We start from the raw sequence: 231,875 nt of genomic DNA, 5'->3' as shown, positions 1-231,875 counted from the left end.
GTGTGTATGTTTGTTACCTCTTCACGTCAAAACGGCTGAACCGATTTTAATGAAATTTTGTATAGTTATCTGAAACCCTGCTGGATAAATACATATTCTTTTTATCGCGGAAAACTTTTTAAGGCGAAGCGAAGCTCGCGGGAACAGCTAGTAATTCATAAATAACAAAATCACATAAATAAACCTAAACAAAATTCATAACTCGTGTTTACAGCCATAGCAGATGTCAGCAGAGCCGACTCGCCGAGACGCGGTACGACACACTAAACTTACCCAATAACTTTATACTTTCATAAAATGCTAATTTTACCGCGTTATGTCGACAAAAGCAACAGAACCAGGTGAAGGTAATGAGGGCAAAACATGAACTTGATTCAAACAACTTCACCTCTGTATCATGCAGGTTTACTGTCGGGTCATGAGTGTTGCCGACAGGTGATATAAGGCACCTTATAGGTCATCATCATCACCATAATGGTCTTATCTCAATTAAATTTTGAAATAGTGATAGCAGTAAGTATACTAATAATAGTTAGGTATTAATTCATGATACTTCAATGAGTAGTACTCTTAGAAATGTGGTTGAATTATATTATTTTTAACTTTTGAAATAAGACTTTGGATATTATGTTACTGGCAACTGGATGGATCCTTCTACCATAACATCCAATTAAAGATGTAATAAAAAGTCGCTCGTAGAAACCTACAAATAAATTTCAAGGAAGCTAAAAGTTAAATATTTTCACATCAATTGAACGGCAACCACTATTTCCCCTGGGACTAAGGGAATAGAAAACAATTTTTCCTTCAATCTAGCGATACCTATCCGGGAAAAAAATAAGCACTTATAAATATTTTATATTTCTTTGTTCTCATTCTACTTTAATGCTCTCATGCAAATAGTACAATCATTCATACCTATCGCAAGAAGATCATTACCGGACTTTCTTAACCGGTTACTTGTAAACTAACCCCCTTATTCATAAAGAAGTTACAATACGTTTTTGTCCCTCTCTGTCAAAGAACAAATTGTTCTTTGAAGGAGAGGGACAAAAGAGTTTATTACTTAAAACGTTCTCTAGCTTCTTTATGAACAATATTTAGTTTTACTATTCATCATCATCATCAGCCTATAGCAGTCCACTGCTGGACGTAGGCCTCTCCCATAGAACGCCACTGGATGCGATCTTTAGCTTTCCACATCCAATCATAACCAGCCACCTTTCGCAAGTCGTCACCCCATCTAGCCGAAGGGCGTCCCACAATACGTTTGCCACGTATTGTGGGACGCCCTTCGGCTCCACTCCAGAACACGTTTACCCCATCGGTCATCGGTTCTTCGACATATGTGACCAGCCCACTGCCACTTAAGCTTACTAACTCGGTGAGCTATGTCGGTGACTTTAGTTCTCTGTTTTTAGTTTTACTATTAATAGTTTATATATTTAGTGATAAAATTTAACAAAAAAATACGTTTATAACGCTGCTGATCTGCTGAAAGTCTTCCGACCGCTAAGCACCCCTTTAGATTAAATTGCGGATGAAAACTAAGTTTTGCGGTTAAAATTCTCGTCAAGGCTTTGACACGTTTAGGCAGAAAAACTGGGAGAAAAGGGTCGGTAATTTCAAAGCAAAATGCATTTTCCTAGGCCTAAAATATTTTGGTTTCTTCCCGTCGAGTAAACAATCAAAAAACTTAAATTGATGATCCTCTATTTATCAATTTCAATCATCTTTGATCTGGAATAGTACGTTAACATTTTGTTACATTAGTCGTAAAACTTACAAAGGGTAGAAACGTACAAAGACAAAAATACTAGTAAGTAGGCCCTACACAGGGCTTTGATAACGAGTTATTTTTGATATCGAACGATACATAAATTATTAAGTAACCCGTTAAATATTTAAACCAGTTTTACTTTTAATTTCATTCAATCAAATGGCTAATGCTTCTACGTACTTAATGTAGCTTAGTTTGTTTTCAAAATCAGTTCACCACATTAATAATACAGTTTACAGATTTTGAGCAGTTTTCCTTCCTGAAGACAGTACTTAGAAACTTACCTGAGATATAAAACAAACTTTTTTTTAATGAATTAATAATAAGTAATCTGTTAACCTTTAATATTTATTCACACGGGAAAGCGCTGAACTTTCCTACTTCATCCTGAAGGTCGGCAGCGGTCTACATTTCAGGCAAATTTCAGGCATACGGCGGCATACCTCTCTTATAATCCTTCTCCCTTTTGACGTAGGCATTTCTATTATATTGAAGAGGTGCCTTTTGTAATGCTTCTTATGAACGCATCCCTATACCCTACTACCTACCCTATATGAATATACGGGCGTCGTTGACATCATCTAAATGATATAGAGATAGTGTAAAAAAAGTGCCTTGTAGTAAGTATTTACGCAATAAGAATACCAAAAAAGCTGCGAAAACTATTTACAACAACTTTAAGAGCAAGTTGCCTGTAATTTTCAAAAATCATAATTTTAAAATACATCTTTATGTAGATTTTATAAAACGTGAAAATATTTGAGGGAAGCTATAAAGAGTTCACACCTTCTTTTCTAGTCCCATTTAGAAGTTAGTCCTTCTTCCAATTCCGAACTCAATGAACTGTAGGTACCTAATACAAAGAAATATAACTCGCATACCTATAAATAAAAACCAATTACTGACCTTCTTCTGTTGGGAATCACCTATTTCACAACTGGACGAACGAAAAGTCCATATTCATTTATTATTTAAGTCTTCATGAAGGGCAAAGTCTTGAGTAGGTTTATACTCGTAGTGTAGGCACTTGGCACGTATCGCATATCTAGTTCTATCTACTAAAGTTAGTATAACTTAGGTATAACTATGTTTAGGTACGTATGTATGTTCATGTTCATTACGTGCAGCGTAATTGAAATACCTAGGTCTCAAAAATTATGGACGAAATAAACCAGCCACCAGCGAGTCAAGAGTTTATGTAAAAACGAATTTATAACATAAGAACGAAATATATATTAATATATTTTAAAGTATTTTTATTTATAGGTATGCGATTTTCTATACTTTCCCTGGAAGTCTAATAATAACTGAAAACCAAAATTTATGCAAATCAGTCCAGCCGGTCTAGAGTTTTGGCGGGAATACCAAACAGCAAACTTCTCAGCCCGTCTCTCGGTGACAAATCCAGTGTCATCATCGTAACTTTTCTTTCACAAACTATGTCACAGTGTATCGGGAAAGTGAAGGTTCATAGGTTACAGCTTAAAACGTGAAGCCTGCCTACCCACGAGCTCACGACAAACATATGCGCTTGTACATATCATGCGCACTGGATATTATTTTCAATGGCCAGCATAGATTTCCATGAGATCATAAACATACCCAAAAAAATATCATCTCATTAAATCTTTAGTAAAATTCTTAGTAGCTAAGTAACTACAGACAAATAAAAATAAAAAGTCCGTAGAAAGGGCAACAAGTTTGAACTTTGAACAGAAAGTTGTATATCTGGCGTAGGGCGGGCGGTGTTTGGGCGGCAGAAAGCCCCGCGCCCTGCCCGCAGCCGCCCGCCACCATGCGAGCCAGGGGCAGACTTCCCCGCGACTCTCGTAATACTACCTACCCTAGTGTATGAATGACAAATACCAATTAACCATAACATACACCTGCTACTAAACAAATCAATACATTCTGAAACTTTGGAACTAGTTCGTCAAAATAAAAAAAACTTTTGTGTAATAGAACATTTTTTTTCTGTGTCGACGTGCTTCGTCAGTTTTAAGTTGTGCTTTGAAAGTATCATCGATTTATAAAGGTGAGTGTATTTAAATGTTAATCTTAAAACATTTCATTTTGATGATTTGTGGTAAGCTACTAAGGGTGACTTTTACCAAACGCTAAACGTTTAAATTAAAATTATTTTAAGTGTACTTAAATAAATTTTGAACAAATATAAGACTAAATACGAATAGCATTTAGTGAAAGTCCACCTAAATAGTAGAACAAACATCAAACGAAAGGTCACTTGAAAAAGGCGGTAACTGAATTCAAAGTTAAAAAGTTACAGAGTACTTATACGAACTTTATTTATCTTCGTAATTTTTGTTACCTAGAGGTAATTACTACACTAAATGAAGTTATTCCACATAGCAATTTATAAAAACTTAGTCAATATTTAACTACAAAAAGTTACGAATTGTAAATACGCAGTTTACAATTTCACTATATTATTACTAATTCTGTTGCATCTTTAGTTTTTCTTAATGTATAATCAAGTAAGTAATTTGTAAGAAAATTGAATATTGTTAAATGTGAAATACCTAGTCTGTTAGTACACAAAGCTACAAACTTCGCTTTATTTACACTGTAAAATTAATTTGTTTCTATACACAAGTGGCTTCGGTTGATTAAATAAAGTTTACATGGAAAATCACAACGAATTACTTGAACGGTTCTTACGTTAACATACAGTAAAATAAAAATAAAATGCTTTTGAAGGGCTTGGTATAATAAATCCTTATATGTAAGATATATAGTTTTAATGGCATTTTACGATTCTGAGGTTTCATGCCTGAAACCTTTAAAACAATGCAAGTGTAGGTACAAGCCCTAAATCCGTTGCAGTTCCTTGATAGGTACACTTTTACAATAAGCAAAGTTCATCTAAAAATCTTGCTCCTGCTTTCAACTTGATGAAAAACATAATAAAGAATATACTTATTTAAAAAAATTATGGATCTTTTAATGCAAGAATAATGTTTTTGCAAATGTCTGAGCAGAATAGGGACTCAGTGTTATTGTTACGAACGACATAACAATTCCAGGAGTAAGTAAGTAATCATTTTTCCTTCAATATTATTTTGAACCCGCGAGTTGAAAGAATTAATTTCAATAGACATCCCCGGGGAAATGTAATTCATTTTGAATCGGAATCGATTTTGAATTGAAAAGGTTAAAATTAATTTGATTTATTTATATGGCTATCTACGAGTATCATTTCACCGTGCCGTGCAGCAAAAATCGCAGTTTTCCGTTCAATTTACAGCACTTCAAAAGTAGTTTTAAGTTTATTATTCTCTGTGGGTCTGTACGGTACGTACTTATCTACCTGGGTCTCTTTGGATGGAATCTTTGTACCTATATGCATACCCAAAGTGTAAACTCCCTTCCTAAACTTGAACCATTTCACACCACGCTTGCGTAGTAGTTCGCACATCTAGAATTGCCAACTCTAGTATATGTACATAGGTTTCCTCACGATGATTTCCTTCACTGTAAGAGCACTGGTAGGTAGATATTGTACTCGAAAGAACTATTTAGTACAGTCAAACTATAAAGTCCTGACATCAAAGAGTGTGATTTTGCTAAGACTATTTATGTTCATCAGTTACTTACTTACTTACTTTTACATACATTTTATAAAAATAAAATACCGATTGATTATCAATTCTTAACGGATTTGTCTTTTAATAAATATAACAGATCGATTAAATACGATCTTAAACAATTAGTTAGGATCCACTTCCGTTTTCACGACTTTATAGTTGGACTGTACATACATGTCAGGGGTAGGATTGGAACCCGCAACTGTGCCGTGAGAACCGCTTCACTTACCCGATTGAGCTACCATCACTCGGCTCGACTCGAGGGCCTATTCTAAACAACTTTTGTTCTACTACAATAGCGAAATATTTTTTGGCTTCTCTTTAAAAACTTTGTTTGCCACGTGATTCTTTAGTAAGGGAATTAGTTTTTTCCGCGTATATTCAAAACTCGTACAACAAAACTTGTTCAGTTTACTACTTATATACCACCATATAAGTAGTAAACTGAACAAGTTTTACGTGAACCATTGAACGTGGAGGCACGCGGCACTAAAGGGAGTCTTCAACAGCCACTTCGCAACAGCAATTTATCCCTGGCATAACGGCTCTATAAAACCAGTAGAGAAATGGAGGTTCTATCTCTTTGTAAACTGTTTGTTTTAACCTCTAACATGTTAAATTAGCCAGAGAAACAGGCTGTGCAATATCAAAAAGAAGAGCAAGTAGGTCAGCCAGCCTTGAGCCAATGATCTTGTTAAAGAAACGCGATGAGATAAAGATGAGAAATATATAGGTACTCATATAACTGACAATCCAATAATCTGAGTTTCAGATGGACACACCGAATTAAAGTAAGTAAAATGGTACAAGATTTTATTTTGTACTTAAATTGCGTAATGTGTAATTGTATAATTATTAATTACATATATTATAATAAAGTGTTTAAATAAATAAATCAATGAAAGTTTCTGTAAATATTTTGGCAGCAAGTCTAAAGATTTGATAATTACATTACTTTGTTTGTCACTCAAAATTAACGGCCGCTGCGACGACGGCGTAGTGTACTACGAGGTTGCTACGACGGCCGCGTAGCAGGAGGCTACGCAACTGCTACGGCTTGGCGTAGGCTTATGGTTAATAATATATTTTTTTAAATTTATATAAAAAGGCATAAAATAAAACAATCAAGGTAAAATCTAAATATGAAAGGGTGTATTTGGTAATGTTCGGATACAAAAACATAGCATTTATCATTCATAACCAAGAAATACACATTGTACGCCTGACAAAACATTCACTGATTTTGTTTAAACTGAAAATGTAATAAAAAGCTCCGTAAAGTTTTACTGACACTTGAAAAGAGAACGTACATTTGTGGTCAAGTGTTGTGTGTTAAAACCCTGTCTGTGTCTGAGGTTTGCGGCGTCGAACAGTTTTACTGCGTCTCGGAATACTCTCCCGGGGTTTTGTCTACACATAATGTGGCTATTGACAGTATAAACAAACTTTTGCGTACTTTTATCTATTTTAAAAGTATTTGTGTTCTATGCTGAATACCAGATTATGAAGTTAGATGGTAGTACCGATAGGTATACGTTCAAGTTCAAGTCAAGGTAGGTATTTAGAATCAATATTTAAATGATTTGCACAAAATTAAATAAATGAGTACATACAATAAATAATATACCTAATTATTATAACCATCAACAATATTAGTAGGATAGAATATTCGTGCCATTTTATATCTAATTGGTCTTTGTACCTCTAACCGCCTTTTCAGATATTTCAGCTATTTCACAATCGTCAACGATCATTAGAGGGATAATTAATGGCTTTCATTTTGAATAAAATGGGCTTCAGTTGGTTCTCTCGCCGCCAGGTGGCTGCATACTTCATCAATCACTCGACAGGTAATGAACGACGAGGTGTATAGGATTGTTGAAGGAATGCGGTGCGGCTATTAGCACCACTAATGACCAGACTGTCGATTCTGGAGCCCGGCACTGGGGGGTCAATATAAATGTTACAACGAAGGAACGAGACTTGTCACGCCGTCGGCTTATGCAAGAATAGAATGTAAGAATAAAATGGAAGAATAGAATAGAACAAGAGGATTCAATAAGAGAGAGTTCGTTTTCCGTTAGCTTTGTACTTTTTGTACAATTATTGCAAATATTTTGTATGACTCGTCTTATGAACTTTTTTTTTGCATAAATTGTTAGACTTCTATATTTTTTAATAAATTGTTAGACATCTATATTTTTACAATGAATTTCAATATATTAAATAATGTACTAGGTATTTCAGTACATACCTTTAAGGAGTATTTATATAAATCTTCGACTCGATAACGACTCGGTCGACAAACAGACACTTACTCCACTTTTAATTTAACAAAATTCATGTTTCAATTCCTTTTCCAAGGAAAACGGCTACAGCTGATTGCGAACCGATAACATTTTTGGAAAAGTCGGAACCAAATACTTCATCGTTTTTATTATAAGATAAGAGCAAATCCAATATTTCATTTTACTTTTAGTTATCAGGGTTGGGCAATAATTATTTTATGCTATATTACTTATTATTGTAAAAACGTTGCGTATGTTTGAGGTATAATATAATGGGAAATGAGAGTTTGGCAAACATAATTAAATCTCTTTCAAGTACGAGAAAAGCCCTCCTGTCTTATAAATAGTGTCCAACTGGAACACACTGGCTACGGAACCCAAAAAGGCAACATACTTATCAGCACCCGGCCACATCAGTAATCATTTCGGTAAACTTTCAACAATAGTATTGACTTTTAATTAACTGCTATTGGTCCCGCGCGTAGGCTGCGTTGAAAAACAAAATGGAAGTACTTACCAATAAAGTTCCACAGAAAGCCATACATACCCATTGGGTTTTATCGTGAGGTCTGAAATTTTAATTAAATTGATTTTAACTTGGTATCGGTTTTAGTTTTTGGCCTCAGTTGTAAAGTTAGTTAAACTGTTTTTTTATGCAATTTTAGGAGAGTAACATAGATAAACTACGCTACTAAAAATCGGCTATCTTATATACTTTAAGTCGCGTACCATCAACCATCTTATTTACATAAAAAAACATGAACGTAAAATAATTACTTTTTTTTAATTATTCTTTATCAGACCATTTATTTTCAACCACAATTTTATTAAAATAAGTAACATAGCAAGTTCGTAACGCTATTCTCTTTCTCAGGCCACATGAAAACGAACCCAAATTCGACACAACACAATCCAACTTAACTGAAACACTACTCATAATATTTACACACTTATTATTCAATGAAAACAATTATTATTCCACAAACTTTACTAAGTATATAATTATACTATATTAATATTCACTTAACAATCTTAAAATGAATGAAACAGGTAGATTCGCTAAGTAAATTATGGTTTAGGCGGGCTTTTGTTTCCACTCTCCAAGTTTTTAGACTTGATTAAAACGTCGCTTTGGATTCTTTGAATTTATTACTTATGTGAAAGCATTCCGCATACTTTTTAATATTCTTCCGTCGTATAAATCGACACTGAGAGCGGCGGACAGTCCGCTAATCATGCTACAATAATTAATTCTGAATATATTTCTACTTTTACTAACTTAATTACTGACTCTCTTCTAATTACTAATTTACTATTTGTCTTGCATATTTTGCACTGCTTGGTAATTTATCATGAAATAATTAACATGCTTTATTATTTTGGGCATATTTTTTACCGTTAAAATTACCATAAATAACTTATTTTGATTGTTTTTCAATTTAAAATAAGTTATTTATGGTAATTTTTGATGTGCAAACGAAAATAAACCTCTATAGGACTATAGAGATGCTATCTGGCAAGGCAGGTCATGCTCTAAATTCCTACCTAAGTAAACCCTACCTACATACACAAATCTACTATACTTTATGAGTCATGTGCCCATTCGGCAGATATTTGATAAGGGAATAGTTCAGTGGATGCATCGAGAATGTCCCGCTAGCCCCACCGCGGGACGCGAGGTAGCGCGCCGGCTATTCCACACACACCGGATATTGGAATTCACCGTGGTATTGTGCTGCGAGACAACCATATCATAACATTCATAACCGTACGTACGGCCAGCTTAGTAAGTAGCTAGACACTTTTGTAATAATTGTAACTCGTCAAACTAGCAGTGTGTGAATGCATGGTGGTCTATGACTTAAGACAATGTGTAAAAGTGTATACTTATGTAGTCTAGGTTTTATAAAGCTGCTGACTGTACACCGATAACGGACCCACGATCTTCATCGTTGCACTGATTGTATTGCATATTTAATGCAATATAATCAGTGCCATTCGTATTTATTTATACGAGCTTAAAAGCGCGTTAACGCTTGTAACACTTAATCCCAAAAACCAGCTTATACGCGCTGAAAAATATAGACTGATGAAACCGCTCTAACTCTCATGAAATGACAGGCGACCTACATTATTTATTTCCTTTTAGAAATGTGACTCGTCGGATATTATTTCCTCACATTGAAACAGTGGAGAGTCCATTTGTTCTCGCCTGAACATAATTACAGCGGGTTCCGTCGTGGAGCGGCGCCACGTGGTATCACGTCTCCCTGCGAGCGACACCTGTTACCAGTCTGCACATTATACCCGATTTTAATTTAATAATTTACTTACACTCACGGGCAATGAAAAGGTTCCACTGATAAAAACACCAAATTACTCCTAAACGACAAATGCTACCTTAACGATGCCTTCTGCAACATTGAAGTAACAGAGCATCAGCATCATCATCATCATCATCATATTACCAAATAAATTCAGTAATATAGGTACTGTTCAAATTTAAAATTAAATGTTAGAAAAAATCGGGGTCGATTGGTGTCGACATTTTGTGAGTGGAACTTTTTCATTGCCCGTGAGTGTATAATATAATTTTGACATTGATGTAGGTACTTATGCATTTATTTGTACTCATTCTAAAACGTACAGATCTCAACCTTTGATTATATAAGGATCGCAACCTATCAAGTGAGTACAAAATGTACACCAAAAAGCGGGTGTGTCGCTTGCGAGTCACCTCTACTCTAAACAGACGACACACTCACAATCACGATTTTGATTCAGGATATTGTTTTGAAATCGGGATATCATGGCTTTGCTCGAGGGTATCCAATTCATAATAACTATAATCATATTCAAATAACATGTTACAGTTTACATTAGCAATTGGAATACCTATATACTTGTCTTGACAGTTTATACTTTTGATGATTTAGTTGTATAGTGCGACAAACTTATCTGTTCCGGTGAGAGCGAACTAAATTGATCCATATCTCATTACTTACTAATGAATTATAAATTAATATAAGTACATTAGATGGGTTTATAAAAACTGCAAAGGCAAATTAACACTATGGGCAAACTTAAAATCTTATAGAATGAAGAAATATTATAACTTTACGTAAGCTCTCACCGGAACAGATAAGTTTGTGGCACTGTATATGAATTTGATCGTTAACTCGGAGTGTGCTAGAAATACGTATTTATGCCGTCGTCACCACCGCCGCCGCCGCCGCCGCCGCCGCCGCCGCTTCGTCGTCTCTCGTCGTTTATGGCAATAAAGTGCTGAACTGTTTTTGCCATACAAAATATTTACCCAGTATGTTACCAAAGTAAACAACGAAAATATCCGAAAGACATGAAACGTCATTTATAAAACTCCCTCATTCATTTCATAGCCTACAGCGCGTGAACGCAAATGTGTTTGCTTATAATATATTTGCAAAAACATGCACATACTTAAGGTCGGCTTATTATTTTACATAAAGTCAATAAACTTAATATATCGCTGAAATATTTAGATGTGTTTGTACTTTCAATGAAGTGTGTCCCGCTGTACTTATACCTTTTAGTCAAAGCACACGCTACCTACCTATCATACTCGTACATAACATGATGATAACATTTATTATTATTAATGATTATTGATGTAGAAATAAAATTTGCGAGAAATTAATCAGATCATCAACCAAATAATTTTTATCTTATCTTTATCTTTATCTTATCATCAACCATTTGATATTACTAGTACTTACCTGCTGAAAAACCCCGGCGTAAGATCCAACCGTAGGGTTTTTCGAACTAAACTTGTTGTTGATGTTTCATCGTTTACTTCAGTTTTATTACGAAGGTTAGCACACCTTTCTAGTTAACGTTTAGTAGTCGGCATAATAGTAACTTTACTCTAACCTTTTTAGTTATTAAACCCTTTAAAACTAACGACCTCTGTCTTTATACCTTTAATTAAGGTCTTCCTAAACAATTTACTTTGTTGAAATAGAACATCTCCATTTGGTATGTAATTTGTCCGGTCACGCTCGTCACACGACGACGACGACGCCGGCGGTCGTAGCTATTTAAGACACAGTCAATGATTTAGAAATTAATAATAGGAAGTAAATTTAAAAAATCTTACAAAAATTAGTTCTACTAAACTAAAAAGTACTAAATCAGGTCTGGAGGATAATATAAGTTAAGACACGGTTTAACAATGACAAATAAATCGGGTAGACATATACATAAACCTTCCTTATATTTTTCCATATAGCCGGGTAAATCGATGGTGACCCTTGGACCTATGGAGCAGGAATTGCGTGTGACTTTTTCCGTAACACAGTACTTGGCGGTAAAATATATCAATAACTGAAAAAACGGTTTTTCAATAAAAAAAAATACAATGATCCGGATGGATTTGACATAACCATTGACCATTACTGTTCAATGTACATTACAAACATTAGTACGTACATTGATTGAATGGATAATGATGTTGAACGATTCTTATAGTGGTCAAAAGCAGTGTTTGCATTAGTTTTTCTTAATAATTTATCCGTATATGCTATAACTTTGCCTTAATTGTATTAGTTTGTCTTAGGACGTGAAGTTTAAATTATTAAGGAGCCAGGTGCAATTGATGGCTCAATCTTAAGCCGATCTACCCGGCGGTAACAGGTCGGCCAATTTAAGCGTCTCTACCTCTAAGATACGCATATGCATAATACTATAGAATAACGAGTACTTGTAGTTGTTATTCTATGATAATACTAGAATGTCCCATGGCGATACACATGAAGGGGAAGTAGAAATATACATATTCACAGTCTTATACGAAAAAAAGTGCAATAGTTATGCGATAGATAGATAGAACAATTGAAAAACTTAATTTAACAAAACAGAAACAAATAAAATGCTCTTATTCCGCAAAAGCTTTCAATTACTTTGAATATCAGTTGAAACATGGATACTGGAGGGCCTGCGAGTATCTCGGCACAGTAAATGACACGACGACCGCTGGCATTTCCTTGAGATCTGATTTACCCGAGATTGCGTCCCGGTAAATGCATTTATGTTTTAAGATGACGCCAGCCTACATTGCATCTTTCTATATTTTCATTACATTCTACTAACTTCTTTGCATATATATTTTTAGAAGCCTATATTATATTGTTTTGAAAAACACTCGCTGAGATAAAACTTGTATGAAGCCATAGGACATAAGACAAAATTGCTCAAAGCGAATACTCAAAGTTTATTTTAGGTTGTGCAGATTAGAAATACATTGAATAATCAATGTAAAAACCGACTTCAAAAAACCACTAAAATGTAAGTAATAATTTAAGGTTTACACAAATTATATGTGACAGTACAAATATACCTAAGCAGGAACTGTTCTTTTTTGATGTTGGTGCAGTGACAAAGTAATCTGAAGAAATATGGCACCAACTTCAAAAAAGAACAGTTCCTGCTTAGGTATATTTGTACTGTCACATATAATTTGTGTAAACCTTAAATTATTACTTACATTTTAGTGGTTTTTTGAAGTCGGTTTTTTATTTTTTTAAATTATTATTTTATTTTATAGTTTTTAGTTTATTTGCAATAATTTTTAATCAAAAGTAAGATGCAAATGATACCAAAAAGTCCTACTAATCAATACGAATCATTCAAGCCTAAACACGAGGTAGTTGCTATATACCGTTGAGGAGTTCCCTTGACTGCCTTCCGTTTCCATCATCAGATCAGCTCAAGGTCACCATCATATTTTATTGTTATAAGAACTATATTTACGTTCTTAATTTCATTAGAATCGGTTAATATGTGTCCAAAATGGAAATTCATACCCTGTTTTTACCCCTTTACCCACCCTTAGGGGTGAGATAAAATTCTGAAAAAAAAATGGGACCACTTGGAAGCAACAAAAAAAGAATTTTCAAAATCGGTTCATAAACGGCGGAGTTATCGGTGAACATACATAAAAAAAAATAAAATATCTCGGCGAATTGAGAACCTCCTCCTTTTTTGAAGAAAAATTTTGCTATCAAATATTATTACGACAAAGTGAGTGGCTTGATAAGTGGGAAATTTTATTATTTAATATTTTCTTTCGTAATTTCAAAATTTATTTATGAGTTTAGAAACAAAAAAGTTTGATTCTTTGTTTTAAAGGATGTTCTTTCCTTGGATGTTGTCGTAAATTTTGTCGTAAAAGCTACAAGCTAACAACTTTGTTTCTCAGTAACTTTTTAATTAGGTAGGTACACAATTTATGCTACAAAATAGACTTGAAATTATTGCACGATCGTTCGCCCATCAATTAACACTTTGAACCATCATGGATACCGTTTTTAACCCCGACAAAAAGAGGTGTGTTATAAGTTTAACGTATCTGTATATCTGTACGTAGTTCCCAACGGCAACGGAACCGATTCTCGATTTGTTTTTTTTTGTATCATAGGAAATGTTACCGTAATTTTGCTTAGAAAACTCAGGGTTCTTCGCCATGTTTCATCAAAAATCGGCTTATCCTCGTCAGTATTGAGTGTTGAAGGAGTGTTGAATGTCAGGGATTTTTAGCGTTGGTTATTCAACCTCGTCAAGACAGTATTAAAGTTAAAGAGACAGGAGATAGATAACTACTTACGCCCGTAAAATATTGGTACATCTACCAAGTTTTCAACGATAACCTGTCGAGTGTGAAATTATGAAGCCTTGTACACGTAGTTTTTCTAAATGAAATCTGAATGACCATGAAAAAAGGGCAAAAAGGTGTAATAAATTGAACTTAATGAAACGAATGTTTCAATGAACAACTCGATCTCCCTTCCATAAAATACAGTTGGTACCTAATGAAATTTATCTCTTAGGACCTAGTAGGTATGATTTGGAACCCTGTCATCATAGAATAAATTCGTGTTTTAACCAAATAAAGTAGAAACTTCACTCGCATAACTCTTGAACCGCACCTGAAGCATTTTCATGAAACATGGCAAAGAAATTAAGAACCATAAAAGTATAAACTATAAAACGTATGGACGAATTGAGAACCTTTTTCTTTTTTTCTTCGTATAATAAAGTAAAAGAAAACTTTCGCTAAATAACTCTGCCAATCTAAGCCAAGCATTACGTGGCTGCAGACAGATTGACATGACAAATTTATAATCTAAAAGCTCTCAGTTTCAGGGAGAAGGATACAAAAATCGCGACAACATTTGGATAAAGGTGTAAGCAGACGCCGGCCTAAAATCGATAATGAAGCAGAGCATTAAATTTTTACGGTTGGCCGGATGGTCAGCCAATGGCATCTTATTGATTTAACATTAAATACTTTCGGTCTTATTCATAAAAAGTTACGGGAGACCTATAGGCCTGCTATAAGCAAATGACAAAAAAACTTTATTCATAAACGATCAAAAGCGCTAAAGAACTCTCCAACTGATTCGTAAAACCTTGATATGCTAAAGTTGGCTGGACCCTACTAGACACCTTCCGTAAACCTCCTCTTGTACAAAAACATGGCGGCCGGTCAACAGCTGTTCTGCTTTATTGACGATTTGACATTTGTTGTGAGTTAATCATGGAATTAATAATACAACAGGAATGCGCACTCACCAAAATGATGGAAACAAAAATAGACCTAACGAATTCACCTTAAGATTTATATTTGAAGTGAAAGAGGCCGCGAGCCGATAGAGAGGGTTACCACAGAGCCCTTCCTCTCTTTCTAACAATTGCCAGGATTTAGTTGTGTAAACTTTAGTAGATTTTGTACGAAGAGAGCTATGCAAAAAAAATATTAAATTAACTCATAGACTACTGTATATCATATCATTTTCAAAAACAAATTTATAATAAATCATTATAAACATGTAATTTTAATGAAATATTTGGTATTTGTATGAATAATAATTTCATAAAAAATATTGGTAGTTTTTCTAAATACTTTACGACAAGACCGAAGTTGTCAAGATGACGGATGACGTTTATACTGTTGTGAGAGACGTTATGGTTAGGGTGACCATTCATTCGTACTTTTGAATCACTTTCCATAAATTAGGACCTGTTTCATTCAACTTTTTATTTTATTTTATACCTAAGTATCATTAGGTATTATTGTGGCTGTTATCTTATAAGGCTGGTAAAGAGTTATGAGCTGTTGATTTTTTTGGTACACTTTAGATTGACAGAAGTGATATTGAACATTTTTATTCTCTTTGGTTGAAACTTTAACCTTGCGGAGCGTATTGAAGGACAACTTTAATTTAATAAGGTACCTACTTACCCCACAGAAAATAGAACGTGTAAATAAAGAAGATCCAATAAATACATTGTATTATACTTATTATAAAAATGTGTGCTGTTTGATTTCGCTCATCTTATTATTTACGTCAATCCTAACTCTCTAATTAAAACCAGTCCATCTTAGTAGAATTTGGTAAAAAGACAGATTGTTGTTGCTAGTTCAAACCTTGGGAATATCTAATTGATATGGAAAAAAACATAAGTATCAATATTACATTGCAGTTTGCGCTGCAACAACACACATCTATACAAATTTTCCTTCACCCCATTTGTTTACTCAATTGTCATATCACCAAAATACATTCGTACCTACATTGCAATCGAATTATTCGAATAATAGGTAATAATAGGTGACTTTGAGACCATCGACACCTATTCGCGACATGATAGATTGGAAGTGATGTCTCATGAATTACCTAAAATTATGGTCTTCAAAAATAGAAAGAGATGGAGGGCTCCGTGCTGACTATCTCTGTCGGCTCGTTTTTTTGGTGCAGTGCGCATTCCTGTTGTATTATTACTTCCATGGAGTTAATATTTGCTGAAAATAAGTTGCCATGGTAACGTAAAAATTTTTTTTTTTTTTTGTGGGTTTTGGCTTGGCCAACTGCGCCTTTAAGCCAACGTAAACTTTTTTAAGTGCCGCGCCGTGGCTAACATAGATAATAGAGATTGATAAATGAATGAAAGTTTTCGCTATTTTTGTTTATGGTTTCGTCGGACCGGCAACTTAATAGGGTAAATGTCAAAATGTTTGGTCTGTGAAATCTATTAGCATCATTATAGTTATTGAAGGTCTACGGAACTATTATGAATAGAGATTTTTACGAAACCTCAAATAGGCTTAGGGCCTGTTCCACAATGTCTGGTTAGTGGCTACCTGTCGGATAAAATACATACTGTCACTGTCTAAAAAATAATGATAGAGAGTGACAGCATGTATTTTATCCGACAGGTAGCCACTAACCAGATATTGTGGAACAGGCCCTTAATGTGTTCCGTAACTATTGAGCTCAGTAAACCTACTTTAAGGTTTTTTTATGAATAAGACCGTTAGTCTACATTGGTTCGAATTGGTACAGACAGACAGTAAAAGGTTAGCGAATATTAGCGATCCACGCAACCAACCGACTGTATTTTTTATTTTATTTACATACATATGCACTCACGACTGTTATCCCCGAAGGCATAGTCAGAGGTGGCTCACAAGCGAGTCACTCACTTTTCGCAGCACATTTTTATTCACGTGATAGGTTGCGAACCATATCGCCGTTTTGGAATAAGTAGATACAATGCACTTAGCATACACTTCTAGAATTTAGATGTGGTTTCCTAACGATGTTTTTCATCACCGTAAGAGCACGTGGTATTATTGTACTTAAACTCCTTAATTGATTTATTTTTATTTTTACGACTCTCATCTAAATCTCCGATTCCAGAGCGCCACTAATACGCCACTACACTGACGACATCCCTGACGTCGACATAGGCGAAATTAGGATAGCCCTTGAGCAGCTTAAAAACAACAAGGCTCCGGGTGAAGACGGAATTACTACAGAGCTTCTGAAAGCTGGAGGTATTGCAATCCTCGAACAGCTCCAGAGGCTCTTCAATTCGGTTCTTCACAATGGCATTACACCGGAGGCATGGTCTGAGAGCGTCGTGGTATTGTTCTTTAAGAAGGGTGACAAAACCCTTCTGAAGAACTATAGACCGATCTCGCTTTTAAGCCATGTATACAAGCTGTTCTCAAGGGTTATCACGAACCGTCTTGCCCAAAAGTTAGACGAGTTCCAGCCCCCAGAGCAGGCTGGGTTTCGAAAAGGCTTTAGTACAATAGACCACATCCACACAGTAAGGCAGATTATACAGAAGACCGAAGAGTATAATCAGCCTCTGTGTCTAGCCTTTGTTGACTATGAAAAAGCCTTCGACTCCATCGAGACCTGGGCAGTTTTGGAATCCTTGCAGAGATGCCAAATCGATTGGCGCTATATCGAAGTGTTGAGATGTCTGTACAATGCCGCTACTATGACTGTCCAAGTACAGGACCACAAGACAAGACCTATCCAACTGCAACGTGGAGTGAGACAGGGGGATGTGATATCTCCGAAACTGTTCACCAATGCATTGGAAGATGTCTTTAAGACGTTGGACTGGAAAGGACATGGCATATGTATAAATGGCGAGTACATGTCACACCTCCGCTTCGCGGACGACATCGTTATTATGGCAGAATCTCTGCAGGAACTCAGCTGGATGCTAAGTGGCCTAAATGCTGCTTCCCGACGTGTTGGCCTCGGTATGAACTTGGACAAGACGAAAGTCATGTACAATGCTCACATCAAACCGGAGCCGGTCGCCGTTGGTGAGGCAACAATCGAAGTTGTGCAAGAATATGTCTACCTCGGGCAGACTATTCGGCTAGGCAGAAGCAACTTCGACAAGGAGGCTGCAAGGCGCATCCAACTGGGTTGGGCTGCATTCGGGAAACTTCGTCACATATTCTCCTCGGCCATTCCTCAGAGCCTGAAGACAAAAGTCTTCAACCAGTGCGTCCTGCCAGTGATGACGTATGGTACAGAGACGTGGACACTGACGGTAGGACTGGTCCACCGATTTAAAGTCGCTCAGCGTGCTATGGAGAGAGCTATGCTTGGGGTTTCTCTGATGGATCGTATCAGAAATGAGGTTATCCGTCAGAGGACTAAGGTTACCGACATAGCTGTCAAAATATGCAAGCTGAAGTGGCAGTGGGCTGGTTATATCTGCCGAAGAACCGATAACCGTTGGGGTAGACGAGTTCTCGAGTGGAGACCACGAACAGGCAAACGCAGCGTGGGACGCCCTCCTGCCCGCTGGACTGACGACCTTAGGCGGGTGGCGGGTAGTGGTTGGATGAGGAAGGCCGAGGACCGAGTGTTGTGGCGCTCCTTGGGAGAGGCCTATGTCCAGCAGTGGATGATTACTGGCTGATGATGATGATCTAAAAATATAAAGCTTGATATCGTTTTTATGTGAATCCGTATGATTCTATTTACATCCGTAGCTCTAAATACAATAGGTAAGTACAAATATTACAAAAACCGAACGACCGAGACATTTAAGCGGTGATTATGTCATTTGTTACAGACAAAACTCGGAAGTAATCAATAGTCTATAAATTACTTGTCTATACTTACATACCTACGATGTGTTGGTACCTACTAGTATTGTATCAATATATCGTGGCCTACAAACAACCACTGAACAAATGTTTCTTATTTGTACGTATACAAAAGTCAACAATATAAAAAGTTTGTTTTGTTTCATTGTTTGTAGTTTTTTTTATAATTGCCTACGATAAATATACAGCTACAGCTTTCATATAAAAAAAGTTTGACTAGTGGTAGTGACTCTCCTTGAGTTTTGTGCAGTAGTTTTTGAGTTCATTTAATATTTTAAATATAAATACCGGGGTGCACGAAAGTTACGCAGTTAAGTAAACTATTTGTAAAGTTTTATTGCTGGAAAAGTCATAAATAATATACCAACTTAGATGACTGATAATAAGACATCTGAAGAACCGACCCAATCTGAAAGTTAAACGTTATACGGTAATGTAATAAAACTCAATTAGGCATTAGGCCTCGGGTGTTGTTTACCAACTCTTTAAAACAAAATTTCGTGTTGATGCATATTTCTGGGCTAAGTGCCTTTTAGGGGAGGGAGTGCTTACTTTTACATCGATTACGTAGGTACTTGCAGAATATTAAATTAAACCATAATACCGGGTTTTTTGGCGAGAAATAAGTAATAAAAGATCCAGTTTTACTTAAATTTGTGGTTTTTTGTCAAATATAATTAATATCAATTAACACGCTTAATTACAACTTTTTTGGTTACTTATAAACAAAAAAAAAGCATGTACTTACTAACTGACAGGCGTTTGACATACGACTACGATTAATAGGCTGTGCATTGCATGCCGCCCTAAGTCACAAAAAAAACTCCTTTAAAATACAAGAAATAACAACATGGCCTGTCGAAAATACTGAAAAAAAATTGCTAATGCGTCTCTCTTCTGAATGAATTCAGCAAAAGTTGGAAATCGTAATTCATGGCACCCGCTTCGTATGTCGTCGAACCTTCTATATTTACTAAACGCGATGCCAAAAAGCTGAGAAAACTCACACGAAGTAAAATTAGATTTCCTTTTTTTACGTTAAGAAAGATATATCGTTGGAATTGGTCCTGATCGAATCATGGGGAGCAAAGTGGATCGCAAGATCGAGTTAGCCTAAAAGGAGTGAAGCCGGACTCAATCTGAGCTGATAATGTCTTGGGAAAGTGGTACTTAGCCTGGCCACTTCCTCGTCCTTAGACCTTAGAACTAAATAGTTCTCAGAATATACCTACCTATAGGAATTCAATATAACCGAAATTATTAACTTGAATGATTTGCAACGACTGAATGAATTTTAATAAAATATCACTTAGAACAATGTTGTGATTGTCATCAAGTTACATATTTCCAGCGATTCCCAACATTAATTTGCACATTTTTTTATATTTTTTTTTATATTTGACTAGATGTTTGACTGATTTACAAATGTTGGTGGCGCTCTTCTGTTGCACCCCATCCAAAGGTACCCATAATGCTGGCTGCGTTTCCTCTTTGTATCGCCAGGGATAACCTTTGGGCGAGGTACCTACGTTTTTTTAAATTAGTAACTTTTGTTCTAATGATGCGATTTTTATTTTATTAACTTCCAAGCCGAGCGTTTGCTAGAAGTTCGCAGGGTTAATTTTGATCATACATTTTGACGGTCGTAAGGGCGGGCGGTGTATTTACGTAGGTAAATATGCTTGAGTGTCAATTTATTACACGTTCACTATCGCTTTAGAAACCTTGCGTTACCATGAATGGGTAGTGGGTACCCACCAGTTGTAACTCTAGGCAAATATATATATCCGGAGTAAAATATGTAGGTTTATTTGGATGCCTAATGAAACGTGAAACGAGAGACATCACTTTGTTTACTCGCACGATCGCTACCATGAAGTTTGAACGAGCGAGAGCAAAGTAAATATTTCATAAATTATGTGTTTAGGCACTCGTTCCGAAACATTGAAATTGAACGAATTTAACGATCTCTTGACTTTATAAATAAGCTTTCGTACATATCTGCATCTGTTTATGTAATACTAATATTGTGTACTTGTTCTATCCAACTTGGTTTGGGAGCTCGAAAAAGAAATGCATTTCCGAGGATTCAGCTAAGTCGTCCTCTAGATTATGCGGTTTATTTTTTGGTAGCATGTAATTTACAGAACCCTGTACTGTATCTCAGCATCCACATGCAATTAGATCAATGACAGGATGAAGTCAAAAGGCTCGACAGCTAAAGTAATTAAAGTCTAATTCAGTTCAGCCGGGAGCAACAAATAAGGAGGAACTAGCAAACTACACTTAGAACTTCCGCATTCGAATTTACACCCTATTGAACAGACACTTGTTTCTGGCCGACCTACTCACACTCGAGACGCAGTTTGCGAAGTGGCATATGACCAACGTTTGATCAAACATATTACGTATATTCATACATATAAGTACCTACTGATAATAAGTGTCATAGGGCATCTATGAAACTTATTCCTCCTTATACTAAAGTTTAATGAGAGGTTAGAATCGTCTAAATTTAAATAATTTATAATATGAAATAGGTTCCGATTTCAAATGATGGTATCTTGGTACTTATGTATAATTATCGGTAATCACATAGATCGTACTGAGAATAGGATCAATATAATAATTACTCCTGGAATTTAGTAAATCAGACTACAAACGATCCCGAGTCTACAGTCGGTAATCCTATTGCTGAAGCTATAAAGCCGTGCCTACAAGACAGCTGGACAATACTTATACATATCCATAATCCATGCTCCATAAAGCATTGAGCTCGGATAGGTACATAAAACTATCACCTTAGCGCTAAAAGCGTAGACTTATATTTATACTTGTATCTAAAGCCATCGTCACATAAAGGTATATTAGATCCGTAAAAGACAAATTCTTCTCTTGGTCTATATCATGACATGACACCCTGAGTGAAAAGGTCCCTTGCATGCACCTGTGCACCCATACCATCGTTTCCATTTCAGAACAGATAGATACAATATAAGTAAACTGTTGCTATTTGGTATTGATGGACGGATGCCTGAAGCTCCTTGTGATACCCCTTATAATGTTACCTTTTATAACTTATCTACTTCAACATTTTATGGTTATGCACACACGCTGAACGCTATTAAAACATAGAAGCTCAACTTATTTATAATAAGATATTAAAGGCTAATTAAATTAAGTCAATGTAGTTTAGTTACCTCTCAACCGTAGACTTGGTCAGTTATTATTCTGTGACTTGGTGAACAATATATAGGTATCTTCTCGATCCTCGGATCTCCGGGGTCCCTCCGGGAAGTCATGAGCAACCTAGGTCGTCTACTGGCTTTCTGGCGTGAGCTTGGGTGGCTTAATAGCTAGTCACCCCATAGGTATTTCACGCATAATGGCCCACCTTGGAGGCTAAATGCGGAAAATCAGCTGGCCATGATAGATAGGTATCTTCTCCATTTGATAAGAAAAGTGATAAGACCATCTAAAGCGAATAAGACGTAGTTTTACTTAGTTACCAAGAGCCAGACTAGGGTTGGACATCGTGATAAAAAGATTGGCCAGTCAGGTTAGCGGTTCACTCATCACTGCAAAAGCTACGCTAGGGACCTAGTCGGGGAGGCTTTTTTCGATAACTTGTGGAGGGTATAAATACTTATGTTATTTATACCCGTAACCGTAGTTTCCTCCTTATTTCTGAACCTATTTTCATGCATATTAAAATAAGTAAGTACCTATAGGTACATATATGTTGTCTTAGATGACGGTATCATGTAAGACGCAGCGGAGTGGAAGCACAGATGGCCACTGCTCTGTGAAATATTCAGTAGATAAATGTTTATTTCACTCAAGATCTAAAGAAACTCGCTCGATTAAACTTATAATATCTACCATATAATAACTACTATTACTATACTACTACCACTATATAAAATATTCATTTCAAACGCTAGATACTTTGCTAAATATAACTGTCTGTTAAAAGGTAAAATACAGTGGTATGTACCTACCTTGTATTGTAGACCTACCTAATATGACCTACTACCGTATTTATATTTATTTATTTATTTAACTTCAATCTACTAAGGCATTTCTAAACCTACGACTCTTCAATTTAATCACGAAAACACTACTCCGAATTACTCTCGTGCAAAAGAACCAAACCGCGAATGCTCCTACTCAGGGTGAGCTTTACTAAGAAACAGAGAGCTCAGAATGCAATTTGCTGAGATGCACACGTTATCTACTGCGTCTTGCATTTCGTCATGATTAATGGTAGAAACGGAGCATATTTTGTAGAATAGTTACATTAATAAGAACCTATTTGAAAAAAATATCTACTGCCTTGTTTATAAAGCGAACATGAAAAATTAAGCCTATGGTATATATATATTTTATAATATATATTATATATAATTTAAAGTATATATTTTATGTATGCAGTTCTATTTTATATTAGTTTTATAATTTATGATATTATTTATGAATATATTAAAGAGCGTAAAGGATCACTATTATAAAACCTTAGGTTGGTAAATAATATGTAATATATTATATAGTTATATATGTATTTATATAAATATAGCGGATATATATTAAGTCTATTTTGTCATTTAGGTATTATGTGTATTTGTATTATTATTATTTATGTAAGTTAAATAGGTAGTTAGTTTGTATTTTTCGTTTTTATCTTAGATATGTTTTAGTTTAGGTTCTTTCCACATTGTTTTTGTATAGCTTTTTATTGTATTAAAGGAGTTTAAAAACTTTAGTTTTCCACCAAACAAAGGTTGGTTGGAAGAAATTGCTTCTTGGCAATAAGCCCGCCTCTGTATATACTTACTACTTTTAAGTCCATTTTTGTAACTGTTTTTATTATTATACAATAAAGTGTTTATAAATAAATATTTGTAGTTTTGTTTCATGTTTGCTTTAATAATAGTTAGGTTAGGTTATTACTTATTTTTGTTAATTGTACCTACTTCAAATTTAATTAGTTAAAAGATTTAATTTTCAATTTCTCTTTCACCCAGTCGTAGGTTGGCTGGAAGAAATTGCTTTTTGGCAATAAGCCCGCCTTTGTATACGTCCTATATGTTTTAAATTTGTAATCTGTTTTGTATATTGTTTGTTTGTGTACAATAAAGCGTTTATAAATATATTTTTAATATCGCTTAAATACCTTGTACGACTGTACGTACCTAATATCCTATAAACCGCAGTTACTACTACTGCTTATACATTTTATACTTACAGTGTATTTCTTCGTGTGACCATAAAATGAAGTAGGTCTTCCATTTAGATTTTATGTCCTTTATGGGTTTCCGAATCAAGTAATTTAGTTCACACGTTTTATTTTACGACCAATAACCCTCTATTCGCGGAAAATAATAACAAAATAACTCTCAAGCGCGGCCATAAACCTAATTCAGTGATCGTCATGTCGATCATTTTATTTTCATACAGTAAAAACTTTATCCTGTAAAAACTACGAGCAAGTATACGATATGCTTTATTAAAGATCTGAAGGTCAGTTCAATTTCGAATAAATAAAGTCAACAGTCCAGACGACCGAATGGCGTAGTGGTTAGTGACCCTGACTACTGAGCCGAAGGTCCCGGGTTCGATTCCCGGCTGGGGCAGATATTTGTTTAAACACAGATATTTGTTCTCGGGTCTTGGATGTGCCCGTAAAATGGCAATAGGCCCGCCCCCTATTACATTAGGACTAACATAACACTGGCGAAAAGTGGGTGCAGCAAAGCACCGCTGCCTACCCCGCAAGGGAGTACATTAGTACGGTCAGATGCAGAGAAACCTGACCCCCCTCTCATAGTAACAAAGCTTCTGAGGGGGGTCAGGTGTCTCTGCTCCTTACTACTTACACCTCTGTACAAGGTGTGAGTGTTTGTTTTTTTTTTGTTTTCAAGCCAACAGTCTCTGAAAGAACACACTACAGCATTCCTGAGTGAAGTATACATAACCTCATAGAGTACTTTTGTAAATACCCGCGTAATCTTCTCTATCTCATACCTACATACAACAACGCGGACTCGGGTGTTACTCAATGATCGCATATAATGAATGATATAACATACGCTAGTAATATATAAGTCAATACATAACAACATAACATCCGGTGCCCTCTGGATAGTCAGCGACTGATGACAACTAAAACGAAGCCGCCTTTCATTTATTTGTTACAATGCGGTGAGGAACAGTCCACGTCTAGTGGTTGCCACCAACATGATATGAAGACTAAGCTCCAATTTCGCCAGAGTCGGTTAGATCGTAACCAGGGTTTGGTTCATCTATTATACGTCATCTCCATATTAAATTCTTGACAGATGTGTCAAAAGTCAACCAATAATTCGAGGTTATGCTCTAACCAACTATGGCAAAATTGGCACTAAACTTCATAGCTCTATCGGATGACAATATGTACACTCACGAGTAACGAGCAATGACAAAGTTCAACCTGCCACTGCCGTTCCATATGTCACTGGAACTTTTTCATTGCTCGTACGTAAATTGTTGAAAACAATTTAGTTGCATGGCAATACATTGCTACAGACATACAATATCCACTACCCCAACGTTACTTAAAGGTTACAAAGTTATACTTAATGCATTAGAGAACACCATTAATCTTTTACCATTTATCGTGGGAATGATTAATAGTTATGTGTACGTTTGTCGACTTCATAGTAAAGTGGTAACGGCAAAATGTATGGGTAGTAAAATAAAAACGAAAACCAAGGGTAAAATGCAGCAAAGCACCACTGGCGAATATAGCAATAACTTGAAATGTGTACCTCGTCAGACACCATTTTCACTCTCATCGTTGCTTTTGCTTTCGTCTAGGGCGGAAAATTGTATATACTGAAATGCATAACTAGCATTCATTATAAAAGCGATGTCTCAACCGAGGGTATCATTTTGTCAGTGTGGCTGTTGCCAGCTGCTCGATGTACCCGACATGCAGAGCGATTCGAGTGAAAGTTTATTACGCCCAGTAGTCGACCTGCTGACGGGAAGTTCACGTATAAATTTCAACCCTATAGAGATAAAGCATTAGTCCCACTGGCGGGGACAGGACCCGGAGGTATTTAGGGGCTGTAATGATTCGTGAGTTCGACGATTTACTTCCTTAATTAATCTGTTGCTATCCCTTTAATTACACAAACCAATTAATTAAAGTTTTGGTGACTGAAGATAGTAGGTTGACTATTTATAAGTACCTATGTCTGTAAGTTAAGACGAATACAACCAAGGGGCAATGAAAACTATTGTGTATTAAAATGAGCTAATACTTATAACACAAAAACATTCAAAGCCTTAACTTAATAAGGAATAAATTGATCCGTGATAAAATACAGTCATATATACAATTACAATTATTCATTATACAGTAACTATCCCGTCACTCACGCGGTACAGGAAAATTCAATAACATTTCACCAATGCCCTTCCTGAAGGGCTTTGTTGAGGCAAAAGCCTCTTAGGCCCAATAAGATTTAGAGGCCTCAAAGGGCACATACCTATATGTACTCGTATCTTGGACTATTGACCTTCCTTTTTCATAATTTCACCACGCACTTCAGGGACCTCCGAACTTGGGTATAATCTAATAATAGTTACTGCTTCCCACCACACTCCCCCGTAACATACTATTCAATACAGAGAGGAATATTCTGAGGCATGGCAGGTTTATTTACCAGACAAACCTTCTACAACTTCTGCTATACAAAGTCTTCTCTTCTCATGATGGATGGATCATCCGAGGATGATCATTATAAAAAACTGTGGATCTGTCTACTACTTTGAAAAATTCACGTATAAAATAGGTACTCCGTGGTAAAATATTTTATATTTATTTCAGTGTTCATCGATTCCTTGACGACCTTGCAACGATTAATTATGTATTAGGCGATCAATATTTTTTCTTCGCATTATAAATACGTTTTAGTTTTTAGTCGATCACTAATGAAATTTTTCTTATAAGTAATATTGTTACTTATATTATCGGACCTATTAGATTAGCTTGCTCATCACAAATGTCATAACTAGAGGGAAATTGAGATCCTTATATTGTAGATACAGTACCTAAATACACAAACTATTAAAACGTCTAGAACTGTTAGCTTCTTATAAAATATTTTTTACCACGTCTGAAAACCATCTATTCCATGGATCCGTGAAACTTGGGTATTAGCAGTCACTTTAATAACTGTCGAACGGTCCGTTACCATGTTGTCGTATTAGGTAGCTACTTAGTAGTACTTACTGACTACTTACTCCCCTTGAATGATCAAGACAATTTAACATGTAAATGAGCACGCTAATGACTGAACCTCCTCTCAAACTCCCCACTTAAATATTCACAACTAGGCTCAAGTAAATTGACATTTGAATTTTAATTAATAAACACCCCAAGCACTACTCTATACAGAGATGAAACCAATTAAATAACATCGTCGCTGCAGGATATTTTAGTTGAACATGTGAAATAATTGGCGAGTTTCGAGGAGGCTCGAGCCTGCGGGATCAAACGACATAGCATTACGTAATATTACGCACTAACTACTTCCTCAATAACTATAATAACTAATTCAATCGATCAATCAAAATTGCTGCACGGACTGCATTGCAGCTACTATATTTTGTTGGTCAGAAATATTCAGGACATAAATTGCTGTTTGGGTATTTCAAACTCTGTGTATTGAATGTATAAGAGGCCTTACATACTTAAAATAGATTTCTTACACCACGGTGACATACCCTAGACCCTAGATATAGGAATGTAGGTACTCTAGTGTCTCGTGTCTCACGGTCACTGATAGGCTAATAAGAATAGCCCTCCACCACTCACTCTCCAGTCATTTCCACTATTAGTCTCACCTTCCTGCACTCATCGGTCTATTCTTAGTAATCGCATCATCGCTCCTTTAGTAAAGTATAAAATTTGTTTTGTTCCAGATGCGGCGGCGCCTGGCGACCTCGCTGCTGCTGGCCGCGGTGGCGCTCTCCTCCAGCGCCCTGCTCGTGCAGGAGCAGCAGCCGCTCCGGATATACGACAATATTAGAAATAGAATCGACAGTAGAAATATATTTTACACTATCTTTTGTAAAGAAGCAATCGGCACAGTCAGAACGAGAGAAGTCCTGAAACTGTGCAGGTTTCTGGAATCAAAAGAGCTGGAGCGCGACAATAACGAGCGGATGCGAGTGTTGGTGGCGCGCGACGACGGCGAGGGCGCGTCCCCCGGCGGGCACCGCCAGGAGCAGTGGCACAACTACCCACGCCGCCTCGACCGCCTGCAGCCCGTCCCCTTCGAGAGGCACAAACCAGCGCACAGGAAGAGAACCCCCGACCCCGAAGACCGCGACCTCACAGACGAAGTCGTACCCGAATACATCAACGACCTGACCAAGGAACGCCTCGCCAAGCAGAACCTGAACAAAATATACGACGCCATTCTAGCCTCCGCAGACCCTCTCCTGCTCCTGGACATCCGCCTCGCGGGCCTTATTGATCGCAATAGTAATCTAACAAAAAACCCAGAGTTTATGATGGATGATACCAGATATCCTCAATACACTGATGATCAGGATGAGCTGTTGTCAGAAGAAATTAATCCAGTTATAGAAGTAGTAAGAGTGAACAGCGACGACATTCCGAACATTCTGGAGTCAGAAACTTTGGGTAAGTTATATTCATCGCCCTCTGCCCACTCCTCAAATACCATGCAACCTTGCTTACTGACATGTCCATTCCAGACTCCCCTGCCGAGGTGCCGGCGAAGCGCATGTTCTCCCTGTGGAGCCGGCTGCAGGGGCTGGCTCACGAGCGCGGGCACCAGCTGCACCACCGGCGCCATCTGCACACCTTCATGCACCCCGACCTGCGCGACCTCGGGGACCTGACGCTCACGGCCGAGACCCGCGCCTTCATGCGGCCCCCCGGCTCCCCGCTGCGATGGGGCTAAATCTAGACATCTAGATATCGAGACATAACACTGTTTGGTTCGCTTCGAAACTTTTTGTTCGCCAACTTTTTCTGGAAGCTGATAGTACAATAAATTGACCAACTTCATGATTTAGAGACATCGTTATTTGGACTTGTAGGCTTTGATAGACGTGTAGGTACTGGTGGGATAGCAATGCCATGGACAAAGAACCGATTTCGCCATTACAGAATAGAGAATCATCTTAGCTTGTCGGTGAAGAACTCTAGAGCTGGACTGGAGATTGTCACCATGATTAGGAAGTCATATTAGCATGAATCGCTCGTGGAGGCTCCTTTCGCACCCTAAAATAAGTGCCAATAGTCTGAAAATTCCTATTCAAATTGTTACAGGTGATACAACTGAGTAGATAAACTTTATTATTTAATGGGCAAATCGGGTTTAATACGGATAATGGATGTGAATAGTAAGCAATGAATAATGTTTATTTACGCGCAGACAACATAACTACCTAAGTAGTAAACAGTATCATTTTCTCTACACGGGAAACTTAAATCCATGTAAATCTATGTTTTTAAGATGTCTGGTACAAATCGAAAGTTTACAGACTGATTTAACTGCACTTTAAACTACATACTTTGAAAAATAAATCATAAATATTTCCCAATTTATTTATTTTAAAGACACGAAAATATACCTACCTCTATGTAATAGTCCTTATTCCTATTAGACTTCTACCTTCAGTGAAAGCTTTAACTTCAGTTTCCATATACATAATTTAAATATACAGGGGGCAATATTATCAGCTAACTATTTTCACATTTTCAGCGTTGGTCACTTAGTGAAAGTTGATCAGTATGTCGTTTCGGGTGCATTTACCTGCCTTTGTGAAATTTACTGAAACATTCCACCCTGTATAGGCTATCAATCATCGCTTATCAAGTATATCATAATAATATACTGTAAGTATAATTTGTTAGGAGGTAAGAGGTACGATGAGTCTTCGTGACACTTGCAATAATCTAGCATTTTCAAGCATCTACTTACTAGCTTGTTATAAATATCAATATTACATAGTTACCTATATCATAACAATGTTATAACTTCCATAGACTTTACATAATAAATATTGTAATGAATGGTATATATGTAAATAAATATCGTGTATATCAGCTTTTCAGGAGTTTCAATTATGTATCCTAATGTACGGTTAGTAAGCTACAGGGTGCTAAATAAATGCTTGTATCTACGAGTGAAATTACGAATAGTACTTAGGTACACAACTGTATGGAGAAAGTTGCAAGCGTCCCATACATAAATAAATACCATTCCAAGATAAAGTGCCTTGTTGAATAACAAACAGATGAGACGAATTATCATATTCACACCATTAGTGGGAGCCAGTAATCTGGGACAAGTTCCGGCCTCCGTGTGTGTGCCACGACCATTTATCAAAGGCCATAATTATTATTATCCTGGCCAGGAAACGTAGCGTGGGACGCCCTTCCTCATGCCTGCTGTCCCGGTAAACTTAGAAAGTCATGCCGGTAAAGGACTAAGGAATATCCGAGGCAGTGGGCTTCTTCAGTGACAAACACTAGCACATCATCATAGTGATTCGATTGGCCAGTAGAATTAGCGTCAGTTGCACGTAAGACGGATATTAAGAAGAGTAGATATGAGATAGATCCGGGCACCCCATCAGACTGTTGTGGCGGTCCTGCTGAGGTACACTCACGGGCAATGAAAAGGTTCCACTGAGAAAAACACTAAATTACTTATAAATTGATATAGATAGCTATGACGCCTTCTGCAACACTGAACTAAATTTTACAGAGCATCAGGTCAGGATATAAGCAACGAAAAACAGTAATATATTGTTCAAATTTTAAATGAAATGTTTGAAAAAACTGGGGTCTTTTGGTGTTGGCATTTTGTGAGTGGAACTTTTTAATTTCCCGTGAGTGTATAAGCAGTAAGTTCCGTAGAGGAAATTATTGGCTGATGACTATTTTTTTTTTTTGGTAGGTAAGTTATAACTCAGATGAGCGACCAATTATCGTCAAAATGGGACGTGTAGTTAGTTACATTATGGGAGAGGCCTATATCCAGCCATTGACGATTACGGGCCGGTGATGAATATGATAGTAGATTAGGTGCTGGACTAAAGAGGGATCATTCAATACTCGGAACTATTAAAATTTAGTTAAAGTTTCCTCTTAATGTTTATCTTATATTTATTTAACTACCTACCATAAATTGTTTAATAAGTATTTATAACTTATCTTACAATCACAGCTGTGTTGAAGACAAACAAAGGTAGGAATTCGTACCGAAACTAATATAAGTACATAATAATATAATACCTATGTTCAAGTATAATGTTGTGAACACTTCATTCGAGTGCGATGCCACGGCTGCGATAGTCTTTTGATTCTGCGATGTGCGTGTGAGTGAGACGAGCTCAATCCGACAACAGGCTCCCATCTGCCGGCAGAAAAACAACAAGAACCATGGTAAGTTGCTGAATTACCTACCATTAACTACTAATACTGTTATAACTTTTTTGTACCTATCTAATTATTTATTACCTACCTACCTTACTAACAAGAAAGAGGCCAATTTTGTTAAATTCTTGATTTAAAACATAACCTCTAAAAACGAATTAACAAAAAAACTTTATATTAAAAGAACCTGAAAGTACCTCCCTAACGGTACGAAAGCATGATATTATCTAGTTATCTGATCTTGTTATCTGAAGCTAATAAAATATGGTACTAATACCTAAAAGTAAAGTTGTTGTTGTTAACAATTTATTTCAGTGTCTGTAATCTAGACGAAATATGTAAGGCACATGTTAAGACTATCTCCATTGCTAGGTGTACACATTAGGCGTATGAGCCATACCTACTTAACTCTAGGCGTTATCGCCAAGGCGACATTCGAAGTCGGTTAATTTTTTTTAAATTCTGGGACCGGAGTCTGCGCCACCATTACTGCTGAAGTCCGATAACCGCGGCGCTGCACTCATAGTAAATATCAGATGAGTGTCAGATCGTTAAAAGAGTAGTTTAGTACTCGCTTTTGCCGTCAGACTTCAGCATAGAACATCGCAGACTCGAGTCTACCCTACTTCAGTGGTGCCGAGGATTCTAGGTAAGAGTCCACCTATCGGCATCGTACGTATAGGACCAAACGGATTTTCATATGTAAGTACTTAAATGTTTTCAGAAACGGCGTCGGTAATGGCGATGAATTGGACGCACTTGCGTGAATTTCTATACAAAGAATACTGAATGCGATGCGTTCGTTGGGTGTTGCGTACGAAGCCGAAAGGTGGACGCTTTCATTAAGAGTCTTTTCAGTGCGGCGCGGACCGTCCAGTCCGCACGCGGACAGCACCACGTCGCTCTGAACTTGCCGCACGGTTTCATACATTTTACTCTCCGACGCCGACGTTCGCGTTCATCCGCGTCGCACTGAACAGGCCCTAAAAATCCAATTTGACAGTCCGTTCCCCCGTCCCTTCACCCCCCTCTCCCTCCACCCGCAGGCGTCGCCAGCCGTCCTGCACGGGTTCTTCGCGTCGTCCTGCACGTGGCGGGTGCGCGCGGCGCTGGTGCTGAAGAGCATCCCGTACGAGGAGCGCCACGTGGACATCGTGCATCTCAAGACGCACCTCTCCGACCAGTACCAGGCGGTGCACCCCGCGCAGAAGGTGCCCGCGCTTGAGATCGGTAACACTATTTTGTTCTCTGAATAAACCTCTAGTATTGTGAGGTTACCACCACCGAACATGAGCAGCGTGGCTCACTTGTCAAATCTGACGTAACTTGTATGGATCTGACAGATGTTTGACAGGTGTGTCGGTCGTTGGTTGTACGGTAGCTGCACTTCGCTCTCTCGAACGGGACCGTTGTGCATAATATCCTCATAAGGTCAATAATCTGCATTGCTATATGGATAAATTTGGACCATTCTCCAAGCTGGTCCACTGTGATTTGGTTGATTCACGCGTCTAGATCTACATGTGCAGTATTCCTTACGATGTCTTTCACCTTCCAGCGTAAGGCAAGTTGGCACCGAAATAGCATTTTGTTTCTCGACAGTCATGCACCCATCATACAGTAAAGTAATTAAAATGAATTCTTGTTCTCGTTAATCGAGTAGATCGCGCAGCACTTAGTTCACAAAGTCTATTAATCACTCCGCCATACTTAGTCTGAAACTGTTAAAGACGCTGAAGTCGTAAAATATGCATTGCGCATAGTTAGATCAATTAGCTGACAACATCGCTCCAGTTGATGAAGCGACGGGTCTGCACAGGGCACTGCACTAGCATGGCAATATAGCACGCTTAATGAGAAGTTGCTATTTCTTACCAATTTCAGAGGTTTACTAAAACACTTAACCGTTTTACACGCACTCACGTGCAACAAAAAAGTTTCAGCTGTCATTAACGATCCATTTGTCACTGAAACTTTTTGCATTGCTCGTAAGTTCGTCACTCATAGGGTGCTTACATAGAGAATCGGGTTCCCTGTATCTACCTGTCCCGGTAACCTGATTTTTAAATCTGTCAGTGAGCGCTTTCGCATAATCAGGTTACCGGTACAGGTAGATACAGGGACCCCGATTCTCTATGTAAGCACCCTTATACATGAACAAAAAATGAACATACCTACATAACTTAAATTAGACATGGAGTGTTAGATATTGTTCTTGCAGCATGCTCATTTGCGTCCTCAAGACATGTACGGCGGCCGCTGTACGTGTATATATGTCGCAGGAATCTGGTTTAATCTCCTGTTTGATTGAACCGCTAGCCCGTTCATTGGATGACGCTATTCAGTTGTATGACTAAAGAACAACTCGTCAAGTGGTTGACTGTAACGTACAACGTCTTGACTGAACGTTATTCAGCGAAGTCGTTAAATGGGATATAGTATAGCAACTTTGTAATGTCTGGTTAGGATTAACATGACCAGACAAGAGTCAACAAAAAGATTATGTTACAAAGCTCTCATCTCACAAATTAACTAAACAATAACAATAAACGTACCTTGATATTGTTGTTCATAATTATCCAGTTTCAGCACATTTTTTTCTTTGATACTATCCGCCGGCGGTGTAATAATAGGTAAATCCATGTTGTCACACTATATTAACATAAATAACGCACTTTAAAGCTAATTTATTTGCAAAAAATAATAATACAAGTGCTTTTTGTGTCAGCTGTTCGCTGTTAGAAGCCATATTTGTTTTATTCACCACCTGACTGATTTTAAGTCCGCTAACTAGTTGGACGTTTTGTGACGCTTGTACAATCAACGTTCGGCCTAGTCATACAACTGAGTAGCGTCATCCAATGAACGGGCTAGCGGTTCAATCAAACAGGAGATTCAACCAGATGCCTGCGACATATATAGCAGTGGATCTGTCGCAGCCGATATCTTCATCTGCACAGGCCAGTTAACTAAAGCTGGCACGTTCACAGTACTCACGGATAGGTATGTGATTTCCCTATACGATCATACGCGACTGCCACTCATCTGTCACTAACGAATGAGACACCTCTCTTTCGTCATTGGACACCACACAAGCGGGGCCAGCTTTCAATAACTTGGCTATACACAGAGCTACGGTTAGGTTCAATAATCGCTGACGGGCGCGATTCTACACAATATGCACACAATAGCCCCCTCTGGCCTCGAGGGCCCTCGCCGCGTCCAACACCTTACTTATCCCACTTCGTACGAAAACGACGACAACCCTCCACTTTTAACGAAAAAATCCGAGAATTGAACTGCTGTAATTGGATTTTGTATTAATACTTAGGTAATAATAAATAGACGCATTTTTCCTGAAATAAAAATGACATATTATGTATCTAGCCTATCTGAAACCTAGTTAAACCTAGTTAAACATTGTGAGATTTGGCGTTTCGACTTTCTCCGTGTTCGGCATCATAAGGGTCACAGTGACAGTTAAATAAAGTCCATTTTTCTCTCCACCTTTAATTTGCAAGGTGCGGGTGCCTATACATATAAATAGAGTGAGTCGCCCGCGCGCCTCAGTTGTAATATCACCATGCAGAAATGACTAGGTTTCAGATAGGCTAGATACATAATATGTCATTTTTATTTCAGGAAAAATGCGTCTATTATGTAGTCTGAGCCTATCTGAAACCTAGTTAAACATTGTGAGATGTGTTTATTATCGCATGGTGGAGAGAAAACCAACTGTGACCCATAAGCTACTGATGAGTATATCAGTAGATAAATATTTGAATCTTTAAATTTATAATGCATAGATTTCTAGGTAATAGATATACTAAAAAGAAAGGTATAACTATACATAAGACTTAAGTACTTCCTTATTATTCCTGACTTGTCAGAAAGTTATGGAAGGTATGTACCTATACATATAGGTAGGTAATTATACATATGGATACACACAGTGCCTCTTCGAAAGCAATACTTATAAGTAATTATTGATCAAAATCTTGTTATTGTCAAGGCAATATTTTTAACATACACTAGCCGAATGGATGGAACCAGTGAAATACTTTGCAACAATATTTAAAAGCTGTAAAATGTAGAATATCGATCCAGGCCGCTGGGGCTCAGGTCAGCACATGCTGACTAGGGTATGTAATTCTGGACTGACCTCAGAAATGCAGCAGCCGACCCTGGAGCCTCGGGGACCTGCTCAGTCAGCCCTGTACGACGACACGGCCTGCAACACCTGGCGCGGCATCTAGTCCTTGGAACGAGGAGTGGTGCTTGAAGGGAAGATAATTTTACTAAATATCTCAGCCTCATCAGCTACTGGAAAAGATTAGATGAAGGCTGTGACACTGGCGGATAACTAAGTATTCAGTTTTTCAAAACATGATGCAGGTAACTATATTCATATTCTAGATTGACAAGTAACACACAGTCTAATTTTGTATTCTAACTAACTCGGCGGTTAACGAGTTCCTGTGCAGTCCTACTAGGAAGGAAAGTTATTTTATAAGCCTTTGCACCGATTTTGTGGGCTACTATCATTCTGTATCATCATGTGTGAATATTATGAGCTCTGGCAGCATTCCTTGGTAGATGACATCAATTAATAAAGATTGATTAACACAACAATAACAATTATAATAGTTGATAAATGAAACCCGGCTAACATGTCTTAACTGGGTAAGTAAATGATCAGTCATGCCACCAGGATAAGTAAAATGTTCAGTACTTCATATGAAAAACATTAACAAGGTCACCTTTAGGTATGTTCGTCAACACTAAGGGCAGGTCTCGGCCAAAACCTTAAGGCTTCGCCTTGTTGCAACTTCAAAGGTACGTAGGTAGATACCTACTTACATTGTTGTAGGTTCGATTTTGAAACCATTAAGTCAACCTAGATAAAACAAAATAAAATAGCTCGATTAAATAAAGATGGTACGTAAAGATGTTAGTTGTACCTGATCAGACCTGATGCAACGACAGCCAACATAGACTCTCTAATCTGTTTAAGCAACAATCATGGTGGCGGGAACATGGACAGTTGGACGAACCACCTCGAGCCTGACTTATCAATCAGAACTGACAGTTCGCCAACAGCAGATAGCTTGCGGCTATCTATAGGTAAACTTAGGTAGTTAGCTATACCCAAGAAAAAGTCCTTGGACATCGATATGACAGTGACACTCTTTAAAACAAAAAAGGCTTGTGGTTGTTGTCCAGCTAAGGAAGGTTACCTACTTCAGCGACCTGGTATTGCATTCTGAAAGAACTGCGAAGAGTTAATATTATGACTAATAATTATTACTTATTTAGAAAGTTTTCCGCAAACTCTAATAAATCAAGCAGCTACCACGTCACCGCTGCCCGGTTATAACTCTGTACTAGCTTAGTAGATATATATACCAGTTCTAGCCTTCAGCTAGAGGCCAGAGAGCTCCTAAATGAGATGCGAGTACGAGCATGACACAAGTAATTTTTTACTTGGTAACTAGTTACGTAACTAACTGAAAGATCCATAAAACAGTTGAGGATTACTCAAAATGGAATTGTGAAAACGGCACGTCTGCATCTTAACCAGTCAGTCTAATTAAGTAGTTTCAGCAGATACAGTGTTGAAAAATAGTTATGAAACGTTTGCGCCAGAATCGAATTAAAAATACATTTTCATTAGAGAAGCCGTTTAGGCATGAATAGGTACTTTCACACTTTGGATTGTGCTTCAAATGATGACCTTCGAAATTCATAGAAATTTAATGACGACTGCCATTGTTTATTATCTAGCCCCGTACATTGAGTAGGGCTACGGCTACACGTGATGTGATACACAGTACACAGTAGGTATATGCATGTTCCCAGAATAGTGGAAGTTATAATTTTACCAAAAGGTAGTCGTCTCGTGCAAGAGCACCGTTACTCGATTTATTCGATACACAACTAGTAGACAGCTGCTGCGTAGGAGGTTCACGCATTTTTCAACAAAGAGCTCGGATACACACTCACAATCCACTGGGACATATGGAAGACAGCTAATATGGTTCCACTCAGAAACCGCGATGACACTCCGATCATGATCACCCGACAGTAGGATCATAATAAATTCGGTAACTTGTGAAGCGGTATGGTATAGCAACAGCGACTTTCACGAAATCAGGAATTAGCTCAGTGCTTTTAGGTTGAACACTCGCCGGTGGGATTCACTTTGCTCACAGCCGAGAAAAGAAAAGACTCAAAGCTGGAATCTGCCCATGTGTCATGACACTTAAGATAGTGTCTGGGGGATCACTTTATATGACGAAAAACAAACATTCAGCGCACTGCGGCGCGAGCCGCTCTATCTGTTTGTATGTATTAAACGTGCCGATTGCACGACAGCTCTCGTTCGTTCGTTTCTCATCAGTATAGAGTAACGCTCCTGTACTTACCGTGCGTCACCATTTCCATGAGCAGTCCAATGATCTTTAGGCAGTTTAGAACAAAAGCTGCATTAGACAGTTTCTTCGGCAGAGACATCGAAATAAAAAATTGATTGCACAACTATCCCCAGGAGCAGTCTACAGGTCACTTTGGGCAGTTCAGAAGAAAGCTGCTTTAATAGAATACCCTACCTCAGCGGAGGCATCAAATTGAAGTGCTATAACACTTTTAGAAGCGGTGCACGTTACCCGATTTGTCGTCATCCATGCCGATGCGGCTACGGCGACTGCAGGTGGTTACTCAGGCTTCGTTGGTGTGCCCTCGTATGGCTAACATGACCAACCTTGGCAGTAAACGTTCGTCTGCATATGCCAAAATCACTGATGAATATCGCACGTTACTCGATACCTTCTAAATAAGTCACTCATAATGATGGCTGATGATGATGATGACCGTGCTAGCAATAGTGCAGGCGGTTCCGCTGAGCATAAAATCTCTTCCCAGACAGGGGGCGTTTGGATCTGGCAACCAGAACAGGAGTGCCAGGTGTGCGCAGCGATGCAGGTGGGACAACACAGCCGCCAGGGCAGGAGTGCATGGCTGGGTCTATGCAGCGATGCAGGTAGCACAAACCGGTGGCCAGGGCCAGGACCGGGTGTACGCTGCGATGCAGGTGGCACAAAACGGTGGCAGGGGCCAGGACCGGGTGTACAGCCGCCAGGGCAGGAGTGCATGGCTGGGTCTATGCAGCGATGCAGGTACCACAAACCGGTGGCCAGGGCCAGGACCGGGTGTACGCTGCGATGCAGGTGGCACGAGACGGCGGCCAGCGCAGGAGCGCAGGGCCGGGTGTACGCTGCGATGCAGGTGCCACGAGACGGCGGCCAGCGCAGGAGCACAGGGCCGGGTGCAGGTTACACGAAACTTCTATTTCACCGAATCGGCCTGCCTACCCTCAGCGGGTAGGTACCGGCGGATCACGTTACTCGCCGCACATGCCACAATGTCCCAACATACTGAAACTCGGAGCCACGTGCTTCCTGTAAAAAATCCTATGACGGTCCTGGAAAGCTCCTGTTTGTAAAGCCTTACATAAGCTATAATCAAGTGCATTATTGTAATAGCAAAGTTTTTATCAACTGTTTTCTAAAAATATTAGAAATTGAGGGTAGAAAAATATATTTTTATTATTTTTTCCTGTATAAAATTAACATATGCTTTACTTAAAGCGGTCATTAATGTAAGTATCTAGCTCAAGCGCCACTAGTAGGACCGGAATATGTGATCAATCATCACCACGACTATTGAATCGGTCCCTACTGCGTGGGATAAAAACCCCAAGCGCCGGAGCATTATGACCAGTGGCTGAGCTTTTAAAAGCAGTAAATAATAGCATTTTACTCACGGCTTATCCGCTCAAACCTTCGTTGCGAAATCCTCAGCAATGGCTGCGTGCGCAGCAGCCGGCAGGCCCCGCGCCGCCTGGTCCGCACCACGCTACAGCTCCCGGCAGCGAGGACTCCGCAAATTCAATATTATATTTTTCCCCGTCGGAGCGAAGCCGACGAGAACCGTGGCTACATTGAGCCATTTTGCCGAAGTGTTCACTTCAAAAATCAAAAACCAACTGAGGCGCGCGGGCGACTCACTCTATTTATATGTATAGGCACCCGCACCTTGCAAATTAAAGGTGGAGAGAAAAATGGACTTTATTTAACTGTCACTGTGACCCTTATGATGCCGAACACGGAGAAAGTCGAAACGCCAAATCTCACAATGTTTAACTAGGTTTAACTAGGTTTCAGATAGGCTCAGACTACATAATAGTAGTTTATTTAATCACTGACAATGTTCCTAGTCCTACCCATTCAAAAGTAATGCTAATTCCCGGTCATTGTAGAAAATTTAAATTACTTTAATAACTATCTTGGCTAGGTAATTTTACATAAGTAATATAACGAACGTGTTTAAAATTCATTATTAACAAAATACAAATACTTACAAAATTTGCCGTAAGTTATTGAGCACATCATTCATCATGTTGTTTCCGAAGTAAAAGTTTCATGCACGCGAGTGTATTGATGCGTGCCCTAATTTTCTTTTCAGGGAAACGCGTGGTTAAAAGGTAGCTATATAAATATAACCAATATAGATACTCTTCATATATCCAGTTAACTTTCAGCAACTTCACAAAACTTCACCAAGGCACACCTCCTTTCAACCATATTGAAAAGTGGGAGGCATAATAATATTGTATTCGTAGAAACTTTACCTTTCATGTGATTTATTGACACTAGGCAGGGATTGAGGCCGTTTCTGAAACAATCGAAATTGAAAGCTAAAATTACAGATTTGTCTGCAGAACTAGAATTGGGCTTCAAGTATTTTCTATTCTATTCTATTCTCTGTTGGGGTGTCAGAACCTGCACCTGGCTCTCTCGTATGGAACCTTTGTGCATATCCCCAAGGTCTAAACTGCCTTCCTAAGCTTGGACTATTTCCCACCACGCTGGTCCACTGCGGGTTGGTGGGTTCACATATCTAGATGTGCTAAGTTTAGATATGCAGGTTTCCTCACGATGTTTTCCTTCACCGTAAGAGCGATGGTATACATGGTACTTAAATTCAAAGAACTCATTGGTACATGTCAGCGCCGGGATTCGAACCCGCATCTCTTGCGTGAGAAGCGGGTGCTTACCCGACTGAGCTACCACCGCTCTGCCCGACTGAGCTACCACCGCTCTTGTATAACCTAGTATAACCTAGACACTTTTGTAATTTCTACTACACCTACTCGTAGTTTGCATAGGTAATGTAAGCTTTAGCTTACACTACACTGTACATTATACTCTACTCTACACTCTAGTGTAGGTGTATCTTACTGGCACATTGATCTTATCAAATAATCCGTTAATCCTTTTTAACATAGCAGCTTAATTTATAGGACTATATCGTATCTAAATTCAATATTAACATTAACATATTAATCAACTCTACAGTAAGTACAGATATTCAGAATATGTCTACATTATTCTCAGTGACTTGTTACACAAATGAGACGACACTATTTTAAACAAATTCCTATTTAGCATGTTAATTTAACACTTCGCATTGCGAATTTCTACCAATTTAGTTGGAATTACGCCGTCAATTTAAATGTTTGTTCTGTGTATGACAGTGAAATATAAGTAAGCACGTTAGCGTACATTCACATACATACTCCCACTCACCTACCTAACTAATACGGTTTATCTCGTCGCGTCGCGTATCCCATTAATACAAATTAGATTCTATTGTGGCCCAGTACCACACAGTCAGTGCCCCCCTAGTAAATTCGCAAAATTTAGGTACTTGCGTAGATATAGCCTTCTATGACTAAAGAAGGATTTTTTTCAGTGTATAATACCATAGAATAACAAGTACAGTTATGTAGTACTCCTTATTCTATGATAATACGTCCCATCGATACACGGGTTCCGCTCATCTGGCATAATCTTTATTGACCAAAACTCATTTCGCATAACTCGTATGGTCTAAACTTTTTTGGCCCAACCATCACTTTGCCAAGACTTATGTGGCATAAGGCTCGTTTCGTCTAAAACTCTTTAGGCACAATCTTTAAACACCTAAGTTTCGTTTGCTCAAATTTATGTTCGTCTATACCTATGTATAATCTTGTTTCTCCTAATGTTATCTTAATAAATAATATATTAAGTATGTAGTAAATGTACAAATTGTGGTATTTTTCTCCTACATCCCGAAAATCACGATATTGTATGATCAAAAAAAAAAAGTTAACGACCAATATAATTATTACAAACCCCATGAGATCGAAACCTAAAAATAGGTGCGACGACGAGCAAAGCGAGGAGGAGCGTGTTAGGTGCACATGTTCATCAAAACCAAAGCGGAGCGCAGCGAAGCGGAGCGGAGCGTTTTCCAAACAGCGGAAACAATACAAGGCACCAGTTTGCGCTATGTAGGGAGACGCTCCGTCAAAGTTAAAGCCAAACGAATATTATTACTTTGTATAAACCTATGCCATAGCATTATTAGGCTATTCAAGATTTGGCCATACCATTATTAGGCTAAACAATGTTATGCGAAATAACTTTTTACTAAACGAGATTTATGCCATACGATTTTCGGCGTAACGAGACTTTGACCAAACGTTACTATGCAATACGAGATTAGGCAAAAAAATCTTATGCCAAAAAAGGTAGAACCCCCATCGATAGACAGTTACAGGACCAAGTCATTGTTTATCACATTTGAGTTAACCTTAACGTTCTTTATAGCTGTTGCAACTCTAGCAGTTCTAAAATAGTACTCCCTTTAAAAGCTCTACTGAAGAAAGTATTTCAAGATAAGGATCTATGTCCAGACACTTCGGTTTAAACTACTTCGTTTTATATTCGTTGTAGCCTTCCAACTTTTATTACCAACCTAACATTTTATAAGCATCTACATAGGTATACAATGTTTACTTAGTTTACTTACAGTGCATGCATATTATAAAGGCTAGCTGTACTTACACTTCTTCTTGTGAATATTACCTGGGTCAATGACACACTTTTAATAAGTAGATATCTACCACTTAAGAAGAAAGACTGTTGGAAGAATTGATAGCTATTTGGGTCATTGAATCTTTTTATTCGATACAATTAATGCGATGACCAGTGTACGATTGGGACGTTGCAAACGATCAATTCTAGCAACAGTACCTAAATAATAATATAAGCAATAGGCAAGTAGTTTTGAACCCCCGATGGAAATAGAAGGGTATTATAACGTACCTGTGTGTATCTGTTCTGATAATGATTGATTGATGATGATTTAAAAAAAATATATGACCCATAAAAATATGAACCCAAAACAAAAAGGAGGGTTAAAATAATTGAATTAATATGTACTTATCATAGAGTTCAAACAGATGGGGCAATAAGATACGGCTTAACAAAGCGTTTTATGCACTCGATAACGATAGAATACTTATTCAAATGAAGTTAATCGGCTCTCTTCCTAGATACCCTGTTGTAGATACAGGGTGTCTTGTGAATAGTGGACCCACTGACAGGGTCTGACTGAGTCACCCCCTTTCCGTTGGTCCACTATTTACGGGGCATTCTGTATAATATCTAAAAAAAAAAAAAAAAAAAAAAAACACGCACTCACGCCTTGTACTAATGTACTCCCTTGCGGGGTAGGCAGAGGTACATTGCTGCACCCACTTTTCGCCAGAGTGTTATGTTAGTCCCAATGTAATAGGGGGCGGGCCTATTGCCATTTTTCGGGCACATCCAAGACCCGAGAACAAATATCTGAGTTTAAACAAATATCTGTCCCAGCCGGGAATCGAACCCGGGACCATCGGCTCAGTAGTCAGGTCACTAACCACTACGCCATTCGGTCGTCTGTATAATATCTATGGCAAACAAACTGTTTCCCGCGAGCTTCGCATCGCTATAAAAAGTATCCTACGTGTTAGTGTGGTGTTAGTCTGTTTGGCAAACGTCACATAAAAAATATGTGCTGTATCTAGAAGTTTTATAATACGCGTTTTGCAAATTTTCTGCAACATACACACCCCAGTCCGCGGATAGTTGAGCCGACGCACTCGGGACGCTGATCAAAGTGTACCGTCACCCTGAAATACTACAACACTATTAATAACCACTAAAACCTGCTCAATAAAGTTTAGTTTTCAACAAGAAAATAGTTTCCACATACGGCCGTTTCAGAGAAAACGAGCGCGATAAACTCACTCAACCCGTCGACCGCGAGGAGGCTGCGGAGCTATGTGTCGTTAATCTGTAGCAAAATAAAGTTGGACTGCAATAAACGGACGTTGACAAATAACCAGCCGCTAACGAACGAATGTCGGCTTGCTGAACCGGCGCTAATCGCAGTTAACCTTCCACTGACATTTTGGAGCGTTCGTTCGCTCGTTTATAGTCGGACGTTCTTCCTAGTTTTACACATACTTAATTCTATTCTGTGCAGATGGCACGACGTTGGTGGAGTCGATGGCGATCCTGCAGTACCTGGAGGACACCCGCCCGCGCCCCGCGCTCGCCCCCGCCGCCCCCCTACCCCGCGCCCGCATGAGGGAGATCGTCGAGGTAATATCCTAATTACCTTCACAACCCTTTTAAACCACAAATCTCATTATCTCGCAGAACAAAAGGAATCATTTATAATCTGAAAACATTTCCCAATCTGACATGTGAATATGGTTTCCACACTCTGTAATATCCTTACGTGTCGCTTGTTTGCTTTTACTATTTTGGAGCTTAATTGCTTTAGTTAACGTTCCAACTTTTACGGACCGGCTGTCGCTAAGTATTGGTACCTACAACGTCATTCCGTTCCTGAATGGAAGGCAATTCGTGTCGCCACCAGCGCGGCGAGGGCCCTCGTGCGGTTTATTGCACCTCGTCGCGGAATAGCCGATATCAAACCACTAATTACACACGCGGCTCCAGCCGACATGTCCCCATCGATCGCGACTACACTCTTCAAGTGATGTTTCGTAATGAAAGAGCTGGAATCCATTTCCATTTCGTGAATGACGCTCGACTCCAGCGCTTCAGCGGTTCAATTACATTACAAGACAAGAGATTTGTGTTCCAATAATTTGAATAACTTCGAATGCTAATACGGATCAAGTCCTTTGAATTGCCCCGTTCATTGCAAGTTGGTCTGGTAGTTCCACTATTAGCATAACCAATTAACAATAATCTTGAATACCTTACTCAGACAATAGTGTCGGGGATCCAGCCGCTGCAGAACGTGGGGGTGCGTGGCCTGCTGGGGTCGGACGAGGAGTACTCGGCCTTCAGTCGGGGCGCGGCGCGGCGCGGGTTGCAGACCCTGGAGGCACTTCTGGCCAGGTCCGCGGGGCAGTACTGCGTGGGCGACCAGCTCTCCATGGCCGATTTGTGCTTCGTGCCGCAGCTGTTCAACGCTGTCGGCAGGTGAGGTCATGAGATGTTGTTTATATTTATGTAGTTTTAAAGATGCGTGAAAAGAGCCTCCTCGTGACGGATCAACGAGTGATTGGTTAGCCCTTTCCTCACGGTGATAAATCCTAGTTCAGTTTTTGTGTTTGTCACCACAGTTTATTACCTCTAGATTGCTAATGTCTTGGATGTTTTAACGATATGTTTGTTTTGATTTTACGCCCAATTTGAAAATTATTTCTTGCAGACTGAAACTGGACATCAGTGACCTTCCGACCATCTCCAAGCTCTACGCGAAGTTGTCTAAAGAGGAGATCTTCATGAAGACTCATCCCAGGACAGTCAAACATCTTTCCGAAACATAAATATTACACTTAGCTAATAGTAACTCTTCCGATATTAAACATTTATTTAGTGTTTTCAATGTCTTTTAATTACCTACCTAGATAATAAATGCAACTTCTTAAATGAAAACCTTACCTGGATAAATATAATTAATTATAAAATACTGATCAGACCTCCCTTTCAGTATCAGACAAATTTCAAATTCTTTATAAGAAGAATTTCATCATCATCATCATCTCGTAATCGTCTGCTGCTGGACACAGCTAGACTCCCTATCGTGAACTTATTTTGAAATCGATTTTCGGATTCAAATTGTATTGAATTTGAGACTAATCAGGTACTTCGTAAATGTTATTTCGTTTTGACTTCGCTATATGGCCTATCCCAAGGAGCGCCACAATAATAACATTTTCGCTCATAGACCTTGGCATAATAAGGGCGTCTGCTAGTGCAATTGGGAGTCATAGCAATGAACGATTTCTACGAATCGCTACGATGAATCTATACCTACATATAGCTTATTGCTATAAATTAATATTAGAGCTGTTATGCATATTTAGGTCACAGATGTGAAATCATTCTTAGGACTACGACTATAATAGCTAAGTACAAACAACACGAACGGGACTTCCTTTTCAAAAATAAAGAAATGGTAAATTTGAGTAACATTGTATAATTATCTACTTGCATCATTAACAGTTCCTTATCCCCTTCAGGTGGCATGACAAAATGCACCATGAAACTATATTTCATTATTCTTTTCATTGCTCTACTGCGGTACCTATAAAATTTTATATTTTATAGCGTGACATCATCAAAAATTGGGAAAAACTTCGTAACTCCAACCAGCAGTTAACGTCGCAGGCAGGACTAACTTAATAAAATCCTAACTGTATTGACAGAAAAACGTCGTTCGTCGTGTGTCTAGTTTTCATAATTAGACCTATTTTAGTCTAGATTATACATAAGATACACAATTCAGAACTAGGCATAGAGCAGACCAGTACTTAGTGGATGCTGCTACGATTGAGGACTTGCAAACAGCGGTGTACACACTGAATCTCCATGGATGTGTGTTTATACAGGGTGAGATGTTATCAGTGACGTTCCCGTTTCCACATATGTATATATGTAACTACCTCAAATATTATGTAAGTACAGGGTGAATTTCAGTATTGGACTAACTCGGAAATCGGTGAAAGGAACTCAGGTGCTCCTTACATTTTGGTTGAGAGTATTTCTCTTTAGTCATAATGCTATACTGTATTTTGCCATTTTAGGGTTTTTCATTTCATTTTGTAGGTATGTCGTGAACATTAATTTTGCGTCACTGATAAAGCTTCGCCCTGTATACGCACTCCCGAGCCCGCACTAGTCGCACCACACCACACCACACCACACTACACCTAGCTACAACAGACCGAATGCTTATTTGTCTTCCTACGTCACTAGTTGGATAAAATGTTACATGAGTCCAACCGGTACAATAGAGCATAAACTATAATCGTTGTATGAAAGATATTTTAGACCTTTACCCCTTTAGACCGATAAGGCCACCTTTCGTATTATTCCAACTATCAAAATTATTTGTGTTTTGTTTATCACCCGTCAGTGGATCATAATATTCAAGTTTTTGCGCTGTGACAGTGTAATTCTTTGGCTGACTGTACCTTGAACCAATTTATTAGGCAGCGTTCCCACTACGCCGGACCGGCAGATCTGCCGAAAACCGGACACCGGACAGAGTGTTCACATTACATCGGATCCCGGAAGAAATTCAGACAGTCCTCAGTTGAATTTGGACCTGCGCGCACAATGGACGACGAAATTGTTGTGTTGTGGTGGTATCTTAATAGAAGGAAAAATAAAAGAAAACATTGGGTACACCCTCATCCAGTTCATCGAAGTTTGGTTTCAGTATTAAACATACTTCACGCCATGCTGCTAACTTTAAGTTTTTGTCTTTATAGACGTCTTCGGTCTTATCCCACAGAACAGGTCTCTCTTGGACAAGCGTAATTAAAGTTTCTGCTTGAATATCCATGCTTAACGTCTACTTTTACCAGAACATGCGAGCCGAATGACGTGAGTGGAACACGGGCGGGGCGAGGGGAGCACGAGCGGGGCGAGCGGGGGACAGATACCGGCACAAACTCGTTCACATTACTCCGGGCCCGGTCGTTCTACCGGCAATTCGTAGTGACAAAACGGCAGCGTTCCCACTACGCCGGACCGGCAGATCTGCCGCGCCGGTAAATCTGCCGGAAGAGCTAGTGGCTGTACAATTTGTATGAAGCTATTCACATTATCCCGGGTCCGGCATTTTTGCCGAGCCCGGCATTTCTACCGAACGTTTTGTCACTACGAATTGCCGGTAGAACGACCGGGCCCGGAGTAATGTGAACGAGTTTGTGCCGGTATCTGTCCCCCGCTCGCCCCGCTCGTGCTCCCCTCGATTGTGCGCGCAGGTCCAAATTCAACTGAGGACTGTCTGAATTTCTTCCGGGATCCGATGTAATGTGAACACTCTGTCCGGTGTCCGGTTTTCGGCAGATCTGCCGGTCCGGCGTAGTGGGAACGCTGCCTAATGCTCGTAATGTCAGGGGTATGTCAATACGGTTGAACCGATTTTCATAAAATAAATATTGGTTCAGCCGCTTGGGTGCTACGGGCAGCGTACAGACATTATTATTATATAGATACACAGACACGTAAAACTTATAACAACTCTTTTTCCGTCGGGGTTAAAAAAAAAATGTTTTTTCAGTTCCAGTTGGGCTGCCAGGAGTGGAAGCGGACCTTGGTCGGGACTATGCACAGTTTCGGCAACATGATCGGATTGCTATTCATTGGGCCTTTATCTGACAGGTAACTATTTCTGAACCTAAAGTCCACCTTTAGGCAGCGTTCCCACTACGCCGGACCGGCAGATCTGCCGAAAACCGGACACCGGACAGAGTGTTCACATTACATCGGATCCCGGAAGAAATTCAGACAGTCCTCAGTTGAATTTGGACCTGCGCCCACAATGGACGACGAAATTGTTGTGTTGTGGTGGTATCTTAATAGAAGGCAAAATAAAAGAAAACATTGGGTACACCCTATTTTACAGGAAAGATTTTCACTTGGAACATTTGAAACATTAATGGGTGAACTAAGAAGAGACGAATCAAACCAGAAACATGAACCAGAACATGCGAGCCGAATGACGTGAGTGGAACACGGGCGGGGCGAGGGGAGCACGAGCGAGGCGAGCGGGGCGAGCGGGGGACAGATACCGGCACAAACTCGTTCACATTACTCCGGGCCCGGTCGTTCTACCGGCAATTCGTAGTTAGGCAGCGTTCCCACTACGCCGGACCGGCAGATCTGCCGCGCCGGTAAATCTGCCGGAAGAGCTACTGGCTGTACAATTTATATGAAGCTATTCACATTATCCCGGGTCCGGCATTTTTGCCGAGCCCGGCATTTCTACCGAACGTTTTGTCACTACGGCAGCGTTCCCACTACGCCGGACCGGCAGATTTGCCGAAAACCGGACACCGGACAGAGTGTTCACATTACATCGGATCCCGGAAGAAATTCAGACAGTCCTCAGTTAAATTTGGACCTGCGCGCACAATGGACGACGAAATTGTTGTGTTGTGGTGGTATCTTAATAGAAGGCAAAATAAAAGAAAACATTGGGTACACCCTATTTTACGGGAAAGATTTTCCATTCTTTTCATTTTACATCCAGCGGCGAGGGGAGCACGAGCGGGGCGAGCGGGGGACAGATACCGGCACAAACTCGTTCACATTAGGCAGCGTTCCCACTACGCCGGACCGGCAGATCTGCCGAAAACCGGACACCGGACAGAGTGTTCACATTACATCGGATCCCGGAAGAAATTCAGACAGTCCTCAGTTGAATTTGGACCTGCGCGCACAATGGACGACGAAATTGTTGTGTTGTGGTGGTATCTTAATAGAAGGCAAAATAAAAGAAAACATTGGGTACACCCTATTTTACGGGAAAGATTTTCACTTGGAACATTTGAAACGTTAATGGGTGAACTTAGAAGAGACGAATCAAAGTTCTTTTACCACCGAGAAGAATGACGTGAGTGGAACACGGGCGGGGCGAGGGGAGCACGAGCGGGGCGAGCGGGGGACAGATACCGGCACAAACTCGTTCACATTACTCCGGGCCCGGTCGTTCTACCGGCAATTCGTAGTGACAAAACGTTCGGTAGAAATGCCGGGCTCGGCAAAAATGCCGGACCCGGGATAGTGTGAATAGCTTCATATAAATTGTACAGCCACTAGCTCTTCCGGCAGATTTACCGGCGCGGCAGATCTGCCGGTCCGGCGTAGTGGGAACGCTGCCTTACTCCATGTTACATCCAGAGTCAGAGGCAAAATATACCCTTATTTCAGATCGATCCCTAAGGCAGCGTTCCCACTACGCCGGACCGGCAGATCTGCCGCGCCGGTAAATCTGCCGGAAGAGCTAGTGGCTGTACAATTTATATGAAGCCATTCACATTATCCCGGGTCCGGCATTTTTGCCGAGCCCGGCATTTCTACCGAACGTTTTGTCACTACGAATTGCCGGTAGAACGACCGGGCCCGGAGTAATGTGAACGAGTTTGTGCCGGTATCTGTCCCCCGCTCGCCCCGCTCGTGCTCCCCTCGCCCCTGGATGTAAAATGAAAAGAATAGAAAATCTTTCCCGTAAAATAGGGTGTACCCAATGTTTTCTTTTATTTTGCCTTCTATTAAGATACCACCACAACACAACAATTTCGTCGTCCATTGTGCGCGCAGGTCCAAATTCAACTGAGGACTGTCTGAATTTCTTGCGGGATCCGATGTAATGTGAACACTCTGTCCGGTGTCCGGTTTTCGGCAGATCTGCCGGTCCGGCGTAGTGGGAACGCTGCCTAATCAATTTCCTATTCAAGTTTATTTACTGCAGTCATCGTTCTATGAATGAAAAACGTAGGCACGTAGATACTTAGGGCCTGAAGGGTTAATCTATATTAACGAAAAACGAATGAACGAGAGCTATCGTGCAATTTGCACGTTTAATACAACGAGGCAGCGCTCTGAAACTTTTTTTTTGTCATATATGTAGAGTGACCCCACTGGATGCGTAGGCAGGTACATTTGAAACACATAGATAGATAGAACCCTCATTGGTTAATTCATTTCCTGCCAATACTGACCAGTATTTGCAATGACTAGGTACATAGTTGAAAATTACAGGAAACTACGCATACTGCTTAATCAGATAGATGAATACGTGTTCATCATAGGTACATTCGGTCATACCAATTATGGTCGATGGGATAGCGCAGGGGTTAGCAACTTTTGTAACGAAACATAGGTCTAGGGTTCGAATTCGGAAAAAATACTTATTTGTAAGTTGGCTAATTTTAACTGATTATAATTTAAGTACTCCACTTGCTTACCAGTCGATTGATTACTGTCGGCTCAACGATTGACGCCCTTCGAAGGTTAGATACGTAAGTATACCTACATAGGTACAGGGATTTCCATAAATAAACTTGGAAAATAAACGGTAAGTAATAGGTAGGAAATTACAGTTATAAATTTCTAGGTACTTAGATACTTTATTGGCACACCTAGGTACGTAGTAACTTAGTAGGTAAGTACTTAATTATTCTACCTAGACAAGGGATTGTCGCTGCCGCCGCCGTGGCAAAAATGATTGGGTAGTCAGATTAAAGTCAGTCGCAGACTTCCAATGTCTGGGTACGCCGAGCGGGGGATCCTTTTGTGCCATGTGAATAACTTTTTTATTAACTAATTACCATTAGGTACTTACGCAATTTGGCAATAATTAATGATCTTATTTGAAAATTAACTTACCTACCTGAAATTAAGGTTCCCGCGGCTAGAACTTTAAATTAATGGCCGTCGTAAGTGCCTAAACGCCAAATAGACGATGCCCTCACACTACTCTCCGCAAAACCCAATCTAAAATAGAGCATATTGGAGAACGATAAGGATCAGCAAGGCCAAGATAAGCTATTACTGAAAAAGATATTCATATATTTTTACCGACAAACATGTACTCAGGGACAGTTTGGACACACTTGAATGCGCGACCCAACTCCGTCCAGGGCCAGCCACGAGATAAAATCCATACAAGCATTCAAAATACCCTTAACCTTAGGTAACGTCGGGCCATCATTTTTATAAAACCAATCTCTTTCAGGCCCTGATATTAAGGCTACCAAATTCTGCATAGAAATGGGATAACCTCAATATCTCAGGTAAGTAAGGTAACTGATCTTGGTTGACATTAGAGGTTGATGCTAATGTTTGCCTGGATCGTCAGTCGGACACTGATTGGGATGTCAAATCTGAGTCGAAGAATGCCGACGTGCGCAATATTCCGGAGCATTCACCGGAGATTCGACATAATACACTGAATCGGTCGATTGTCATTCTCGCCGTGTCGGTATGCGATGATTGATGGCGCGGTGATATTGGGAAGTGCGAAGATCACACATTGAGGTGCCGTATTCGATATATCTAAAAGTTTTCAAAACGATCGTGGAAATCAGGGGACCAAGAGTCAGCCTAGCGTTAATATCAACTTTTATACTTACCCTATAATTTCATGTTAGAATCACCGTGATGATATGTGAGATTCGTGAGGATTATACCTAGGTAAATAATAGATAGGTACACTACAGACCGTAATTGACATAAGACCACTTAAGTTTTTATCAAAAATAATAAATTAAACTGTATTTCAAGGGGTTTCAGATTGGGTCCCGCATATGTAGATGCGACATAAATTCACTATCTCTCTTGAAATTCTGCTTTGGCAGAAATGGTTCAGTCACGTACATGGTTGAAGATCGTATCTTCTAATGACACAGCTTAGCGCGGCGAGAGTCGGTGAATCATATCAATTATGCCACTTAATCCATCATAATAATATTATTGAGATTAGTGTGGCTTGTTTTGTTGACACATTTATCGGGGACTATTAATTACTATTAATTAGTAGTTGTAAAAAAAAAACACGGAAAAACGTTTTAAGTATTTTCATCTCGTAGCTACGGCGTAGCGTCGTAGCAAAATTGCTCGTAGCAATATTTAAATTGCTTACCAAATAAATCTGGGCAGCTGGTGTGGCCCATAGGGAACATATTTATTTATATCTAGTTTCAGTTTATGTGAAAAAGCGATGCTTACATAACTTTTGAAACTAAATACTTACGCCGAGGAACTTTGTAAGTTAGGTAGGTGTCTGAAACATGTTGAGATTTCAAAAACTAAAGCCAAAAGTGCTATATACCTAATAGCAAAATATTTGAATTAGTATAGGGGATAGGTTGAAACATTATGTCTTACATTTATTTATATTGATACCTTAAGGGCTAGTACGGGGCGCATTTAAGACATGACAAGAGTTTTGCATCCCGCTCACTCACATCGCGCAGCCTCATGAGAGAGCGCGACGGAGAACTTTTGTCACGTCTTAATAGCGTCCCGTGCTACAGGGCCTTAATATAAAAATAACAGTATGGATAAGTACTACGACATTTTCATAAAGTATCTGGGCCTTACCACAAAAAGATAGACAGTATTTAACAGGTGTTTAGAGCTGTCAAACCCCTACAAAATCTGTCAAAATTTGATTTAAACACTTGTTAAACGCTGTTTAAAGTTTTTTGCTGTAGCACAGTCTATCTCTTAAAAAATACATTTAGTACCTACGTCTAGTAACAAATATTAAAGAAAAAAATGTTTTTTAGGATACCGAACTCGGTTGTATGTATACATTTTATAAAGGTCACGAATTTAGCTACAAAGTGTTTAAAAATATATATTTACCTTGGTATAGTTACCAGTCGTACCTTTGAGTAAATAAAGCCTTGTTTCAATGCTATTGAACCCAGTATGTCATCATCAAAAATTGACTATTTAATAGGCACAGTTATAGACGAAACAACTGCTGTGTTGAGGCAATGAGCCGAGGAATTGGGATTGATCGATGCGAATACTCCCAGACGTTGCCAACCTTTGTAGATAAAAGGAACTTACTTTGTAGTGATCACACTTCGATACGTTTGGTTTGGTAGGTACATATTTTTGCAGTATACATCTCGAATTAAATAAATGTGTCAATTATACTGAATTTACATAAAAAGTTGCACCGGTCTATTTTGCTTTAAAACGGAAAAACAGATTCTAATGATTTTTATATTGCGTTGTAGGATGAGTAGGATGACCTTATGTTATAGATTTTTTTTAATGAAAAGAGGTCGCTGTCTAATATTTATACTTACGTGTTTTAAAGGGTTTTAACTTCTATTCTATTCGTTTTTACCTTGATAGTACTTATAGGTACCTACCCTTTTCTATAATAAGAATTGCTTACCAGTCAACCACATTTACGTCTATACTGTAGCTGACTAAACGGTTCTGGGTATTCATAAACATTAATAAACAAAATGTTTCACACCAAGTAACTTCAATCAGAGTTCTTGTAACTAATTGCCTGCCCACAAGAAGCAACGAACTCCGCTGGTTATTGATCTCTGCCTCGTCTATGATTTTCATTATTTTGACACCAATGGAATCATCATGTTAATTGGAAGGCGCGTAGTGGCGCCCGCGCAGGCGACTTGCAGACCAGTGGCGGCGCTCGAGACATGAGCCCGCTCGGCCGTGGCCGGGACTCGAACCTGAGCCAGTCCTAGCCGACGCAACCACCAAGCGAGGAGCTTGCTACCCATGTCTCAACCGTGATGGGACCAAATGTAAACATAATTGAAGCAGTATATTTGTTCGGGCCGCAATGGCTACAGAGATGCGAGCGCGTTGTTATCGATATTTCCTTTTCCTATTGCTTTGTGTAATCGCCGAGGGAAATGTCGAAAATGGTGAGTAAATACTACCTACCTACTGACGTCCTTTTTTATTTGTTTCGCACGCGTGCTTGTGCTGAAGCTTTCATTCATACCTACATAAATGAGCGTGATGGTTTTCGCGAATTTAACCAATTTGAATATCTGCAGATCTGTTTTATGCAATACTGCAGCATTTATTTTTTTATACTGATAAAAAAAGAGCTCCGAATCGTTTTCCGAATCGAAAGCACTGTTCGACGATGGTTGCTTTGCCGAAGAAATCGTTCGCCGATTGAAAGATTCGTCGAAAGCATTGTTCGACGATGGTTGCTTTGCCGAAGAAATCATTCGCCGATAGAGAGATTCGTCGAAAGCACTGTTCGACGATGGTATATTATGATTGGAATAATGATGTATAAACTAGTATAACCTTATTGTGTCATTGTGTAATATTTAAGAAAAGTAATTTCTATTTCTAAACTTGCTCTATATGCAGCTAACGTCTCTCTCTTTCTGTTTGCCTGCCTAACGGTGTATAATATGTGTGACGAATCGTTTTCCAATAAATATCCAAGTTATAAAGTAATCTTGCTCTTTTTGCTTACGCTTACCCAATACCTATGCGGATGGTTCGTTTAACGAAAGAATCAATAGCCGCCGCAAAGAATTGTTCACCATTTTCGTTAGGAATCGAACCAAATTGGTTAATATTTTTATTGGAATATTTAAGGTAAGTATAATCATTATAAGTATTGCTTTCGAAAAGGTACTGTGTGTATCCATGTGTATAAATACCTACCTAGATAGGGTATCTAGTAGTAGGTATCTACCTCAACTCTTTGGTAAGTCAGGAATAACAAATTGAGCTATGTCCAAGCTATAATGTTATAGGTACACAACACGGATCGGAGAAGAGTAATTCGGAAAACGATTCGGAGCTCACGCTTACCCAATACCTATGTGGATGGTTCGTTTAACGAAAGAATCAATTGCCGCCGCAAAGAATTGTTCACCATTTTCGTTAGGAATCGAACCAAATCGGTTAATATTTTTATTGGAATATTTAAGGTAATTATAATCATTATAAGTATTGCTTTCGAAAAGGTACTGTGTTCTTTAAACGAACCATCCACATAGGTATTGGGTAAGCGTAAGCAAAAAGAGCAAGATTACTTTATAGTAGAAAGAAATAGAAATTACTTTTCTTAAATACTACACAATGACACAATAAGGTTATACTAGTTTATACATCATTATTCCAACCATATACCATCGTTGAACAGTGCTTTCGACGAATCTCTCTATCGGCGAATGATTTCTTCGGCAAAGCAACCATCGTCGAACAATGCTTTCGACGAATCTTTCAATCGGCGAACGATTTCTTCGGCAAAGCAACCATCGTCGAACAGTGCTTTCGACGAACCGTGCTATCGGAGAAGGATTTTTTCGATGAACAAACCGTCGACGAACAGTGATTTCGACGAACCGTGCTATCGGAGAAGAGTAATTCGGAAAACGATTCGGAGCTCATAAAAAATATGTTTATAGTTTATAGGTACTGAACTGACATGGTTTGGTAGAAAGTATATATATATATATATATATATATATGTGAGCCTGCTGTTACGACATAGCTCATTCAAATGAATGAGCAGACTTCAATAAAAGTATTTTTTTATTTACCCTCATCTTCCCACAGACCAGGCCGACATCTTCGACGCGCTGGCCGCCGCGCTGGCGGAGCCCCCTGCAGGCGTGGCGCGCGCCCCGGGCCGCTGCCAGCCGCGCCCGCGCCCGGGGCAGCCCCTGACGGCGCTCACCCTCAATGAGAACACCACCATCACGCAGCTGGCCGCCGGCATGTTCTACAACACCTTCCCGGAAGACTTCTCCGTCATGACCGTTGTGAGGCTGGCAGGTCTGTACTTGGCTATATTTTTTTGTTTATCTTACACGAACCTACCTCCTCCTGTATCACTCCCAATAGTTCTCTTCTTTTTCCGACCCTATTTGGCAATAACTTGAGCAAACGTTTATTTTAACTGGAGGCCTATTCTGGATTCTGGACTATTCTGAGAACGTTTTCAGTGAGTGTGTATAACGCGAATCCTTTGAGTGGACGGTAAAGCACAACTACTGTCTTTCTTTTCTACCAACTGTATAGTAAAAAAGTAAGACTGTATAAGGTAAAAATAAAGGAGATTGGGTTTTTGTGCGATTTTGCAAAATTTATCATCATATTTATCATGATATTGACTTTTTCACCTCTTTTAGAATATATATTTTTATACATAAGGACCTATGTCATTTTATAATAGGTGCATCTAAAACCACAAACATATCGATATCGATCGCTGAGGTTTGCAATGTTTCTTTACGAGTATAACAGCTAATTGTAGTCAACTGCGTAGCTTGGGCGCGTACGGCGTAACTATCATGATCGCTAGTAGGACGCAAATATTTATTACAATAATTGGGCCCAAACTACCGATCACGCAATGGAGAATGATACACGGAAATTATACAAATGTGGACCCAGCGCTATTGTTTTGTAACGTGAATCGGGAGACTGTAACTGTAATAACTGAAATTGAGATGGAATGGAATCAAATCGACCATGTATTTCGAAGAACAACTTCCTATGTATACCTATAGGAATTGTAACAAAATACACTAACCACCTACTGGATGTGCGATGTGGTACGTCTTTGTCCTGTAATTAGGCTGGCGTCAACACAATAACTCAATTCCAGTTGGTGAAAGCATATTTGTCTGTCAAATGCAGAACCAGAATTAATGGGGTTTGGTGTTTACTCGAGGAAGTTAATTTTAGCACGCGTGAATGTGATAACCGCCATTGTCGTATGATTACTACCTTTTCTTATTTAATGCTTTTGGCTGAATTTAAAGGGCGTTACAAAGGAAATCCAAGGAGAATCTGCGGCTTTCATTTATTGTTACTTATAGGTAATTTGGAAAACTCGTTTAACTCGTGAAATTTAATAAACAGTTTATTTTTGTTTAAAGTAAATACAAAATGATCTTAATTTCTCGACGACTTTTAACAACCAAAGCCATTCAAGATATTTCACCGGCGATGTGAACCAATCTCGCACTGATCAGTAATCACACTTATGTCTTTTCCTAACCACACCTCCTCTATCCCAGACACGGGGCAGAGTCCACTATTCGTACTCTACTCGGACGCCGGCGACGAGCAGCTGATGGTGTCCCTCGGAGACATCTTGGAGCTTTACTACGAGGACACGCGAGGAGAGCCTGAGGACCACGAGCTCGTCACCTTCAGGGCCAATGTGGCTGACGGCAGGTAGGTGAAGTGTCTTGACCACGAGCTGGTCACCTTCAGGGTCAATGTGGCTGACGGCAGGTAGGGATCAAGTAGCTTGAAGGCATTTATGACGAGATTGGTGCTATAAGTGTACCGCTGTGAGGGCTTTGATCATGGAGGCCTGAGTCGTGAGGCCACATGCGGGCAACTACTGCATAACGAGGTTTTCACGTTTTTATCTTTAGGTTTATAGTAACTGAAATGTGGTGCCGGAATCCTAATGGTCTGTTTATTTACAGTAACCGCGCCGTACTCTTAAACAAATGCATTAAATACAGTTATAGACTCTTCTAAGTGGGTATAGGTTATGTTCAAGAAATCTAACAATATCTATATGCCAAAGATGATGCGATCGTGGGAACTTCCACACTACTGACCTACGTCAATCTCCCGACTTCCATTCCTAACAACACTACACCCATATCACAAACCCTGCAGTCTTCGAGAAAACACATATCCTCTCCAATTTACGGGCTTTGTCTGCACACGTGTCACAACCTGAACCCCCTCTCACCAGATGGCACCGAATAGCGCTAAGCATCAAGGGGGACTCGGTGTCTCTGGTGCTGGACTGCCGCTCGGTGGGCGCCCAGCCGCTGCGGCGCCGCCCCGGGAGCGCTTTCAACCTGGCCGGGGCGCTGGCCGTCGGCGCGCAGGTCTCGCCTGATCAGTACTTCGAGGTAGGTCAGCTGGGCGAGTCCCGGGAAACCAGAAGGGCTAGCACGGGGCGCAATTAAGACGTGACAAAAGTTTTGCATCGCGCTCACTCACATCGCGCAGCCTTTTGTCACGACTTAAATGCGCCCCGTGCTAGCCCTTCTGTGACATTTAAACATTATTAAACTTGTGCTTCGTCCACGGAGTTGACGCTGGGTTTTGAAGGGTTAAAAGAGCATGTGAATAATTAGATAGGTGTTTTATTTGTAAACTACCTACCTTTTTCAGCGAACTACGGTTCGCGTTATAACCGTTCGGTTTCGGGAAATCCGGGATAAAAAGTATCATATGTTAATCCATTATGCAAGCTTACAAATTGTCATTTTTTTTAAACTGTGCAGACATATTCCGTGACAGAGTACCGAACATCTATCCATATATTGTATTTGCATACAAACTTTGCATATTTTTAGAAACTAGTACTTCTAGACTCTGTATAATTTTGATTTAGTTTCTAAAAATGTACTTAATTAAATTTTCTTAACCTTTCATATAATATAATATGTTTCTTTTCAAATAATACTCATACCAATACATAAAAAATGGTAGGTAAATGATAAAGTTTATGAAAAGGTATGCTGTATTCTTGGTATTTAATACTAATACGATTTAGCAAACGAAGCACAGATAATATAATGAAGCAATTATGATAATGAATAACCGAAGCGAAGCAATGAACTGTGAATAAAGTCACCCCCAAACATCGACCTACCACTAGTAGGTGGGTTGAATGCTACTTTGCTCATGCAGTCACAATGTTTTCGGCGCATTTTTAATCAATTCATTTAATAATTAACAATATGATTCACTACATCGCAATCAGGTAAAACGATTTATCACAATAATATACAGGATGTTGCAAAAATAGTATACTAAGCATGTTATATCTAAGCCCGAAAATGAAATCAGAATCTCAATATTAATTTGCGAAATTGCTTTTTGCAACAGCCTGTATAAGTCAATGGTCACAATCCACAGGGTGATATAGAGCTGCTGCAGTTCTCCAACAAGCCTGACACGGCGTATGAGATGTGCACGAGGATCGCCCCGGACTGCCCGGGCCACGGCAGGGGCGGCCCCGGGAGTCCCCGGGCGAACCACCGCCAGGCCCACCGACCCGCACCGCCAGATGTCACCACACCCACACCGCACTTCTATCAAGAAACCCAGGAGCCGTCCCACAACTTGGGAACTAATGGAATGAGGAGTCAAAATGTGGAGACGGAAGATAGGAGAGGGAGTCCAAATGTAGAGACAGAAGACCGGAGAGAAGTGTACGGAGTGAACAGGTTCTTCGATGAGAGCAGGAATGGTTCTGAGGGGCAGTGGGGGGCCGCGGGGGTCGAGCTGACCACGGCTGGCCCCGACTGGCGCATCGCACATAACGCGTTTGGCTTCGCGGCGCAGTATCCTACGTCGACTGATCTTGGTAAGTTACTGATTAAGGGTGGAATATAATTATTATGTACTTACTAGCATACTTATTAGATAGTTAGCGTATTTATTAGATAGTGCTTTATTGGGAGAAAGTTGTACCCCGGTTGTTCGAGCAGCAAAAAGTACTTTAATTTTTTGGGAACATTTCGTCTTTTCATTAACTTTATAATGACAATTTACAGACGAAAATAGCATCTTCGGTGTATTTACGGACGAAACTGGAGACGACTCGACTGAAATAAGTGACATAATAGACATCACACCTCCGCCCCGGCCCGAGGAAGGAAATACGCAGAGGGTAAAGTGAATCTTAATTCAACGCTCTTTCGAGACGCTATCTTAATTTATTATCAGCCATTAATTCGCACCCTATTATTCCAAGGCTTTTCGTGGAAAATAAATGAAGAGCATCGTTAGTCGTTATCGATAATCTCGATTAAACATTTTCAGCCTAAACGCGGCGATGGCGATGAGATGGAAATTGCAACCGTTGTCACGACGGAGTCTTCGTACCCGCTCTCCACGACAGAGGACGCCACTGATTGGCTCACCCATCCGGCCGCTGGCGAGGTACGATAAATCGGCACACATTTCCCGATTTACCCGATCTCATGAAAATAGACGCACCTATCAGTAAATAGAATAGACAGCTCGGCGCGCGAACCACTCCGCGGATAGATTTGCTGAAATAGGTCAACTGCGAATATTATTGAAGCGTAAAATAAAAATGCATGCATTTCCGATTTCAACCCTTGTAAAACAGAAATAGATCCATCTTTTACATTATTAAAATACTTTTTTCTAGGGAAATTGGTCATCATACGACTATGATTACGAACGATCGGGTACTTATTACGGTCCCCCGGGATACCCGGGCCCGCCCGGCCCGCCCGGCCCCCGCGGCCCGAAGGGGGACCCCGGCAAGCCCGGCGCCGAGGGACTACAGGGGTTCCAGGGACCGCCTGGACACGTATTCGTCTTACCAGTAAGTACTAATGAAAGAGATCAAGTAAATTGCTTTAATAAATATCTGCCTCAATACAGACGAGGATGTAAATTAATTAGTTTAATTACGAGACGATCCGTTTTATAAATTTTGGAAGTAAAATTAACAGCGTGCGAATTACGTTTAACCTTTTTTCAGCTTCACCAATCTGGAAACGAAAAAGGTCCCGACGCTCAGTCCGAGGCGCTTCGGCAAATGTTGACGCAACACATGGTACGTATTTATATTTATTGCGAACCCACGCAGGTATTTATCCGTCGGTTGGGCATTTGTAAGAGCAATTTAACTATTCGACAGGCAGCGATGCGCGGCGCAGAAGGGCCTATGGGCTTGAGCGGGCCGCCGGGTTCTGAAGGAGAAATAGGTCCTGAGGGACCAAAAGGCGAACAGGGAGATACTGGAGAACCGGTAATATCATGTTATCCTATTTTTATTTACCGATAGCTTTGGATCTTTGGATGTATACAGAATGATAGAAAAAGTGTATTACGAACTGTGTCAACCCGTGTAGTGTAATCATACACTACCACTTCCTAGCCCCTATGTATGACAAATTTAAAAGTTACACTTTAAAACACAACATAATCACTGCTTCGTTCACAATACGCAGAGGTCCCTCTCACCCAAATAAACCAGAATTCTACGTAACAAATCTTGAAACTCCAGGGTCCCATGGGTCCGCGGGGCGTGCAAGGTCCGCCGGGGCGGCTGGGGCGGCGCGGCCACGCGGGGCACGACGGCGAGCGCGGGGCGCCCGGCGCCACCGGGGTGAAGGGCGAGCCGGGCCACCCGGGGCTGCCAGGCATGCCCGGGGACAAGGGCGAGAGAGGGGCCACAGGACAGCAGGGCGAGCCCGGCCCACCGGGACAAGATGGACCGCCAGGGGATGACGGGAGCACGGGACCACCAGGGTTGCCGGGGGAATTGGTAAGTGTTTTAATATTCGTTTTCGTTTTATAAGTGGTTTTAGATGGTTCGTTGGAATACTATAGTAGAAGAGCGGTGGTAGCTCAGTCGGGTAAGCGCCCGCTTCTCACGCAAGAGATGCGGGTTCGAATCCCGGCGCTGACATGTACCAATGAGTTCTTTTAACTTAAGTACAATGTATACCATCGCTCTTACGGTGAAGGAAAACATCGTGAGGAAACCTGCATATCTAGATTTAGCACATCTAGATATGTGAACCCACCAACCCGCAGTGGACCAGCGTGGTGGGCAATGGTCCAAGCTTAGGAAGGCAGTTTAGACCTTGGGGATATGCACAAAGGTTCCACTCGAGAGAGCCAGGTACAGGTACTTACACCCACACAGAGAATAGAATAGAATAGAATAGAAAATACTATATAGTACCAGATAATATTGTTTTTTCTTAGGCCTGATAAATTTACTAATAAGTCTAATTAAACAACAATTTCAGGGTCCACGAGGTTTCATGGGGCCCAGAGGATTCCCTGGCCTGATAGGATATCCAGGCACACCGGGAAATGAAGGACCGCAAGGGGCGAAGGGAGCGCCGGGTCAGCCCGGGCCGCCCGGGTTGCCGGGGCAATCTGGACAGACTGGACCCATGGGGTCACCTGGACCACAGGGGCCTATTGGGGCACCAGGAATACAGGTACAGACTTAATATATTTTTAAATGATACCTTTGTGTTTCTTACAAAATTTTCAGAAAAAATACATATTGACTGAAAATTTACTGAAAACTTCTGACCCAGAGGGTCTATTACAACTTACCTAACTTGATTTCCAGGGCATGCAAGGGAAGCAAGGTATATCCGGTCTCCCGGGACCAGAGGGAGCCCCCGGGTCACCTGGTAATCCAGGACAACAAGGATCGCCAGGGGAACTAGGTCCGCAAGGACCACAGGTATATAACATTTACTTCAAACACTTCATTAACACATCTAATATTATGAATTCAATAGATTGGTGCAACTATTAGCAATTAATTCTTTCAGCTAATTGTTACTTGTGTATTTTAGGGTATGCTTGGGTTTCCCGGACCAAGAGGACATAAAGGGGATGATGGACCTCGCGGTCTAACTGGTGACAAAGGAGATAAGGGAACGAGAGGTACGAATGTGAACAGGGCGAGCACAGGATTCGATACTAAATTTCGATACTACACAAACATATGGAAAAATAACAGTGACGTTCATTCACCTATCGAATATGGTATCGAAAGCGTATAGATTCGAAATTCATTCACCTATCGACTATGGTATCGAAAGCGTATAGATTCGAAAGTCTTTGCCCATATAAATTTGACATTTTAGCGATTACGAACCCAATTTGACGCATAGATTCGAACGAAATTTTATCGCTAGCGTTTTTGTTTGAATCTATACGTCAAATTGGTTTCACAATCACAAACGTCCATATTTGTTCATAATACGATATAAAATTAAAACAACTTTTAAAAATAATTGATAGAATTATTTTAATTTCACTTTGTTTATTTATTTAATTAAATAATATTAAATAATAGCACTTATTTCAACAATATTTTCATAATAAAAACAAAAAAAATGCGAAATTTAGGATATAATAAGGTTAAGACAGCAGTTTCTAAACGAACCTTCGAATCTCCTAGCCAACGCTAGCATTCAATGCTATCGATTTCGACCGTAGATTCGAATTAGGTATCGCATAGATTCAACGATACGCAACGTTAACGGAGGATCGAAACTTGTGCTCGGGCAACGCACAATGCACATGCACAGTATAACAGGTATAGTTACAAACTTACAAAACATGAATAGGTTTCATTTAATTTTTCCCTTTCAGGCCTTGACGGAGAGAAAGGAGAAATGGGCTCTAAAGGTGATCGGGGCCTCCAAGGAGAGGCCGGACCGCATGGTCCTGAAGGGCCTGAAGGCCAAAAGGTGAATTAATACTGTATTATATAGCCTGTTAGTTGAGCTTCAATTAAGCCTTTTGAGGCTAAACTAGTATTGACTAGTTGTTTTATCCACATTCAAATGCTGTCTGATAATAACATACAATCGTTTCTTTTTAAACTATTAGGGTTCAGAAGGACCGCGAGGAGAAACTGGGCCGATTGGACCTTCAGGAGAAAAGGGAGCCACCGGACTACAGGGCCAGCCCGGCTACCCCGGCTCACAAGGCGAAAAGGGAGACAAAGGGGGGTCCGGCAGGAGGGGAAGGAGGGGGGCTAAAGGTGTTATGGTAAGAACCTGATCTGCTTGAATTTATTTCGTTATTTTATAGATATATTCTTGTGTTTTGTGGTGGGTTATTCATATTCTTTCTCTATATTTTAGGGTTTAGTTGGTACTCCTGGTGATAGAGGCGAACCTGGACCAAGAGTAAGAATTGAATTTAATACCAATCAATTTTAAAATTATCTGGCAGGTAAGCATATTAAATGGTATATTTTTCAGGGATACCGAGGTCCAAGAGGCCGCCGAGGGCCAGATGGACCGCCTGGTCCTAAAGGGGACACCGGGCAGCCCGGACCACCAGGTTCGACTGGAGAGCGAGGACCTCAAGGAATGGAAGGTGTCAGAGGATTCCCAGGCCAAATTGGACCACCTGGTGCTGATGGGAAAGCTGGTCCACCAGGGCCGGCTGGAGAGCGCGGACCAACGGTATATACAAATATCTCATAACTATTATACATTTATAAACTGAAACTGGTTTGAATCAGTTCATAATGCATAATCATAATTCCAGGGTGAAGCAGGAATAACGGGTCTTGTTGGGCCAGTAGGACCAACGGGCCCACAAGGACCTGTAGGGGAGCCAGGAGCACCCGGCCCGCTAGGTGCACCCGGTTTGCCAGGAACTCCGGGAGATGTGGGTGCACCCGGGGAAGCGGGGAAGGAAGGGGTGCCTGGGCCTCCGGGTCCGGAAGGGAAACCGGGGCCGGTCGGCTCTCCGGGACCAGCTGGCAACCGCGGCGAGACTGGACTGCCCGGTGCACCGGTATGTATTGGAAAACTACTAAGTTAACAATCGGCTAGATGGGGTGACGACTTGAAAAAGGTGACTGGTTATGATTGGATGCGGAAAGCTAAAGATCGCATCCAGTGGCGTGCTTTGGGAGAGGCCTACGTCCAGCAGCGGACTGGTATAGGCTAATGTTGAAGTTAAAAATAGTCTCTCAGTCCGTTCATTATACCCACGCCACGCAATATATAAAAAGTACCTATAAGTTGACCGGAACAACTTACGTATTTAATATTTAGAAAAACACTGGTACTTGGTGTTCACTGTTCAACGGTATTATTTTCTCAGGGAACGCCAGGACCAAAAGGTGAACTTGGACCACCTGGCCCCGCCGGGCTCAGAGGAGACAAGGGCGAGCCAGGGGATACCGGGCCAGAGGGACCCACTGGGCCGCAGGGGCGGGAGGGGCCGAGAGGATCGCCCGGACCTGGGGGACAGAAGGGGGAAGTTGGAGAACAGGGTTTAATAGGTAATAAAATTACTACAATTTTTAAATATGATATCTGGGGATTTTTTACAATATTGTTTCTCGTTTCACAACCTATATTGATTTAATATTTCACATAAATCTATAGGTCCAATGGGGCGTGATGGGCTGCCTGGCCCAAGAGGCCTGCCGGGGGCGCCGGGGCCGGTGGGGCCGCCCGGTGAAGATGGCGACAAGGGTGAGCCCGGAGCACCAGGGGAAAAGGGCTTCAAGGGCGCCGCAGGCGAACAAGTAAGCCTTCCACGAGCTTAGAAATAATATAATACGTCCAAAATAATAAAATCCCAATTATGTATTATATTAACCAAACCTAATTTCTTTCAGGGACCACAAGGATCTCCAGGCATCCAAGGCGTCAGAGGAGAGCCAGGAAATGTAGGGCTACCTGGAGAAAAGGGTCCGCCTGGGGAACCTGGGCCCGTTGGGTCTCCCGGTGCAGACGGACCGCGAGGTCTCACCGGACCAGCTGGGCAGACCGGGCCCGCGGGGCCGCAGGGACTGCCGGGGAGCAAGGGGGACACGGGTGACCCAGGAGCGATAGGTACGAAATAATTAAATTTTCAACTAGATGTAACTTAAATCTCATGAATAATAATACTCCGATTTCTGATATAAATCTTTTGTAAAATACTGTATTTTTTGTTGTTCTAACAGGTCCGGCGGGACCGGCTGGGTTGAGTGGTCCGCCCGGTCGTAGGGGTCCAAAAGGAATGCCTGGAGAGGTCGGACCGAGAGGAGCAGAAGGTCAACGAGGTGACATTGGGGCACCCGGGTCACCGGGTGTGCCTGGGCCACAGGGCCCGGAGGGCAAATTAGTAAGTCATCAATATTTTAGCTAATGTAAACTTCTGCAATTGTTTGTATAAAAAAATCTAATAACAAAACTTACTACATAATTTCAGGGGCCTAGAGGTTCTGCTGGACCAAAGGGCGAAGACGGGCCATCTGGACAGCCCGGCGAACCAGGACAGAAAGGGCCACCAGGACCGGAAGGTCCAAAGGGAGATAATGGTCCAGCAGGGTTCCCTGGCGACAGAGGAGAGCCGGGACCTCAAGGCCTAAAAGGAGAACCAGGGGCAGATGGGCCAGAGGGACTGACCGGGCCTCCAGGGCCGGCTGGGGCTACTGGCCCTATTGGGAAGCCTGGTGAAATAGGGTTGCCTGGTATTCCGGTAAGAAACGATTTGTATTCAATTAGTTGATTATGAAGCTTACCAAAAAATAAATTAATCTCCTAAATCTATCATCCTTTTCCAGGGTTCAGAAGGTCCGGCTGGCACGCAAGGCAGCCCTGGATTGCCTGGTGATAAGGGTGACCAGGGAGTCCAGGGCCCTCCCGGTGAGCCGGGACCGGCGGGGGTGGCCGGGCCGCAGGGGGTGGAGGGCCAACAGGGCGTCAGGGGCGCTCCAGGACCTATTGTAAGTACAAAATTATACACGGTCCTACTAAATCGCCGTATCCAAATACAAACAACACACCCCCATGCCGATGCCGTAACGTTTTAAAATATACATTTATTTATTTAACATTTAACTTTATTGTAACCATTTACTTGTCTTTTAGGGAGAAGCTGGATCACCAGGCGGAGTAGGCCCGGAGGGACCACCAGGAAAAGTTGGTCCAGCTGGCTCACCTGGGCCAAGAGGAGATAAGGGTAGCCGAGGACCTAAAGGCCACGTTGGAGATACTGGCCCCATGGGAATCAAGGGCGATCAGGGTGAAATTGGAAAACAGGGAACGCCTGGACCTGCCGGACCTATTGGAGTTAAGGGAGACACGGTAAGACACAATCAGTGATTTTATCATAAACTTCATTACCTAAATAATGAAGATGATTGAGAGTTTTACTTAGTCCAATCGTACTCCATGTTTTTGTTACGTAATGTTTAGTAATGGTCGCAATATAACAAACTGACATTCTACAGGGACCAATCGGACCACCTGGTGCGAAGGGTGACACAGGACCAGCAGGGGAGCCTGGGCCAGAAGGTCCACTAGGTCCTAAAGGAGTGCCGGGTCCAGAGGGCCGCACGGGAGAGCCAGGGCCGCCCGGGTCACCCGGACCCCCGGGCCCGCCGGCGCCAGTCCCGCAACTACCTGCAGAACTGTTCGCGTCCTACTCGAGTCGACGCCGCCGCAGTCTCGAAAGATTTGACACCCCTGAAGTAGAAACAGATGGGCCGGTTGAAGATGATGAAGGTAATGCCATCAATGTCTTTTTAAAGTTTATGTACCTAGTGTTTAAATAGTGCATTATCCGCTTGCAACACAGCTACCTCTAATCCCATTATTTTTTTAAATTCTATCTTCAATCCAAAGGTTGTTTGGTTGAGATTGCTATAAGGCTGCCTTTTTATTCGGTTTCTATATTTAACTTTTGTTTATCTTTTGGTTTCATAAATATGTTTTTCACACTACAGATGAAGAAGTGGACTGGGCGCGCGAGATCCTGTCCGAGGTGGTGGCGGCCCGGAGCGTCCTGGAGGCGGTGAAGCGGCCGCGCGGCTCCCAGCAGAACCCCGCTCTCTCCTGCCGGGACCTTCGCACCACCCACCCGGATTTAGCTGATGGTATGACGGTTATCATTATGTTTTATCAAGATAGTGACTTGATCATCATTATGATCATGTAGAGGTTCACCGTTTAGTGTTTTAACACTAAAGACAAATCCGATTACTTAGAGACTTATCTACAAATTCGCTTTCGCGAATATTTCTAACAGCGGCAGTAGCACAGAGCCCAAGACCCAAGATGCGCTCTACAAGACAGCTCGTTCGCTGCAAAGAGTACCTACTATTTAACTGGTTCGCTGTCTGGGCTGCAAGTAATACATCAATCACATGTTGCTTGTTGCGCAACATGTGATTTATGCTTGTTGCACTTGTTTCAATATATTTATTAATCATAAAAAACACAGTGCAATTAGATCCAGTTTACTGGTTTGTCTGGGGATTCAGACTTCACACTTAATCTCCGTACCTCTGCCACACTTCTATCTGCCAATCAAAATAAAATTGTCTTGTCACCATTACTCACCAACTATTTCTTCCTCAGGCTGGTACTGGGTGGACGCTCGCGGCGGCGGCGCCATCGGCTACCCCATCCGGGCGTGGTGCGAGGGCCACAGCACCTGCGTCCCCGCCGACCCGCGCCAGCCCGACGCCACCTACACCACCACAGGGAAACCGAAACGCTTCTCGCAAATTAAAAATGGATATAAAGTAAGTTTATTGTTAATATCAGGCAGTGCAGCACTGAACACAGCAGGGTGGGATGCGACGCCAAGACGTGATAAAAGTTTTTCACTCACTGAACACACACACACTGCGCACGCTCACTGAAATCTCGCGCTGCTTCGAAAGCGAGTGCGAAATCTTTTGTTACGTCTTGATGTACAAGTCTTGCACCCCGTGCTAGCTGCGTGTACCTATATATGTATAATAACTACCTAGAGATAGTAGATGGTTTATAAAGGAGAGCCTTCTCCAGACTAGACTTTTCAAAATGGTTGCCGTTGCCTATGTACCAATGATATTGTAATACGAGTCAACTGACTAATCATAAAATAGCAATACGGCAATAAAAGCACTACGATGGTACAGACTTCAACATTTAAATAAATTTAATGTACTTATCTTGTAAATTTCTTTTTTTTTCAGTTGTCGTACGATGCGGAGGGGGCAGCCATTCAGCTTCGTTTCTTGAGACTTCTCTCGACTGGAGCTCGACAGAACTTCACATACAACTGCTTATCCATGAAGGACGAGAGGTAAAAATTCTCCGTACATATTATTTCTACTATATTAAAATAATATTATAAGCTGCTTTAAACTAACTTTAATTAATTTAATAATTTCAGTGTCAAAAATCCGCATCAACTAAAACTGATCGGCCAAAACAACGTGGATTTTAAGGAACCTACTATCATTAAAGATGACTGCAAGGTATGAAATAACTTTATAATCTGATTAATACCTAAGTAGTATTATAATCTGATTAAAAGTATAATAAGTATGGTATCTGATTTAATAAGTAACACATCGTGATGAAACCTACACAGAAATGCATTGTACTAATTCAAAAACGGCGATATGGAACGTGAGTAGTAATGTACAGTGAAAAGCGGGTGACACGCTTGCGAGTCACCTTCGGGCACTACAGCACTACACACGTGCCCATATGTATGTAAGTATAAAAGGTTTTGATAACACATATTTCCATTTCTAGAATGGAGCTGGGGAAATCGTGCTGTCAGTGAAAACTTCAAGAGTGGAGAGGCTGCCAATAACAGATTTTCAGCCTCTATACTTCAGTAATGAAGAACACGACTTTGCCTTCAGTGCCGGCCATATTTGCTTTTCGTAGCCTCCGGCCCAACTAGGAAACTCTACTAGAAGGAATAATGTTTTATTTGTACATATGCTATGACGACCTTTGTAAATATTGTAAATAAAGATGTTGCGACCTAAACATACTGTTTTATTTTTACAAAGAGTTTCAAATAGAGGATTTGATATCGCTTGAGGTATTTTACTTAATAAAAGTGAAGTGTAAGGCCAACTACCGCCGCTATATTCTAGGTTCTGGGTATTGGGAAGTAGACTCTAAAGATTGGAATTGGAAAACCAGTATTACATTATAAACAAAATTTATTACATATTTATGAAGACAAATTATATTGATTGATACATATTTCAACTCTTTTGTAAGGTGCGTTATCGAGGAGGCTCAGCCTCAGGCCCAGCTTATCAATATCAGTTTATGTCGAGTTTCACAGAGGACGTTTGAACTCGTGCATCTCAGCGTTAGTCAGCGTCTCGTTAGTCCTACAACAAGCTTTACAAAACATCCTAATATAATATAATGGCTATCAGTACAGAAGTGGAATAATATCTCATTACCTAAATACTTATTTGTAATAATTTTTGTAACATAATACTAACTATTTACAGTATAAAATAAAAAATAATTGTGTTCACCCACGCAGTGTATTAACACGCAGTATATGAAAGTATTAACTTATTTACGTATTTAAAAGTAGTAAGGGCCTCCTACCAATGATTTAGCTTATCATACATTTGTATACCCCTACTTGGGCTAACTGCAGCAACTAAATTGTAAATATGCTTTAAAACACAAATAATAAAATCAATCTTCTACGGATCATGAGTTTTCTCCGTACTTTCGGATGGATTATAAATAGAGTGTAACTCACGTTCAAGATCTTCTATTTTCGGACTTTGATCACCCACGTCTTTACTGGCAGCTGTCAGTTCCTCAGTTTCTACACTATTGTTACCGTTTGTATCTTTTTTTGTAGCGGAATCTACACTAATGTCAGCTGGTTTATCAGCAATCGGTACAGTATCCTGTTCTTCTTCAGTCACATTATCTCCACTTGACCCAGAGTTTAATTCTACTACGTCTTTATCTGCTTTTGTATCTATATCCACACTATTTGAATGCTCTGCATCATCACATTTATCTTGGCTCTCATCAGCTGTATTAGCAGAATCTGTATCAATAGTTATAGGTGTTTCGCTATGACACTGCGACCGTTGTTTGTTTTCTTCAACAACAGTATCGCCTATTGAAATTGAATCATCTTTCAAATTTACATAGTTATTCCCACCTCTTGAGTCACCATTGCTGTCAGAAGAAATAACTTCGTTCGACTTTCCTTCATTAGACTCGTCAGATGATGCCAATAAAATGTCTTCAACTGGCTCAGAATATTCTTCATTACTATTCCTATTTTTCTTCTTTGGTTGATCAATATTTTCCTGCATTTCTGCATCAATATTACTTATATTATCATCATCACAAATGTCCATCATTAATGGATCAGCATTATTAGTCTTATTTTCATCATCAGACTCGGGCAACATTGCAGCGTGGCTGTCGGTATCCTCGATACTGTCAGCCACCTGACCTGCTTCATTTTCATCCAGGTTTGTATTTTTTCCATCTACAAAAGCCCCCTCTACGTCTTTGGATGTTTCAGATTCGGAGTAACTGGAATTTTCTATACTGACTACATCGCTACAGTTTTTAATCTGCCTATTTTCAATTTCGTCACTAGACTCCAATGTGTCAGATATAGCGATAGGAGTGTCGGAATCAGACGACTCCAGCGTAGAACTGGCAACACCTGCGCCCTCATGCAATTTCTCCAGCAAATGTAGTTCATCCATATCAGAATCAACTTTTTTGCTGTCATCACTTAATAAATGCACACTTTCAGTGCTATCATATTTTTTACCTTCATCACCTTTTTCTTGCGCGCATATTTCTACTTCCATGCTCTCACTCACTAACGCCACAGTAACTCTTTTTTCTGCATTAGGTGTTGTATCAGTTACTTTATGATCTAAGCTTTCATCGAGTTTATTATCAGTACTCTCATCTTCATTTCTGTCAGTTTTCTTTTCGTTTTGTTCAATACTTTTTGATGTATCTTTACTGTCAGCGCCCGTTTTATTTAAATCGGTACTAGTCTTCGATTTGTCTTTGAGTAATCTTCGAATTCTTTCTTTCCTGTCTTCAGTTGTTTCGAGGGTAGTTTCTTCTTTTGCTTCATCCTGTGCATCATCTCCACTCTCAACTGGTGATTCTTCTGCTTCTTTATCACCAATTTCGACTGCTTCAAGTTGAAGTTGCTTTTGTCTATCCGCGTACCTGATAAATAAATTGTTTAAAATTAGTAAAACGATAAAATGATAATCCAAATTTAAATAATATTATTAGACAGGGTAAGATCATACTTGTTAATTAGCTCTGACTCTTTTTGCGCTGCTAGATTTCTATTATTTTCAAGTTTCTTCTTCAAATCTTCACTTTCTTCAACAGGATCAACTTCAGCATTTATTCTGGAAGCCGCTATTCGCCATTCATTTTCCTGCCGGCGTCTTTGCAGTTTTTTACCGCATCTTGTAAACAAATCTCGAGCTGAAATCAAAGCATACAATTTCTGTTATTACTGATATTTTTATAAGGGGCATCGAAAGGGTCTTCAGTTCATAGAGGGTATTATTTATAGCGTCGCGGAAGACCCAGACGGAGATGCGGGACGACCTCGACAGGTTTTTACCTCAGTGGCCGAAGGAGGCACAGGATCGGGAGAGGTGGTAAATTTATAAGGTTGACTTTGCCCAGCAGTGGGACACTACACAGGCTAAATCTTCAGGTCTTAAACTCAGCCAATAAAATTCTACAATTACCAAGACTACATAGATTACCTGTGGCTATAGTCACTGAAAATTTGTAACTTTTTCACGTTATACTTTTTAAAGTTTAGATATTTATACTGCACCATGAATGACGTCTTTGATAGACAATATGAGCAAGATGGAGTATTACATACATCGTTTATTGATTATCAAAGCTTGAATCTATTATACTCAGATAAATAGCTAAAAATGTGGAAAACAGGGAACGGGTTAATGCCCCCTCTCACAACTTACACAAACCTCATTCCCACTATTCATCATCATAAACAATTCAATATTACCTTCCTCCATAATATCAGCCTCATTCCAGTCGAGTTTGTCCTCCTGATTAGCTTCCCTGACGCAACGCAGCACGTCGTGGAAGTCAGGGAACGGCAGCGGAGTGCCGACGGGCACCTTGCGGTTGATCCACTTCTCGAGGCGGCGCGCGGGCCCGGCCGGCCGCCCCGGCCGCGGCTCCAGGTGCAGCCGCGGCTCCGACGGCATCTTCGTGTTGGACAGCTGACACAGCTTCGCGTGCACCCGCACCAGGCGCTCCTTGTACCTACGGAGATATATAAGATGTTAATCTAAAGGTTTCGCATGTTAGGCGCTCCAGTCACTGCATAATTTTAAGCCGCTGCGACGCCGCCTCGACTCTAGTGAGTGGAGCACCTTAGAATGTAGAGTTCAACTAAAAAAACATGACAGCACTAGATAAATAACGCAAAGTATGAGCCATAGTGAAAGAACCCATTTTGTTAGACGAAACCTACAAGACTGACATTAGATTTTGCATGCTTCCTCAATTAATGGTAATCTTAAACAGTAGCAATATTGATTGTAAGAAAGTACATGTGAAGAAGAAAGTAACAAAAAATAAACACAAATACATATATTTACACGCACCTTTTTAGGATTTGTTCCCTTCCTACAGGTTTACTTTTATCCTTGTCATTAGGTGAATCTTCCTCGCTGCTATGCAAAAAAATATGTTTTACTGAGCCTATTCATATTTAGTTAGTGCTTATTATCGCATGCAGTTATAAATGAATGATCATGAAATTAATTATGTTCCTTAAATGTTATAAAATTTTACATTGTTGGATTATTACATTATTATTAATTGTGTTGATATTTATTATCTTGTGAAGTGATATTGATAAAAAGAAGTTGCACTAAGCATGTTTGCTCTTTATTTATCTAGTGCCTCCCATCTTTTACTTTTAATCTGGACTATTACAAATCTTAACAGCAGTATTACAAATCTTAAATCTTTACTTCCGTATATCAGAATAAGTACCTTTCAGTGAGTATGTAGACTGAGTCCCCGTCGTCATCAAAGTCCACCTCTTGCTCCTCAAGCTTGTGAATGGCTCTGTTCAGTTTCTTCAAAGTTTTCTCCAACTTTCGGACTTGTCTCTTGCGCTTTGTGTCAACCTCCAAATCCTCATAGAAAGCAGCTGCTTCCATCTCTAAAAAATAAGAACATAGATTTGTTTTTTTTTTAAATTATTTTATATTTCTTAAAAAGTTTTCCCAAGGGAATTCCGGGATAAAAAGTAGCCTTTGTTTTTTCTCAGGGTCTAAACCATATGTATACCAAATTTCATTCAAATCTGTTCAGTAGTTTTGGCGTGAAAGAGTAACAGACAGACACAGTTACTTTAGCAATTATAATATTAGTTAGGATAGTTAGGATTAGGATTAGGATAAAAGGACAAACTTGAATGGTTACCAACCTTTTCTCTTCTCATTTTCAATTGCTTTAGATTTTGCAATTTTTCTTTGTAAATTTAACTCATCTACAATATCTTTGATATACAAATACATTTTGTCTGGCCCTGCTTTCATAGCCATGATTTTACTAGACACCATCTCCAGGAATTCCTCAGAGTCTGTATATTCTTTAGGTACCTGTCTGTAGTATGTTTTTATTTTTTTCTCAACAATTTTATTCATGTCATCAGAGTCTTCAAGTTTTAAACAGAGATCAATGAAACTTTGATAAATTGGATTGAATTCACCAAGCTCCTTTTCTCTACTTTCTTCTAAACTCTTCATAGGCTTATGTATAGTTGAAGTTTTAGGAACAACTTTTACAGGAGTTGTTTTTTTCCCTAATTCTTCAACTCTTTTTACAGGTGACTCTTCTATTTCTACAATATCATTGTTTTGTTTGGTTGTAGAGGTATTGTCTATTTTAGTAGCATCTTCAACAGTATTTGATTGAAAAGGTTCAACCTCAATTTCTATTGTGTGTGGTTCAACCAGTGTAACATTAGTATTAAGTAAAGGATCATCATCTTTTTCATTTTGAGTTTCCTTTGGATATTGCAACTTCTTCTTGCTATTTGGAGTACTTGAGTTAACTGGTTGTTCAGTATCGCTGCCACTAGCAGTTGCATCATTATTAATATTATTTTCTTGTGGCAGTTTCACAGGGCTATCTTCAATTGTGATTGCAAATTCCTTACCCACTTCACATGTGCGTTTATTAGGTGGTGGCTTAATTGGACTATCTTCAATTGTAATCTCTACCATCTTAGTTGTTTCAGGTTCTGTATTATTTTGCTCTTCTAAACTCTTGTGGTCTTCGGGTTTCAGATACCACTGAGGGCTGTTTGACGATTGTGAAGCTTCATCATCATCAAGCTCAACCGTTAAAATCTCTCTCTGAGTAGCTGAATGACTCAATTTCATTTTCTTCTGTAACTGTTTCACTGGTAACACAGAAATAGGGTTTTTTCTCTTTTTTATAATAACAGAATTTGCATTTGACGGTTTAATAGGTGATATGGAAATTGGGATGTTTTTACTCTTTTTTATGATAACAGCATTAGGGTTTGTTTTAGTAATAGTAATGCTGGGTGGTAAGTTTTTAAAGCATTTTTGATTTTGTGGTTTAATACCTTGAATTGCAGCTGATGATGAAGTTGGCATTACTTTTTTTATATTTATCTGAGAATTATTAATTGTTTTCAAAAAACTTAGCGGATTTACAACACTATTTGGTGGCTTAGGGAAAGTTCCCGTCTTGATTATGTTAGCGTTAACTTGACCATTGCTAATGATTTTTTTCATTAGGTTTTTATTCACTGTAGTTGCCACTGGATTTGAAGACAGCTTTGAAATATTTTTCACAGAGACTGTCTTGCTTTTGTCAACAATAGGTATCATGGTAGATTTCTTGATAGTTACACCTGGAAGCTTATTAGGTATATGCACCATAGCATTCAGTGGACGCTTCGACTGAAAGTAAAGATAATTCACATCAATTCATAAAATTACACTTGTTAAACAACAGGTAAAGAGCGGTTTGTGAAAGAAACTCAATTAGCAGTAAGAAGTTTTTCCAATCACGGTAAGAAGTATTATTTACCTTTTTTGGAGCCGGTTCAGGCTCATCGTCCGAAGAGCCTAATTCTATGACATCTGAAGACGCCATCTCTGCCTCCAAGGAAATATGCAAGCAGTTCGGATTTGTACAGTAATACACTTTCAATCTTTTGAAATTTTCTGTTTACTACTTATTGTCTAATCAATTCGCAAAATACCTATTATAAAATATTCATCCAAATACAACTCAATCAAACTGTACAAGCTGCCAAGCTGCCACTTTTGCCACTTTGACCACAGAGTAACTTATACTTTGACTCACAGAGTAGGTTATATATATTATTCTGTGCCACTTTGGAGTTTGATTTGATCACAGAGCACAAAGGCTATGGAAGTAAAGTTGCCGACACACTAGCGGACGCTGCTGTCAGTCTTTTGGGACAGTTTGTGCGATCGCTCTAGGACATCTGAAAGCTGAACAACAAAGATAAGATATCAGTCGCGGCTGACAGCCGCGTCCGTAAGCGCCTTTACCATATTGTTGTAAAGGTGGATACACATTATCAGCCGCGGCTGACGGAGGCGGCTGTCAGCTGTGACTTAAAGGTATAATGAAAGTACACTACGCTGTACAAACTATTGGATGTAAAGGCGCCGACACACTAGCAGACGTGGCTTCGTTAATGCAATCTGCTCTGTATTATGTATGATAAATATCCATCGTTGGGCGTTCGTTGGGCCGGTCTGTATGCACCTTAAGCCGCGTCCGCTAGTGTGTCGGCGCCTTAACGACGACAGCCTCAGAATATTAACTGCATCGATACAGTTTGAGTCACAGAGTAGAAACTTTTTGCTCTATGTGCTGCTGCAAGATAGTTTTTTTTTCATACAGCTGTTTGGAAGCTTTGGCTTGCCATTGAATTTTGTTAACAAAAATTGAGCTGTCAAAATAAATCGTGGCTTCTACTTTCTTATTTTATTGATTAGATTAGGACAATGATTAAACTCTTTTCATTGAAACAACAAAAGAAAGATGAGGAAGGTTCGGCAAGACCGGGAGGTTCACAGAAGAAAGCATCAGCAGCACAATTGCGAATCACAAAAGGTATAATAAGTGACACAAATTATTAAGTTTGTTGTGCTTCTACTTCTCTATCCCAAGCTTTTAATAAGACTAGAGAGCACCTACCTACATAATTTTCTGATCATGATATTATCTATACCTATTAAATCAATGCATTATTATTACTATTCCAGATTTGAATGAACTGAACCTTCCTAAAACCTGCAATACAGAGTTTCCTGACCCAGATGATTTACTCAATTTTAAATTAATTATATGTCCAGATGAAGGATTCTATAGGGGTGGCCGATTTGTATTTAGTTTTAAGGTGAGTAATAGCTACCTAATTATAGTATTTTAACTATATAAAATAGGTTATTATATCAGACTTATTGAGCTAAATATCTCAATCCCTATGACACAGCATCATCACAACCACATTTTAAAAGGTTGGCTAGATGCCAGTGACACCAGGGCTCAACTGAAACTTAACCTACCTGGTTATAACTTTATAATTATAATAAAGTAACTTCTATTTAACTTATTGAATATACATATGTATTGCAATCAAAGGAGGTCACTTTCAAGCTATTCACTCTATCACCAACAACCGAGTATACTCGGGATTGGAAGTTACCACTATTTGCCAAGCACAAGAATTCTCGGGCCACTTTGTGAAGACCTATATAAAAAGCATAAGTTTAAAAAATTTCAAAACAATTTATAAACCATAAAAATTTTGGCCTAAGGTTTAATGAGAGGTACAATGCATTCAGTTCAATCACCACAACTCTGTTTAAGCTAATAAGTGATTATTTGATCTATTATAGGTAGGACCAAACTATCCACATGAACCCCCCAAGGTGAAGTGTGAGACCGCAGTGTACCATCCAAACATTGACCTGGAAGGCAACGTGTGCCTCAACATCCTCCGAGAAGACTGGAAACCAGTGCTCACTGTCAACTCCATAGTTTACGGTCTACAATATTTATTCTTGGTAAGTAATTTTTCTTAATTTTAAAGTCTCGGACCTTTCTCGGAATTCATACTGGCCCAAATTTTAACATAATGTCCCATACACTTGCAGCCGCAGGCCGAGTCCACAATATGCAGACATTGAGATTGAGTGATTGTATTTAGTGTAGTGACCTACGACACCTAGTTAATGCTCATCTATTATTGCAGGAGCCAAACCCCGAAGACCCTCTGAACAAGGAGGCCGCAGACGAGCTGCAGAGCAACCGCCGGCTGTTCGAGCAGCACGTGCAGCGAGCTATGCGCGGCGGCTACGTGGGCTCCTCCTACTTCGAGCGATGCCTCAAGTGATAACAACCACAAGCGCTAACAACATCAATAACTAACTATAATAAAGAAATCTCTCACTTTTCAACATAGTATTTATTTTTAAAACTGAATGAAGTGTCTGAAATGAGAACAGCATTGTAATAGCGTTGGCTAAGAACAATTTAGAGTAAGGTATGTATAAGTGGTTCTTTCATTATGAGATTTTATTATAGCGTAAAACAATAAAAGAGCATTTATATGTATACTGATTTGTTTATTTACTTATTCAATTAATTTCTGTAATTTTGGGAGTCATTGGAAGTAAGAGCAATAATTCTAAAGCAAAAAAGACCAAATTGTTTAAACTGTCACCAAGGAACAATGAAAGAGCTCATGTTAAAGTTAAATGTTTCACTACCGTTAAGTATAGATGGCGTTACTGGTCCCGCAGTTAACGCGTATCGACTATAACTATACTGGTTTTTATACGATAAGCCCGCTATCCTATTTCAAGCTACACTCGCGTGTCAACTTTAATTGAGCAGCGCCTTGGCATCGTCAGCTATACGCTACCACTATCAGACATTACGTGGCTCGGGCCACATGAAGTGCGGCTGATGGGAGTCGTATTGCCAGGGTTGACGGCGTGGTTTGCCGTGGCAGGGCGGCACGGCGCGCGTGTGGGTGACGGCCTGACGGCGGCGGCGGCGAGGTTGCGTGCACGCGGCGGCGGCAGTGTCCCCCGCGCCGCCCGCCGAGCCGCACGCCGCGACCACGCGCTCTGCCCCGAGCTGTTTCGACACGCCATTAGGTTGCGAAAGTCTGCGCGATGATATACAAGTGAGAGCCGACAGCTGACGTCTGGGTAACGCTCATCGCGCACGGTGAGCCAGTTTCTCTCGGGACACTCGACACCCGCTCGGCCGGGGGGCGCGCGCGCCGACTCACGCACACGCGGGACCACACATCACACGAACATATTGCTGTCGAACAGAGACTGAAACCAATTTTTAATGTGTCAAGTCAGTATAGCATACTGCTGCTACGTCAGATCGCAGAACGCCTCCAGCAGGAACTACAAGGTTATGCAAATGAGTTCTGAACGCTTCTATACCAGGGGTAATCTAAAGACCATTCACAACTTCAATAAACTTTAACGTCTGGCGTTCTGCCGTTCGGTGTTTAGAGCCTTTCTCTAATTTGTGTCGTCGGTGCCGCGATCGCTAATTGCTAATTACTGTGAGTGTCGTGTGATAAGCGCGCGAGTGTTATCTGTGTTGGTGAGACGGCGACAGTGGCGGCCACGAGTAGCATGGCGGCGCAGGAGAGCCTGCTGGCGCGCTGCGAGGTGCCCATCATCGACCTCGCACACATCGGTGAGCACCTACATTATCCCCCCACATTACTCTAGACTCAGGTAAACACGAGTCCCATGAAGAACCTAACGGTCCGCCGATCAATTTCCATCGAAATGTTTTTGTTATTAAGTTAACAAAGATAGTTTTATACCTGCCTATATCCCCGCTAGCTGGTGGGGCGTTGCGTGGCAACGGACAGCTGTGCTCCAGCCATCCCGCTCGCCCTCGCGCGATGGGTAGCGGGTTCAAAGACCGCGCTCCACTCACCTAACCGTTCATCAACTATCCTCCACCTAGTCCCCTAAATATGTGCTCATTTCAAAACAAGCTCGTAACTAGTTGGTATGAATATGACATAAAAACAAACAACAAGTCTTAATTCTCTTCGAATCACGAAAACGTAACAAAGGCTGTTGTTCGTAACCATAACAAAAGGATCCACAGCAGTGTTGTGTGAGTCAGCGTTGCTATAAGGAGTTTTATCAAAATTTAATTAGGTAGGTATATCAGTACCTAGCAACTATGCTTACGAAAGAACGTTGATTAGTTACTTTTATTTAAATTATACCTACTTATTACCTAAACGACCCACCTACCTAAGTTTAACAAACGAAAAATGTTACACAACGCAAGAGAACGAGCTCCGTTAACTTGCGACAAGCCGCTCTTGCTCAAGATGCAACTCAATGCGGCTCAATGTCACTCTTTATTTTCAAGTTGGTCTACATTGTTCAAAAGCTGCCTTAATTCTTACCATCATAACAAAAAGTCTGTTTTATATCCGCCGGCGTCACTATTATAAGCTAAGGGCAGACGCAAAAAAGGAATCCTTCTGATTTGAGGGCAACGGCCGAGTGACCGTCCCTCCTTGCGTGCCGCTCGCCTCGTCACTGCCCCTGCCGCAACTTGATGCTCTATCATTCACACGGCAAATACATATTATAATGGATCCTTGTATGCAGGTTGTTACGAACTCATATTCAGTACAGCATATGCCAGGCTAATGGACTTGAGATTAACACCTTGGAAAGTGGAAACCAGCACCTATACGACGAATTCGGCCCGCTACATCCATATTTTAAAGTTGACAATAGCTGTACAGAAATCTGATAACTATATAAGTATTTTATACACTAGCTACCTACTTACATTACATACATATATTGATAAAGTAAATGTTAACTGCTGGCATTGCAATGTTTTACCGCATTTTCTCATTTGTTAGTCGTATACCTCGAAATCAAAAAATCCTTGTAGCTTTTCACCTATTCGCATTTCACCTCGATAGCGTTTTTTGTTGTAGCGTATAATATCGGTAGTATATTTTGTTACTAGCATATATTTTTAACAGATTTTTACAACAGTAGCAAATTTTTATGTAGCATGTATTATCAATAGCTTATTTATTAAGCTGCATATATTTTGAATAGCAAGTAAGTATTTTATGTCGCATCTTATTTGGGTCGCATATTGTTGTAGTGTAAAAGAAATATCGCGATATGTACCTAATAATGTATTACAAACAAATATCTATCAAGGAGAAAAGCGACTACAGTGAAGGCAGGCAGGAAAGTAAATCTACTATGATTTTTTCAGACAATTGTCAGTAGCGATAAAAAATTATACTACAAGAATAAAAATCTATTCAGAAATTTTGATATCACGGCGAAATGCGAATAGGTGAAAAGCTACAAGGATTTTTTGATTTCGAGGTATACGACTAACAAATGCCGTTGCCATTTCATAAACTATGAAGAAGAACCTTCCCTTGATCCACACATATACGATTACATACAGTACATAATATATGTACTATGGTGCGTAACCTTCTTTACTTTATGCTTACCCGTCCAACTACCTTGCGTTAGCTCAGGAGCGCTAACCGCTACCTGACCAACGCCATTTTTTCCTCGTTATAAAAATACAAGGAAAGGTTACACGTATTCTAAGATTAAAGGTAGGCAGAGGTACCGTCAAACCTTCGCTATATTTTACTTACACATCCCAGCTAGAGATTTCAAACCAATAAATAAAATATTTACCTAGTTAACGGTAATGAACGTCAACTTGTTTGAATAGCAAACAAGTGCTCAGCAACTCTGATTGATGTGAGTATAGCAACTCTGATGTGAGAACAGGTACAGCTGATGTGAGTATAGGTAGGCAAGCCTTTCTGAAAAGCCTTGCCAGTGGCACACCTGTATATGTATCTCTGTTGTGTTTCAATAGACCATCGTCATACACATTGGGTTGATTGAGCTGATGCCGTTCATGCGTATGTTACTATTTCCCCCCAGCAGTCTGCAGCGTGTCTGATAAAATGTTTTGTATGCAGGAAGGTTCGGTCTTTTTTTTAAACCCTAAATACTCTACACAGTAGGTATATTTGCTGAAGTAGTTAGTCATCTATCTATAAAGCATCAGTTAAGTACATGATATCATGAATCGTGCATAGGGTGCATAGCGAAGCTTTCAAAGTAGCTATTTACTAATGAAAAGCGTACATAATTAGGTGGTAGGTAGACGCTTGTTGTCATTGTGATTAAACAACTGTATGATTCATAGGTTTTCCACAGTTTGATTTTACTGAAGGTATAATTTTAGCAGAGGTGGTACCTGCAGTCAACGAATGTAGTTCATCATACAACACACACCCACATACTTACAACTTCGAACTAAATAACTATAGTATATACACCAATGAGGTCCAGGACCTGGACCCTAGACTCGAAGGCCTGCAGGGTATACCTAGACCTTCTTAGGTATCTGCTACTAGTATAGGTAGGTATACTTAGTTTCTACACAGGTAACTATAAAATAATAAGCACGATGGAAGCGTAAACTACTTGGAAATTATATCTTAAGTAGGTGTATATGTAAGTATACCTATAGAAGATCGAATTAGTGACAATAGTGACTCAGGATAGTCCACAAAAATAGTCACTGTAGGAGTGGATGGTGGATGAATAATGCTAATGACGTTATTAGAAGGCATTACAATCATGTAACTAGGTAGGTATTGTTTACAAATGCAGTTTTTACCGCTTTCCGACACAACATGAGTCGGTGGTACAAATGAGGTGTTAATTGTAGACTCACGGCAGTCTGCCGGTCTGTGACCCACATTCGCGGCTCATTCATCATGACATGACCGAGCTGTGTCTGGCATGACACCGTCACGTGACAATGAAGGAACACACATACATACCCGCATGTGTAATGTAGAGAGAGATAGAGGTTACATGGCTGTGGCTAGGCCAATCTAGACCAAGAAACATGTATACATACCTACTACCTATTGTTCCATCATCACACGTTGGCCACAATATAGAACTCAACTGCTCGTCCAACGTGTGGAGATGGCCAGGATAACGTTTTCCAAAACCCCAAATGTGCTTGGCCTTGCCCAGTTGTGGACGACCCAAGGTTCACGAGAAGGTCCAAGACATAATATTATGTTGTTTTGTTTGGTTCTCCTGCAGTTGCCCCAAAAGTCTCCAGTTAAGTTTAGTTTAGTTCAATGCACACCATGTATATAAATGGGTAAGTACCTATATAGGTACTTGGGTAGGTTACGGGTTGAGTTGGGTCACTTGAAAACTGTCGAGACAATCTATGAATTCAGTGGGCGTTTTGGCACTCAACTTTACAGAGCACTGCATCAAAATATATTTTTCGACAAAAGCAAAGGATTCTAAAAATAATTAGGAACAGCCAATATCAAATATAAGGTGCTAAAGAGGTCACAAGAATAAAGAAGAGCGAGACCGCAATATTTGCGGCCAAAAAACTGTATCGGTGCTTCCGCGAAATGTAACCAGAAAATCATCCAACTCGGTCACTCGGTCAACTGTATTTTACGGTAAATTTTTTTTTAAAGAACGTTTACTTAATGGGCACATGCACCAAAGTGTTAAACCTAGATTTAGTATCTAATCTCGATTTAAGAAACGTCAGTCCATATAAATTTATGGCATAAATCGAGATTTAACACTAACCCCCAAATTCATAGAGCCTTTTGACACATTTACAATAGGTTTAAAATTGACGTTGTGATTGTGATATAAGTACGAATTTCATCTTTTGGACTGACGTAAAAAAGAGTCGAAACTCGTGTGTTTCATTGTCCATTTTAACAAAAACAAAAAAAAACAAACACTTACACCTTGTACTAATGTACTCCCTTGCGGGGTAGGCAGAGGTGCATTGCTGCACCCACTTTTCGCCAGTGACCATTTTAAGCTTTTTGTAAATTTAAAATACTAACCTTATGAATTTGAGGGTTAACTAATCTATATTTAATATTTTGGTGCAAGTGGCCCCTTAGTGTATAATAAGTCTCACCTTATATTTTATAGGTATAGGGTCTGTAAACCAATAACTTATTTGGACACCTTGTACAACACCTTTAGGTAGGTACCTACTGAAATGTTCCACTAAGTATATATAAGTACCTATACTTACATAACTTCTTACTTCTACCTACATATTTTACAATTAACTACACTATCTACTTATCTACATACAGTATGTATTAGGTAGGTACTCGTAGGTATACAACTAAACTAGTTTACTTATGAGATGAGAAAGTTTCACACTTAAAGTTTCTAACTTCCGTGATAGATAGGACTTAGGTAGGTAGATGCAATGTAGGATCCCTATGTCTTATGCTCATCCCTCATTTGAGATATTCAACTATAAACAATGTATGAAATACAAAGTTTAAACAAAATAATAGGTATAGTTATTTTTGTCAAAATTCGTATTTTTTGCGATTTCAAGTGTTTTTAAAGTTGTCGGTATCTTATCAGTGTCTTCACCATGTGTTGTTTTTTTTTTTATACATTCCTCGATTAGACATTGCATTGTCAGTGACGTAACGTTAAAACAGGTGACTACGGCGATTTGCTGCGTAATTTACCTAGAAGAAATATTTTATCGTAATCACGTGTTTGGTTATTCCTTTCCTCTAAAATTTCCCCATTCTCGGTTAGAGCATAACCAGGGAGTAGCGGCACAGAATAATAACTAGTACCAGGTACAGAAGTCCATCTTCGCAATGGCTATCAAAGAAATATGACTCCATCCCATAAGCAATAAGATCTAATTTAGATCGCGCTCCAGCCTCACACGTTTTTATTTACTTACCTACCAATTTATTTTTGAGGGAATATGCGCCTTATTTCACTGGACTACGGTGCATAATAAGTTATACGTGGTTATACGCATTGAAAAAGAAGCCACCTTAGGGTTGCCTCAGCACCACAGACTTCAACGTTTACTAAGCAACGGACTGAGTTTGTAAAAAGAATGTCATGATATTAAAACAAAATAATTTGAATTTAGAATACAAAGCTATTCCAAACTTATTTTCTATTAGAAATGACTAGTTGAAGCTACGGCAATTTCATAGTTAAAGACCTATTCATAGATCTATTATTTGAAGTAAAAGTTAAAGAAAGAGGTAGATAGGTACCTATATCTACGTAAAACATTTACTTCAGTCAAAAAATGTTTTTTTTTCTTCATAATGTGTGATAATATTGAGATGAAATTGATCATGATGTTCTGTTTTAGTTTAGTTGAGCACGAATCCCACTCAGCTCACATTTTATAATCGATTCATTAATACATTTTGAAGGTAGTTGTGTCTGTAAATTTAATACTTTAACGAAAAAAAAGTTGGAATAGACTTTGTTCAACATGGAGAAAAAAAGGGTTTGTAAGAAATCAAAAAAATACTTAGATTAGTTTTACCTGTCAGCATCTTTTGGTAATCTAAAAAAAATTAAATTTGGATCACGATCCGTATTTAAGCAATTAAATACGGCACAGTATTTTTTTGCTGCTTTTTTTCTTTTTATGTCCATTTTTCTATTCATAAATTTTAATAAATACCTAAATACGACATTTATAAACTAGTACGAAATAGGAACAAATAGCGCGCGCGTGTATCGTCTTTCGCTTGCGGCAGCCGACTTGGCAGATTTGCCCTCTCGAGGCGGCAGGCGCCAGGCTGGCGCCTGCGCCGCCCACGCGCGGAGTGACACAGGCCTGGTAGCGGTTAACTTTTGACACATCTGTCATGAATTTTATATTGAGATGACGTTTAATTTATAAATCAATCCCTGTCGGTTAGATAACCGACAATGGATAAATTGGCACTAAGATACCTTTGCGAATTAGACAAACTCGAAATATGTTCCTCGAATCTAAATTTTCGCAAAATGGCTCGCCTTGTTACCAGAACGCGGAAATTTGCGTAACCTTGTCTCAAGCAACCGCGTGCGTACGCACATGAAGATTATTGTTACTAATGACAGTAATGATAATGATGCGTACTTAACTGAATTGATAATTATTTATTTCATCAATTTAAATAAAGTACGGTCTATAATTTATAATAATATAGACCGTACCTACTTATGTCTCCAACTTTCCAAGCTACATCCTTCTGACGCACGCAAGGCAAACAATCAGAATCACAAGAATGCACATCAGACCTCTAAGCGGTGCAAATCCATTGTTTGATGCAGCCACAGAGTCCTTTTATAGATGCAGCTACTCTATCGGTGTTCACAAATTCGATGTCCGTCGTCGTTAAAAACGTCACCCTATTCATTGTAATAAAGTTACCGTCATCGTCAGCGTCACTATTCAATCCATTTTTAGTGTGATTTTTTATTTTAATTTGGACCAAATCTATTTAGAGATTTAGAGGCATCCATCTTACAGGCATAAACGTGCCAAGAAACTACTTATTTGGTTACCTACAAAACGACTTAGTTACCTACCACATACTTATAATACTGACAAAAAAAGGGAAAAAAACACTTTTTCAGGCGCAATTGTATTTCTCGTAGTCCATTTTGGATGAAAGTTTAGCAAACTCTAGCACTTATTCGGTTCATTACATCAGAATGAAATCTACGGACGGATGTACTCTACAGTATCACATTATATACTCTATTTTCTGTTACTCTACGTGTATTACAATTTTGCAAAGAGAGACAAATAACTGTATTAAAAGAACAGTAACAAAAACGTCAATTCTAATCTTATCGTTGGGTTCGGCTCGGCGCTCTATCTACACAATGAGAGCGCAAAAAATGTAAGCCATAAATAAATTATATTTAAATAGCATTAAATGAACACAGTTCCATAATATAATTCAGTGAACGGCAAGTTTTATCAGGTTTCACTTTCCATCCTCGCAGTCACCTTGGTTGGTCACTTAGGTAACGAAAAGGATAAAAAATAACTAAGAGCTTTGTTAGTTTAGCTCCAAAATTAGCATAGGTAATGTTTGCAAAGCAGGAGAAACTTGCTAACTAATGAAGTGACTGGTAACCACAATCTTAAGTTACATTCACACATACTTAGAACAAAGTTATTTAGTTATATTTTAATTAGGTACACATATCTAGGTTAGGTTCCTAATATTTTATTATTTACTTAGTGAAGTTTACTGTATCGTTATACCTACCTTATTATATATCTTTCTTAGTTTATCGAGAATCAAACGATAGACTGCTCTTAATTACGAGATTTAAAAGTTGGAGAGATATTTTACAAGTTGAGTAAGTAGGTACATCCTAACTAATACTTATTATAAATGTGAAAGTAACTGTATCTGTCTGTCTGTCAGTTACTCTTTCACGCCAAAACTACTGAACGGATTTGAATGAAATTTGGTATACAGATCGTCTAGACCCTGAGAGAGAACATAGGCTACGGGAAAACCTTTCAAGGCGAAGCGAAGCTCGCGGAAACAGCTAGTCATACACATACATAAGAGCCATAAAACATTCCGGAAAAATGCTCCAGAATCCACCTATGTAACTGTTTATTTTAAGTATAGGAGTGTAGTGAGGTATAAAAACCTCTTGCTAGTTATAATTTTTCAGTTCTTTCTTACAGCGAATTTTACTTAACATGTTAGTTAGATATTTTGTGGTGTTATCAATATTATTTATTGTAGTGTATTATCACGAAGTTGTCAAGTTTGCAACTCAATTATTGTAAGAATTATTTTTCTCACTGATACAAATAATGGTAAAGCATAATGGCATCTGGACTTAGTTAGCTTCTAGCGTGACATGTCCCTCTAAAATGTTTGGACGATATGAGTGTAGGTATTACGTTGTCATTATAATTCAGGAAATACCTAACATGTTTACTTACATGAATTTAGGAACTTGGCCGCTGTCTGTGCATCTGTTTTAATTAGATAGGTACGAATTGGCGAGTTGGGCTTATATGTAGAGGAATGTATACTTACTATTACTACCTAAGCGAGGTAGGTGAGGTTCATACTAGTGTGTTGTAGTTGTAATGAATGTAAGTAAGTATGTTTTTGAACATTCGCGAATGCGAATATTTGCTATCGACATTCGCGAATTCGAATGGGAATAGGTATTCAGTTTGTATTCAAATCTAGCTACGCATGAACTCAAGACCTACCTACTCAACGATAATTCTGCCAAGCACAGCATTGTAGTTATATTTAATTAGTCCACACTGAAACTCTAGTTACCTATCTTGAAATTCTCAACTGTGAAAGTGACAATGAATCAAACGTACCTACCTACCTAATTATATAAAAGGCAAATTTGTAATTGTAATATTATTTTTCTTTTTGTTTCTGTTTTTTATTGTTCAGTGTGTCAAATAAATGTTTCTTTCTTTCTTTCTTCTTTCAAATTAATGAAAAAGGGAAGCCCATAGCCCATACAATTCAACCAATTAATGAGAAGATATCATAGAGTTGTAAGATTTCTAGGTAGATACTTAGATGTAATGTACTTACTAGTTTTCCTTATATGTTGCAATTAGGTTTCCAGACCGAAGTTTCTTTATTTTCCCTATTTTCCTACGCCATTAACGTACCCGCATTATTAGTATTATCACACATTCTTATATTAAAGTAGCTATCAATTATTATTATTAAATTCTTTATTGCACAAAGTAAATTGGTACAAAGGCGAATTTAATGCTAGTAGCACTAATTCTCTACTAATTAACCTTTGGTGATGTTGAAAAAGAGATTGATAGAAGATCTAGCTTACGAAAAACTGACTTTCAGAGCGCTGTCACTGCTGGAAACGTTCTTTTTGACACTCCAACATAAATAACTTATTTATTATAGTTAATCAGTTCCAGATATTATAAGTAGGTACCTACTTTTGTACGTAGGTAGGTATTATAGATATCTTTTTACGTATAAAAACAATAAACTTGGTTGCGATGGGCACAAATTGCACTGACGTCATTGATCCAGTAATCACGCGGCTAAACCACTCTTATATTATTTGGCCTTGAATGAATGAATGAATGAATGAATGCACCCACCCAGCCAGGAGTCACCCTGTATCACGGAAAAAGCCGCGCCTACTGGGGGGCGCTCAGTTTTTAAGGGGGGGGGAACACACGCTCGAGGAAAGGGTAGGAATGGAGTATAATCGACCGAGTATGCACCCTAATTAGCCAATATAGGATGTTAGGTAGAGGAAGGAGTTGGGTTTTGTGGAGAGCGTAAGTTGGTAGCCTTCTCGGCACTTTCTTCATTTGGAGTTCGCGTCCTATTGTCTTTTTCTTGATGTAAGGGTGATTTGGTCCGTAGTAGCTTCACAATAGTTCGGGCTTGGTTATTGTGTTTTATGTTTCTGATCCTGCTGTGTGGTGACTTTCATACTCCGATGTTTCGTCGTTACTGTCAGTTTCGCTTTCATTCAAGGCCTCGTATGCTGCAGCCTTGAAGATGTCTCTATGTGGGGCTAGGCTGACCCATTCATCCGTGGTTTTATTGTAGGTAGCTAGGCTTTGTGTTAGTGAATCTTTCCAGGTATAAATGGGTCGTCCTACCTTTTTTTTACGTGCTTGATATTTTAGTGCTGCGTGTAGTAAGTGCGGTCGTTCTCGCCTGAGAACGTGCCCGTAGTAGCATATTCTGTGACATTTCAGCCTTTTGGTTATTGTTTTTCCCTGTAATACATCTTTGGCTTTCCTTGTAGGGGGCTTGTCGCGGGCGTGTTGTAGTAGGTCCCAAAGAATTAATCTTTCGTACCTTCGGAGGCGCGATCTGTTGGCTTTTGTAAGTGCTGCTACCTTCAGTCCGTATAGCATACCGGGCACAATTACCATCTTGTATATGGTACGGACAGTTTGCCAATCCATTTTTGCTTCTTTCACAAACTGAATTAACGCCTTTCCATTTTTTTCCGCTTGTTTGCAGCGGTTTCTTATTGTATTCTTTCGGCATAGTCCAGATGTTATGTAGGTACCTAAATATTTAATTTCCTCCACTGGTTGAAGGGCAACGCCGTCGACCGTAATGAATTGCGGTTGTTTTGCTAGAAAAGGATCCCTAATTAGTATTTTGGTTTTTCCATTGTTTACCTTTAGGCCCACGCTGTATAATAGAACTTTTATTTTTTTCATTATCTCTTCGAGTTTGTCGAAGTCGTTTGAGAGTAATATTAGGTCGTCTGCAAAAGATAGTATAATCGGTAGTTGAATTGCATCGTCCTGATTCAGTTTTAGACCTGAGACTTCCTCTTCCAACGTCTTCAAAACATCATCAATTAGGATCGTAAATAGACGTGGCGATAGTGGACAACCTTGCTTGACTCCCTTGCCTTTTGTTATTTCGCTGGTTTGTTGACCTAGCCATTTTATGGAGGTGTATTCATTCATGCAAACTTTAACGATGCGGTTTGTTAAGGCTATGTTGGTTCTGGAGAGTAGTATATCTCGTAGCGCCGTGAGATCTACTGTATCGAATGCTTTCTCGAGGTCTATTGCCATTACGTATAGTCTTTTGCCTTCTCGCCACTCTTCGTTGAGAAGTCGGCGAAGTGTGAATATGTGGTCGTCGGTAGATCGGTTTTGCAGGAAGGCGGCTTGATAGTTATCTGGTTGTTCAATCAATGAGTCGAGGCGGTCTAGTAAAAAGTTTGCATATATACGGTATATGTTATTGCAGATTGAGATCTGTCTGTAGTCATTTACTAGTTTCGGGTTTGTGGTTTTCGGTATTGGTACCTGAACTGTTCGATTCCATGAGTCGGGTGTTATGTTATAGAGAAAAGCTTGTTGTAAATGTTTAGTTATTTCCTCTTATCATTTTGGGAGGAAGTGCTTTGAATAATTCAATAACTATTTGGTCCTCTCCAGGGGCTGTTCGGTTTCGCATTTTTTTAATTATATCTTCTACATCTTCCATGGTTGGTGGGCTGCCTAGCCTCGTTGTGTCTTCATCCGGTAGTAGTGGGACTCTGGGTCCTTCAGATTCCTTTAATTCCAGTTCCCATTTTGACATGGGGATGTAGTTAAGTTTTTTCTTTCTCTTCATGTCCATTTTGTGGTCTCTGTAAAATAGGTAGATGATCTGCATACGTTTAGATGGGTGCTTCTTTTGGAGGTCCGAGAAGAACATTTCACATGCTTTCTTTTTGTCTTCATCTTTTGCTTTTTGTAGCTTTGCTCTGCAATCCTTTAAGATTCTGTTATGTTTTGCATTGGTCGGGTATTTCTTCCTAAGAAATTTAGCTTTTTGTAAGTTAGCCGTAGCAATTCTAATTGGTTTCGAGTTCATAAATCTTATGTTGAGCGACTCCCTTGCTGCTGATCTTATGGCTTCTGTTATTGATTCCCATTCCATCGAAGGATTGTCATCCTCTTTGTTCTGATTAGACGTAGGCATGCGGCTTAGAATTCCATTTTGGTATTTCATTCTTGTTGGAATGTTGGAGAGTGCTTCATAGTTAAATTGCTTATGATTGAATCCTGGTTGTTTATTATTAGGTGTTTTTGGGGATTGGTTTTCTTGCGTAGTTGGTGTGTTGTTCGTTTCAGTGTATAAGGTTTCTCCCCAGATAAGTTTGTGGTCCGATATCGTGTTTCGTTTACCGGCCCATTCTCCTTTAATGAATTTGAATCTTGGGTTGAATGGGTTTGTCGAAATTATATGGTCAATCTGTGATGTGTTTTTGCCAGATTTCCAGGTTGTTTTACAGGAAGGTCGGGCTGTACTGGTTTCTAATAGGAGGTTTTCATTTTCTATGGTATCTATAAGAATATCCCCATTAGGATTGTTATATTCATGGAATAGGTTATTTCCAACGTGTCGTTTCTTTAGAAGTTTTTTTGTATCTACGTAGCCAATGTGGGAGTTGAAGTCGCCTAGGATTATCGTATTTCGGTTTTTAGGACTATTTCTTATGAGGAATCTGAGATTGTTGAATGATTTTAACGCCATTTGGTTGTTGCTGGGGATGTGTGCCGTAATAATATGCCAATTTACGTAGTTATTTTTCTCGTTCAAGGTTTTTAGGGAGGCATACATAACATTTTTATCTGTTATAGTTTTCTCCAGGGTGATGTTATGGTTTTTACTTATGAGGATAGCGAGAGTAGTTTTTAGACTCGAAGATACCAGATGTCATTTTTGTTTCTTGTATAGCTGCTACATGTATGTTTCTTAGCGCAAGTTCATGATGAATTCTTGATTTTTTTACTGGTGAGGACGTTCCTCTCACGTTCCATGTTGCTATACTAAGGCTGTTAACTAGGTATTTTTTGATATACGATGATTTTGTTCTTATTAGTGTATATCCCGTGTCGTCAGCTACATCCTCAGGACTGTTAACTGAGATTTGCGTTTCGGTTTGTGTTATTGATTGTGCTCTGATCGGCGATTGGCCGTTGCTTAGGCTGTCAGGTTCCAATATTAGGCTATCATAGTGGTTATTTTCGAAAAATATGTTTATATCCCCTACGGGTTCAGCAGGTTTTTCTGGCCTGTAGGTCAGCAGGCAGTCTTTCTGGTGGACGTTTACATTAATTATGTAATAGTTTGCGGCTGCAATAATAACTTCTTCACCTGCCCAAATGCCATCGTTGTAGAGGTTTTTAAGATAGCGAGACCGGCCAGTTTCATCCTGAATGTTTATGGCTAATTCAATATTTAGGTCTTGGTGGTGTTCGTTAACGTATCTAGCTAGATCTCTTCGTATCGCGGCGTGGTCAAATGTTAGATGGAACAGTTCATTTATTTGGTGCGCTAAAGCTCTGAACAAACAGTTTCCGTCCCCGAGCATCTTTATGATTTCCATTGTGAATTTAAAGTATTGGTTTTCGTTTTGAATGTTTTATTGCCTAGGGTTGCGTTATTCCTCTTGTTTGTTAATTGGTTTTTCTGGTTATTGTTTTCGTATCGGCAGTGTTGCGTCGCTTTCTTGTTTATGACTTGCAGATGTTGAGCAATTTCTGGGTATTGTTTCGGGTTCTTTCTCTGCTGGACTCTTGGAATGTGTTTATTTTACCTTGGTTCAATGTTACTTTGTTTTTATTTTATAGTTTGCATCTGGTTAAGTTTGCGCTTTACGTTTTTGTTTTTTTTTTAAATGCTTTTCACTGAATCTTTTTCTGTTTTTGTGTATCTGTAAGAGGGCTTAATACTAAGAAGTTTCTTCGCTGTGGGGTAATAAATATTAGTTAATGTTAGCGAGTCTGCACATGTCGCAGGATATTTGTGAGTATAGGTATGTTATACGAGTATTTCCAGGGCTTGATTAGGTAAATAATATTGTCTACAGAAAGGTCAATAAAAAGAGCGCGATTGTTTAGGGTGTGGTATTGTTTATGTTATAATGTACCTACACACTACTTGTTATGTTATTATCACCACATAAAGGGATGTACTAATAGTTACCTAAGTTAGTATACCTAACCCCTAGTACAAAATGACAACGGAACTGAATTTGTAGGTTGTTCGAAAACCTAGTTAAAGGCTTTGTGCCTATTGTCTAGCACGATGTGAAGGTTTTGGTTTTATTTATAGGGGCTTTTGATGAGATATGAGCCACTGGTATTATGTTTCAGATGCCTGTGACTGTGTTGACGATATAGTGTTTATTGGCTGCCCTACCTCTTGACTGTTGGTTATGTTATTCTGATGGTTGGCTGGCGTTTTCACGTTGTCTTCGGGGGTTAAGCATCTAAAGTATTAAACAGTATGGATTTATCTCACCCGCGTTTTGTTTAGATTTGGCGCGTCGCTGCTTCTGGCTGGCAGAGAGTGTCGTCGTATGTCACCCGGAAAGATTAACACTATAATTATAACTAAATGATAACACTACACATTTAGATGGTACCTAGGAATTTGTGCAGCGTCACCAATCAAAACATTAATCACTAGCGCAAGTTAATGAGTTATACTCCTGATTGGTTCTTCGTAGGCGGTATCTAGATCGTATGTATTGGAATTCTCTCACCAAATTATCGCACGGTTCTGCTTCTGGGTGTAGCGTTGAGTTGGGTAGAGACCTTCCGTCGCGCCTGTGGGGCAGCTGTATCACTCTGCCCAGGAACACACTTCACAACGAACACTAACACTAGATGCACGATCGTTAAATTGGAGCCCGGTATACAATTAATAAAGTAGAGGACTTTAGTATCATTTGCATCAAGGAAGAGATCACTTTGTTAACACTTGTTTAGGCGTTTTCGTTTTAAGCAATAAACGAAGGCCCGCGAGACAAAGGTTTTTTTTTATGTGCGGCGGGTATTGCACAGCGGCCGACGGTTCGCACGTGTTGGGGTCTAGGAGCGGTCAGCGGACACGTCTGTTCACCTCGGCTGTTCGACAGCAACCCACTCTTATATTATTTGGCCTTCCTCATAAATCATTATTGTAAGCTTCATCCATTAGTCAAGTGTGTTAGGATTGTATGCGACATAAGTAATTTATTATTTGGCTAATGGCCTAGGGCCTATAGTCTATCTAACGGGATTATCGGAAATGAATAATGTTCCTACCTACCTACTAAAATTAAGGTCACACCTTATCTTCTCATGTGTCGTACATGGTGTCAATAATGGTGCTTAGTTGCTTACTCTCTACTTTATATATATATATATATATATATATATACTTACTTAGGTACTTATTTTTATGCATCCGAATATCAAATTAGGTAGTTACTACATTAAAAGAAGTACTATAATACTTTTATACTTAAGTATTATAAGTTATATAATAAGTAACAAGTATTTAAAAAATATTAAAATTAATGAAAAATCTCATTAAGGTTTCACAGTTTTCACACCATGTGGCATCGCCGTGGAATACCCTGTAGATGCTTACGGGTCATACAAACTATGTATAAACTACGACACATGGTCGCATGACATTATGACCCCTATAATATATTTTGGTTGTAAATTATTTTACAAATTAACTAAACAGCTGGGAACGACGTGGCCGTGGCGGACCAGCCTAACTCGTTTCAGACATGACGCCGAGGTCACAAGTCCGAATTTGTTAACAATACTGGCTGGATTTTTATTTCTTGAAGCTTTATTTTTAGAAATAACTTGAAACAATTTTGTTTGCAATGTTACGACTTCTATATACCTACTTAAGTACTGGACATTTATCTCAAAGTATTTTGGTACTTATTCATTATAACCAGGGGCGTATTTAAAGATTGCGCGCCCTGGGCTCCTGTAGTTTTCCGCCCCATCAAGGAATGAAAGATAACAAAAAGAGCAGTCAGTGTAGATTACCTACCGACCTACATAATTATGTATAAGAACATTGTAGTGATAGATTTGCATAGATAATGATATCTTCTGAACAAAAAAAAACTTTTTAGAATGTTTAGAAATAAACTTGTGCAGGGTGACTGAATGAGGCAATTTTTTTTTTAGATTTCCTTCAATAAAATACGGAGGCTAAAAAAAAAGTCTATTCCACCGGTTCAGAAAAGAACACAGGCCAGCCGGCCTCATACTTAAAAAATCCAGCACTGCTCGTAACCAAAATACCTCGGAGTGACCCTCGATAGATCCCTCACGAACAAAACCCACTGCCAAAACACCAAGAAGAAAGTCAGCTCGCGAAATAACGGCCCGACCAGCTGTGGCGAATCTCCGCAAGTTCTACGAACAAGTAGCCTAGCACTCTGCTTCTCAGCTACTGAATTTGCCTGCCCCATATGGGCAAGATTCGCATTCCTCAGAGCCTGAAGACAAAAGTCTTCAACCAGTGCGTCCTGCCAGTGATGACGTATGGTGATGAGACGTGGACACTGACGGTAGGACTAGTCCACCTATTTAAAGTCGCTCAGCGTGCTATGGAGAGAGCTATGCTTGGGGTTGCTCTGATGGATCGTATCAGAAATGAGGTTATCCGCCGTCAGAGGACTAAGGTTACAGACATAGCTGTCAAAATATGCAAGCTGAAGTGGCAGTGGGCTGGTCATATCTGCCGAAGAACCGATAACCGTTGGGGTAGACGAGTTCTCGAGTGGAGACCACGAACAGGCAAACGCAGCGTGGGACGCCCTCCTGCCTGCTGGACTGACGACCTTAGGCGGGTAGAGCCGGTAGTGGTTGGATGAGGAAGGCCGAGGACAGAGTGTTGTGGCACTCCTTGGGAGAGGCCTATGTCCAGCAGTGGATGATTATTGGCTGGTGATGATGATGATGATGATGATATGGGCAAGATCCGCGCATGCTAAAGAAGTAGATTTTGCTCTTAACGACACAGTTCGCATAGTAACGGGATGCCTTAAACCGACACCGCTCTACAAAGTCTACTCTCTGGCTGGGATAGCACAGCCTAGCATACGGCGAAAAGTAGCATGTTCTGTTGAGAAAGTCAAACAAGAATACTACTCCATACATCCACTTTACTCACATACTACCGCACCTTCCCGCCTTAAGAGCCGCAAAGCGTTTCTAAATAGTGAGGTCTCCTTAACGGATGCAACCCCACAAAACGCAAGGCTAAGGCTCTGGGAGGAAAAGCAGCCCCAGGATGCAGGATCCTTTCTTACCTCTTGAGGAAAATCTTGCTCCCGGTAACAGTCTCCCCTGGCACATTTGGAAGACTCTAAATCGGTTGCGGGCAGAGGTGGGCTGCTGCAAGGATAATCTTTGCAAGTGGGGCTACACCGTTGGTACCAACCTATGCGACTGTGGTATCGCCCCCCTGTCTATGGAGTATTTACTCTCCAGTCCCCTGTGCCCTTCCACCTGCACTCGGGAAATGAAATGAAATCGTTTATTTTTCGACGTAGAATATTAGAATTACTTGTCAAAAACTTACTCCAACGAAGACTTACTGCAGGCCAACCAGAATGCTATCAAACTTGCTTCTTTTTGGTCTGGACAAATTTAAAAATTGGCGTGTTCACTGACACGAAAGAAGAAGAAGTGTAGAGTACCTACCGACCTACATAAATGTATAAGAACATTGTGGTGCTCTTGTGGTGATAGATTTGCATAGATAATGATATCTTCCGAACAAAAAAAAAAGATCTCTCTGGATAGACGAGTACATTAAATAAATTTGTGCAGAGCAACTGAGTGAGGCAAAAAAAAAGCTTTAGATTACCTTCAAAAAATACCGAGGCGGAAGATATTTAGACTATTCCACCGGTTCAGAAAAGAACAAAGGCCGGCTTTCATACTTTAAATCATATTTCTTAAGACATGAAATCAACATGTGAAAAGATGGCTCGGTAACGTCCTAGGCGTACGTCCTAAAATATTTTTATATACTTTTTTAATCCTCCAACCTAAAGCCCAAGGGCGGCCCTGCCGGCCGCCCCTGGGCCGCCCTTCGCCGCCTGCCGCCCCGGGCTGTAGCCCTTTTAGCCCTAGGGTAAATACGCCCCTGATTATAACTTATACAGTATAGCTGTTCCCGCGCGCTTCGCTTCGCCTTAAAAAGTTTTCCCGTGGGAATTCCGGGATAAAAAGTAGCCTATGTTTTTTCCCAGGGTCTAGACCGTATGTATACCAAATTTCATTCAAATCCGTTCAGTAGTTTTGGCGTGAAAGAGTAACAGACAGACACAGTTACTTTCGCATTTATAATATTAGTTAGGATTATAATATTAGTTAGGATGGTAGGAGGAGGTAGGAGCGGTGGTAGCTCAGTCGGGTAAGCGCCCGCTTCTCACGCAAGAGATGCGGGTTCGAATCCCGGCGATGACATGTACCAATGAGTTCTTTTAACTTAAGTACAATGTATACCATCGCTCTTACGGTGAAGGAAAACATCGTGAGGAAACCTGCATATCTAGGTTTAGCACATATAGATAATATATGTGAACCCACCAACCCGCAGTGGACCAGCGTGGTGGGAAATGGTCCAAGCTAGGAAGGCAGTTTAGACCTTGGGGATATGCACAAAGGTTCCACTCGAGAGAGCCAGGTGCAGGTACTTACACCCCCACAGAGAATAGAATAGAATAGAATACAGTATGGTATGTTATAAGTGATACTAATCTGAAACGATGCACAATGCACATATTATATTATTCAGTCACATGTAGGTACCTAAATTGCTTACCACATTCCAGTAACAATCAATCTCTACGGTATTTCAAAGAACGTTTAATTTTATGCCAGATTACATCAGTGTTATGAGAACCGGTAGATGCATGATGTTAAGTAACGAGTCCTTTGTATCTACCTAATAGTTATGCAGAATCGTTGATCAACCCAACACCTGATTCAGCGTAGGAAGTCTATATAAAATAATACGTTTTTATAAATCATTGTGCAATAAAAGAATAAAATAAATAAATAAATAAATGCTGTTGTTTTTCCATTTCAAAATCAGAATGCCAAAATCAAAGTCAATATAAATTTAAGTTCGCCACCTTTGAAATACCGTACCGTATACCGCCTTCTCATAAGTACAACTAAAGATAATAAGGCATAACTCATCATAAGGGTTCCCAAACATAAGCACGATACGACGTCGCGTCGTAAAAACGTCTCCTTCTCAATCACAGAATGTCCAATAGGAGAGAGCTGCACGACGCGACGTCGTATCGTGTATATGAGCGAGCCCTAAGGGCCGGGACACATTAAACACGATACGACGTCGTGTCGTGAAAAGTTTCCTTCCCTCTCGTTGTTGTTCAATAGGAGGGAGCGAGAGACTAGCACGACGACGCGACGTCGTATCGTATTTATGTGCGCGCTCTAAGACAGTAGGGCTCCCACACATAAACACGACACGATGTCGCATCGTGCCACGACGCGGCGCCGTTTCACGATACGACGTCGCGTCGCGGAAATTTACGACTACCATCGTAAAAAAAACACGACATCGTAACGTAAAGTTCCGCGGCACGATGCCGTCGATACAACATTCATTCCCTAAAAATGGACCGCAGTAGACGCGTACTGCTTCTGCTGTTAATAAGAAGACGAAGAAAGAAAAGACAGATACTCAGAAGATACTGGATCCACCCATTTCTTTCAACAATGAATAATGGGAGTCACTTTTTAAAGAAGTACAATGCCTTGAAAATAGACCACAACAAGTTCGTGTATCGACACGTAACGACGTCGCGTCGTGAATTTACGCGACGCGACGTCGTATCGTGAAACGACGCCGCGTCGTGGCACGATGCGACATCGTGTCGTGTTTATGTGTGGGAGCCCGTACTCCGAAACAACGTATTTCGTCAAGCACTCCTTCTTGAAGCCATGTGACTAACCGTCTGTTCCGTTGCAGGTACAGATGTGTGTCCCATGAAGTCAGTGGTGCGTCGCATCGGGCAGCAACTGTTTTCGGCGCTCAGCGGCAAGGGCCTGGCCATGTTGGTCAACCACGGCATCGCTGAGGAGAAGGTGGGTCCTGGGGTTGTCTGACCAGTTTTATGTCAACTATAGATGGGGATGTGGCATAGACAACATATTATTATCCCCAGAATGTGGTCATGAATAGCCCGGTATGTTGAATATGACCCTCCTCCATAGCATAGGTGCTCCCCCATATAAAAGGTACTTATAAGGTACTTATTCAGGGTTCCGCTCATCTCGCATAATCTTTATTGACCAAAACTCATTTCGCATAACTCGTATGGTATAAACTTTTTTGGCCGAACCATCACTTTGCCAAGACTTATGTGGCATAAGGCTCGTTTCGTCTGAAACTCTTTAGGCACAATCTTTAAACACCTAAATTTCGTTTGCTCAAATTTATGTTCGTCTATACCTATGTATAATCTTGTTTCTCCTAATGTTATCTTAATAAATGGGCCATTATTTTATTTTGGGTACAATTTGGCATACTTTTACAGATATTTTTTTCAAAAATAATCTTCTTATTAATTAACCTTTCAATATTTATTTATGTTAATTAACATTTATATTATTCATTAAATACATTTGCAGCGATGTTTTCTTGCTATTTCTTAAAGTTATTGACGTTTAATCGAGGAACGATGAGAAAAAAATACTACTGCGTTACTTTCATACAAAATTATGTTTTATTGTTAGGAACATATATTTTGGTTCGTAAACATATACCAGATAAAAAGTAAGAAAAAAAACATTAATCTAAGAGTTTAAATTACAAAATATTCTCAGTTTTGTTATTCATTCTATAATAAAGTTTCCCACTGCGTTACCAATCAATAAGTTTTAATGCAATACTTTTCGAAAAAAGGACAAAATAATCATAATTTTTTGCTCAAGGTTTTAGAAATAGCTCTAAATAAGGTGAATTATAATTATTATATTTAGTTTAACATTCTTTCTAATATAGAGTAGCTAAAATGTTTGTGAATACTCTCAGGAAGCGAGGGACAAATGGATAACGCTGTGGTTAATTGGTAACACAGTGGTATTTCAATCACAATCTTTATACTTTCTTCAATTAAAACTAATCATAATGTGAAAAAAACTATCAAACTAAAATCAACAGAACTCTTTGTTTAATAACAAATATTAAAATCGCTGAAAATATAACAACTTAATACTAAGAAATATTTCTCATTTTTTTTGCCTATAAAGCCGTTGTTTTTCAGCCGCTGTTTACGCCATTGAGTCTGAAATGTTATACTGTAACAATATAATATGCTCAAATGTTATATTTGTACCATAAATTGAGTAACAGATACCTGAAAACTATAAGAAAAACCCCTGAGTTACTATAGCTACAACTGCGTTACTGAAAAAGTAACGAAGTGTAGCGGTAACGCAGTTGTAAAACAATAACCTATTTGAAGTTAGTACTTAAATGAATACACATACATGGGATATCAAAATGCCCTCATAATTGTTACTAATTATTACATATATTGCATGAAATAAAATAATAAATATCTATAAAACTCACCGTATGTCGCCGGTAACTCAGTGGCGTCACAATAAATACACGCGCTTCTCTCCAGGACTCTCATCCGAAAGACTTGGTCATTTTATCCGTCCCGCTCTCCTTCCTGCACTCCGATACAAATACACAGCCATTCAAATGATCTTAGGTGTAAGAAAGTGAAAAAAAGTTTATTTATGATTGAGTTTCCTAGGGTAACCTAGTGTAGCTGTATTTTTGCTTAGGCTTGGGGACTCGGCCAGGAATATTAATTGTCCCATAATATGTTCATATAAAATCATGATTATTACCGTGAAGTAAAGTTTAAATAATGACATATTCGTTATAATATTCAAAAAAATTGTTTCCATAATATTTTTTTACACACGTTGTGCTTGTTTCATATGACTCGCTCCGAGGGACAGACAATTTTTGTATGAAAAACAATTGCGTTACCAAAAACAACAACAGAGTTACCGTAATTTGTAAATAAATAAAGTATTTTACATAAATTCATTATATTTTCTGTGACCGGTGTCTTATTTAATTGCTACAGACGGTAGCTATATTACTGAATTTCATTATTTAATTTTTTAAAAATGTTTCTTTGTAGGGGACGGACAATGGTCCCTAAAATAAAATAATGGCCCAAATAATATATTAAGTATGTAGTAAATGTACAAATTGTGGTATTTTTCTCCTACATCCCGAAAATCACGATATTGTATGATCAAAAAATCGAAAGTTAAAGACCAATATATTTATTACAAACCCCATGAGATCGAAACCTAAAAATAGGTGCGACGACGAGCAAAGCGAGGAGGAGCGTGTAAGGTGCACATGTTCATCAAAACCAAAGCGGAGCGCAGCGAAGCGGAGCGGAGCGTTTTCCAAACAGCGGAAACAATACAAGGCACCAGTTTGCGCTATGTAGGGAGACGTAGACGCTCCGTCAAAGTTAAAGCCAAACGAATATGATTACTTTGTATAAACCTGTGCCATAGCATTATTAGGCTATTCAAGATTTGGCAATACCATTATTAGGCTAAACAATGTTATGCGAAATAACTTTTTACTAAACGAGATTTATGCCATACGATTTTCGGCGTAACGAGACTTTGACCAAACGTTACTATGCAATACGAGATTAGGCAAATAAATCTTATGCCAAAAAAGGTTACTTATTCAACTTTGACAATTCATTCAAAATATCTAATGAGTGGTGTCTTTATTGCCGACACAAACCTATCAACAAGTCGGAAAACCCATATTAATTTACAACCACAATAGTTAACATTGTGTTTTAACCACAGCTGCCGATCCGCAAATCCACAGAATGCATTTTCCTGGATCCCACAAATATGAATACTTACCTAGCATCTCGAAATACCTTAAACGGTTGCATTCCAGCTGTACTTATACGGAAAAATACTGCGCCCATATTCCTGGATTGCACAACTAAATAACAAGTCACAATACTACTTTATTCCCTTACGTTACTGTTGAAAGCTTTGGACCACTCCTGCGCTAATTTTTCTGGATCCCACAACTAAACAACAAGTCACAATCTCCTTAAATACGTTACGTTAAATTTGAAGCCGTGTATGGACCAACCCAGCGCCAGTTTTCCTGGTTCCCACAATCCAACACATCACAATATCATAGTCCTTACTATCTTACGTTACAGTTGAAAGCCGTGTACGGGGACCTGGACAACTTCTGCGCGCTGCCCGAGGGCTGCCAGGCGCAGTACCTGCGCAACCCCGCCAGCAACCACGGCTACGTGCGCCCCGGCATGGAGCAGTTCGACATCACCAAGAAGGTAACCCATATATGACTATACTGCAATAAATTAAAAAGTCCCACCTGCCATTGCCGTTTCATATATGGCACTAGTACTTTTTCATTGCTCGCGTACAGACAACCTATAGTCCGCGTTGTTCTATGCTCGTGTATAGGTATATATACTTGGAGAACAATTAAATAGCTTCCATTACCAATGGACCGATCAGGGGGGTCACTATGCTGAAAGGAACGAAGAAGAGCAGACACTATGGTGATCAATTCGAGATGGAGCGCTAGCTCCGAAGAATAGGAAAAATTACACGAAAAGTTGTAAAGTATTTTAGGAAGGTATAGCGACTGCATTACATATACCCCTGAGTTATAATAAAAGTGTACAATACGCTTCAAGAGTTGTGCACAACATTAGCTCAGGTAGAGCAAAATCTTTTGATTTTACTCTCTTTTGCTTAGCAATAGCAATCGAGATCGCAAACAAAAGAACAAAGACCATAAAGCAATTTGGCACAATCTGCTAATACTAACATACACTGAAATGATTCATTCTCAGAGTCAGTCACTTGCAGCATGCATGACTCTGGCGTGTGGAATCATGGAATTATTATCATTTCTGATAACACTGACTAGGCCACTTATGTAAAATTGCTTAGAATAAAGATTGTATCATTATCATTATTGTAACTACTCCACATCCGCTATTTAATGCTCCTTTAAAACTTAAAAGAACGTTTTTTATGTGTAGCGTTTTTATGAATCACTAAATACTAGGTTGCAAATATGTAACTAGTTGCAATGTAACATATAAAGGGTGAGAAGAAATCTGCAAACATTAACTTGTAAACTTAGTTAGGTGCTGCCATAACTATGCGTCATACGTGGAACACCCTGTATATGTATACCTCTATAAACTGTCACCTCTCCACAGGAGCTGCGTCACTCGTTCAACATCACATCGCTGTCTGCGGCCGCGTTCCCCGCGCAGGAGGAGGTGCCGGAGTTCCCGCAGCACGCCGTCCCGCTGGCGCAGGAGTTCACCAACCTGTCGCGCGTTCTGCTGCAGGCGCTGGCGTATGCTCTAGGTGAGAGGATGCGCTGGCGTATGCTCTGGGTGAGAGGAGGCGCTGGCGTATGCTCTAGGTGAGAGGATGCGCTGGCGTATGCTCTAGGTGAGAGGAGGCGCTGGCGTATGCTCTAGGTGAGAGGAGGCGCTGGCGTATGCTCTGGGTGAGAGGAGGCGCTGGCGTATGCTCTAGGTGAGAGGATGCGCTGGCGTATGCTCTAGGTGAGAGGAGGCGCTGGCGTATGCTCTAGGTGAGAGGAGGCGCCGCACATTGGAGGCACACACGCCGCTGTTCACCATCCTTGTAGTTGAGAAGTGGGGAATCTTCGTTGATAACTGTTTCTCACAATCATCACGAGAGGGGCTGTATCTAGATAATGTAAATTTTTTGTATCGGTTGAGTGGTTTTAAGCCGCCTTCCCTAAAGCTTGCCTATCAAGCAGGTCACGCAAACGGCAAAAAATGATAATAGTGAGAGTTTATTGAATAAGTAATCACAATTTAAAGCAATGACTGGTAAATGTTATAAATGACACTTTCATAAAGATACTTACTGCTAAGCTGTAAGAAAAAGTTGTTAGGTATTGTTTAAATTATTAATTAGCTAGCTTTTTAATTGTAGAGAAAGGAGAAATCTCTGTTCGCACGAGATAGCAAAATGAATAGTTAATAACATCAACAAACACTCTGGGTATAAAATTATCCTCTCTCTCAAACATTCTCACTATTATCTGCTAGAATTAATAAAATTGTAGGTAGAACATCTAGATACTTTATTATGTCATCTACAGACTTACAGAACTCCACAACTTGCCTATAAAGAAACTGTCTAGGCTACGAGTATGTGAGCGCTTTACATAGAGGAAAGTAGGTACCTACATAAGTCGTAACTTCGTCATGTCATTACAGAGTTTGATCTAACTGTAATGCAAAATATACGAGCTCACATCGAGCTCATGTCAGTGAGCACCTGAATACCTACTCCATCCTATCGACCGTCACCAATTCACCCAAAAACCCCTCTCTACCCTCAGGTCTACCTCCAGCCACGCTGCTGGACTCGCACTCGGGCATGCTGGCCAGCGACGGGCGCAACGCGTCCACCATGCGGCTGCTGTACTACCCGCCGGTGCCGCCGGAGGACGAGGAGGAGAGCCACCACAGCGGGCACCGCTCCTACACGCGCTGCGGCGCGCACGCCGACTACGGCACCTTCACGTTGCTGGCGCAGGACTCGGAGGGCGGGCTTGAGGTAAATGCGGAGTTTTGTTTATGACTGTATGATTATAGGGTTCTGTAGATTTTAGCGTGTCGGTCATAAACACTAGAGCTGGTCCAGGGTTTGTCGCCGTAAATAGCGTCAGTCGCTGGCTGCCAAGGTGCGCTGACCCCTTCGTGCATCTCTTTAGTTTTTTTGAGGATAAGTAAAGGATTTTGCGTGCCTTGGATTGTTACATTCAAGCTCCGAAGATATGACTCCTAACTTAGCATATCTAGTATTTCAATTTAAAAATATATCAAAGTGATATTTAATTTATACTTAAATGAAAGAGAATAGATACATTTCATACAAGTGCAGCTACACAAATAGATATTTATTTAATACGTGACGATGACTCCGTCATGGAAAATGGCGTTTATTCAGTTGTGAAAAGCAAATAATTTATGTAGAAAGATAATAAAGAGCATTGCTATGAAAGATCATTTGTTACTAATGACACTGGAACAAATATTTGCCTTGAATAACAAATGTAAGAACCTTGTCTACTTATAACACTAGACACGAGTCTTTAACCCTGAGTGAACTTAACTAACACACAGTCTTGTATTACTGTGGGTTATAAGTTATCAATATCGCTGCTCAGGGAATATTATATCTTTTGAATTTACTCTTCTTAACTTTTAGTTATGAAGATCGCAAGAAAAAGGACATTTATAATTTTTTAATGTTAGTAACTTTTTATAACATTGCAAGCATTTTCTTATAACAAACATAGCATACATAAAATGTGACTAGACTGAACCTCCTGAGACTCCTGAGTCCTTAAACTATGACAGGAAATATGCATGTGCATGTATAATATAAGTAAGTACATTGTATATGTATTCGAAATAAGTATTTTTAGAATTGGGTAAAAAGTGTTGGAACAGCTTATACCCTAATAATAACCTATTAGATGTTCCTACACTGTGTACACCTCAACCTACCTAGTGCCTACCTCTTAGATAAGAGCGCGTCACGCCAACAAACTGTTGTACAGTTTGGCGTTTTTGTTTTTTGTTACCTGTGTTTGTTATACTGAATAAATAACTTTAAAAAAAAGTAGTGGTTGTCATATCTCTGGCCTACCTACATAAATAAAGTTGCCAAACATAGTTTCTCCCAAGACCAGTGCTAATGTGAACCCCCTCTTCTCCCGCAGGTGAAGCTGCGCGGCAGCGAGGAGTGGCAGGCCGTGGGGCACCTGCCCGGCGCCATCATGGTGCAGACCGGCGAGATGCTCGCCGCCTGGACCACCAACGTGCTGCCCGCGCTGGTAAGTTTACGAGGGTTTTTTTTTATTTATCTATAAACGCTTTATTGTACTCATACTGAAGCAAATATAAAATAGAACAGTTAAAAATTTAAAAAAACACACAGAATGTACTTATACAAAGGCGGGGTTATAGAAAAAAAGGCAATTTCTTCCAGTCAACCTTTGACTGGGTGAAAGAGAAATTTTACTTATAAAACTGGTGTAGACCAGCTGCGTTGCAGAATAATGTATCTGATGATGATGTGATGCAATATTAGTACTTATTTATGAATGATGCCAGACATGTGTGACGTCTCTGAACGCGTGCGCACTCCATAACATTTAGGGTCAATTCAGACGTACCACAACCACACCACAGCGACAACCACACCACAACCACGCGGTGTGGTCGGGCGTATATTTTGTATTGACAATGAATAATCCAATTCACACGTGCCACATTTTGCCGTTGTTATCGACCACCTGTGTAATACGACCACATCGCAACCACATCGCAACCACAACGCAACCACATCGCAACGGCAACGCCGCCACGCGGCGGCGGCACCGCGGCGACCTGTTTTCCGTATTAACTGCACACGACGACGTGGTTACCACATCGCAATGACAGCGACAACGCAACCACATCGACATTTTCTCGCTGCCACAACGCAACTGCAAAAAGCCGCTGTCACACAATTCACACGTAACCACAGCTTGACCACATTATGTCGCTGCGATGTGGTGTGGTTGTGGTACGTGTGAATTGGCGCTTAAATGCGTCACGTCCTGCCACGCATCAGACGGCTCTACTCTTGGTCTTGCTACACGAAACATGTGAATGCTACAATAGAGCCAACTTTAGGTTGCAAATAAAAGTAGATACTTACTAAATATAGGCATCGATCTACCTGACTTACATATTATGATAATCAACCAACTCCTGAGTTACTTTTCTCATGCTCAATTTTTATAAAATTGTGCGTGCAAACAGCTCAGTTAAAGCAAATCTTTTGATTTTACTCTCTTTTGCTCTACAATGGCGATGGAGATCGCAAACAAAAGTACAAAAGCCTTTAACCATTTCTAACCAAATGTACGGTCAAGTGCAGATAAACCTGACCCCCCTTTCGTAGTAACAATGTTTCTGAGAGGGGTCAGGTTTCTCTGCCCTTTACTGTACTTACTTAGTTTATAGAGTATTTTTTCACATTTCCCTAACCACAAATCATTCCTTTCTTTCAGATGCACCGCGTGGTAGTTCCATCGGGCACGTACGCGCGAGCCAGAGGGCGCCACTGCGTCGCGTTCTTCTGCCACCCGGACAACGACGCCATGATCCCCATCGTGCCCCCGCGCCCCGCCGCCCCGGACGCGCCCGCCTGCGTCCCGCACGCCCACCTCACGCTGCACAACCGCCTCATGAACGCCGCACACCATCTGCAGAAGCGGTTCAAGGAGACCTACGCATGACTCGGCTGCCATTAGTTCACTTCAACACCTAGTGCTGCAACCTCACTTGGCTTTTCGTATTTGCCAAAAAAAATTGCCAACATTTTTGGTGTTCGGCAGCAAACAATATCAAATCACAAATACGAATAGCCAAGTGTGGTGCCAGCATAGTAAGAGGAACTATACAGTAGAACAGTACCTATATGAGAACGATTAAAAGCTCAAGATGATATTAACTATCAGCAAATATGATTCAATGTTTCAGTCGACAAAAAAATAAGTAAACAAAGTAAATACCGATTAAATAGGTAGGTCCGTGTTTTATCTCAGGGAAGACGTAACTATACTATTTTGTAAGCACAGCTGCTATTTACCATTGCTTTTATTAATAAAATCGAAGCTTAGCAGAAGTTCAGGAAAATTATTGCCATCGCACATAAATACTTCACTGTAGGGTAGGTGCTTATATGATTTTATATTTCTATTGATTTACATACTTAATTAGTCAAATGTAGGGACCTTATTGGGAAAATGACAGAACAATGGGTACTATGTGGTACTATGGCGTTTGATGGATGACATGTGCCGAAAATAGCATTGACACAATGACAATAGAATAATACGACCATCCTATAGAAGCCTTGAAAATGTATGAATGCATCTAGAATTTAATAAAAATGTTTTCCCATCAAACCTATCACAGGAGAGCCTTTAGATATACTGCAGTCGAGTGCAATGATAGATAATTGGTACTTAGTCGGATAAATTAGTCGAAGTCGATTAATGTCGAAATCATTCCTGACTGATATTTGCGTTTGAATTGAATATTTCATTCTTTTAACATTTTTACCGTTTTTGATACTTAGATACTTGCATTATTCAATGTTTTTCGTTAGGAATCTAGCAATTAGCGACCGCGATGTCGTACCTTAATTTTTTACTTATACAATTATTATATTATTTACTTAGACCATATTGATTGTCTGTGTTCTTGCTTCAGCATTTCCTAATATATAAGTAGTTTTATTTACTTAGCTAAAACACTTATCTTTTTATATTTATTTAGTGGTAGGTATTCATCTCCTCAATACCTTACTAGGTACTATCTTATTGTTATACTACATGCTATATCTAAAATTTTAGCTCAATTGTGTATACTTATTCGATATTGTGTTCATAACATCGAATTTATAAGAATTTAACTAGAATAAATAAGATCACTACTTAAAAAGACAGTACTTATGTGTATTTACTTAAAAGAAATTAAAAGCCAGTATTTGTACTAAAGACACTTAAAAACTGTACTTAATTCAGCACAATGAAAATATTCAGGTAGACCTACCCATGTTTGTTGCATTGTGTATCGATATGTTTTCAGTATTTTCTTTTTATGTACAAGTTATTGTAATAATTAGTCATACCGACAAACTTTAGAACTAAACACCAGGAAGTTGCAGAAAAATAGACTGCAACAAAACAGTTCTTAAAAACATTTTTAGATTATAATTAAATTTTACAACACCTGTTAACAACGACTAATTTAACACTGGTAAACAATATAAAAAATAATTTACTTACCATGATGCATGCATGACCCCACAGTTAAAGTGGCTGCAGTTGGCCGGTGGACCCCGTTTCGCATTTTACAGTCTGTTGTTTTTACACACATTATTATATTCAAGTTGCATTTTACTAAGTTCACATAATATGTAATGTACAATCTTCATTCAAATTAAATAGCTAAATTAAACAAAAACCTGTAGTTTTATTTTTATTACGTCCGTGAAAGTACCTAATCCCTTTATGGGGTACCTAGGGTGTAGATAGTTTTCACGAATTTCAAAATGATGCAGAACAAAATTTGCTAAGAAAGAGCACCCTTTACTTCGACCGATTCATTCACGGACGGAGAAACCGCCAAAAATGAAAAAAAAAATAGTTTTGCAAACGTTTTTTCTTGCCATTTGAGCAGTGAATTTAAACTCAAGGTAGTGCAGCGCATATACCGCTAGGTGGCGACTCCCTCGCGTTTACTATTAAATTCTCGAATCTGCATGCATGCTGTATTCTATTTGAATATAGCGAATCACACATGGTTTTTGATCAAGTTTTGAAGATTGTAACAACTATATTGCCAAGTATATTGCCGATGAATTGATGGGGTAAAGCCTCGGGGGCCCGCCGAGAGGAGACAGGTAGCCGGTGCTGGTTGAAGAAGGCTAACGACAGTTTTGAGCGCCTGGCGCTCTTTTAAAGGGAGGCATGTGTCCTGCAATGCTGCTGTTGATGATGATAACTACTTACAGTCATAGAATATAGAATAGCAAGTACAGTAGTATAGTACTCGTTATTCTATGGTACAGTCTACATAGCGTTGAAAAGGGTATAATAGCGTATATAGCTGATACCAGGTATAGTAAGCCGGAAGAGGGTGAATCAGAGAGTAATAGTAGAGGTAAGTAACTCTTGTTATAGAACTTTTGAAAAATATAATTTTGGTTCTCGATACTAACTTTAATGGTCACGTGACTTTTTTATGGGGAAAGGATTTTTTTTCAACGAATTTCCCAAAATTTTAGACTAGCTGAGTGACTTCCTTTCGGCTTAGTAGTAAAGTATGACTGTCGCCACACCGTATTACACAAGGGTTGATTATAATTGCAAAATACGAGTAAACCTAGTGTTGGTGAATACTTTCATAGTAAGTACTCATAACATAACCCAATACCGACCGACCCATGACCGACACCACTGGAGAGGGCGCAGGAACTACTCTTTTCCCTATGTATTCTTTCTTGAAAATAATTAAGAGAATTACCCGAATTTTCACACAGTCAGATTTTTTAAATGGCCAAAAAACTTTCTAGAAACATAGCTGTTCTAAAAACTAACACTTGATATGCAATTCTCAGCAATAGCGTTGATACCGATGAAAGTTTCAGTTTCTTGGCAAACCCACAGTTTTATTATAAACGAGCCTATGAAAAATCTCGGCTGGGGGGCATCGCTGGCGCGCCGTATGACTATTTTGATTTCGCCTCCGCGGCACAATCCGACGGCTATTTTAGACTTTTTATTTTAGCGTACGCGTGTGGTGACTCCAGTGGTGACCACTCCTGAATGCAGCTTCACTCTCATAGCCACTGGCAGTGGTGACACGAACCCGCTCGTTTGCTCAACTCCGATCTTGTACCTAGTTTTTGTTTATTTTGGCAAGAGTGAGTTATAGCTGAACAATTAGGTGCTATTTGTAATGGGTGCTAATGCTAATGGTTTAGTGAATGTCATATCCTGAATTGAGTGTTGCGAGTGGGAGTGATGGTAAGTTTTATTTGATTAAGTATTTATATAGGTATCCCTTTGATTTAATGTAATCTTTATACATATGTATGTATTGTCATTGTTGCTATAGACAGCATGCCTCTCCTCCTCCTACCTACTTGGTTTATAAGGTTTTTTCACGGGTCACGTGTGACCTTTTTTTTCTATTGTCGGTATCATATATATTATAAATTGTTATTTGTGTCCTGTTAAGTCAATAAAGTAGTATCCTATTCTATCAGAAAATCAAACAGAACCAAATCCAATCAATCGTAGAATGGAAAATTTAGGTAGGTATATTTTATTCTCCCTACACCTAATCATTATGATAAAGCTTGGGTAGACACCATGCACTTGGGTAGTGCTAGACGTTATAAACGAAGGTATTGAGAATTTGAGATATCAATCACAGATAACTATAATTCACAAAGGTAGGTAGTTAAGAACGTGTAGGTAAGGTAACCTACCTGTAGAAATGTGATGGAATGGTCAGTGGTGATCATAATATACTTACTTAGCTAGTTAGTTGCTAAGTGTTTACAGTTGGATTTATGAGTATAAAGGATAAAGCACATAGAGAAGAAGATACAGAATGTTTTAGCATGAAGTTAAATTTTAATAGTAACATAGGTATTAATTTTATAGGTCCAGAATCTTGGGCTCTAATCTATGTACTCATATAGTCACTTGAGTTTTGATGAGACGACACGACCTAATAATCGTAGTGATGTGGGACGAAAACTGGCAAAGAATTTCGCATAGTATCCTGTGTGTAAGTGGCATTATGCCTCGGTGGGAGAGAGCTAAGTGCTTCCATTACAAATACACTGAGATTCATACTTAACTTGACCAAAAATGGCGCCACAATTTGGCAATAGCACCTAGCTCGTGAGACGAACATAGTGGATATTTACAACGTTACGTTGCATTTATTAATATATCTGCTGTTGCCTGAAATCAATAGTCCATTACAGCTGAGATACATAACACGAGCATTGGTCAAATTACGTGTAACCTCATCATAGTTCCCGCACCTTCCCTCAATTTCCATCAAACGTTTAGGACAATCTGGCCTTCCCAAATATCCAGACACATTATCAGCACGCGAATGCGATGCAGACGCGTTATCGGGGATTAGGTTTACAGTGCGATTACCGCTAGTGCCGTTATCTCCTAACATCAGTCTAGACTTGCTGGCCAAAATTCAGCTGATAACGCGGATCATCAAAAATATAAAGGTCACAGTCATGATGTGGGGACGTGATTCCCTATCACGTACTAATGGAGTGACTGCGAGTAGGTACGATGTTTGTAATAGAGTGAATTGAGTGTAAGGGTTTGCTAGATTAGGAGCTAAAGCAATTTTAGCATCATTGGCCTACCTACCTAAGTTGGTTTCGTTAGTTAGTTAATTTTGTTAAACGATTCAGAATTTGGGCGACTGAAAGATAAGTCCCTAACTGCTCGGAGTAGGCGAGGATCTTATAGTAATGAGGTTAGCAAATGCACTTCTGCCTAACACCCCATCAAAGGAGACCATAAAGCTGACGGGCAACAATAGCTACTTCGATTATCTACTATTACCCCTTGTTCAGGCCTTAATCATGAAAATTGATGGTTATTCGGGTCTGCACTGAAGGACTATTCTGCGTGCTCACGTGACTCAGAAACGAGCTACACAGTTGTGCTTATGCGAAAGATCCCTAGCCGTACCGCCGTTATTGGATGAATTACCAAAAGCTGCGATGGTTTCATACAAACACCCCCTTGAAGCGACCACGCTAACCTCTCAATATCAGAACAGAAACAAATGACCAGCACAAACCGAGGCAAGTTTAATATGTAATGATGAAATCCGTGTTGTCCGAGTGTTGTGCAGATAAGTGTGAACCGGTTAGCGGCGGTGCGGCCGCGTGCCCCGTGGACCACTGATAGCAGCGCGAACAAACAAACGTCTAGCCAACAGTGCTTGCGCTAATGTGTTACACTAGCACGTTCCAGATTGAAACAATGTTGTGCGGCTAATGGGCACATAAGCTTAGATCGTAACAATAAATAACAATGTAGTCTGTGCTTAGATGCAAACGCATGAAAAGTTGTCCATTTTCCTGTAGATTGCTTCAGAAGTCCGGAATATGACTGCTGCTGAAAATTTTAAGGGTTGATTTTGAAAACATAACTTGAACTAATAAGCTCACGAATTTGTTAGGGTAACCGATATACCACGAACAAGCAAACGGAGTGTGGGCCATCCGTCAACGCACTGGCACGACGACCTAAAGCAGGTTGCCGGTAGTGGCTAGATGACAGAAGGATGTCAAATTGTTGCAGCGCTCCCTGGGAGAGCCCTGTCCACCAAAGGATATGACTATGTACTGACTGATGATGATGACAATGTCCGCTTTCTTTCGATAAAATTAATGTTGTTTCTAGGATTTTTACGTAAATATTAACCCCCTTATTCATAGAGAAGTTACAGAACGTTTTAACTAATAAACTGTTTTGTCCCTCTACGACAAAGAACAATTTGTTCTTTGACAGAGAGGGACAAAACAGTTTTTTAGTTAAAACGTATTGTAACTTTTCTATGAATAAGGGGGTAAGTTTCTACATCTATTAATCGATTTTCCAAATCATCTTCGTAGGAAACCGAAACCATCATGACTCAGAACTATAAACCCGCGCATTCTTGCTGAATCAGGTTAATACACCTAGCAATTTTTCATTCATTAGGGCGACGTTAAAAAAAGCTTAAGCAGACGATGATAAGCGTTCTTAATTACTTTATTATTGTGGTGAGACACATCGAATGTGGCGGGAGTGATAAGAGAACTGGATACAACCGGCGAAGTCTGCGGCCGCAGGGGGCCGCGCACACTGGCGCAAGTCTAGTATGTACACACACACACACACATGCAAGGAGTCAGTCTGATAACCGATAACGCTGCTTCAAGTCGCTTCGACCTACTCGTACTACAGCTACACACACACACACATACACAAAGTACACACTTTTAGCTCAAATTGTCTTCTCGGCACATGATGTGCACAAATCACTGTCCTAGTAATTAAGGCGAATCATTGTACACTTGTGGGACTTCTTTTTGTATTGGTTGCCTGTGGTTATTCGTCTTTGGGGTGTCATTTTAACAAAATGGTTAACACAACTACGTTGCTCTATAGCATGAGATTTGATAAGATAATACGTTAAATAGCGTACACGTGCAAATTAACACATGCAATGATATAATCAACCATGGGTATTACATATTTTAGCTAAGTAAAGTACCTAAGTATAGGAATAGATATGAGGAATTAATTTATTCAAAACACTGCAACATTAATTTGAGACTGGGTCTCTAAAGCACTAAGCTTTGTAGTAATAAAAAAAACGCGAATTTCAAAAAGTGGTAGAATAAAAGCGGTCCAGAAAGATCCCCTGAGTTACCCCCTTTCGGCTCTGTTTACCACTTTTGCGACACCATGTACATAGGAGATAAATCATTATTTTAATATGTCTCTGGTATTTTGTGCATGCCAGGATTTTGATGTGGATATAGGTAATCCCAGACAGGTTTAGACCTTATCACGGTAAGGAAGTCTGGGCATCTATCTTTAGAATCTTTTATTGTAGATAGTCGGTATAAATCTAAATTTGTAAAGATAAAAAGAATATCATGCTATCACCAAACCACGAGTAATGTTGCTATGATTGAGATCATGCTATCAGGGAGTGCTAAGCATGCTAAAGTTAGGTGAAACCACCTCAGTAGGTAATATAAGAACAGTTTAATATTGATTGATAGCTCGATAAGTCGGTAGGTGCCCTAAGGTGAGCAGTGATCAGCTCATGCTTTGGGCGTGATCTTATTGGACGGATTAATTTCTAACTCTTTTGATTTCTAATGATCATTTTAATAAAAACTTCATTCGTTATGTTGAAAATTTACATTACACTTTTTACATCTCTATAAGTTGGTACCTACCAGGCAAGCCAAATATATCAGTCGGGTGAAACACAGGGTCTCCCATAAATAATGGACCAATGGAAAGGGGGTCAACCTGAATATCCAGCAGGTGTATAATTTAATAAAATTGCGTAAGAATTTATTGCAACATTGATATCCTTTTTGCGCAGTTATGGCCTTATCTCGTCTGGACTTCACTTTCCTATCGTCACGAGATTAGACTACTGACTCAGCGCTCTCAAGTAGTGCCTACATGTAGTACCTGGAACTATATAATTACTTGTTGTTACTGTAAAATTGTGTGATCCGAAAAATAAACTTGAGCATGGTTCCAACAGAAAACTGGCGATAGATATTATTTTTAAGAATTCATGACTACTAAATATACCAAACGCATTAGATCTAAAGTTTTCTCTAGCATCTATCTACGTCTAGAGTACCTGATAGAGCGTTTGTTTAAAGTCCATTAGCAATGTTCGAGGTACTAGAACAGTAACCAGTAAGAGGTCGGCTGGATGACAGTATCGGCTACCCCCTGACCCTCCCAGTATCGAGCCGGTACAAACCGGAGCGCGGCCGCGGCCGGCGGCTCAGATAAGCCGTCCGCGATGCCAAACGCAAACGCCGTATCACTCCACTCCACACCAAGCGAATCCCACCTCTATTGTTTCAACCCTACTGCGAAAATAAACCAAATTGGGATAAGTCAATTAACTAGGCACAAAAAACTCGATCGTGTTTGTTGTTGTGAATTTAGAAAAGTTTCCGATAGGCGCGGGCGCGGGGGGCGGCGGATTCGCAGGGGACTCGTCTTATCAACGCGTTGAGGTTTTATAAAAGCGGTCGGGCGGCGCGGTGGGCATCATTGTGAGGCTAGCGTTCGTGGTGACAAGTTGAGAGAATAGTGATATACATAGTAGTTCGATAATGTTGGTGTTTCCGCACTGGAGACCGGAGGGTCCGGTGGAGGCGTGCCGCGGGCTGCGCTGGGCGCCGCCGGAGCGGTTCGCGTCCTACATTGCGCGCCCGCTGGCTCAGCCGGCTATTGTCTACAACACTTTACCGCTTCAGGTGTGAATTTTTGACATTCTTTTTTAGGATTCTCAATTATCTGCTTTCTTTTTCTACCCAATATTTAGACCGTAATTTTTTTTGACCATCCCTTAATTTCCCCAAATCAAAATATTTCTGGCATAACTTTCAACCAACAATCCTCAGCACATACCCACCAATACTCCCTCTCTATCTCTTTCACACTAACCACCCCATCTCCCCTCAGAGTTCAGACGAGGAGTCATCACCAGGCGAGGAGGTGTGCGGGTGGCGCGGCTGCGGCGCGCGTGTCGCCGGTGTGGCGCGGCTGTCGGCGCATGTGGCGCGGGCGCACGCGCAGCCCAGAGCTGATGGGCTGTTCTACTGCGGATGGGAGGACTGCGCGCGGCCGAATCGGGGGTTTAATGCTCGGTTAGTTATATGGTTTTTGTAATATTCGGTCATAGTAGGTACCTAATCATTGGTACAGATAGACTGGAGAGACTCAATATATTGAACATTTTAAATTATACTTTATGGAGTACCTAATACCCAGCTGGCTAAAAAAGCAAACATAAGGTTCTTTAGAAAGCTACATCAAATCTAAATTATATTAAAAAATATATAAATTTCTGCATTGATATATATGCACAGTAAAAAGTATATTAAAACAAATGACATTCGTAAAAACTAAAACAATATTTTTTACCCATGAACCCCACTCTAACAGCCCTCTCTTATTTGTCAACAGCTACAAGATGCTAGTCCACGTGCGCACGCACACCAACGAGCGCCCTCACACGTGCACGCAGTGCAACAAGAGCTTCTCCCGTGCAGAGAACCTCAAGATCCACCTGCGGAGCCACTCGGGGGAGAAGCCCTACGCCTGCCCCTACCAGGGCTGCGGGAAGGCCTACTCCAACTCCAGTGACCGCTTCAAGCACACCAGGACACATACCGTAGACAAGCCGTATTGTTGTAAGGTACCAGGATGCAGCAAACGCTACACCGACCCGTCCAGCCTGAGAAAACACGTCAAGACCTACAAGCACTTCGTACCTAAGGAATCCCCGAGATCCTCCGACAACAGCAGAGAAGCATCCCCGTATTCAGACGTGGACAGTTCCACGTATCAGACGCATTTACCTTACCACAGTCCGCAAAGAACGATGTCTCCTGTCCAATTCAGTTCGGTGCCGTCCATCGCTGCGTCTTCACCCAGCAGATACCCGTCCGCCGTCGAACGAGTCACGTACAGCCCTCTGGAGCCACCAATGTACGCGCTACGAGTGCCCACGTATGAAATGTCGTACACTGAATACAGCCAAATGTATGAGCACGCGTACAGAAGCTATTATTCTACAGGCATTGACTACCCCATGTTGAGGTCACCTGAGAAAGTTTATACGTTTGATGACGTCCCAATGACTGAGGTCAAATTGACTGAGAGACAAGACTTGATGTACAGCCCTATAGAAGTTGAGGAGATGCCTTTAAATTTAAAATGCGTGAAGCAAGCCGACAGAAATCCTATGGAAGAGTTAGTGAGAAGAGACTTGCCCTTAGATTTAAGCACTAAAAGTTAGTTTTAAGAATCGTATTAAATTATTTACTTTTTACACTACTTTCTCGTTTTATTCCTATAAGGTATATTGCCATTTAGGTAGTTTGATAGTATGTATATTTACCATGAATGTTAAGTTTAAGTTTAAACAAAAACAATTCAAAAGACAAGAAAGAAAACTTTTATCATTGATAAACGAGAATCATGTTCACATACCAAGTCATGAAAACAAAGGAAAATGAATCTAATTTGCCAATTCATTACACCGTGCAGTAATGTACGATAGTCCGCCGCCGCTATCTGAGAACAAGCAGAGATGACGCGGCTCAGAGTTGTGCAAATTTGCACACCGTATCTGCGCCTATTGTCAAATCATTGCTCTTGTGTGCTCGCCAAATACCGGCGGCAAAAACATCATCCTTATCAGGTACAACCAGCAGTTTTTCTGCGTTAGATTGTTATTAAAACGATGGCTAAGCAAAAATTAACTTGCCTTTGGAGACAACATGTCTGTCTCATTTCACCTTACGAGACAAACAATAAATTAAAGAAACGAATCTGCATTATTTATGAAAGGCCGATTTATTATTTATAAGTTTGTACAAAGATACAAGGATATAATAAGGAACACTTAGATGTAATTTTACTTATACACAATACTCGTATCATAGTACAAGGTACAAGTCCGGATAAGGTTACAAATATAACAAACAAATATTATCTTCTAATTCCTCGATTAACCTGCTTATAGTTTCCGCATGAATACTCGTAGAAAAGAAACCCTTAAGATAACGCGCGATATTCAGCTATTAATGTATGTACCTTTTAGACTTAGAGCAATTTTATGTTGTTGCATGTCGTGAAGTCCTTTGACGCGATGTTGGACTCTAATAGTTACAATCATGTAAAAAATGGTTCCTCATTAATTTATGAAAGACTACGTTTTTACATTCAGGGTCTTCCCCCAACATTGCTTTCCAAAGTTGCTTCCACTGGCGGATATCTAGACTCGTCCTTCGACCCTGACATTGAACTATAAAGCTACCAGTAATAGGATACCTTAAAGCGGGTTTAGGGCTGGTACAAAATCTACGATGCGACGTCGCTTCACAAAAAACTGCGACGGTTTTGACAGTTTTTCAGGGCAATTGCTTGATTAAGCAATTTTTTGCGATGCGATCGCAGTTTTGTGTACAAGTCCTTATGCCCTCGTGTGTCATATCCTTCCACACGATATATACAGGGTGTTGCAAAAAGGGTATCTAAGCCCTACGGAACCTACATGTGCAATATGGTACATCTAAGCCCGAAACTAAAATCAGAATTTCAAAAGTCACGTGACCAAAATAGTTTCTATGGAAAATTATAATTAAATAATTAAAGTTTTCGGCTTAGTATACCCTTTTTTCAACACCCTGTATAGATCTCAACTGCTACCAGTATCTTGGATCGTGTACCTTTCAACTATGATATTGCGAGCAGCTTCTCCCACTGAGCTCTAGACCTACCACAAGGTGTACCTCTAAGCACGCACGATGGCGGCCATGCCATCGGCGATGGTGCCGAGCGCGGCGAGGTCCTTGCGAGCCGTCTCCATGAGGTGCGCCATGCCGCGCTGCTGCAGCACCAGGAACTGCTTTAGGTCTTCTTGTGCGCCTGTGGGGGGAGGTGTTAGTTAGTATATGAGGAGCTAAAGAACTGGTAAGCAGTGGGGATAGACAGGTTTCGAGTGCATGGAAAAGTTGTCACTTTTTTAGCTGTATTGGTTACTATCACTATATTCGGGGAACTACTCTATCCATTGGAGCCGGTACATCCCGTTGATAAACAATAAGAGTTTATCAGGTCCTGTGTTTTGACCTCATAAAACTGGTGGGCAGGTTCATCCCCTAATTATAACTAGGTATACTTACAATCTTACAAAATAATAGTGAATTCATCAGCAAGATGGTAAAGCGGAAATGTATTCGCAGAAATCGCAAAAATCATACCTATAAATGCAATGTTTGCGCAATTTTAAGTTATGTCAGGCAGGACTAAAATAAGAATGAGTTACATATCTGTAGAATGTCAATAATCTCACCAGGGTCGAGATGGTAGCGCTCCTGGGGCCCGCCGGCGCTGGCGCTGCGCTGCAGCCGCACGGCGCACAGCAGCTCGTTCAGCCGACCCTGCGGGAGCAACACTCTAGTTAGCTCACTCTTTATAAGGGAATATAATAATATGGATCCTGTAATTATTTGGATTATAGGCCAACAACACTCTAGTTAGTTAACTCTAATAAAGCTAGGGGAATATTGATCCCGCATTGTTTTGATTTGAACCCATTGATTGATATAAGGTTAACAAAATAAAAAATATATATTGGTGATGGTGTAAGTAACCACTGCAATTCTACACCATTTCCTTAGAGCATAGTTTAGAAGAATATAATGATGTCGATTCTGAAGGCAAAAATTATAATTCTAGAGCCGTCAAAACCTTAATTTATTTTAAATTCGACTCTATGAGTGTTCCGGTAAATTTAATTTTATGCTAACGAAATGTTTAGTTTGACAGCGTTAAAATTAGAATTTCTGCCTTTAGAATCGACATCAATATCTCCTTCTAAACTATGCTCTAAGGAAATGGTGTAGCATAGCAGTGGTTCATTTATGCAAGTCATCCTCCCTGCAGTACCTATGTATCTATCAACATATATTAGCTGTATACTATATATAACCCGTGTATAACCATAGTGTAAGCATGTATCTTTGTATGTTACTCAACCCATATTTAGCAGTCATTAAACATCTCTTGACTCTAGCGGTCCTCTTTTATTTACTAGTCCAACCATATTCCATGGCGACCTTGCCATGTCGTATTTGGTTCGCGGGATAGACATTCTCAAAAAGTATCGCGCTCGTGTGTGAATAAAATGTTTAAATAATTATATAAATATTACGTGAAAATGGGCAATACTAAATCTACAACACCCGCCCCTCCGCGTCAGGACATTTTGTCACAAATTGGATATTCCAATACTATTACGAATGTGGAACACCCCTTGAAGGAAAATATGACATTATTGTCTTGGACTGTTATGGCTATATTAATTATGCTAGCGCTGTATGCAGTCTACAAAATAATAATCAAGCTGGAGAGGTGCTTGAACCAGCGAGTAGAAGCGATTGCTGATCGACGTCTGGAAGCCCGGTACCGAGGGCGCGAGGAAGCAGCTCGTCGGGTCTCTTCAAGTGTTTGAGTGTTTAAAAAAATATATATATATATATATTTACATATAGTGCTCGTAATATAAATGAATAGTGAAGCGAAACGGTGTTAATAAGTGCGCGTTTACCTCCGCGAACTCGATACTCCCGAACGTAAATGGAATTGTTGCGCATTCCTGACTGATGAACTTTATCACGGTATGATTTTATGGACAATTAATGATAATTAAGGGTATGATTTAATCAAATTGTTTAATTGCATTTATTCTTTATATTATAATTTTACCTATAACGATAAATATAACAGTATAACAATTAAAAAAGTGTTATGGAAAATACTTTAAATGAATACTATGATACTCTTGTGCAGATTAGAAAATATTTAATAAAAAAGGGTAAATCAAGGTACAGTTGTAAAACTACCACAGTTAAATTAGAACAGGCTAATGAAATTGTTAATGAGTGTGAGGATATTATTTTAAATATTTCTGATGAAGAAAAGGGTTTATTTTATGAGTGTACTCAGTTATATAGTAAAATAAGGTCGGTTTATACGGAAATAACTAGTTTGTGTGTTTTGCCTTCTAGTTCTGATTTTTGTTCAGCCACAATGGAGTTTGATTTAAAGTCCGCATGCAGCTTGATCCCGGTGATGGACGGCGAGGAGGCCACTTCCAAGAAAATGATCGATGCTGTCGAGATGTACGCCGGTATGCTGAATGAAACTGGTAAGTCACTTTTGATAACATTTGTACTGAAAAGCAGACTGTCCGAAAACGCAAAATTACGTATTTTGACTCAGTATACTTCAGTTTCGGAATTAATAAAAGATTTAAAAAAGCATTTGTTGGTGAAAAAATCATTTACAGCCATCCAAGCACGTTTACAGCAGGCGACGCAAGGATCAAGGACGATCGACCAATACGGTAGTTATATTGAAAAATTATTCACAGACCTAACCATATCGCAATCCGACGACAATCCCGAGGCTTATGGGGTTCTCAAGCCGCTTAACGAAAAAACGGCTATTAAGAGGTTTTCAGACGGCCTGCGTAGTTCACGGTTAAGTACAATCATAGCCGCCAGGAACTACAGCTCACTATCGGAGGCGATCCAGGCTGCCAAGGACGAGGAGACCATGTCAACGAGTTCCTCGGAAGTGCTACAGTTTTCAGCAACATACAACAGAGGTAGGTCTAAGAATTTTATACAGCAGCGATGTGGATATTCGAATTATAACCGTACACGGGATGCGGCCGAGCAGAATTCTAACGATTTTAGCCGAAACTTTAATAATTACAATCGGAATTACAACGGTCGCGGACGCTTTACGTCATCGTCAGCTGGACCGCAGCGAGGAAACATGCAGAGAGGCCACTCATCATTTCGCGGAAATTATCGCAACCAAAGAAATGTATTCACGGCGCAAGAACAACAAGAACATAGTAGCGATGCCACTACTACAAATGAAAATGAAAGCATAAATAATCAGTTTTTTCGAGACTAACCACGCTATTCTATCTTTTGACGGGTTATCCAGTTTTGTCCCTTTAAGATTAAATAATAAAAAATATTTTTGGCTCATTGATACGGGGGCATCATTATCGGTAATAAGAAAAGAAGTATTGCCACATTCCATTCCCATATATAGAGATGACACTGTCGTCAACGGTATAGGAGGCCAGATTCACTCGTTAGGACATGTTTATTTAAGATTGGTTACAAATGAAAATGATACGTTTGCTCACAAGTTTCATGTTTTTAATAACTTGCCATTAAAGGCAGATGGAATTCTCGGTTTAGATTTCTTGGCTAAGTACGAATCGAAAATTAATCTTCAACAAAATACTTTATCTTTGAACAATAACGGAAAAGAATGTTTATTAGGTATTTGTGAAAAACCAAAATCTTATTCTGATGACGTTTTAGTTCTACCTGCAAGATCCGAATCAATTCATCATATTTATTTAGAAAATGATTTGAAAGAAGATGGTGTAGTATGTGCGAAAGAGTTGAGAAAGGATGTGTTTCTAGCAGGATCAATAGTAAAGCCGCGTTGGGGAAAAATTTCTGTGAAAATACTGAATTTAAGTGAAAATGATATTAGTATACCCGTGTTTACACCTGAAATTCATCTACTATCTGAGTATGAAATCTGTAAATTTAACAAATGTAAACGAAACATGGACAGAGCTAAACAACTTTTAAATAACCTAAAATTAAATCATTTGAATGCCGAAGAACAAAAATCATTACAGTCAATATGCGTTAAATATTGTGATATATTTTTTCTTGATGGAGACAAGTTATCAACGACAAATATTAGTGAAGTGAAGTGATAGTTTTAAAACCAAACACCAGTCCAGTGTATGTAAAACCATATCGGTTACCAGAATCTCAAAAAAGAGAAATTAATAAACAGATAAATAAAATGCTTGAAGATGATATCATAGAAGAATCACAAAGTGACTGGTCCAGTCCTATTTTATTAGTACCTAAAAAAACAGCTTCTGGTGAAGAACAAAAATGGCGTCTTGTAGTGGATTTTAGAAAATTGAATGAAAATGTGGAGGATGATAAGTTTCCACTACCAAACATAACTGAAATACTGGACTCTCTTTCGGGTTCAGTCTACTTTTCCCACCTAGATTTGCAACAAGGTTATTATCAAGTTTCCCTAGCTCCAGATAGTCGTAAGTGCACTGCGTTTACAACTAGCACTGGTCAATATCAAATGAAACGTTTACCAATGGGTCTCAAGACAAGTCCTAGTTCTTTCAGTCGTGTAATGTCAATAGCAATGTCGGGTTTAACATTTGAAAAATGTTTTGTGTATCTGGACGATTTGATAGTTTTTGGAAGAAATTTAGAAATGCATAACAAAAATTTGATAGATGTGTTCGAAAGACTACGAAAAACCAACTTAAAATTAAATCCCGAAAAATGTCAGTTCTTAAAAAAGGAAATACTTTATCTCGGTCATGTAGTTTCTGCTAATGGAGTAGCACCAGATCCAACCAAAATCAGTACTTTACAAAATTATCCAGTCCCAACCACCGCTGAAGAAGTGAAGAGATTTGTTGCATTCTGTAACTATTATAGAAAATTTGTCCCTTCTTTTGCAGATATAACAAGCCCTTTGAATAAGTTGTGTAGAAAAAATGAACAATTTATTTGGACTAAAGATTGCGATGATGCATTTCAAAATTTAAAAATACTCTTAACTACCCCACCTGTTCTTCAATTTCCAGATTTTTCAGAAAATAACGAGTTTGTTATCCAAACAGATGCGTCAGGCACTGCAATTGGAGCTGTATTATGTAATAAAGATTTAAGGCCTATTGCATATGCCAGTAGACCATTAAATAAAGCAGAAAGAAACTACCCCACTATTCAAAAAGAATTAGTTGCTATTGTGTGGGCAGTAAAGTATTTTAGGCCGTATGTTTATGGTAGATTCTTCACAATAATGACAGACCATAGACCGTTGGTTTACCTTTTTGGAATGAAAGATCCATCCAGCCGGTTATTAAAATTCAGATTATTGCTTGAGGAGTATGATTTTAAAATTATTTATATAAAAGGTAAAGATAATGTAGCTGCCGATGCATTATCTAGAATTTGTGTAACATCTGATGAATTGAAGAGTATGAATGATATGATTATGAATGTTATGACTAGGGCACAAAAGAAGAGAATGGAAGGAAAAGATAAAGATGATGAATTGAAGGTCCAAAATGATCTTACTACATCTAGCAACGATTGGCCTAATCAACCAAAAGTTGTGGATATATTGAGAAAACCTTGTGACTCAGTAGAAGTAGTATTAATGACTGGAAAAGAAATATATGCATTAAATAAACAGAATATGATAACAAAGAAAGATGAATATTTAAATTATATTGAAAGTAAAGGAATAATTAGTGTCAATCTTGATTTCAAAGCACAAATGTCGCGAGCCGAGTTTGTGAAGAAATTAAGTTTAATGTGTGAAGATATTGGTATAAAAGAGATATGTATAGTAAAAGATGTTGAAAATGTAAACTTTATTAGAGAAATATGTGAAGAAGTAAATTCAATTAAGGATTGGCCCGGACCACGAATATGCATAATAAGAGGTATAAAGAAAATTATCGACGAGAATGAAAAGAAATTTATTATTAACGACTTCCATTTACTGCCTACCAGTGGCCACTCAGGTATGCGCAGGATGGTAAACAATATAAAGAGACGATATTACTGGCCAGGTATCGAAAAGGACGTCCAAGAATTTATACAAAAATGTACGAAATGTCAAAAAATGAAACATTCTCGTTATATTAAAGAACCGATGCAAATAACAACAACAGCCACATCGGCTTTCGATAAGATATTCTTAGATTTAGTTGGACCTTTAGATAGAGATGACGAAGGAAATTGCTACATTCTTACAGTACAGTGTGAGTTGACCAAATTTATACAGGCATTCCCCATTCAAAATAAAGAAACAGTAACTGTAGCCAAAGAGTTTGTTCAAAATTTTATTTTAAAATTCGGTATTCCTAGGGTTATAGCAACAGATAGAGGCTCGGAGTTCATTTCAGCAACAATGGAACAGGTTTGTAAATTATTAGAAATAGAGAAATTATGTTCCACAGCTTACCATCACCAGTCTATTGGGGCTCTTGAAAATACACACAAACACTTGGGTGCATTTTTAAGAATCCAATGTGACTCTCATCCCGGCACTTGGAGTTACTGGTTACCCTTTTGGACATTTAGTTTTAATAGTACAGTACACACAGAAACTAAATATACTCCGTATGAACTAGTTTTTGGCAAACAATGTAACATTCCTTGTAGAATTAATAATGAAATAGACCCTTTGTATAACATAGATAGTTATCCCTTACAGCTTAAGTATAGATTACAGGTAGCTCTTAAAGATGCTCGAAACAATTTGATTATAAGCAAACAGAAAAGAAAAGAAATGTATGATAAATCTGCTAACCCCATAGTATATGCTAAAGACGATTTGGTTTTGTTAAAGAATGAAACAGGGCGTAAATTAGATCCTTTGTTTGATGGTCCCTATACTGTACTTGAAGATGTAGATTGTAATGTGAAAGTAATCAAGGATGGAAAGGTTCAGTTAGTTCATAAAAATAGGACTAAGCCATATGTAACTATCAAATAATCAATGTTAATCAATATTATAATAATATCTTGTATGCTATAAAAATAATGAAAAATGTATTTTTATTATTTTTTTATGTACCCCCGGAGGTGCAGTACCTATGTATCTATCAACATATATTAGCTGTATACTATATATAACCCGTGTATAACCATAGTGTAAGCATGTATCTTTGTATGTTACTCAACCCATATTTAGCAGTCATTAAACATCTCTTGACTCTAGCGGTCCTCTTTTATTTACTAGTCCAACCATATTCCATCCCTCTGAGGGTAAACCTTCATACTTAAGTCAAGTGAACTGATATCCAAATATGGAAAACATTGGCTTTTAATGAAGGAAACATCTGCCATGCCTATATGTCACACATCTCTCATCTATTACAACTTGTCTCATTCTCCATTAGAATGCAAGAAGATTGTGTCAGTCATATTGCCGCCATAAATATCCACCATTACAATCATTAATACAATGATCGCCCACACATTGTAGTTGTAACGAGATTGTAGCGATAAATAGATGTCTGGAGATACGCGGTACTAGCCTCACCTCACGCAGGTAGATAAGCGGCCACGCGGATAACGAGTGAACGATGGGACAAGGACGCCGCTAATCTATTACGATTCACTAGTGAACTTTATACTATGTACTACTTTAGTTATTAGTGGGAACTTTATACTATGCTACATTTTTGCGGCATTAAATTTTTTATGTGTCAGATTGATGTACCTAATGTGTATTTAACTGACTTTAAAAAATGAAGTGGTTCCACGGGAGGGAATGTATTTTCATGATAAAAGTATACTTAAGTTTTTGTAAACTATTAAACCAGAGGGTATCAACATCAACCCCGCAAACAAAAAAGTACATACTGACCATTGCACACCGTGCGAGTAGTAGACATAATAACGGGGCCCGGGGGGATAGTCTAAATCAGTCTGCCATTTCCATCTTGATTTTTGTTGCTTTATTGATACATATGCATTATGCATGCCTTCCAACCCAATGGACCGAAGAACTTAAAGCTAACCGGTAGTTGCTGGATAAAGAAGGCTGAGGACAAAGTGTTGTGGCGTTCCTTAGCTCGTAGGCAATGTTGGCTTCATTGGCGGATTACGGGCTAATGTAAAACAAGATGTATACTATTGTATACTGACGCGCGCGGGTCGCCTCCTCCTCCTGCGCTATCACTGTGTGTGTTCATACTATACTGTGTTGTATACTGACATTGTTGACGGGCGGCGCGGCGAGGGTTGTTGCCAGCTCGTGCAGGCGCGCGCGGGCCGCCTCCTCCTCCTGCGCTATCACTGTGTGTGTTCATACTATACTGTGTTGTATACTGACATTGTTGACGGGCGGCGCGGCGAGGGTTGTTGCCAGCTCGTGCAGGCGCGCGCGGGCCGCCTCCTCCTCCTGCGCTATCACTGTGTGTGTTCATACTATACTGTGTTGTATACTGACATTGTTGACGGGCGGCGCGGCGAGGGTTGTTGCCAGCTCGTGCAGGCGCGCGCGGGCCGCCTCCTCCTCCTGCGCTACCACTGTGTGTGTTCATACTATACTGTGTTGTATACTGACATTGTTGACGGGCGGCGCGGCAAGGGTTGTTGCCAGCTCGTGCAGGCGCGCGCGGGCCGCCTCCTCCTCCTGCGCTACCACTGTGTGTGTTCATACTATACTGTGTTGTATACTGACATTGTTGACGGGCGGCGCGGCGAGGGTTGTTGCCAGCTCGTGCAGGCGCGCGCGGGCCGCCTCCTCCTCCTGCGCTACCACTGTGTGTGTTCATACTATACTGTGTTGTATACTGACATTGTTGACGGGCGGCGCGGCGAGGGTTGTTGCCAGCTCGTGCAGGCGCGCGCGGGCCGCCTCCTCCTCCTGCGCTATCACTGTGTGTGTTCATACTATACTGTGTTGTATACTGACATTGTTGACGGGCGGCGCGGCGAGGGTTGTTGCCAGCTCGTGCAGGCGCGCGCGGGCCGCCTCCTCCTCCTGCGCTATCACTGTGTGTGTTCATACTATACTGTGTTGTATACTGACATTGTTGACGGGCGGCGCGGCAAGGGTTGTTGCCAGCTCGTGCAGGCGCGCGCGGGCCGCCTCCTCCTCGGCCGTCAGTGACGCGCCCACGCGCCCCGACACCTCCTTCTGCGCAATGACCTGGCGGAGAGAAGGGAATTTAATACACAGTTACAAGATAATTTGTGAGGTATTTCGGGGGGAAAATGCCGTGTGGTTAAGAAAAATGCTGTGAACAGAAGGCGAACACAGCCGGGACTTCATGACGGCGAAACGGATTACGGTATTAATACATCAAATGCCATAAGAGCGTGTCGAGCGTGACATGCGACTTATCGACTTTCCGATAGCCGATGGCGATTGCACGATGAAGGCTGGCCATACAGTTTAATGGCGCTATTACGCAGAGGCCTACTTACATCAATGACCTTATCATGAGTACCTGCAGCAGCGTGTGCCGGGCGGCGTGGTGCGCGGCGGCCAGGCTCGCCAGGCGCGCCGCGGCCCCCGCCCCCCGCGCCCGCAGCGCGTCTAGTTACCTGCAGCAGCGTGTGCCGGGCGGCGTGGTGCGCGGCGGCCAGGCTCGCCAGGCGCGCCGCGGCCCCCGCCCCCCGCGCCCGCAGCGCGTCTAGTTACCTGCAGCAGCGTGTGCCGGGCGGCGTGGTGCGCGGCGGCCAGGCTCGCCAGGCGCGCCGCGGCCCCCGCCCCCCGCGCCCGCAGCGCGTCTAGTTACCTGCAGCAGCGTGTGCCGGGCGGCGTGGTGCGCGGCGGCCAGGCTCGCCAGGCGCGCCGCGGCCCCCGCCCCCCGCGCCCGCAGCGCGTCTAGTTACCTGCAGCAGCGTGTGCCGGGCGGCGTGGTGCGCGGCGGCCAGGCTCGCCAGGCGCGCCACGGCCCCCGCCCCCCGCGCCCGCAGCGCGTCTAGTTACCTGCAGCAGCGTGTGCCGGGCGGCGTGGTGCGCGGCGGCCACGCTCGCCAGGCGCGCCGTGGCCCCCGCCCCCCGCGCCCGCAGCGCGTCTAGTTACCTGCAGCAGCGTGTGCCGGGCGGCGTGGTGCGCGGCGGCCAGGCTCGCCAGGCGCGCCGCGGCCCCCGCCCGCCTGGCTCGCAGCGCGTCCAGCTGCTCGCGCGCCTGCTTCAGGTAGCCGGCCTGCAGCGCCGCCTGCTCCGCCTGGCAGCGCGCGCGGAACTTTATCTGGGGAAGGGGGGAGTCAAGCTGTTATTAGGCAGTGATCTTATTTTGTCAACACTAACAGTTTTGTGTTGCACCGACCTATGCTAAATGCTACATAACCATCGAATACCATAAAAGTTAACTAGACATATTAATACTATCTTATAAGTAAACTAGACAAATACCTCTGAGAATCCTATGATCGGCACCGGGATGTAGTTCTCAGGGTCCGGGTTGTCGGCCTGCGCCTGCTTCCAGAGACGCATGTCGATACCTGCAAAGAATAACAATGCAAATCACATTAATGATTTGGATACTTTAGGTTTAGAAGACCGAGAAGAGAGTATGGTATTTTTAGTGCTCCTATGGAGAGAACTATGTCCAGCAGTGGGCGATTATTGGCTATCTATATAACGAATGTTATTGTTTTTAATAATCTCACCATGCGGCGGGGTCTGCAGGTACTGCGCCAGCATCTGCGGCGTGGGTCTGGTGACGGCGGTGACGGACGCGCAGCCCGCGCCCGCCAGCGCCGCGCGCGCGCCGCCGCTCAGGAAGTTGGCTAGTTCCGTGGACGACACGTGAGTGCCACCGGCGTTGTTGTCCACCACGTAGATTACCACCTGTGAGTATTGCAATTTCAATACTGAAACTGCATTTCTTGTATGACATACAAAAGGGAGTATACTATTATTCTGGCTGATGTTGTTGAGGGGCAGGCAGAATCACTTTAGCTTTAAGAAACGAAAGGACGAACGAACATAACACGAGTCCCGCTAGATATAAACTGTACATTATTGCTGAGTCAGTACATAGAAGATAATACATTGCACATTATGTAAGAGGCTTACAATTTTTTTTGGAAATGCATCTTATAAATCTTATCATCTATTCGTATTATGTAGGTATTTGCATCCATACCTGAGTTTTGGAGTCGGACATAGCCTTAACCGACTCTACATTGACGACGAGGTTGGGCTTGTTGCCGAGCAGGCTGGACAGCGACGTCGTCAGCTGCTGTTGGTTAGTTCTGGAAAAAAATATATAATTTAAATAATCATTCATAACTTTGTATAAAAAAGACATGGGCTATAGCACAATAAACAGTGGAGTCTCAAGTTAACTGATGCAGTTTGTAAACTACTTGGATGCAGTTAGTACCAATCATCGGAGGAATCGAACTCACAGGTTCTGCTCCAGCAGTATCTGAGGCTATATCCCATACCACAGGGAAAGACATCTGATTCAAACAAAAACTACCCTTATTCGAATGTAATAAGGGTTCTGTCAGATGTCTTTCTCGTGGAATGAGGTATAGTGAATAAGTCTCTAGCCACAGAGCCACTGTGCAATCCGCATTTCTTGAGTAAGTTTTTATACTCAATTTATTCTTACATGCAAACCAGCGTCTCTAGCGGTCACAGAAATATAAAAGCAGCTAGTAGGTACCGCTAGAGCGTTCAGGAGCATAATTTATTGAGATAGCTATAGGACAATAACCAGTAGATCCTTAAGTTAATGCTTGCAGGGAAACTAGCTAGGTACCAATCATATAATTATTGTGATAACTAACTTGATACTCTGCTCGGGCTGGTTGAACACGAGCGCGACGTGGCCGTCCTTCTCCCCGCGCGCGCCCAGCTTGGTGTAGCCGACCGCCTTGAAGCGACACAGCGGGTTCTGCTGCGTCAGCGCCAGCGGACTACCTGCCCCGGCCGGGGATCGAACCCGGCACCTCCGGCACTAGTAAATAAGTCTCTAGCCACTGTGACATCCGCATCGCTAGTAGGTATATGTTTTGATACTTAATTTATTTTTATATACAAACCAGCGCCTCTAGTGGTCACTATGATGAAACAAATGACAGATGAAAACATAAACATCCATGAAAGAGGCACCGCTAGATTATTCAGCAGCAAAATTTATTGAGACATGGCCTATAGCACAACAAGCAGTAGAGTCTTATGTTAATGCTTGCAGGTTGTAAACTAGGTACCAATCATTGTAATGACTAACTTGATGCTCTGCTCGGGCTGGTTGAACACGAGTGCGACGTGGCCGTCCTTCTCCCCGCGCGCGCCCAGCTTGGTGTAGCCGACCGCCTTGAAGCGGCACAGCGGGCTCTGCTCCGTCAGCGCCAGCGGTATACCTGCCCCACCTAGGGCACTCTCTAGCTGCTGTGCCATCCGCATTTATAGAGTAAGGTTTTATACTCCTCAATCTATTCTTACAAACCGTGCCTCTACCAAACAATATCAGGAAACAAATGACTGATGAGAACTCAAATCTCTCCGTATCGTAATAAAAGTGATAACTAACTTGATGCTCTGCTCGGGCTGGTTGAACACCAGCGCGACGTGGCCGTCCTTCTCCCCGCGCGCGCCCAGCTTGGTGTAGCCGACCGCCTTGAAGCGGCACAGGGGGTTCTGTTCCGTCAGTTCTAGCGGTGGCGCTGTCTGGCTGTAGTATGCTTTGCCTGGAGAACACAGTGTTCATTAATAAGGGTATGCTTACAAGCTCGGTTGTGGTAGCTTTCAGAGCGGGTATACGGTTACGATAGGAGCATCGCCGAGTGAAGTATCAAGTGTACTTTAGATGCGTCAGACGCTATTTTGAATGACTAATCCTTTACCACGGAGACCAACCCTAGGCACATTCTTGTGTTTGCCACTGACACACTAGATGAAATAAAGCCCCACAGTGAATTCAGGGGCCATGAGCATGGTTAACACCTGAGAAAAAAAATGCTTACAAAATTGCCATATTATATATAGCTTTGTCATACATTTTTAATGAACTAAATCAAAACAAAAGCTTATTAAATCTGCACTAACCGGTGCCCCACTGCGCCTGTATGAGGTTCCACTTGGCGAGCGTCTGGTCGCGCTCGTCGCCGAACACGCTGCAGTTGAACACGGCGGCCACCAGCGCCTCGTGCGCCGACGCCGGGCCCGCCTGCTGCTGCTGCTGCTGTTGCTGGGGGGTGATGTAGGGGTTTATTTATTGTTACTGATTGAAGGGTACTTGTCACTGGACAAGCAACTCTAAACGCCTGATTTCTCCAATAAACCAGATTATGGAACCAATGTGAGATTAAAAATGTCATAGAAAATATATTGTTGTTTTAAGAAATAGTAGACTGACGACCTTAGGCGGGTGGTGGTTGGATGAGGAAGGCTGAGGACCGAGTGTTGTGGCGCTCCTTGGGAGAGGCCTATGTCCAGCAGTGGATGATTATTGGCTGATGATGATGATAAGAAATAGTAACGGAGTTTTGAAAATCTTAGCCTGAGGATGGCCTGGGCGAATCTGTGTTATATGGAGATAATATTGTGCTGTTTTTTTTATTGCATTGGCTTGTTGTGAAACAAAGTTCCGTACCTATTTGAATTTATTATTTTATTTATTTATTTATTTATTTTTGCGTGCATAATTTTATATACTATTCACGAAATACAATGTCTTCTCTTCTTACCTGAGGTTGTTGGCCAAAAGTGTTAGTAGTGCCAAGACCTGTGCCAAATCCACCGAAACCTGTGGCCGCTGGCTTGGCACCGAATGATGACCCAAAAGCAGATCCTGCACCAAATGTTGATCCCCCACCAAAGGTGTTGGCTCCAAGTGTGTTGCCTCCCAGTGTGTTGGCGCCAAGGGTGTTAGTTCCACCGAACGCTGGTGCAGTGCTGCCAAAAGTTGATGTCCCACCGAATGGTGCTGCAGCACCGAAGGTACTTGTGCCAAATCCACCACTGGTGCCAAAACCTGCAGGAAAAACTGTGTTATATATCTTATTTATCAGAAATAGCCTAGATTTGGAAATTTCATAAAAAATATTACATTCAGAGCAAGTGGTATAGTGGTGTAATAACATAATAAAAAATCATTCATTTCTAAGTGATAATATACATCTAAACCACATTTTCTTGATATAGGAATACAAAATTTTATTAAACTACAAATACCTGTAGTAGGCTTAGCTGCAGTGGTCCCGAACCCCCCTCCCCCAAACAGCGAGGGTGCCGACGAGGCCGCCGGAGCACCCAGGGTGCCAAACGGTGCAGCTGAAATTAATGTACAAATATTTCATTATTTATTTATTAAAAAGTTATAATTATAGCTAAAATATTTATGTATCAGTACACCTGCATGAGGTTAAGTAGGAGAAAGAACAATGTGAATTTTATGCATACAAAGAAATAGATCTAACAATACTTTATTGCTACACTCATACAAAAGTTACTGTTGGTGTATCAGTGTCACCAGAGCTGCTTGACTCGGAAGTGTACTTTTATTGTTCTGGGACAAAACCATTTACGGTTTGAATAAAAACTTAGCAGGTAAAAAACAAATAATTTGAGTCCAAAAGAAGAAATACCTGTGCTGGTGTTTGCACCAAATCCACTAAAACCTGACGAGGTAGAGGCTGTGGTGGCACCGAACCCGCTGAAACCAGCCTGGCTTGTTGTGGCCGTATTTGTACTGCCAAACCCGAAGCTTGCTGAAACCAAACCACTCTAAATTCAGAAAACCTAAAGATTAGCTGTTTATAATAACACGGTAGATAAGCTATTATGATCATAACTTTATTTGGCATAACAGTTGGTAATTGGTTTGTACATATAAATGTAACTGGAGGGTTATAACATTGTAATAACATGTAGTAATTGTAGTAACAACACAAGTTGTTACTACAATTATTTTAGAGTTATGAATTTTTGGCTATACTTTCAAGACAGTGCCACTCTATTCACTTATTACAATTGCTGAAGAATTCTAAACTATCTAAAAACTCATAAAATTATCGAACAACAATCAGTAAAGTTAAAGTACATAGTAACTTACGTTTGGCGGCACTTCCAAAGCTGTTGTTTTGCGTGTTGGCAGTAGAACCAAATGAGAACGACATCGTTGATCTATTTATTTAAATTTCTGTGATCTATACCAAGGTATCTATAATTTAGTTTCTGTTTGTATTGTTGAATTCCAATTTAATTTTTTAACCAAAACACCGACTCAAACACAAAAATGTGTACTTTTTTGGTTTGACAGTTGACACTTTGACTTGACGGGCCGTTATTATTTTGCGGTTGATATTATGGTTCTGTGACGTTATTTGACTGTAGAAATAGCTCAGAATAATAATAGCGGGTCAGGGGACCTAGCTCACCTAGCCTAGATCAAGTACTTATGTTCCTTGGCCTAGATTGTTTAGCGATGCGTAAATTTACTTTTATTTACTCTTTAAATCCTTAAACCATGAACCATGGCTTACTGGAAATATGAGCATGAGTCCTTATTATATGGTGAATGTAGTCAAAAGAGAGTCAAAATATCCAATAGCCTATTGTACCACATCTGCTACTGCTATGCGGCGCTTGGCTCCCCAGCTCCCGCTTAGCCACGTACCTACATGACCCAACTGCCTGAGACCACCACCGGTACACTAAACGCCGAGCATATAAGGCGGATCACACACTTGTCGGCGCACCGCCGCGGTTGTCGGATTATCATTGTATGTAAAAATTTGGTGGTAAAAATGGCAGTTTATAAAGTAAATCCGAGATATCCGCAATCTGCCCGGTTAGGCGGTGAAGTATGTGAGCCGCCTAAGTTCAGGGTTTGATTTCCGCCCACGACACATATTATTTGTTTACGGGTATTTAATGTGCCCAAAGATGCTATACTTAGTCCCCATTCATATAATTATTTCATTTAAAAATGAAGAGGCTACAATGCTAGTTAGTCTATACTGCATACATCAGGGATGCTCAGGGGATCTTTGATCACACTATTTATAAATTTAATGAGTCATCAACCTTTCCAAATAAGGACCATACAGAGTACAACCAAGACTAGTCTACAAGAGCTGTAAGCCATTGAGTGAGCGGATCCTAAACTTTGAAAAGTTAAGGATCTTTGGAGATGCCTTTGAAAATTCTAAAATGTAACAAGAAACTTACAAATTACCTATACCTACTTATTTTTTTAATGTGAAATATATGTTATAATAGTAATAAAAGCAGGGCCCACATTTTAACTATGTTTATTCTCAAAGTATACACATACTAAACATGTGGTGATAAGTTTTGTAGAAGGTCAGCACATCACAGAACATTCCAGACTGAATATAAATGCTTGTTTACATTTTTGTTTTACTAAATATTATCATTGAAAATGTGCAAAACAATGAACGGACAAATAATAAAAACCTATTATGCAGTAAAACAAATTGGATATGAGTCTTCGCCTCCCAGGGAATCCATTATTTCTTAGCTCCGGGAGGCTGTAGAGGTTGGCCGCGCTCCTTGCCTCGGAGTTTCAGTCCAATTGCCCTCTCTATTTTCCCAAGGACCACATTGTTGGGAATACCTCGACCTGCCTCGTAGTCGTTGACGATTTGCGGTTTCTCACATATCTTAGTAGCCAAGTCTTTCTGACTCATTCCTTTAGCCTGTCGCCCTTGCATAATAAGTTTTCCCAAATCGAGTGGCACTTTGTCATGTTTGAGTTCTTCAGTTTCCCTATCAAGTTTTGCCGTGTTTTTTGTGGTAACGTGTTGTTTATTGGTTCCTGCACCATATTTCTGCTGAGTGTCAACTGGGAGTCCTTGGCGACGTGCGGCGTTCACAGCCTGTTCAGTCTTCAGCGCAGATGCCTTTGGTGGCCTTTTCCTAAGAATAGTTACTGTGTCCCAATCAGATTCAGACATCCTGATTTAGAGTTTGGATCTGGTATTGCAAAAGAGAAAACAATAATTTATTTGCAAATTCGTGTCGTGAAAAAGCACAAGTTCCGATTTGAGCAGTGTGACCAAAGTTCAATTTACAGATTCTACCGGAAAATTTAAATACCTTTGTCCGTGTATCAGAATAATAATAATAGGTCCTTACATGACAGATAATACATGCACCACTCTTTGCTCGCACAAACACATATTGCTATGATAAAAATGTTTTTCGCTATTCGGGAATTCACGACGCAAACTTTAACAAAAAATTTACATAATTAGAATAAAAATAAGACATTTAAGAATATAGGTACTTATACTGATCATGCATGACCTTTTTTCGTTCTAATGGAAGTAATGAGTAGTTAGAAATTTAAGTTTTATGATCATAAAAAGGGTAGTAATAGTAAGGTTACAAAAAGTTAATAAATTTTAGGAATGGATAGTTTGGATAGCAAGCGCAGAAGAATTCTGCCAATAATTAGAAAATTACTAAGACAAGTCACACAAATACATAAAAAATACATACATTGAGAGCTCAGCATAATAACGACATCTTCGAGTCCTTTACCAAAGAGGACTTGTAGGTAGTCTGTGGATTTAACATGCCGCGATTTCATTTGCATACTTTAGGTGATAGGTAGATTTACCCAGATGGGCACTGGCATATATATTATGTATTTCTACCAATAAGTAGTAAACAATTAAGTATGGTAACACAATTTTAAAAAATACGTAAAGAAACGTCACTTGTTACTTTCTCTATGGTCACAAGCGCGTGGCTTATTCTGAGGACTGAGGACTGGACGCAATCAAGAACAACACCAGCCAAGTGCGACTTGGACTCATGCACTGAGGGTTCAGTACATTACAGATAGGTATAAATCTAGTTCCTAACATATTTCGTTGGCCATCCCAGGGTTTCATGACGGGACTTTAGAAGACTGAAGCCCCCCATTCACTTCACGCACCGCGAGCCGAACCAGAGCAGTACCATTCCGTGGACAAATCGGATTTATCCAGTTTATTATACTTAACCTACACTTAAGACCATGTTTCTTTTTTATAAATTGAATAACAATGGACCAAATAAAATTCAATTCGTTACACTTCCAGTATAGAATCGGTAACATCATGTTACCTGCTTAGGTAAGATTATGGCGTCTCGCGTAGAGGATTGTGGGTGGAGTCAAAAAGTAAAGAGTCATCACTTACTTTTAAAAAACTACTACCACTTATAATACATCATGATCAGGAAATATTAAGTAAGTAAATTAATATTCAGATAAATTGTGTTTTATTTGACCATCTAAAATACAGTAAATGCTATGTAAGAATTCCACAGCAATGTCAATGTGTCGCCGTGTCGCCCTTCGCCCAAGAATCCCTAGCTACACGAAAGAAAAGCTTCTAGCGTGTCGATATCGGTGAAAAACCGTTGTTCTATGGTGAAAAACATACTAGGACTCGCGTCTGTCACTGTAGAGTAACACAATTATAAGCGCCTTTTCCTGAAAATCCTGTAGATTTATTACCTACCTAGTTATATCTAAGTACTTATCTATCAGGTACATTGAACATTGATAAGTAGATACATTATTGTACCTATGTACCTACCTATTGCCTTATACAGGGTAGGTACTAGCTTCACCCACATGCGACAGTTGTTATCATATTAGCATTCGTAATGGCTGTTTAAAACTTTTTTTTTCATAATGTTTCAACGAATCCACATTAAAATTTACTTAGTAATTTTAGCATTCTCTCTTAGTGGTATCTTAATTTTATTTGAAAGTAATTACACGGATAAAAAAAACTATCGACCAGTGAAAAACAGGATTTGTCTACCGAATTCGAAGATAGATGTTGACAATGATATTCATCAGCCTCCCTCCGCAATGAAGCCTGTAGAACCTGGTGAAACCCTCGTCATTGATAAAATAATTCAAAGGCAGCGATTAGTGATTGCATCAGAGTATGGTAACAGTAATTTTAGTGCAAGTAAATTGGAGGATCTGCTACTGGAGGCGGGAGGGCAGCCCGTGCGCAGTCTGATCATATCATCTTTTCGCTCCGGGTCCACATTCCTAAGTGAAATACTTAATACTGTTCCTGCCAACTTCAATTTCTATGAACCTTTAATAAAATATTCAGCGAAACAAGTAAGGGGACCTCCCGGTGCCACCGATGCCGTTAACATACTCAAAAACATGCTTAAATGTAACGTAGAGGGAATGCGTGATTATTTAAGTTTTGGAAGGGGACATACTGTGACATTCAGGCGAAATCCAATACTATCGGGCAACTGTAAACGTAATAAATTGTGTGAGGATGCTCGTTATACATCGAAGTTTTGCAAATTGTTTCCCTTCCAAAGTATGAAAGTGGTGCGTTTGAGGTTGAGACTCATCGAGGATATTTTGCAGGACAAAGAGTGAGTAGAGTTAACTCTACTTAGGTTGGTAAAAATAATTAAGTATAATTATGTAACTACTCATAATATGTTGTTACTTTTTACAATGGAAATACTTACATAGTTAACTAACAAAATTTATTTGGAATTCACGTATCATGCAGATGTAGTTAAATTGGATTTTGCGAACTTTTAAACGTTTTAACTATACTCTAGATACTACAGAATCAGCCCCTTTCGGTTTACAACCACAAACCAAACCAGGAATAACCAACCAAATAAGGAATTACCTATGTTGAGGAAGTTACCACCTTTTGGTTTCGGTTTCATTTATCCATTGCCTGCTAACTCACATATACTTTCGTCTTATACTAAAAAAATAGAGACCACAGATAATATTGAATTCCGATATGTTTTTCCAGTTTCTCCAATCTGAAGGTGGTGCTGCTAGTCAGGGACCCTCGTGGAGTGCTGAGCTCCCGCCAGACACGTTCCTGGTGCCGAGTCTTTCGGGACTGCTGGGACCCGGCGGTTGTGTGTGCAGACATGGCTAGTGACTACGTGGCACTCACTCGCTTGCAGACAAAGTTCCCGAACCGACTCACGTAAGTGTAGCTCTCTGGACAGCCAGCTGAGCCCATGGAAATGTTATGTATTTAAGAAAATCCAGCGTAATAATGTTATATATAACTCCCAGGGCGGTGCGTTTTGAGGATCTAGCGCTGAACTACACTCGCGAGACGAGAAGACTGTTCCAGACCCTCGGGAGGCCCATGGGGACAGGAGTAGAAGACTACTTGAAGGCTCACACCAACACCTCACGAGACAAAAACGCCTACTCCACCTACAGGGTGTCTCACGATGTACCATTCCAGTGGACAAATGTACTCGATTACCGATTTGTCAGTGAGATACAGGTAAGTGGTAGTGGTAACACGGAAAATATTCAGCCTTTCATAGTAGTTTTGCGTGCTATCGTATCGGGGAAAGAAACTGAATATATACCTACCTAGTATTGGCTCGATTGGAATAATATCTAATACTTACTCTACATTTATTCTATCAACTCAAGGCACTAGAAAAAAATGACTCAGTAAATTATGAACATAAAATTGCATTCCAATGCAATATATATGAAAAAGTGTAAGTACATAAATTATAATACCTCTAAACAGATCTATCATTAAATTACAGGAGATGTGCTCGGAGGCGATGGCCCTCTGGGGCTACCGCGCGGCGCTGAGCGCGAGGCACATGCGGAGCCGGCACTTCCAGCCCGTCGGCCCGTATGACGTCACTCAGGGCGTGCCCGTCATCTGACTCATTAGAACTTTTAGAACAATCATTTTATCCTGCTTCTCTATCACTTATAAGTATAGTAAAGTAGTTTTTCGCAAATGTATGTGTGTTATTATGTATGCTTAGATCTTTGAAACTTCCTAGGTACTTACACAACAGATTTTGATAGGTACGTTTTTAAAAGATAGAGTGATTTAAGTGGAAGATTTATAGGTATTATGTTATTTTTATCTGGGAATTCCAACGGGAAAACCGTTTAGGGCGAAACGAACCTTGCGGTAATAGCTGTAAGGTAGTATACTAAACTTAATCTTAAAATAGGAACCGACACTGAATAGGTTAAGTACCTTGAATTTATTAAGTAAGTACTTAATTAATACATTGAATAATAATGAATCAATATTTTTCCATTCGTTACACTTCCGGTATGGTTAAAAAGTAAACAAAAGAATTACTTCCTATACCTTCTAACTATGCTTCTTAATGTAGAGGAATTACATATTTTAATATATTTTAACTAAATAAATATTCAGATCAATTATTCAGATCAATTTGTGTTTTAAATGCCTTTTCTATTGGTAGCGAAAGCGAACGAGATGGGGTTGCATCAGAGTTTGGTGTCTACGTATACTTAGGTATTTCTATTAAATTCAGTAGCGGAGTCCGATTTGTCACTTGACTACTTACGTCCGTTCAAATACATAATAAAAAGGCACATTACATAGTTACAAACGTGTCGCAATGTCACTCACTAGTAGCTAGTCACAATAAATCACTACTGAGCTTCTACTGAGTCTCTCTGCTGCAACCTCATGTCGCCCGCGACGACTTTAAACGAAAGCTAGAGCTATCTGTCACCTTCGCCGTAGATTAAGCGCTTTTGCGAAAACCCTGAAAACCCTGTAGGTACGTGTGTAAGTACATTGATAGGTAGAAACATTTTACCTGCCTATTGCCGTACCCGCATAACTATTACGACAGTTGTCATCACAGCATTAGCATTCGTAAAGGTTGTTTGAAAAAGTTATTTATTTTTCGGTAATGTTTCAACGAAGCAACATTAAAATTTACTTGGTAGTTTTAGCATCCTCCTTTAGCGTTATCTTAATCCTAGCTGGAAGTCATTACTTGGATAAGAAAATCTATCGACCAGTGACGGAGAAGAACCGGATTTCTGTACCGAATTCGAAGATCGATGATAATAATGTTGTTCATCAGCAGCATCCCTCCACAAAGCCTGAAGAACCTGGTGATGACATCGTCATTGATAAATTAATACAAAGGCAGCGATTAGTGATTGCATCAGAGTATGCTAACAGTAATTTTAGTGCAAGTAAATTGAAGGATCTGCTACTGGAGGCGGGAGGGCAGCCCGTGCGCAGTCTGATCATGTCAACTTTCAGGTCGGGGTCCACTTTCCTTGGTGACATACTTAATGCTGTACCTGGCAACTTCCATTTCTATGAACCTTTAATTAAATATGAATCAAAACAAATAAGAGGACCTCCCGAAGCCACAGATGCCGTAAACATACTCAAAAACATGTTAAAGTGTAACGTCGAGGGAATGCGTGATTATTTAACATTTGCAAAGGGACATACAGTGACATTTAAACTAAACCCAAGACTATCGGGCAACTGTAAAAATAACAGATTGTGTGAGGATGCTCATTACACATCGAAGTTTTGCAAATTGTTTCCGTTCCAGAGTATGAAAGTGGTGCGTTTGAGGTTGAGACTCATCGAGGATATTCTGCAGGACAAAGAGTGAGTACCTACTTACCTCTACAGCTACCATTCAATACCCAGTATACTTACATTTCAGTACATACTTACTCGTAGGTACGATTTGGTATGTATACTAACCTAAACTCTATATTTTTAGTGCAACAGCGCACTAGAATCTCAGTATGTAGGTATTGTGTACAGTTAAAAATATGACCGATATTTCATGAAGTTTTCTAAAAAAGTGCATTTAAAAAAAGTTGAAGTGACCATAAATGTAGTTAACTTTAGCTTACACAGTTCGCAACATTCGTCTTGTTCTTTACATATTTATATCTACTCCAACACATGAAATCCACCCAACAACATGATCTCCGATCTCTTTTTTCAGCTTCTCCAATTTGAAGGTGGTGTTGCTCGTCAGGGACCCTCGCGGCGTGCTGAGCTCCCGCCAGACCCGGCCCTGGTGCCGCGCGTGGCCGGACTGCTGGGACCCCACGCTCCTGTGCGGTGACATGGCCAGCGACTACGTGGCACTTACTCGCTTGCACGGCAAGTTTCCGAACCGACTCACGTAAGTAGGTCTCAGTAAATAATTATAATGTACGCGAGTTACATTTTGAATGGCGCGGGAGTGTCGCCACCTAGCGGTACTCGCGCCGCACTGGATTCGGGCCATACAAATTTGAAATTAAAACCTACACTAGGCCCTCAGTAAATATTTAGACAGTGTGTATTACGACAAGCGAACGTAATTGGCCATGGACCCAATTTCAATACAAGGATGTTTCTTTTCATTTCCAGTGCGGTGCGTTTTGAGGATCTGGCGGTGAACTACACTCGCGAGACAAAGAGGCTGTTCCAAACCCTCGGAAGGCCCATGGAGGCAGCAGTAGATGACTTTTTCAAGGCTCACACACACAACGCAAGGGACAAAAATGCCTACTCCACCTTCAGGGTGTCTCAAAATGTACCATTCCAGTGGATAAAATACCTCGATTACCAATTTGTCAAACAGATTCAGGTAGGTGACACAAGAACTAAATACGGTCTAAGACAGCACTGTCAATATGTAAAGGATGTCAGGATGCCTTGGCCCACGTTGGATACTGGCTGTACCCGGGCCAGAACTTAGAATCTGGCCGAAAAGTCCCAGATGTCACGGTCACTAGATCGGGGTACTTAACCCTTTTCCCTTTTCCTGTCGGCCTCGTCCAAGTGCATGTGCCGCATCTTTTATACGGTTGTAATGTTTTTTTAAAATGCTTTTCCAGGAGGTATGCTCGGAGGCGATGGCCCTCTGGGGCTACCGCGCGGCGCTGAGCGCGGGGCATATGCGGAGCCGGCACTTCCAGCCTGTCGGCCCGTATGACGTCACCCGGGGAGTGCCTGTCATCTAACATCGCTACACTGCTGACTTCCTTGCTTTGGTTCTGACTGCGTCATGCAAGTCCTTATTAAGCTTTTTATTGCAATATTATTAGAATTTCTGTTCTGACGTAGGTTTTGTGCCTTACACCCCTTTTATGCTCGCTCAATAGGGATTTTTGCATATGTAGGTACATCTTAAGTTTTTCGTCCATTTACAATTTTGCAGACTGTGACGTTTAATCCCCCGAAATCTAATTTCTCTAGTATAATTAGTATAAGTATTTGGAAATTGGCTGTCATCAACATGCGATTGCGAGACAGATATTTCCTATCAATATAATGCAATACAAAACACCTGCATCAATAATTGAAAGTAAGTCACCGCGTTGAATTCTTTTCTATGCAACTTCTACTATTCAGTGTTTAATGTTGTAAATTTAGATTTTAATAGTATTTCATTATTTTCTACTTATTTGGAGAATACATATAAACTAATAAAAAAGGGAAATAGGTACATGATATTAAAATAAGATAAGCACGGTGGCCTGCGCCTAAAAGTATGTAGGCGGAGTTTTTAAAATAGCGATCTCAAGCTCGCATGCTGCTTAAGCACATCCACATAAACACCACTGCTACACACATCACACACAACACGTCCTCGGATTTATAACAGATGTAGCTGGTCCCTTCATCATCAGGGATCGCTATTTTAAAAACTCCGCCTGTATACTTTTAGGCGCCGGCCACCGTACTTACATAGATATTTAAGAGAAGGTCAAAGGACAAAGTCTTAATATTAGGGGTATATGTTGGTTGCGGGCAAGCGATGTCTTGGGTGAATCCTCACTAATATTATAAATGCGAAAGTAACTGTCTGTCTGTCTGTCTGTCTGTATGTTACTCTTTCACGCATATAAAAAAGTTGCATGAAATGTTATAATCGGATTATTATGCATATTTATTATTGACCTCTACAATAAACAAAGTGTGGTCAGGTTTGTTTTTAAAACTTGAAACGACCTTCGAATAAATCTTAAGTTTTTTTTAGCTTGTTTAACTACCAGTCTAGTGACATTTTGCCCGAGAGTTTTTCAATGTACTTACCTACTTAGGCAGGTTGTTCTACTGGTTAACTTCTACGAGTTGTAGAGCATCCTACTCACGCATTTTGTCCTCAATCAGACTAGTCGAAGTCGTATTAAAATATGTAGAGCTTTGTAATGAATAAGTTTTCCTTGGAAAATCAGATTTTAATTTATGTTTTGTGTGAATTGTTTGTTTGTTTATTTTAATCGAGATTTTGTTAGTATAATTTTACCGCGTTCGAGACTTAATTACCTACAAGAGGTTAGATATTTTACTGCGATGAAATCAGCGCGATAAGGACTGTTTCGTCCGTCGCAAATTGCGAGTGTGTGTATTCTCAAAATGTTGCGACGTAACATTAAATTCTACCCAATATTTTTCGGGATTTTCGTCATATTTCTGATAATAACCAGATTTCTAAACGACTCAAAGACCTTTGCTGTATCAGTGACACCCGAAAGCATACAACAACAATCATCGATCACGGAAAATCTTCAGCAGCCATCAACCTATTCTGACGATGACGCTGAAAGGGTTTTAAGAGAGCAGCGCTTGAAGATTTCGGCGGAGTTGTCCCGGTATAACGTGAGTGCCGGTGAGGAGCTATACCTGGAGGCAGGGGGCCGGCCGGTGCGCACCGTGCTGGTGTCGGCCTGGCGCTCCGGGTCCACCTTCCTGGGAGAGATCCTCAACGCTGTTCCCGGCAACTTCTACCACTATGAACCGTTGCACAAATTCAAAAAAATACAAATCCGAGGACCGCCGCAAAGCGATAGCGCCTTGAAGCTCCTGAAGAATATGTTAAATTGCAACTACCAAGATATGAACGATTATTTTGAATTTGGTAGATTGCATTCGTACCAGCTGACCCATAATACGAGGCTGTGGGAGAATTGTGTGGCGAAGAGGGAGTTGTGTTTGGATGCGAACTTTACGTCCAGGTTCTGCAAACTATTCCCTTTCCATAGTATGAAGTTAGTGCGTATGAGGTTGAAGTTGATGGAGGATATCTTACGGGATAAAGAGTAAGTACTTACCTACCTAGATACCATTCTTAACATGAATGTCTCTCTGTAAGACAGCTGTTTATAACTTCTACTACATTGAGGTTTCACAAAAATGCCCTAGCTACAGCCATAATATCACGTGCGGCAAGACGTACCACATGGCATACAGAGAGAAAGTATACTGTCTTTGGACAGAGGTCCTTTTCTTTTCTCGGTCCCTTTATATATACAAAAATTAACAACTTGCTCAATATATTATGTATGTCGCAGGCATCTGGTTTAATCTCCTTTTTCATTGAACCGCTAGCCCGTTCATTGGATGGCGCTATTCAGTTGTATGACTAAAGGACAACTCGTCAAGTCGTTGATTGAAACGTTCGACGTCTTGACTGAACGTCATTCAGCGAAGTCGTTGAATGGGATATAGTATAGCAACTTTGTAATGTCTGGTTAGGGTGAACATGACCAGACAAGAGCCAACAAAAAGACTATGTTACAAAGCTCTTATCTCACAAATTAACTAAACAATAACAATAAACGTACTTTCATATTGTTGTTCATAATTATCCAGTTTCGCCACAATATTTTCTTTGAAACTATCTGCCCGCGGCGTAATTTCCAAAATCGATTAAGGTATGGTTATTATTTTAAATATTTTGCTTTTAAACATAAATTTTGGCAAAAACCAAAAAAAACTTAAAACTTAAGTAACTCAGAAATGGTTAACTTTCGGATAATGCATTATGGGGTTCAATCGACTGGAAATGCCTTCGTCTATAACCCATTAAAAGGAATACATCGACTTACCAATCACCCGGTATAAGTATCAATTTTACATAAACACTTAGCTAGGTTACTTAAGGCGGTCTTATCGCTTATAGCGATCTCTTCCAGACAACCTTTACTTTACCTGGAATGATCTTGCAGTTTCCCCAACCTGAAGGCGGTGCTGCTAGTGCGCGACCCGCGCGGCGTGCTGCAGTCCCGGCAGCACGCGTACTGGTGCCGCCCCGCGCCCGACTGCTGGGACCCCGCGCGTGTCTGCGGGGACCTGGTCAGCGACTACCGAGCCGCACAGGACCTGCACGAGAGGTTCCCCGGTAGAGTCACGTGAGTAGCGGTGGTTTTGGATTAGGGGAGGCACTCTACAATAGTGTTGCCCAAATTCAGTCTTGGTCTTGCAGTCTTGGTCTTGTTCTTGCGTTTTTGCAAGACCAAGACCAAGAACAAGACCGCGTATTTTTAGCAAGACCAAGACCAAGACTGACCGTGCAAGACTTGAGCAAGAACAAGACATAGCCTGCAAGACTCTTGCGTCTTGCAGAGCGCTATTTCACTGAGTAGTTAGGTGTAACAGTTCGGTGTATAGGTAAGTACGCTTAGGAATTCTATGAGATGCAAAAAACTGTATCAAAGAAAATGAAAAACTGGACCTATGCGCATTACGACTAATACCATAAACATAGCGAATAAAAAAATATCTATTAAAATCAAAAAGTAAACTTTAATAAATAGTAATAGACTAATAGGTAATTGCAAGACTTGCAAGACTCTTGCTGCAAGACCAAGACCAAGACCAAGACTGGGAGCGCAAGACCAAGACCAAGACCAAGACCAGGTGTATTGGCGCAAGACCAAGACCAAGACCAAGACCAGGTGTATTGGCGCAAGACCAAGACCAAGACTGGCTAAGTCTCGTCTTGTTCTTGCATTTGGGCAACACTACTCTACAATATATAAGGAAAAACTAAGTTTCGGAGCTCTGCTGCGCTAGCCACCACTCTGTCTCGTTGTATTAGCTCTCGTTCATTCGTTTTTCGTCAGTATAGAGTAACCCTCCTGGTTTTTTGTGGTTCGGTGCCAGTCCAAACTGTTGGTGAACAATGGGCTACCAGTTGTAGAAAAAAAAAACGATCTCGTTTTACCAGTTACAAAGTTACGAGTTGGCGAACTCTATCAAAGATAGAGTGGCGGGGTGGGACAGCGACGCCCCGACACGAAGTGGCTGTGTACCTACCTATACGCCTTCTGTCAACTCAAGTCGCTAGCGTAATTCGATAGCAATATTATGTATGACATCTTGATTAGCGCCCCTGTCGGTAACGTTAGAAACTAATAAAACCATACGTTGTTCGTATCGACTTAAGTCGACAACACTGGTGATCGGGGTACCTGACTAACTTCTCTAACAATACCTAAAGCTGTTTGCCTTCCTCTCCCAGCTGGCTGCGCTACGAGGACCTCGCCCTGGACTACAGCACCCAGACGCGGCGCCTGTTCCGCTTCCTCGGGCTGGACGTGAGCGCGGCTGTGCAGGAGTTCCTCGACTCGCACACTAACCAGCAGGACTCGTACATCTACTCCACGTATCGGGTCACCAGCGAGGTGCCCTTCAAGTGGAAGAAGGCGCTCAGCTTCGAGTTCGTTAGTCATGTACAGGTATTATACCTATTAGTGATGTAACGAATATTCGCATTCGCATTCGCATTCGCGAATATTCGCATTTTTTTGGATATTCGCATTCGCATTCGCATTCGCAAAAATTTGTGCGAATGTTTTTCGAATGTCAGTAAGTCAGTATTAGGGTGGATTTCAACAAGTCCTAAAAAATCTTCATTTCCGTGGACTTTTTTATCTTAAGGTTTTTTATATTAGAAAAACGCTTTTATTAAAGTTTTTGTTAATGTTAGTGTTCTTACTAAATGGGTAGCAGATAAGTAAAAAACTGAACGAGATACGGATGATTAAAAATTTCGTGCCACGGCGATGAAACATGCGTTCACGGCAATGAAACAAGCGTCCACGGCAATGAAACAAAGGCCCACGGCAATGAAACAAACTTCCACGGCAATGAAAGAACTGTATACAATGGAAATGAAAGAATCAATCCACTGCAATTTTTAAAAAATACTGTGAGGGAAACGAAAACTTAGACAGGTATGTATGGCAGAAATATTTGGATAGATATTGGAACGAAAGAAAGAACGACAGCATGTATGAAAAAATAAGAATATAGTATGGAATTCTCTAAGTAGCATTGTGGGGTCCGTATTGCGACGAATAAAACAAAATGTTTCATTTCACACTAATAACGTTCACAAAATATAATAAACCTTACCTATAACATATTTATGTTCATAAGGTATAATATCCAATTGGTATACTGTTCATTTTATGTAAAATTCATAAAATATACTATAATATGACATAATCTGTGCTGAATTACACAACACCGGCAAAACACCTTGCACCAAAATATAAAGTTAGGTGCGGTTAGGTGCACATGTTGGTCAGCTAAGCGTCTCCCTACATAGCGCCAATAATAATAATGCAGTCAAAACTCCTTGCACCAAAACCTAAACATAGAGCGTCTCCCCATGTAGCCTCGCTTCGCTTTTGATGAACATGTGCACTTAACCGCTCCTCCTTGCTTTTCTCGTCATCGCACCTATCTTTAGGTTGTGGTGCTAGAGGTTATGATGGTGTTGTGTAATTTAACACAGATTATGTGATATGATAGAATATTTTATGAACTTTTTGCTAATTCATAGTATATTTTAAATGGTATAAGAATATGAAATGTACATGTTATCATCATCAGCCTATAATCATCCAATGCTGGACATGGCCTCTCCCAAGGAGCGCCACAACACTCGGGCCTCGGTCTTTCGAATCCAGCCACTACCGGCTATCTGCCTAAGCTTGCATATTTTGACAGCTATGTTGGTAACCTTAGTCCTCTGACGTATAACCTCTTTTCTGATACCATCCATTAGACAAACCCCAAGCATAGCTCTCTCCATAGAGTGACTTTAAATCGGTGGACCAGTCCCACCATCAGTGTCCACGTCTCTGCACCATATGTCATAACTGGCAGGGCGCAATGGTTGAAGACTGTTGGATGCGCCTTTCAGCCTCCTTGTCGAAGTTGCTTCTGCCTAGCCGAATAGTCTGCCTCAGGTAGTCATATTATTGCACAACTTCGATAGTTGTCTCACGAACGATCACCAGCTCCGGTTTTATGTGAACATTCTACATGACTTTTGTCTTGCCCAAGTTCATACGGAGGCCTACACGTTGCAAGCAGCATTAAGGCCACTTAGCATCCAGCTGAGTTCCTGCAGAGATGTATGTTCTATTATATTATATTCTTCTATCTGTGGGAGGTGTAAGTACCTGCACCTGGCTCTCTCGAATGGGACCTTTGTGCAATGTACATATCCCCAAGGTCTAAGCTGCCTTTCTAAGCTTGGACCATTTCCCACCACGCTCGTTCACAGTGGGTTGGTGGATTCACATATTATCTACATGTGCTAAATCTATAGGTAGATATGCAGGATTCTTGACGATTTTTTCCTTCACCGTAAGAGCGATGGTATACATTGTATTTAATTTCAAAGGAACACATTGGTACATGTCAGCACCGGAATTCGCACCCGCATCATTGGCGTGGGAAGCAGGCGCTTACCCAACTGAGCTACCACCGATCTTATTTATACATAACATTCATTATAATTATGTTGTGATTGTTATTATGAATGTAATATAATATATTTCGTTTTTATACATCGCGATACGCACCCGTTTTAACGCACTGCAAAAAGAGGTAATTTGACTAGTCCTGTAGGTAATGTCAGTGATCGGTATTAGGTACCTGTATTACAGGTAAAAGATGGTAAAGATATATTACTTTGCCTAATCATACATACCACGGCGATGAAAACATAAGTCACGGAAATGAATAACCTGGCCACGGAAATGAATAACCTAACCACGGCAATGAATAAAAATTATTTTACAAGACATGGCAATGAAATTTTTTTCATTGCCATAGCTTTTTTTTCATTGCCATAGCAAATATTGGCCACGGAAGCCACGGAAATGAAAGCATGGCGATGAAAACCAAGGCATGAAATATAAATAACTAAAAAAGTATTAACTATTCGAAGAAATAAACACTTTATAAGGTAAATATTTTCAAAAAGCTTTTTTTTGAATTCTTACTCTTGAAGACAAACTTAATTTTATAGAAGTTATATCTATCCACGGCAATGAAAGAAAAAATGTCCAGTCCCCAAAAATTTTACTGATTTTCACTATAGCGCAAAAATGCGGGCACCGATGTACCTCCTTCCATGTCGAGCAGTTAGGCGACACTTGTAAGAAACGATTAGCGCACTGAGGGGGGCACCCAAGCTCATAGGTAAAACAATATCCTTGATCATGTTTAGGACACGGCGATGAACAGAAGTTCTGGGACACATGAATTTTCACTTACCGTTCGTTATATTCTTTATATATTTCAATAAAGGTATTCCGTGACAATACTTTAACTATTAATGTATCAAATGAAACTAAGTTTAACTATCAATACTCAATATTTTTTGATCAATGAAGAATAATACAAAACGTGGTTACGTGGGGACAGACACGGCAATGAAAAATTTGGAGGTTTAATATATTTTTTAAAAATATCCATTAATCCTATTAAAAAAAATATTTAGTGCTACACATAGATAACTATTTCACTTAACCGGAAAAAAATATTAGAAAATTATAACTTGTTTTTTTAGTACCGATTTCATTGATGCCACGCAATTTTTGGCCGCGGGAAATTCACCCATTAATTAGAAAAAACTATTTAAAAATAATGATACGTTAACAAAAAAAAAATCCATTTGTTTATAACCTTTTTAAGAAACCTAATCACATTTTCAGTCTTTACTTTATCATTTGGTATTATTTATAATGATAAATCTGTCGGATGAGTAAAAATATCGCTCGGCAAATCTCGGAACAAAATTGAGACTGCGTTCCTATACTGTGTGTTTTGAACTTGCAATAATTCTTGAATACCTCGACGTAGAGATACGATTTTGGTATCATAGTTTAGCTTATTTCAAATACATTAAAACATACTTAATAATATCATCAAAAAGGGGATATTTTCAAAGTAATTCAAGTACTTAAATGTAGATTTTTTATGTTTTTTTGCGTCAAAAAAAAATAGATTAGGTACTTTTAACTTATTTTATGTACCTTTTTAGCAGTTGTGGATATTATTTTTACTGGGTAGAAATGTCTATTTGAGGATAACAACATTTTATTTCATATCCGTAAGGCGTTTAAATCTCGAGATAGGATTTTTTTATGAAGAAGAAAAAACTAAGTAAGTATCTAAAACTTTAAATGGTTGCCATTTTTAGAATAAGTATTGAGATTTGACCTCACATATGGGGGTGTTTTCTCGATGAAATTACTCGTAGAATCCACCCTTAAAGTTTGCCGGGTCCGAAAAACAACACACTGTTGTGTGAGAACAGTCGCAATGTGTCGTAACAATTACGGGGCTAAAACAAGTGTCATCATCATCATCATCATCATCATCACGACCCATCACGTCCCCACTACCGGGGCACGAGTCTCCCTCCAATTAAGGAAGGGGTCCAGTCCACCACGCCGGCCCAGTGCGGGCTGGTGGACCCCAACACAAGCAAGCTTGTGCTGAGAAAGTTGTCGAGTAAGTGGGCAACCCGACTGTCAGATGTTTTCAAGCTGCCCGAAGGCCTCTGACAAGGCTTAACGACTGCTGCCGAAGCAGCAACCGGGACCCACGGCTTAACGTGCCGTCCGAAGCACGGAAGCGTCCAGAAAAGCACCACTTGAAATTGGTCACCCATCCAATGGCTGACCGAGTCAGTAGTTGCTTAACCTCAGCGATCAGTTACGATCACTGAGGCCCGCTCGACTACGGACGCTTCGCGTTTTTCTTAATGGATCTTTTTCATTGCCCGTGAGTGTAAATAAACAATCAAAAAGCGTATTTTGACAGTACCTATAGTGTCAGAGCAAGACAGCCATACATTTAAATACGTTTAAATGTTTCGTGTAAATCGTCCTCAGAAACTGCACACAGTCGCAATGTGTCGTAACTGTACGGAGCTAAATAAAGTGACAAAAAAAAAACATTTAAGTAAAAAAAAAAGTCTAGTATTGGTTAGTCTGATTCGGAATGCGCCTAGAATGGAACGTACCTCGTTCAGTACGAGACTGCCACCAAACCATACAAATAACGCCAAATTTGAACACTAACTGAATATTCGCATTCGCATTCGCATTCGCGAATGTCGATATCAGATATTCGCATTCGCATTCGCATTCGCGAATGTCCAAAAACACACATTCGTTACATCACTAATACCTATATACTTACCTTCCGCTGCTTGTATTTGATTGATTGATAACATTAAGTAGTACGAAAAATACAGAAAAATAAACTTGAAGGCTACAATACAATACAATAGCTCGACTAGGTTGTGTATAAGTACGTATGTATAGTCAGACCTACGTCAGAACCCGAGAACCAAACCGGGATTGGAACCTCGGATAAATAGTACTCTTTGCCTCGGACAGGCACGGCTGTCAGCGCAATAAAGTTTTGCAAAAGGAACGGATGTCCGTTTTCATATCTATCAACTTTTGTGACTGCGCAAATCTTCCGTCTTTTGTTTCACCATTTCTATCGCTAGAGGCACTGCATTGTTCATAATTATTAATTATCATAGACCTAACTACTACATTATGTAACTAAGAAAACTGTACCTAACTCAAACCCTTGTTACACCTACCGGAACGAGTTGCGAGACAGTAGTATCCTCGACCAAAGAACGACTTTAACCCTCGGTCGAGGACACTGTCTGGGCCACCCTACTCGGTAGGTGTAATCAGGGTATAACACGCAGCACATGTTGGTTGCAGGATGCGTGTGTCGAAGCGATGGAGCTGTGGGGCTACCGACCCGCGCACAACCGCAGCCACATGCAGAGCGAAGACTTCGTGCCCATCGGCCCCTACCAAGTCAAATTATGACCATTAAAATAAATAAACTACGTCCATAAAATTAATAATGAGTTTGGTATACTTACAGCAAATTTACCCCTACTAGTAGTAGTGTCCTATGAGTACTACAGTAGGTATATAGTTGTCTTAGCAGCCACATCCCAAATTATGAGATTGACCCATGATTCATTCACCTATTGCTGTTGGCCGGTTGCACCCGTACCGCTAGCTAAATGTGGCATCATTTCACAATGTGGTAAGTAGTTAAAATAACGTAAAACAATAACAGAACCACCAACCCGCACTTGGTCAGCGTGGTGGACTTGGCCTAAACCCTTCCTTCATTGGAAGGAGACCCGTGCCCCAGCAGTGGGGACGTAATGGGTCGTGATGATGAATAACAGAACCTTCAAAAATGCAAACCTCGGATGGTACTGATTCTGAGGAGGAAATATTGACTCATGTCATGTCAACTTGTTCTGAATGTGCATTTGAACGCAGTTAACTTTGGCTTGCACAGTTCGCAACATAGACATAGTATGCACATTAGACTTGGGCTTTTTACTCCAGCACAATGAAATCCTTTATTTCAGTTTCTCCAATCTGAAGGTGGTGCTGCTCGTCAGGGACCCTCGTGGCGTGCTGAGCTCCCGCCAGACGCACTCCTGGTGCCGCACCTGGCCGGACTGCTGGGACCCCGCGCTCCTGTGTGGAGACAATGGCCAGCGACTACGTGGCACTACACGCTTGGGCCAAGTTTCCGAACCGACTCACGTTCGTTAGTAGCTCTCAGTAAATAATTATAATGTAGCGTTAGCGGATTACGGAGTGCGGCGGGAGAGTCGCCATCTAGCGGTACTCACGCTGCACTGGCTCCGGGCCATACATTTTTTTTAATGAAAAATCTACACTCGGCCCTCAGTAAATATTTAGACAGCGTGTATTTTACGAAAAACGAACGTAGGCCATGGACCTAAATTCTATACAAGGATATTTCTTTTAATTTCCAGTGCGGTGCGTTTTGAGGATCTGGCGCTGAACTACACTCGCGAGACAAGGAGGCTGTTCCAGACCCTCGGAAGGTCCATGGGGGTGGCAGTGGAGGACTTCTTCAAGGCTCATACACACAACGCAAGGGACAAAACCGCATACTCCACCTTCAGGGTGTCTCACAATGTACCATTCCAGTGGATAAAATACCTCGATTACCAATTTGTCAAACAGATACAGGTAGGTGACAAAAGAACTAGAATGTAAATACTGCACCGACACTATATCTTACAGCATCTCAGATCAGGATGCCTTTTTGGTGTTGGACAATGTCTGTAGTTACCCGGGCCAGTTGACTGGAATCTGGCTTGTAGGCCAGTGTCCAGTGTCTCAGATACCGAATACGGTTGAAATGTTGTTAAATAGTTGTAAATGCTTTTGTAGGAGGTGTGTTTGGAGGCGATATCCCTGTGGGGCTACCGCGCGGCGCTGAGCGCGGGGCACATGCGGAGCCGGCACTTCCAGCCCGTCGGCCCGTGTGGCGTCACTCAGGCCGTGCCCGTCATCTGACATCGCTACACTGATGACTTCCTTGCTGTGGTTCTGACTGCGTCATGCAAGTTATTGTTAAGATTTTCTTTGCAATATTTATTAGTATTTTATTCTGACGTATGTAGGTAAGTAATGTGCTTATATAAATACACCCGTGTTCGCTCGCTCAATAGGGGTTTTTGCATAAGTACCTACTGAGTACTACCTGAGGTGGTATATATGGTTCAGGCGGGGAAAGCGCAGATCTCTTATGAGATGAATTATTTATTTATTATTTATGGAAAACCAACAGTTACATATAAAAAATAAATTTAGACAGAAAATTATAACTTAAACCAAAAACAGTTTCCACTTATAATATAACTTAGATAGTTAAGACAGTTTAAAACATATATATATATAAGTATATTTTAATTTTAATTAACCTACCGATATACAAAAAAAAAATTAAGAATTACTTAAATTAGGTATGTCAGGTATGTCATATGTCACCTTAAATTAGGTACTCTGAATATTAACTTCAAGCTGGAGAGGAGACGTCTGGTGAAGTCGACCCTTCGTCCCACACTGCACCAAATTAGAGCTGGCAACACCAGCTTCCAGAGAGAACTACAGAGCCGATTCGAATCGCTGGAAACCACTACGGATATTGACGCGGATACAATCCAAATAGTGAAGGCTCTTCGTGAGGTGGGCCACTGACATTTTAGCGTGAGAAGCAAAAGCAAGGAGTCTAAACTTTCAAGCGAGACACTCGAGCTTATGAGGCAGAGACGCGAATTTCCGTCGGCAGGTGACACTTCGTCAGAACTACGGGTACTCAACAAGCGTATAAAGAAGCTGATACGAAGAGATCTCCGTCGCTCCAACACACGCGCCATAGCAGCAGCAATTGAGCAAAATCGGGGGTCAAAAGTCTTCGTTCAGCAACTTGGGAGAAGCCACTTGACGAAGTTGAGGTCTGCAGATGGTAATATCGTTGCCTCTAAGCCGGAGGTTCTTGCCGAAATCGAAGGTTTTTACGGACAACTTTATGCTTCACACGCGCAGAAGTGTGTGGCGCAGCTCACCGATTCCAGAGCGCCACTAATACGCCACTACACTGACGACATCCCTGACGTCGACATAGGTGAGATTAGGATAGCCCTTGAGCAGCTTAAAAACAACAAGGCTCCGGGTGAAGACGGAATTACTACAGAGCTTCTGAAAGCTGGAGGTATTGCAATCCTCGAACAGCTCCAGAGGCTCTTCAATTCGGTTCTTCACAATGGCATTACACCGGAGGCATGGTCTGAGAGCGTCGTGGTATTGTTCTTTAAGAAGGGTGACAAAACCCTTCAGAAGAACTATAGACCGATCTCGCTTTTAAGCCATGTATACAAGCTGTTCTCGAGGGTTATCACGAACCGTCTTGCCCAAAAGTTAGACCAGTTTCAGCTCCCAGAGCAGGCTGGGTTTCGAAAAGGCTTTAGTACAATAGACCACATCCACACAGTAAGGCAGATTATACAGAAGACCGAAGAGTATAATCAGCCTCTGTGTCTAGCCTTTGTGGACTATGAAAAAGCCTTCGACTCCATCGAGACCTGGGCAGTTTCGGAATCCTTGCAGAGATGCCAAATCGATTGGCGCTATATCGAGGTGTTGAGATGTCTGTACAATGCCACTACTATGACTGTCCAAGTACAGGACCACAAGACAAGACCTATCCAACTGCAACGTGGAGTGAGACAGGGGGATGTAATATCTCCGAAACTGTTCACCAAGGCATTGGAAGATGTCTTTAAGACGTTGGACTGGAAAGGACATGGCATATGTATAAATGGCGAGTACATGCCACACCTCCGCTTCGCGGACGACATCGTTATTATGGCAGAATCTCTGCAGGAACTCAGCTGGATGCTAAGTGGCCTAAATGCTGCTTCCCGACGTGTAGGCCTCGAAATGAACTTGGACAAGACGAAAGTCATGTACAATGCTCACATCAAACCGGAGCCGGTCGCCGTTGGTGAGGCAACACTCGAAGTTGTGCAAGAATATGTCTACCTCGGGCAGACTATTCGGTTAGGCAGAAGCAACTTCGACAAGGAGGCTGCAAGGCGCATCCAACTGGGTTGGGCTGCATTCGGGAAACTTCGTCACATATTCTCCTCGGCCATTCCTCAGAGCCTGAAGACAAAAGTCTTCAACCAGTGCGTCCTGCCAGTGATGACGTATGGTGCAGAGACGTGGACACTGACGGTAGGACTGGTCCACCGATTTAAAGTCGCTCAGCGTGCTATGGAGAGAGCTATGCTTGGGGTTTCTCTGATGGATCGTATCAGAAATGAGGTTATCCGTCAGAGGACTAAGGTTACCGACATAGCTGTCAAAATATGCAAGCTGAAGTGGCAGTGGGCTGGTCATATCTGCCGAAGAACCGATAACCGTTGGGGTAGACGAGTTCTCGAGTGGAGACCACGAACAGGCAAACGCAGCGTGGGACGCCCTCCTGCCCGCTGGACTGACGACCTTAGGCGGGTGGCGGGTAGTGGTTGGATGAGGAAGGCCGAGGACCGAGTGTTGTGGCGCTCCTTGGGAGAGGCCTATGTCCAGCAGTGGATGATTATTGGCTGATGATGATGATGATGAGGTATGTCAGTCAGTATGTAAGTTATTTTATCTATTTTTAAATAAGGTATGTCAGTCAGTACGTAAGTTATTTAATCTATTTTTGAGAACATTGCTTGATAGCATAAATAAATCTAAATCTTTACAATCTTTATTACATAATTTACTAGCTCTGATAAGAAAAGAATTATACATATATTATAAAAAATAAAAAAGTTGCATGAAATGTTATAAGAAAGAAAAAAAGTTGCATGATATGATATAAGTAATCGGATTATTATATGCAAATTTCTTAGAGTATATAGCAAATTTATTATTTACCTCTAATTACTTAAATCAAACAAAATGTAGGAATCTAGATATTTTTCAAAAACTGGAATTGACCTTTCGAATATCAAATTTCGAATAAATTTTGAAGTTGTTTTACCAGTCTAGTGACATTTTATCCGAAGGTTTTTCTATGTACTTAGGCAGGTGGTTCTAATGGTTCGACGAGTGGTAGAGCACCCACCGCATCATTTTGTCCTCAAGTCAGTTTTGTATTTTGTAATGATAATTTTGCCGCGTTCGATATTTAACTATTACAAGAGGTTAGATATTTTACTACGATGAAATCATCGGGCTAACGGACATTTTCGTTCGTCGCAAATTGCGAGTACCTACGTGTGTGTGTATTCTCAAAATGTTACGATTCTACTCAATATTTTTCGTGATTTTAATCATATTTCTGATAATAAGCAAATTCCTAAACGACACGAAGACCTCCGCAGCATCGGTGACTCCCGGAAGCATACCATCATCGATCGCGGAAAATCTTCAGCAGCCATCAACTTATTCTGACGATGACGCTGAAAGGGTTTTAAGGGAGCAACGCTTGAAGATTGCGGCCGAGTTGTCCCGGTATAACGTGAGTGCCGGTGAGGACCTATACATGGAGTCGGGGGGGCGGCCCGTGCGCAGCATGATCGTGTCCTCCTGGCGCTCCGGAACCACCTTCCTGGGCGAGATCCTCAACGCCGTCCCGGGCAACTTCTACCACTTTGAACCATTACTTAAGTATGATATAATACAAATAAGAGGGCCTCCACATGCCGATGATGCCTTGACCTTACTCAATAACATGTTTAAATGTAACTTCCAAGGAATGGACGACTATTTTGAATTATGTAGACTACATTCGTACCAGCTGACCCCTAATACGAGGCTGTGGGAGAATTGTGTCGCAAAGAGGGAATTGTGTTTGAATGCGAACTTTACGTCCAGGTTCTGCAAACTGTTTCCCTTCCAAAGTATGAAGTTATTGCGTATGAGGTTGAAGTTGATGGAGGATATCTTACGGGATAAAGAGTAAGTACCTACTTACCTAGATTCCATTCTTAACTACCTACTTATAGTTTATATGTAGGTATATCGGAAGTGAACCTATCATGGGTAAATAGTTATTTATTAGCGAAATTATTTATGTAGGTATTGAAAAGCTTCCTCAATCGAGGAAATTAAGCTCTTTTATTTATTTTTGTAGGTATACCTACCATTACTTATTACTTACATGGCATTTTACCTGCTTAGGTATTACCATACCTTGTAATACCATGGTATACTACATCAGCTGAAATTTGAAATCATAGAACAACGCGGACTCGATGTTTGAAATATTGCAAACCAACTATCAAACTTTTTCAAGTAAGTACCAACGTCAACCTACCACCTGTGGGGTGGGGTGATTATGTAATTCGATAATAACTGGCTTTACCGTAAGTTGACTGTCAAAGACCAAATTACCACCTCGTTATAACTACTCATAGCCGCGCTCAGGCCCGGGTCTCATCGACGGCGCGTAATAGGATAGGAGACCCGGGCCTCAAATGTCTCCCCATACCCCTTATTCCAGTTTACCCAACGTGAAGGCGGTGCTGCTAGTGCGTGACCCGCGCGGCGTGCTACAATCCCGGCAGCACACGAAATGGTGCCGCCCCGCGCCCGACTGCTGGGACCCCGCGCGCGTGTGCGGCGACCTGGTCAGCGACTACCGCGCGGCCCAAGACCTGCACGAGAGGTTCCCCGGTAGAGTCACGTGAGTAGCGGTGCTTTCGTAAGCTAAGTAATTTAAGTAGGGGGTACATTCTAAAGGAGAAAAACAACTAAGTTGAAGTTGGAGCTCTATTGCGGTAGCCACGACTCTGTCTCGTTGTATTTATACGTGCCGATTGCATGACATTTCTCGTTCATTCGTTTTTCGTCAGTATTGAGTACCTAATGGTTCTTTGTGGTTTGGTGTGAGTCCAAACTGTTGGTGTACACTCGGCTACCATTTAATTACTTAAATTAAATCCATGCCGGATGGATGCCCGGTTTATAACAATTTCATTAGTACTTATCTTAAGCTACTTATGACTTGTCTTCCTCTCCCAGCTGGCTGCGCTTCGAGGACCTCGCCCTGGACTACAGCACCCAGACGCGGCGTCTGTTCCGCTTCCTCGGGCTTGACGTGAGTCCGGCCGTGCAGGAGTTCCTCGACTCGCACACCAACCAGCAGGACTCGAACATCTACTCCACGTATCGGGTCACCAGCGAGGTGCCCTTCAAGTGGAAGAAGGCGCTTAGCTTCGAGTTCGTTAGTCATGTACAGGTATTATACCTATATACTTACCTACCGCTGCTTGTATTTGATTGATTGATAACATTAGTGCTGTTGTAATAAAAAAACATTACGATGAAAAATACACAAAAATAAATTTGAAGGCTACAATACAATAGCTCGGCTAAGGTGTGTATAAGTACGCATAGTCAGACCTACGTCAGAACCCGAGAACCAAACCGGGATTGGAACCTCGGACGGGCACTGCTGTCAGCGCAATAAGTTTCGCAAAAGGAGCGGATGTCCGTTTTCATCTATCAACTTTAGTGACTGCGCAAATCTTCCGTCTTTTGTTTCACCATCGCTAGAGGCGCTGGCTGCATTGTTCGTCGAGGACACTGACTGGGCCACCCTACTCGGTAGGTGTAATCAGGGTATAACACGCAGCACATGTTGGTTGCAGGATGCGTGTGTCGAAGCGATGGAGCTGTGGGGCTACCGTCCCGCGCACAACCGCAGCCACATGCAGAGCGAAGACTTCCTACCCATCGGCCCCTACCAAGTTACACTATGATCATGGAAATAAATAAACTACGTTCATAAACTGAATAATAAGTTTGCATCCTGAATGTAGGTAGGTATACAGCTCAACATTAGGTTGTACCGCTGTTACTGCAAACTTATCCCGACTAGTCCTTGTCCTATACTACAGTAGTAGTCTTTAGAACCCGCATCCCAAATTATGAGATTCACCTACAGCTGTTGGCCTGTTGCAACAGTACCGCCAGCCAAATAAGTGGGAGTTGGGATTTGGGATACGAAGTGCAACCTCAGAATAATAATCATCGGCCTCGATCTTGGTTACTGTCTGTCTCACAACGTAGTCTGTGTTTTGTACACAGATTAGGGAGCCTATGGTTTTATAGCAAAGTGTCAAAATGCCTCTACAAAATCAAAACAATTTTGTTATTCTATAAAATTTTAAGATTATTATCATTTCACAATGTGGTAGTCAAAATAATCTAAAACAATAACAGAACAGTCTAAAATGGAAACCTCGGATAGTACTGATTCTGAGGAGGAAATATTGATATACGCAGAGTTTGATGAAAATGTGGAAATTGGATCTTACAGAAGTATTCACGGTCTAGGTGTAGATAGTAAGAATCCCATTATTCAAATGGATGATACTTTCTTTACTGGTAAGCATAAATACTCATTATTTTCTTCCTCACAAACATATTTTATTTATTTAATTAAACACATAACCTCTGGAGACTTGCTGGATAGATATAGGAAGACTTATAAAGAGTATCATTTCATAATTTTTCACTTTGAAATATCCTGTACTTCAATATCAATTATAACCTGTTGGCAATTTTTATAGAGATTCAAAACTTTTTAGGTTAACCTAACATTTATTTAGGTATACATATAATTTAATTGGAGTAATTTTATGATTTTCTTGAATATTTATAGGAAAATATGAAACTCCAAATGGGACCTTCATGTTTTTTGAGCCAGACCTGTCTCCTCTACCCGAAGACCACATATTTGAGAGAGTCCCTGAGAACCGTCTCAAATATATCTGCAAGACAAGGAAATTCCTGAACATGAGCCATGCTTATGTCACACCTAAAGAAGGCACAGGTACCTATATAAAAATATGTTCAAAGTATAATGCATAGCTTGTGTAGTAGATTTTATTTGTTCAATACTTTTACTGGTTTGTCATAATTATTATATTGCTGTCTGCTTGTACCAGTTTCATTGTGGCTACAAGTAATATTTAATACTGAAAACCTCCAAAATATCTATAACATAAATGTGTGTTTATTCAACTTTTCAGCTAAGGACACAAAAAGTAATTTAGGTATAGTGCCACAATCTTATCTGTTCCGGTGGCGACGTCGCTGTCATGGAATCCAGTGATGCCATCGATTAAATTTTGCCTATTTCTGGTTTAAACGACAATGCATTTCTGCTATTACCTATTGTTATAATTTTAAACCAGAAATAGGCAAAATTTAATACATTCATAAGTATAGATAAATCAAAATATAGGGTCGATAGTAAATGAAAGTGGATATAATATATCAAACGACATTTGTTGTATGGAAAATTTGTCCACGGCGAACAGAAATAAAATTAGTTCTGATTATGTTCTGCTTCTGATATAGGAGATTAAATCTAGATTACAATGGTATAGGTAATATATGTGGGTCGCGAGAATAACGAGATAGATAGACTTAAAAAAACTATTAATTAAGTATTATTTTTGAACACTTTATTTTACATTTTCTAAAGTAACAAGAAACAAAAGCATACAATTAAAAGAAATTCAGACAGTGTGCAAAGGCTAATTCATCATCATCATCATCATCATCATCATCTCGACCCATCACGTCACCACTGCTGGGGCACGGGTCTCCTTCCAAAGGCTAATTGCTAAAAAGCAACTTCTTTCAGCCAACTCTTGATAAGTTGGGAAATGACACAATGACATGTCATAAATCATCATTATTTCGTCTAAAATCGCTGCAGGTGCGCGAAATTCTTCTTGGTATATTGCCTAAGATTTAAAGTATCATGTCACGTCCTCACACCTGTAACCAAAGAAAAATAAAGATTATATACTTTTCATCACGAGTACCACGACCCATCCCGTCCCCACTGCTGGGGCACGGGCCTCTCGGGAAAATATTTCATAAAATTACATGGAGTATAATTGGGTAAAATTATTCGTCATATTTGGCAACACTAACCTGTAGCCGCTGCAACTCGTTCTTCCAATTTTTCAAACGGAATTAAAGGCGCCTGAATACGTAATTCTTCCTGCATAAAGCCAATATATATAGTACTACTTTTCTTGCATCACATTACAGCGTTTTTGGCAGTATTTCACCCAGAAAATCACAAAACAAATTAAATAACGTAGCGTCAGCTTATTTGCAGAAATTGACAACTCAAATAACGCACAGAGTATGAAATGACGTTTGACAATGACGTCTCGTTGTTGCACATTTTGACCACCGGAACAGATAAGATTGTGGCACTATATGATAGATGATGATGTGCAAGTTGTCACTTTCAATTCAATTCAAGAAGCCATTGAGAAGTTTAAAAGTGACTGGACTCCTACAGATGACTTGGAAGTTAAATCTTCTGAAGAAAACATTGAAAATAGTAATAGAGATGAATCCCGTACAACTAAAATGAACTTAGAAGACTCAATGGAAATAGAACAAGTAACATAATATTTAAAATATGTGTAATAAGTACATACTTAATTTATAAGATTAAAGACTATTGTTAAAATGTTATGAATTTATTTTTATTAAAGTGGTAACTTTATTGGCTTGAATACGAACGTATGCGTAGACTGTGGAGTGGGTAAGGCATTATTAGAGAAGAGAACTAGATACATAAATATAATAAACCGGCAACTATTCAAATCGAAGAAGGGCGATCGCGATTGCCTGTTATTATTCTGAGGTCCGTGGTTCACAGATTAGAAATCACAAACAGAGAGCAACAATGAGTAGGAAACATCACGAGTTTTTTTTTCTTTCGTCATTGGTAGGAAATCTTTAGGAAATGGATTACTTTTTTAGTAGAAATCCTCTTTCTGTTTTCTATATAGGTACTTTTTTGTCTGGCAGTACCAAGTACAAAACGAATATTCTTGTAAGTATTTCTCATGACCTGTGAACTTTTTCTTAACTTGTAAATGTTGATTTGCCAAACATACTTAAATATTTTATCTACCTGCGACTGCTAACTCTTTCGATCGAATAACAAGGCAAGACAAGGAAAATAACTGTATAAAAAGGTATAAAACATTATGAAAAAAAATACCGCAGAACGCTATGTAAAATCGTGTCGCATAAAAATCTCAATCCTTGGAAGAAGGGTTTCAAATTCATTATCCAGATTAACTCTTGACATTTGGTCTCCTAAGCAACAAGGCCTTGATTAGGCAAGCGCGGCCATTTTCTTTTAATATCGCCATTTCGTTTCTTCAATGAGATGGAAAATGGAAATGAAAAGTGAGACAGAAATAAGTTGTCTATTGTGATTTTTGCTTTATTTAACATTATTTTGACTATAGTTAAGAGAAAAGTTGATTTATAAACTACTATTAGGTATGTGTGAGCTTAATGTGCCAGTGCTAACATTCTTACTTTCACGGTTAATCGAAAATGTAGTTATCTTGGCGTCCTGCCTTTGCCATCGAACACAATGGCGTCCTTTGATTAGTTGTGGAAGCGGTTTATAGATAGTCCGTCATCCTTTTCTCACATACATATACACAATAGAACGGAGACACGGCTTTCGCAGCCACTTATCTTTCTACGAGTAGAGAAGACTGTTATGAAATATTCACTGTTGCCTTCACACCGTGTTGTGGAGATCCGGACGGTTTCTTAGCCGCGCTTTTTTGTTATGTTACGCTTTACGATATGTTTGTTCGGATGCAGGGGTTTACTGAGCTGACTATGAGGAAGTGAGGCGCTGAGAGCCGCGAGATGTTCACGACGAGCACGGTGCAGGCCGGCGCTGTGCCCACGCTGCAGTATCAGGACCACAACGCACAAAAATCTCAAGGGAAAAATATTGAAAATGCTCAGCAAAAGAATACTTCCCAGGCTCAGCAACAGCAGCAGGTACATTAATTGTTAAATTTATATTTATGTAATACCTACTTAGATTGGATAACTTTTCAACACAATATGATTTATTCACATTAATATCCTTGATTGCAGGAGTTCCCCACCTTCTGCTACACAACCACCAATGTCAACATGATAGGCAAGATAGGTACCAACACCACGGGGGCTGCGGGCGTCCCAGCCAGTGTCAACATAGCCCAGCTCACCACTGGGGATGACAAGACTTGCTACATCGCACAACCATTCTCCTACAACTATGCATTGGTCAATCAAATGCAAATTGCACCCAATGGAATCCAGAATACTATATCCAACATTAGTTTCAAGTGTGATGTCTGTGGACTCATGTTTGGACATTTGTCACTGTTGAATGCACATAAAAGAATACACTCCCAAGATACTGGTAAGTTATTGGATACTTCATCATACATCTTTAGATTGTTAGTAGTTACATGCTTCTATTACTGCATATAGCTCCTACTGACTCAATTTATTGACCATCTTAAGTAGGGTTTCGTTTTTCCCGACCTTTTTCTGTTCCCGGGAAACGGGATTTTTTTTCAAGAATTCCCGGGAAACGGGATTTTATTTTAAATTCTAGTTTTTGATATTTTCGGATATTAAAACACTAACAATTAAATCGAATATACTTTTATAACTCTTACTTTTATTACTCGTATAGGTAGAAAAAAGCAACAGTCAGATAAATTAACAACCAAAATTATAATGATTTGTTTTACATGCAAAATCATTTGTTTTTCTTAATTGTAAATTAAACCAAAGGTATTATGATTAACAGTTTGAAAATAATATTATTCAAAATTAATTACACTTGAGGCAATGTTTTAGAAAAATTAACTCATTCAGCGATTTATCGCTCAACCTACTTCATATTTTAGTTTTTTCTCTGCATTAGTAATTTTATAAAAATAAACGCGGACACGAAACCGGGACATAAAAAAATATAATTATAAACAAACAAAAACCCGACTGCACGCTAAAAAGGTGAAAACAAGTCCCAATGTTAATGGAAAGTATCGTGGGCGGGGACCACCAGAGGTTTCACCATTTAGCTGAATTTTACTTAGAAAACGGCCTTGTGTGGCGGTCAAGTTGGTCCCCGGAGTCTCCGCCTGCGATACTTTCCATTAACATTGGGACTTGCTTTCACCTTTTTAGCGTGCAGTCGGGTTTTTTGTTTGTTTATAATTATATTTTTTATTTGTAACTTTTTAGTTGTTTTTATTTTATGAAATTTTACGTCAGTAGTCGGGTTTTAGTTCATGAACATTTTTTATTTCAATAATTTTGGTGTTGTTATTTAAATACCTACTATATGCATATTTTTGTAATGTGCAAATCAAGCCCATTCATTTGATACCCCACACGGCATAGTAAGTTGCAAAAACATTATTTTTTCGATCATCAACGTTATGTCCTCTAGAGGGCGCTATGTACATTTTAATGTAACGTCATCGCGCCATCAATACGCTTCTAACGATACCTCATACATCAAAATCTATCAAGCCGTTTAGGCTACAGGAGGGAACAAAGAAACAGACAAACATACATACATACATACAATCGAAAAACATTACCCTCCTCCTTCGGCAGTCGGGTAAAAAATATGACAGGCGTCACACTACCGTTAGCTTTAACATACTCTTTGGTCACATATGTAAAAGCTGATATTTTTTTTGGTTTTAGGTAGGAGAAACAGATAAATAAAGATGATAATATAGCATAGAATCGATGAAAAATAATTCCCGGGAATGATAATTTTTTTTCCCGGTTTCGGGAATGACATATTTCCCGGGAATTCCCGGGAACACGGGAACGAAACCCTAATCTTAAGCCCTTTTATGCCCCATAATTATTATTTCTGTGTGTACACAGAAATAATAATTATGGGGCATAAATAAATGTTTAGCAGTGGAGCCCTAGTGTTAAAATTGGTTGGGCTAAATAAGTAATGAAGAGAACGATGCATTTAGGTCTTGGAAAGGCTAAGCTAATGCTTCTTCTGTTATTGTTTCAGATGGTAACATAACAGTGGTGGCCACGGGAGTGAGCTCTGGCAATGACGTGGGAATGCCCCCGCACATACAGATCCTGTCATCCGACGCCGACCAGCAGCAACACCATGTGCAGTTACAAGACAGTGAGTATATGAGATCCTGCTTTTGTGGAATGGAATAATATATTGAATTCTTTATTGTACAAATATTACAAAATAATAAGTACAAAGGGTGGACTTACAAAATTATGTGTTTTACTATTTATTACATAAGAAATGCCATTGCAATAAATAACTTAAATAATGCCTTGTTTAATTTCAGCAAAACCAGTGATAGTGGACACCATCAAAGTTCAGAAATGCATCACATGTGGAGGCACCATACCCAGTAATCCCAAGCGAAAAGGACCTAAACTAATCCGATGTGAAAACTGTATTGCACAAGACTCTGTTGAACAACAAAGAAATAATCAAAGTAAGTTTCATAAATACATAATATTATACCACAAACCAGCCATTAGGAAGCTATTATACATTCCATTTTTATATCTACATTAATTTACTTAATATCATTTATATTCAGTATTCCTATAACATTACTCTTTTATTTTAAATCCACTACTGCACCTACAACATCTATTAAATCTTGAAAATATAATTTTTTATTTTATATGTGGGGACATCTCACACACGGCCATCCGACCCCAAGCTAGGCAGAACCTGTGTTATGGGTGTTGGACAGCTGATATATCTACACAAATACATAGATAGATAGATTCTAAATATAAATATCAACACCCAAGACCCGAGTACAAATAATTGCCTCAGCCGGGAATCGAACCTGGGACCTTCGGCATAGCATTCAGGGCCACTAACCAGTACGCCATTCGACCGTCAGTTAATGTTATTACTCAATTTGTAGGTAGGTATTTTCCCTATAAAAAACAATTTCACATCTGCTCACAAACTGACCAATTATAATGCCTGTTGAACAACCCTCAGTGAACACGACGCAAATCTTCGTGGCGTCGGACGACAACGTGAAGTTCGAGGTGGGCGCCGTGAGCGCGCCGCCCGCCGCCGACCCGCTCGCGCCCGCGCAGACCACGCAGCCGCAGCAGGCGCAGCAGCAGCAGAAACCATGTGAGAACATTGTTGATAAACTATTACATGTTTTATGTTGACAGATTTTATATGTGTGTATAGTGCCACAATCTTATCTGTTCCGGTGGAGACTTCGCTGTGATCGAATCCAGTGATGCCATCGATTAAATTTTGCCTATTTCTGGTTTAAACGACAATGCATTTCTGCTATTACCTATTTTTATAATTAGGTACATTCATAAGTATAGATAAATCAAAATATAGGGTCGATAGTAAATGAAAGAGGATATAATATATCAAACGAAATTTGTTGTATAAAAAATTTGTCCACGGCGAACAGAAACAAAATTAGTTCTGATTATGTTCTGATATAAAGAATTAAATCTAGATTTTACAATGATATAGGTAATATCTGTGGGTCGTGAGAATAACGAGATAGATAGACTTAATAAAAAAAACTATTAAGTACTTACCTAATCATTATTTATTAATTTATGAACACTTTATTTTTTTCATTTTCTAAAGTAACAAGAAACAAGAGCATAAAATTACAAAAGAAATTCAGACAATGTACAAAGGCTTATTGCCAAAAATCCATTTCTTCCAGCCAACCCTTGATACTCGTAGTGGAAGAAGAAGATGTCATTAATCATCATTATTTCGTCTAAAATCGCTGCAGGTGCGAGAAATTCTTCTTGGTATACTGCCTAAGGTGTGTGCAGCTTCAGTCACACCTGTAATCAAAGAAAAATAAAGATTATAGTATACTTTCATCACGACCCATCCCGTCCCCGCTGCTGGGGTACGGGTCTCTCGGGAAAATATTAATAAAATTACATGTGAGTATATGGGTAAAATTATTCGTCATATTTGGCAACACTAACCTGTAGCCGCTGCAACTCGTTCTTCTAATTTTTCTAACAGAATTAAAGGCGCCTGAATACGTTATTCTTCCTGCATAAAAGCCAATATATCTAGTATTACTTCTCTTGCATCACTTTTCAGCGCTTTTGGCATTATTACACCCAGAAAATTACAAAACAAATTAAATTACGTAGCGTCAGCCTCTTCGCAGAAATTGACAACTCAAATAACGCACAGAGTATGAAATGACGTTTGACAATGACGTCTCGTTAGTACACATTTTGACCACCGGAACAGATAAGATTGTGACACTATAGTAGTGACGCACCCTTATTCCAATACCGTCACTATACATAAAATTTGGTAAATGTCTGTATAGTGACGGTTTGCAAGGTACAAGTAATTTCGCCTTTCTCACAACTGTATTTTCAGAGATGACTTGCTTTTCACGTGAGTCTAGTGATAGGTCGCAAGCCGTATCGCCTTTTTCTAGTGACTATACACATCTCTAGATTAGGGAGGTTTCCTCAGTTTATTTTCCTATACGTAAGATCATGTCTTATTTATTATATTTAAATTCTTACCAGGAATTGAATGAATGGCTTTCTGAATGTGAAAAGAATAGAATATTACTTTATTGAACACCACATAAATCAGACATACATAAACATTCTTATATTTAGAAATAATACACTTATGCACAATGCAATGAGAGGACTTATCTGTACATCCTTATAATATATATTTTTTTATTTTAGTACCAGGACACCATCCAGTGAAAAAACGCAACCTAGCCTCCGTGGCAAAGTGCACAAACTGCAACGGCTCGGGCATCATCTTCATCGGCGGCAACAAGAACAAGCTGAATCAGTCCAACGCGGAGAAGCCGTTCCACTGCAACATCTGCGGGGGCTCCTTCTCCAGATACTCCTCGCTGTGGTCGCACAAGAAGCTACATTCTGGCGAGAAGAATTTCAAGTGCGGCATCTGCGGTATAGCGTTCGCGAAAGCAGTGTACCTGAAGAACCACTCTAGGATTCACACTGGGGAAAAACCTTATAGGTATGTGTGATTGAAAAAATATAAAATTGTGGATTTACTACGGCCATGTCTGCTTCCAATCTTTCAAACGTAATCTCTACTAGAATTTCATGAGCTGTTAGCCAATGCCTGTAAATGACAAACGCGGGGATGAAGTGCAAATTTTTACGATTGTATACTATATTTTGAAGATGAGGTAAAGTGAATGACTTATCTCATCTTCAAAATATAGAATAGTGCGACGTTTGTGGGAGATCTGTGGTGCGACGCTATAAACCTACTAAACTAATAGTAAATTATACTTTCAGATGTAACACATGTGGCATGCAGTTCTCACAATCACCGCATCTGAAGAACCATGAAAGAACACATTCAGGAGAGAAACCTTACGTTTGTGAGGTAATAACAAAATTACAAAGATTGATTTCTTTTATGATTAATTAATTTAACTTTTTCATTTTTTTCACTTGGAATTCCCACTCAAAAAGAAAGCTTCAAAGGCAAAGCATACCTTAAACACCTAAAAGCAAGTAACAGTATTAATACACTCCTTCTTACTATTAGAGTGATACATCTATGAATGGCACCGAAAAGTGGATACAGCAAGACTTTTCTATGCTACTTTATTTCATATTATACATATAATAGTCTAAATAATATGATTATGTTTGTGTTCAGGTATGTGACAAGGGCTTCGCCAGGCACGCGACTCTGTGGAACCATCGGCGCATCCACACTGGAGAGAAACCTTACAAGTGAGTTTTAATATTATTGGATAATAGAAAGACTTCCCCGCATTGCAATGATATATTTATAAATATCACACCCCTACTTTATAAAGGGATATTCGAATGTTAATGCTAGGTACAAGGTAAGCGCGTACACGGTACGCATTTAAAGACAAAAGCACCTATGATATTACAATAGTATAGTAGTTAAACTTTTAAATAGCCTACAGTTTGGTTACCAAAGTATGTAATGGAAATAAAGTTATAAGGAAAAATAACACTGCATTACTACAAACTACAGAATATTGATTATGGTGTATGTATAATATTATTTGACACTAGCTGTTCCCGCGAACTTCGCTTCCCCTTAAAAAGTTTTCCCGTGGGAATTCCGTGATAAAAAGTAGCCTATGTTCTTTCTCAGGGTCTAGACCATATGTATACCAAATTTCATTCAAATTCGTTCAATAGTTTTGGCGTGAAAGAGTAACAGACAGACAGACATACACAGTTACTTTTGCATTTTTAAATAGTAAGGATTGAAAGAGTTGCAAGATTTACTAGATTTCTTCAAATGTCATATAAATATTGTGTACAACCGCTGATAACCTTCATCCGTGTAGGTGCGACACGTGCGGCTCGGCGTTCAGCCAGGCGGCGCACCTCAAGAACCACGCCAAGGTGCACTCCGGCGAGAAGCCGTTCAAGTGCGACATCTGCACCGCCGCCTTCGCCGACCGGTTCGCGCTCAAGCGGCATCGTAACATACACGACAAATACGGTATGCCATCAACTGTTACTATTTTGCTATAGCAAACACCCTTTGACAGCTGTCAAATCATATTTTTAATTAATTATAAGCATGGAAGTAATAATACAACAGGAATGCGCACTGCACCAAAAAAACGAGCCGACAGAGATAGTCAGCACGGAGCCCTCCATCTCTTTCTATTTTTGGTGACCATAATTTTAGGTTATTCATGAGACATCACTTCTAATCTATCATGTCGCGAATAGGTGTCGATGGTCTCAAAGTCACCTATTATTCGAATAATTCGATTGCAATGTAGGTACGAATGTATTTTGGTGATATGACAATTGAGTAAACAAATGGGGTGAAGGTAAAATTTGTATAGATTGTCAAAACAGGTTAACATTAAACGCAACTATGTACCTACATACGTACTACTACATACAAAACGTGTTTACTCTGTGGGTGTTCCGTTTACATAGTCTAGTAAAGTGTAGTTGATGAAAATCATAAGATTTCAAAAAAAATATCTCAACCTAAGTGCTTCCGCCGGTTTTAAGCTTGATAAATTATCTTATAATACTCATATCTCCAAACACTCTATCACCAAAAAAATCAACAGCTCATAACTCTTTACCAGCCTCATAAGATAACAGTCACAATAATACCTAATGATACTTAGGTATAAAATAAAACAAAAAGTTGAATGAAACAGGTTAATGGAAAGTGATTCAAAAGTACGAATGAATGGTCACCCTAACCATAACGTCTCTCACAACAGTATAAACGTTATCCGTCATCTTGACAACTTCGGTCTTGTCGTAAAGTATTTAGAAAAACTACCAATATTTTTTATGAAATTATTATTCATAGAAATACCAAATATTTCATTAAAATTACATGTTTATAATGATTTATTATAAATTTGTTTTTGAAAATGATATGATATACAGTAGTCTATGAGTTAATTTAATATTTTTTTTGCATAGCTCTCTTCGTACAAAATCTACTAAAGTTTACACAACTAAATCCTGGCAATTGTTAGAAAGAGAGGAAGGGCTCTGTGGTAACCCTCTATATCGGCTCGCGGCCTCTTTCACTTCAAATATAAGTCTTAAGGTGAATACATTAGGTCTATTTTTGTTTGCATCATTTTGGTGAGTGCGCATTCCTGTTGTATTATTACTTCCATGATTATACAGTCAAACTATAAAGTCCTGACATCAAATAGTGCGATTTTGCTAAGACTTTTTATGTTCATCAGTTATTTACTTCCTTTTACATATATTTTAAAAATAAAATACCGATTGATTATGGATTTTTAACGGATTTGTCCTTTAATAAATATAACAGACCGATTAAATACGATCTTAAACAATTAGTTAGGATCCACTTCCGTTTTCATGACTTTATAGTTGGACTGTAAGTTAATTCCCCAGGCGCATCTGCCAATCAAACGTTATCTCGTTCGCTCTTTCTAGAGTTCACAAGATGCTGTTTTCAGTCAGCTGCATTAGTAGTAAGGTACCTGCTAACTTCGTATGATCTATCCGATTTATTAATCATTGATGGTTTGTGAATTTGACAATGTACTTACTAACTTATGAAGCTGAATGTACAGGGGCGCCAATAAGGGGTTGTGTTACATAGCCTGTGCGTTAAGTTGCGAATAAAATATTTTAACGCTAAACAATGCCCTACGAGTTAGGTAACAATCTTTCGCTGTGGAATTTGATGCCTGCTATCATCTGCTATGCTAGCTGTAGTTGGAGGGATATTTAGGCAGCAGCAGACTGCTCTCTATTATTTTAGTGGCTTGCGGAAAAACATGCTGAACAGCGCAGGTCTCTGTTCAGTGTCTGACTCCATATGATGGCGGCACTCAAACATACCTAGCGTCGTGGTGAGATCGAGTGATATGATGATATCCTGTAATCTGAAATATTATTGTGATTTAGCTCCCGTTAAGTTTATTTTTTTATAAATTTGATATATAATTTTTATGTTAATTTATGTGGTGCAGGTCAGACGGCCCCGCTGCCGTCGCGGATATCGCAGGACCAGGGGCAGAACTCGGACCAGGCGCAGGCGGCGGCGGAGGGGGAGCATCAAGACGCACTATGAACATACACCACCACTTAGTTTAAATTAAATCATACAATGCAATCGAGTCTTGTGCTACTCAAAGACTAAATAAATGAATAGGAACTTGGTACAAAAAATATGACGAGGGTCATTTTTTAAATTCAGAGCAGGTATTTAAAACCGTACTTGCATCACAACTTTAATCCTTTCCATGTCCCTTGAATCGCAAATGATACATATGAGTATCAATAGTTTTATGTAGGGTGACTTTAATTAATTAATGTCACCAGAATGGAAACTGTTGCTCAAAGGAAATATTTACACAAGAAAAATTATAATTATGATGTTTACCCTGTGACTACAGGTGTATTGGCAATAATATTCATAAACAATTTGAATCAAATTGTTTCAATATAATGAATGCTTCCTTTGGCTCAAGATTTATATATTATTAACATCTTATGTTATGATAATAATATTTATTTTCCCTCCCGGTGACATTAAAACGTCCAAGAATAAATAATGGGATAGGAAAACAGTTTATGCTGAGTTTCGCGAAGGACTAAAGTCGGTCTTAAATCTATTACAGTGTTGGATCGACAGTTTACGGACAGAAAGTGACAAACATAGATTTAAGGACGACTTTAGTTTGTGCAAATCGGCATTAGTCTGTCTAATATTATATTTATGTACAACATTATTAAATGCTGATAATAATTTACAGGCTTCATTGTTTTTTAATGATTTGGTCGTAGTATATTCATAATTTACTACAGGTGACATATCTTTAGGGTTAATAGGCAGGGATAACTGCAAACTGTAGCTGACACTGCCAATTTTATGTAAATTGTGAAGATAAGTGTACAGAACTAGGATAGGAATTATTTTGTTATACTTTTTGCTATTAGTATTAATTGTTTATGGCATAATGTATTGAAGCCCATTTAACTTATTGAAAATATGAAGCAAATAGACTGTTTAATTTAATAAGGTGTGCAAAGTGGCCTGTGAAACAATAATGTTATAAATTTATTTGGCTGTGGATTCTACAATTTATATTCTAAATAAGATCATGGACAAACTATAACTCCCACACACATGTCAGTGTTTCTCTCAATATTAATAGTTTATACACTACTGTAAATATCCGTGCAATCATAGACGCCTACTTGTGATTTTAGTATATTAGTAAACCTATCTGTTACTCATCAAGGAAATGGATGGTTTGAGGAAAATCTGTGTATTTAATTTGAATGCAATGAACTAAAATTATCTTCAAACCATCTAGTTACTGTTGCATCAGAGTGATGCTTTTTAATTTTTAGACTAAATTTTATATTACATACTTACTACCTAATAATACTAATTATAGTAAAATACAAGCAATTATTTGTTTCATTTATTTTAAGAAGTACCTACATGTTATTTTCCACGATCAGTGCCACTACATATACCACTAGCATAACCTTCCGTAGGTACTCTACAACAGATTTGACGATCTATTCCTATGAGTCCGCGTTTTTCCATGATTCATAATAATTATATTCTTGCAGTAAAAGAATAACTCAATCCAAGAAGATACTGGAGATAACAGTATAGGATAGGGCGTTAACAGCTTACCTACTGGCGGAGTTGCTCTCTACTCCTTTTATAAAGAACAATCTGTAATTTCATGTAGGTACTTACGTAAATAAATAAAGACCTTACCTTACACTTGTAGGAATTGTTTCTATTAATATTTAAAATGAAATCTGGAATTCCTTTTGGCTTCAGATAATGCACCTAACCTCCTAAACTTGAACGATACCAACAGCTGTGTAACTTTGACCTTGACTTGTCTAGATACCGGGACGGGACTAGTTAAAAAATATATTTTCCTAACTTTTTATATTGATAAATAATAAGAAAGTTAGAATGTGTGCCCAAATTTTATTTGAAATAAGTTACATATAACCTAATAACACACGTGTTTGTAACGGAATTTCCTTTTCTTAAGAACTAAAAATGCTTATTCATAGATCCAGTTTTCGGCAGCCTGGGTCCATCCTACGACTTCCTTCTCAGTGAACCAGAGGTCGATTTCTTTCTTGGCGGAGTCGACGGCGTCAGATCCGTGGATGATGTTGCGTCCGACCTGGATGCAGAGATCGCCGCGGATGGTTCCGGGCAGAGAGTCAGCCGGGTTGGTGGCTCCAAGGATTTGTCTGCCAGTCTTGACGACGTTCAGACCTTCCCAGACCATGGGCACCACGGGCCCGGAGCTCATGTACTTAACTAGACCGGGGAAGAAGGGCTTCGATGACAAGTCACTGTAGTGTTTCTGCAGCAGCTCTTCGGAGGGCCAGGTGAATTTCAGAGCCACCAACTTGAAGCCTTTCTTCTCGAAGCGTTGGATGATTTCTCCAACAAGTCCACGTTGCACGCCGTCAGGCTTCACCATGATGAAAGTTCTTTCCTTGTTATCCGCCATTATGACAACCTTTCAACGCGGCCTGTGGAATTGAAATAAATTTATTTATTCATTTTCATTCATCGATCGAGTTGAATGAATTTAATGAAAAATTATAAAGAATGAATGAAAGTTACTAAAAACAGTGTAGCCACATTTTGTATTCAAAATTCTACCAAAATTGAAGTTGTTATTCTGAAGAACATTATTTAGATCATCATCATCATCACAGCAGCACATTCGTAGTTTATTTTCTCTATGCAGCACATGACCATTAGACCATATTGTTGAACCAAATAATCTTTGCACCAGTTATAAATCTCGTTAGTTAAAAATATGTGTAACGAAAAGGGGTTGCTCGCATGCGGGAGCATTGAAACGTAGACGGTGATATTACAAACGGGTTTTCAAAAATAAATTGATTTTGGTTGTCCGTAATAGGATTTAGGTATAATTTTATACAATATTTATATGGTAAATCGGTTGTAAATTCATCGAGATCCCGTGTTTGTAACTAATCGTATATACTAGGTGTATTTAAATCTAAGTATCCGGTACAGATAAGCCATTTAGGTCCGCCATACACCTTCGTCATCATGGACTGGCCGTTGCATCGGTGGGGTTTGATATATCTCCTCGTCTGAGGTCCAGCCACTAAATGTTTTAGCAATTTAAAATTATTATTATTATCAGTAAATTGACCACTTGCTAATTGATTTAAAATTGGAACGTAGTCAGGCTTCTTCAGTTCGTTAGAAATTCGATTCATCTGAAATAAGATAAACATTTTACATAGTTACCTAACATACCTATTTTTTTAAATAGTTATGCAATTTAACATATTATTATTATTATTACATTATCACAGAACAACACGGACTTGGTTGTACCCACTCAATGTACATTATATAGTAATCAAATAACGAAAGCTCTAAGTAGCTAGTATCTAGGCAGTTACATACCACAACTTGAAGCTGACTGTCCGATAACGGCGATTTTATAGGACCTAATAACAAGACACTGCTGTTCTTCTGTAAACTATCAGGATCAACAGATATAATCTCATCAGTGGCGTTTGTATTTACTTCGTCATTCAATATGAGAAACATGTGCTCATTTGGTAACCCCGTATGGCTCTCTGCCTTTTTAACGAACGGTTTATCGTGGTCTATTTTAAACCGTTTATTTTTGTTACTTTTGCAACACAGAGATTTTAATTGAACTACTAATAAATCAAAAAGTTTTTCTCTTTTTGAGTCATCCATGTCGTCTTCAGTAGAGTGTTCTAGTTCAGGCTTGGAGACACGATCTTGCAGAAGAAAGTTAAGTCTCTCGATTGCATTGGCATTGAATTCAGTGGTGCTTCCGGCTGATGGACTTACTTTTTGATGTTCTAATTTGGTTATTTCGTTAATAGATTCTTTTCCAAAATTTAAAGGATTCTTGATCACAGACATCGGCTCACCAGTAGATATCTAAAACATTAATTTTACACAACAAATTTAAGTAGATAGGTAGGTAATTACCAAAATACTATTTACCTACTGGATGATGAAATGATAAAATAAATCAATTATGTAGGAACTGTAAGGATCTTACCCTATTAATAAAAATAACCAATATAATATTCAGAAACATTGTAGGAAGGTAACAGAAACAAGTGTGATTTACACAACGAACACTATAAGTAAGTACTTACTTAAAACTTCAATTTCACGCTAGTGAATTCAAGATTGTATATTGGTATTTAAGTACTTACCTAATACCTAACATCTAGTCATCGAAGTAGAAAAAGAAGTAAGTACTTATTTACTTTTTACCCGATTGCCGAAGGAGGAGAGTAATGTTTTCCGATTGTATGTATGTATGTATGTTTGTCTGTTTCTTTGTTCCCTCCTGTAGCCTAAACGGCTTGATAGATTTTGATGTATGAGGTATCGTAAGAAGCGTATTGATAGCGCGATGGTTATAGGCTATGTGACGTTACTTTAAATGTACATAGCGCCCTCTAGAGGGCATAACGTGATGGTCGAAAAATATATTTTTTATCGGTTCCCCTCATCTCGCCTAATCTTTATTGCTCAAAACTCGTTTCGCATAACTCGTAAGGTCTAAACTTTTTAGGTCGAATCATCACTTTGCCAAGTCTTACGTGGCATAAGGCTCGTTTCGCCTAAAACCCTTTTGGCACAATCTTGAAACACGTAAGTCTCGTTTGCTCAAATTGTTCGTATAGGTATAATCTTGTTTCTCCTAATATCATCTTAATAAATAATATATTAAGTATGTTGTAAATGTACAAATTGTGGTATTTTTCTCCTACATCCCGAAAATCACGATATTGAATTATCAAAATATCGAAAGTTAATGACCATTATAATTATTACAAACGCCATTAAACCCCATGGGATCGAAACCTAAAGATAGGTGCGACGACGAGCAAAGCGAGGAGGAGCGTGTTAGGTGCACATTTTCGTCAAAAGCAAAGCGGAGCGCAGCGAAGTGGAGCGGAGCGTTTCCTACATTCAAGGAAACATACAAGGCACCAGTTGCGCTAAGACTCCCCATCCAAGTTAAAGCCCGAATATTATATTACTTTTTATAACCTATGTCATAGCATTATTAGACTATTCAAGATTTGGCCATACCATTATTAGGCTAAACAATGTTATGCGAAATAACTTTTTACTAAACGAGATTTATGCCATACGATTTTCGGCGTAACGAGACTTTGACCAAACGTTACTATGCAATACGAGATTAGGCAAATAAATCTTATGCCAAAAAAGGTAGAACCATTTTTTATCAACTATGCCGTGTGGGGTATCAAATGAAAGGGCTTGATTTGCACATTACAAAAATATGCATATTGTAGGTATTTAAATAACAACACCAAAATTATTGAAATAAAAAATGTTCATGAACTATCACCCGACTACTGACGTAAAAATAAAAACAACTAAAAAGTTACAAATAAAAAAATATAATTATCATCATCATCATCAGCCTTCTATCGCCCACTGTTGGGTATAGGCCTCCTTATTTGTACGCCAATTCTTCCGGTCTATAATATACTACTATATATAACTAAACTAAAAATACTAACCGATGGGTGGACCCTTAGTAATAAAAAAAAATCTTTATCACCTTATGATTTCTGTCCCCCTATCGGTGTATAAATAAATATAAATATGTGAGGACATCTCACACACGGCCATCCGACCCCAAGCTAGGCAGAACATGTGTGATGGGTGTCGGACAGCTGATACATCTACACAAATACATACATAGATAGATACTAAATATAAATATCAACACCCAAGAACCTAGTACAAATATCTGTTTTTAAACAAATATCTGCCCCAGCCGGGAATCGAACCCGGGACCTTCGGCATAGCAGTCAGGGCCACTAACCACTACGCCATTCGACCGTCTCAGTATCATATATGTATCGCATGGCTCAGTTTTGTAATAAGTGCATCGCATTCGCATTTTGCAATCATAGAGTAGATACCAATATTACCTACTTACTGCCGGTTTCTATAACCTATCTAATCCATAACTGGTAGTTACTTTCATATGCTTTCATACGATATTGACCGATTGTTACTTTTGACTACCAGTTATGGATAGATAGGTTATAGAAACCGGCAGTTAATAATTATTTCTTAAAAAAAATATTTTTCATTGTTTTTAGTTTAGAACTTATGCACAACTAAAGTGGTTTTACTATATTTAATTATTACCCGGTCCAAAGTCAAACCGAAAAGTTTACGAAAAACCTGTCAAACCCTCAGAACAATAATTTTCTGAGACTTTATTCTGAGGGGCTGAAAGCCGTCATTGGCTGCTGTCAAGGGCACTCATGTCAACTGTCAATTTCTTTCTAAGTAGTCTGTGGTCAATTTGCCAATGTTGTTTTGTTTGTTTCATTGTTGTGAAAAATAATTTTTCTTAAAACCTTAAAAACCTACCTACTTAAATGAAATTCTAGGAATATACATATTAACACGTACCTACCGAATCAGACATGAACATCCCATTCCCTGTACTTACTCCAAGATTACTAGATTCAAAGTGGTTTAATGCTGATTGCCCGTGTGATGAAGAAGCTGAACTGGCTGCGTTAGAGCAAGCCAACCAGCACTGGGTACCTAACATTTGTCTACTAACTAATTTACCATATCTTGGAGTCCTAATAGTTCGTTGCTTTCTTTTCAACACAACCATAACAGACTTTTTATACTTTTCAGCTAAGCTCAATTGGTCAGCAATACATGAAGCGGGCACCACTGGGCAAAACTGACCCTGAGCCGATTGATGAGGAGGCAGACACTGATGAAGAAGAAGGTAAAATTCTTCAATAATAATAATAATAATTTTCTTGACCGTGTGATAACCTACTACATTAATTTCTGACTGCTCATTCTTATTATGTGTAATTTTCTTTAAACAGGGAATGATGAATCAGATGAGTCTGAAGATTCTCATGATGAAGATGAAGACGAGGAGCTGCGGACATCATACTCTCCTGTGAGAAACAATAACGAGCTTGAGCCGGACAGTCTGGATGATTTGAATGATGCCCCAGAACTTAATACATCTAACAGTCCACTATGGCTTAATCAACAAGTTAATTGACTCTGTGGGATCATAAGTTAAAAATTTAAACTAACTTTGTATAAGTTAAATTTTCAAAAAACAATAAATTATTATTTTATAAATGTACAAAATTTTCATTTAAGAACCATCTAAAGCCACATTAATAGTAACTGGTGATCACTGGAATATGCTGTAAATATCAATAACTTCAGTCACAACCCGGGTGAGCAAGGGGGTAATTTTTTCAGGTGAGACGCTGCTCCATTTTTGTTTTAAACAATTTTCAATGAATGCATGCATCTTTTTTCCTGGAAAAGAAAGCTGATGTTAATGCAAGATGGCACAAGCAGTGCATAAAGTTTCTCTACTTCAATACAGTAGTACTCTACTGTATTGAAGCTTTATACAGTAGTACTAATAATAATACAGTAGTACTCTACTGTATTGAAGCTTTATGCACTGCCCTTATATGCCCTACTGGGCATATAAGGGCATGTGTTGGTATGCTCCGTATACAGAAATACGGAGCAAAGGGCTATTTACCATTTGTGGAATAAAACATATCATTGTTGGAATGAATGGAGACTATGCGAGTTGGACAAGGTAAATAAGAGTAGAGCTACTTATGAAACTGACTGTACATTTATCTTCTTACAAAACAAAACATTTGCACCAAAAAAAATGCAATCTCTACCTGACAGCCTTTGGATGATTTTGCTTACCATAGTCGCTGGAACACTTTCCTAAGTCCATTGTGAAGAATATAGCGCTCTTCTTGACTAGTGGATTGTACTCGTCGCAGTAGTAATGGAAGGCCATGGCCACATCAGACGGCACCATCTCCAGATCCTTCACCAGCATCACTCCAGTTTGCTCTACGTTTTTTCTGTATTTGTTCATAAATTCGCCATGATTTTTCAGTGCAATATCACTGCCTGTTAAGACTGTGTGTCTGATTGCCCCTGTGTTCTTGCCTACAAAGCAAGGTTTACATGTTGCCAATTTTAGAACTTCAAAGAGTACAGCAATAAAGAAAAAAATATATAAACATGTACAACTAGTACCTAATACTAACCATTGCTGGAGTCAGTATTACGCAAATATCTAGCAGTGACTAAAGCAGCCTCATTGACAAAATTTTCAAATTTTTTTAGATTGAAATGCTTGCTTTCACTATTGTAGACAAAGGTAAATGATCCTGTGATGTTTTTGTCAAATATTGTTCTAACACCTGAAAGATATTGTTTAAATTATTATTAAAGATTTTTCTGGTCTTGCATATTCTTGTAAGTACTTACATAATTATTATTCAGAGATTACTGGTCCACAATATTTAAGTTTACTGATGGTCTATGAGTTTATAGAACTATTTAAAACTGTTACAATTCATCTTACCTGATTCAACTTGCAGTATAGAGTCATCACTTATTTCATACTTCTTCTTTATAGACAATAAATTGTCTGAAAAAAGTGTATGTTCTGTAACAGCTAAATCAGAATTTTCATATGGTAATGTTGGAAACATTGTTATGTATATTGCTGCTAAAACTCCTACTATTATTGTTATTAAAGATAAACATAATATGGTGGCAGAACTGTCTTTTCCTTTGTTTGTATGGTTATGTTGAGATAATCTTTCTAAACTTTGAGATCTATGAAAACTCCTGTAATGAAATAACAAAATATAACATGAAGCAAAATCAGTAATTGAAATGAATATATGCTTGTGATAACAAAAGTTAGGTAACTTACTCATTTACAGATTCATTCAATGTCAACTCGGATGTATCAGTGGAGTAACATTCGTAATTTGCCAAGGAACTGGTGTCCCTTTGCCACTTTGTCTGTGATGGTGATACAGAACAATTTGGATCCCTCAAAGGTTTGCTGTAATCAATATTAAAAATAACATTAGGTAAGTACTATTTATCAAAAAAAAAATAGAAACTTTTAATAATATCTAATTTTTTGAGTAGGTACATTCAGCTATAGAAATTTTTGCAGAACTAACCTCTGGATATTATCAACTTCATCATCACCTGACTCTTCAGCTGATGAGTAAGAGTCTGCGCCGTAACGGACCATTTCACTCCTACTGCTGCTGATTGGAGCTCTGGCTTGCGGCCGCCAAGGAGCTTTACTCATATTTTGTTATAACCTCTATATAGCCAGTATTGTGTTATAATCTCTTAGCATTAGTAGAAATCTAAGGTCAAAATTTAAGTTGTAGATCTGTGTATTGAGTAAAATGATATAATAATTGGTAAGTATCTGGTGGGTAAATGTAAATGAGGAATTTTACTACACAATGCATTTTTTGTAAACTGTTATTTGTTATTAATTGTGTTGTTTCTTGATGTAAATAAAAACTATACAACATCATTTCTTTAAATATGAGGTACCTTTTCACCGACACCTTCGAAAGATTAACGATTAACCACTAACCAGTTAATAAAATATTGTCTAGGAGGAATATTTATCAGTTTATTTAATAAATCGCACAAGCAAGCACACTATTATAGATTCTAAGTTATTCACTATCACTAACGACATAAAGTTTCCAAAAAAACAAAAGGTATACCCATGGAAGTAGAATAACTATATCCCAAAAGTTCAAAACAAAACATTGGAAAATAGCTCAGGCAAATAGCAAGAAAATAGAGGAAGTGGAAACCATGCATTGACATTGACGTTCGTCATTGAAACATTGACAAAGGAATAAAGAGAGGACATGGCATATCCACGAAAAAAATGCGCCTACCTAAACTTTGGTGTCAATAAAAATGGCGGCTTTTTTCTTGAAAAATGTAAACAAACAAATTGTTTGACAGCTGAAGTACCTTGTGTTTGGATGTCAATCAACATGGCGACCGGTCGCAATTTTAGGCGCATTTTTTCGTGGATATGCCATGTCCTCTCTTTATTCCTTTGTCAATGCATTGAAACCATAACTGACATGACATGACATTGACATTTTACATGACATCACATGACGTTAAACGATAAGACGCTTACACACTAGCGGACTCGGCTTACGGACGCGGACGCGGCTGTCAGCCGCGGGCCGCGAGTGGCCGCGACTGATAAGTGTGAACGGTCTTTTGGGACAGTTCGTGCCAGATCGCTCTCAGGCGTCTGAAAGCTGAACGACAAAGACGTCCAAGAGCGATTTGGCACGAACTGTCCCAAAAGACCGTGCAAACTTATCAGTCGCGACTGACAGCCGCGTCCACTACTGTGTCGGCACCTTTAGCCGCGTCCACTAGTGTGTCGGCATCTTTACCACACTTCTTAAGCTGCGTACACACCGGGCGTACCACGCAGCTTTACACGACACACCGTACCAACTTCGTACACACCGGGCCAACGAAGGCCAACGAACGGGTTACGTTGGCCTTCGTTGCTGCAATCTGTCCTGTATTATGAATGATAAATATCCATCGTTGGGATAACCGTTCGCGTTCGTTGGCCCGGTGTGTACGCAGCTTTACCAATACCAATGGTTGAAGGTAATGTAAAAATAAGATAAGATGGTACGATAGATAGAAATTCCAACTTTTATAAAATAAACGAAATTTAAACCATTTTGTGTTCACAGTGGTTCACAGGTACCTAAGTACAAAAAGTTTTGTTCTATGATAATAATTTGACATTTGTTATTGTCATTTGTTTGTGGTTCTGGTTCGTGCATTGCATTCATGTTTGTGATTTGTGATTTTGTTTTGGGAACTGTGGGATTGATGAACTATTAGCTAGTTCTTTGTTTATTAGCCTTGCCATTTATTATAATATATCCTTGTTGTGTTATGGTGATCTAAATTATTCTTCGAAAACAACAATTCGTTGGGTTATTGAATTTGTAACAGGTTAGTTTGATAGATCTAAGTACGTCTCCTGAAAATACTGTATATTCTTAATCTTACAAAGAGTTTTCTTTCCTTCCAGAAATGCTAGAAGTGACGTGTAACGACAGGTTAGGGAAGAAAGTGAGGGTAAAATGCAATCCCGACGACACTGTTGGCGACCTGAAGAAGCTTATTGCTGCCCAAACTGGCACCAGATATGACAAGATAGTCTTGAAGAAATGGTACACCATTTTCAAAGACCACATCAAGCTATCAGATTGTATCCTTTTCACTTTATCTACATATCCTAAACTTAACTGTTGACCCTGTATCATCATCATTATCAGCCCGTATCTGCCCACTGCTGGGTATAACTGTGGACCCTGTATCATCATCATTATCAGCCCGTATCTGCCCACTGCTGGGTATAAGCCTCTGTCAGACCCTGTAAAGTAAGAATAAATTGCGTTGCATGTACCACCCACACACATCACAACACAGCAATGGAGCCTCACCACGCATTTATAGAGAATGTTTGAAAGAATAATTATAACTGGTAGAGGTACTAAGCCAAAACTATGGCTTCACTACTAACTGTGTGTGCAGAGTAAAGCATACATTTACAAACTTGCTCACAGACTCCTGTTACCTCTTGTATTGTATCATATCATATTAAATTATGTTGGCCTCTGTCGGGAAAAGTAATCCTTCCTACTCCCACTTGTGATGGCTGCCATTTTTGTAATGATTCTCTATCTTTCATAGATATTTCCCATGATAGAATAATGCAAAACTTGGGATAGAATGTTTCCACACAACTTTTGTTAATAATTAATAGCCTTAACTAATACTTCAGATGAAATTCATGATGGAATGAACTTGGAGCTGTACTACCAGTAAACAGTGACGGCAGATTATATTTAAGAGTTTTTTTATTAATCGTATAACTAACATCTTATGTAAGTCAAGAATAAATATTAATTCTTTGCAAAGCACTTACTTCACTGTTAGTGTTTATTGATATGATTTCCAACAGATTTGTTAATACAAGTAAGTAGGTACAATATGCTTCATATTTATGATCTCCCAGGGGGATTACATACACAATGTGGGATGCCTTCAGCAAACAGCAGTGAATAAGGCCAAATATCGAATGTTGTGACACTGCCAGAGATGGCAATAACAGGCTGATAATCTATTATTTTATATTATATCCTGTATAGGGGTGTTAAGTCGTCGAAATATAAGAGGCGCGTTTAAACAGCTATATAATGTATGGGATGACAACTAGGGTCGAATCTAAACAATAAGTATTTTTTTCCTTTCGACCATTAAATAATAAGCCAGATTATGTGTCTTTAAGTATTTCATCAAGTAAATCTAGAGTAAATAGAAAATTTGTGTAGCCTGGCTACTACACCTGGCTCTCTCGAAAGGAACCTTTGTACATATCCTGTTAAAAATATAATAAGCCTAAACTGTGTTCCTAAGCTTGGAGTGACTCCAAGCCTTGGACCATTTCCCACCATGCTGGTCCACTGCGCGTTGTTCACACATCTAGAGGTTTCAGTAAAAGCATGTATACTTTTTTCTCTTAATTCCTACTCAATACAAACCGTAATATTACCTATTATAGTGCCACAAACTTATCTGTTCCGGTGACAGCTCAAATAAATCTCTAATATTTTTTAATTCTATAAGATTTTAAGTTTGCTCGTATTGTTATTTCGCTCTTGCGGTGTTAATAAACCCATCTAATGTTTTAAAATATACAATTCATAAGTAAGTAATGAGATATGGATCAATGGACAACATTTCATTTTCTTTACCCTATATTTTTATTAGCTATTCGGAAAGATTATAGAAAATTAGTGGACCCGTATTTTTTTATTTTGTATATACATTAATTTTTGCATGTTATTTTTAACTTAAAAGTTAATTATTTTAAAACCGGAAGTGAAGTCACATATTAGGCTCAATTTTTATTTTTGTCTATTGCCTGAGTCTCGAAAAAAAACATAAATGACACTGACAAGTGACATTTAAACTTTGTTTACATGCCAACCAACAAATGGGTCATTTTCAAATGACATTGATATTTCTGATGATGGAAAGTAGGTACTTATCATGTAAAAAAATAAGCAGAGGCATTTTTTCAGCTGTGTAGGCGGTGGCATGCTCTGGGACATATTATATAGAGGTCATCTGTTAATAATAAATAAAAAAATAGTCAGAAAGTGTCAGAACAGAATTAATGAAAATGACCCAAATAAACAACAACGTCACGATAAAACGTCAAATTCAATCAAAAATGAAAGTGACAGTTACTTTGTTTTTAAATCTATAGGCTTTGATCAGCAAAATGCATCGCACCTGATGCATGACGTCATCAGCACTTTTTTACTATTTTATGATTTTCTCGAAAATGATACATCCAAAACATACAAAAACATTTTTTTTGTGTCCTTTAGAGCTAAATCTCGAAATAGTTTTTCGATTTATAGCAGCTTTAGTTTTTTGAAATGTTGTCCATTAAGTTCGCTGTCACCGGAACAGATAAGTTTGTGGCACTATACTTCTATGATACAAACAACCTATACAATGACATAGACTACACATAGTATGGGTGTGCATGTGCATATAGATAGCATCAAGTAGGCTTTAACCCGCCAGTGCTCGCGTCAAATTTTGTAACACAAACAGTCGCATGTGGGTCTTTTAGACCCGAAAGTAAATTGCTCTATTTTCTCGAAACAAAAGAAAATTTAGATATTATTGTACATAAAACGTAAGGTTAGTAATAAAACCATAATAATATCAACATTATTTATGAATTTATGCATAAAAAAATATGTTTTGACAGTCTAAAAAGTAGTATGCTTCATGTTCTTATTTATCTACATAAGAACATAAATTACAGCTTATTTTTATTAATTATATATTTATCAATAAAAAAACCTTATTTTTATATAAACGAATAACCATTCTTCTAATTAACAAAAAATAAATTAACTTTTTATACAAAAAAATATTTAACAATCAGCCTTCAAAGTTAACATAAATTTACATATAAAATTACTTCTTCGTTGTATTGATTAAGTATATAATTAGGTATTTTCTTCGGTATTTTCACATATTCGGATTACAATTAATGCATAAAAATGCAGTGTGATCTCTACAACGATCGTCTAAACGGTTACGTGACATTTCCGAAAAGAAAAAATAATAAATTAAAAAAAATATCAAAAAAATTATACTGACACAAAGCGTCGCTCTTGGGTCGAAAAGACCCATACTCACTTTGAATGTCCGTCCTGTCCAAGTGCCGCGGGCAATCTGGCCGGGGCGGGGAGTGCGGCTAGCCCATATGGTAACTTAAAGGTACTAAGCACGCCAGTTAGTTATATCGATTATTTTAGAAGTTATCGAGGTATAAATAGAGTGCTGGGTCTTTTCGACCCACGCGCGACTATCCGCGGGTTAAAGGTCTAAGCAGACTGGGACGGCATGGCAAGGGATTTTGCCGTGAGTCAGCGCACAGTGGTCGCTTTGATACCGCGGCATTCCTGCCACGGCATTCCACAGCGTGCCGCGGTAGGACAAAGCACGTATCAGCGACACCTGCAGCCTTAAGGAGTCTACACACCAAACCCGCCGAACGTCGCCGGCCATGCCGCCGACTTGCACGCGCGGGTACGAGTCGCCGACATGATTCTTGAAACAAAGTCGCCGACACGTACCCGCGCGTGCAAGTCGGCGGCATGGCCGGCGACTTGCGTACGCGCACGCTCAGTTGCCCGCCGACACTCCACGTTCGTACACACTGCAATCACTAACTAAAAAAGTTGTACTGATTTCTTGCCGCCGACTAACTCACCGACACAGCCCCATGACACATGTTGGCGGGTTGGCGGGTTTGGGTCGCCGACACCAAGCCGCCGGGCTGTGTCGGCGGGTCGGCGGGTTTGGTGTGTAGACTCCTTAAGGCGGCGGTCGCGCCCAAGACCGAGACAGGAGACCGCGACCGCGACACATAAAATGTGTCTCCTGTCTCGGTCTCGGGCGCGAACCGTCGCCTTTATACAGGATGTTGTAAAAAGGGTCTACTAAGACGAAACCAGCATGTGCAGCATGTTATATCTAAGCCTGAAACTGAAATCAGAATTTCAAAATCGCGAAAAAAAATCATTCTACATACTAAAAAGTCACGTGACCAACTAAGTTTCTATGGAAAATGTTTTTTTTTTCACGAATTTTCAAATTCTGATTTTATTTAGTTTCGGGCTTAGATAAACATGCTGCTGATGCTTGTTTCGGCTTAGTATAGGTACCCTTTTTGCAACAGCCTGTACACACGACATCATTTTAAGGCAGACCTAGCAATTTATGTCGTATTTCTGTAACGTTACGGTTGAATGTCTATTAATAAAAATTAAAATCCTGCCATGCCATGGACTAGGTTAGGTTCTATCTATGCCCTATGACCTCTCCAGTCGCATCACGACGAATGTTGCGTTATTTTAAACTCAGTCAACTCAACCAAAATAGAATAGTTTGAAGATCTCAGAATAATTAAACCTAGGCATGTTTTTGATGCCAGAAGACTGGCTGGTTTTAAGCTATAAGCTATAGAAAGAAGAAACAAGCAAGGATGCAAGAGACAGATAATGACATGGAAATGACGTTAGGACCTTGGGACCAAAACTAAATAAAACAAATATATTTTTGCTGTAACATGAACTACCTAGCCTAATTTGTGCTTACAATGAAGCAAGGTTTTGTAAGTCTCCATTTGCTCGCCATTCTTATGTTATTATTTGGGATGTTTAACACCTGCAAGAGTAGTGAAGACCAAGAAGATTCTGAACTCGGAGACGCCGAAAATGACAACGACTCAATGAGCATTTCTGCTGACGACGATAAAGATAACGACGCCGTCAACAAGAACTGTTCCCGGAGTCAGAACAGTCTCACGCATGAAATACAACAAGCTCGTCTCGGACAGTTCCCGTTTGTAGTTGCGGTAATGTCTGAACAAAACGAATACCTGTGTTCTGGCGCCCTGGTATCCAATGGCATGATTTTGACTACCGCTACTTGTCTAAAAGAGTACAACATAAGTTACGTACTCGCTAATACAACGAAAGCTGTGAAAGGTGACAACGCTATCATTCTTCGTGTCGTTTATTCCGTAAAGTTTCCAACATTTCAAGCTGATGAAACCAAAGATGTAGGAATCTTATATGTTGACAGACATAACCATTCTGAAGTGACCCGTATAAGGATAAGCAACTATACAGCTAGTAAAGGTCTTGCGGAAATGGAAGCTATAGGCTTTGGACTGAATTTGGAGACACACGGCACTCGGGAACTTCAATATGTTGGATTTGAACATCGACCTGCTTACGATGAGGGAGACATAATGAAGGGGTACCTGGACTGCATTGAAACTAAAGTTGTGACTTGCTTTAGAGATACTGGTTCCCCAGTTATATTTAATAACGAGTTAGTAGGTATAGTCATTAAAGGCCAACCGGATTGTATTAAAGAGTTGTCCTCTTCCTACTCTGTAAACAAAGCGATGGCTAATATATTGCCTACTTACGTCTTTAAAACTTGGTTAGATGATCGTATTGCTAAAAATGAACTAAACCAAAAGGTAACATTGGTGGCTTATCCAGATGTGGCTCAATCAGAGAATGAAAAAGCCAAAAAAATCAGGCGTGTTCTAAGCCACATAGATACATCTTCTGGGTCTAAACCGTCGTTTTTAAATATTTTTGTGTTAATGAGTTTGCTGTTGCATTTTTTTAAAGTTTAATGCGTTTAATACATTTTACTCACTGTGAGAACATTAATCGGCATGAATATTTATTTCGCACAACCGAAGAGTTAAGTATACTTAGGGCCTGTTTCACAATGTCTGATAATGGAAACCTGTGGCATAAAATACATGCTGTCACTGTCTAAAACATAATGAAATTGTGAAAAAGGCCCTCAATGTACCAGTAAATACTAGGTAGGTAGAGATGAGAGTGAAGATAACGAATAAGCAAGCGTAGCGTAGCGGATTACCTCTAGCCCGGTGGACCGACGCGACGCGACACGTTGGCCGGTACCTCAGAGGACAGAGTGTTGTGGTCTCGCTATGGCTAGTCTTTGGCCATGGCTCGTTGGTAGCGGTCCGTCCAATGATCATTTCTTCAAATAGGTAGGTTACATACCGTATATAACACACTACCCCTCACTAATTTATTACAACCTATGTAGGTAGGTAACTGTATCTACCCACAATATATATAGAACCAGCTATGTATAGTCACCATTCTTTTTCGGGCTGCGCAAGTGATTCACCTCACGTGGAGTCCACTGGTTGACATCATCCATGGGCCATGGCCTTTTGTTTGCCCTTGAAGACGGTGCGGTTTGTCCCATACGAACGGTGAGGTGGTATCGTAAATCGTAAGTAACCATAGAGAAAGCAATACAGTGACCATTCGCATTCGGTGACCTATGATTTGGTGATATTGATCAGTATCAGTTCCTTTTTTTGGACTGATGGTGGGCATGTTACATAGTACTCTTTACTGGTGGGCACCGCCATCTTTCTCCTTGATCAGTTTTTTTGTTGTTGTGAAGATTATTATTATTTTGAGGACTTTTTGCTCTGTGATCGAACTATTGACATTTGACATAGATAGTCTGACAGCTGTCACAGTGACAGACAACAACAGAATTTTGGACTTGACAGTTGACTTTCGTTTCGTTTTCCGTCGAGTTGAGTTGGCTATTTTTTTAGTTTTTTGTGCCAATTTCTCTTCAGAGTGTATTAAAGTCATAAGAAAATAGTCTCACTAACATGTCCAAGAAACGAGGAAATAAGAAAAATCTTGATTTAGACGATGACTTTGACGATAAGAAAAAAAATAGTCTTGCTGATACCCATGAGGTAACCTCTAAAAGTAAGGGCAAAGCTAAGAAAAAGGGAAAAGGCAAGTCAGATGACTGGTCTGATAGTGAAGAACAATCGAAGAAGGAAGTAGGTAAGCAGATGCCAGTGTCTGATGATGACGACGTGCCTAAACCAGCTTCTAAGAAATCACAGAAGAAAGGTAAGTAAAATAATCAAGTACAATGTTGTATATAACTGAATTATACTAACCTTTCTAAAGGTTTGTTATTAATAATATTGTTTTCTATACATACCTATATTGTTTTTAAAGGTGCTAATTATTTCTTTCTTTCAGTTAAAAATAAAAAGAAGGGAAATGATTCATCTGATGATGAATTTGATGATACCAAGTCAGAGGTCAGCAATGCTACCAGCACAGCATCAAAGTCTGTTAAATCTAACAAGAAGAAAAAAGGTATGTTAGTAAATGCAATATGCAGTGACAATCTAAATGTTTTAAACAGATATACCCATACCTATATTCCATTTCACAGGGAAAGTCATCTGATACAAACAAAAACTACCCTTATTTGAATGTAATAAGTCAGATGTCTTTCCCCATGAAACAAGGTACAGTAAGAGGCAGATAAACCTGACCCCCCTCAGAAGCATTGTTACTATGAGAGGGGGGTCAGGTTTCTCTGCACTTGACAAGTGGAAGATTTTCGTCACATTATATCAGTCAGATATTGGAGTCATAGATAATACAGCAGGTATAATCCAGTAGACCTAATTGTAAGTTCGGAAATCATCAGTTAAAAACATGGCAACTTTACATACTTGCTATAATTACAATAAATTATATTCTATTAGGCTTCCATGCTTATGATGATGTTATTTACCTACTAGGGAGCAGCAAAACAGTTGAATAACAATTGAGAATAACAGACTTCCACATTTGTCTCTAGTAATGTAAAACAAGCTATACTATGGGTCTAAGTAACCTGGATTCTTTTAGAGTGAAGACTTATCTCAGAGTGATAATGCCAACAGTTGTTTCTAGCAGACTGTACCATGATATGTTGGTGCAGTAATAGTAGATATTATTATTTATTGATTTTTATGTTTTACATACTAACATGGTTTTCAAATGCTTTTAGGTAAAGGTAAAAAAGATGATGATTGGTCTGATGAAGGTAGCGATGTAGAACTTAAAGAAGTCTCAGAAGAGGAAATTGCCAAGCCAGTAACCAAAAAGAAAGGTAATTTTTATCCACAAATTTTCATTCTTTATTTTATAAATAACCTATTTTACACTGTCAAATAGCTCTATGAATTTGGGGGATAATATCAATTCCCATATACCCTAATGCATTGTTTCTTTTTTCCATTCTGATCTCAGAGCTTACTTAAGGAGCCCCTAGAGTGACATATCAACTGTATGCATCCAATGCATTTGGCAGTCAGCAAATTACACATTATCTTTCTGGCTAATCCTTTTACCATGTTGCCAATAAATGTTAGTGTAAAAAGGAAGAAGTTTCCTATATTTCATCACCAATCTACATCTTTAGTGAGAGTTGGCAGAAATGTGTCATCTTCACAATCAAATGAGATTATCCAACTTTTTATTATATAGACTTATCTTGTATTTTGTATATTTTCAGCAAAGAACAAAAAGAAGACAGTAGAGTTGTCTGACGATGAAGAGGATGACAAGGTTGTACTCAGTGATGCTTCAAGTGAACCTGCAAAGCCTGTAACTAAATCTAGTAAAAAAAATAAAGGTAAGAAAGGAAAAAATAGATTTGTGGTTGCAAAATTATATATTCTTATTGAAACTCAAATAAAGCACACATCATTCGGAAAGGACCCCTGTACTCTATGGTATAAGCAAACCCTAGGCACACATATTTATTGTATATAGCTGTTCCCGCGCGCTTCGCTTCGCCTTAAAAAGTTTTCCCGTGGGAATTCCGGGATAAAAAGTAGCCTATGTTCTTTCCCAGGGTCTAGACCGTATGTATACCAAATTTCATTCAAATCCGTTCAGTAGTTTTGGCGTGAAAGAGTAACAGACAGACAGACAGACAGACAGACACAGTTACTTTCGCATTTATAATATTATATAGTAAGGATTTGTAAAATAAGAAAATAAATATAATATATATAGAATAAGGAATAAACACAAAAAATATGTAGCAAGTTTAAATTAATTTAATTAACTCATTCTCTTAGGTAAAGGAAAAAAAGATGATCTGTCAGATGACCATAATAGTGATGAAGAATTAAATGTTGAGACTTCTGATCATGAAGAAGTCATACCAGAACCAGTTACTAAACATAAAGGTAAGTGGCAAAAACAATTGATTTCTAATACATGATCATAGTTCTTGGTCAACACAGTGTTAGTGTATGCATGCAACATTATAGTGCATGCAATGTAGAACACAAGTTTTGCATAAGCTGAATATGCCTATAATTGACATTATTCTGTCACATGACAGACCTAAGATCTGTTAATGTTATTCAACAGTTCTTCATAATCTTTCTTAGGAAAGAATCCAGAGACCTTATTTATTTATGCATGTGCATGTGCATAGAGAACCAACAGCATCTGCATATACATAAAAAATACTGTAATTCTCACCAGCTTAGGATATTTTTGGTGTGTGGTGCTGGACACTGAATAAATAATATTTTTTTACTTAATTTTTTATATTTTTGTTGTTGTTTAGAATTGACTAAATATTAATAGATTTTTTTACAGAGAAACACAAAAAAGGTAAAGCCGATGAGGTTGATGATGTCGAGGAAGAGATCAAGAGGTTGAACCTCAAGGAGACTCTGCCGGACATGACGCCCGTCATCAGCGAGGAAGCTGAAGATAAAGGCTCCAAAGATGCTAAGGTTGGTAGCCCTGACAAAATCATTTCTTTTAATTTAGTAAAATATAAGATTCCATAAATGTTCATATTATTTCTTCCCAAATAAATAACTAAGGATTTTAAGTATATAATTATCATGCACGGACGGAAAACATCGCCAGGAAACCTGCATATCTAGATTATAGGTGATATGGCCTACCTATGACTTGAGTACAAAATATGCACAGCGTAAATCGGGTATTCCACTCGCGAGTTACCTCTGACTACCCCCTCGGGTATCACAGTCGCAAGCATAATGCATGCATGATTCCATACAAAATATAATACGTGTTTATTAATCGTTTTTCCAGTCCGAAAAAGCGGAGTCAGGCGAAAAAAAGATGACACACAAAGAGAAGAAAAAGCTGAAGAAACAGCAAGAGTATGAGAAGCAGATGGAGCTGATGACCAAGAAGGGCGGGCAGGGGCACAGCGACCTGGACTCCAATTTCACCGTCAGCCAGGCGCAGAAGTCTGCTGGTGAGTTACCTTACTGCAGCGTCACTGTACTGTGTCGGTGACCGCTGCTCGACGATCGTGTCGCCGTATTTAACGTAAATCAAATAAATGCCGTGCGAGCTCTAATATTAAAAAAAACATAGCTTAAAATATCTTTAAAGTATTGTTGTACGGTCAGCCGCATAAGTAGCTATACATTTCTGTACCTTGTCAAACTGACAATCCGTCAATGTTTCAATGAATGGATAAGCGGTTTCAAATTGACAAGGTACAAAGGTGTATAGCTACTTTTGCAGCTGACTGTACATTTTCATTGCTGTTAAAGCAATATGTAACTTTATTCCTTACTGCTCGACAAATGTCTCCCCTTTTTTCCTCCACTCCCTTCAACAAGCCAATATGAAACCTTATTTCCAGGACAAATGGCGGCGCTAGAGAACGCGGTGGACATCAAGGTGGAGAACTTCACGATAAGCGCGAAGGGGCAGGACCTGTTCGTGAACGCCAACCTGCTGATCGCCAACGGCCGGCGCTACGGGCTCGTCGGGCCCAACGGGCACGGGAAGACCACGCTGCTCAGGCATCTGGGTAAGCGGGGAATTTGAATAAATAATTATTACTTAAGATGTTGTGAGATTGACAAAATTAAGTAATTATAAGTATTATTTCTGATACGATCCATCAGAGAAACCCCAAGCATAGCTCTCTCCATAGCACGCTGAGCGACTTTAAATCGGTGGACCAGTCCTACCATCAGTGTCCACGTCTCTGCACCATACGTCATCACTGGCAGGACGCACTGGTTGAAGACTTTTGTCTTCAGGCTCTGAGGAATGGCCGAGGAGAATATGTGACGAAGTTTCCCGAATGCAGCCCAACCCAGTTGGATGCGCCTTGCAGCCTCCTTGTCGAAGTTGCTTCTGCCTAGCCGAATAGTCTGCCCGAGGTAGACATATTCTTGCACAACTTCGATTGTTGCCTCACCAACGGCGACCGGCTCCGGTTTGATGTGTGCATTGTACATGACTTTCGTCTTGTCCAAGTTCATACCGAGGCCAACACGTCGGGAAGCAGCATTTAGGCCACTTAGCATCCAGCTGAGTTCCTGCAGAGATTCTGCCATAATAACGATGTCGTCCGCGAAGCGGAGGTTTGACATGTACTCGCCATTTATACATATGCCATATCCTTTCCAGTCCAACGTCTTAAAGACATCTTCCGATGCATTGGTGAACAGTTTCGGAGATATCACATCCCCCTGTCTCACTCCACGTTGCAGTTGGATAGGTCTTGTCTTGTGGTCCTGTACTTGGACAGTCGATGACGAAATACTATAATCAAAATACGTTTCAGTGCAACGTGCGTTCCCGCTGCCGCCGCACATCGACATCCTGCTGTGCGAGCAGGAGGTGACGGCCAGCGACCAGAGCGCCGTGCACACCATCCTCGAGGCCGACGTCAAGAGAACCGGTCAGTGTAGTTCTTAGAGATAGGGTGAATTTTGGCACTGTGTTGGCATCAGCTAGGATTAGTTAGTCAGATTGTAAGAGGGGATTCTGTAGGCTGGTGTCATCGATTTATAAATTAGGACTCAATATATTTCATATTAAAGTGTAATATATAACATTTACTCATCAGAAGTATATGGAAAAGCGTTTTATTTATACTCAACACTACTTACCACTGACTTTTTAGAATATGCCTAAGATATCTGTGATATTGGTCTTTTACTGTTACTCCTCTGTTTGTTTCTATGGTGTATAAATTGTAATCTTTTATTTTCCTTAGAACTAATGAAGGAGTGCAAAGAACTTGAGACTGAAGTAGAAAATGGAAACATGAAGGTGCAGGAGAGATTAAACGAGGTAATACATCGGTTATTATATAAATCATACTAACATAGAATAGAGTATAATGGAATAAGTACTTTTTTTAAAGAAGAAATAACTTGTATATTGTGAGCCTTGATTATAATTTATATTTTACGTGTTTCGTTTCAATGTAAATGTGACCAACCAGATACAGCGCAGTTCAAAGTACTTATTACATTTAAACAAATGTCTGCCCTTGCCGGAACCCGAACCCGGGCCCTTCGGTATAGCAGTCAGGGTCACTAACCACTACACCATTCACAAGTTTCCATCAAACTCCAGTAACCTTTCCCCCTCCCCAGGTATACTCGGAGCTGAAGGCGATCGGCGCGGACTCAGCCGAGCCGCGCGCGCGCCGCATCCTGGCGGGTCTGGGCTTCAGCAAGGAGATGCAGGACCGCGCCACCAAGAACTTCTCCGGGGGCTGGCGGATGAGGGTGTCTCTTGCCAGGTAACATAAAGGGCGTTTTGGCATTTTGCAATGGATACTATGTGAACACGCTACCTGTACGGATAGTTCGCGCGAGATAAGAGTGCACATCTGAAACTAGTTTCAAGACGCGCTAACGTGCCAATAAAGGTAACTCTATGCTACTGTAACAAGAATAAAATTGCTTGATTCTCGTATTGCAACTAACTTCAGACTTAACACGCTTATCTGGGACGCGTTCTAAGTACCACCTAGAGTGTGCCTGCCTAGTAGGTAACTAAGCAAGCTACTATTTCTGCGGAGGATAGTTCATGAGATGAGAATGTCCGTCGTGGATTGATAACACCGATGAGGTAATAAGCGCGCTGCATCCTGGCCGGGCTGGGCTTCAGCAAGGAGATGCAGGACCGCGCCACCAAGAACTTCTCCGTGGGCTGGCGGATGAGGGTGTCTCTTGCCAGGTAATTTATAGGGTGCATTTTGCAATGGCTACTACGTCTGCTTAATGCGCCAATAACGGTAATGCTAAGCTATTGTAACACGAATAAAATTACTCCATCCTCGTCTGGCATCCATCTTCAGACATTACACACTTATCTTGCACGAGCTTTAGATAGCTAAGCAAGACACTATTTCTGCCGAGGATAGTTCATAATGTGTGTCTTCGTGATGGATTGATAACACCGATGAAGCAGTAAGCGCGCCGCATCCTCCCGGTCTGGGGTTCAGCAAGGAGATTCAGGACCGCGCCACCAAGAACTTCTCCGGGAGCTGGCGGATGAGGGTGTCTCTTGCCAGGTAATAGGGCGCATTTTGCAATGGCTAGTATGGTTACTATGTCTACGCATAGTCCGCACCAAATAACTGTTTACATCTGAAACTAGCTCAAGACGCGCTAACGCGCCAATAATAATGCTACGCTACTGTAACATGAATGAAATAGCGCCATCCTCGTCTTGCAAGTCTTGCAACCGACTTCACATTACACACTTATCTGGCACGCACTCTATGTTACGTTAGCCTATCAACCTCCTTAGCCCACTCATCCATTTGCCCGTGGGGTAGTATTTTACCATGTTTCACTCAAACCTATTCTTCTGCACGCTACGCATGATACTATTGGATTTATTTTATATTATATTTCGTATTTATTTCCAGAGCGCTGTACATCGAGCCCACTCTGCTGCTGCTCGACGAACCTACCAACCATTTAGATTTGAACGCCGTCATTTGGTTAGATAAGTAAGTACATATTAGTATCCACAATAATACAATAGTTATTATCTCATTTTCATAGCCGTACTTTGCTTTGTCACATTCTTCTTCTTCTGGTGCCGTCTCCTATCGAAGGTTGGCAATCATCCTGCTGATTTCCGTCTTGGAGGCCGCCGCACGGAACAATTCTCCAGTGCTCAGCTGGAACCACTGGCGTAGATTTTGCAGCCATGATGTCATTGGCCGCCCAGGCCTCCTCCTGCCTTGTATTTTCCCCTGGGTTATTACTTGGAGGAGTTCGTACTTGGGGTTTCGCATTATGTGGCCGAAGTATTCCAGCTTGCGTCTTTTTATGGTATTCAGTACCTCTGTGCCTTTTTTATTTAATCTTTGAAGGACTGTTACATTCCGAACCTTCTGGACCCACGATATTTTGAGCATTCTCCGGTAAACCCACATCTCAAACGCTTCAAGGCGCTTGGCCATTCTCTCGGTGAGTGTCCAGGCTTCAGCTCCATATAGAAGGACGGAGAATACGTAGCATTTTGCTATACGCGTGCGTAGATTGAGGTTCAGGTTACGGTCACAGAGGACTTTTTCCATTTTTCGGAAGGCGCTACGAGCTTGTTCGATTCGGCATTTAATTTCTAGACTGTGATCTCCTTTGTCGTTGACTATAACACCCAGGTATTTGTATCGGCTCACTCTTTCAAGGTCTGTACCTTCAATGTTAATGGAGGAGTTTGGCTGTGGTCCTCGGCTTACTACCATGTATTTGGTCTTTTTGGCATTGATGTTGATGCCGTATGACACACTTGCTACGGTGACGATATCCACGAGTTTCTGCAAGCTTTGCCTGGTTTCAGCTATTAATATATGGTGTCATCGGCATATCTGATATTGTTGATGACATGGCCGTTAACTGAGACACCCTCTGTGACATCTGACAGAGCCGCTGAAAATATGGCTTCGGCGTATATATTGAAGAGCAACGGTGAGAGGATGCAGCCCTGTCGCACACCTCTGAGTATTTCAACGTCAGTCGAAACGCGGTCATCAACTCTCACGTTGGCCTTTTGTTGACAATATAAATTCTTGACTATTTGAAGGTCTTTACTATCAATTCCCACCGACTTTAGGGTTTCAAAAAGTTTCTCATGCCTGACTCGGTCAGAATGTAACTCGCGATTTACATCTAGGCACCGCTGTACAAGCATTTGATATCCAAAAAGAGCGTGACGTGTTCCTAGACCTGCTCGAAATCCGAATTGAGTCTTAGATAGTATAGCTTCGCATTTAGGATAAATCCTTTTATGTATTATCTTAAGGAATATTTTTAGCACGTGACTCATCAGGGATATAGTCCGGTAATCGCTGCATTTCTTCGGATGATTGATTTTTGGCAAGGTTACAAAAGTAGATTTCAGCCAATCTCTTGGTATGTAGCCAGTTGAGTAAATTTCGTTGAAGAAATTGGTAAGGAAATCTAGATTACAGTCATCGATTTCTTGAAGTATCTCTACTGGAATGTCGTCTGATCCAACAGCCTTCCTTCGTTTTGCTGACTTTATAGCATGTGCTATTTAAGATTTTATTAACTCAGGTCCAGATTCCGTTATAGAGATTTCATTGTTGTCTATTTTACTGTCATGGAATAGTGCCCGGATATACGACTCCCAAATCGCTAGTTTCTCTTCCACTGAAGAAGAAAAATTACCTTGTTCATCTAACAAAGCAAGATGTGTTTTAGTAGGATATCTTTTACTTAAACATCTCTTATGCTTTTGTGTAGATTAAAATGGTCGTGTTTGGCTTGGAAATCTATTTCTTGACATTTTTCTACTCTGCTAAGTCTCCTTTGCTACTCTTATTTTCCTCCTTATGGTGTTTTGTATACATTTGTATTTTTGATGGTCTTTTCCCTTGTATTCCCGTCGACTTGAGATTAACTGCAGTATTTCGGTAGTCATCCAATCCTTCTTCTGAATGATCGGGGTAGGTTTGTCACATTAGCAAATAATATGTAAAACTGACGATGATGTAGCTTAAATTTAAAAACAAGCTGAATAGATTATTAACCTTAAAACCACACTCCATAGCTACCTTCAAGGCTGGAAGAAAACTCTCCTAGTCGTGTCCCACGACCAGTCGTTCTTAGACAACGTGTGCAACGAGATCATCCACCTCGACCAGCAGAAGCTGTTCTACTACAAGGGCAACTACAGCATGTTCAAGAAGATGTTGGCGCAGAAGAGAAAGGAACAGCACAAGGAGTATGAGAAACAGGAGAAGAGATTGAAGGAGCTGAAGGCGCACGGGCAGTCGAAGAAGCAGGCTGTAAGTCATTTTTGAGGTCTTTTTACGCATTGATTTTGACTTTTAATGTTATAGGCCTCAAATACAATGTATGCTATCTAAAGTAAAATAAATTCAGTTTTTTTGACAGAGGAGCATATAACTCTTGCCTCAAAAGCATCAGAATTAACTCAAAATGAAAAGAAATTCAGATTTCTGATACCACTTGTCTGATACAATCCCCAAACCTACCTCTTTAGAATCCAAACAAATAGAATAGAATATAACTTTATTGGTCACCAGTAATCACAATTGAATATAAGATATAAAAAGTAAAGACATTAGAGACTAACCCATCTAAAAATCACCAACAGGAAAAGAAGCAAAAGGAAGCTTTAACCCGCAAGCAGGAGAAGAACCGCAGTAAATCTCAGAAGGAAGACTCTGAAGACGCGGCGCCGGCGAGCCTGCTGCAGCGGCCCAAGGAGTACGCCGTCAAGTTCTCCTTCCCCGACCCGCCGCCCCTGCAGCCGCCCATCCTCGGCCTGCACAGTGAGTATGCAGAATGTATAATAAAACAGTAATTCAACAAATGCGCAGGCCATTGGCCATTATCCAGCCACTACCGGGTAGCTGTCTAACGTCGACCCACAAAGCATGTCGACCACGGTGACCCGGTCAAGAAATATCAAACATTATGACGTCATATGAAAGTATTCACATGGAAACGCCCATGCTGCCTTGTTGACTGCCACTACTACCGCGCCCTTTATTCATGGTGAATAAGCACAAGGTTTCTCGGCGTGGAGGAAAGAAAGTGCTCCCCGCCACCATAAACTCCATATTATTCGATCCTAATTTCCTGTCTCCATTCCAGACGTATACTTCAACTTCCCGACCCAGAAGCCTCTATTCATCGGCGTGGACTTCGGTATCGACCTGAGCTCCCGTATCGCCATCGTGGGGCCCAACGGGGTCGGCAAGTCCACCTTCCTCAAGCTGCTTGTCGGAGATCTGAGCCCGGTGAAGGGAGAGCTCATCAGAAATCATAGGCTGGTGAGTGCGACTTAAAATTTAAAGTAGGGACTATTATTATAAGTTTAAAAGTTTTTAGATTTATTGGAGGGCATCTATGCTATGCTATCTGCCGAATCTGCCTATTTTTTTTAGATTGTACCTATATGAATTTGGTTTATGGTTCTTAGCAATGTAACACAAGGCTCACTCCATTCGTTAGATATCACATAATTAGTCAAATGTTAACTAAAACCCAAACTTCCCCACAAAATACGTTAAGGTTCTAACCCCAACCCCCACCCACAGAGGATAGGTCGCTTCGACCAGCACTCCGGTGAGCACCTGACAGCCGAGGAGTCTCCAGTGGAATACCTGCAGCGTCTCTTCGGGCTGCAGTATGAGAAGGCGCGTAAAGCTCTAGGCACGTTCGGGCTCGCCAGCCACGCGCACACCATCAAGATGAAGGATTTAAGCGGAGGACAGAAGGCTAGAGTTGCGCTGGCTGAGCTGACGCTTATGGCGCCTGATGTTGTCATTTTGGTGAGTTTTAATTTGTATCCTATTAGGTTAGTGAGATGTTGGTATTGTAAAGTTAGTGTTAGGTGGGTATACTGTGAGTTCTGTTAAGTTGAACTTGTATCGAGGAGTGATTACAATACAATACAATACACTTTATTTGCACCAAGAACAAAAAAATAAAACTTAAAAATAAAACAGTACAAAGAGGCGGCCTTATTGCTTATAGCAATCTCTACCAGACAACCTTTGGATGGAAGAGAGTGAGTCAGATTACCTATGGTAAGGTGATTTGATTAAGATGGACGCTATTTAATAAGTTGTATGCTTGCGCTGCGGTCCGGCACGCTGCGCTCCAACTTAATATGAGCAATTTATTATCATTGTATCATATCCTGTGAAGAATAGTCGTCCATTAGTGCAACCAGTGAGAGTATATGTCACCACAAAAGATTTTGTAAAATCCAGTCTGTACAGGCGTACAGAATATAAATGTATTGCTCAGCCATTTATCAATACATCCAAATCCCAGCCTAACCCCCCCTTCTTCACTAAAAGGACGAGCCGACCAACAACCTGGACATCGAGAGCATCGACGCGCTGGCGGAGGCCATCAACGAGTACAAGGGCGGCGTCATCATCGTGTCCCACGACGAGCGCCTCATCCGCGAGACCGACTGCACGCTCTACGTCATTGAAGACCAGACTATTAACGAGGTGAGTGAAGCACACAGCGAAAAACGGGCATTGACCTTTTGTATATTTGTCTTTGTCGCACGCGCACAGTAATAGTGCCATCACGCTCGCACAGTAACCTTGATGAGTACAAGCATCCGAGAGACCGACTGCACGCTGTATGTCATCGAGGACCAGACTATTAACGAGGTCAGTATTACACAGTCACATCTGTCAACGTCGACCGTAGGCGGGTAGCCGGTAGTTGTTAGATGAGGAAGGCCGAGGACCGAGTGTTGTGGCGCTCCTTGGGAGTGGCCTATGTCCAGCAGTGGATGATTATTGGCTGATGATGATGATGATGATGATCTGACAACGAGTACAAGGGCGGCGTCATCATCGTGTCCCACGACGAGCGCCTCATCCGCGAGACCGACTGCACGCTGTACGTCATCGAGGACCAGACTATTAATGAGGTGAGTGAAGCACACAGCGAAAAACGGGCATTGCCCTTTATATATTTGTCTCTGTCGCACGCACACAGTAATAGTGCCCTCACGCTCGCACCTTGATGAGTACAAGCATCCGCAAAACCGACTGCACGCTGTATGTCACTGAAGACCAGACTATTAATGAGGTCAGTATTACGCAGTCACATATGTCAACGACGACCGTAGGCGACTAGGCGGTAGTGGTTGGATGAGGAAGGACCGAGTGTTGTGGCGCTCCTTGGGAGAGGCCTATGACCAGCAGTGGATGATTGTTGGCTGATGATGATGATCTGACAACGAGTACAAGGGCGGCGTCATCATCGTGTCCCACGACGAGCGCCTCATCCGCGAGACCGACTGCACGCTGTATGTCATCGAGGACCAGACCTATTAATGAGGTGAGTAAAGGACACAGCGAAAAACGGGCATTGACCTTTTTATTTTTGTCTCTGTCGCACGCGCGCAGTAATAGTGCCCTCACGCTCGCACAGTAACCTTGATGAGTACAAGCATGCGCGAGACCGACTGCACGCTGTATGTCATCGAGGACCAGACTATTAATGAGGTCAGTATTACACAGTCACATCTGTCAACGACGACCGTAGGCGACTAGGCGGTAGTGGTTGGATGAGGAAGGACCGAGTGTTGTGGCGCTCCTTGGGAGAGGCCTATGACCAGCAGTGGATGATTATTGGCTGATGATGATGATCATGATCTGTCAACGACGTGTCCCACGACGAGCGGCTCATCCGCGAGACCGACTACACGCTGTATGTCATCGAGGACCAGATTATTAATGAGGTGAGTGAAGCACAATCAACTTGCTGGCCACCGACAGAGACGGATGGAGATGCCAGCCCCAGATTCCTCGGAGGAGTAGCGGGAATGAGGAAGAAGAAAGCACGGTTGCTAAGTACAGAGAAAAACGGTCATTGCCCTTTTTATGTTTGTTTCTGTCGCACGCTCACAGTAATAATGCTCGCACCAATAATCTTGATGGCCGGCGGACAGATTCTAAGGCCTGGGTCTCCTATTTACGCCGAGGGGCGCGTCCAGCGTCACGCCGTAGGCCGCGTCACAATGCTCACTATAGAAATGTACTGATGCGGTCTCCCTCACACGCCGACGTTGGCGCGTAGATGTAGTGAGTATCGTGACGCGGCCTACGGCGGTGACACTTGACGCGACCTACGGAGTAAATAGGAGACCAGGGCCTAAATGGTTGTAGATGCAAACGCCAACGTTCGATTTTCTCTCTGCTTACCGGCCGGTCCTTTAGTTACGGCACGGGTTCGTTATTGACGTGGATAAACGTTACTATAGCGATAAATACGGCTCTGACATGCAACGCGCGTCGATAACGGACTTCGTTCGGCGAATACAGGATCTACTGGAATCGTCTGCTGCTGGAGATAGGCCTCTAAGCAGCCCTATAAAACTCACTACACACACTAGTCATTTACATAAAGCGCCAAGGAGGCTCACAAGAGTTTCTCGGCCTTACATCATCAATACCTCGTTTAAATATCCATAATAAACGTGGTATTTCCTTCAGGTGGACGGAGACTTCGACGACTACCGCAAGGAGCTGCTGGAGAGCCTCGGCGAGACCATCAACTCGCCCTCCATCATCGCCAACGCCGCCATCATGCAGTAAACACACAACTACCCCCCACACGGTCAGTCAATAAGGAACGTAACTGTCTGAGACGACTTTGTTTATTTGCCATCTCACTTGCACTTTTGCACGATAAGCTTCATAAGTAGCTATACACTTCTGTACCTTGTCAAGCTGACGAATCGTCAAAGTTTCAATGAATGAATCGGCAGTTTGTGAATTTGACAAGGTACAAAAGTGTATAGCTACATATGCAGCTGACTGTACGTGTGAATGAGTGCGGATGAGAGGTGGATTAGAAGTCGCTGTGGACAGTTATTTTGTTTAATGATTCTGGTAGTGTAGTTGGGAACACTAAAGAGCAATAAAGTATTTAATCTGATTATTATGTATTAATATAGATAAAATGTCGTTGAATAACAACTTTATGGTAAAAGAGTTAACGTCTAGCTATATCATCGAATCTATAAATATTATGTTACTTGATTTACATAACTAAAAAGCAAATGAAACTAAAATGGAAAATAATCGCAATGCTCTAGCATCGTGGTGGCTAATAACACCCTTACTTGTGGAAACATTCCCCTGGTGGCCGCGGTAAGAACTAAAATCGTACGTAATGTTGTCTATGAACCAACAAAGATGGCGTCAGTTGTTCCAGCAAGTAATTTCTAAAACATCGTACTGAAGCGAAAATTTAATGAAAAAGTTACTCATTTGGCAATTTACAAAACATAACCAAAAAATATGATTCCATACTTAGAAAATTCATGTTTTCTTTTTTAATACGAATCCTTTACTACATTTTGTGTGATCTGATCACCAAGTGCCTGTAAAAATGAGTAATAAAATGTGAATAAATTATTTATTTTATTTTAAAAGTGTTTCCAATGTAATATTGTGTTGTCCTCTTAGTCTCTGAAAATTTGTAAATACAAAAAAAACACTATTTGCTTCGTCCGAACCTTTTCTCCCGTGTGTCGTAGAAATATTGAAAATAAAAACAAATAAAAATGATTCCATTACGCTTGGTGCTTAAGTTAATCGAAAGGTCCCAAGATCGATAAATTAATATTTTGTATTATAATACTGTTAGCGTTAACTTGTATTTTAATAAATGCATTTTGTTATATAACAGATTAATTTATTTTATTTATTAAAACCGCCATTATTCTGTTGATTATAGGACCCATAGATCTATGGTTTATTGCCAGTTAGCAGACGTTAGATGTAAGTAAGTATAGCTGATTCAATACGATACCCCACACGATGGGGTAAATCGAATATTTATATTTTGAATTTGAATTTTCGATTATTTTAAAAACCAATTTTTGAATTATTAGTATACACCATTCCACAAATTTTCGTTGCAATCGGTGCGGAAACGGCGGAGAACCGGACAGACATGACAAAACTATAAGGGGTCCTAGTAGACTTACGGAACCCAAAAAAAAAACTTTAGATATCACCAAGACCCCAACCACGCTATCTATTAGTGGCGAAGAGTTTAAGGTACTTATCGCACCAAACTGATTGTCATAAATATATGGGGAAACTGCGTCCCGTACGATGCCAATAGGTGGACGCTTACCTTAATTTTTTTTGTAGGGGAAGCCATAGTAAAAAAATATGCCTATCATTTTCAAATACCGCTAGATGCATATTATGAAATTAGTTAATACAAGAAGAGGGAAACCGATGGGAATCTTGTTTTATAGACTCTATGGATCCTTCAGCACTGACTATTTAGGTACAGTATTTACCTTCCATCCTGCACCTGTCCGCGCCAGTACCGCAGTCGGCATCACCTAACGAGTTTTTCTCCTTCGCGATTACTCCGAGTTTTTCCCGGTTCCCCGCAGCCTTCACCCCTCCATTAGAAACTTCTCGGCTTCATTAGAGGATTTAAAACGCAAATTTCCTTTCCGATTGTAACTTTTTTCCACTTCTTGAAAGGAACCTTCTTTTAAACTCGAAAGAAAATTAGTATCCTTCCCTTTGAGGGGCGGCGGCGGCTGGTGGAAACGTGTTTTAACAGAGATTCATTTGGATACTCGACGCAATCTGTTAGAATAATAATGTTTCTTTCAGTACCTATTCGAATTGGAATGGCTCAATAAAAGTCTTCGGGTAAAAACCTACGTAGCTACTGTGCATTATCGGTCGATGCCGTGAGCAATTTGTTATAACACCTTATTATTATTATAATTTTGAACTTGTAAGTTTATAATTTGCAATTTAACACTCCATTTTTCTATCTCAGTTTAACATAGCTATATTCTACAAAACTCAAAGAGGGTTGTTTAATTATTTTCATGCCTAGCATATCAGCGTTATTAACGAATTCATTCTTTAAATTCAAAGCATAGGTATAAAATCATAATAACTAATATGTTACAACAAACGTCTTAGATCCATGCAGAGATATATAAAAAATCACGTAGGATTTAATGCAGGCAAATAACACATAATGGCACAAGGAGATTTCCATCCACATTCGTTAACCGCGTTACAGCGAATTATGCGCTAACAAGCCAACAATGAGAGGTTTGGATATCGCCAAGAGCCTGTTACTGCCAGCCCCTTCGCCAAATCACTCAGCACTCCTGCAACCTTGTCGCACTCACTAACACACCAGCCTGCATACAACATTGTGGGGAGAGAGCGCTCGCTTAACGCGCCAAAGTTCCATCTTTCATGAGCACAATAATTTCGTACAATGTATACACAATAGAAGCGATTACTCTCCCCCGCGGCAGCATGATTTTATTTGTTCAGTTATTGCGTCGGAGGAGATATTTAAATTTCATTAGGTTTGTTTTACACTTAATTTGTGAGGGGAGCGACGGCATCGGAGGGGAGGAGTCGGCGCGAGCTTTTCAACTTGATTCAAATGACGCTGTGAATGTGACGCCCCGCCGGTAATAATACCCAACGGATTTAAGTCGATTTATACATCAGATAGCCACCCTTGTCTACTTATTTGTTACTAGTGTTACTTAGTTTGTGTTATCATTTGATATCTATTAATATCCTATTCATATTAAAAACTTCTAAACCATTAATGTTCTCAGATTACATACTATCTACGATCTCGTGAAAAAATAAGTCGTTAGGATTAATGCTACGACAATTAAATGCTACGAAAGTCGTAGCGCGTAGCCCGTAGCGCGTAGCACTGGCTTCAGGGGGATGATGATGCTCGCAGTAGTTGGGCGGCCGCTTCCGACGTCTAAGTGGGTACATTTTCACTCCGGCGGAGTCCATTAGCGGCCGCAGCGGTCTGTCACAATCATTTTTCTTTTCCGCCTCCTCCGCGCCGCTAATTCGTAGACACGCTTCGCTGAACCCCGCTCCATTCGAATTGGTACATTTATTAGCCACCCGCCCAATTTAATACGAACATACGATGTCTCTACACGAAATAGAAATTGGTATGAAGTAACGAGGCTAACTGTAAAGCATATTGAAACGCTGAACACAAATTAATTAACCGTTTCAGGTGCGAATTCACACAATAAATGAAAGGGGATGGCAGCAATTATTAACACTTTACCTAGTTGTGCCGCGCGCCGCCCTCCGCGCGCACTAATATGATTGATGAGTGTGTTGTTCGTCGGAATGAATAATAGAGTGCCACTCGACATACGATACATTTTATTACTACTTACTAACAATTTGATAATGTTAATACATTACGTTAATACGATGATTTTCGTGTTAATGTAGGGTTTTTCGAATATTGGTAACCTTTTAATGGAGTTTCTACTGAAATAAGTGCGCCTGTATTATTTGTTGGTGTCTTTTATGTATAGTGGTAGAAGATTTACCCAATTAATGTTTTTAAATTATGGATTCTTCTGCTTCCAAAGCTTAGTTAGAACAGAGTAATATAAGTAAAGCTGTTTATTTAACTTTTAAATAACTCTAAACGGTCTGTATAAATATTATTTGACTAACTGAATATAATGGGGTCAAATCTTTTGCAATAAAAAACCAGTAGGTTTGGGTGCTACGTGTGCCCGGGCGCGGGGGCGCGGGGACCGGGGGCCGGGCGCGGGGCCGCCAGGGGTCGCTATAAACACTATTACACAAACACTTCCTGACGCGCGCGACTTTTCCCGAAACTCGAATAAATCAGATCTTCGCTGCGGCAGTTTTCACGTCGTCTTGCCAAATTTATGTACCGATTGGCCCTTTCGTATGGAGATGTTGGCCGACATTTACATATAAATACCTCGATTATTTGAATTATTCAATCGAGAGGGGGCGGCACTGACAAATCACTTCCTTGGAGATGGCGGCGAGTGGACTGGACGCGTGTGAGACGCACGACGACGTTTTATCCTTTAATCATGAATACATTTACTTTTTGATATGCCCGCGTAAATAGGAAAATTTCGTACTGTATCTTGAAATATTTTTTTCTAGTTTACAATAGATGGACCGGGTGATGATGAAGATTATAAAGTACAAACCTTGTCGTAACCGTAACCAAGTTATAATTCTACGACTAAGGTCGTAACGTAGTACAGTGCTCCAAAATTGATAATGCGCATAGAAATCTTTGACAGATCGGTTGTTTTCGATCATGTGACACATGATACTGACTCCTATTTCTTTCGAACAAGGTGCAAAATGCAAGTGTTTTTTTAAGGCTCTTACGATTTAATGATTCGGGTGTGAAGATCTGCATGTGCATTATTAATTTTGGACAAGTGTACCTAGTGTACCTACACCTACCGCTACCTTATAAACCTGTAAAATCGCAGAAGATTTTTCTGCAAAAACAAAAGAAGATCTTTATGTTTTCAGCATCAACCAAATAGGTGCAATATCTGAACAAACCTCGTTCGGCCGAGCCTAAAGGTTGAAATAAAAACCAATGAGTGCGGCGCGGCGGCGGAGTTTTCCCGCTTTTATGTGCTGTCACGTGTCATTTGTCCCGGGAAATAGGTGTTTTTATATGCAAATCTAACGCAGTGCCGGGCCCAGCCAGCCAGTGTTTACCTACGCCTATTGTTGTTATGTATCCGGCGAACACATAAAACTTTATCTTCCGTTATAGCTAAACTTAGAAAATGACTCGTCAAATACATTGGAAGGGTAGATTTTTGAAAATTGTTACTTTCTATTTTTATGAAAAAAAAAAAATTGACGAAAACAAATCTATGTATTCAATACCTGAAACATGGACTTAAATGGTACATGCTACATGGCACTCTAAAGTATTTGTAAGTGTATGCCTGTTAGCTACCTAGGTGCCTTGCCTAGCTCTACAAGAAGCAGCAACTTTGCTCAGTTTAAAGTTTCATCTCCAAGAGTTGCCGTCGTCGCTCCACCTCCATCTTGAAGTTACTCGGCGGATCTCAGTTAACGAGCTGCAGCCAACTGCGCCCTGCATTTAGATACTTGTGTGCTGCTTTACCTTACTTAACTTACCTATACGGAAATGGTAAAGTGGAATTTCCATACAACAATATTAACTTGCCATTTTTAATACGTATAGGATAAATTCTCCGTTCTGGGAAGGCAGTGCGTTTATACGGTATTAATCGTTGGTTTAACGATAATATACCTACTTATATACCAAGCTAAAATATGTATTTATATAGCATTTTTTCTATAAAATCCAACGCTTAAATGTAAGGTAAAATGAACATACGAAACAGCTGCAAAGTAGGTAATCGTATTAGTGTGCCGCTAAAAAAATTGTCGAGTAAAATGTAAAATAAGTATTTATCACCTCACATTGTTTACGTTGTAATGTCTCATAGCGTTTTGTCTATAAGCAGCTGCTACAAGTAGCTAATTATCTGCACAAAGCGGCGTGGGGTGAGTGCATCAGATAGCGGCCGTTTGATATGCTAATAGCGGTGGCAAATGCTCGCGTAATGACCGAGAGACGGGTTCACACTCTTCACACTAGCCGATCAGATGATAAATTTACTTTCTATTTTTATTTTGTGAATGGTATGAAGTTAAATACTATTTCGTAATTATTGCTTATTGTTTAATTATGTTGTCATGTCATTTGCGGTGATTTCAGTAACTTCTTATCTCCATTAGTAATAGGGTGTCCGTGGACTTGCTAGGAGGATGAAGGGAAGTAGATAGGATTTGTATTGGCTTCAAAAACTCCGGCTCATGAATTTACGGTCCTACTATAATGTGGCAAGTTACTTGGCGACCCTCCTTGCGGGGTGAAAGAAGTGGCGGGGGCGAGGTAGCACGACATGCTACACACGTAGAAAAGTGTGCCCGGATTAATCTCGCGATAGCTTGTAACTATTTCTGACGTAAGTAAAATTTTATTCTATGAGTGTTCCCGTAAATGTCATATTTAGCTTAAAATTTATAGTTTGACAGCATTAAAATTTGGATGTTTACCTTCAGAATATCTACCAATTTGAATTTATTTATTTTATAAATCAATTTCCATGTCACTTTCATGTTCACTCTCTGTTTTAACTTGTTCATCGTCGTCGTCATCCTCATCTTCATCATCGTTTTCATTAAATTCAATTATAAATCTAAGACAAAAACCAAAAAACATTATACCTACTTTGAAGTATAATGTACTAGAGTACGCCAGTCATATTAGTTCAGTGTACACATATAATATTTTATGTTTAATTTACATTAAATCCTTACTAATATTATAAATGCGAAAGTAACTGTGTCTGTCTGTCTGTCTGTCTGTCTGTTACTCTTTCACGCCAAAACTACTGAACGGATTTGAATGAAATTTGGTAAACATACGGTCTAGACCCTGGGAAAGAACATAGGCTACTTTTTATCCCGGAATTCCCACGGGAAAACTTTTTATGGCGAAGCGAAGCGCGCGGGAACAGCTAGTTATAAATAAACAATAACATACCTGTCCAATACATTGTCAAATACTCTATCAGATTTATAATATTCGTCTTAATTTTTTATGACATGGTCGTCACAATTTCTCCACTTTTCAGGCGAATAATTAGAGAAAAGCAACTCTAAGTCTTTTATCTCTTTATCTAAGTTAGAGTCAATCGACGTTCTTGCGGGCCACACAAGTTCAATAGGATTTAATTCCGGGTGGTATGGGGGTAGGCGAAGCACGATATGACCATTTTCTTTCAAAATTTCATCAATTTTGTAATTTTTCTCTGTGTTTTGCTCATTAATTACTTTCATTAAATCACATAAATTTTGGTTGCTTTCCTAGTTACAAGAACTGACAACTGACGCACTGTCATATGGACTCTTCGTCTTTGTTGTTTACTTTTTCGTATCTGACTGCGCAGTACCAACCTTTAGCCGCGTAGCATGACTGATCCGGTACGCTGTTCTACAAGAAGCCCCTATATTGAGACATTATACGATTTGTTGTTTTTAACGTTATTTTGTTGACGAATTATAGATACCTAACAATAATATAATGATAATATTAAAAAGGCCTCAACACTCATCCTAAGACTAATGGTCTCAGGATCAATGATCTCATGTGGGTCGCACTCAAATTATGACAGACTAAATAAGACATGTGGCCGCCTCGGCTGCGCGGCCGAGACTGCCGTAACAATGACATGCAGTGCACGCGTTCCCCTCCACCGCTACCCTCCCGCTACCCGCTGTCGTCTTGGGTACCTCGTCCCCTCCGCGTCTTTCACCCCGCAAGGAGGGTCGCCAAGCAACTTGCCAATCTATAATTCTATTGAACAATGCACAAAAACTTACATTCCCCGATCCTATCAGCTAATGGTTGTTTCCATCTAGAATAAACAAACCAAGCTGAAAATTAAGCTTTAAAAAACTAAAAGCGTTCTGTTTGGTAGCACATGGCGTCATAGATCGATGGGTTCGATGCGAGTAATATTCGCGGATTAAGATGTTATCAGTGAGCCCGACGCCCCTGGCCGCTGCCCGCGCGCCGCCGAGCCCTGCGCTGATCCACATCGCGCGCTAATGCGCCTGCGCCCATTGTTCGACACCACCACCTCAAATTTAGTGATCATGATAACTAACTTCCACCTAAAAACAGTGCTCAGCTCTAGATAAGTTGTTCACTACAAAAATCAACTCAATAACCATCTACGAACAAATTGAAAATCAAAATGACCCAATCGTCAAACCACTTTGTCCATCAATAGCCGAGGGGGATAAAGGTCAAGATAAATATTTAAAACCGCTTCCAATCGCACATCAAGTATCGATCAGGGCGAATCTCTCGGGCCACTTCCACCCCCTCCGTACGTAAATCGCATTTACATCGTTTCAACCTCGCTAACATGTTAAAACAGAACTAATGGACATTCGCTTCAGTCGGAGCCCGCAGGAGACGAATAATACAAGAGTAAAATGGTCCCATCTCCACGCTTCATTAATTTTATTGCCCCGAGGCGCTCCGGCTCCGACTTGGAACGCCGCTGGCGAAAATACGCCATTATTCTATGTTGCCAGCGACTTAAATTAAATAAACACAACCCATTATGCCTATTTCGAAACGCACTCGCGTTTCTTTGTCTCTGTTTCGACAACTGTAAAAATTTAGGCGCGGCGTAATCTCGTACTACGAACATGGCTGCGACACAATGACTGCCGCTAATGTAATGGAGATATTAGAGCCGCGAGAGCGTGGCGGAATAATTCAGACATGGGTTTTTTGTCTGCGCGCACCACAATGGGATTACTCTTCATTGATCATTGTTGCTTATTATAAGTAGCTTCGCGAGGGTGCGTAACATGAAAACTAAATTTGGTTTATCGGCTATTATGGAGAGTAGGTGTTAATGTGGAAGCAGTGATCTATAGTGCGTTCGTGACTTCCGCATTTTGAATTAGTTTCACGCTTTCAGTCTGTGGGGTTGTGTTTGTTTTGCAAGGTTTATGTACTAAACCATTTTTTAGGGTTCCGTAGCCAAAATGGCAAAAACGGAACCCTTATAGTTTCGTCATGTCCGTCTGTCCGTCTGTCCGTCTGTCCGTCTGTCCGTCTGTCCGTCTGTCACAGCCGATTTACTCGGAAACTATAAGTACTACAGTGATGAAATTTGATGGGAATATGTGTTGTATGAACCGCTACAAAAATATGACACTAAATAGTAAAAAAAAGAATTGGGGGTGGGGCCCCCCATACATGTAACTGAGGGATGAAATTTTTTTTTTCGATGTACATACCCGTGTGGGGTATCAATGGAAAGGTCTTTTAAAATGATATAAAGTTTTCTAAAAAACATTTTTCTTAAAGTGAACGGTTTTTGAGATATCAGCTCTCAAAGTCGTAAAAAGTATGTCCCCCCCCCCTCTATTTTTATAACTACGGGGTATAAAATTCTAAAAAAAATAGAGGTGATGCATGCTAATTAACTCTTTCAACGATTTTTGGTTTGATCAAAGTATCTCTTATAGTTTTTGAGATAGGTTGATTTAACTGTAATTTTGCTGCTACGGAACCCTTTGTGCGCGAGCCCGACTCGCACTTGGCCGGTTTTTATGCCTTGGCTTAGAAGTATTAATCTAGTTTTCAGGAGTTAACTCTATCCTTGTTAGTTTTATCTCTTTTTTCTGAAGTCTACTTGTGATACCACTTTTAGATAATCAAGTCAGCAGCAGCGCCTAATATGTTGTTCTTTTAGCACAAAGACAAAAATATATCAAACAAACAAAGGCAATGAGGGGACAAGTGGCGGTTAGCTGGCCGTAACCTCTTACGGCACGATCCTTGCGGGGCGCGGGGCGCGGGGCGCGGGGTGCGGCGCACAATGGCCTCAACTACTAATGTTTACTTTAACTCGCTACGCGACAAAAGCCCGGAACTATTGTTTGTTGGAGAAGCTTTATGCCGCGACCCTCGCGCGCGACAATAGGTTATCCAACTTAAAAATATATTATACTCTTACTTACTGCCTGAAAGGCGAGGAAAGAGTGAATGAGATCGGTTTCCTGAAAATGAATGTTTTATGTGATAAAAGTAATTCAATAATTTTCTGCTACTACTGATTAAGTATCTACTATCTACCCACCTACCATGATTTAGCTTACATTTAGTTTAATTTTCAGTTATGATAATCCTGAATTAGTACTTACATAGATCAATTTCATCAGTGATCGACCTGTAAACTAGACACTGAAATGTATCTTCCCGATATCCTAAACAAAATCTGCTAAAGAATATTTTTAGATTCGCAAAAAAGAATAAAAGTTGTTTACAAAAATCTTGTCCACATTTTCCTAACGTGGGCGGACGGGGCGCTGGAGACTTGAAAATTATCCTTTTCACGAACGACCTTAAGCATAATAGAGAAAGCACTTAAGCGCCATTTTCTCAGCCTTTGAGTGGCGTAAGCGCGCTTTAGCGGCGGTCACATCTCGTGAGCTAGAAAATCAGCCATTAGAGACGAGTAGTAGGCTAGGCGGTATGTGCCAGGGCGGGCGGGCGGCGGGGCTAATGTGCCCACTGGGCGGCGCTAACAGCAATTAGGCTACATGCGGCCAAATGGATTGTGCATTACCGACGACATGGATTGATTTATTGGGGTTTTAGTGGTTAGTGGGAGTTGCCCACTTTATCCAAATATTTTGGCTAACGGCAAACAGTGAATCTATTCAATAATTTAGATTTATTTAATGGACTAATATTGTGTACCTACCTACGTCTATACTTGGGTAAATACAGACATTATCGTATAGCAGCTTCAATGAGTTTTACGTATTCAATGCGAACTTTACAAATAGCGTGACCTAATGTTGATGGTCTGGAATTGAAAAAGATTTATTGTTGAGTCATATCGAGTGGGCAATCAAAGTAGGTTTCAAGTAGGTTATATCGTGGGACTTCACAGGTCCAAGCAAATTGAAAAGTTATTTTTGGATCAATTCTTAGATATGGCATCGAAGCGGATATTTCTCTAGAAATCTGCTTGTTTATATTTCCATAACTCTGTTATACAAAAAGTCTGTACAAATTGGATCCACAAGAGCTTGATATTAAATTCATGTCCCTTAGATATCAGTGCTCTTTATCGACGTCTTTTTTGATATTCCTTTACGTAAAAGATGACATCTGTCAGTGGCCGGGCACCTACCGATCTATGAATAATAAATGCGGCCGCGTCGCCCGATTGGGGAAATTGAATTTTATAGTTCATAACACATTCGAGGACAGATGTCACAAAATGGCCGCTAGCCGGCGGCAATACGGCCGCGTAATCGAAATGTCAAATAGAAATCAAAATTAGGTCGATTGTAGTGTTAATAATTAAATAATGATGGGCTCTAGGTGGCGTGGGCAGGGGGCGGCGGCGCGGGGGCGCGGGACGGACACCTATTGTGATTAACCGAGTTACTTCTGTTTGGGTGGTCGATTATCGGTCCATTACGCCGAGTACACACACCGTCCCTTCGTCATTAAATTAGTCAGTGAACACTTACACTATCACCATACTCAACACAGGAAGATGTAGGTGGGTATACTTACATCGTCTAACCATCTATATGACGTTATGACGTACCCAAAGATACGCAAATACCTATAAATAAGTGAATAAAAAGCTAATTTCAAAGACTAAGCTAAGCTCAAGAATATCGAATAACACAACAATAATTGAATTTTGTCAACATCTGATACATTGCTGATTGATTCCCCCACAGTCGGCGCCCTGGCTTACAGAGATAGATAAATTCGCGTTATCCGTTTACATCATTAAATTTTATTAGTGGCAATACAATGGCGGCCAGCCGTGCGTCTTCAACGGAGGGGTTTCCGCGCGCGGTGCCGCCAATTCCCATTTCCTTTTGGCGCGAATTAAGCAGGCTATTAGGCTGCCCCCGAGACGTATGACGAATCGTAAAGCCAGCCGGACAATGCCGACACATTTACATGAGGATTCAACGATTTGCCATATTATTATTGTTACAAGCTATTTCCTCACATTTTCTTCTGCTAAATCGATTTCCGCAGGAAATATTAATGTGCGATGGACCGAGAGTAGAAAATATGTATGGGAGATAGTTTTTTTACAAGGGTCTGAAAGCTTCGTTTAGACTGATTGAAAGAGTATATACCTATATTTAATTTTATGCACATCATAGTGTCATTACTCTATTAGACGTCGTAGTACCTCACTACAAGACTAACATTATGTACCTAAGTAAGTTAATTTATAGTATCTGTATACTATAGGTTCATCATCATCATCATCATCATCATCACAACTCATCACGTCCCCACTGCAGGGGCACGGGTCTCCTTACAATGAAGGAAGGGTTTTTGGCCTTAGTCCACCAATCTGGCTTAGTGCCGGTTGGTGGACCCTAACACAAGCAAGGTTGTGCTGAGAGGTGGTCAATCCGATAGTCAGATGTTTTCAAGTTGCCCGAAAGCTAGCGTTTCTGACCGCTTCCTAAACAGCAATCGGTAGATAACAACCACTTGAAATCGGTCACCCATCCAATGAGAAATAGTGCCAATTGTGTTGCTTAACTTCAAGTATTAGTGGGATTAGAGGTTAGTATAAGCAAATTGCTTGGTAATTGCGAGGCAAACGGTACTTCAATCTGTTCATCACAATCACCATTCGATTAATTGAATTTACACGTAACAATCACGCATACTTGTGTCGTGTAATAGATAGATGGCGTGCTCCGTGGTTATTAGAGCGGGTAGTCTCATAATCTGTCATAAATGTCAAGCGAGCGGTGCGGGCGACGGGCCGCCTATTATGTCCACCGAATATCATTCCCCATAGTCATCTACGCAAGTGGCCGACACCGTCACCCATTGTTACGGGAAGTGTCACGCAATCACAACAGATTCTGAATACTAACTTGGAGAAACAGACATATTTCTGTAATTGACTTATTATTGGAATCAAGATAATGATCACAAATTATAGTTAGATGTTGGGTAATAACAATTTGTAATTACGTGGTGGTTAATGGAGGGGTTAGTTGAGGAAGTCGGTGTCCCTGACGATGGGTATGCCGTCCAGCTTGGAGACTTGTTTGAGGCGCGCGGCCACCAGGGTGCGCCACGTCTCCACGTCCGCCTGCGCCTCGCACAGCGGGTTGCCCGTGAAGTTTATGTCTTTCAGGGCTGGGCAGTCCTGGAAAAGGTTTGTTGAGTAAGTACAAAGTTAAGAGGAAGCGATTAAGGGATTTCAGGCGAAAAAAGTTGCAAAAGGATGTTGATGACGAAGATGATCTGTCAAATATGACAATTTGAAAGTTGAAACAATCATGGTTGGTAGTATACGAGTAGTGCCACAAACTTATCTGTTCCGGTGACAGCTCACGTAAATGTGTAATATTTCTTCATTCTATAAGATTTTAAGTTTGCCAGTAGTGGTAATTCGCTCTTGTGGTTTCAATAAACCCATCTAATCTATATCAATATATAATTCATTAGTAAATAATGAGATATGTATCAATTTAGTTCGCTCTCACCGGAACAGATAAGTTTGTGGCGCTGTACATGGATGTGTGGAGTCAATATCATCAATAAGGCAGAAAGGAAGGGTAAATTTACAAACCTGTAAGCGGTTAAACTCTGCCCATTCTTTGATCATATTGTGCGAGATATAGAAAACACGTAGGCGTTTCATAGCCCCTATCCCTTTCAGCTTATCTATTATGTTGTAACTTATCCATAATTCTTCCAGTGTATCAGCAACAGTTTCCTGCAAAACAATGGTTTGAATAGCTTTCATATCGTTTATTAATTAATATTTAGGTAGTTCCTATAAACTATCTTTATATTCAGCAAATCCTGCATAAACTATTTATTTAAAATCTATGATACAAAAGTTAAACGTCGTAAAGCTTACAATGCCAGCTATAGATTTGATGTTATTTCTTCCTAAAGCAAGTATTTTCAGATTCTTCATTCCAGCTATTCCGGCTATTTTATCGATCATGTTCGACGACAAACTGAGTTTCCTGAAAGAAAGCATGCATAAAAGTATATTATGTAGATATAACTTCAGATAGTACTGAAGGAGCAAGCTATGGCAGCAATTAGGCATTTCGGTGTAACTTTTGTACTGATAAATCTTATAATTATATCAACGACCATCTATGCTTGCTAACGATAATGGGTGCGACATGGACCTACACCACTTAGAATCTAAGCGCCGGATTTAATTTTTTTCATGAGAATCGTTGATATTATCGGGTTCAAATCTGTCTTTCTAAGCGCGAACTAAGTATTAAAAACAACGCAAACAAGCAATACTCGCAAGCGACGAGCGTGGAGAGCGCGGCGTCCATCTTCTCCACGGGGGGCCACTGGAACTGCAGCTCCACCTCGCGCGCCTCCGCCGCCGCCGCCCCATGCGCCTTCTCCCACAGCGCGATGGCGTCTTTGCAGCTTGTGGCCTCGACATGACTGTCAGCTATCAGCGGCTATCAGCTTTGGTATTGCCAAAGCTAGAAGTAAAGTTTGCACGACACAAAAGTTTTAAGTAACCTATCTAACAACAAAAAAATACACGAGAATCTGAACTGCCTAAGCATGAACTAAGCATCTGAAATATACGCAACTTATCAATGATGAAGCACCAACGAACACTTGCGCTACGCTTACCTACCCACACCTAGGTGACCTAGGTATCTAGCTAAAATGATGTAATAAGAATCGCAGAATCTAATTCAAAGCCATCTAAGCCAAGCAAGCAGCGTCCAATACTCGCAAGCGGTGAGCGTGGAGAGCGCGGCGTCCATCTTCTCCACGGGGGGCCACTGGAACTGCAGCTCCACCTCGCGCGCCTCCGCCGCCGCCGCCCCGTGCGCCTTCTCCCACAGCGCGATGGCGTCTTTGCAGGTCGTGGGCTTCGACATCACTACGGCTATGCTGGTATTGCCTAAATTAGAAGTAAGGTTTGCACGACACAAAAGTTTTAACCTATCTAACAAAAAATAATAGTTACACGAGAATCTGAACTGCCTAAGCGTGAACTAAGCATCTGAAAGCAACGCAACTTGTCAACTGATAAAGCACCAACGAACCCCAGCCCTACGCTTACCTATATACCCACACCTAGGTATCTAGCTAAAATGAATCGCAGAATCTAATTCAAAGCCGTAGCCGCCTAATCGTGAGCTAAGCAAAAGCAGCGTCCAATACTCGCAAGCGGTGAGCGTGGAGAGCGCGGCGTCCATCTTCTCCACGGGGGGCCACTGGAACTGCAGCTCCACCTCGCGCGCCTCCGCCGCCGCCGCCCCGTGCGCCTTCTCCCACAGCGCGATGGCGTCTTTGCAGGTCGTGGGCTTCGACATGACTATCAGCTATGAGCGGCTATGAGTAGGTCGTTGGCTTCGACATGATTACAGCTATCAGCTTTGGTTCCCATTGCCTTAATTAGAACTATAAAGTTTGCACGACACAAAAGTTTTTAAGGTTTGCTTTTGTTTTTGTAAAAAAGCGCGATGGCGTCCTTGCAGCTCATGGCCCCCATGGGCTACCTAAAAAGCTAAAATACATAGAATCTGAACTGCCTAAGCTTGAACTAAACATCTGAAAGCAACATAACCTGTCAACTGGTAATGATAAAGCACCAACGAGCACCTGCGCTACGCTTACCTACCCACACCTAACTACCTAGGTATCTAACCAAAATAATGTCATGAGAATCAGCCGTCTAAATCGTGAAGTAAGCAGCGTCCAATACTCGCAAGCGGCGAGCGTGGAGAGCGCGGCGTCCATCTTCTCCACGGGGGGCCACTGGAACTGCAGCTCCACCTCGCGCGCCTCCGCCGCCGCCGCCCCGTGCGCCTTCTCCCACAGCGCGATGGCGTCCTTGCAGGTCGTTGGCTTCGACATCACTACGGCTAGCTGCTTTAGTATTGGTATTGCGTAAATCAGAAGTAAAGTTTGCACGACAAAAAAAAATACACGAGAATCTGAACTGCCTAAGCGTGAACTAAGCATCTGAAAGCAACGTAACTTATCAACTGATAATGCACCAACGAACACTGGCGCTACGGTTACCTACCCACTCCTACCAGGTCTCCCTCACACGCCGACGTTGGCGCGTAGACGTAGTGAGTATCGTGACGCGGCCTACGGCGGTGACACTTGACGCAACCTACGGAGTAAATAGGAGACCCGAGCCTTACTAAGTAAAACTGTTGTCATGAGATGTGAACTAAACAAAGTCAGCAGCGTCCAATACTCGCAAGCGGTGAGCGTGGAGAGCGCGGCGTCCATCTTCTCCACGGGGGGCCACTGGAACTGCAGCTCCACCTCGCGCGCCTCCGCCGCCGCCGCCCCGTGCGCCTTCTCCCACAGCGCAATCGCATCCTTGCAGGTCGTGGGCTTCGACATCACTAATACGGCTTTTGGTATTGCCTAAGTTGGAAGTAAAGTTTGCACGACACAAAAGTTTTCAAGGATTGTTTGATTGTTTCTGTTTGTTTATTATGATTTTTATGTGTCAAAATGATGAAGTTTTATTTTTATAGTCATTGACTTATATTATACTTTTATAGTTTACTTATGGCACAGAATACTAACATTGGCATCGCGCTTCTTCATGGGGTACAGGGGTAAATCAGGGACCGCGGGATATTTCGGCGTATCCTTTCACCACACCAAGGTTGACCATGACCAACCCTAGATGCTCCCAGCAACCGACCCGTTAAAATGAAGGTAAGTACCTACTTATAAGTAAGTAACTAGGTAGAGAAAAAAATGTTACTATAATATAGCCAACCCTGTCGCCAACATTTCAAAGTTTCCACGCCCGATTCGACGCAGAATCATAATTCATGCGTGTTAAATGAACTTAAATAATCGCTGTGTGTTTAGGGGGCTTATGAAAACATAGCTTTTTGGATTACAAATATTTATTCCACTCGACGGAGCCGCTAGATGCTGCGGCCATAGAGCAGTACATTTGGGTCGCGTGGCGGCGCGTGCTGCCTCTCTATTTGTATCCGCGAAACGTGCGCACTTTGTATACAGACTATACAGAGGGTCGCGCTTGAGCTTGACACAACTTGGGCTCGTATTTGTAGAACTAATCTGAGGACTGAGTTATGTTATTAAAGTATATAGTTAACTACTTACCTATTATTAAGATGTGGCGGAAATTATGAAATTTACCGACGACTGCATTGCGTAATGTTTAGTTACTGGTTACTGTGTCGAAGGTTCCAGGTTCGACCCTCGACCGGGCTGGCCTACAGTCAGATATTGGTTTTCGGGTCTTGGGTCTTACCTACTTAAATGTTTGTAATGTGTCATATCTCCAAAGCACCTGCCAAGCGTGGAGATTATTGCCAAGGAATATGAATATGATGTTATTAAGTACTTCTCTAACGAGATAACCCTCCGTCTTGGAGGAGAGCCACATAACACCGGCTTTTTTACGGTTATGATTTTCAGTAATACCACCTGAATAATTATAATACCTACCTATTAGTTAGTAGCATGTTGTATTTATTCATAATAATTAAAAGACATTGAAAAACATAATTAGATATTATACAAAATTATACAAATAGCCCGCCCCAGGACGCACCCGACCCAAAGGTTCCCATCACGAGATCAGCATTACCGCGCTGCACTGCGAGGGAGATCCGCGCGCTTGTCATTTCCTCGATCCCTTAGACGACGCCCTAACTCTTTTATGAATGCCCTGCCCTGTGTTCCCCAGACCCCAGTTGTCTCCAATGCCCGAGGAACGAATACGTATGAGGTCATGAGTGCGCGGTATTTGCCACATTTCTGCCTTGCCGCTGCCTCCGCTGCTCCGCTACCACCTGAAACTTGCTTTTGAAAAATAAATCTTCGAATATCTCAAAGTAATATATGAAAATACATTTTATAAGCTTTTGATCCTCAAAATCATAACTCACCACTTCACCCTCAGAATAAAAACAACTCTACTAATATTTTCTGCTCTGTGAATGTTTATCTAAGTGTCATGTGTCAAGCATGCTGTCATCATAGCCTGTCATGTTCATGTGTGCGTATAACCTCAAAAATAGTTTTGATTTGTTTATGTATTAATATTTTAGATATTTACAGTGAACCATGGATGATTTACAATTAAATATTACAGTTTCTAAAAAGGTACGTATTATATTTGGCGGATTAAGGTCTAAGCTTACCCTAATTGTGTTTTTTACATGTATTTATTGTTGCAGGTTCCAAAGAAACAAACTGCCCATAATAAAAGTGCTAAAGAATTCAAGTTTGTCTCAAAACCAGAGTTTACTGGTAAGACAATCGCCAGAAAAAGGCCCCAGAATCTTATTCACCAACAGGGGTACGGAAAAAAGCATGATGGAGAGCCTCAAAATAAGGTTGCTAAGGTTGCAGAGCCTCAAGAAAAATCAAGTGAGACTTCCAGTAATTTGCGTGATTTAAGTGAAAATAAAGGAAAATTTCATGGGAAAAACTACCAACACCTCAGTGATGATATCCAGCTGAAGCAGAAACCTAGAAGTGGTGGGTGGATATCTTCACTATTCAAGAACAACCCTGGGGTGCCGCGGCTAGGACAGAGAGCCGTGAAGCCCCTTGTAGAAAAAGTGTTTACTGGGAAGAACTTCTCCGATTTGGATATACACCCGCACTGTGTTGCAAACTTGCAGCAGAACCTTAATTTAAAGGAAATGATGACAGTGCAACAGAAAGCTATTCCCGTCATCTTGCAAGGAAGAGATGTTTTAATAAGGTAATTATTAAAAATTATTAGACTACTTTACAATATGTAATTTACCTAAATATGCAGCGGTTAGAATATATACTTGCTGCTACACTGAGTTTGATTTCCATTTGTTTATTTCTAATCTTTAAAAACAGATTATGTTTTTATTTAATGTAATTTTGGTTATTATTTCAATATCCTTTCACTGTCACAAATTCCATGTATCATTTATGTATTGTATCAATATTTGCTGCTCATACTATGACTACAGGTACACAACATTAGTTATAACTTTGGCTCATAGGAAAAATTAAAAACTATCTTTTCTTATAAATAAAGGTCACAGACAGGGTCCGGTAAGACACTATCATATGCGCTTCCCATTATTGAAGGACTACAAGCAATAAGGCCCAAGATCAACCGGCATGACGGCATCAGAGTTGTGATAGTTGTGCCCACCAGGGAGCTCGCCGTACAGACTTATGAGTTGCTCATAAAACTGGTCAAGGTAAGGATTTACCAATTTATAAGTTATAAAAATATATGTATACAACATAATATAATATGTGATTAGTGACAAAGATAGACTGATTCAATCAGCCAAATCATATTATAAAAGTGTACAGTTTCCATGTGTTTAAAATTATAAGAGCTTGTTTTCAGTATAATTTAATTATTCAAGAACATAAACAGTATTTCATATTTAAATATATTATTGTGCTGTATTTTAGCCTTTCACATGGCTGGTGCCAGGACTTTTAAGTGGTGGTCAGAAAAGGAAGTCTGAAAAAGCAATATTGAGGAAAGGATTAAATGTGTTAGTGGGCACACCTGGGCGAATTAATGACCATCTGAGGCATACACAATCCTTGAATTTCTGTAAAACAGGGTAAGTAGGTAACAGTTAACTTATTTCATATTTTGTTGGGAAATTCTCATTTTTTTACAGTTTTGCTTGAAAAAATAGATATTGTACCAAATGAACTTTAAATTGAATTGCAAGTAACAGTCATACTTTATATTTTAGTTGCCTGGTATTAGATGAAGCTGATCGTTTACTAGACATGGGCTATGAAAAAGATGTAGCAGCCATAGTCAAAGCTATTGAAGACCATAAGAAGAATGCAGCCTATGATCCTATGGCTCTTGTCAAAAAAACATTTATTAAAAACCCAGATGAAGAGGGAGGTGAAGAAGTTCCTGATGATAAAAGCGGTGAAGAAAAATATAAACATCATTTAACTGAAATATTTCTTTCAAAAGAAAGACAAACAATATTGCTATCTGCTACACTTACTAAGGTAACCGTAACTGTTCCCAATGTTAAGCCTCAGTTAATAAACATGAATAATTAATGAAAATAGTATTCCAGTTTTGCCATTGATTTTAACATTTGTTTTGTAATTTTAGGCTGTTGAAAATTTAGCAGGAATTACAATGGTAGACCCAGTGTTTATAGATACATCTGAGGGTCGAGCTGTCATTGCAGACTCTTTAAACCCCAAACTAGACAAACCCGGAAATGTTACTAAAGTCAGTGAACCTACTAAGAAGAAAGAGAAAGTTGTAAAAGAAGAATCTATGGAAGAAGATGATGAAAGTACAGCTACAAAAGAAGTTGAAAAAGAAGAGAAGAGAGGAGGTATGTAGTATTTTATTGATTATTTGATTTTATCTAATGTACCAGTATTTATCTATATAATCGCTTTAAGCGATAAGACCGCCATTTTTGTACATAGTTTATAGTATTTAAGTTATGTAAGTTTCTTTTATGTGTGTGTGTACAAATAAAGAATATTCTATCTATCTATCTATAATATTATTATAGCAACCACGGTTTTTTTATCATTTAGGACTCAATCACGCAGATTTGATCACTGATGCCACCAAACTAAATAAGAAGAAAACGAAAGTACCAGCCACTGCTGCTGAAGATAGCGACAGTGACTCGGACTACGAATACTTCAAAGTCCAAAAAGAACTTGAAACGAAAAAGGGAACAGTTGACATGGACACTGACGAAGAAGAGGAACACCAGAAAGTGAACACATTTAATGACGCTTTAAAATCTGCAATCCAAGAGGATGAGTTGGTTCTGCCATCGTCAGTCAATCAGACATTCATGGTAGTCCCAATGAAGTTGAGGCTAGTGACTCTGTGTGCTCTCATAGTGGAACATTGCGTCAACAACAAGAAGGGCGGTAAAATGATTGTGTTCATGGCCACATTGGAGATGGTGGACTACCACTCGGAGCTGATAGAGACAGTGTTGACGGGGGAGAAGGTGAAGGTTAAGAAGAAAGACAATAAAAAGTCAAAGAAGAAAAAGTCTGACGACCAAAGTGATGAGGTAAGTAACTAAGTGGGAAATGTCCCTAATACTTTTCCTCTTACGTGTCGGTAACTAAAAGCCACAATATAAACAGACTCTTCGTTTTACTGCGCGCGTTTCAATATGCCTTATGTGTACACGCTCTATCTCGTGATAAAACAAACCGACTGCTCTCGTTCGTTTTTCTGTGTAAAGCTAGCCTAACCCTCCTTCCCCTCAGGACTCGTCCTCATCAGACTCGGACTTCGCAGCCGACTACCAGCAGGAGGGCTCGCTGGTCCCCGTAGAGCTGGAGATGTTCAGCCTGCACGGCTCCATGCCGCACGAGCGTCGCATGGAGGTCTTCAAGCAGTTCCGGCTGGCCAAGCGGGGCGTGCTCATTTGTACCGTGAGTGGCTTTTGTGTTTACTTACTTGTAGGATTAAAGGGGGGGGGGGGGGTAAATGGGGGTAAAATTTATATGTATGTACTCTGAACTCTGCATAATGGTGTGTTATGTTGGACTGAGTATCTATATGCGCTGACGCGTTATTTCTATTCTCTTCCTCATAGTAGTGTTACGGGTTTCATATACGCTTACGAAGTGAAAAGTAAAACAGATCAGTGTTTAGTACGCAACAAAACTTCCTTATCTATCGTATTACAGAGCAGAAATCATTGTAATTAGCTTCACTCGGATTGAAAAGGCGATATTAATTTATCAATTCCGATACACTGTATGACATAATATTATAGCGGCCCAGCATACCGTTACCGACATATTTCATGTCGGTACTTTCTAAATAAATGTAATCACAATTAAAGTTATAAGCTACCACATCGCGGCATTGTAAATGCTACTTAATTCATGTTGAAGACGTATTAGTTGGACTATTCATCACTCGGCGGCCATCTTTGTGCCGCGGCGGCCGCGCCCGCGCACAATACGCGTCGATTAACTACTATTATTACTATTTATTGCATCACAAGCGCCGCCGCAGCACCTCGGACTCTCTTTGAGGGAGAATGTGAGCTACTGATTGTATAGCAGCCGTAATGGTGTTCAATCCACCTATAATACTTTTCGGTTTATTTGTGTCTGCTGAGTGTGAAACAATCATTATAGGCGTGAACTATGCCGACTGATGCGGCGAATGATGGATGAGTATTGTAAAAAGTCCAAGAGATCAGAAACGGATCGGTTCCCATCAAGCTATTAGGACGTAACCTTGAAGCCTTTGACTTTATGCTGAAGTATTGTAATTAAATCATTAGAGACCCTTTTTTGCATCTCCATACCCTTATCCAGTTTCCCAACGTAATAAGTATTTGGTTTTAACCTATACCTACCTGGTTTAATTATTATAAACTTGATTAGGCATCGAATGGTATGACTGATGAATAAAAGCTAAAGGTGTTCTACGCTTACCATCATCCAATACGCAGGTATCCATTGCAGTGCTGACTATAGGTCTATCCTGTCCTGATGAGCTACACTCTTCAGCCACTACCGAGTCAAAAAGCTGCTCGATTAGCCTGTTCAATTACACCAGATTATCTCCAATAAGGACATCTTCTGTACATCGCATGGGCGTATTGCTCAGCGCAATCTCATTGGCTACCCCGCAGTATCGTGGTTAACGTGTGTACTGTCGGCAGGACGTGGCGGCGCGCGGGATCGACGTGCCTCGCGTGGACCTGGTGCTGCAGTACTGCGCGCCCGCCTCCGCCACCGACTACGTGCACAGGTAACGTGGGCGGCGTGGGTGACGTGGGTACTGTCAGAGGTAACGTGGGGCGGCGTGGGTCACGAGGGTACTGTCAGAGGTAACGTGGGGCGGCGTGGGTCACGTGGGTACTGTCAGAGGTAACGTGGGGCGGCGTGGGTCACGTGGGTACTGTCAGAGGTAACGTGGGGCGGCGTGGGTCACGTGGGTACTGTCAGAGGTAACGTGGGGCGGCGTGGGTCACGTGGGTACTGTCAGAGTTAACGTGGGGCGGCGTGGGTCACGTGGGTACTGTCAGAGGTAACGTGGGGCGGCGTGGGTCACGTGGGTACTGTCGGCAGGATGTGACAGCGACACACGTCAATATGTGACGTGGTCTGACCAGTTTGTGCAGTGTAAGATTAAAGTTTCATACAAAATTACAGGCGGATAAAGCAGGTTTTGTACTCCATATTCTAGCCAATGAGGTACTATTGTAACCTGAAAAGGTCTTGAGAATGGCGTCACTTTAAATGCAATTTGCGCGAAGAAAATCATTGAATTGACAGCGCTGGCATTTTCAAAACATTTGCTTTAATTTAATTACACATATAATGATCCTTTTCCAATAACGAAACTAACAGCTCACGGTATTCCTGTCTACAGGGTGGGCCGCACGGGGCGCGCGACTGCGGTGGGAGCGGCCGTGCTGATGCTGCTGCCCAGCGAGACCGACTTCGTCAGGTATCTCGAGGAGAAGCGGATACGGTGAGCAAATACATTGGCATTCATGACCATCTTTTTTGTTTTTGTTTTAAGGCGACCTAATACACAGAAGCAAAAACCATATGTTATGCAGTTTAGGTTCAACTGCTATTTAAATTAACATTACTTACTTACTTGCAATTGCAAATAGGTACAAGAGCCTATAAACTGTTTAGTAGTCTAGGTCTAGGGCCCTATCATTTCAATAATCAGCGTCATTGAAACGCCGCATTTATCATGGTTTTAACGGAACCTCTTCTCAATGGTTATCGATCGTACATCCCCATAATACCCTTAATGTTTGTCTCCCAGTCTCCGCCAATCGGACGAGAGCAGCGCACTAGAAGCCCTGCGCTCAGTGGCGGTGGCCACCACCACGCCGCGCGCCGCCGTGGCCGTGCAGGCGCGCCTCGAGGCCACCGCGCACAGTAACCGCGACTGGCTCGCCCGCGCCAGCAGAGGTACCTACACACATACACATGTACCTAAACACAACCTGAAGCAGTACATAGATGGACAAGGGAGTCTTACGTATGACAAAATCCTTGATCGTAGTGTAGGCGACACTCAAGGATTTTGTCATTATGTAAGCTTTATTAATTAATTGCAGCGCACCCTTTCGTTATATTTAAAATATACTGAGTAAAACGCTTTGAAATTAATTAAATCAATGTTTTATTATCGCGCACACACATGGTTATTAACAGTCCAAATAGAAAGAGACAGAGATAGGGGTGCGTTCCAATATCAGTACACGGTACGAGGAGTGCGTTGCAATATCAGTATACCACAATATTCATTAATGAATATCTGAGACTATACTATACTACACTATATAATTTGTTTTTACTAGCTTTCCATAGCCATTTAATCTGTCTAGGGTGTATAGCTTCCACATACCAAATTTCACGAACATAAACGTTCGCGTTTATAATACACTCATTGCTTGTGAGGTTTCAGTGACACATCGAACGGCAATGGCAGATGTAACTTATTCATTGCTCGCGAGTGTATTACTAGGATTTAACCACATACCAACCGTCCACGCAGCCTACACCTCCTGGGTGCGGTTCTACTCGGGATACCCGCGCGACGTGCGAGAACATCTCGACGCTCGCAAGCTGCACCTCGGCCACGCCGCCAAGGCCTTCGCCCTGCGCGACACGCCCGCCGCTCTCGCGAAGAGGACCAAGAATGACCCGGAGCTGCAGAAGGAGAAGCCCAAGAACAGGCTGACGGTGCATGAGGAGGAAGAGAAGAAAAGGCCCGGGTAAGTTGATAGGCTGGTTGATTTGCATTGCTAGAAAATACTTGGATTCGGCAGTCCCCGGTGCAGGGGTCCGTTATCGACGTAGATAAACCTCATTCACAGACATTGAAGTATATATAATGTACTAGCTCATAATAGACAGTAAACGTATAGTACCGTAAAGTAGGTTAAGTAAAGTTTATCGTCGTGGACAACGGGCGTACGGGCCCGGGCACTCATAAAATTCCACCCTGTATTGGTATGCGAAGCAAATAATGTATTTACCCATAGTGAATAAAGTGAATGTAGGGTGGAATTTCATTAGTGAACTTATCGACAGCCGCCATTCGATGTAACGATATGTCATTGAAAAGATATTCTAAATTTGATTAATCTTTATTAAATTAATTCGCAATTAGCTAAAATCAATTATCATTTGTTATCAGATTTGTATTTCCCAACCCGTGTTTGCAAATAGTTTGCGCACGTTAATCTTCGTACAGGCCACCCGACATTTATATCACATCTGCATTTCCTAACCCTCGTCACCTCCCCACACTCCCCAGGTTCCCCCGCGTGAAAGTGGGCTCCCTCGCCAAGTTGACCAACAAGCAGAGCTCCATGCACACGGCCAGCGAGTTCGACAGCGGCCTCGAGCCCGTGGACCACCAGCCCAAGCGGAACAAGAAGAAAAACAAGTGACAGTAAAGAGGTTATTATATACTTCTTGAGGTTTGACGTTTCAACTACTTGATGTAAAGTTAACCTCCTTGTTACTGATGGTGAGAGTCTGGTTTGTTTGAGGTTGTCGTGTATTTTTTGTTGTTCTTTATGTACAGTGCCACAAACTTATCTGTTCCGGTGACAGCTCACGTAAATGTGTAATATTTCTTCATTCTATAAGATTTTAAGTTTGCCAGTAGTGGTAATTCGCTCTTGTGGTTTCAATAAACCCATCTAATCTATATCAATATATAATTCATTAGTAAATAATGAGGTATGGATCAATTTAGTTTGCTCTCACCGGAACAGATAAGTTTGTCGCACTGTACATTATTCTCAATGGCCAGTGTCCGTGTACAAAGAACATTCTGTTACAGTGCCACAAACTTATCTGTTCCGGTGACAGCTCACGAAAATGTGTAATATTTCTTCATTCTATAAGATTTTAAGTTTGCCAGTAGTGGTAATTCGCTCTTGTGGTTTCAATAAACCCATCTAATCTATATCAATATATAATTCATTAGTAAATAATGAGGTATGGATCAATTTAGTTTGCTCTCACCGGAACAGATAAGTTTGTCGCACTGTACATTATTCTCAATGGCCAGTGTCCGTGTACAAAGAACATTCTGTTACAGTGCCACAAACTTATCTGTTCCGGTGACAGCTCACGAAAATGTGTAATATTTCTTCATTCTATAAGATTTTAAGTTTGCCAGTAGTGGTAATTCGCTCTTGTGGTTTCAATAAACCCATCTAATCTATATCAATATATAATTCATTAGCAAATAATGAGATATGGATCAATTTAGTTCGCTCTCACCGGAACAGATAAGTTTGTCGCACTATAATCTAATGTACTTTTTACATTTTGTCTAGTCTAGTCTGATCTATGATCATGAACTCGACAGCTTTAATGAAGAGAGAATGCGATAACTATTAATAAATCAGAAGTATAACATCTACTTACGTATCTTAAGACAAATATAGTGTAAAAACTGTTGTAAATAAATGAAAGGTAATACAATAAACTAAAGTATGTTATTTATTATTTAAGAGGAAAAACCTAAGTTGTCGAAGAGGATGGTGTGACGAATAAAAGATGGCCGTCGTCCAAAATTCAAATTCCAATCGCGAGTGGAGTTAATGCAGGCTCCGGCCGGCGGCCGCGGCTACCGTTTTCGTAACATTTCTGACTCGGGAGTGACTCGGATGAAAAATGATTTTAAACCATTACCGCGCCCGTCCGGGCTTTTGATATTTAAATTTTTTTCAAGCGGCCGTCATTAAGCCGGGATGATTTGCGAATTTTGCCCCAACGCGCTTTTTGTATGTCTGAACGAGTTTTTTGTAGTTCTCATTTAGGACGTTTTTATTGCTGCATAATGACAAATTAAAATACTATTGTGTGGCTCTTTCATGCTTTAATCTCCGAGCTTCTTCAGGCTCAAGCCCTTCATTATGGGGATGCTCTAAGGTACTTCATTATTGGTGACGAATAATGCCATGACTCTTGATGTGAAAGTGGCATTCTGAGCTTCTTGCGATCTTGTCATTTATTGGGTAGTGAGCATTATATTTTGTACTATAGGTACATGTATTTACTTATTATGGAATTATATTGCTAGCTGGTTACTATAAAACGTGAGAAATTAAATAGTCCTTCGTAATTTCAGTGGAAATCCGAAAACTTACTTATCCAGATTCACTCTACCATTCTCATAATGTGCTCCCGATACTGTATCAATAATGTGTAACGTTTGTTGTGTAAACTGCGTACATTGTGCGGGCTTCGCGCGTCATTACGCGCCACATTTGCATGCGCCGAGCGCCAAACCTCGTGAAAATGCCCATTCATTAGCATCAGTTCTACTGAAAAATGGTTTTTGGCAACCATTTTCAGCCTGACGGCCATGTTAACACGGCTGTTGAACGGAACTATTAACATCGCCAAAACCGTTATGTTTCGACTATAATCTCAATTACTAGTGACCGTATCTGGGCCACAACTAATGTACTCACCAAAACTTGTTATTGCCTAAATTGTCTGCTGGTGGATTCGGAAGCACACAATGAGAGATTAGATTAATATTCGCGAGGTGGCGGCGGTGTGATTGATGTGAGCAAGTGTATCGTATTAAATGAGTTTGTGCCGGCTTAGTGGCTGCTTTGACGGAGGAATTCCTTCTATAGAAGCAGTGGTCGGCACTCAATTCGGTAGTACAATACAATGAGTGTGCACCGCGCCTGGTGGCCCCGCGCCGCAGAGACAAAGATTAAAAGCTACACGGAGGCTTTCATACATCCCCTTGGTCATGGATCAGCAACGTTGCTTTATGTTATATTCGGTACGATGCATAGGTCCTAATAGCCTTCTCAGTAATACATAACCGCAGTTCCGCGAAACTGTAAATATTTGTCTATGCTCATTGCTGAAACGCCGCAGCCGCACCTGTTGTTGTGCCATTGCTAGAACGTAGATGATATTTACAATACCTATATAAATATAATCCAAAATATCTACAGATTGCAAAAGCACTCTATACACTTTTTGGTATCTAGTGTTTTTGTGTAGGTATCACATTTAGCAGCGTTTCATTTCAACCCCCTGAAACGAAGTGGCTCACCTAGGCCCGGCGTTCCTACTCTATGCTCCGACAGTCAAACGCGCCGCGTCACGACCCACCGAATTATGAGCACAAAACGTCGTTGATACCGAATATTCCATATAAATATTGAGCTAATCGCCCTTTCAATGAAGCGGCCCGCTTTTTATTAATAATTGATCGCAGAGCGGCGAGTCATGCGCCGTATTGTGCCCTCTATACGAACATATTTTTTGCTCCAGCTTGAACTTATTAATGA

General features: G+C 40.1%; 25 protein-coding genes across 42 annotated transcripts; 18 read left to right on the top strand and 7 right to left on the bottom strand.

Annotated features, from left to right (window-relative positions):
- The first annotated feature begins 3,429 nt into the window (after nt 1-3,429).
- On the top strand, nt 3,430-30,270 carry LOC105386169. The gene is made up of 3 exons (XM_038108453.2): nt 3,430-3,815; nt 28,108-28,834; nt 28,909-30,270. The coding sequence occupies exons 2-3, from the start codon at nt 28,108-28,110 to the stop codon at nt 29,115-29,117; spliced, it is 936 nt and encodes a 311-aa protein (XP_037964381.2). The 5' UTR covers nt 3,430-3,815; the 3' UTR covers nt 29,118-30,270.
- A 1,133-nt stretch (nt 30,271-31,403) lies between these two features.
- On the top strand, nt 31,404-45,401 carry LOC105386124 (probable maleylacetoacetate isomerase 1). Its single transcript, XM_011556621.3, has 5 exons — nt 31,404-31,612; nt 32,650-32,833; nt 44,024-44,142; nt 44,780-44,997; nt 45,230-45,401. The coding sequence occupies exons 1-5, from the start codon at nt 31,610-31,612 to the stop codon at nt 45,345-45,347; spliced, it is 642 nt and encodes a 213-aa protein (XP_011554923.3). The 5' UTR covers nt 31,404-31,609; the 3' UTR covers nt 45,348-45,401.
- Nucleotides 45,402-53,961: 8,560 nt separating this feature from the next.
- On the top strand, nt 53,962-69,647 carry LOC105386125 (collagen alpha-1(I) chain). The gene is made up of 32 exons (XM_038108031.2): nt 53,962-54,239; nt 55,906-56,124; nt 57,375-57,534; nt 58,073-58,235; nt 59,251-59,701; nt 59,892-60,007; nt 60,160-60,279; nt 60,515-60,694; nt 60,854-60,928; nt 61,013-61,123; nt 61,382-61,642; nt 62,133-62,330; nt 62,468-62,584; nt 62,700-62,790; nt 63,505-63,602; nt 63,745-63,906; nt 64,002-64,046; nt 64,122-64,328; nt 64,414-64,665; nt 64,978-65,158; nt 65,265-65,407; nt 65,501-65,717; nt 65,831-65,991; nt 66,079-66,348; nt 66,434-66,595; nt 66,741-66,956; nt 67,103-67,376; nt 67,598-67,747; nt 68,232-68,398; nt 68,837-68,946; nt 69,037-69,121; nt 69,405-69,647. The coding sequence occupies exons 1-32, from the start codon at nt 54,155-54,157 to the stop codon at nt 69,540-69,542; spliced, it is 5,385 nt and encodes a 1,794-aa protein (XP_037963959.2). The 5' UTR covers nt 53,962-54,154; the 3' UTR covers nt 69,543-69,647.
- Nucleotides 69,648-69,808: 161 nt separating this feature from the next.
- LOC105386126 lies at nt 69,809-76,001 on the bottom strand. 3 transcript variants are annotated; one of them, XM_038108032.2, is made up of 7 exons: nt 75,768-76,001; nt 74,128-75,637; nt 73,689-73,860; nt 73,295-73,363; nt 72,688-72,950; nt 71,942-72,125; nt 69,809-71,855 (listed from the first exon to the last, which is right to left on the bottom strand). In XM_038108032.2, the coding sequence occupies exons 1-7, from the start codon at nt 75,831-75,833 to the stop codon at nt 70,334-70,336; spliced, it is 3,786 nt and encodes a 1,261-aa protein (XP_037963960.2). In that variant the 5' UTR covers nt 75,834-76,001; the 3' UTR covers nt 69,809-70,333. The 3 variants fall into 3 exon arrangements, with proteins under 3 accessions (XP_037963960.2, XP_037963961.2, XP_011554925.3); XM_038108033.2 differs by having other exon boundaries at nt 73,295-73,360; XM_011556623.3 differs by lacking the exon at nt 73,295-73,363.
- Nucleotides 76,002-76,605: 604 nt separating this feature from the next.
- LOC105386127 (NEDD8-conjugating enzyme Ubc12) lies at nt 76,606-78,337 on the top strand. Its single transcript, XM_011556626.3, has 4 exons — nt 76,606-76,829; nt 76,982-77,115; nt 77,618-77,785; nt 77,974-78,337. Exons 1-4 carry the CDS (start codon nt 76,721-76,723, stop codon nt 78,112-78,114), a joined length of 552 nt encoding a protein of 183 aa, XP_011554928.1. The 5' UTR covers nt 76,606-76,720; the 3' UTR covers nt 78,115-78,337.
- A 456-nt stretch (nt 78,338-78,793) lies between these two features.
- Nucleotides 78,794-109,147, top strand: LOC105386128 (2-oxoglutarate-dependent dioxygenase htyE). The gene is made up of 7 exons (XM_048625646.1): nt 78,794-79,448; nt 98,977-99,092; nt 102,248-102,382; nt 103,289-103,442; nt 104,458-104,675; nt 105,847-105,960; nt 107,185-109,147. Exons 1-7 carry the CDS (start codon nt 79,385-79,387, stop codon nt 107,410-107,412), a joined length of 1,029 nt encoding a protein of 342 aa, XP_048481603.1. The 5' UTR covers nt 78,794-79,384; the 3' UTR covers nt 107,413-109,147.
- Nucleotides 109,148-115,535: 6,388 nt separating this feature from the next.
- LOC105386129 (zinc finger protein GLIS2 homolog) lies at nt 115,536-117,336 on the top strand. The gene is made up of 3 exons (XM_011556629.3): nt 115,536-115,751; nt 115,960-116,144; nt 116,464-117,336. Exons 1-3 carry the CDS (start codon nt 115,608-115,610, stop codon nt 117,296-117,298), a joined length of 1,164 nt encoding a protein of 387 aa, XP_011554931.3. The 5' UTR covers nt 115,536-115,607; the 3' UTR covers nt 117,299-117,336.
- A 499-nt stretch (nt 117,337-117,835) lies between these two features.
- LOC105386171 (probable nucleoporin Nup54) lies at nt 117,836-133,928 on the bottom strand. The gene is made up of 14 exons (XM_048625825.1): nt 133,703-133,928; nt 133,236-133,358; nt 132,823-132,921; nt 132,336-132,622; nt 131,695-131,836; nt 131,180-131,336; nt 129,782-129,890; nt 129,303-129,483; nt 129,046-129,134; nt 128,714-128,881; nt 127,711-127,830; nt 119,360-119,447; nt 118,695-118,932; nt 117,836-118,514 (listed from the first exon to the last, which is right to left on the bottom strand). The coding sequence occupies exons 1-13, from the start codon at nt 133,764-133,766 to the stop codon at nt 118,799-118,801; spliced, it is 1,761 nt and encodes a 586-aa protein (XP_048481782.1). The 5' UTR covers nt 133,767-133,928; the 3' UTR covers nt 117,836-118,514; nt 118,695-118,798.
- Nucleotides 133,929-134,887: 959 nt separating this feature from the next.
- LOC105390139 (endothelial differentiation-related factor 1 homolog) lies at nt 134,888-135,684 on the bottom strand. Its single transcript, XM_011561382.3, has one exon. It carries the CDS (start codon nt 135,567-135,569, stop codon nt 135,123-135,125), a length of 447 nt encoding a protein of 148 aa, XP_011559684.1. The 5' UTR covers nt 135,570-135,684; the 3' UTR covers nt 134,888-135,122.
- A 1,584-nt stretch (nt 135,685-137,268) lies between these two features.
- Nucleotides 137,269-139,695, top strand: LOC125489650 (carbohydrate sulfotransferase 3-like). The gene is made up of 4 exons (XM_048626111.1): nt 137,269-138,021; nt 138,423-138,605; nt 138,698-138,917; nt 139,195-139,695. The coding sequence occupies exons 1-4, from the start codon at nt 137,303-137,305 to the stop codon at nt 139,318-139,320; spliced, it is 1,248 nt and encodes a 415-aa protein (XP_048482068.1). The 5' UTR covers nt 137,269-137,302; the 3' UTR covers nt 139,321-139,695.
- A 395-nt stretch (nt 139,696-140,090) lies between these two features.
- LOC105390146 (carbohydrate sulfotransferase 3) lies at nt 140,091-142,521 on the top strand. Its single transcript, XM_011561389.3, has 4 exons — nt 140,091-141,065; nt 141,415-141,597; nt 141,828-142,047; nt 142,298-142,521. Exons 1-4 carry the CDS (start codon nt 140,341-140,343, stop codon nt 142,421-142,423), a joined length of 1,254 nt encoding a protein of 417 aa, XP_011559691.3. The 5' UTR covers nt 140,091-140,340; the 3' UTR covers nt 142,424-142,521.
- An 820-nt stretch (nt 142,522-143,341) lies between these two features.
- LOC105386131 (carbohydrate sulfotransferase 4) lies at nt 143,342-154,143 on the top strand. Of its 3 annotated transcripts, none has more exons than XM_048625935.1 (6): nt 143,342-144,505; nt 145,415-145,597; nt 146,710-146,911; nt 152,246-153,104; nt 153,337-153,556; nt 153,761-154,143. In XM_048625935.1, the coding sequence occupies exons 1-4, from the start codon at nt 143,823-143,825 to the stop codon at nt 152,354-152,356; spliced, it is 1,179 nt and encodes a 392-aa protein (XP_048481892.1). In that variant the 5' UTR covers nt 143,342-143,822; the 3' UTR covers nt 152,357-153,104; nt 153,337-153,556; nt 153,761-154,143. The 3 variants fall into 3 exon arrangements, with proteins under 3 accessions (XP_048481892.1, XP_048481891.1, XP_048481890.1); XM_048625934.1 differs by having other exon boundaries at nt 143,455-144,505; nt 146,710-146,926; nt 152,246-153,100; XM_048625933.1 differs by having other exon boundaries at nt 143,455-144,505; nt 146,710-146,926.
- Nucleotides 152,578-153,886, top strand: LOC125489564 (carbohydrate sulfotransferase 3-like). Its single transcript, XM_048625670.1, has 4 exons — nt 152,578-152,582; nt 152,920-153,033; nt 153,337-153,556; nt 153,761-153,886. The coding sequence occupies exons 1-4, from the start codon at nt 152,578-152,580 to the stop codon at nt 153,884-153,886; spliced, it is 465 nt and encodes a 154-aa protein (XP_048481627.1).
- A 2,626-nt stretch (nt 154,144-156,769) lies between the features above and the next one.
- LOC125488431 (carbohydrate sulfotransferase 4-like) lies at nt 156,770-159,665 on the top strand. The gene is made up of 4 exons (XM_048625936.1): nt 156,770-157,825; nt 158,370-158,552; nt 158,891-159,107; nt 159,520-159,665. Exons 1-4 carry the CDS (start codon nt 157,161-157,163, stop codon nt 159,628-159,630), a joined length of 1,176 nt encoding a protein of 391 aa, XP_048481893.1. The 5' UTR covers nt 156,770-157,160; the 3' UTR covers nt 159,631-159,665.
- A 359-nt stretch (nt 159,666-160,024) lies between these two features.
- On the top strand, nt 160,025-162,379 carry LOC105386132 (general transcription factor 3C polypeptide 6). The gene is made up of 4 exons (XM_048625939.1): nt 160,025-160,258; nt 160,536-160,706; nt 160,906-160,931; nt 162,116-162,379. The coding sequence occupies exons 1-4, from the start codon at nt 160,105-160,107 to the stop codon at nt 162,311-162,313; spliced, it is 549 nt and encodes a 182-aa protein (XP_048481896.1). The 5' UTR covers nt 160,025-160,104; the 3' UTR covers nt 162,314-162,379.
- Nucleotides 162,380-163,037: 658 nt separating this feature from the next.
- On the top strand, nt 163,038-173,705 carry LOC105386133 (zinc finger protein ZFP2). Of its 2 annotated transcripts, none has more exons than XM_038108112.2 (11): nt 163,038-163,201; nt 163,538-163,723; nt 163,823-164,132; nt 165,768-165,890; nt 166,069-166,221; nt 166,749-166,889; nt 168,473-168,776; nt 169,064-169,154; nt 169,434-169,510; nt 170,107-170,264; nt 172,258-173,705. In XM_038108112.2, the coding sequence occupies exons 2-11, from the start codon at nt 163,586-163,588 to the stop codon at nt 172,356-172,358; spliced, it is 1,596 nt and encodes a 531-aa protein (XP_037964040.2). In that variant the 5' UTR covers nt 163,038-163,201; nt 163,538-163,585; the 3' UTR covers nt 172,359-173,705. The 2 variants fall into 2 exon arrangements, with proteins under 2 accessions (XP_037964040.2, XP_037964041.2); XM_038108113.2 differs by having other exon boundaries at nt 163,087-163,105.
- A 526-nt stretch (nt 173,706-174,231) lies between these two features.
- On the bottom strand, nt 174,232-174,834 carry LOC105386135 (nucleoside diphosphate kinase). The gene has a single exon (XM_011556634.3). It carries the CDS (start codon nt 174,787-174,789, stop codon nt 174,328-174,330), a length of 462 nt encoding a protein of 153 aa, XP_011554936.1. The 5' UTR covers nt 174,790-174,834; the 3' UTR covers nt 174,232-174,327.
- A 125-nt stretch (nt 174,835-174,959) lies between these two features.
- On the bottom strand, nt 174,960-176,233 carry LOC105386136. The gene is made up of 2 exons (XM_048625937.1): nt 175,731-176,233; nt 174,960-175,537 (listed from the first exon to the last, which is right to left on the bottom strand). The coding sequence occupies exons 1-2, from the start codon at nt 176,223-176,225 to the stop codon at nt 175,283-175,285; spliced, it is 750 nt and encodes a 249-aa protein (XP_048481894.1). The 5' UTR covers nt 176,226-176,233; the 3' UTR covers nt 174,960-175,282.
- Nucleotides 176,234-178,653: 2,420 nt separating this feature from the next.
- Nucleotides 178,654-179,492, top strand: LOC105386137 (anaphase-promoting complex subunit 15B). The gene is made up of 3 exons (XM_011556636.3): nt 178,654-178,918; nt 179,022-179,118; nt 179,225-179,492. Exons 1-3 carry the CDS (start codon nt 178,799-178,801, stop codon nt 179,407-179,409), a joined length of 402 nt encoding a protein of 133 aa, XP_011554938.2. The 5' UTR covers nt 178,654-178,798; the 3' UTR covers nt 179,410-179,492.
- On the bottom strand, nt 179,441-182,082 carry LOC105386138. 7 transcript variants are annotated; one of them, XM_038108264.2, is made up of 7 exons: nt 181,952-182,082; nt 181,382-181,602; nt 181,123-181,257; nt 180,766-181,034; nt 180,446-180,601; nt 180,093-180,344; nt 179,441-179,678 (listed from the first exon to the last, which is right to left on the bottom strand). In XM_038108264.2, exons 2-7 carry the CDS (start codon nt 181,513-181,515, stop codon nt 179,548-179,550), a joined length of 1,077 nt encoding a protein of 358 aa, XP_037964192.2. In that variant the 5' UTR covers nt 181,516-181,602; nt 181,952-182,082; the 3' UTR covers nt 179,441-179,547. The 7 variants fall into 7 exon arrangements, with proteins under 7 accessions (XP_037964192.2, XP_037964194.2, XP_011554940.3 ...); XM_038108266.2 differs by having other exon boundaries at nt 181,382-181,576; nt 181,952-182,070; XM_011556638.3 differs by having other exon boundaries at nt 181,773-182,053.
- A 775-nt stretch (nt 182,083-182,857) lies between these two features.
- On the top strand, nt 182,858-184,214 carry LOC105390134 (ubiquitin-like protein 5). Of its 3 annotated transcripts, none has more exons than XM_038108261.2 (3): nt 182,858-182,978; nt 183,316-183,495; nt 184,072-184,214. In XM_038108261.2, the coding sequence occupies exons 2-3, from the start codon at nt 183,318-183,320 to the stop codon at nt 184,113-184,115; spliced, it is 222 nt and encodes a 73-aa protein (XP_037964189.1). In that variant the 5' UTR covers nt 182,858-182,978; nt 183,316-183,317; the 3' UTR covers nt 184,116-184,214. The 3 variants fall into 3 exon arrangements, with proteins under 3 accessions (XP_037964189.1, XP_048481889.1, XP_037964188.1); XM_048625932.1 differs by lacking the exon at nt 182,858-182,978 and adding an exon at nt 183,026-183,236 and having other exon boundaries at nt 183,298-183,495; XM_038108260.2 differs by lacking the exon at nt 182,858-182,978 and adding an exon at nt 183,033-183,236.
- A 3,327-nt stretch (nt 184,215-187,541) lies between these two features.
- Nucleotides 187,542-189,073, top strand: LOC125489615. Its single transcript, XM_048625931.1, has one exon. It carries the CDS (start codon nt 187,981-187,983, stop codon nt 189,034-189,036), a length of 1,056 nt encoding a protein of 351 aa, XP_048481888.1. The 5' UTR covers nt 187,542-187,980; the 3' UTR covers nt 189,037-189,073.
- An 876-nt stretch (nt 189,074-189,949) lies between these two features.
- On the top strand, nt 189,950-204,760 carry LOC105386141 (ATP-binding cassette sub-family F member 1). Of its 4 annotated transcripts, none has more exons than XR_007267093.1 (19): nt 189,950-190,327; nt 190,463-190,582; nt 191,268-191,369; nt 191,775-191,894; nt 192,346-192,456; nt 192,866-193,017; nt 193,346-193,514; nt 193,911-194,081; nt 194,847-194,963; nt 195,282-195,358; nt 195,667-195,815; nt 196,953-197,036; nt 199,109-199,346; nt 199,679-199,856; nt 200,182-200,360; nt 200,628-200,861; nt 201,396-201,554; nt 203,559-203,753; nt 203,897-204,760. XR_007267093.1 is itself a non-coding variant. In XM_048625929.1 (19 exons), exons 1-19 carry the CDS (start codon nt 190,075-190,077, stop codon nt 203,658-203,660), a joined length of 2,715 nt encoding a protein of 904 aa, XP_048481886.1. In that variant the 5' UTR covers nt 189,950-190,074; the 3' UTR covers nt 203,661-204,760. The 4 variants fall into 4 exon arrangements, 3 of the variants coding, with proteins under 3 accessions (XP_048481886.1, XP_048481885.1, XP_048481887.1); XM_048625929.1 differs by adding an exon at nt 201,899-201,988 and having other exon boundaries at nt 201,396-201,464; nt 203,559-204,760; XM_048625928.1 differs by having other exon boundaries at nt 203,559-204,760.
- An 11,685-nt stretch (nt 204,761-216,445) lies between these two features.
- On the bottom strand, nt 216,446-220,010 carry LOC105386142 (dynein axonemal light chain 1). 2 transcript variants are annotated; one of them, XM_048625959.1, is made up of 4 exons: nt 219,773-220,010; nt 217,427-217,538; nt 217,133-217,279; nt 216,446-216,706 (listed from the first exon to the last, which is right to left on the bottom strand). In XM_048625959.1, exons 1-4 carry the CDS (start codon nt 219,922-219,924, stop codon nt 216,548-216,550), a joined length of 570 nt encoding a protein of 189 aa, XP_048481916.1. In that variant the 5' UTR covers nt 219,925-220,010; the 3' UTR covers nt 216,446-216,547. The 2 variants fall into 2 exon arrangements, with proteins under 2 accessions (XP_048481916.1, XP_048481915.1); XM_048625958.1 differs by lacking the exon at nt 219,773-220,010 and adding an exon at nt 218,287-218,451.
- Nucleotides 220,011-221,544: 1,534 nt separating this feature from the next.
- Nucleotides 221,545-229,044, top strand: LOC105386174 (probable ATP-dependent RNA helicase DDX31). The gene is made up of 13 exons (XM_011556680.3): nt 221,545-221,676; nt 221,751-222,283; nt 222,596-222,764; nt 222,988-223,145; nt 223,284-223,557; nt 223,667-223,898; nt 224,110-224,606; nt 224,809-224,976; nt 226,227-226,315; nt 226,940-227,041; nt 227,351-227,499; nt 228,089-228,308; nt 228,854-229,044. Exons 1-13 carry the CDS (start codon nt 221,638-221,640, stop codon nt 228,987-228,989), a joined length of 2,766 nt encoding a protein of 921 aa, XP_011554982.3. The 5' UTR covers nt 221,545-221,637; the 3' UTR covers nt 228,990-229,044.
- Nucleotides 229,045-231,875: the final 2,831 nt, after the last annotated feature.

The sequence above is a fragment of the Plutella xylostella genome, chromosome 15, assembly GCF_932276165.1.
Source record: "Plutella xylostella chromosome 15, ilPluXylo3.1, whole genome shotgun sequence".
In the NCBI taxonomy this organism is placed as follows: domain Eukaryota; kingdom Metazoa; phylum Arthropoda; class Insecta; order Lepidoptera; family Plutellidae; genus Plutella; species Plutella xylostella.
This window is presented reverse-complemented; position numbering and strand designations above follow the sequence as displayed.

Bases quoted from the DNA above. Each gene is read 5' to 3' on its own strand.
- LOC105386137 (XM_011556636.3), top strand. From the start codon at position 178,799: ATGAACATCCCATTCCCTGTACTTACTCCAAGATTACTAGATTCAAAG. The intron at 178,919-179,021 runs GTACCTAACATT...TATACTTTTCAG, and splicing joins AGCAAGCCAACCAGCACTGG to CTAAGCTCAATTGGTCAGCA. The intron at 179,119-179,224 runs GTAAAATTCTTC...TTCTTTAAACAG, and splicing joins AGACACTGATGAAGAAGAAG to GGAATGATGAATCAGATGAG.
- LOC105386133 (XM_038108112.2), top strand. From the start codon at position 163,586: ATGTTCACGACGAGCACGGTGCAGGCCGGCGCTGTGCCCACGCTGCAG. The intron at 163,724-163,822 runs GTACATTAATTG...CCTTGATTGCAG, and splicing joins AGGCTCAGCAACAGCAGCAG to GAGTTCCCCACCTTCTGCTA. The intron at 168,777-169,063 runs GTATGTGTGATT...TTATACTTTCAG, and splicing joins ACTGGGGAAAAACCTTATAG to ATGTAACACATGTGGCATGC.
- LOC105386142 (XM_048625959.1), bottom strand. From the start codon at position 219,924: ATGTCGAAGCCCACGACCTGCAAGGATGCGATTGCGCTGTGGGAGAAG. The intron at 217,280-217,426 runs GTAAGCTTTACG...ATTGTTTTGCAG, and splicing joins TCAAATCTATAGCTGGCATT to GAAACTGTTGCTGATACACT. The intron at 216,707-217,132 runs GTTTGTAAATTT...AACCTTTTCCAG, and splicing joins CAGAGTTTAACCGCTTACAG to GACTGCCCAGCCCTGAAAGA.
- LOC105390146 (XM_011561389.3), top strand. From the start codon at position 140,341: ATGTTTCAACGAAGCAACATTAAAATTTACTTGGTAGTTTTAGCATCC. The intron at 141,066-141,414 runs GTGAGTACCTAC...CTCTTTTTTCAG, and splicing joins GATATTCTGCAGGACAAAGA to CTTCTCCAATTTGAAGGTGG. The intron at 141,598-141,827 runs GTAAGTAGGTCT...TTTCATTTCCAG, and splicing joins AAGTTTCCGAACCGACTCAC to TGCGGTGCGTTTTGAGGATC.
- LOC105386135 (XM_011556634.3), bottom strand. From the start codon at position 174,789: ATGGCGGATAACAAGGAAAGAACTTTCATCATGGTGAAGCCTGACGGC.
- LOC125489650 (XM_048626111.1), top strand. From the start codon at position 137,303: ATGTTTCAACGAATCCACATTAAAATTTACTTAGTAATTTTAGCATTC. The intron at 138,022-138,422 runs GTGAGTAGAGTT...ATGTTTTTCCAG, and splicing joins GATATTTTGCAGGACAAAGA to TTTCTCCAATCTGAAGGTGG. The intron at 138,918-139,194 runs GTAAGTGGTAGT...ATTAAATTACAG, and splicing joins GATTTGTCAGTGAGATACAG to GAGATGTGCTCGGAGGCGAT.
- LOC105390134 (XM_038108261.2), top strand. From the start codon at position 183,318: ATGCTAGAAGTGACGTGTAACGACAGGTTAGGGAAGAAAGTGAGGGTA. The intron at 183,496-184,071 runs GTATCCTTTTCA...CTAATACTTCAG, and splicing joins CCACATCAAGCTATCAGATT to ATGAAATTCATGATGGAATG.
- LOC105386169 (XM_038108453.2), top strand. From the start codon at position 28,108: ATGCGGCGGCGCCTGGCGACCTCGCTGCTGCTGGCCGCGGTGGCGCTC. The intron at 28,835-28,908 runs GTAAGTTATATT...TGTCCATTCCAG, and splicing joins TCTGGAGTCAGAAACTTTGG to ACTCCCCTGCCGAGGTGCCG.
- LOC105390139 (XM_011561382.3), bottom strand. From the start codon at position 135,569: ATGTCTGAATCTGATTGGGACACAGTAACTATTCTTAGGAAAAGGCCA.
- LOC105386141 (XM_048625929.1), top strand. From the start codon at position 190,075: ATGTCCAAGAAACGAGGAAATAAGAAAAATCTTGATTTAGACGATGAC. The intron at 190,328-190,462 runs GTAAGTAAAATA...TCTTTCTTTCAG, and splicing joins TAAGAAATCACAGAAGAAAG to TTAAAAATAAAAAGAAGGGA. The intron at 191,895-192,345 runs GTAAGAAAGGAA...TCATTCTCTTAG, and splicing joins ATCTAGTAAAAAAAATAAAG to GTAAAGGAAAAAAAGATGAT.
- LOC105386174 (XM_011556680.3), top strand. From the start codon at position 221,638: ATGGATGATTTACAATTAAATATTACAGTTTCTAAAAAG. The intron at 223,558-223,666 runs GTAACCGTAACT...TTGTAATTTTAG, and splicing joins TATCTGCTACACTTACTAAG to GCTGTTGAAAATTTAGCAGG. The intron at 224,607-224,808 runs GTAAGTAACTAA...CCTTCCCCTCAG, and splicing joins CTGACGACCAAAGTGATGAG to GACTCGTCCTCATCAGACTC.
- LOC105386127 (XM_011556626.3), top strand. From the start codon at position 76,721: ATGATTAAACTCTTTTCATTGAAACAACAAAAGAAAGATGAGGAAGGT. The intron at 76,830-76,981 runs GTATAATAAGTG...TTACTATTCCAG, and splicing joins ACAATTGCGAATCACAAAAG to ATTTGAATGAACTGAACCTT. The intron at 77,786-77,973 runs GTAAGTAATTTT...CTATTATTGCAG, and splicing joins GTCTACAATATTTATTCTTG to GAGCCAAACCCCGAAGACCC.
- LOC105386124 (XM_011556621.3), top strand. The intron at 32,834-44,023 runs GTAACACTATTT...TATTCTGTGCAG, and splicing joins GGTGCCCGCGCTTGAGATCG to ATGGCACGACGTTGGTGGAG. The intron at 44,998-45,229 runs GTGAGGTCATGA...TATTTCTTGCAG, and splicing joins CTGTTCAACGCTGTCGGCAG to ACTGAAACTGGACATCAGTG.
- LOC105386171 (XM_048625825.1), bottom strand. From the start codon at position 133,766: ATGTCGTTCTCATTTGGTTCTACTGCCAACACGCAAAACAACAGCTTT. The intron at 129,484-129,781 runs GTATGGATGCAA...CAATACTCACAG, and splicing joins TGTCCGACTCCAAAACTCAG to GTGGTAATCTACGTGGTGGA. The intron at 118,933-119,359 runs GTGAGATTATTG...CTCCCCCCACAG, and splicing joins GCGCTACCATCTCGACCCTG to GCGCACAAGAAGACCTAAAG.
- LOC105386128 (XM_048625646.1), top strand. From the start codon at position 79,385: ATGGCGGCGCAGGAGAGCCTGCTGGCGCGCTGCGAGGTGCCCATCATC. The intron at 103,443-104,457 runs GTGAGAGGATGC...CTCTACCCTCAG, and splicing joins GGCGCTGGCGTATGCTCTAG to GTCTACCTCCAGCCACGCTG. The intron at 105,961-107,184 runs GTAAGTTTACGA...CCTTTCTTTCAG, and splicing joins CCAACGTGCTGCCCGCGCTG to ATGCACCGCGTGGTAGTTCC.
- LOC105386132 (XM_048625939.1), top strand. From the start codon at position 160,105: ATGGAAACCTCGGATAGTACTGATTCTGAGGAGGAAATATTGATATAC. The intron at 160,259-160,535 runs GTAAGCATAAAT...GAATATTTATAG, and splicing joins GGATGATACTTTCTTTACTG to GAAAATATGAAACTCCAAAT. The intron at 160,932-162,115 runs ATAGTGCCACAA...TTGTGGCACTAT, and splicing joins ACACAAAAAGTAATTTAGGT to ATGATAGATGATGATGTGCA.
- LOC105386126 (XM_038108032.2), bottom strand. From the start codon at position 75,833: ATGGCGTCTTCAGATGTCATAGAATTAGGCTCTTCGGACGATGAGCCT. The intron at 72,951-73,294 runs GTGCGTGTAAAT...ATATCTCCGTAG, and splicing joins AGGGAACAAATCCTAAAAAG to GTACAAGGAGCGCCTGGTGC. The intron at 71,856-71,941 runs GTATGATCTTAC...TTTATTTATCAG, and splicing joins GAGTCAGAGCTAATTAACAA to GTACGCGGATAGACAAAAGC.
- LOC105386138 (XM_038108264.2), bottom strand. From the start codon at position 181,515: ATGAGTAAAGCTCCTTGGCGGCCGCAAGCCAGAGCTCCAATCAGCAGC. The intron at 181,258-181,381 runs GTTAGTTCTGCA...TATTGATTACAG, and splicing joins GAAGTTGATAATATCCAGAG to CAAACCTTTGAGGGATCCAA. The intron at 181,035-181,122 runs GTAAGTTACCTA...ATTTCATTACAG, and splicing joins TTGAATGAATCTGTAAATGA to GAGTTTTCATAGATCTCAAA.
- LOC125489564 (XM_048625670.1), top strand. The intron at 153,034-153,336 runs GTGTGGAGACAA...TTTAATTTCCAG, and splicing joins TGCTGGGACCCCGCGCTCCT to TGCGGTGCGTTTTGAGGATC. The intron at 153,557-153,760 runs GTAGGTGACAAA...ATGCTTTTGTAG, and splicing joins AATTTGTCAAACAGATACAG to GAGGTGTGTTTGGAGGCGAT.
- LOC105386125 (XM_038108031.2), top strand. From the start codon at position 54,155: ATGGCTACAGAGATGCGAGCGCGTTGTTATCGATATTTCCTTTTCCTA. The intron at 64,047-64,121 runs GTAAGAATTGAA...TATATTTTTCAG, and splicing joins GAGGCGAACCTGGACCAAGA to GGATACCGAGGTCCAAGAGG. The intron at 64,329-64,413 runs GTATATACAAAT...TCATAATTCCAG, and splicing joins CTGGAGAGCGCGGACCAACG to GGTGAAGCAGGAATAACGGG.
- LOC105386136 (XM_048625937.1), bottom strand. From the start codon at position 176,225: ATGTCTGTGATCAAGAATCCTTTAAATTTTGGAAAAGAATCTATTAAC. The intron at 175,538-175,730 runs GTATGTAACTGC...ATCTTATTTCAG, and splicing joins ACAGTCAGCTTCAAGTTGTG to ATGAATCGAATTTCTAACGA.
- LOC125488431 (XM_048625936.1), top strand. From the start codon at position 157,161: ATGTTACGATTCTACTCAATATTTTTCGTGATTTTAATCATATTTCTG. The intron at 157,826-158,369 runs GTAAGTACCTAC...CCCTTATTCCAG, and splicing joins GATATCTTACGGGATAAAGA to TTTACCCAACGTGAAGGCGG. The intron at 159,108-159,519 runs GTATTATACCTA...TGTTGGTTGCAG, and splicing joins AGTTCGTTAGTCATGTACAG to GATGCGTGTGTCGAAGCGAT.
- LOC105386129 (XM_011556629.3), top strand. From the start codon at position 115,608: ATGTTGGTGTTTCCGCACTGGAGACCGGAGGGTCCGGTGGAGGCGTGC. The intron at 115,752-115,959 runs GTGTGAATTTTT...ATCTCCCCTCAG, and splicing joins ACAACACTTTACCGCTTCAG to AGTTCAGACGAGGAGTCATC. The intron at 116,145-116,463 runs GTTAGTTATATG...ATTTGTCAACAG, and splicing joins AATCGGGGGTTTAATGCTCG to CTACAAGATGCTAGTCCACG.
- LOC125489615 (XM_048625931.1), top strand. From the start codon at position 187,981: ATGAAGCAAGGTTTTGTAAGTCTCCATTTGCTCGCCATTCTTATGTTA.
- LOC105386131 (XM_048625934.1), top strand. From the start codon at position 143,823: ATGTTGCGACGTAACATTAAATTCTACCCAATATTTTTCGGGATTTTC. The intron at 144,506-145,414 runs GTAAGTACTTAC...ATGATCTTGCAG, and splicing joins GATATCTTACGGGATAAAGA to TTTCCCCAACCTGAAGGCGG. The intron at 145,598-146,709 runs GTGAGTAGCGGT...TTCCTCTCCCAG, and splicing joins AGGTTCCCCGGTAGAGTCAC to CTGGCTGCGCTACGAGGACC.